A 285764-nucleotide genomic window follows, 5' to 3' on the forward strand; every position below is an offset into this window, starting at 1 on the left:
ATAAAGCTTTTGGAAATACTTTATACTGAAGAAAGATAAATACTTCAAAAAAACTTTTTTAGGGATAGAAGACTTAGTGTATTCAAATTTCTGCCTGATAGGATCTACATGAATCTAGGCATCAACAAAAATTGGTTTTGTCTGGAGATTTAGATTCTATGCCTCTAAGGCAAGCTGGGATGTTAAAACAGGGATGTTAAATCTGATTTACCATTCAGAATTGTTGTGCTGATCTTCTCTGTTTATGAAATACTTTCAGATTCACAGCCAAGTAGTCCTTTATCAGTTTGTAATTATTACTGTCATTATCAATATGAAATGCCATGTTAGGAAAAAGTGCTTCGGGGATTCAGTATAACGAAAAAAACGAAGCTCACTCTGAAGTTAAGCTGAAAAGATGCTGTCTGCTTGGGCTTTATGCTGTTTCTCTGTAGGTGTAGTGGATGAAGATTGTTGGTTACAGTAGGTTAATAGTGCCCCTGGGGTGGCTGTCAGGAGATCTGAAGGACAAAGCTGACACCAGACGAGATTTAGGAGAGAAGGGTGGGAAAAACTGCATCTACAAAGCAGGACAGATAAACAGTTTGAAGGAGAGGGGATGCAGCGAGTGATCTGGGATCAAATTCTAGAACCAAGTTATAGTATAGCAAGGTGCTGTGGAAAATAATTCATTGTACAGCAAAGACAGAAGATAGAAAATGTTCAAGAGAGGATTTCTGAGTAGGCCCTGAGGCTATAAGTCACACAGTAAGCAGCTATACCAAGTTGTCTGAAGGTAAGGATAAAATGTGGCATGACAAATTTGGTATTATTGAACATTAGATGCACTGCAAGAAGTATAAGCTGCAATAGGAAAGACTTATTGCCATCATAGACCTGATAAAGGAGTGGAGAATATAAGCAGAAAAATCGTCCAGGGTTTTAAAACAAGTATTCCAGGGTTTTCAAACCGTATTGCTCATGAAGTATGTCTTAAAAGATGAGATTTGGTGATTATAGAGAAAGGAAATGGTTTAATTGTTAACTTTTCTTCAATACAGGATATGTACATTTAGTTCAGAACATGAGAAAATACTGGAAAATTTAGGATCATTATGTTCCAAACTGGTAAAAGAACATGGGATGTGGGAAAAGGAAAATGTGACAGCACTGACTGTCTTGGAGCACTGTGTGCACTGTTGGGGATATCACAAGAGTACAACATCAAATAGCAAAGATCTCCACCGGGAAGCTCTGTATTCCCCAGAAAACTTTAATGCATCTCTCTAAGTCACTGAGGAAGAGGATTACAGACTAAACTTTCTGATAGGTTTGTCTGCTAACCTTGCTTTGGTTATTCTGGCTCTTTCTGAGTGAGAGCCTAAATAATGGAGTGGATAATAATGATAATAATATTCTACTTATGTTTAAAAGTATGGTTCTGATGTTGATAATGTTCTAGTAAATTTTACTCTGTGATTATGTTGGAAAGGAAAACAGCATCAGCTATTACCATCAAGCTGTAATGAGAGGCAGAATGATTTTCTTATAATGTTAAAGGCAATGATTGCAATATCTCAAATATAAGAGTAATGATGATGACTGTTTATGATCTTTGTGCTTATACTTAAAAAAAAAAAAATTACTGAGTCCTTTAATTTTACAGGCTGAAGTATTGATCTGATGTTCTCTCTGTCTGGTTAGATCCCTGAGGCAGTATAAAGCATTCATTGCCTGTGCAGCTCTATTGATGCACAAGGATTAGATACATCATCCCACAGGTTTGGAGGATTTCTGCTGGAGTACAACAGCCCTGTCCTACTGTGTCCTATTCCCACATGTGATATGATGAGGAAAATTATTTTGCAAATGAAATTTGAGGGAAAGACAGTGTCTAGATGTTCTTCAAAGTCTCAGATGTTGGCTAAAATCAGGGGCAGTTTCAAAAAAATAGTATAATGTTGGTAATGGGAATTAGCTCAGAGAGGATTAACATTTAGATAATGCTTTGTATATTTGTCATCCTCACTCATTTATAATTTACCTGACTTGAAATCAGAGAGAATTTTGCCCATATATGACAGAGAAGAATGCAATCACTGGATTAAATATTCATAAAGGAAAATAACCACTTCTAAGTGGTAAGCTGATGAGTGCTCACATTTATATGTCGATGCATGATTAATTTTTATTGATCATTATTTGTCTACTTTGAACAGATCACGATCAATAATGAAAATAGCAACTTGTAGTCAACTCCTCTGACTGGTCACAAAACTATTGCTTGTTTTATCTTGTCACAACAGGCTTTTTCTCCAGATCAAAATATAACTCTGTCAGCTGCCAAAGAGCACTACCCTGCAACATATTTCTTTTATATAAAATTCCAAATTTCAGGCCACTAAAAGAAAATTATTTTTGTTGAAATAAATTTCTGATTATTCTGTCTTTTAAATAAACCTTTGATTTCAATAGGATGATTTTTCCATCAGTAGCAAAAAGAGAGAATGGCAGTATATGTCTTATTACATTGTGGTTTTTCTTGAATGGAAAACTTATTGGTTTTCATTAATCTTTTGACTCATTTGAAACCAATTTTTCAAAGTACAACAGATAAGCTAGAAGCTTAAACTGCAAGTGTTTTTTCACAGTCATTTCCTTCTAAAGCAATTATTTCCTGATTCGCTATCCCTAAGCAAATTAGGGCTAGAAGAAAGAGAAATTGGATTAAACATAAAGATTTAGTTCTAATAATTTTTACTTTTCAAGTTATTGTTCGATTACAATGTCCTTTACTATCATCTCTAAATTATTTCAAGTAAGCTAAGCAACCTTAATTCTTCTCCTTACTAAATTATTTAGGGCATAAACATTTCCTGCTGAATGCTTTTGTGGTCAAATAATGTATCTCAAGCTAAGAGAATAAAATTCATGCTAATGCAATTATACAATGGCAATAGCTAGGAACAGTACCTGGAGTGTCTTCCACTAGGTATTCACTCATGAAAATTGTGAACTCAAGTGAGATTCATTCCTTATTTTCATTAATGAAACTCCAAAATTCTCAATAAATTCTTGTAACTTTTCTCACTAAAGTCAAAAGCAGCAAGTTTTCTTACAGTGCATGTTTACTTACAGCTGAATTAACTTGTCTTATTTCAAGACCTATCAGATCCATTTCATTCATTATTATGGGTTCACAGGTATAGGAGAAATAAATAATGGAGTGAGTGAACATCTCGGAGGGCTTCAAGACACATCATATTCTTACTTTTAAAGAGGAATTTTTACCATACACATTAATTGCATAATTCTATATTTCACAACACTTCAGTTGTAAAGGGAAGATACCCTAGATGCAGCTGACCAGGAATCTAAATCAGTAGGATGGTTCTCATTAATTTGACAGGACCATGTCTGAGGTCAGAAAACTTCAGAATTAAGTATGGAGGTCAGTAAGATTCATGTCTGATGTAGCTTTTAGATTTAGATGAAATGCCAAGCTTGTTTTTGCAGCACTGCCTACAGAAACTCTCACCACTCCAAATTTATAAAACATTTTATTACAGGAGGCTGTTGGCACATAAGACAGTCTATCTGTTTAAGGTGCCTTTAGGAAGGATATACCATGGAAACTAAGAGTTTTAATGGAAATCGAGTCCCAGATGCACTATTTCTTGCTGAAAATGCCCAGATTTTTTACCCAGAAAGTTAATGCCCATTACTATGCTAAAATAGCAAACTATTCCCCAACAGAAAAAAACAAGTATGTTTATTATTTAGTGCAGTATTAAATAAAATTTATAATCCTTAGTCTTTTAGTGCAACTGAGAAGAAAACTGCTCTGAAATAACCCATTACAAAGACAAAAAACAAGAGGAGGATGAACACCCTGCTTGATGTGGTCCTCACTAATTAGAGCAAGAAATTTTCTTACCCTCTTCTACTGTTACAACAAAATTGTCTACAGAGTTAGAGAACAGTCTTATGCTCAGACATGTAGTCCACTGGAAAGAGTGCTGCAAGCTACTGGACTGAAGACTCCAAACCATTCTCTTTCTTGAGCTCATGAAGACTTTTGCAAAGAAACATCCTAAGGATTGCCTTGCTCTCTGATACCAGCTCTCATGTATGTCAATATGCTGACCTGTCAGGCAGAGAACATTTACGTGGATCCTTACTTCAGCCTTGTCAAGAGGGCCAGAAACAAGAGAAGCAGAGCTTGATGCATTTCAAAATAGAAAATTTCCTGTACAAAGGTGCAGTTGGATGAGTCTTATTTGTTATAGCAGAGGAGACATCTGCTAACCCTTTGGAAGTAAAGATGCACTTCTGGTGTAAACCAGAACAGAGCTGCATACCTCATTTTATTTCAGACTCAAAGGCCATATTGCTAGCTGCCTGATGCATCTCTTATACTAGAAACCATCATATCCCTCAACTGGCTCCTGGGCTTTCCTTTGGAATGTTGTCATTCTGTCACACTGAGTATTTCTAGGATGGCTGGGGAGAACTGAGAAGCCAGACCCAAAACCCTAGCAGAGATTGTAAACAATAGGGTAAAAATAGCTCATTTTAAAAGATTAAAAAAAAAAAAAATAAAAAAGTTTTGTTTTTTACATAGGCAATTAAAAGAAAAATATAGCTGAAGAGAAAAAGCTAGCAATTCAGTTGATGAGAGAGGAGAAAAAAGATCTTTTTCTAGTACACTGCAAATATGCAGTGCCTGAAGAATACTATGTTTGTCAGCATTAGGTGTCCTGTGGCTCCCATAAAGATCCTTGGGTGGGAAAAAAAAAGATTCTGCCAAACTTGACCTTTTGCTTTCACCATTTTTCCTTCTAAAAAGAAAACTCAGGAGGTTTTGCCATATCTTTGTTCACTAGCATTACGTGCCTCTGAAGGGTTAGACAGTCTCTCTAGATTTCTTTCACAGCTCCTGGAGATAAATCAGAAAAGAAACAGGATTCAGTGCATTTGTTTCACTCTGAAGAAAAGTCCTTTTCTGGTTGCCTGAATGGCAAGAAAACCAGCTTCAAATCCTTCTTCCAAGTCAATGAAGGAATTTTGTTTTCAGTGAAATTGAAAATGTTTAACATACTTTGTCAAGTCATAGTAATTTGGTGAAATGGTTCTTCAGTGGGTGAATGGTGATATGAAATATTTCATAAAACAATATGTCTTCTTGGGGGTGAAGTGTGGAACTACAACACAACAAATGCACTGGCGTTTTCTTCACTAGTAATTTCCCTCAAGGGTGAATTTGGGTATGCCACCTTGAGTTCAGTATTCACTACTGTGAATTTTCTCACTCTCTAGATCCATAACAGGCTAAAAACTAAAACAGTTTGTTTTCATGTTTTGGACATGATGACTTTCTAATCATCAGCATCTTGCTTTATGCTGTCTTTCATTCTGTATCATACCGGTCTGGGCTGCAATACTAGCCAGAAATAGAAGGCACACCACTATTAAATAAAAGAAGGGTAATGTATTATCTTTCTTTTCTTCTTACCCATGCAGTAAAAAAGTAAGCACATCTGTAATTCAGAGTTTTATAGCTGGGGTACTGCTAAGCATTATGGATAGCCTTTTTATAAAATTTAATTTCTCTCATGTTATACCAAAGATCCAGATGCGTCCTCTGAGCCCTAAGGTAGGAGCAGTAGGATCGTGGAAGCACTTTCAAGCCTGCCCATTCAATATGTAATAGAATATGCATAAGTCCCTTAGATTCAAATGTTGAAAGAATAAGTAAGCTAAACTTGTCCAACTCTTCACCACCAGCTACCAGCTCTAGACACGACAAGTGAAAGGGAAGTGGAGGAAAGATGGTTGACTAATTATTTAGGTGAGGAAAATAAGGCATCAGAAAAACTCATGTTTTCAGAGGGGTTTTTTTGCAAGCCATGTTTTGTGCTGCTGTGGTTGTCATGGTTTATACCACAGCTGTGCTCTGTCCAAAACACTGAAAGAATACCTGAGTTTTTAATCACAGAGACATTAATTAATATGGTTATACAGGAAAGAGGAAAGGGAAATGGTGTACCTAACCAGAGTAAACAACATCTAGTAAAGCAAACCACACTTACCTAAACCCCAGTCAGCACAACTTTAGAAAGAATGAGGCAAGAAGCATAAATGACAGGGCTCAACACTTGCTAATGCAGTTTGGAAGTGCATGAATGGTAACACACTTCCAAACTAGGATATATTCAGAGGGGAGAGCCCACAGTCCATTGAGACTAATTGTTGACTAATTCTTCTGTGCTTGTGTTGGGGAAACCCACCAAAACTGGCAAAGCTATATACAGTACAGGACTTGTCTATCCATAGACCTGGGCCTTCCTGGGAAACAGATGCCCTGAAACAATCACGCCAGGTTAGTCATCAAACCACAAATATTACTAAGCTGAAAAAGCTGAAATCTCACCTTCAATTACTTTATATGCAATTTATAAAGCTGTCATGTGTTCTTACTGATTCATTATAAGATCTAGTGTAACATACAGAATCGTAAAGCTCTGTGACACTACCACATTTATGAACATCTACTATATTAGATGTTTATGTAACTTTGTCTAACAACATTAATTTTTCTAACAAAGATAAAGCAATACTAAAAGAGAAAACTGATTCATAGGACTTTCAAGAAATGTTTCGATTCTTCTGTTGCCACATAGAATTCAGGACAAAATTCAGCCCTAGTGGCTTTTCAGGGAAGTGTTGTGTGGAAATATTCTTGGGCTAGTCCACATTACAAAATCTTTATTCTTCCTCATTTTGAAAACAGTACTGCTCAATAATCTGAAGTTTCAGCTTAATTTTGCTGTAATTTTGAGTGCAGTACTCAAAAACACATACGACTGCTGATGATCCCGTACAGGAAAAGAGATAATTCATATAAGTTTTCCAGGCTACAAATTCCCCTGTAAGGAAACTAGAAAGATGTATTTTACTGTTCATTATGTGGTCAACAAGCGAAGATTAAAAAGCTCAAGTGCTCAAACCAGAAGTGTACAACAAATGGATTTTTATTGACTGTTTTGGATAAATGCAATAATTTTTAAAAAAGCATATTACAAACAGGTGCAGTACCATAAAATTAGTTTGAACACGTGGAGATGCCATTTTCAGCCTGCACAGCTCCTGCAGCGCTGGAGCCCGTTCTCATTGCAGGCAGTGCACTTGAGGGCTTTGAAGGAGTCCGTAAAGCAGTTCCGGAACACGGACATCTTGCTCCCATGGCACGCTGAGCACGGCAGGAAACCAAAGCCCCCACAAGAGAGGCACTCCTGAGGATGCTGGACTCTCTGCTCAAAGAATGAAAGAAAGACAAAAATGTTACCTCATCAACCACCACAAGGTCTAAGACAATGAGGACTCCAGGACAGGTAAAAATACATTTCCTGCTTCCCATTTTGGGCACCCCAGCCCATGGCAAACCACCATGGAAAAGCGGTAATTCTGCCTTTTCCTTTGGTCAGATCTACATCCAATGTCAGAGAGGCTCACTGCAGGTTCATTGGTCACTTTATACCTTCACAGCCTGCATTTACACTTGCCAAAATAGCAAGCTAAAGGATAGCTTGCATGCATCACTTGGATATTGTCTAGGTCTAGATTAAATCTAGGAGATATTGTGATGATCGAATCCAAACTCCAGGCTGTTTATGCTGATGTTATGTTTTCTATGCTCCATGTTAAGATATGACTTTCAGCATTTGCATGCTCATACTGAACATATTATACTATTACAGTTCAAGCTGATGATATCAAAAAGCAATTCATAGCTTCTGACAAGCAGCACTCAAGTAAATAAGTGGAGTATTCAAATGGATGGGTGTAAAATGCTGACGCTTTAAGCATAAAGAAGACAGATCATCAGTGTTCAACAGTTCTACCCAGAGAAAATTGCTGCAAGGAAGGCTTGAGGCCTCTCAATTGTCCCAATTCTCAAGTAAAACAATAAATTTATTCTATTTTTTTATTGTATTAAAAACAGTGGAGCATAGAAGAAGAGATTTCAAAGACACTTTTAAGTTTCACTTGCTGAAAATGTGGCCAGTTTATTTAATGATTTTCTTAAAGTTCAAATCAGAGAAAGGAAAGATACGCCACTTTGCGTACTTACCACCACATGTTTTAGCACTGCACTGCTGAGTAAGGACTTCGCAGGTTTATTCACAAAGAAAGAGCAAAAATCCATGCAATTCCTGCTACTGTTAGTCTGAGGAATTATGTACCACTAAAAAGTAGTGACAAATTATTACCAGAGTAAAATACTCACTGAAAATGTAGTACCTGGAGCAGGATCAAAAAGAATTGAATATATTTCTACAAACCCATTAATAATAGCATTTATCTATTGAAAACTCAGATAAACATTCAAACAAAGCATTTTTTCCTTTTTGTTCTGTAGCTCATAAACTTGTTGTTCTTCTTCACAAGGGAAACAGCTCCTATTACTATCAACCCATCCAGGGACAAAGATTGGAAACGTTTTATGTAAAATTAATATTCTTTTTATCTCAGGTGTGCTCCCATCTTTCATAATTTTTGATGATTGTTTATTACATTGAGGCTTACTGCAAATAATCTCAAAATTTTAAGAGAATATTTTTAATCTTTGCATTTATTAATTGCTTGTTAAGCTTGTAAATATACAGATACTTTTAGATGTACTTAAGGGAACTAACAAAAGTTTTGAAAACAAAGCAAAATTGCTTTAGCTCAGTTTCTTGAACAATGGCCATTTCCTCCTTGAACAGATGGCAGTTTGTGGAACCACTTTCTGCATCTCCAGCAATGACGAAAACAGACTGCCCCTTGAAATTTTAATAAACCCATTTTTGAGAAAAAAAATAAATGAGGGAAAGAAAAAAGCAAACCAACCAAACACATCAAAAAAACACCAAAAGGCAAATAAGCAGTGGTTGTATTCAATGAGCAGTTACGAGTTTCCTATAGTCTGACCTTGTTTATCTTATATATTTGCTTTTTGTCCCAAGATTAGGACACACATTAGGCTAGGTAATAAGGTTTTAGGGCCTCCACCCCAAAAGAGGGTGTAAAAAAGAGCAAAACAAAAAAAGCATTCGGGATCATCAGTTTATAGTGAAAGAAAAGGAAGTGGCAAAAAAGAAAATCTACTCCATTACAAGTAGCAAATGTATATTCCCTATATTCATTTGCAGAAATACAATTACCTCATTTTTGGTTAAGAGATCCTGCAGTTCCCCAGATTCATTCATTAGTAAAATTTTCTCAGCACCCTATCAGGAAAAAGAAGATGAAAAATGTCAGCCTTGCTACCATGAAAAGAAACCAGAGAGGATTAGAAGATTTGGTCTTGAAATTTTAAACAGTCTGAGGACAAATTTGACTCACATTAGTTATATTGCAATTAGGTCAACTTTAGTAAAGCTAAAAGGAGAGGAAAGTCTAATCACAAGTCTGAGAGTAATGGCTAAATTTCATTAGCAGGTGACGTATTACATTGCATTTTCTGTAAATGGTGACACAGCTTGGAAATTCTGATTGTGTTCCCTTTATTTTACTGGGTATGTTTCCTGACAGAATAAGAAATATTTCTAGTTATCATGCCAAAAATTTACAATTTCATAAATATACAACACATTAGACAATGCAGCTAAATGAGAAGAGGAGATTGTATTTCAAATATTCTGACAGCTGAGCATTGAATTAAGACATAATGTGCCTAATGTATAACACAAGGAGAAAAAGAGTAATGAAAATACTCTAGCAACAATAAAGTCAGACACAACAGTAAGTAATAAGTTAGTCTGACTACATTAGGCCTCTTAGGGTTTCTGTGTCCAAAACAAAGCTCTACTGAAGTGTTGGGGATTTTTTTCCTCCTGAAAGTAAATGCCAAGAGACCTGCAGACAAAATTAAAGTGTCAGGGAGCATATGGAACTTTTTGTTCCCTTCTCTTCTAATTAGAGCACCACATTTGAATGTCTATACTTCACTTAGGGAACCAATTTCATTGAATACTAAATATTGTGAAATCCTCGCAGATACTTTTAACCAGAAACCAACAAAAGGTGAGGAAACTGAGGCACAGATACCCGAGGCTGCTGCCAGGGGCAATTGGCCACACCTTCACCACATGTGAGCTCATGCCATCACTCATGTCCCGGTTTGCTGGCCCCTGCATATCCAGATTGTTAAATTCTGCCTTTGATTTTGCTTCCAGCATTAGCTAGAAGGTGTGGTGGGACACTGGCACAGGGCTGAGCTGCAGTGGGATGCTGTGCCATTAGTTTGAGCTGCCCATGGTCAGCCCCAGCTCCTCACCAGCACCTCTCCTGGTTTCTGGAAGGTACAGGGAAAGCTGCTGGTGAGCACAGGGAATACATGTGTGCCTCTAAGTGTCCAACCATTCACAGAACCTTGCTGGGGACTACTGAGGCCACAAGTGTATAGCCCCAAAGCCAACTAAGGCACCAAACCTTTCCAAGTTCTTTTTATGACACCCTACTAAGGTTGTTTTCTCTATAGAGAAAACTCTAGGTTTGTACAAAACAGAAACACTTCTGACTCTGTGTTTGATGATTTTTATTTTAGTTAAAAAGGAAAATGTTAATATTTTAGTGGATGTGGAAAGCCACTTTTCCAGTGGACACTACTCCTACTGTGTTATAATTTCAAAGAGATATTTAAAAGAAGTATCACACAAGGTAATTAGTTAATTAATCACAGAAGGTGAGAGGGGACTGATGAGCTAGCCTTATTGTGCTGACTCTTCTAGTGAAATCCGTTACAGATCATGGGCATAGAGTGCAGCAGCTCCAGCACATGCATTAGGCTGCCTGTGTCCCCAGCAGAGCAGCTTTTGGCAGTCTGCTGGCCGCTCTCATGCCTATCCTCTCATCTTCTTCTGCTTTCACACAGAGGAGCAGGCAATGGGAGTGACTGGCACAGCACTGGCTAAGGCAGCCCATGAAGTGTTACTCAAGGTCTGAATATACTGCAGCAGTTTAAAACAAAGCTTGTGCTGCTCATCTGAAGTAGAGACATCAAGGATTTGCAACTTTATTGATGATGGGATTGCAGCACTCCAAATTCCCTCAGCTAGACAAGCCTCAATTTGTCCCTTTTAGGAAAAGCTCTCTGTGACTGCTGTGACTGCTGCCCCATGTTACTGTGATGATGTATGATAATGCTAATTGGCTTTTACAACACAGTAATTTAAAGTTTGACAGCTTTCCCATTATAGATTTATATTTTAAAGGATTTATATTTCTGATGACATTCAGTCAGTCAGCTGTGTTCCTTTCAAAGTAGAAATCTATGGTTTTTAATTAAAACCCAAACATCAGAATGGCCATAAATGCTTTTAAGGGTTCCATCCTGTCTTCTCTGATTAATGGATGCCCAAAGTAAAATATAAATAAAATTCTGTAGAGGTTAACCTTCCTTCAGGATCTTTGAGTCTTAACACAGAGTCCAAAATTAATACAGTAATTAAAGCAGCTATTAAGTAAGTCCAGTGACTGCTTTCTGACCAGAAAGTGATACCTTTCTTTTTCTTCCTAGGTTTTACTCTGTCCACAATTACTCAGAAAGGCATATGAAGCCTTAAATAGTCTGTCCCTTCAGAGAATAACATAAGGAGTATGAGGGACAATGGGCATAATCTTCAGTGAGAAGTGAATTTTCAGGTTTTTTACCCATTTTTTTAAATTTCAAAGCAGAAGCCTTTGAATCCTTTGTCTCCTAAATTTTCTGAATCTCTACCATGCTGGAGGAGTCCAGGGGTTGTAGTCAGATATGCCATTGGCAAGGAAATGCCACAGACTTGGCTAAATCACTCAACATTTTTTCCAGACCATTTTAATTAATAAAATTATTTTCTCAATTAACCCTTAAGAACATTCCTTAAGAAATTAACATCATACCTCAAATATCAAATTCCCATATATAATTCCCATTAACTGTAGAATTAGGACAACGTCTGCTCAGTTTTCTACTGCCCCAGCTCTGTCTTTCCAATAAACCTCTCTGTTGCTACCACCTCCACAATGTAATTCTTCATCAAGGAATGAGCACAGATATATGGCTCTGCGTTTGTCTTTACTAGAACACCCGCAGGTTTTGGGAAGCAGCCTCTCTTCCACATCATTCCTTATACACTGAGAAAAATCATCATGGCCCTGCAACCTCCCTCTTGTGGACACATTTGCAGTGCAGACAAATTGCATGCCCTGTTTCTTGTTTTGCTAAGCACATAAGGAAGGCGTCTTGTTAAGGCAGCACAAATGCACTCACACATTTCAACATCATATGGCCACTGGAAATCAGCTAAGAGGAAACTGTTAATTCCTGTTTCACAACAAAATATTTTACACATATATTTTCTAAAAGTCAGTTAGAAAAACAGCCTCGTTATTTGTTGGAAAGGATCATAACAAATGTGTCAAATAAAATGATTTTACAATAAATCTCATGTTGGTTTGGATTAATTATAGCTGGGAAAACTAAACAGGAGATATTTTCTTCAGAAAAAATGGTCTTAAATTCACATATCTGAAAAAAATCCAGGAGGTTTTTATGGCAAGTGAATGCTGGAATTCAATCATATATTTCAAGTAGAAAAAGAAAAATACAGATTTTTTAAAATATTATGCTGTGAATTAACATATTTACAAAGAATTACTTATTTGCCTCTTTAATTTGCCTCCCTTTTCCAGGAGAGTGGGTCTTTGCATGACATAAACTTTTAACAATTCTGAATGTATTTATAAGAGTAAATGAATGCTTCATTTTTTATTTTTTTTTTCTGTGTGGCTTTGTATTTTTTGGAAGCATTTTTTTATTCTGCATTGGTATCCCAGCAGATGGCATAATTCCATTTCAGATGGAGACAACCTCAGGTGAAAAGAAGGGATTAGATCACCCAGTAAAGCGCATGCAGCAGAAAGAAATAGCAATTTCCTGACAGACTGGTGTTTAGACAGTGTGTGTCAAGAAATACAATGGTTCAGTCCTGTAAAAACTGAGAAGATTAAAAGCCCTGCTGTACTGCAGCATGCAGTACTTTCCTTGATAGGGGCTAAATATGATTTTTTTTTTAATTGCTTCTGCCCAAGTCATGGATTTGTTTCATTGTCCCTGTGCAGGCAATGATAAATTCCACAGCACTGTGAATATTTATCCTCACAGTCTGCAGTGCTCAAACAACTTTGTCTATGCTTCTGAATAGCTTGAGTACAATATACTCTACCAGATGCACATATTCTGGGTTTTGGTGCTTTTGTTACTTTTATCTAATTAAGAATAATTTTTCACCTTTCAAAACTGTTCATATTTTTTTTCAGGGTTGGGTTTTTTTCTCCTTATGACTCATTGAAAGCTGCAGAGCTCAATATAGATTCTCCTTTGTACTGCTATATGCAATCTCCTTCAGGGAGGATTTTCTCAGGAAATAAATATTCAAAATGAAAAAAAAAAAAAAACTGAAAAAGAAAAGGAAATTTATTTACTGACACACCAGTCTTTGGGATTTCTGTGTTTCATTTGTATATCAGAAGTCAATTATTATAAAAAAGCATTATAGAAATATCCACTGTTACCAATGAGACCAAATTCTGTAGTTAGTTCTCAATAGCATTTTAATGAAACAGAAGCCTAGCACAGGTTCCAGCCAGCACACTGCCTTTGGGGTCATGATGCACTGTCTCCTGAAGGTCAATTGACAGAGCTGGGAGTGGGGGCAACACTTCATTGCCAGACCTTCTCAGCATGAATCCCTCCTCATTTCTCTAAATTCTAAATTTCAAATTCTCTTGTGAAGACATACTAAGACAGAGAAATAAATGTCATCAAATAGTGGTGCTTGCCACATTTATCAAACAGAAGGAGTGCACACAGGTCCCTTGCCAGGGCAAGTGAGAGGCTCATCCTGGGCTCCCCTTCCCCAGCACCCACCAGCCACAGGTGCTCTGTTGGCAGCCACAGGGTGCTGCCCAGGTTAGCTCACACTGAGCTTGGCCTTCTCATCACACTAAAGCACATCTCACCTCAGCTGAAGCACACCAGATTGGTGTTGCAGGAGGCAGCAGTGTATCCCAAGATGATAGTCACTGGAGAGTGCGGAAGGCACAAACCTCCTGCAGGAGGGTGATGCACATGCTGCCATCAGCTCTCTGTGAGCAGAGGAGCTGTCTCAGGCACAGCTCCCTGCTGCAAACCTGCTTTTTCACTCTTACATGGAATAACTTTATCTCTCTCATTAAACTAAAGTTTGTTTCAGCTAATTACAGTGTGCCTCATCAAGTTAAGGAAAAAAAAAATAAAAAAGAGAGGAAGGAAAAGAAGCAGGAAAACATATCCCATATCTGGGGGTTTTCCTGGTATTTAGCTGCCCAATGCTTTTGTTTTCTTGTGTTAAACAATGTAAGAGTAGTTGCCTTGCTGCAGTGTCTCTAGAAAAGAGCACTAAATTATTTCCGTTTTCTTTACCTGTAGGAGTTAGATTTGTCTCTTCTATAGAAAGCTATCTTCCTAATTCATTTGTCTTCTTTTCTATACCTCTCCAAAGAATCTCATGCAGTAGAGAATTTTAATGAAACTGTATTGGTTTTTACACTGTCACTCCTCTTTTAGAAAACAAGTTTCTCACAATATTCAAAAACAAACAAACAAAACCCCAACTGGCAGTGACTTAATGGGCCATCCATCATACCAAAATGATTGTATTCAGGCATTTCCTACATTAGGCAAATAACTTATTTATTCAATTTCAGCATCTTATCTGAATTCTTTTTACAAATTGGTCATACATGGACTGAGATTTTCTTGGAGTCAATCATAACTCACTACTTACACTTTTAACATAATAATTAGATGAGCAAATCTTCATCTGAAACCTGTTGAATTTTAAACTACTCTTGAATGTAGCACTTCTACTCCTGGCTGGCTGGAGAACTCTCCAAACAAGGTTTTGATAAAAAGCATATTCTACAATGAAGTAAAAATCACTGTTTGCTAATATTCTGCATACAGGTGTTTTTACAGCTGCTCTAGCGGTCTGGCAAGGCCTAGGACAGCAAATGCATTTGTTAAAATGCTCAGCAGAGCCTAACTCATGTAGAACACATGGAAAGCCTGGAAGGGATGGGGAAAAAGAGGAGAAAGAGTTCATACAGGCCCAATATTTATTATCCCTGATTGTTGGTTACACTGCATTTTGTTACCTAAATGTTCTGTGAAAATGAAAGCTTTAAGTGAAGCAAACACAGTAACCTCACTGTGTTTAAATATAGTTTGCCTTCACAAATCACAGTCTCACAGCTGGTTCTAATTGCTAGCTTTTCACAACTCAAGATAAACACCTTCTCTGAGTTTTCAAACTGTTTTCTTTGTGCCAGTTTCCAGATATTTTTTTTGTGTCTATGGGAAATGTACTTCAGAAGTACAGGTTCAATGAACAGGTGATTTCAAATGTCAGTAGGCTTCTAGACCTAGAATGCTAGTGTACAAATTGGGATTTTAGCTTTCCATTTGGAATTTATGTCTTACAATAGGGCAGAATTGGGCTCTTCTCTCTCTTCTACAGCTATGCTTTTAAAAACATAAGTATTAACCAATTTTGTGTCTAAAATAAGTTGATTACAGATCCTGATACAGACTACATCATCTAAAATTCAATGTATATTTGAAGCCTGACACCCCCAAGAGTTAGTCTCTTATTCAACACAGATATTACTAAATGACAGGTTTATGCTATGTGTGCTCATCTTCCTGGGTCAATCATACATACAGATTATCATAAGGAAAAAAAATCAATTTCTCTAGTTTTTCATGGTTTCAACTACAAAATAAGATCTTTATAACGTAACAGATGATATCTTATATGCATTATTGCCTCTTACTCCCCTCCTGGTAGTTTCTCCTTTTGCATCTTCAGATCAAACTTATCAGTGAGGATCTGTGCAGTGCATACACAGAAGGATTTCTGTCTTAGCTTGTTACCATCACTGCAACATTGCAGGAAATTTTTCTAAAAAACCTGTTTCTCATTCATCAAGATTTTCATCTGCTCTTCCCAGGTGTGGAATAAAACAAAGGTTCATGCTTTACTTACCCCAAGATAATGGCCATCAATAAACACAACAGGGAGTGATGGAACTTCGCAGACACTTCTGCATCTTTCATCTAGTTCTTTTCCATAATCACTGTTCAGAGCAATGTTTTTTTCTTCAAACTTAACTCTGTGATTTTGAAATATCTTTCTGACCAGTTCACATCTTTCAAAAGTGGTTCTCACTATACGAAGACTGGTAGTATAAATCTCTATGCGGCCAAACTCTGGGACTGTTGAGACCTGGAAATAAAATAGCTCCCATTACCTTAAGCAAAGGGTTAATATCTTCCAAGTATTGAGCAATTTTATTTAAAATATTATTTAGGAAAAAACCCAAACAACATCTTAAAAACACAATCCGACATTCAATATTCTTTCAAATGTGGGGATGAAATAGGAGAAAGGAAGTTCTTGAAAACAGCACTTTAAGGCAATTCGAGTTGTTTAAGATGCAACTTGACTTTTTTGGAAAGTCTGAAAGATAGTGAGTCAGCATCCATTTTCAAGAAACCGATATATTTTAGATCCTGGTGGACTTCCAAATGTGAATAAATTGACACCGTTCCCCTGATGTCTGATTCTATTAATATAGTCACTTGTGTTTGCACAAAGAGAGTCTGATAGTACCAGACTAAACTTGCAAGCTTAGATGTTGTTGACAATCTGCTTCAAGACAAGGGCCTAAGCTAAGCCTTAGAGCATCCACAACCAAAAATTAACTTTGAGTACTTTAGGTCTCAATGCTGAACTAGATTATGACTGCAAAAGGTAAAAACGTATCCCTAATTTTTAATGTAGTTCCACAACAAGCTAACATCCAAACAACAATAAAAAAGTATATTTTGTGTGTATTCAATGTCCAATCAATAACCTACTGCAGCTAGCTGGAAGAAGTTTCACACTACAGAGATTAATTAGCCCAAGAGAGTGTGATAGATTTTCAAGAAGCTTGAGAATCATTCTTCTAAACAAAGATATTATGTTCAAATATATAACTGAAATCCCAGCTTTCAAAAAGCATGATAATTCATTTCCAAGCTTTCCAAATTACCCATTGTATTCTAAATTATATTTAATTATTTCATCAGTATTCCAGGAGTCAAAACACAAGTTAGAAAATAAAAAGCAAGGATACCTCTACTACACTATAGCACTGTATGGAAAATGAACCTTGGTGGGTGAATAGATAATTATTTACTTATCTCATGAATTAATTATAAAAACATAGTTGCTAAATTGGGCAGATGCCATTGCAGATTTTATGATATAACCACTCATGATTTATCTTACTACCTAAATACAAAAAAAATCCTTGAAAAAGTACATTCTGTTTACAGAGGTGTTTGAAATGTTCTTCATATTGTAAAGAGTTCTCAGGAAAATATTTGTATTTCATAGATCACTTACAGAATGCTGGAAGGGTAATTGCCAACATATGTAGCTATGGCTTTCCTCTCCCATTCAGGAAAGGAACCATGTTGTGATAGGTCAATATTTTTTCTCTTGGATGTCAGAAATTCAATTTTAGGAAGATGTTTTATAAAAATAGGCTACTTTTATCCAGCCTGTTTTCTAGGTTGAAAATCTGTTATACTGCTACTGCAGCATTGACTCTCCTCCAGCATATTGTTCACACATTCCAAGTGAGAGAATTAGCTCGTTCTCTCCATAAGAGACAAGTACTCTACATAAATACAGCAAAATATTTTAGTAACCACACATGGGTTGCTGGAAGGAAGAGGAGTTTGTTGTTTTCATAAGTAACCAAAAGAAGTTCTTAAAATATTTCTTAAATTGAAAATTTCACATATTTCTCTTTTCTTCCTCTTTGGAGTGCCAATTCATTTTGAAGTGTGAAACTATTCAACAGGATGGAAGCTCTTGTTCCTCCATAGCTCTAATCTCTAATGCTGCTTGTTCCCAGACACCAGGGGCTGCAGCATAGGTACAGGCAGTCATTATCTAGTGAAGCATCAGGACTGTGAGTGTCCCTACAGCATATAAATAAGTAGCTGAAGAGATGGAAAAATGGAAAGTTGTAAAGTGATCCGGAAAGATATCAAGTGAAGGAGTGTACAGTCACTTTTATGTTTATTCCTTTCTTTTTTCCTGATGTGGCAGTAAAGAAATACCATTGTTTGCCCTGAAAAGTATGAAGGACATTGATGAAACTATTCTTCAGGGAAATTTTGATAAAAACCTTGTTTTCTGTGCTACAAATGTACACAACTTGTCCTTGCAAGGACTTTTACCATAGAAAGAAATCCTTCTTGCAACCTGTCTGAAAACCACATTGGTAATGAACAACAGGGGGTTTATAATAAGAATCTGTGTTAATTCTGATTTTTCTAAGCAATATAAAGGCTGCAAACTGTAAAATTTAATTACCACATAATACGTCTGAAGTAAAGCAGTCAACACCGCACTTTTCCTTCTAGGCTGGAACTGTGGCAAAAGCATAATAAGTCACAAGCAATGTAAACAAATGAAAAGTACTTTAGAAAATGAAATTTACAATTTTGCTTTGCAAACTTGGAATTAGAATCACCTCATGTAACTCACAGATGCATATAAAACTCTAGGTGTAATTAAACAGAAGGCTGTTCTCTGGTTAATGGGCATGACAAAACTTTAATAAAGCTATGGAAGTTGGACAGATGAATGTATCAAAGGAGCAACTTACATCAAACACTTATTTGCACTTCATGTAGGTGGAATTCTCATTGAAGCAAGAAGCTTATGATCCCTTAGCTTTTAATATATTTTTCATATATTTTTAGATAGCTAATGCATGGCTGTAGCTCCAGTACTTTTCCTACCCTTTTCCCCTAGACATTAGAAAAATAAGCTAACCTTATAATACATTCCTGAAATACTGTTTAGTTTAATTGTCAGGAAGAGGGCCTACAAGAAGAACATTTTGTTTTCCAACCAGAATCTGAAAATTCATAACAAGAAGTGGGGCAAAGAAGCCCTTGGACCAACTCCAAGAGGTTGACCCCAGGATGGGTTACTGGGGCAACTGAATCTCCTATTGGATATACCTGCTAGATACCCTAATTAATTACAGTAAATTCACTAATACAAGCCGCACTGAGTATAAGCCGCATCGCCGGGTGTTGGCAAACATTTTGGTTTTTGTCCATAAATAAGCCGCACCTGAGTATAAGCCGCTCTGTTCATTCGCAGCGAGGACGCGCGTGCAACAAAGTTGCCAAATAGTAACAGAACCGCGGCAGGGCAGGGTTTACTGGCTCAGCTCGGGCCATGAGGGCTCAGGGCTGCTGACGGGGCTGGGTGGCCCAGCTCAGCGCTGCCACTCGGCGGGGCCACTCGGGGCCGGCCGCTGCCACCGCTAGGCTTGGTCACCCCGGCCCAGCGCTGCCTCGTGGCGGCAGGGGGGGCACAGAGCCCGCCGGCACCTGCAGCGGCGATGGGAGCCGGGGATGTAGCCTGCCTCCTCCTGCGGCGGCGGCACGCGGGGACAGGAGCCCCCTGAGCCACAGGGCCAGGCAGGAGAGAGCCCCCTGCCTCCCCCTGAGCCATGGGGCCAGCAGGAGAGAGCTGCCCCGCCTTCCCCACCCCCTGTGCTGCCTGCATGGAGCAGCTCCACCCGCCATGCAACAGAGTAACCAATTTGTAACAACCGCTTAAATGCTGGGTTTTACTGGCAGGAGCTTGACTTTGCAGTTTGCACTGACTTGGTTTGCACTCCCGGGGTTGAAAATGTCAGAAAATTATTCACATATTGGCCGCTCCTGAGTGTTAGCCGCATTTCCGTATGGGAGCAAAATTTTAGACAAAACGGTGCGGCTTGTATTCGTGAAATTACTGTAACCTTGTAAAAATTATAGAAATTCAGCCAGGTGTGCCCATCACCACTGGGACACCTGGAACATTCCAAATAAAGGTATGCTTTTTACTTTACTATTCTAATACTGTTGCAAGGGTTTTTTCCCTTTTGATTACAAGCAACACTTACGGATAACATTTGGCCTAAGGTGGCAGCTATTGTGTCATATTCAGGAAATCCTGTGTACATGGGCCAAAGTAATGCTTCAGAGAAAGTGCCTGTATGGAAAGATTGCCAAGGAAGGGACTTAAGTTTTCAGGGGAAAATAAAGTTGCTTTAGTAACAATCCTCCACATCATTTAGAGCTCTTAGTTTAACAGCCCAGTGTTACCATCTCCCCAAGAGTCTAAGGGCACATTCGACTTTACTGCCTCAGCCTGAAGAGCTTGCATTTTTCTTGAGAGTGTCAAGTTGCCAGCAACAGCAGTAACATGACCTCCATCACTTCACAGCAGAGCTGCCACTACCAACCTAAGAAACAGCTGCCCTTTTTTTCTGGCTAGAGAGAAAGAATAATTGCTTTACCAGTTCAATCCTATTCATGATTGAACATGAAAAAACCATAATGCTACTTAATTTGTGCCTGACTCAATCTTTTCCCAGACTTCGTTATCGGGTCAGTCACGGCTTTTGCAAATCATAGAGTCATAGAATCATTGAATAATTGAATAATTGAATCATTGAATCATTGAATCATTGAATCATTGAATCATTGAATCATTGAATGGTTTAGTTTGTAAGGGACCTTAAGGATCACCTGCTTCCAAAACTCCTGCCAGGAGCAGGGACACCTCCCACTAGACCAGTTTGTTCAAAGCCCCATCCTTACTGGTTCTGATGTAAAACTGGGGAAAATCCATCCCTCTGCCATCCCACTGGTATCCATCTGACATGGTTGTAACTAAAGATAATCCTTAATTGGGCAAATCTTGAGGGATGTCATCCATGAGGCCAAATTTGTGAGCTCATTGTCAAGTGGCACCCCAAAAGAAAGGAAGAAATTGCTGATGAAAAACAGTAGACTTAATAGAGCAAGCAGATGAACAACAAGATGAAGGGATGCTGGGGACTGAAAAAGGGCTGAAAATACAGAAATAACCCAAACCAGATGATAAACCAAAACCTAAAATCTCAGGATACTGGGAGAGCAAGACTTAAATGTAGAAATGAAAACATGAAAAATATTACCAAAAAAAAAAAAAAAAAAAGACAGGCAGCAAAACAAAACAAAGTAAATTATAAAACAGAGAGAAAAATCACTGAAATAAGACATCCTGAACATTTTTAAAAATAAATCCCAGTAGTCAATATAACTGTCTAACTGTACATCAAATATATTACAGAATACGTGAATTTCCAAGTTGTTTGAAAATTTTGGAGTGTCTTAAAAAAAAATCTGTTGCATATTACTGGAGCTTCAGAAATATGAAATATTTGAGATCCAAATTCCTAAAATATGTCTTTTAGAATTTACCTTTTCTTTATAACAGTTGCCTCAACAGTAATTAATAACACACTTCTCAGTAGCTCTGAAAAAAAACTGTGCAACAGTCAGGTGTTTCCATGGTGCTTCTGAAAGCCAGATAAACACCATGAATGTCTCATGAATATCTCTGGGTTCAGACTTTCCCCACTATGTCTTATCCCTGACTTTTGGGCCCAGCTACAACTGAAGCAGCAGCAGAAGGGTCCATCTTTTTTTATCAGTCTCATAATTATCTTGGCCCTGACCAGTACTGCCAGTCTGAGCAGATATATCTCTTTTGTTTGTGTGAGGAATTTATAAAATTAACTGTTGAATAACAACACTACATTAATTCTTCAGTATATTTGCCATTAATACTCTCCAAACACTGTAGATTTTCTTTAATATATTTTACGACATTTTTGTCTGCCTCACTGACTTTGAGTGGCTTTTTGTTTTTGGACCAAAACTCAACAAGGATATTTTTGCAGCATGACTAATAGCTATTAGTGGTCCAAGCCAATGTTTTTCTGCTTGTAGTGTAAGGACTACTGCTATCCCTTGGGGCATAAAATGATTGCTCCTAAAACAGTGGTGAAATTTGCTTTTTGAAAACCTTGCAACCATGTCTGCAAACAACTAAACAGACAAATCCATCAGTGAGAAGAATACTATACTCATGACATTAACCTCATTGTTATTTGGTTGCAAATGAAAACTGTGACAGCAACACTACCAAAGTAGTCATGGCATTTTTTTTTAATCCTCTCTCTAGAAAGAGAGTATGTGTTTTAACCCTATCAGTTGAAAAGAGCAGCTATTAACATACATATACATAGATCATTCATTTCAGTAAAAGCATCACCCACACATTCACATTTGACTCTTTTAAAGAACAAAATAATAAATGAAAAAAAATTTGTTGGTGTAGTACTTTGATAAAAACTGAAATGCTTTATCATATATGACATTTTTAAAGATTTTTACTGTGTTCAGGTATAACACTCAGCATGTTGTTCATGCTGTACTGAATTGCTAGTGTGACCTAAATCAAGGGCTGATATACCCTTCTCTGTCTCACAATATCATCTTTCAGCATCTCAGAGTGTTCTGCTGAATTATGCACCCCTTGGCTATGTAATTAGATACTATCAGGTTGGCAGAAGTATCTGCTTCACTTAGTAGGCTGAGGCAGGAATCTAGAGCACATTACTAACCCTGTGCCAGAGATGCTTCAGTGAGTAAATGCAACACTTAGGATCTGACAAAAATGTTGAGCAGAAGAAACTGAGTTACACATATATATATATACACACACATATATATACATATATATATACGTATATATATATATTTGTATGTATGCTTGCATGTCTAAAAACTTTGAAGTAAGATGCTTACTTCATCATTGGAATTACATTATTTATAGCTTGAATTTGTATCGATAACTGAGTGGCAAGAATTGTGGTTTAACAATAATCTTCTGATCACAATCTGGTTTGAACTTTCTGTTTTTATTTTACACTCAGAAAATGAAGAGACAAAAATAGATATGAATTTCTTGTTGAAGAAGTTTTAGAGAAAAAAAAAAAAGTGCCAAAATGTAAGCATTTAATTTCTGGGAGATTTAAAAGCTTTCACTAGCTTTTACATTTTAAGAGGCTTCTAAAATATATACTAAAAGTAGTGAATACTTTCTGAAAAATAGTTTGATGAAAAGTCAAAAGCTATAACCAAAATTTTTTTCTACATGATTCTCCATGAGAACATACATTTTCAAAACTGCATAGCATTTTATGAAACACATACTTTTCATCAAGTCACTTTATATGAAAACATGCATCATTTGAATGACATGGCTGAAGACTCAAGGTCTATGTTCAAGCAAAAACCACAATATTTGCCATCATAACCACACAGACCAATGCTAAAGGTGCTGTGAACCAGTCCGTTCTGTTTGTTGATTGCCTGGTTCATATAAAAGTTTTAATGCCATCTTTCAGGAAGAATTGATTTGGTAGATTTCATCTACCAAAGTAAAATGTTTGTCTTTGGCAAGAAAGACCTGTTTACACATAGTGGAGCTGTTTCAAGCAGTCCCCAACCATGGTGTGCATTCTTCATATGAAATCACATTCCCATCGACTTCACTGTTTGCAGTCCAACCCTTTACAGACTCTCACACAGCAAAGCACTCTGCACATGTAAATTTGAATCTTCACTCTCTCCTAAGTGCTTTACTACATTAACATCGCAGTCCTGTTTGCATTGCCTTCAAGGACCCAGCACTACATCAATATTCAGTAAAATTCAGAACTTTATTAAATTCAGGAAGCCGTGCATATTAGAAAAGCTCAATAGAATGAAGTCTGGTTTCTGCAAGACAGCACTCAAACACTCAAGTCAAAGCATGTAATGGCCTTCTCTTAAAATAACACTATGCCTTCTCTTAAAATAATACTGTGCTTTTTCTTATGCAGTTTTTGCAGTTATAGGGACTATAAACTCTAGGACTTGTCATCTTTGACCCCTTAGGGCACTGAAATGATACCACCAGTAGCCATCCCCATGACTATCAGCAAGCTGAGAAGGTCCACTGATGGCAATTTACAAGTGAGACCATCAAGACCTACACTCCTAAACAAGGTAGATAGAGAGTCTGGGACACTCCCAAAAAAATACTAGCTTTGCTAGCTCAAAACAAAAAAAAAAAAAACAAAACAAAAAAAAAACACAAAAAAACCCACAAAAAACCAACAAAAAAATTATCAGATCACTGTGTGAAATAGATGCAGAATGCAATTATACCTCAGCTATTGGTCTAGCATATTTATATATGTCTGTAATTAATTTCTACTTTTCAGATCGTACATCACTGTTAGGGATGTCTGAGTAAAAATAACAAAAATAATACTGTATATGATATTTATACTGTTCCTTTTATCCTAAAATCATTGGCAGTGTACTACAGTATGAAGAACCAAAAGGAAGTCTTTCTATCCTCTGACATCATGTTGTTACCCTTTATGTTCCTCAAATATTACAATAGAACATAATTTTTCTTTTTCTGCCACTGCAGGCTTTTCCACATATCTTCTGCACAGAGTGCTGTTCAAGGGATAGCAAAATGTTTTCACTTCAAAGCAGAAAAAATACTTGTAATACCAGAGCAAAGGAGTAGAGGCCATGACCTGGCCTCTCCCTGCTCTTTGTAAGGCTTCAGCTATGGGCAGGCGCAGAGGGTACAGAGACTACAGCTGAGCTCACCTCCCAGTGTCCTTATTGCTGCTCATCCAGCACACCTTCACACAACCAGATTACAGCCTGCTCACAGGTGACCTGAGCTCTGATGAGAGAGCAGATAGATTATCTCCCCAGGGCTCATGGTCTCTGCTGGACCCTGTTGGCTTTGCCTCTGTAGCCTCTAGAGTCAAAGTGTGCCATACACGTCCAGCCCTGACTCTGGGCTAAAAGCAGCTGCTGTTCAACTGGGCACAGCAATGCTGTGAAGTCAGCCAGGGCAAAAATAATTTCAAATAAATGAAAATTATGTTCAAATTAGTTGAAAGAAGATCACTATCTGTCCACATCTAATTGAATTTTATTTATCAATAAATAAAGTTCTATCAGTATTTTCTTATTAATGTATTTATGCCATTCAGCATATGATAGGATAAAATGAAACATTTGAAAATCAGAAGCAAATCTGTGATTAACCTGATCTGCATTTCTGGGGAGAAATACTGTAATATAATGCTCGTTTCTCTTTTGCTTGCTCAGTCCTTATTTCTCTCTCCCCTCATATTTACCAATTTGACATCTCCAAGAAATTCTTCTCAAATAAAAAAAAGCGTGTCTGGGAAGACCCTTGGAAATATTCCTCTGGTTGGTAAGGAAGGAGAAGGTTTTCTCTGTTCTGCAAGGACACTCCTTACAAAGACTGAAGGGGAAGAGGCAGGAGCTGCTGAAAATAGTTTTGTTCTCAGAAGTCTACGTGAGACACTAGAAGCCAAAACAAGGAGGGTCCAACAACCTCCTTTCACATTTTACAGTTCTTTGAACCATTCCTGTATTCAGCAGAAGCCAGACGAGAGATGTTCCTAGACTGTCCTGTGACATTTGTATTAAGTCCCTTCTGGTAGAACCTCCTGTGTGGGGAAGAGGTTGAGAGAGGCTATTATTTGAATAATAGCTATTGTTTGAATACCCCTTAATAGTTGCAGAGATCTGTGTGATTCAATTTGCTAGTGTCCTCTTCCCCTCACATTAGCCTTACAAAGGCACCAAGTAAAACACAATACTATGGAGCACAAAGCAAGTATCAATAGAATATTAGAGCCAGCCACATGGTCCCACAGGTAATTTTTGCCTGTAAAAAGTTGGACTTCCAATAACCTTGAAATTTCCACTATCAAAGAAAATCATAGAATCATAAAATGGTTTGGGTTGGAAGCAGACCTTGAAGAATACCTAGTTGCAGCCCCCAAGTTATGGGCAGGGTCACCTTCCACTAAATCAGGTCACTCAAAGCCCCATCCAGACTGGCCTTGAACATTTCCAGGGATGGGGCATCCATAACTTTTCTGGGCAGCCTATTCACAACCCCCAAAGTAAGAATTTCTTCCTAATATCTAATCTAGACCTACTCTTTTTCTGTTGGAAGCTATTCCCCCTAGTTCTATCTCTATATCTTTATGACTTCCTTCACATCAGAAAAATCCAACACAAAATTCAGTATAGTACAATTTTCATAACAGTATTAACAAGAGAAAATTATTTCAGTAAATTTTCATCAACCATAACAATCACCATGCAAAAATAATATGTAATAATTTCCTGAGGATAGACAGGTTCAGTTCTTTGCCATTTACAGCAGGAACCTCCCAGTGCAATATTAAGGCAGACAGCAGCCAGAAAATATCTTAGCCAGGTTTCAGCAAGGCATATGATAGCATTCCCCTTCATTTTCAAAGAGCTCTGTAGCCTCTCACACCAAAATAGACAATTGAAACCACATATACAACCTTTCAGACTCATTATGATCCATCCTACAAAATGTCTCTGTAGTCAAGTATTTCCTGGATTAAGCAGCACTTCAAAACAGGAATTGGGTGTTGTCCCATTGCTTTGGCTCTTTTGAGATTATCCATCACTGTCAGCCATAGAAAGAATTACTCTAGGATGATTATTTTATATCTGTTTGGCTAAAAATACACATATGTTTTGAGGCCTTTAACCAATTCTAATTGGTAACCTTGTAAAAGTAAATGTGACAGAGAGAATGCTCTGTCATTCACAAGGCATCACTAAATAAAGTCAATGAAACAGCAGTTTGATTTCAACAGTGTATTTCCTAGAATACACTAGGCAAAAGGAATGTATTTGTCATTAAGAAGGTTGACTGGAGGTATACTTCATTAAATCATTTTCTATCTATTGGAGCACAGTTCTTCGAACACACATTAGTGACTATTCACCTAGACAAAGTTCCATGGGAGCTAGTGTATCCATTTTACCAAATACAGTGTTTTCTTTTCAGGTGAGCAAAATGGGCTCAGACCATATGGGAAGTACACTTGCTTTTTCTGACATTGGTCTTTATCTTCACTGAGAGCTTGAGTGTTTCTCAGCCTTCAGTGACAGGGGCACAGCGCATTCCAGCCTTGTTTTTTCATCTATTAGTTAAGTAACTATATTTTGTCATCTCTGAAAGAAGCTCATTGGGAGAGATTAAAGTTAATGATTGCTCTGATGCTGTTCATCAAACAACCTATTCTTATATTATCCTCTTCTTCCCTCATCAATTCATTTAAGAGTAACGAGATTTGCTATACAAGGGAAAAGGGGCTGGGATTACTTTATTTAGAAACACAGTATTTTCAAAATGGCTCCCTCAAGACAGGAGACAACAGTAGACCATCAAACTTTTTCTTTCCAGCAAAACAAGCTCAGTTTTTCAGTGGGAAAATGTTGCTGTTTCTGATAAGTAGTTTTTGCTTTTCTTTGCTGTTTTACAGTATATTTAATATGAGAATGCTTAATATCTACCTTAACCTATACAGAACACAACATTTCCCAGAGAAGTTGTGACACCATCCATGGAAGGGGTCAAGGCAGGGTTAAGTGGAGATTCTGGGCAACCTCATCTAGCAAGTGGCATCCCTGCCCATGGCAAGGTAACTGGATCTAGATAATCTAGATAATCTGTAAGGTCACTTCCAACACAAACCATTCCATGACTGGGTAATTCCACGTTGTGCAAACTCCAGTCAGCACTTGTCCTAAAAATGAACTTTCCTTGGGGTTATGCCATATTTCCCCTCTGTGCCTACTCTGTATTGCAAGGTTGATTGTACCATGCTGTAACTTGGCATCCAACCAGGGAAACATTTGTTTTCCACAGGTGCAGTGCTAGTAGGAGATTTATAAGCTAGTGTTCCTGATGTTTGATTATCTGCTATGTTTGATAAATGGCTTTCAGCTGAACATTCGGAGTGGCAATATAAACATTTTTTCTTTGTTTGATGTAATCATTGGATCAGGAAATTGAAACTCATACTTCTGCACAGTTGTGTTACAGTGTTATAGGATATATTAGCTCTCTGATTTGCTTCTTGGGTCTTTGACTGCATAAAATGAATGCTGATTGGAAGTGCTTATTAAATTTTATTACCACCTCTTAAGAGCTAGACTATGCCAGTCAGGTACAGATGAAGAGCAAAATTCAGGAAAATTAAATGGTAAAACTGAACAAATTTTTGCAAAACTTCAAACTACCTTGTGGTCAGAACTGAATTTCTGGTGAAAATTACACTACAATTTGTTCTTTTAGCTAAAAAAAGGTTACAAAGAAAATTCACCATAAGATGCACTTAAAATACAGGTATTTTTAAGCTGTAATCAAAAGAACAAACAAAAGGATTAAATCAATGTTGGTCACTAACAAGTGTGGTTGAAGTACAGTGTTAAAAAAACCTCCTATGTACTCCCATTCATCTGTCTTCGTCAAAACTTCTGAATTCAAGTTGTAATTGAAAACTCATTTCTCTCATCCCTTTTTCTTTCTTTATTCAGAGATATGAACCTGATTGCAGAGTAAGCTTCCCTTTCCCCCCAGAAAGCCTGATTGCTCTTCATCTCTCTTCCATGTCAAAGTCATTGATTTTAAAATAAGGTTTAAAATGAACACCCAATTTTGCCAGGCCTCCAGGAGTGATTTTATTTCCTCTAACACTGACAGCATGTGGAAGTTATTTTTCTGCTGCCTCTCACCTTTGGCTTTATTTTCTCAAGACAGAGTAATTCACTGCCACACCTGAGGTTTCTGACAACTATTAAGGGACTGATTTCAGTGATGCCCCTACCTTTCCATGAGATTTACATAAGGTCAAAATTACAAGCCTGTGCTGCAGGTGGGCTGCAGGAGAGCCAATTTCCATGGTCCCAGCTCAGGAGTAGATGGCACCTCCTTGCTATGTTTCAGTAGGGCTGAACATATAATGAACCAACCAAAATGGGACAGAAGCCCACCACAGGTCTCACCCCACTAAGCAGATTGATGTCCCCAGATGGAACTAGGGGCATTTGTGGGGAACACACTTTCCTGATTTCTGGACAACCAGATATTCACTGAAAGTGTCACAAGTATCTTGTTCTTTTTTATGGATATCATCACCAGATATTGCCATGGAGCATGCACAATGCCGTCATTTCAGATGAACTCTGTCTTTCTGGCACTTTTTATTGGTTGCAGTTTATGTATAGAATTCAAAGTGTTGCTTTCCTCTCTGGTAGGTTTGTTAAGAATTCTCTGAATCCAAGCAACCACAACTACCTAATCATCTTAACAATGAAAATACAGAGCACTTAAAATTATTTTGGTCTCTCCACAGCCAACACATCAGCTTCTCAGGCTACAAAACAATATTTCTAAAACTGGAATCAGAGGTCTTCCGTTTCCCTCCAAGATATCTCTATGAATCCAGATACCAGAGAGCTTTCTCCAGCATCTCACAGGCAAATTTGGTTTTCTCCACAAGCATTTGATTTATCTCCTGAATTCCCTCTACAATATCAGTGTTTCTATTTTATTTCCCTCCTGCCAATCCCCTGTATTCACAGTCACAGACCTCATGTAATTATCGCTTGAGATTTTCTGGAAACTAATTACTTTAACTCAGTATCTCCCAACCCAGCCAGTTGGCTTCCACCAATAACCTATTGTGTTTTACCCCTTAAATGCCAATATCCATTCATCATTGTTTTCTATCTCATCTCCTGTACTGCTTGATGTAAATTGAATTCCTTTAAAAATCATCAGATACAAAATTTACAAAAGTTGTGAAGTACTTGATTATATGTAAATAATTTGCAGTAAGATTCACACCCAGCCCAAAGAAACTTGCTATGAAGCCTTGCATATTAGTGGTCAAACTGAAAGTTCCAGAAGAGTGCAAATATGGCTGATGTTGTGACAGGACTGCACACAGTTGTGATGTCTGCACAAACATTATGTTGTTGCATGAATCAATCCTGTGAGTATTTGGAGATGTGTTAACTTAGGACTAAACTTTGGATTGAATTTTCATTACATATTAGGCTCATTTTGGCTACAGTGACATCTGATCTATGTGGAACTATGGGGACACAGTTTTTAAGTTATCCCGGGGAGGGTTTATTACTTAGTTACATCAATGAGAAAGGACAAGGAAAGAGCTGAATTTTTACTTTGACTATTTTCAGCTGTTTATCTGGAGACAGTTTTCTGAAAACTTTGTTCACAGAACAGCAGCATAACATCTTATGCATTGTGCTTTGAACATGAGTAAGATACAGGCATCTTAAAGTGGCTGAAAATTGGGAAGTCAAACTGAATGTGAAAGTAAAAATCATTCACAGTTTATCATTCCTATACATTTTCTGTGTCTACTAACAGACAACACAGAGGACAGGAAAACTGAAAGGTCACTGTTGTTTCAGTGTGCCCTGCAAACAGAAACTAATTAATGTAAAAGAGGGGGGGAAAGTCTACAGCATGTCACCTAAGGAAATGCTGCTATCGGTAGATTAAAAATGTATGGCTTGAGCTGCACAGCATCTGCCTGCCTGAAGCTGTGCCTGTAAATAGTGTGGACGACCAAAAAACTGAAACAATGGATCCCAGATGGGCCATGAGAAGAATGTTAGTATTAATTACACAATTCTAAAAAAACTACAGTCCCCAGAAATCTGATAAGAAGTTTCCATTCTTAGGAGATTTGTCCTAGATTGCATCATTTAATTTCCTACTGCTTAACAGTTATGACTTACCACTTGGTGATAACAGTTATACATAGGAGTATGAAAATAATTACTATTCAACTTCTGATCAGTGTTTATTTCACTTCTATATTTTATAGCTAACAACAGGAATAAATAGACTGAGTGAAATGAAATTTGAACTTTGATAAAATGAAATTTTTCTCAAGTTTAAAAAACATTGTTCAATTTATTTTTTCCTTTTTTTTTTTCTTCTGGACTTTTCTGTTTTCTGGTTCTACTCAAAACAAGAGAGTTTGGAAATAAAAGGAGGGAGCATGTAGGTCCACTTGAAAGTGTTCTGTTAGTAATTTCACGATTATAAGCCGCACCATTTTGACTAAAATTTTGCTCCCAAACCGGAAGTGCAGCTTACATTCAGGAGCGGCTTATATATGAACAAATTCTGGAAATTTCCCAACCAAGAAGTCCGAGCCAGCAGCAGCCCCAAGCCAAGGCAGAGCCCGCCCGGCCCCGGGTGGCGGTGGGGCAGTGGCGGTGCAACGGCAGCACTGTCCGGCCCTGGGGGGCGCAGCGGCGGCACTGGCTGGCCACGCCCCTCTCCCTCCTCCCAGCAGCAGCAGCCAGGGACGCCCCTCTCCCTCCTCCCGGCAGCACCGGCCGGGCACGCCGCTCCCCTGCCTCCCGGCAGCAGCAGCGAGTGGAGCCGGGGCCGCTCCCTGGCGGCCACCCCGAGCAGGGCCGAGCCAGTAAACCCCGTGATCCCGCGATTCTGTTACTATTTGGCAACTTTGTGACAGTTGCACATGGATCGTCTCTGCGAACGAAAGTGCGGCTTACAATCCAGTGCGGCTTATTTATGGAGGAAAAACGAAACGTTGCTGACACCCCAGAAGTGCAGTTTACGATCGGTGCGGCTTGTACTCGTGAAATTACTGTACTTAGTGTTTGGTCACTTGACCAAAAAGAACTTTTAGTATCTCTCAACTTACTTATATTTGGATGTATGTATGAAATATTTGAATAAATGGTTGGCTATTTTTGTGGTATCGTTATTTTTCATACTGTCAGCTGACATATTAAGTTAGTTTGGGGATTTCTCTCTAATAATGTAAGTAAGAATTTTCAAGCATGTTTACTTGGGAGGGAATGTTTAATCCTACTACATACTCAGACTTTGGTGGTAATTCTGCTGTTTGCTTATGTATCATTTCCCATGATGACACCATGAATTGTTAAAAAAAGAAACAAAACACATTTGCCTGAAACAACAGTTGTGGAGCTCAAATCCTATTTTCTCTTCTCATGAGCAGCTTTTCATTTTGCTTGTTATTCATCACACTGTTCTAGGTTTGAACCTATAGTGGCTGTTTGGGGACAATCATTAGCCACCTCATGTCCTCTTTGAGAATATTCTGTAGGTAAGAATGGCTTTAGTCAGAAGTGAACTAGAACAGGACTTGCGGAGAATAGACAGATAAAAATGAAAGCGTTTGATACCTCAGATAATATGGAAAAGTTAGCAAACACCACAGCTCTGAGTAAGCCCTGGTTTGTGAACCCTGACCCCATCTGTCTGTAAGCGTTGCTACTTCACTCAATAGAACATTCCATACTGCAGAGAAGCAGACTTGTACAATCAGCAGCAAGTGGCTGTCATGAAAATTACAATGTCTGCTCTGGCCCATTTATTTTTAACTTGGCAGCAGCTTTGGAATACCCTGTATAGGGTTTTCTGGTAGGCAGATGAAGTTTAAAAGATTTCTATCCCTTCCCTCTTTCTCTTTCACCAATTCCTTATTCTTTCTAAAATAGTCCCTTAGACTGCTGTAGAAACTGATAAATGCTAATAATAACATAATAGTAACACATACATACAGGGTTCTCTGACTCATTTTACATTTAAACATTGCCAGGTGCAGCTAATGCATGCAATGATCCCCTTTATAGTTCCCAAATGTCAGTTTGGTTAATTAACAGGCATTAGAGATCTATGAAAATTATTCTAGTCTTTCTAGTCTGTTCAGCTTCTTACAAATGCCATTCATCATATATCTGAGTGGACAACAAAAGAGCTGGTGAGGTCCTGCTCATGATATTACATGGCTCTTCCTTCTTTGTCAGCTATGCTTTGTGTGGTAAGTGGGCCTGTTTTCCCAGCGTACTTTATATCATAAGAAACAACACAATAGTCCACTACTTCTTTATATTTCCAGCAGTGTTGCAACTGGTGATTTTCGTAGTGCTAGAGAGAATCAGCAAGTGAAATCTGGTATTCAGGAAAGCCCTAATCAGTCACACTTAGCTCAGACAAAAATATGTTGCATTTTCCTTGAAAGATATTTCAGACTTTCATGGATTAATTATAGCGTAGAGTCAGTCTGTCATATATAACAGAACTGTTCACTCAAAAAACAATTAAAGGTAATAGCATAAATGAAATAAAGTGTCATTCTCAGCTGCAATCATCAGCAGAGAAAATTTAAAAATTGCTATCATTCTTCACAATTTACCTTCCTAAGCAATAAAACAAGAGGAAAGGGTTAAACGAACTCTGGTTTTTATTTGAGATACACCCTGGAGTTTCAAGCTCAGTTGACAACAAGCTTTCTGTCAAAAGTTATCTTTTACTGTATTCCTACAAATGGAAGCTGAAATGAGATGCACTAAAATCCTGAAACTCCCAGAGAATGGTGAGGAAATCAGGGAAACCACACTTCTCCCTCAGATTTCAGTTCCAAACACCCAACATGTTATGTACTTTTTCTTTCCTGACACTTTATACAACTTGAAGTGTAGCCGAAAATGTTACTCATGTGGGTGGAGATAAAAACAGGCTGTTGTGTAAAGGTTGGAGTTCCTACACTGAAGTTAAGGAAAGGACAACCATTTGTCAGATGGGTGCAGAGCATTATCTCACCTGGGTGGTCACAAAGCACTTTGCAACTAGTAATGAATTCTGCACGGTCTTTGAATGAGGCAGAGACCAAAGTTATGGTGTGATTAGTGCACCAAAGTGCTGATTCAATCCTCTCAGAAAGCCCTACCACTCAACACAGGGAAGTGATGCAAAGGAGTATCTTGTTGTTAGAGCGCTACTTTGTCCTGCATTAGCACTGAGTGACGACGGACCTTGTTTCCCCTCTATATTTCTTAACCTAATTGGAACTATGCTTTCAGCTATCTCATTACTTAATAATAAATAGAAATTTGGTACCTTCATCTTCAAAGCCTGAGTAGTTAATTATTACTTATAAACTCAATATCCATTTTTTAAATTAAAGATCCGTCTTCATCGCACACTTAAAGTGTTTTGTTTCTCTTTTAAGCAATAGATTTTTGAAAAAGGCAGACAGCATGAGATTTTTGTGCAGATATAACTCCTAGACTGCATACATAAACCACTGCCCTAGAATAGTCCATGCTATGGCTGCTGGCCTTGATGTATGAAAGGCCATGGCTCATCCACCAGTTCTTTGTGAGCAAAATACAAGACAACTTCATGAAGCAGAATTACAGACTTCATTGCTGGAAAGACTCTAAGGTATAACCTTTTGTTTTCTTTTGGTTTTTAACCATATAGATACAATGTCTGAAAATCAGAATATATCATGTTTTATGCTTTATACCAGCTCCTAAACTTGCTATTCAAAGGAGCTACCAAGTTAGTTATTCTATATATACCACACCAACAGCTGGACTAATGTTTTACCACTGTAAGCAGCTTTACGTTCTAGTCTGATTCAGGATTTTGCTCAAAGATGTGTATTTTTAAAATAAAATGTTCATATAATCATAATTTTCATATAATAATGTGGGGCTAGAATCTGTATCATGTCATAGAATTAAATGTGTTCTGTTCCAGGAATAAGACTACAAATGAAGAAGCTGGGTTTATTAAATCATTTGTCTGCTTTTCTTTTGGAATAACATTTCAATGGCTTCTTTGATAGATATTATTTAATACCATGCAGCAAGAAAAATCAATAACAACATTTATTCTAATTTCATATCATGTCTTCAAACAATGCTGAAACTCCATACTTGATTCCTAATAGTTTTAAAACTTTTTAGATAATTAGCTATCAGTAGTATTCGAAACGAGGGTGAATTCCAAAGAAACTGTTCTTTGCCTTTGTACTGGCATTGGCTGATTTTTCAGCGCAGTTTATAGCACTGCATAGTGTTATAAACGTGTGCAAATATTGGTCAGTAAGGTTTCTTATATTTCTTTTTGAGAAATGGAAAAAGAATGAGTCTGTGTGTGCTTTTACTGCAATATAGAAGATATGCTCATCTGACACTGATGGATGATGTCTCTAGATAAAGTTCCAAAGCAAAATGGTACTAAGGTTGTTAAAATGCTTTCCACAATTCATACTAGCAATGAATGATGTTTTTTCTGTCTTCTTTCTTGCCATGCGTGAAATGAGTCTCTACCTCAGAGACTCCAGCTGCTCATCTGTGACCATTTCTGTTGCCTTCTATGATGGAGGCTATAAAGAGTCATGCTGTGGCAGCTTCTCCACAATATAACTACTGCATCAAGCAAAACCACAAGATTGTCTGTTTGGATGGGGAGCTGTAACTTTACAGCTTCTTTTCAAAACCAGCAGGCTGGGGATGCTGTCCTATCTATTATTCCTCTTACAAACTTTGGAAAAATTAATTGAGGTTTGATTGTCGTGTTTTGTACTACTTTGTAATAGATGTTGCAGCAATTAGAAAGCCATACTCTTTTTCCCTCTGGTTGCAAATTCCATTCTAAAGAATGTTTTATTACATTTCAGCTACAAAATTATGATGCCACCAGACATTGCAGTTACAGGCTAAAGTTCTAGCCAAGAAAAAAAATTGTCTTTTTGACCATTTCTTTCTGTCAAGCTGTTAATCACGTACCTTGTTTTGGTGCAGTATATATTAAACTGCCAACCCTTGTAGACAAATATCATAGCAAGTTGTTGACAGACTGGGGCAGTCTAGCAACACAATACCTTTGGCACATATACATTCATATTTTCTAGCTTAGTGTGTTTTCAAATCCTAGTTCAGAACTGTAACCGTTTTGACATCTCTGAACTCAATAATGGGATTTTAATGCACTTGTTAGAATTTTTTTTTAATTTTTAATAAAGAAGCTGTTTTTCATCACCATTATTATCATATTTTTGCAATTGCACAGCTGTGCACTCCGCCAACAAATTGGCCCAACTTAGCCAAATATTTGCTTTCATGTTTGTAAAGTTTTAAGTAAAACATACTTAACCTAAGACACTCCAGTGTAGTGAGAGCTGCAGAATATTTGGTTGCAGAGTAATTTATTTATACACAAAACTAAGGGTCATTGACCAAGTATGATGCTAGGAATTTTATTTCATCTTTATGTGTTCTACAAAATTTGTATTTGCTATGCTGAAGGCATACAAAGATTTGGGGTCAATGAACTAGCAGGCAGCCTGTCATGTAAAAAAAAAGTGAATAGCCCCAAATTTTCTTGATAGTCCTAGTTATAAGAATACTTCAAAACACATTTTCTCCTTATTTTCCTGCTGCGTTACCAAGTTGAGCTTCAGAGATAGCGAAAGACAAGAGTTATTGCTACTAATTAATAATTAAGACTAATAAGTTAATCTTTTTAATCTCTGTTGTAAAAGGCCAATTCAGAAAGAAAAATTCTACTCCTAGAATAAGTAGAAAAAGATTCTGTGCTAGCATCCTAACATGCCCATTTCTCAAGTTAGTTTGAAGTAAGATGAAGTATGATTCCATGTTAATTCAAAGGCTGAGCACCATATTGAGCAGTCCCACAAAGGGATATTATGTAAGAGCCCCAGAGCAGTACATAGAATCAGACACAGTGCTCATCTGGTATTCCAGGTCATCTAACAGACAGATTATTAAAAGTAAGAGTCTGGAAAGCACATATAGCATTTTCTACTAACACTGTTTCATTTTATGACTATTTTCAGCTCAGAGAATTTCCTGAGGCCAATATGACTTAGGAATCCCGCTTAGTACAACCAGGAAGCCTTTTCTTCCATTTGGCATTTGCACTCATTCTTTCAAAAAGAAAGCAAACCTTATTTTAGATTTAAAGAGACAGGATGAAACAAGGCGGCAGAACATGATTTTTGCAATCTCTCATGTCTTGAATACCTGACTCAATCTCCTGTCTTCTACCTCTTTTCCTTAACAAGTGAGTCACAGGCTGCAAGGTTTTCTAGAATACCTCCATGCTGGAGCAATGTGATCACTATAGTGCTTTAAAGGGAGGGAGGGGAAGGAAGGAAGGAAGGAAGGAAGGAAGGAAGGAAGGAAGGAAGGAAGGAAGGAAGGAAGGAAGGAAGGAAGGAAGGAAGGAAGGAAGGAAGGAAGGAAGGAAGGAAGGAAGGAAGGAAGGAAGGAAGGAAGGAAGGAAGGAAGGAAGGAAGGAAGGAAGGAAGGAAGGAAGGAAGGAAGGAAGGAAGGAAGGAAGGAAGGAAGGAAGGAAGGAAGGAAGGAAGGAAGGAAGTCAAGCATGATGTTGAAAAACACGGTAGTATTTGTTATGGCAAGTTAAGAATCAGCAGGCCTGTGTTCCACTCCTGCTCCAACAACTTTTTCTTGCTATCTTGTGACTGTCTGTTTCAAAGTACATCTCCCACCAATGCTCATGGCACATCTACTGCATGAAGCCATACAGGTGGGACAGCAAAGGAACCCTTATTTTATGGATCCCATAGGACACAAGTAGGAAGAGACTCTCAGGTGCTGTCAATCCTGACATGCTGAGGCATGTGGCCGAGGCAGAGCATTAGTGAAAATTTTCATTAAGGAAAGGCTCTTGGTGCCTTTGAGGCAAGGTGGCACCAAGAGAGGTTTGGAGAATCTTAGTTTTGGAGCTGGATATCTAAGTCCTTCCTCAGAGGCCTGTGATATTTTTGAATCTATACCTAAAATCTTTATACACTCTAGTACTACATATTCTGTATATACCTATTCATTGCAGTTACACCATTGCTTCTTTGCTATGCTCTTTCCCATGCAAGAGACAAGGCCAGTGTCTCAAGAACTGACCTCATTTATGGATCCTTTTTTTCATCCTTTTTGACAAGGATCAAGACTCATCAGGGCAGGAATAATTCTGAGGCCATGCAGTGCACTGGAATGTTAGACAGATGTCCAGTACATGTTGGTCAGACTGCCAGCATGAAAGCCTATTTTTTTTTCTTCAGTTATTGATTCAGTCTTAAAAATGTGGTACATTTAACCACAGTTTTGTTGGTAAGCTTCCCAATGGTGAGTACTGAGATGTCAAGACATCACCTATCTAAATATTTTGGAAAAGAGACAGCTGAGTCTTAAATCACTTTCAGTTTAGATAGTTAAAAATCTATTTATTGATCCTATCAAGTATATGTCAAAAATGTATTTCAAGTCTAACAGAAGCAAATCCTAAAATGTCTTGAATAGTTTAGTAACAGACTTGTCTGACCTCAGTGCTTTACAACTGATTTCTACAACATGGTAACAATAAAAAACCAATATCCTAAGAACTGACCAAATCTAGGTTCCAGTTAAAAGCTCTCAGACCTGACCATTTTCCTTTTTACTTCAGTGTGTCTCTTCAGACATCCACTCTGGAAACTACTTTTAATAACTGTGACATGATCAACAGCATCAGCTGCATCACTGTCCATGCAGTGTGGTCACAGATCAAAGCCCTTCTGAAGGTACAAAGCAATTGCTGAAGCAATGCAATGCCCACTCCAGCAGTGATCCAGCTGTCCTTCTAACTCTGAATTTTCTGTAACAAGCAAAAACCTGCTTTTCATAATCCTTTGTTCCTCTGTATCATTTCAATTTTTTCTGTTCTCTAATGGATTTCAGTGCAATACTGTTCAATAATTCATTTTCCAGACTTGCTAACACTAGGAAAATACACTGGAAGTTTGTAACTCAGATACCTGCAGCTTACTGATATTTATCTCTATCCACATAAGGGACATTACTACATCAAATGTTCTATATGAGCAATCCAGGCCATTGGCTTTTTTTGTAAGCTATGTCCACTTGGGAGTACGAGTAGTGTATATGGAGGAGAATATGAAAGCAGTGTTCAGGAGAGTTTTGATAATCTTTGTCCAGTCCTAGAAGAGGATTTTGAATTCAAATAGTCCAATGATTTCTGGAGTGTCAGCACTGATCATTAGCTGATCAGTGAGAAAGAGACTTCTTTATCAAGACTTCTCCAGCAAAAGTGTAAATCCCTCTTTCTCATCTCCCAGACTTCTGGGGATTGTAGTGATACATGCTCCAGATGCTGCAGTGATATACAGCATGCCACCCACCCTAAAAATCTTTGCTTCACTACTACTCAAGAACCTTTCCTTAACACTGCTTTGCAGCCTCTGACTCCTTTGGAAGATGACTGGTTTTGCTGCTGTATTTCACTTTATTTTGTTTGTGGCACTAGCTAGCCGTATCACTTTGTAAGCTCTGCATGTCCTGATGTATATTCACTTTTCCAGGTCACCTACAAGTAATAAAAGATGAAAGTGCTCTTAACCACCCCAAAGGCCCTCCTCTTACAAACTTCCATGTGATTCTTTATTCTTTCCTACCTTTCTCTCTAAACATTAACAAGCTCATTCTTCAGGCTGAATAATGACTTGCATTTCACAGCCTTAAAGATGGGCTCTACCTGAGAAACTTAGTGCTTGGAAACACTGCAAAGACTGAGCGTGTTATGCCAGACTCTTCACCCGTATCCCCTCTGACGCAATGCTCACAAAGGCACTCATCAGGTTTGTTAACCAGGCCTGCTCTCTTGCAATAGACGTCAGAAGGCCTTGCCTGAGAATGAGTTCTGCGGCTAATTCAGCAGAACTTGACCTTTCAGAGGAGCCTGGAAGACCAGTGGAGTGTGTAAGTATGGGAAGGGAGGAAAAACAACTATGCTGAACTATGGAAAATGAGGAGAGACTTGTGTAAAATCTTTGGCTGAGCTCCATTATGTTGCACATTGGCATGGAAACCCAGTTTGGCATTAAATGATCATCGCACTACCTAGCAGTATATTAGACAACCCAAGGATTTTTGGTCTACATGACTTGGGCATAACCATAAGAATGCCTTAGTCATAAAAATTGGTTTTGGAGAGAATTATGTTTATTTCAAGGAAAAATGAACTATTTCTCTACTACTTTTTACAGAAAGTTATAGGAAATATTCATATCCATTTGCAGTTAAACTGTATTGTAATATTAGAATGTGAAATTTCTGATAGTATAATGAAATAAAACCACAGTTACTTCAGATATGCAGAGAAGGGGATTATACTTCTGACACAACTGGCAAGTCATGCACCCAGCTTCAGAGCTGCCAATATTGCCAGCTTTAGAGTCTCAGCAGGGGAAATTTACACCAAGGAGGTGCACAAACAGGGATACTGGGAGCTCCAGCTCCCTCCTGCTTTTCAGGATTTTCAGCAGTGTGGGTTTCTCACAAATAAACTGTTTCCAGCTGTCTGACACCTGTATTTCCAGCACTGTGGGAGGCTGCCCCCAGACCCAGGTTAGGTGCTAGTGGAGGCTGGTGACACATGTGACTATCCCCACCCTCCACAGATGACCAGCAGTGGCCTCCCTCCCACCTTCCCCTCCCAGAGTGGTTGTTATGTCAACACCCATCACCACCCCACCCACCACTCCCTCACCCTGCCAGGATGTGGTTGCTATGCCAACAGTCTCTTGGTGGCATCCACCCCAAGGAGGAAAAGGCTGGAGGGGTTGCCATGGAAACAATGCTGTCCTGAAGCATCAACAGAGCTGGGCTCTTCCCCACCTTTCTTCCCCCCTGCCTTGAAGCTGAGACAACCCCTGGATGTGTCCTGCTCTATCCCACATTCTATCCCCATGGCTCTGCTGGCCCCAGCTGCCACAGCTGCTCCCACTCAGCTGGCACTAGCTTCACCAGGATGTGCAGGGTTGACCTGAAGGGAGACTTTTCAATGTCACAGAGCTGGAGCAGCTCTAGTCTGGGGACACAGACAGACCTGTGTGGTGTGAAGGACTCAGCTCCCCAGGGAACAGTGGAAATGAGAGGTCATAGACAGAATGGGTGAGGGAAGTGCTGAGTGCGTGACTGTGAAGATGTAGCAAGGGATGCACATCTACTAGATCTACATTCTCAGGCCAGGCTTGTGTCATATAGCAACAACAACCAAAAAGACCTTGTCTTCTAGAAATACTTCCTGCATTACATCACTTTCTAAAAATTGAAAAAAAGCTCTAGAAGGTGTGATTTTTTTTTCAGATAAGTTTCTTGTGGGAAGAAAGCAGCTGAACCAATTCTGTAAAAGGCTGTAGTAAGAAAGTGTGAAGAAAAAAAAAATCAGAAATCCAAATATTTCCACAGAACATTAAAATACACTAGTGCTTTTAGCACAGGTATTTGAACAGACAAAATCAAAGGTCTTGAGTACACAACATAATGAAGCCCAGTTAATGAATCCCTGCTTATCCCTAAAATATCTGAGCAAAGTGATTTGACTTAAAGTATCTCTCCTCTATCACAGGGAGCCTCTAGGGATTTGGGGAAATATCATATTAAAGGAGTTTGCAGATATAGTCTGAAGAATCAGCATGCTGATGCTGCAGTAAAAAAATACCCCCTCGTTTCAGGGTCACAGGACACTCACACACACTCAGTACTTAGCTTTTTACATGCACATTTCAGTTAGGAGTTACATAGTAAATATTAAATAAAACATTTGCATACAAGAATTTATCAGTGCTTAGAATACAGGATTGTCAAGAATTCACGTGCATAGTCTGAGATCAAAAATACTGACTTGACACTAGTACTGAGAAATATACAATGAATTAATCTCATAAATGTTCCTGCTGCTGAATCATCAAAGGGGAAAAAATGGACTATCCTCGGAGAGGGGCACTCTCCTCTTAACAGCTGTACATTTGCTGCTGCTTATCTAAGAGAAAAATATAACTGGAGATGATCTCACATAATCAAGGGGGTAACTTGGAAAAATGCCCAGATCAAGAGATTTTGTGTTGCACCTGCTAACAAAGGCATCTTTCTATCTTATTTAGTAAGCTAAAGCTTTAAAAGAACTCTTCTTCTCTAACTGGTATTACAGCTCAATTAATTGTCTGAGACATGCTTACAGAAAACTAGAAATCTTCCTCTAATCTCATTCTAAAGGCCATTATTTCATTTGTAATTGGATGTATTTCAATCACATTTCTCATTAGGATTGAGCAGTTTCAAATCCATCTCAAAGCTAATCTTTGTGTTTTGCTCTCCTCTGTGCTCACCATGGGGCATACAGAATGGGCTGAGTATGACATAAAAGATATGCAAACCATCATTCTTTTCACAAGACTTAGAACTTTATCTCTGTGGAAATGGGAATTTGTGTAGAAACTTCAATCATTATATTCTCTGTATTGTTGAATATATGTCTTTGATCCAGTAGGTGCTTAATGTAAGAATATACAGTTTTTTCTGGAAATCACTCATCTAGAACTGCCTAGGAAGAAGCTTCTCAGTTTCACATATATTTTCCTCATCCACTTTGAAAACCTACCTTTTCTTTTGGGCTTTGCAAGCCCTGTAGCAGAAAGTTCTTCATTGTAATTATATTCTGTATAAAAAACTGTTTGGCTTGTTTTTGTCCGATAATTCAATTTTTCTCCTTTCTTTCATAGTAAAATATTGACAATAAAATAATCCTTACCACCTTTTGAACCAGTCATTATTCTACAGTTTTAAATTAAGGAATTTTATGGTAGACTCGGATGCATGAAATTTTCTGAAGTTATAAGATGGGTATGTCTCCTTTCAAGAAAATACTTTCTTCTGGCAAAACACCTCATGGAAATAGCACTGGTCCTACCATTAACTCTGCTAGGAATACAAGAATCAAAGTACATTGATTTCTGTCCATAGGCCTTTCCTGAAGAACTTCCAACCTAAAACTGGGGATAGAAAAATCAAGAAGGCAGGGACACTAATTAAGGTGCATATGTCTTCAAATGGGTCAGTTTATTTAGCTGATTCAAATTTCTTAGTTTAGTGCTACTGATGTAGTAAAGACAGCTTTTAGAAGGGAATGAGGCTAGTGGGATGAAGAGCACTCTGTCTGCTGAAATAGCACAGAACAGTGAAATTGAAGTTGGAGAAGTGCCCAAACATGCCTCAGCTAATACTTACTAATTCAAACTACTTTTAAAAAGTGAGTTTGGTACAAATTTTATCAGAATAAGGAATTAAGGACAAACTCTTCCATGAGCAGCTTGAAAGAAAGCAAACTACTTGAGCACTATGTGATGTGATGTGATGTGATGTGATGTGATGTGATGTGATGTGATGTGATGTGATGTGATGTGATGTAAAGAACAAAAATGAACAGGAAATGCTTCTCTGAAACTTCAAATTCTACAGGAACATTCATATTGACAAAAAGACTGTTAATTAGGTACAACATGGAAGATAAATTCATATCCAGAAGCAAGAGAATGTTAATCTATTGCCATTTATTAATGTAATATGAAATAACCTCTTTTCAAAGTAATTTCAAAATGCAAAAAGAGTCATTCTTAATATCAAATTCCCCATGATTTAAAACTGTATAAAAGTTTTAAAATAATGCCCTGAAACCATCACAGGATAATTTAATTGAAAAACATAATTCTGGATTCTAAGAACTTCATAAAGAGTCTGGTTGCACACTTGTTGCTATCTGTGTGAATATTAATGACTGAAAGGCTTGAATAGCATATACAGATAAATTATATATATCTGAGATAAATATTTTAGAACTTTTATCTCGATTTTTCTGAAGGCCTGTGTTTCTCTGACTAAGGCATTAGTGTGCCATATACTGTTTCAAATACAGATATTCTGTTCCTTCTACAAAACAGATAGAAAACAGCCATTAATAAAAGAGACCTCTGACTAAGATTTCATTCCCCTGAAATTTTCATGTGGGAAAACCATCATTGCTGTCACCCTGCACCTAGTTTGATCTACTTTGTAGATTAAACAGAATGGAATTTGCAAGTATACATATTTACTAGTAGATAACATCCTAAACTCATTAGAACTAATATAATAGAAGTGGAAACATGACCCATCCCTGTACAGGAAACAGGAGTACAGATCTCCAGCAAAGTTCCAGTTAAATTCTCTGTTGCATTTCTTTCCTAATCCAGGCATGGGAAGCACAACATACATATTTCTACCCAGCAAACATTAGTTCAATTTTGAAAAGCAAAGTTCACAGTCAATATTGACTGTGGAGCTGTTTTATACTAGAAGGACCAATGAGCCCCTCTTGTGCAAGTAGATAGCAATGGGAATGAGACAGAATATTGAGAAATCCTAAATGAGAGCAGTTTGAGCAAAAGAAGGAATAATGTTTGGACTCAAAAGCGACAGAGGGACAGCTTAGAACCAGGAGAGCTGCATCACCTACCTGAAATACTTTTGCCAAATTGTCAAAAAGGGCTTGACCAGCACTGACTTTATGCTTGACTCCCCTGACTGTGCCATTTTTGCTGAGGATGTTGACTCTCTTTGTACCAAACCCCTTCTCTTTAGCGGCTCGGACTAAAATGAGCAGGTCATCCTGCTCACTCTCATTTTCATCACACTCCGAGCCCACGTATCCGTTGTGCTGCCCGTCCACTTCGCTCAGCCGGCTGGTTTGGTCTGTCTCGGAGCTGCTGGCGTACTCGGAGTCCAGTGAATCGTTGGCCTCGCCATCGGCGTACACCTCCTTCAGCACGCGGCCGCTGTGCGAGGACGCCACGCGGAACCGAACCTTCCTCAGCAGCCGCTCGCTGTCCGCCTTCCCCTCGCCCTTGAGCATCGCCTCTTCCAGCAGTTTGCATTCCAGCAGTTTGCATTGTTCCAGCGTGCTGCCCATCGCATCTGCCAGCGTGTCACACTTGACAACAATATCAGCGCTGTTTGCTGTTCACACGGGTGCTCATATTAAAGCAAAGAGGGTGCCCAAGGAGCCACTGCCGTTCTGCACTTAATAATGGATGCATTTGTGCTATGGTTACCTTTAAACTAAAACCTGTAAAGTGATCTCATTAATTAAATATTAAAAAAGACATTGTGTACTTTTTAGCACTAAGGAAGAAAGTAAGAAAACGAGAAATTATATTCATTGATGGGAAGGGAAGGGAAGGGAAGGGAAGGGAAGGGAAGGGAAGGGAAGGGAAGGGAAGGGAAGGGAAGGGAAGGGAAGGGAAGGGAAGGGAAGGGAAGGGAAGGGAAGGGAAGGGAAGGGAAGGGAAGGGAAGGGAAGGGAAGGGAAGGGAAGGGAAGGGAAGGGAAGGGAAGGGAAGGGAAGGGAAGGGAAGGGAAGGGAAGGGAAGGGAAGGGAAGGGAAGGGAAGGGAAGGGAAGGGAAGGGAAGGGAAGGGAAGGGAAGGGAAGGGAAGGGAAGGGAAGGGAAGGGAAGGGAAGGGAAGGGAAGGGAAGGGAAGGGAAGGGAAGGGAAGGGTTTTTCACAAGATCTACACTGTCAAAACTGTTTATGTTCATTGTACCTGGAGGAAAGATCAAAATCTTCAGGACCTGAATCAAGGATGAGCACACTTCTTTCATCAAAACACTTAACTTGCCTACCAGCGAAACCTCATTCACCAGAGTTTGCATTTTGCACAAGCTTACACAGATTCAGCAGGGAGCTCCGACTTGATGGTTCTCAATGCTGACCTTTTCACAGACTGGCAGAGCAGAGGAGAAGCAATTAGTCAGAATTTGTTGCACAGAGTAACACAATGTTTTTAAATAAATCTGAGCCGCAGTTAGTACCACACAACAACCACAGCGTATGTTCTGTTTTGTCAGTGACTGGGAATCTGAACAAGTAGTAGGAGAAAGCTAATTAATTGAGGCAACAAGGATAAACAATAAGTAGGGTAACATGGATTCATCCACAGGGAATCACATTCCCTTATTCTAGCAATTCACAAGTGGTGGTTGCCACAGTGTTCAGCACCCAGTTCTAGATGTAAAAATAACCAACCCACACTTGAGGTTTCTGTCTATGTCTACTCAATATCATGTAGTAGCACCTTAAACCCCCAAGCTGCTTCTGAGTTTGCATGATGATTCCTACTTACAGTGCTATTTCTGTGTTTTCTTCATTTAAAGAAAAATGCAGCTTTAAGAACTCAATCTTCCTCTCTCTTTCCTGGCAAACATTCCCTAGACACTCTCTACAGCTTCATTTTCTCTCTAGACTCATGAATACTGAATTGCTTCCTGAAGGCTGTGGCCCCTGAGAGGTGTAGGCATGAAATGAGTCCCTAGATGCTCAGCCATCCCAGAATGGTAATGTCCACACTCACAAGCAACTTCAAGCACCTGAGACTGATCAAGACTTCAGAAATGCAGATACAAATCTTATTTCCCATCCACAGAATGGAAATGAAATTATAAGTGGCATTTCACAGAACTAATTTTTGTCACACTTCTTTCTAAACAACATGATTCAATGTATTATTAACTACTATAATCAATGCAGAAAAATAGGTAAAAAACAATGTTACAAGAGTTAAAATACATTTTTACTTATCTTTCAAAGAAGAGAAACATCTAGTATCAAAGTCTGTACTATTATTGAATATAGTTATAGGAATCCTTGTGAAATTCATTTGTGGAGGAGGATGCTGAATCACACTGATTGTGTCATAGCCACTTGCTCACAACAGTTTTGACAAGATATATAGCTCATTATTACTAAAATATGACTCAGAAGAACAGAGAACGTTCTGCAGAAGAAGGAATATTACACTGTATCTTTTATGGAATTATCCCAACAGGGCTGCGAGATACCTGGAGAAATTATTTAGCCTTCTACCTATGACAAAGTTAACTCTGCTGTAGTATTTCCATGATTATCTGAGTGGTTTGGATACTTGCAGTAATTAACTTTGTTCATATTCATTTTTATTGAAATAATATAACCCAAATGTTTTCCAATTAATTGATACACATTAAAAAATCAGAGCTGCTACAACAGAAATATTTTGAACAAAAATTTTTGTAACATTTTTATCTTCTCCAATTGGCATTATATATCTTTTAACAGAAACCATTTTACTGCTTTGCAGGCACTGAGGAAGCTTGTATTGTCTGGAGTGCAGAGAATTTGATGCTACCTGAGTGACTTAAAAAGTTAATGTAGTGTTGAATAAATGCAGAATTAATCAGTACCACATTTTAAAAACACTCCAAACACTGATCACATCTTGTTTTTGGTCAGCAGAAAAATAGCTCAATGTTTAGTTTCATGGCAATTCCATTATTCAATGGGAAATATTCTTATATCTTGTTATGACAAGTAAGAAATTGTATGCACAATTTCCTCTGGAAAAAAAAAATCAAGCAAAGTGGAGTGTGCCTCTTGACAGAAGCATCCTAGTGTTCCAGCTGTGGACCTTCTATGAGCAAATATGTGACTTTGGGGCTAAGTGCACATATCCAGTAGTAAACAGATTATAGACTCTAAACAGGTGGTATTCATGACATAAGACATTTGAGAGTTCAAAAATCTGAGATGCACATATTTGTACCATCTGCCTGGTTGCATGTTCTCAACAACAGCAGAAAGGATAAAACTTGACTAAGTATCCCTGCTCCTCCTGTAGACTAAAACTGAATTAAATGCTTAAACTAACTCCATTGGAGCAGTTTGATTCTGCATCCTACCAACATTACATTTCTGTTTCTCATTTTTAGCTTTCCCATAAACATTTCTTTTCATTCAAAGGCTTATATCATTTAATGAGAAGTATTTATTAAAAACTAATGGGGCAGGGTATTGCAATAGTGAGATATTTCTTTTCTGTAATTATTACAGTATTTTCACGACTATAAGGTGCACCGGATTATAAGGCGCACCTCCAGGAGTCGGCAAATTTCCGAACTTTGTCCATCTATAAGGCGCACCGGACTATTAGGCGCAATTTTTCTGGCAACGAGGATCCGCGCGCAACAAAGTAACGAATTAGTAACAATCACACCAGGCGTGCTGTTTTGGATTATGATACAGGATGTGATCAAATTATCTATTCTATCACTATGTGTTGTGACCAGGTGGGGCAGTGATCCTTATCTCTGTGGGAGGTATCTGCTAATGGGCCATCCACTGAAACCAGTAGGGCATTGTTCTTTATCTTTGCACCTCCCATCCTTCTTCCAGGAGTCATCTTCTGTTAATGGCCAATTGAGTCCCGCTGTGTGACTGATAAAATTACTTTATCCCATTGAGAGTTGCTCCAGCCAGGGGGGAGAGCCCAGCCTTTCCCACATAGATAAAAACTGAAATTCTGGAACACCAAGTCACCCTCTTTTCCCTGGACTCCAGAGGAAAACCAGGCTTTTTTTCCATATCATCGCTGGACCTTCAGAGGGAGGCTGCACCCTTCTACAAGACCCCTGCTTCAACTGAACCACATCTGTCACTGCAGGAGAACTGTAGCCACCATTTAATGGGACTGCTACCAACATTCTGACTGACGGGGTGTCAGGTTGGGTTCTGACTTTGTGTCTTAGTTTGGAGGACAGGTGTCTGCTAAGAAAGGCAGGGGCCTCTCTTTGAAACGGAGAATGTAAACCCCCTCCCTCCAAATTATTATAATTTTGAAATCAAGGAGCGCTCAGGTAAAGATATGGGAATTAGGAATAACATCTCTTTACTAGGGAAATTAGAATTTAAATACAGTACTACAAAGAAACAAACTCCAAACCCTGACAAAGTCAGAGTACAGCCTGACACCCCGTCAGGCAGGGTGTTGGTAGTAGCAGTTTGATTAAATAGTGGTTGCAGTCTTCTTGCAGTGACAGATGTGGTTTAGTTGAAGCAGGGGTCTTTTAGAAGGTGCAGTTTACTTCCAGAGGTCTAGTAGTGATATGGAGAAATCTCTTTTTTTTCTAGACTCCAGTAGAGAAAGGGCTACTCTGTGTTCTAGAATTTCAGTTTTTATCTAGGTAAAAAAGGCTTGGCTCACCCCCCTAGCTGGAGCAACTCTCAATGGGATAAAGTCATTTTATCAGTCACACAGTGGGACTCAATGGGTCATTAGCAGAAGATAACTCCCGGAGGAAGGATGGGTTGTGCAAAGATAAAGAACAATGCCCTACTGCTTTCAATGGATGGCCCATTAGCAGAGTATCTCCCTCAGAGATAAGGATCACTGCCCCCACCTGGTCATAACAGATTGTGATAAAATAGAAACTTTGATTACATCCTTTATTATAACCCATGATACTTTGTCAGTGTTTGGGGTTTGTTTTGGCTGCAGTTCGGCTTGCAGCTCCCACTTCCATGTTGGCAAATTTTCGAATGGTGTGCATATATGAGGCACTCCAGAGTATTAAGGCGCACTACTGAGTTCGGATGAAAATTTTAGTCAAAAGGAGGCGCCTTATAGTCATGAAATTATTGTATTTTTCCTGAATCATTTGACTACTGTAGATTTTGTTTCTGTTTAGTTTGGTTTTAATGTTCTGCCGCTGATTAATTCAAGGCCAAGGGGTCCAGCAGACATTAAGTCAAAGCATAGAGGAAATAAAACGTATCTAGAGAGATCACACCTGAATAGAGAGGCACTCTGTAAAAAAAAGAGCAAACACTGGTAAATAAGCTATTTCATCCATTGCTTTTTATGTGACTTTGTTTTATTTCACAAGGACCTGCACCAACCCATTACTCTGATGCTGTGATAAATAATATGGCTGCCAATACAATCCACAGATTTTACCACATTCAATGTATCACTAAGTTGAAAGCAACAAAGAAGATGATGCTTCTGCTAGTTATTGACTTCTGATCCTCCTGCTTGACATAGAACTAAGATACCAGTACTAGATGAAGACCAGGGAGCAGATGTTGTACATGGCAAACTGAAAGACAAGCATCTACTCTGAGACTGACATCTGAGAATTCATACTCCATGAAAGAAGATGCAGAGGCAACTCAACACATCTTTCATCCATGTCAAGGTAGGAAAGTCTAGAAGATACTCAGTGTCAATATTTACTTTTTAAATCTCTGATATTAGGTCAAGCTAGGCAAAGCCTTTAATACTTCTATAAAGAAAAAAATAAGCTAAAGTAGTAATTACATTATGCCATGTGAGACTGTTACAGCAGGAAGGAAAAGAGCAAAAGAGAATAGAAGGAAACTCTAATCTCATTTATAATTCTGATGTAATTTCTTTAATATATGGGTAAATCTTACTGTCAGAATTCCTCATACATATGCATACTTCAATTTCTACACCTTACACAAGTAGAGAATCTGTCCTAGGTGTTTCATTTCACTAAGTTTGGAGCATTACCAGCTTCACCTCAGGAAAGAACCACAAATCAATAACATTAAACTGTGGCAAAATGTTTGAAAGAGAATCTAGAAACATATTAAGAAGAAAAGATTGTTTGCACTTTGCTGAAGAAGTGTAGAGTGTGCTGTTTGAAATCACTATAAAAATGTACCTCGTGACATTCCCATGGATCAGAGAATAACATGTATAAAAAACAGTAGAATTCTTAGCATTCAAATAGCAGCCAAATGGAAGCTGAATCACAAAATGAGACTTCAGAAGAAAAAATGTGAAAAAAAGAAATAAAATAGGCTGAAATCAGCAACTGCCTTCTTCATTTCTGAATACATGACCATTTTAATAGACCAGTTTTTTCAGGGACAAAGCATTATATGCTCTGTTTTGATGCACAGTGTGTGCAGGGCCATTTCGTGTGATGTATTTGCAGATTACTAAGTATATATAGCCAATCTGTAGGCTGACTTGATACCATCCACACTGGTGTCATTCATCATTAGACAGATGGTATGAATTCACAGTGACATGTCTTGTGATATTTATTTTTTTTTTTTCACTCTACAAAAGGCTGCTTGCAACTGCCTCCAACTGTATTATATCGGTAGTGATCAGAAGCTTGTTCTGTAATCTCTACTCTTAATACAAAATTAGCAGAGTAATCATCAGGACACAGATATTCAAAAGACCTGGATTTCCTTCCTGTTGTTGGGGAGCAGGTATTTTGGTTTGTAAAAGCTTGTGTAAGCTGAATTTATTTTGCTACAGGTAAGTAAAGTTGGTGAACAGCATGCTCTCACTTTAGAGATTTTTTTAGAGATTTTTTTAACAGTGAATGCTAACCAAATTATTTCTATCTGAGACATATTTATTGCATTTCCCACTTATTTGGAGAAGGAATATTCCCATTTGCTAAATCTTTAAAACATCTGTCTACTTCTCTGCAGGTCCAGAATAACTTTTTAACTGTAGTAAAGTTCATGAGCATGTTCAGGTCCCCATCAGGGAACTCTTGCAACTGGCAATTGTTTGTCAAGTGTAGCAACTGCTAAATGGAAATAATACAGACAAAAACAAACCAATCATATTGTTGCTATTGTAATGCCTAATAATTCACATGACAAGTGCTTTACACTGTCATTTCATTTTATTTGTGGATTTCATTTAACTTCTGTCAAACAATTGTTAGACAGAATGTCAAGATTTTTGTGTCTGTATTTCTGCTTACATTATTGAATTGGGTGCAATTTTTTTGTTCATTTATATAATGAAGAAATTAAATGAATGAGGAAATCAAGACCTGTGTCTAGGCCATGCACACGAGTCCACAAGAACCTAGGGAGACAAATGGAAACTTTCTGCTATCCTTTTTGCTAGGGTGAGCAGAAAGCATCCATTTCCAAAATCTGTAGAGAGGAATGCTCTACATTGCATTTGGAAATGCAATCAGTTAGTATCCTGAACTTGAAATTCACAGCCATTTCAGCAGTTCATTAATTTCTGTTTTTCCCACAGTAGCTTTCCATTGAAGTCAAGCTGCTGAGCTAAAACACAGAAGCAGCAGTACATGAAAAGCTTCTGTCATTATGTGGTACTAATTAGTTTATTTACTCTGGACAGAGCAAAAAGTCAGCTCTTAAACATGTTATATTTTATCTGAGTCATGCAAGGCAAAGACCAGTTTTCCTTCAGGAGGGTGTGGAAAACACTTATAGCCTACTGATTATAGTAGTAAGAATAGTGGCTGGAAATTTTGATCCATGTCAGATAGCTGATTACAAGCACTATTTTTTATTACAGTAATTTCACGATTATAAGCCGCACTGAATATAAGCCGCACTTCTGGGTTTCAGCAACTTTTCATTTTTTGTCCATATATAAGCCGCACCTGATTATAAGCCGCATGTTACAATACAGAGTGTGATAAAAGGTATCTATTCTATCACCATCTGTTGAGGGCGGGGACAGTGATCCTTATCTCAATGGCAGATAATCTGCTAATGGACCATCCATTGAAACCAGGCAGGGCATTGTTCTTTATCTTTTCACAACCCATCCTTCCTCCAGGGAGTCATTGTCTGCTAATGGCCCATTGAGTCCCACTGTGTGACTGATAAAATTACTGCATCCAACTGAAAGTTGCTCCAGCCAGGGGGAAGAGCCCAACATTTCTTACCAAGATAAAAACAGAGGGTTTGGGACACTAAGGGAGCCCCTTTCTCCACTGGACTCCAGAGAAAAACCGGATTTTTCCACATCACCACTGGACCTCCAGAGGGAAACTGCACCTTCTACAGGAGCACTGCTTCAACTGAATCACATCTGTCACTGCCAAAGGACTGCAACCACCATTTAATGGGACTGCTACCAACACCCTGCCTGACGGGGTGTCAGGTTGTACTCTGACTTTGTCAGGGTTTGGAGTTTGTTTCTTTGTAGTACTGTATTTCTATTTTGATTTCCCTAGAAAAGAACTGTTATTCCTAATTTCCATATTTTTGCCTGAAAGCCCCTTGATTTCCAAATTATAATAATTTGGAGAGAGGGGGTTTAGATTCTCCATTTCAAAGAGAAGTTCCTGCCTTTCTCAGCAGACACCTGTCCTCCAAACTAAAACAGCAACTTTTTGTTCTTTGTCCATATATAAGCCGCACCTGATTATAAGCCGCACTTTGGATTCGGACCAAAATTTTAGTCAAAATGGTGCGGCTTATAATCGTGAAATTACTTCTCTTACCTAGTTGGTATAAAAATTCACTGTTTGTAGCTCCTTCATTTTTTAGTCATGTAAGTGGTCCCTATAACAAATGTGTAAACCTTAGCTGTTTCTCCAGAAGCTCTAGTCTGTAGCTAGATGCCAAAGCTTCTGGCGGACACAAATTTTACAGTTGAGATTAGAACTGAATTCCTATGCTGAACCCCATCAAGAGCTCTGTTATATCTTTTCCTGTGTTCTACTTGAACAGAAAAAAATAATGACAGAAAAACATTTCCATTAGAGCAGCAATTTGTAGAGGAAAGAAAAATCTAGTTGTGAAAAAAAGTTGGATAGATGAGCAGCATCAGGGAAAAAGACTTCAATTCAGCAGAGAACCAAAAAAGCATGCTGCAAGATGGACTCAGCTAGACTGTTCCTTCACATGATGCACAGGCCAGATATTAAAATAGACATTTAGTTCCACCCACCCAAGTAACACCACCAGTTTCTGGGGCCACATATGCAGTCAAGACATCCTGCATAGGGGTAGGATTTACCACAGAGTGTGCACCTCTCCACCAATCCACCTCCTTACTGAGAGGCAAGTCCTAGGGAAGGAGATCTGGATGCCAGAATCTAGCACAGAACACATCTGAGGGTGAGCTAAAGGGTTGCTATTCTGTGGAGCAACCTTTAAAAAAAAAAAGACCAAAATGTTATTTTCTGTCTGATGATTCCAATGGCTCTGCTCAAATTCTTGGATTCACTGTCATTTACACTGGAAACAATAGGTAGGCCTGTGTTGAGAAAGAAAACAATTTGGTTTAGAAGATAATAGTAGAGTGATTATCTTCTAAGATTATATTAATTATAAAATATTTGTATATAGCCCTTGTAAGTTCTGCTTTAATTTCCCAAATGTGAAAATGTCTTCCCATAATTTTTGGTTAGTTTACGATACCTTTGTTTGAAATCTGACCTAAAATCTGATACCACTTTTCTATCACATGTCCCAATCTAAGCAGCAAAGCTTTGGAAGAAGAACCTGCTACAGGAAGCAATGATACACTAGGAAGAATATCCCCTCCTGTATCCATACTGCATTTATTATTGTTTCAATGACTAAGGAACAACCAGGAACTTTAAAAAGAGATATACTCTGCTTGTAAAGAAAAGTGACTAATGACAGTTTCCAAGTATTTCAAACAGTACCTCTTCATTGCAAACAAAGATGAAAAAATCAGCATGAAAACTTCAAAGAGACATTTCCATTCTGAGGGCTCCACATGAAACAATTTCAGCAGCAGCAGAGATTCCTGAACCTGGTCCTGAAATTCCTCATACATCTCTTTCTCTTAGCTCCCATTAGAGATATAAGCCATCTTTCTGTGTTTGGCTGGTTGAAAAACATAAATAAGACAAGTATCAGGAATAAAAGGACCTGGCATTCTGTTACATTCCGTTACAGAACTAACAATAGTGAAATTCAGTTTAGTGCTTCTCTTTCTCATGTGATTCATAACCATTTATTAAATACCACAAGTACATTTCCCAGGTTATCCATGTTTGTGGATAGCTTGTCTGGGTAGTATCATCTAAATAAAATTTCAAATTCTATCAAACTTCTGCCATCTTTTGGCTCATAAATATATGTACATATCAGACACAAAATCCTTATAGCTCTTTTTATAAGGTAAGTATGTTAGGCCTACATGCTGCTTTCAATATTTTGGACAAAGTCCAAGTAGATCATTGAATGCTGCACAGCTAAATTTTGAAGGTGGTGTTCTTTCCCACATTGTTTTGTTCTGTTAAATAACTTCTGAGTCCTATTGCTGAGCTCTAAACTTCATTATTGAGTAGCCTTATTTAAACATATCTCCCAAATATTCCTTGGAGGCAAGAAAAATTTAATTATATAGTTTTAATTTAATTACTCAGAGATTCTTATAGTGAAATTAAAATGACTTGTAAGTACTGTGAACAGGCTTATATTTTCTTAAATTTTATTCTTAGGTTATAAAAATGTTTTTAGGTTGGTTTATATTCAGCTAGATTTTTTGAATGGGCAAAAGTTATTTTGGGGGTCTCACTCGGAGGGAAGCCATGCAAACAACATGTAAACTGTGAGACCCTTTTTTGAGTCAGATTTATTCTTCTGTGGTAGTTACTGCCTGTAGACTGAGCTGTTAATGTTTAATGACTCAAACAATTGACCATTGAACAGCTCAGATGCAGAGGTGTACACCGTGGCTAGAGGCTACAGCTGGTTTTGAACAAGGTAAGGGAAAAGTCTGCCAAGAGGCAGACCCTGTGAGGTGGGATAGTGCTTTTCATCATGTCAATGTCCTTCCTTACAGAATGGCTGAAAACTCCCATAGATGGGTACATACATACATACGTATATACACACGTCTAGACATGCATGCATACATACAAACATACATACATACAAACATATATACTGTGGGAAAACTCCCCTTAGGAGAGTGCCAGGACATTCCACACAGCCCGAAGGTATTCACCCCTGCTGATGGGCTGTCATGAGCCATGACTGACTCCACTGATGGGAGAGGCTGCAATTGTCTTAGAAGGTGCCCTAAACCATCAAAGACTCCTGAAGTGTCCCGTGATCCAAAGTAACACCCAGTGTGAAACTCCCCATCTCAGGGGAGGTACCTGGGCATTCCCACCTGAACCTGAGTGAATATAAACTCCATCAAGACAAAGAGCAGCATTTTGACAATACTGGGGCACTCACCACTAAGACCAGAAGAATGAGACAAACAGGACAGGATCCACAGGATCCACAGTCTCTTTTCCTGTTTGCTTCTCCCTCTCCCTCTCTACCTCACATTTACTGTTAAATTAAAATTCATACTATTGACTTTGGTATATGGTCTCATTTCCACCTTAATTTGGGCAGGGACATCTCTCTAATAATTTTAATTACTGGATCTTAACAAGATGGAAAATTCTGCAGCTGAGCATGCAAATACCTACCATAACCCTCGATCTGATGAAGCACATATTTTGCATGCCTCCCTCAAACATTCCACTTTGTACTACTTTTGAAATTTATTTTTGAGTCAAAAACATGACTACTAGTCATTTATGGCTTTCAGGGGAGAAAAAAAATGCATTCAGTGTTTTCTTCTTATCATTTTTTTCTCCCCAGAAAACCATATCATTATTGTGATAGTAGATACTCTAGCAATAATAACATATAATAATGTAGTTTAGGTCTTGTAATATATGTTTTTATAATTCGTGTTTATATAATATAAGAAGGTTGTATGAAATAAAATAAAATAAAAAGAACCTCTTAAACACCAAGCACCTGGAGCCATAGACAATGGCCGTAATTAACATACCAACAGACCTAGCCCGGCAATCTCCACAATGGACGGGAAAAGGACCTGTTAAGTACCACACATCAGACAGCCGATCACCTCCGCTGGTTCCCGTAAGCACTCCCAAGGAAAATTACACAACAATGCGGAGCAGACACAACCTTCATCAACACGCAGGAAGGACCTTTGTCCAGGGCAGCACCAGAAAAAGGATTTAATCTAAATATGAAAATCTGCAGCAGAAACAAAGGAAACTCTCGCCTCAGGCAGAAAAACTGTATAAAAGCTGGTCTCGCCGAGATGGCAGTGTGAACAGAGGGGGATCTGATGCGATAGAGGTCAGATCAGTGTGTGTGTCCACCCAGTGCTGACCCCGGGCTCAGCGCTGTCGTGTTTTCGCTTGTGGCTTCCCAAGACCATATTTTCAGTCGCAAAAATAAAAATTGCTGTTTTACTATTTAATTCGGCTTGATTCAGTTATTATCTATAACAGGTCTCATTTCATACCCAGAAATAAAAGTGACGAAAATAAGATAAAGCGCTTTCATTTAGCTCTATAGTTATCAGCTGATGTCACCTCTTGTACTCTTGCTGCAGGTTTCTTTCATTCAAAACTTGATAAATCTCTATATGTTTGTTCTCCATGTCTTCATTTTTTTCAGCTGAGACTAAAAACAATTTAGTGAAGCTGGGTTTTTTCCAAATGCTATTGTTGAACATAACATTGACTTCTATATAAAGAAGATTATTTGCATACACTGTGATTCCCCATGCAGCCATCAGCTGATAAGAAATGTCATCCAATCCCTGAACTGCTGTGCTGTTTTTAATTTAAGGTGGGTATCATTTTTTGTGACAGAAATATTTATATATATAAAGATATAGTCAATCCTAGATGGTGTTTCATACAGCCTTCAGGATATCAGAAATATATCAGCCTTCTCTTGCGTGTCTCTGGGGAGAGTTTAATAGCCATGACTTCCCAAAGGTAAATCTTTATGACATCTGGAGGCAGAAGAACCATTCATGGACACAGAAGAGGTGAGACTGGTTTGACTTTTCCACTTGAGAGTGAACCACAACTGAGTCTAGAGGCAAACAGAGAAAGACCAGATAGAAGGTATTGGTCTGTTTAATGGCTGAGGTAATTGCAAGAGGGATGAATCATTAAGTCACTTAGGCTCTGATTTCTCAGCAACCACCAAATGGGGAATCACCTCAGTCTGACTCAGAGAAACCCTTATTGTGAGCAAGGAAACAATGTCAGCAAATGCTTGTCTGGACTGACTGATGAAAGCACTCTGAAGCTGGGTGAAATCACTGCCTTACACCAAGAGAAATTCAGAGCGTGGTCAGTGCAAATGAGCAGCCCGGGCAGTGATTCACCCACTGGCACAGGGATGTCAGGTTCTGTCAGAGCCAGGCTCTGGGTGATGCTGGCACACAGCAGCCCAGGCAGGTGTAGGGGAGCTGGAGAGGCACCGACAGCAAAGCAGGGAGTCTTTCCTTTTCTGTTTCCTTCATCTGTTTGCCAACAAAGAAACAGGTACTTTTTGATCTATAGAAGAAGGAAAAGCTTGGAAGGACAGATTACTTTTTTTTTCTTCTGGCATTGATTGTTTCAAACCCATTGGGAACAAGTGATCCAATGAGGGCCAGCTTTTTCCCCACACTTGAATGCACTGCTGCCATCATAAATCTAGTTATTTATGATTCCAATTTGCAGCCACTTCCCTGGGCCATTCATTTGCTATTTAAAAAAAGAGATGCCAAACATTGTCCAAAAGGATATGCACAAACAATAGCACCAGGGAAAAAATAAAATATAAAGTCTTTCCCCTTAGCTACTCTTAATCTCTTTAGAGTTTGCTCTTTAGAACAGGGAAACACTGATGTACTGAGTACCCAGCACCCTGATATGTGAACACTGTTTAATAGTTTACTTTGTACAATATAATGAATAATATAACTTCAGTCATATAATCTTTTGATGTTGTTATTATTATTATTACTATTATTATTATTATTATTATTTCAGTCTTACCAAGTATAGCTACCATACTCCACTCTTACATTGTTTTCTTTTCATTTCAACTTGGATTTTGAGCACTTCAACTGAGTTAATTCAATTTACAGGCTCATTAACCAGACTGCAAATGGAAGGGGAAGGCAGTGTATCTCCACAGGAATTCTCAGTGTCATAATAGTATCTGGATCTGAAAATCTCAGGAGCTTCTGCTGCAGCATCAGTCTGATTTCTTATACTTGCAACCCAAAATAGAACCCAATAGGTGAAAAAAAGGCCAAAGAAATTGAAGGAAAATTGTAATTCTTCTTCCTCCACTAAATACTAAGTTGCATGTGATTTTCTCTATAAGCTTCCTGGTCAAATCTTTAGAAATAATGATTGACTTGCTAACAGGCTTGTATCCTAATTACCCTTCTTTTTTTTCTTTTTTTTTTTTTTAATCTTAAAGCTGTTTTAAAACAAAATAAATAATTTTTTTCTCTCTGAAATTTTGTATTTCTAGCTCTACCTTGATTTGTCACTGCTGAGAGACAGTGACAGCACTCAACGCTGTTTCCAGAAGGTTTGTCTGAGGGTTGTATCCTGAGCCTGCCTGTAAAAGCTTTTTCAATGCCAACAGCCCCCCACAGCATTACTCTGATCTCATTGCTATTCCACCTTTTAGTCATGAGATGCTTTCTGTGAGTGTGAAATTCCTTCATTTATAAATGGCTTTCCTGTTAGAATGCCTTTTGGAGGGGCTTTTTGTTTTGCATTGAATTGTTTTGGTTTTATTAACTTGCTGTTAACTCGCCATTTCTTATTTCTTTGCTCCATGGAGCTGAATTATATCAATTCCCAAAGAATTCAGCCTTCTACTGAACACACATATAAAAATGACTATTTCTTTTGTGATGTGTATTCATCAGAGACAAATTCAAATGCACGCTCTCATTTTATTGGATTTTTACATTTGAAGCAAGTCTTCTCAAAGGCACAATTCCAAACCAAAATTTTGGTGAGGTTTTGTGGCAGTCCTAATTCTAAGCAAGCTTAGCAGGAGCTCAAACTGCCTCTTCACCTCCCATCAATGATGCTGAGCTCAAGATATTGACTGAGCTGCAGCACATTTAATTTAAAAATTTACCCTTAGTCTCCAGTTAACCACACGTCTCAAACAAACCCTGCTCACAAGCAGTGGCCTTTACGCCTGGCAGTTAAATGCCTGGTGACTAAATGTCACTCATTGAATGCAAAGACTATTTCATTGTCCAGAACTGTCCCTGGAACACTGAGCAGCATAATGATTCCTGATAAAATAGGCACCTGGGATGTCTGATGCTGCAGTGAATTTTCATAGACATGCTCTGTCACTAGAATGCCTTTATTGTGGTCTCCAAAGGCATGTATTTATTGGATCCAAAAAATCTCCTTTCTCTGGGACTTCAATTCCAGGCCAAGTAATTTGTGAGATTTGCCCTCACAAATCTTTCTCTGTCTTACATTTTGAGGGAGAGTTTCTCATTTCTCCTGCAGCAGGCTTTGTTTATTTGCAACAAAAATAGCTCAGATGAAAGCTAAATCAGCTGGGCAGGTGAAGACTCCTTTTCAAAAAGTGAAACATTTTGGTGGTTTATCTCTAGCACAGAGATCAGATCGTTTAAGGACGACCCAGTGAGTGACACAAATCAATCTTGGTCATCAATGGTATTTTCTAAATGCTCAAAACTACTGAGTCAGGTCCCCTAAAATCTGAAGACTGGGTAAATATTGTACTATTTTGAAAAGTGATATTTCTTTTCTCTTTGATCTTGAACTCATTTGTTATTTTCAAACTTTTCCTTGCAAAAACGTGGAGAACTATCACATTTTTCCAGAGAAGCTGAGATCTCCATGCAATCCATTTACTTCAGCAGTTACACAGCTGCCCATGACCATGTCCAGTCAGGTTTTGAGCAATGACATTTTTCAATCTTGTGCTGAAGGTCACTAGTGATTGTGATACAACAAAATTGCAAGAATTGCGAAAACTAGAATCTTAGTGTGAGTTGCAAAAGGGAGCATACAGTGCCTTGTGTCTCTTTTCAACCTCTTCCATACAGTCTGTTTTGTAAGGATAGGCCAGCAAATGTTACAGCCATTGACTCACACAGCAGAAGTTACCCTCTTCAGCGAGACCTCAGCTCTTAGCATCTGATAATCCATTAACCACCTGCTTACATGGATTTCTATTGTCAATTCTTGTCAGGTCTATGCTACTGAAATAGATAAGCACCTAACCTTATTTTAGAATATCTTCACAATGTGATGCAAAAGCATTCATCAGCCATCCACATTGTTTAATCAAGGAACAACTGGATAGAAAGTTGTCACCCCTTGCTGTGGAAGGATTCCAGATGTGGAGGGACCTCAGGGGTGAAATTCTTTGCAGAAGCTGGATACAGAACTATCTATAGTTCACATCCTTTATTGTCCTACCTGGCATTTTTGTGATAGCATTTTAATATTTATTCACAGCCCACTTCAACATAGACCTTTTTCAGAGGGATGCTCACATTGCCTGCTACAGGGGTAGGGGAGACTTGTGAAGGTTGTGTGAACACAATATGCATGTCAGCAGCTAATGGAAGAAGCACTCTGTTCTCTGAGGTAAAAATCGATTCTGTGCCATTTCCCTGGCCCTCAGTGATACTCAGGCGCTTCAGTCTTCCTGGACTGACCTAAATCTCATAACAGGAGATGGAGTTTCTGAGTAGTTCAAAGACTGCACAGTAACTGTGATACTGTATGGCATTTACCTGAACCAGCCCACTGTTACTGCTCAGATGGCTGCACCAGTCTTCTGTGATTAGAAAGCTGAACTCTAGACCACCTGCCAAATTTTATTTTTGATGTTTCCATCCCTCTTTCCTTTAAAATATCACAGGCACCCAGTAAGGCACAGAGTTAGAGCCTTACTGAGTCAAGAGAGGGTCAAGTGGTTAAGTGGAGACTTTTGTGCTGTCTCCCTTCAGCAGCTTGACAGTGGAGGGCAACGCAGAGCATAGCAGGGCATCAAATTATAATTTGCATGAGCAAATGGGATAAAGTTCCTGTCAGAAACACTGACAGGAACAAAGGGCAGGGTTCTTTGGTTTTGGAATCTCAGCTACAGTTTTAACAATGTATTTGCTTTAAGATTTTGTTAAAATACTACTTTTTAAAAAATAATATTTGCCAAATTTGGAAGAAAAAAGAATTCTCACAGAGTGCCTTTCCATGCATTTATGAGTTCTGTCTTACCATTATTTGTTCATGTAATACAGATTGATTTCTTTCCTGACAGACAAGGATGTCAATTTTTACACATATTATGCCCCCAACTATATACGGAATTCTTTAAGCAAATACTGTATCTGAACACTTTTGAAATTTGTGCACCTTTGGCTAGGTATAGTTCTGTTTCTTAGGACTTACTACCAACTATTTGATATCATTTATAGTCCTGAAAAAATGTTCATTCTGGAATAAAAATCAGCATATAGTGTGATTGTATAACTTACAAGAACACCATGATTGTATTACTGAAAATGCCTATGTGCTGGAAAATGCTGTTTTATACTGATAAATAATTGATTTGAATAAACATCAAGTTTAAATCCCAGTTTGGGTTTTATGTGACTACAGCTGGAGTAGATGTACACACATACACACTGACTGGAATGAGTTATTTTTCTTTCTGAAAGAAAACTAAGATTTTTTTCCTCTCTGTTGATGCAGAGGTGCAGCCCTTACTTCATAAGAATACACTAGCCAGCATATGAGATGACAGATTTCAGGAGCTAATAGGTTTCCTTGGTACACAGTAATTGAATTCAGTGCCATCAGCTGAGTCGAGTCTCACTTCACCTTACTGTAAATTAATAATACCGATGTTCTTTCATTTAACAAACACATATTCATGTATTTCACACGCGTATCACAACCTCTTTGCCAAGTGTTGCTCAATACAATGAGCTATTTGCATGTGTGTTTCAGTGTCAAATTTGAAGTCCTTTCATCTCATCTCCCTTTCTCTGTCCAAACTTCTCTCAGCTTGGAACATTTTTCCCTAACCTTCAGGCACTATTAACAAGAAAATCAAGCAGAGTAAGAAAGATATTAATTGGTATAATAATTTACATTTGTTTCATATGCAATGATTTCATTAGAAGCAAATATTTTATTATGGCAAATTCTCTGAAAGCCTTTTAATCAAATTCAAAACTCCTGGCAAATAGAGTAGTCAGAGGAGAAACATTTACATATTAAGCAAAGCTTTCACAGTCCTTTTTTTTCTCCACTGCTCTGATCCCCTGCTCATCTGCTTTCCCACCACTCAAGCCTTGCTGCTTTGCCTGCTTCTTTCTGATCTCTTTTGTTGATCCTTCCTTCAAATCTCTACACTACATTTTACAAAAATTATTATTTAGAAAATTATTATTTAGAATGTCTAGCTTGTAAACTTTCAGCAATATGCATATTTCTTTTCAATAATTCCTGATTTATCAACTATAGAAAAGAAATTCATTGTTACTCTGACTGGAATAAGATAGATCACAGCCAAGTCATTTTCCGCCAAATTTTCGAACTATGCAATTTGCTGTTTCATGATCAATAGATGGTGTAATGCAAGAAGTGATTTCATACCTCTCTGGGTCCTGTAATAAAATAGCTTTATTATACCGGAATTATATGTATTATCCTCAAACTAACTGTAGAAGTTCATGTGTTATCTTGGGAAACATACATATTCCTATTGAATAGGCTGATACTTTAACAGTGGTTGTTTTTACAGTCTGACCTGAGAAACTTATCTGTCTTCAGTGTTCCTAAGAACCTAGTATTTAAGGGGAAAAGTGTAATATTTCATTTGATGTGGGCATTTCAATTATTGTTTCCTGTGCTGAAATAAAGAACAAAATAAAAGTTATGCAGGAATTAGAAATTAAATTATATTTACAAATGTAAATATTGAACTGAGTCAATGATTGCAATGCCCATTCATTAAACTAATTTCTTGTCTAAATATTCAAACAATCTGACAAGGCAAAGAGTCATTTTATACTTAAAGACCAACACTGCAAAGTAAGAGTTGATATTTACATCTTTGCTGGTTTACAAATGTTTTCCTTTGGACACTGTTGCTTTATGCATCTAACTCGAACTCTCTAAATTGCAGGATTGAAATACATAATATTGAAATAATGATTAAGCATTCACTGATTTAGCAATACTCTGCTAAGAAAGTAATTGCCTAATAATGAAATTAAATAATAGTGATATCACTATTACTGATTTAGCTACATAATTTTGATAATTATTGCATGCAATTTTAAAGCTATCATCACTCAAGTATTATGAAGCACACACAACTACTGTTGAGTTAGAGCTCTATCACTCCACCCCCTTTCCTTCCACCACCACTTAGTATATGGATGCAAGTCCATCTACCTTCACCACATCCCACACCAAGTCTTTCAGACACAGACATGATGGAAAACATAGTGGGTTTTCTAGGAGAGCTCCCCCCAGCACCCCAGAAGATGGGCCAAGACCTCACTTTACAAGTCAGCTTCACTGTTTGTAGCTATCTTTGCTCCTGGCATCAGAAGATTCACCTCCCCCCACCCCCCACAGAGTTCCTCACCTGACATCCTTATTCCAATTTATTCTATTTCCAGAACCACCTTTTTGCCACTCTTGCATCTCCTTTCCATTGACCAAACTCTTCCTTATGAGCCAGAGGTGGATCAGATCTTTTGCTTGAAGGCATGTCTGGCTCCTCTTCACCTTTGAGTGTAGTGGACCTGTCTTGTAAGCCCTAGATGGTGTAGGACCCTTCCTCTTGGTGCTAGAAGTCCCCAGCTTCCATCCTTTCACTTCTGCAGAGGTTGCACTTACCTTAGGACTAGGTGTGGACACTGTGCACCCTTTTATCCCTGTTATCCTCACCTGACAGCAGCAGGCACCCTTAATTTTCTCAGAGATTTCACAGCCATGACCACTGATCCTGGATCTTGTCCCCAGAAGGCTCAGAAGTTCCCTAAGCAGAACTAGCACATCTGCAGCTGCCTCTGTTGCTGTGCCCATTAGAGTCCCCATAGCAGGAATCACTGAAACCCTGCAGAGTAGCTAAAAGAACACAGAGTCCCAACAGCTTGGACTAGCTCAGAGAAAACCAAGCCCCATGAAGCTTTGTAGAAGTGAAATATCAGTTAGATAACTGCAAATATCTCGAAAAGCCTAGGCAATCCCTGTGTAGGTAAGCTCTGAATTTGGAGGTGAAACATTTGCTGTTATGTTTTTCTACAGCTGTATTCCTGGACCGACCACAAATATGAATTTAAATTATGAATATATACCAAATGTACTAAATTATAAGGCTGCTTCTTATGGCCATGTGTTTGCAATTCTATGACACTAGCAGCAGAAGTAGGGCAAAAAAGCCTTTGCCCAAAGCCTGACCTATTCATTGTACTGACCTGATGCTTCAGGTGATACACATTGACATTATGGACAGCCAGAAATTTTGGACTGTCATGTGTCTCCCTGACACACTATCACAAAGACTTCTCTCTGTGGCCTTATATTTTGTTGCATCATTTGATGGCAAAGTTATAGTTTGATACTTACTACATGTGCAGACCTGGAGCTCAACTAGTTATCTGCCTCTCAGGTTGTATAATGAAAGGTTTTGTAGATACTCAATTTAACTGATCACTGAAAGACAAAAGAAAACAGTCATGAGATCAGGCACAGATCTACAAAAATCTTGTCTATAAGACTGAGTGGCCTCAAATGTCAATACCCTCAAACTTTGTAATGTTTTTGATTCCCAATGACTGCATGCACACTGCTATGTGGAGCACCCTGTAGGCTTGCAGTCCAAATGATGTTCATCTGCATTGCTGCAGTGCAGGATGTCCCCATGGTCTGCAAAGTTTTTAAGCTGAACAGAAATCCTGGGTATAGACTGTGCTTAAAGTGTCTCTTAGAGCTTTCTTGCCCTATGGACAGAATAAATTATCTTTCTATCTGACCTGTTCTTGGGATACATGTGACAGACAATACTGAAACTGCAGGTAGAGTGCAGATGAAACATTTCAAGTCAAGATGTCCAGCAGCAGAGTTTTCTTACTGGGTTTTTTTGTTTGTTTTGTTTTGTTTGTTTGTTTGGGTTTTTTTGCAGTTCATTCATTAAGATATTTGCACAGATGGGAGAAATTTAAACAATATATTCTGAGGAATGTAAATATGCTCAGGGCAAACACAAACCTGTGGAGACCTATAAAGGGAAATCACTACATTCTCAGCCTCCATTTTATTCATGTTTTGTTTACTATACAAACATGGAGAGGCAGAGGTGATGAGGCATTTGCTCAGGAATTATTCAGCACCATCTGGCATCTTGAGGTAATTAGTCTGCACTGTATCTCCTTTGGAAACCATAGCAACTCTACAATAACTTAATTGTGTTCTCTGATGAAGGCATAATAAATAATAAGTGTCACTGATATAATATACTAATTAATGCATTTTCAACTACCCAGCTGCTGTATACAAATGTCCTGACTATTATGGGTTTCTTGGTAAGAAGTGTTGGCAAAACAGGAAAAGAAAAGGATCCAAAAAGAGAATAATTTTGCATGACCTCACTCCTAGATAAATTCAAGGAGGGAATGGTATGTGATTTAATTGATTAAGAATTACAAGGATCAGTCAGTCAGCCAACCAGGTAAGGGAAATACATCAGATTTGTCAAATCTAATTGCATTTCTTAAGAGCCTAAGCTTTGATGATTAAAAATAACTAAGCAGATGTAATCCACACAGCTCTGTAAGGTATTTGATGTTCTGCAACATGACAAAATATGATTACAAATCAGTGTTATACAGTATCAATAAGGTCCATACTAAAAAGATCAAGAAAGGGCTAACAAATGGGTGAGGGGGCATGATAGGGTTTGTGTGGAAGCCAAACCTCAAAATCACAGTTCAACTTTGCAAAATGTAGTCTTTTACATCTAGAAAGAAGGAATACAACCTGTTTGGCCAACACATGAATCAGAATAGTAAATCTGAAAAATACCTCTGAGTAACACTAAATTCAGAAATTCATCTATATTTTTGGGTAAAGAATACAGGCTAGTGGATCCAGAAGCAATAAACCGGTGTTAAAATACGGGTAATAAAGTTCAGGTGCGTGCTTGTATACGCTGCATACTTGTTTCCAACACAGGCAAGAGTGAAAGAAATTATTCATGACTGGAGAAAATACTCAAGCAGAAAAATGTGGCCATGCTGCAGCCTGGCCATGGCATTAGCCAGTGTTTGTTTGTCAGGCTAGCAGTGGGAAGTCATACAACCACAGCAGCACAGTGCAAACGTGCCCAGCTGAAAGACAAGGGTTAATTGCTCCATGTGTCATCTCTTCCTCAATTGCTTCCAGAAGCTGTGCTTGTACTTCAGCATAAGGCTGCCCTACAGAGTGAGCAAGGGCCAGCTTGTTCAAAAATGGCCCAGGGATCTCTGCCCAGGCCCGGCATCATGTTAGTTAGACATGAGAATTTTTTGTCCAGCTCAGTGCAGACACCATGAAATATGAGAAACTGAAGCCAAACACATAGTAATGTCCTAAATTCAAGTTGAATACTTTTCAGGAGCACTCAAATTACTCGGCTTAGTCCAGGAGATGGTAGTAATATAATGGCTTAGGATACAAAGAGGATGTGACAAGAAATGATCGATCACATGGCCCCAATCACTGAGCACTGACCTATGATTTTTAAAAAAATATACATTCACCTCATTCCCAGACTGTGTTTACCATCATTACATTGCCACACTGTGAAAAAACAGCAGGGTGATCCTCCAGTCCTGGACCAGTACAAAATTTAGAAATACTGTGTTTTCAATAAGACTCCATTTAACCAGTCAGACAAATTTTAAAAGCAGGTATTTGTCAGTAGAGATCAAATTCCTTAATAAAGGAAATTTCATTTATCTAACTGAATGTTACTTACCGAGAGTCAACTGAGTGCCATTGTCACACATTCAGAACATCAACACAGATGTCTCCTTAGTGACAGTCATATTCATTTCATTTCATAGTGATAGAACAAGGAGTAATAAGTGCAATTTGAAAGAGGGGAAATCTAGGTTAGATATAAGGAGGAAACTCGTTGCTGTGAAGAGGATGAGGCACTGGAACAGGTTACCCAGGGAGGCTGTGGACATTGCAACCCTGGCAGTGTTCAAGGACAGGTTGGATAAGCCCCTGAGCTACCTGGTCTAGTGGGAGGAGTCCCTGTCCATAGCAGCAGGTGGGGTTGGAACTGGATGTTCTTTAGGGTCCTGTCCAACTGCTAACATTCTATGAATTCTATGATTATGTAGAACACCAGCACAAAATAGCATGTTTGTTCTCTCATCCCCCCAGGCCTGTTGGTCATGTTACCTTTGACCCACCTCCCTTTCCTAACAGATATGACTGTGTTGATTTTCCAGCTCCTTAAGAAGGAATGTACACAGTGAAATCCAGTGCAAGTAAATACACTTGTATTCAAAGTGGTAACTGAAATGTTTTATAATCCTGTTATTACAGTACTCAGCCCCATTCTAGCTTAGGCCAAAGCGGTACCTTGATCCCTCACAACAGACCTAGCTTGGTTTATGACAGTATAAATGGAGACTTATGAGTAGTTGTAGAGCAAAGGTACTGAAGGTAATACTGCATACAGTAACAACAAAAAAAGACCAATAACAACACAAAAAAGGTGGTTCAAAAGTATAATTACAGGTTAAGATGTATTGATACACTAAGAAAAAAGTTGCCAAGCATATACACAAGACTTTCATAAAGAGCAAATAATCACAAGACAAATGTGAATTATGCTTTTATTCATCATGACTCATATTTGACTCATGGTAAGTGAAATCAATTTCAGTCACAGGCATAAGCACAAATACTTTTTCTGTGTGAAGCTAAGAGTTGTTTTGACTGGTTATTAGCTCTGTCTCAGACGACCATTCCCAAATATCTAGGGAAAACAAAATCCCACAAAATCAAATTGTGCTGCACTCATCCCCATTCCAGCTCACAGAAAGAAACACGGGAGTGACTGTGCAGTTTCTTCCCTTTCTCTGGCAGCCAACCCTTATTTTAGAGACAGGTCATAGCACCTACTCTGGCTGAATCTGGTCCCAGTAAAGGGAAACTTTACTGCTGAGGCTTCTCAGGCTGTCCTGTCAGGTGCCGTGCAGTGTCCGCAGCCTGCCACACGAGGGTTCTCATCCCAGGGAATGCCCATGCCATGGGGCTGCTCCAGATTCACGCCTACTGCCAGCTCTGCATCCCAGGGAATGCCCATGCCATGGGGCTGCTCCAGATTCAGACCTACTGCCAGCTCTGCATCCCAGGGAATGCCCATGCCATGGGGCTGCTCCAGATTCACACTGATGCCTTGGGGTTTAGCTTTTATATTTTTCAGAATCTCTGCTGCTTGAGTGTATAACCCTCAAATTTCTTATTAGGTGTCAGTAAGTTCTCTTCACAAGGTAGGAAGACAAAACAATTTCTTTCTAGTTAGAGAACCAAGGACAATTGGTACCCAAAAGGCATAAACAACTGTGAGGGAAAGGGGGCAATCCAGGGGGGTTGAGACTTCATAGCTTGGGGCTGTGGTTGGACAATTGACCCCAATATGTAGATGAACCAGAACTTACAAAAGTGTAAAAACTCTGACCAGGATCCATCTTGGATATGATTTGGATGTAGCCCTAGCTGAGCTCTTGCACTGCCCAAGGTGTATCCTTTCAACAAATACCTATCTTATTCCTTTTGCTCTGTCTAGTCTGTTCCAGACAGCCTTTCCAGGCAACAACACCTGCCTCCAGTTCTGTATACCAGGGGATGCCCATGCCATGGGGCTGCTCTAGCCTAACACCTGCTGCCAGCTCTGCATCAGCAGGACACACAGCAACACCATGGCAAGAGCTCGTGGGCAAAATCTGCTTCTTCTCACTTACAAAATGACAGGCTTGGACGAAATTCTGTAGCTTTACATCCACTCCTGTGGAAAGCAGATGATTGTGCAATATTTTATGCAATCAAGTCAAGAGAAAGTTGTTTATTTATTTCTGTATTTTCAAATACTAAAAAAGCTAAAGGTCTGCTATTACCTTTAGTGGAACCAGTTACAACCCAGAGCTCAAAGGGACATGCTATAGACCTGTGTATCTGAAGCAGAATTCAATACTGTGTGTATTTTTTTCCTGATTGTATTATATGAGCATACTTCATTGTTCATTTTCAGATCTACTGGGAGTTAAGCATAAAAATAACAGTAACTGTTTCTGTGTAATATGTGGAGTGGGAGGAAAGGGGGGGACTTTGAAACAATTTCAGAATTAATAATGGTGTGTTATTCTAGGCACTGCTATTTTATACTAACTTAACACAAAACTTAGAAATTGTTTAAATGTTTTCCATTAGATGAACAATGTTAACTGCACAAAGTATCTTATGTTCTTTTCAGAACAAGGCAAGGGGATTGATCCATTTCCCCTTCTTCCCCAAGTCTCTCCTCTTCTTCCTCCATTCCCACATTTCTGTGGCTTGCATTTTCATGTGAGACTAACTCTTACCTTCACATCCCCAGTAGCACTAAGCTTATAGGCAGCAATCTAGCAATCACCACCACAACCAGCTGGGGCTTTGTCCTTACAAGACATTTATGGATATGTGCCAGATGAAATCCTGCCTGAACAGTCAATGGATCTCACCCTTAATAATAAGTCTAACTGAGATGCTTCAGCAGCCTGACTCGACAGCCATCATCAATCTGAGTGCAGAAAGCAGTTCAGATCATTTACTGCTTAGACAGGTTGAGATCTTACTCCATGATTCTAGCTAATCCACAGAATCACTTAGGTAAACTTAGCTTCATTTCCAAGAATAGATGGATAGGTGCTCGTTTTCCTTCCTCAGATGTTGCAAAATCAAAAAGGAAAACTATTCTGGGCTGATTAAGGCAGTGGTGCTCTAACAAATTCAACACCTCATCTGGATCTATAAGCAAAATGTGCAGTGCCAGGAATTCTCATGGCTTTCACCGTGAGGACTCGCACTCCATGAGACAGCCTTGGCTCTCCAGCTCCCTGAAAGAGCCTGCTACCCTTGCTGTCATCCTCCTGCTTCCCACAAGTTAACATCTGCTAGCATGAGTTTATGCCATTTAGCAATACCTGACATTCTCTAAAGAAGCACTGCCTTCCTGAAAGGTTTCAGCCTGACACCCCCGGCAGTCTGCAGAGCCTGAGGACAGAGCTGTCACTCACCTGCTCCCATTCTCCCAGATCTCAGTCCTGAATTCCGCTTCCTGAGGTCCTGCCACACCTCCCTAGGAGCAGAGCATCTGTCACACCCACTTGGGCAGCAGCTTGTCCTCACCCCACGCTCATGGAGGGGTTGTTCTGGGCTGAGCACCGGGCTGTGCAATCTGCTGCACTGCCTTGATGCAGGGCAATGGGAAAATTCTGCAAGAACACATTTCAGGTCTTCTTTCTAATCTTTGTTTTTCCTAGACTAAAATCACAAGCAATTTCCACAGCCCCATTAGGCAAGGTATTTCAGAAAACACTGACAACCTACGTGATATGATTGTGGTAATAATGAGGTCTTTCATCAGGGAAGTTTATGAATAATTACTTCTAATTAAGTAGCTCATAGATGCAGTATGCCACTCATCAGTGCTTGAGACCTGCATTACAGACTCTAATATTTTTTCTGTTAGTGTAAATGCTGAGCAAGAAAGTGTAATCAATGAAAACATTATTAAAGATTTGTGTCTCTGCTAGGAAACAAATTGAAATATTTTTTTCCCTTGGTTTTGTTTTCCTTATTTGCTCTTGCAGTATTAGGCAGTAGTTGTCCTTGGCCAGTGACTCATTCTGACTGCAGCACTATTTGAAAAAAAGGGGTGAAGCAATACAATAGGAAGAACACAGAAAAGAAGAAAGATGGACTACATACAGAAAGTCATTGACTTTCTCTATTAAGAGAACTTAGGAGGAAATTTTTTCTGGAAAGTTCTGAGCCAAAGATAATAGACACAGAAAGCTTATTTTAGAGAGTTTTACAATCTGTGGACTCCCATTACACCTACCACATATAATTCAACCTTTCAGATTTCAGATAAAGTTGGCATGTTATGCCTTATTCTGGAATCAGTTTAGAGGGTATCTGATGGCAAAACCAATGTAACAAATATGGTTGTGATTACATGTAGAACAAAAACACAAGAAACTGCAAATTCAGAGTAACTCAAAGACTGAATAGTCATATGTAAATGGACAAAGTTCTTCTTAGACCCAAGTGCTCACACACTGCACAAGAAGGGGAACCAGAGCACACAAAGGATTCTGACAACATTACAGGCAAGAAAATGATGCATGGAGAAGCAGTGGCTGGGTCATTATTTGTTTGATAAATGCTGAGCAATAAGACAATCTGGCTTAAAAATTTAGGAGGCAAAATTCTGGTTTTGCAGCGGACTTGTAAATTATTTTTTTTGTTCAAATTTTACTTGTTTGTTTTGGGTTTTTTTCTCAGAAAGAGAATTTTAATCTTATTAATAATACCAAAAGGGTATATATGGAATAAAACCAGGAAGGAAATCTTTGTTGAGATTCTTCAAATAGATGTTGAGATGCCATATAAAGCCACAAGAGACAGAAACATTTGCGGTAGCTTAGATATCTAGAATTCAATTAAGAATCAGGCTTACTATGCTTGGGATATGAGATGATAAAAGCAGGTTTTCACTGCTACATGCACAGTGAGTAAAATGGAAAAAATGTAAGTTAGACTACATACAACACTTCTTAGAGAAAAATCATAATTACAAAAGGCAATAGTAGCAAATGTAAGAAGTAATCTTTAAAATGCATCAAGAATATTACAGATTATTCAAAATAAATTAAATTCATAAATTTGAAGAAGAAACATGTGAAAATCAACTGTTTGCCCAGAAAAACAAACAGACAAACAAACAAAAATTGGAAATACAATCATAGTGGTATTTCCTGAAAATATTCCTTATTTTTAATGAGGTTTTTAATTTTTATTATAACAATGTAGGAATTTTATTAGACGCCTACCAAGACACCTGAACTTTAAAAAGAGAAGAGAGGCAAAACAAACAAACAAGCAAACAAACAAACAAACAAACAAAAAAGCAAAACCAAAAAGATAAAGCAAACTTAGAAGTCTCAGACTTTATGACAATATCCCTCCAACTGTATATCTGCCTATTTTGTACTTTCACAGTGTTTCAGTAGCTACTGCTGTAGGAGATACTGAACACCCCACATTATTTTTTCCACTACTAATAATTGACAGAAACACAGCTGTTTATCTGAGGCAGAAACTAAACACCTTGATAGCACACAAGTGCCTACTTGCTCAGACCCTTGCTCAGACAAGCATAATGTTGGTCATTATGGGGAGTCCTTCCAACTCTAAGAAAGCAAATCACATTTCTATCTGTCTTTGTAGAATAAAGGCTGCAAGTTGACATTGATGTAGAAGAAAACAATACTTATATGGCAGGTGGAAGACATGACAAATTGTACCACACAGTTCTCAGGCATGAGACTGCAAGAAATATTGCCCCTTTCTTTCCTTCAGTTTCCTTGAGTATATACAGTGCCAACTGTAGTTATATACAAACACCAACTTGGAGAGGTTTTTCAGTTTCAAATATATTCACACATCTCTGAAGCTATCAGCCATCTGCAATGCCTGGGCATAGCTCAAGGTGGAACACAAGATAGGAGACTGAGATCTTTCTCATAGGAAAGAGGCTTAGACCCACGTGAGACTACAGCTCTCACTGCTGACGGAGACACAGGGGAAGGTCTAGCAGACAAATTAATAAAAACTTCTCTGTATCCACAGTTCCAAAAATAAGGCGCTTACCAGGTGGGCTAATGATGACACAGTGCTGAGCACTGTCACCCATGGCACGGTCCCCTCCTTGTTTTAAGAGTAAGATGGACCCCACTTCTGGTAAGCAAACTCCATTACCACAAAGTTTGTGAAACATTTCTGATGCAAAGCTCTCTGCCAATGTTAGTATGATAGTCAGTGTTCCATTGGCTGAGCTGGCTGACTGCATAATAGAAACTGGTGTAGAGAGGCCACCTCTGGCTTTATAAGCAAGACCCTTAGAGATTGCAAAAAAATTTGTAATGCTTGTCAAAATTTTTTAATATGTGTCCTTCAATGTTTATTCAGCTCTGTGAGTCCACAAGTGACTGAGTATCTTTTCTGAGTTTAGTTAATATTCTATGTATTGAAACAGCCAATTTAAAGTTAAAAATGTGGCTCTAAGTGACAAGTTCTAAATCCCATCCTCAGGCAAAACACCAGTTTGTAACTCCTGTTTGCCACTTTCACATTTTAAGCCAGTCACATTTAATTAAAACTGCAGAAGCAGGCTATTTGTTGTAAATCCTAGCGTGGTAAATACATCAACAGCACTGTAAAAAATAAATAACTCAGTGTTCCTTTTATTTAACCAAGTTTTCAAGCACATCATGCATTATTACTTCACCTTAATCTTTGAAGTCCTCCAGAGATTAAAAGACTATTTTAGATTTTTGCATTCAGGAAGAAGAAATTCAGTAGTGACACACATGAGAAAATGCTTCATTCCTTCTACAGTCAAATTTACAGCATAATAATACTGTAGTTTTTGAACATGCAAGTTCAAAAATGAATGCATTTCAGATTCACTGAGGATAGGGGCTCCATTATATTTATTATATAATATCAGCTAGATTATTGTATAAGAGCAAAAAACCCTATAAAATGAGTCCAGGTATTTACAACATAAGTTTATAACTCACTCTTCTTTATACTAGAGCATTATTATATCTCCCAAGTGTTTCTATACTGAAAGAGTAGCTACTTCCTTGCAAAGTGAAATTGATTAAAAGAGAAAAAAAAAAAGTTTTCTTGAAACTGCTTTTTTAAAACCTTACAAAGGTAGATATTAAGTCAAGGGACCAAAAGCCCTTCTAACCTTATATTCAGGCTCAAGCAGTGACCAATAATGGAAGCCTAGGGATGTCCCTCTTTACTTTTCAAATTTCCACAAAATCTAAAAAAAATTTTTTTTTAAAATTTTTAAAAAATTAAAATTGGGGTTTAAGAATTTATTTCATTGCATTCCTAACTGCTGTGACTAAATACATCTAGTTTTTAACTATAGTTTTGAAATTATTTTCTGCAAATCATTTATTTATAGTAAATATCCCCCATTAATTATGTTATCCAAAACCACAAAATGTTTTGGAATACAATTACTGTAAAGCTAGCTGTATTAGTCTCACACGACATTACCTTTTTTCATATTTATGGAAAAAACTTTGATCAAAACCCAGATTATGTGGGTGTATGTGGAATAATTCTGCCTGTCAGTCCAAAGTGCTCTGTGTCATTTACTAATCCTTTAAAGGATTCACAGAAACTGCAAATTTCCATTTATGAGACTTTTAACACAATGCAGATAACTGATTCTCATATATATCATAGGATTTCTGTATATGTCCATCTTAAATCTATTTCTACCATACCTCCAGCTGAAACTTTAGTACAAAATTGACACTTGACAATAAGATAATACCTCAAGTTTCCCAACAGGACAGCAAACAATCCTAGGTTGTTTCTAGAAAAGTAACCAAAGGAAATGTTTCGGGATTTTTTTTTTTTTTTTTTAATTTTGGGGTTTTTTTCATCTTTTTTGGTTTTTTAAATTCAAAGTAGAGTTCTAAGTCCTTTGAATTCTTCAAAATGGACATATTTGTCTTTTACTGAAAATAAGATGAGGATGTAAGAAAAAGTAGCTGCCTGGAGATGAGAGCATTAAGACACGCTGTACATCTCCCAGCTGAGTGTTTTTCCCAAAGTTGTTGATTTAGCCACAATAAAAATGAAAGTACAATAACAATGATTTGAAGAAGAGTTTTATACAAGGGTCACTTGGTCATGTCCACAAAGAACCTGTGATTGTTATACTATTTCTTGGTATATCATTTTAGGTTTGAAAACTAGTTAAACAGAGATGTAGTTACAAAGAATGCTTGCACTGTGACCTAAAACAGAATATGATATTGATTTGATTTTAAATGCATGATATCTGTAGTGTCTGATCCACTTTCATTCTTGTAGGGAGACCTTACTACCTGAAATCACTGCATATGTTCTCTCTGAAGTGAAAATAAAGAAGGTGAAGAGGGAAGTGATGCATGCCTATTGGGCAATCCTCCATCTGGAATGCTTATTTGATCTTCTTCTCCTATTACTATTTGGAGGATCTTCTGGAGATGAATATTGAGTTCAAAATTAATTGGGATAATGAGCATTTTTTCAAGTCCTTGATGTAAAGTTTCTGCTTGCCACCAAATTAATGACAATCTTTTATGTTTATAATCAAAGGAAACAAGGACAACTCAAAGTCCCAAATTTAGACAAAAGATTATTTCTCACAGTAATAACTCACCAGTTCCTCAATCACTGCTTCCCCAGTGAGCACTACAGAGAGAGATCTACAGAGTTTTCTCCAAGTATGGGAGGAGCTCCTAGTCAGGACTTTCTAGTCATCCCACTTATTGTCCCTACTGCTGCTCTTCCTCTAGTCATTGAACTAAAAAACTTATTTTCTTGGGGTTAATATGAGTCCTTAAGTTTAGAGTAGGACACATTGCAATACTGCAACAACATCCTCTTTTAACTAATATATACATTTATTCTTTTTTTTAATATCAGGTAGTCCATGAAAGATTAATAGTGCTTTAAGACTGGCTTTCTTTCTTTACCAACAGTTTTATTGCTCATTTTTCACTTAAGCATTGTATTCAACCTCCTATTGGAAGTTAAATGCATATTAAAGATCAGCTCCTTCTGACACAATGATCTATGAAGGCACCACAACTGGCCATAGGCTGTGTACATATTGCATTTTGGTAGGATCACACAACTTTCTGCCAGTTCCCCAGCCCCAGTGATGCTCTTCCACCCACCCCAGCTGCATCTTCATTGAAGATGCCTCAGGTGTATCCATATCACACTTTTGCAAGGAGACGCACAATGTGTGCATATCCTTGTTTACCTTGACCTTCGTGCATTTCTGTCATGACAGACACCTGCTAAACTAGGGCTGAGGTCCTCCCTAAACAAAATGAAAGCCTATTCTTGGATTTTCAGTTGTTTCAGGTACTGTTTATAACTTTGCTTTTAAAGCATTGTTCTGCTCATAGAAGTACCAGGAAATGCCATCCATGAAGGCTCCCTATTTGTTCTAAAAATGCACATGCACAAGGAAAAAGAAAGTATAGCAGTATCATGAACAACATAGAAATGGATGGAGGCATGCCTTAGGACAAGGCAGGCTTTGTAACATCACATCATCCAGTACTTGAACCTTGTAAAGGTTCATTAATATGTCTCTTATGAAACCTGAAAATGGCAATCATTCTTCAAAGGATTATGCGAAGACTGAAGGTCTATGAACCCTAATTGACTAATCTCAAGTCTCCTTCAGGTTTAAAAGCCAAGTAAATAAATTCATGTACCAGGGTAGGTAGTATGAAAATACTTCTCCTTACTTTCTATGCACAGGCATTTGGACTTCAATGTTACCTGGAGAATAAGAGAATAACTTACCAAACATACCAGAGGACAGATACCTGTTAGACCCTTAAACTTACATCTGCTATTGCATCAGTAATCATTCACCAGTTCTGGTCTTTGTTAAAAAAATATTAAGCTGACATTTTAACTAAATTGCCAACTACACTAGATCTCGTTCCAGCTCCAGTTTTCACCTGACATTCATTTCACAGGGCATGTCTCAGCATTACAATTCTGGTACATTTCCTTACTGAATTACCTGTCTTACTGAAAGCTGCTGCTCTCCCCCTCCTTTTGTAAAGGAAGTAAAAGGTCACCACCATAAAATATCAACTTTGCTTCAGGCCAAATAAGCATGATGCATGTCTCTAGCCCTGCTTTCAGTATTACCATTTTCTTAGCGCATTTTGCTAACTACCTCGCTTCAGTGCCTTCCTGACTCTCCTGAGCTGGGGAAATCCAACATCACCTTCTATTGGACCTCAAGGTTGATTTTGATATTATCACTTGCCCTTCTTCAGTGTCTACAAACATGCTGGAAGAAAACTGTACAAGTCTAACTACTGCACTGTGTAGGAGATACAGGCTGTGAAAGAGCATCAACAAACAGAAACAATACTTTAAAAAACAAAACAAAATTAAACAGTTGGATATTCTGCAAGAATGTGTTTTCTGTCTTGAAGTGAAAACCACAGCAGGTTTTTCTCATATGTTTCTCAGTTGCTCATCTTAATATCTTTACCTAGTAGGAGATCACCTTATAGTGGGAATTAGTCATTCTCCATATGATTTCATCCCCTGTTACAACATTGTTTTGGTGGTTTCATGAGCAGTGAATCTTTTCAGTCTTGTCATGTGTACAGATCCTTATCTCATCTTTCCTCATCCCTGTGGCTTTTTCCAACCAGCATCAACTCTGCCGTTCTATGATAAACATTCTTTCTTTTCTTAGACTCTCACATTATCAGATTTCATCTCAGGCCAAAAAAACAGAAAATGGCCAAAAGAAAAGACTAGTCAAGGGTGAAATGGGTGGCGGTGGGGGAGAGAACAGGATCAATTAAGACTACAAAACTTATTAGTCAAAATAAGGCACTTTACAGAGAAAATATTTCAGATTAAGGAAAATAAGAAAAACAAAAGTAAAGATGGGGTAAAAAACCTAATAACCTATAGAAAGAAAGCTCAGCATCAAAGTTAAATCAGACTATAAGAATCAACTTACATCCCCAAAAGCTCATACACAAATGTGAACATGACTCTTCTGGGAACAGCATGGGAGTTGTGTGAGAAGAATATTTTACCATATAAAGATCTTAGGATGACAGCAGGTCAGTGGCAAAAAGATAATTTGCTCAGAGGGTGCCAAGTCCTAGAAAAACAAGTGAGATAATCCCTTCTTATATAGAGAAACAAAGCTTATGATTCACTGTATGAAATATAGAACCAATGGGTCAGAGCTCAACATTAAATCTTCTATCTGTAAGTACTATCCCAACAAATGGAAAAGCAGACCTGAGGAAAGAAGAAAATGAATTATACATAAGCATTTCTGCAATATTATAAGCAATTTTTAAAAGTAAATATAGGAATGAACATGCAAGCAGTTTCTTTCAGTGTGGCAAGGTCTGCTTAACAGCCTGGTTTAACTGAGACCCTGCCTACTGCTTCTCCATGTCCCCAGGACACGGGCAGAGACTGGAGACCAGCTCTTAGGAACTGAGACAATGCTGCACTATGGAAGAGTAAAGGCAAGTATGAGGTTGGTGGGAAGGATCCCTCCAACACCCACATTTTTCTTCCCATAGCCGGTATCCTGGCAGTGTATTACTGAAATCTCCAAAAGGCAGGATTTTGGAACTTTTATTAAAATATATATATATATATATACATATACATATATATATATATATATATATATATATATATATATATATATATATATATATATATATATATATATATATATATATATTTGTAAACTATCACCATTACCAAACAAATCCGTGGAGCATGGAGTTAGCCAGGTAGTGGAGATCTTGACAAATTTGAAATCGGTAGAAAGTCTGTATAAAGAGGAACTTAAAGTAACAGAAATGGGAGAGAAAGATTTGTAGGAGCTAGGAGTGTCCAGGTAGGTATGCAATTTCAGGTGCCTAAGTTTAGGGACATTTTCTCCCTTGAAACAATACCCTTTTGTTTGCTTCTGTGTTCCTACCTAGCATGTACCTAATATGTTTTACTTTACGCATCTTTCAGAAATGGTAAGGCTATGTACACTGGGCAAAGAATGCAAAGTGACTGCCTCCTGGAAATGACACAGAAAAAATGGGAACTGGAACCACAGATAATATAAAAAGAATACCTGATCTGCAGGTGCATGGGCTTTCACCACGAAACACAGTATTTTTACTGGAATCTCTTCTCTTTCATGTGAGTACACCCTGTTGTGAGTTATGGCCATGTTGTAGTACATATAGCTACAGTATAAAGGACAGACAAGATCAGTATCTCCTGTGCAAATTATGCATAATTTTGGTTAGACTTTAATCTGTTCCATTTAAATTCATGACTCATTTCTTATGTGTAGCTGAGATTTAAGGAACTATATTTAAGTTAAAGACTGTGAAATTACAATATTTTGACAAATCAAAATGGTTAGTGTTCAAAGTTTTCTATTTCAATAGCACCATAGATTTTTTTAATATGCTAAAATTAGTCACCAAGTATTATTAGAAATTAGTCAGTGGTTTTGATGAACTGATCTTTCCCCCATTAAACAAAAAAGAGAAAATTTAACAGAAATTTACATCAAATAGCAACTCTCTAAAATCCTTACTGTATGTTTCATTTTCAATCAACTTCTCTAAAATTTCAGCCTGATGGCCTGGATTGAGCTCTCCCCAGTAGATGTTCCAGCTACACTTCCATAGCACTGTGTCCCTGTCTTTCTCACTCTGCCTCAGAACTGGCCAGCATTTGCAATTCCACCCCAAATATGAGCTATCTGAGGTGTTTATTCCTATGATAGTATGGATAAAAAGTAGATCTACCCTAAAATTTCTCTTCTGTAATGCTGTCTCCAAGCCAGAATCATGGTCCCAGTACACATATTATGCTAGATGACAGACACACATAATTATGGCACAGAGTTAGGGCTTATTCCAGTATCTGAAAACCCACAGTCAGTCTACCCCCAAGTAAGATTGCAGATACTGGTTTCCAAGACAGTTCATTCCCATGCCAGGCAGAACTGGAGGTGATAGAGACAGGTCAGCAATCTCTTTGTGAGCAAGCTGAGCCTTCTGGAAGACTAGGTTTTGGAGCCCCGAACTCTGCCATGGCAGAAAAAGGAGTGCAACCTCCTGGTTGCCTGCTCCCATGTGGATTCCAAGAAGCTTGTGAAAAAAGACTTCAGTGACAGCTGATATGATCAGTAAACACCAGCCCAGAAAGTATATTCAGCATCTAAGAAAAACCTCAGCCATTAGCTTGCACCTGCATCTGGTGACAGTAGATGGATGGGTTGCATGGCAATTTCTGCATGAAATCCTGGAAGCTGTGATGTGCTGGTTATTTTATTTTCTCACCATGCAGCTTTGCAGAAGACTTCCAGATCTGCCAGACAAACACATTGTCTCTAGTTTTGACCTCACTCTCTAAAGATGCTGGAAAATTGATAAACCTATAATGCAGGAATTGCAGAGTCAGGAGATACAGACACTGGTCCAGCAGAGAAGGGAGCTGACTCAGCAGGCCTGGCACCAGTAACAGGGAGATTAGATTAATCTAGAGCCTGAAGAGGGAAATAGTTCTTTCTCAGCAGCCACCCTGCAACAGTAGTTTCTGGTTTATGAGCCCTGAGGGAGAGCTGGATCGACAGCTGCTGCAAGAGCTATTTGTCAGGAGTATTCGGTCTGACCCTGAGCCTTCCCTTTTTGCTATTTACAGTGAAAGCAAATTACATAAATTCTGGGCAAACCCAGCTGTCTCAGGAGGAAGTGGGGCTGGAGTGACCTCTCTGGCAAGTCCCTCACCTCTCACCTCACCTCTTGGAACCTTCTAGGTTCCAAGAAAGAGCCTAAATTAGATTGGAAACTCCTCTAGGGCAGGTGAGTAAGCAGGATTCAACTGAGCATCCAGCCAGCACTTGGCATTTGGCACGCTAAGGTTCTCAAGATATATTCCTAAACATTCCTGGGAGGTGCTGGTGTTAATAGAGGATGTTTTGTTTTTCTTCTGATGAGTATCATACATGGGAAAAGCAGGCAGCTTTGTTCAGTTCGTATTTTTCTGTCCAGCAGAAAATAAGGTTTTTCTTAGATATATTTTCATCAAGGCATCACCAGCTTGGATGTCAGGCTCAGCTCCTCCTCAGAGGCCACCCTGCATCCCACCCACTATAAACACCTTTCCACGAACACCGAATACACTTGGGCTTGACTAGCTCAAAGAATGGCACCAGAGCCATTAGAGCTGCCTCGTATGGCAAGTATTTGTCAAAATTATGTTCTGTATAGGACTTCAGACTAGTCAGCATTTAAAGCATGGAAAAGACATGGATAAATTTAAAGATTTTTGCAAAATATCTATTCATGCAGTATGCAACAGGACATAACACCTAGCCAATACTATAGGGCAAAATATTTTTTGCTTTTACAGACAATCTACATATGGATATTGAAAAGAGCAGAGGCAGGCAGTCTTAGGAAACAAACTAAGAGAATTCCCAGCACTGCATAAAAGTCTACATGGTAGATCAGAGATGTGAGATTAATAGGATTTAACAGGATCTCCAGAGGGATGCCTGCATCTAAGGAGATACCTGTAGCAGTGTCTTCACTGAATATAATGAGATGTCTTTCAGATCTCTGTGTTGTACTACCAGTGGCTACCTGGAGACATCACTTATAGATGTTTTTCTCATGCCTTCAAATAACCCACACAAAGTTTCTCTTAGGCAGGCAGAGAAACCCTTGTCATCATGCCACAGAAGCTGGTATGCAAAGTATCTCAAGTTAAAATTGTGCTGTAGAACATTACTTCATCGTCTAGACTTACCACTTCTGCAACAATTTAATCGAGGTTACATAAGCTACATAAAGCTCTTCACTATAAGAAGATAAGCCTTAGCAGACTATTAAATAAAGCATAATAGCATATACTAATGGGTGGGGAAAAAAAACCTGAAAACATTTCATTTCCATAGCAATGGGAAAACTGTGACCAGTTTTCAAGGTCTTTGCTTGCTTTATTTTATTGTTATTGCTGGTTGTAAAATATCAGAAGGAAGAACAGCTAAAGTGCCTCTTACTCTAGAAGGAGATACAAGAATCCATCATTCAAATTACATCATCCATCAAAGATTAGTTTCCAGGAGTCTGGCTTAGTGTTGCTTGAAAAATTACTTTAAGCAATCCACAGGTGGGAATGGACACACAGAGCAAGAAGAGCAAGGCAATTGCCAATCTTCCTCCAACCAACAGCACTGAAGCAATAACATTAGATTGCCAACTAAATATAATTTCCGAATTGAAATGTTCTCAGGACTCATTTTATTGGACAGATCAATTACACAACCTCCTCCAGTCAACATTTTAAAAAATCTACCTTGAAATTAATCTGAAACTCTTTCAGCTAAGCCTGTTCAGTGTTTGCTGAAAGTGCCATGGGATTGTTCATCCCCTGTGTACTGGGTATGCAAGGAAGATTGATCAGAGCCCAGGCAGCCCAGGAAAGATGAAGATATACAGGTGTAGAAGAGCATCTCCCACAGTCTCCACCAAACAGGGAAACTTTGCTCTTATTCTCCCAATAGGACTCTGGCATCGGTCCAGCTGTTGTATGAAATTGGTAAGTTCTTGAGATTTCCATTGCTACCAGGCCTCTCTGAGAGCTGTTTTTTGGAACTGCCAATCTTATGTCACTGGGAAAGGTTTGTGGAGTCCCAGGTAATTTCTAGATAGTTCCAATAGCCTTCCAGGATGTTCTTATGAACATGTAACTTCCCTGAAGAACAGAGGTAGTACAAGACAAGCCAGCTGTATTTCTTCTCATTGTTGCTGCTATTGTAAAATCCTTTAACTGCATGTGGATTTTGTGCTGGAACTGTCATCTCTCTTCACTACTATCAAACAGTGAAGGGTAAAAAGCACTCATTCTTAGAGCAATGCACTACTTAGTTTCCTACTCTTATGTACACTTAGTACACTTAATCTACTTAGTCTGACATGGCAAAGACTCAAATGGCAGGTAGAGGGCAAGACGGCAGTTCTGTTTCAGTCTCAAGCCAAAAAACAAGCATCATTTTCCTAATTGTGAGTACTTTGTGGGAGGGAAACAGGTGTTCTGGGATAAAATTCCCCTCTAAAAAGGGAAAAAGGCTGAGCTGGTACCATGGAGTAGATTGCAAATTGTTTTTGTTTGAGTAAATGGTGGGAGAGACTATTTGCCACTTGGTCTGTAAAGAAGGCCACTTTTACTTAAGGCCTGGCCATGACAATTTATGTGATTAAACTCTGAAATACTTGTGTAAGATATTTGGAAGAATTTGTGTATCCGTCAAATATTAGAATTTTCTTTTTGGCTTAAACTACAAGGATAGTCTTTCTTTTATATCAGATACTGATGAATTGTAGGCCCATTATGCTACATCAGTATTTTCTAAGCCTAATTGGCAGGTAATTGGTATGAATTTTTTTTCTTATCTTCTTGGGAATTTTCTGTCTTTGTCTATTTTCTCCCATTTAATTTAAGCATTTTACATTGTTTCTTTGGCTGTTTTAAAATGGCACATAATTGCTTAAAGTCTAAGACCCAGCAAAACACTCAATCATTTACTAATGTATGAGTGTTATAGGTTTACTAGCAGGTAATATAAAATCCAAAAATGTCACCTGGCTAATTGTCTAATAATACTCATGCATTCATTATCCTGCCACAGATGCTGATAAAATGGAACAGATGAATAGCTGTAGGCAACTTAGAGAAAAAAACTTCAACCCCTTTGTTCAAATCTTCCTGTCCTCAGAGTTTGCCCTGTGAGTACAGTGTGCACTGGAAAGTTGGATGTACACAGCAGTAAACAAAGCCAGGTAATATCACCTATTGTCAGTCTCCTGACATTTCCCTTGGAAGACCCTATTTTGGTTGTCTCTGTCTAATTATTTGGACTAAAACGTTCTGTGCCAAGTTCAGTGCCCGAGGCTGAGTTTTATGGGAAACATTGCAGGGAAAGAAAACTCTGCTGTGTCAGAAAGCAGAGTTGGAGGAGGGGAATTGCTTTTTCCACATTACCAAAACAGTTTGAATACCTAAACTGGAATCTGCTTACCAATGTTTTTTTCAGCCCTTGCAGGATGCTGCAGCTGATCAAGTGGCTGGATCAGTGAGACTATGGAAAAAAGCACCTGGGTGATGAAAACTGCAGTGGGACAGATGTGTTTGAGCAAGACAGGTTTCAGATCTCCATTTTTGTTTCTGTGAAACTATTCCCAGCTAGAAAAGGAGGCTAGCTCTAACCATTTAGAGAGAAATTGGCATCTCACAGCAGAGAAGGAGGACACAGTATTTGGATGAAAGAAAAAATATGAACTTGAGGGAGGAAAGGAGAAAGGGAGAAGACAAAGGGGAAGTGAGTAACACAGCCTTGGGCTTGCACCAGGCAGCACACTCTATTTCAGACCTGATGGAGACAGAGATCACCAGGTTCCCTACCCTTTCCCTGCTAGCAGAAGCTTATATTGTCCTCATCATGCTGCTCTGAGAACAGAATGACAAATTGTTATCTCTCCCAGTGATGGAAGTTAGTCTATTGGAACTGAAATACTCAATACTGTTGATTGACCCTGACATGTTAATATAATCAATATGATTCCTCTATAGCAGCATTGGTTTCCTCAGTTCTTGGAGTAGTTAGGGCTGAAAAATGTGCAGGAAAAAAATAAAGATAAATTGCAAAGTCAGACATATAAAACTAGATTAAAGATTGATTCTGTATTTCTCATCACATGCCACATGGGACTGATCAATTTAATTTCTCACAACAGTTAGCTGCCAAATTCTGCTTACATGCTTGGAGCACAGAAAAACAGTGACCAATGGTCTAGAATGGGCAGAAGGGCTGAGGGGAAGAGCCTGGACATTTCTCAGTTTGCCTGGCTCTTGCTCCTTCTCAAAAGTATGGGAAGAATTGATTTTGCATCTATGATTTAAAACGAAACAGTTGGTGACATTACTGTTAAATGCATGTGTATATATAATTTACCATTTACTCTTAATTTCAAACCTCCATTTTAAGCTCTATCAATAAAGAACAAATTTCTTTGGACAGACTTTTTTATTTCTACTTCCATACTTGATCAGTGTAGCAGGTAGTGAATACTAGAATCCTCTCTCCTCCCTTCCTTTCTTCCTCTCTCCCTCACATGGAGGATGTATTTACAAACCATGTTTTACAGGAGACTTCCAGACTCTAAACAACCATAAGCAATGCAATGAATCACAAGCACAGACATAATGCCTTCACAGGAAGCAACTGAAATCACTCAAAAAAGTAACTGAAAAAATAAACATGTTCTGTGTTGGTGTTGGAAGTGGTGGAGAAGCAGCAAATGCTCATTTCTGAACCTGTTCACTCTGAGTTATTTGAGATATTGCAAGGAAAACAGCTAGCAATTCTACCTTCCATGGAATGTCTTTCATCAAATGAAGGATGCTAGCCAGAGACTAACCACTTCATCAGATGTCAGGCTCAATGTGCTCTTTCCCAGTTCTCAGGGAAATGTGCTCTGCATCACACTGGTTAAGAAGAGGGGGGGAAAAAAGGTTTATTTTTAGTGCTATCCCTTTGAATCACTCAGATTTCCGGCAATTCAGAGGCCAGCAGCCAGCCCTGAGGCCGAGGGTGGCAGGTGGGGACTTGTGAGGTGACACAGTGCTGGGCAGGAGGAGGGAGCCAGATGGCTGCCCCAAAGCCTGGCACTGGGGGAGCTGCCTCAGGAGGAGGAGCAGCCACTGCTTCAGGACCAAGGACGAGCACTGGGGGAGGGGGAAGAGCACTCTCAGAGCCTGGACCAGCCAGCCAGCTCCTACTCAAGTGCCTGCTGTTCCCTTTCATTAGAAAGATAATCAGACTCGAAGTCAAAAGCAGTTGTGCTGATATTTTTATTTCATAACCCATCCCAAAGTGCAGATTTCATGATAGCCTGAAGAGATGAGATTTAACAAATCAAACAGGAATGTCCATCTCAGCAGCATTATTTTAACTGTGTACGCACCTTTGCATCAGAGCATCTTTGGGACCTGCTCCATCCGTTCCTGCAGCTCCTCACAGGCAGCCAGATCTGCTCTATTGAAGTGCAATGTCATTTGTTCAGTGCAGCCTGTGAGGTGACTCAGGTCTAGTGTGCTCATCACAAACAACAATATGAATACATTAATAGGACACAGATTTCGGGCATATCAACAATTACCTGGAGCACAGTACAAGTCTTGGCAGAAATTATGTTCTTACACATTGAAAAGATTGAGAGCTAAAATCAGTTAATGGTAAAATGGAAAAATATAAAAGAATACCACAAATAAAACCCATCTCTGCTGTGGGCAGAGATTCCTTTTATTTCTCTTTAGTGCAGACATCATTTCCAGAAGTTGCAGGAAGAAATAATTGTGAGTCTGCCAGACAATCTGTGACACAAAAGCCTGGAGTGGAATGATAACCAGAGAAAAGCACTTTATTCCCTTTACGTGATATATTTGTTTTTCCATCAGAAACCACAGAGCTATGATAAGCTGATGTTAGGATTCTGCAGTTCTTTCCTTATGATGGATAGTTAGGGAACAGAATACAGCTGTATTAAAAACTTTCGGTGGTGAAGTTTAGCTGTCCCTGCCCAGGAAGGGCCCTTTTTAACTGCACAGGGAGCATCTCTGGGGTGTGAGACAGCAAATGGCATATACAGGTCTTGCAGTAGACTAGTGTGAGCAATTCTAGTAACTAAGAAAGGGTTTCACGGAGCTCATTGCTATTCTGGGACTGCAGTTGTTTTGCAGTCTTATAGGAACATTTCTTCCTCTAATGCAATTTCCAGCAGATTCCCTGCAAACAGCTCATTTCCTTGAGTCACGGGTGAGAGAGATATTTCTGACCTAAAAACAATATCTGACCCAAAAACATCTCAGAAAAGAATGGGGGAGTGAATTGGGAATGGTATTTTTTGTAGAAAATGGTTTAATCTTTTTCTTTCTCTTTCTCTTTCTCTTTCTTTCTTTCTTTCTTTCTTTCTTTCTTTCTTTCTTTCTTTCTTTCTTTCTTTCTTTCTTTCTTTCTTTCTTTCTTTCTTTCTTTCTTTCTTTCTTTCTTTCTTTCTTTCTTTCTTTTCTTTCTTTTTCTTTCTTGTATATGAGTGTCTTCCAGACACTGAAAACCCACAGAAAAAGACAGCCCTCCCTGAAACAACAAACTGCAGAAGGTGCTGCTCTGAAGTGTTACTGCACGCTTAGCAGAAGCAGAGAAGTGGTTTATCATGTAATGCAACACATAAAGCTCTCATTTGAATTAGCCATGTGAGTGACAAATATGGTTAGCAGCCCAAATGAACCCAGTGAAATTTGAGCAGAATTTAATTAATGGCTTAAATCAATAATGAAACTACCTATGTTAATCTTTCAAAAACAGTCATTAATTTTTTCCTAAGCTCAATCAGTACACGGATAAACAGGCAAAGTCAAAACATTCTTTTCTTCATATAGTTCCTTACCACAGAGATTTTCAAGCTGCAGTGAACTAGCTAGTGAGATATTAATTCCCTTTATTCTAGCTAAACATAATGGGATACAGCAGAAGAAATGAGAGATGGAAATTAATAAGTGTGTATCAGTGTAAGTAAAATGAGCAATTTTAATTTCCCTCCCCCAAAAAATTTTTTTAAAGTAAACACATGCTGTTTTTTTTCCTAATGCAATTGCCCCTAATTCTATCTTGTGGTTATCAAGGGAATGCACTCAATTGCAAATAAAAGTCATTTGCTTGAGGCTGGAAATAAAAGAGATTGTGAAGTTTCTTTGAAAGTAGTCCACTCTCTGAAATTGCAAATCTTCATTCTTTGTCAATATTTTTTGTCAGTAGTGAATTAATTTTATCCATACTAATATGGGCTGATTCCATAAATTCACAGTGAAAGTCAGTGACCAGATTTTTTCTGTCCAGCTACTGAAAAAGAATATCAGAATGAACTACAGTTGTTTTTTTTTTTACTTTTCCCCCTCCTTTCTTAGTATATATATATATTAAAGAAAATTTTCGAGAGGAAATAAAAGCTCCTTCAACATTTTTCCCATCTCCAAAGTAGTGTACACCACATAATGGCTCTGTTTGCCACTTTTGCAAATACTTAAGTAGCATTACAATGTAATATTCTCCTCCTTGCCATGGTTTGATATAAAGCCCTCACCTGCTGCATCACAGTACTCTTTGATTTTGTCCATCAAGGAGTTCACAACCCTCAGTGCTCAAGGATACTGGGTTTGCACAATTCCCAGTGTGCCTTTTGCTCTGAGATGTGCCAGGGGTTTTTTGAGCAATGCTGAAGCTCAGTTCTTTAGGACACTTCTGAGAAGTTCTGCTCTTCAAAGTATTTTGGGAGAAAAACCACCAAAATTTATTACTAGCTTCTCAAAAGACAGTCATTACTGAAACTGAAGAGTTTCTCTAAGCTACCTCACGTGCATGTTTTTGAACACCAGCAGAGCAAAAGGAGCCTGCCTTGGACAGCCTCTACTTTAAACATGCAAGGTTAGAAATTGCAGAAGCTGATTTTTCAAGAAGCAAACTCAGTTTACAGCAATGCAGTTGTTTGATCTGCTGCAGACTAACAGATTATTTGACTGAGGTCAGATTTCCAGAGTATACAGCAAATGCAGACCTGACTCTTTAGAAAATCTTGGAATTGTTTACATCTCGTAGTATTTTCTGATTCCTTCTGTTGATCTAGCAAACATAGGAAAATGTATAATGATTTAAAGTAGTCAGCTTTCTGTTATTGATTAATCTCTTTAGACATCTAAATGAGTCTACCCTCTGAAGATGCAAAATTCCCAGACACTGGTCTTTTTGTAGACCCTGAAAACACAGGTTGCCTCCGTGTGATTAGAGGTATGGAAATAAACTGAGGCAAAATTGGAAATGTAACTTGTAACTTAAACAGTACACTCATTATATAGCCATGTTTAAAGGTCAAAAATCATTGTGTGACAGCCTGGAATAACCTTAAGTCTAAAATCAGGCAATTAACCTGGAAATAAAAATCTTGCAAATCTAGATTCGTTCATATTATTGCACATTACCTTATCAAAGTTCCCTCACAGTGACACTCATTGACTGGTACAATTTCTTTGCACTTGGCATGCAGGGTACTCAGTCTTTCTCTGGAAAACCCAGTTGCAGCTCTGTGCTGCCAAACACAAATGAAGAATTGATATCCTAAACAGCTAAAATAGACAAACAGTCTAACTGAAGGAAAGCATACCACCTCTTCTGCTGCATGAAGGGCCACACTTTACAGCTGGGTCAGGTCATTGGTGGTACTTTACCCTGCCCTTTGTCTGGATCAAACCCTCTCTCTACACCCAAACCCATAACAGTGTTTTGTTATTCATAAATCACAAATTCTCCTCCCAGAGAAACAACAGGAGGAGAAACATAAGAGTACCCTAAATCTTTACTGTTACTTTTTTGATACACAAAGGTAAAACAAATTGAGGTTTTAACAGCAGCCACTATGAAAAAGTACACACATAAATACATGAAATGCTGCAGCAATTCTACAGGAAGGAAAAAATTAAATCTGAATAAGGAAATTAAGGTTAGTATGGTGATGATGTTGCTATAATACAAAAAAGTATATAACACAACCTTTTCAGTAATACAAGGTTCGCTTGACTCTATCCCTCCTTTCCCCTGTTATGGGAAGGTTTGCTTCATATTTGATCTTTCCTCGAGAAATCAGGTGTACAGGTATGAAGTTCACAGTGTCTGTGAGTAAAACAACTACATAAACCCAAACAATTTCAGGCCTAAAATTGCATGCTGACTGTGAATGGGGAGAAAAGAGGTAGCTGAAATACCACAGACAGTAACAGGAGACTGCTCACAGACTCATTTTAGTCTGTCTTTCTGCAGTGTGGAATTCAGTCCCTGTGTCATATTGGCTGGGGAGTTGACAGATGAGAAGAGCACTAAAGGGCATTATTGTCTCTCCCATCATCCTGTCTTTAATGATCACACATTCAAACCAGTAATCTGTGGTGGTACATGATGTGAGATGGCGCAGAATTGCTTCAAGTAATGTGGGTAATGTCTGACATACAGGGAATAGCTTAGATCAGTGTTTAAAATTTAATTTCCTCGACATTTCAAATTATTCTTCACTTAACACTAATTTAATATTTAGATATCAGTCTCTTCAGGGAAGGGGAGATGGAGGAAGTGTGACTATGATGCCAATGACTAGGTAGTTAGAATGAAACAGCTAATCTAGAAAGTAAAAGCAATATATAAGAGAGAATTTATAGCAACTGTTGTTATTGGCTCAAGTGGAAAAATTACACAGATGATTCCACTGTTTTTAAATACAGCTGTTGAATTGAATGTCATAAACCTTATTGCTGGCTTGGAAGATAGAGTGGTATCACTCTGCACCCAAGCTGTATAATCCTAAATTTCTTAGCTACTGAGATCCTGCTCCTAGAACATCACGTCTGTGTTCTTATTAGACCCTATAGCAAAACCAGGAGGCAAACAGCAGAGTAAAGGTTCTTCCAAAAAAAAAAAAAAAAAAAGGGAGGCACAAACCAAAAATTCTTCAAGTCTTCCTAGCTATTGTTTTAACAGAGATTTATTATCCCCTCAAGAACCAATTGAAGCAGATTGCCATCTTCCAGACATAAAGAGCTACTTAAACCAAGCAGCAGTATTAAATTGTTCTGAAGGCTAAAAAAAGAATCTGTAACCATGTTGCTGCAGGTGGGATACTGAAAAGACTGAAAGGAAGTGGAAGTACAACAGCTTGCAGCAATTTTTCCTCTGTTCCCTATGCAGGACCTATCAGAGAAACAGACTGCAGTGAGAGGAGTGATGGGCTGATCACTACAGATTGTACATCTGTAGCAGTGCCTTCATCCAGAATATGGATACAAAGGCTTAAATATAATTTTCTCTGTGGATAGTTCTACCTGGGCTGGTTTAACCCAAGAGAAGAGAATGATTCCAATTATCTCCACAGCAGAGATGTCCAGCACTGCCTGTGATACACAGACCCTGGAGGAAGTTTGGGCACCAAAGCCAAATTCCACCAATCTCCCTGAAAACAATATAAGACCAAAAGAATGAAGAAAGCTCTAAACTTCTACAATCAAAACATAGGAATCTGCTGCTGTGACATTCAGTGAAATGTTCCTCTTTTGTTCTCAGGCGAGCCTGTGCAATGTACAATTCCTGTTTCTGCTTTCATCCTGTTCTGTTGGGCATGAACAATCCCATCAGAACATCTTCTGTATTGTACATGCTTACCATGGATCTCCGAAAGCAGTGCTTTGTAGTATGGCCTTTCCCAATTTAAGAAAGTTTAAAAAAAACTTAAATGTCACCACAAAATCAACCCACACATTTTCAAGGGTGGTATTTAAACGCAACAGCAATTCTTTGCCATATTATCAAGAGTTTTCTGTATTTTTAGAAACTAGGCAGCCAAAAATAGAAGAGTAAATCAAATATTACTCTGCTCTCTTGACACATAAGCTATCACAAAACCAGTTTAAACAGACTTTTTAAACTTATCTAAAATATTTTTTCTTTTCTTGTTTTATGCTGCCATTCACCAAATTTAACTATAAATTGGAAGATGTCTTGATAGAACAATGTAAAATAGAATTCAGATTATATCCTATTCCTTTTCGAAATTCACAAAAGTGAAATAATCATTTGCTAGATACCCTAAATAGCAGGAGTGCAAATAAATTTATTTTTTAAAAAGAAAGCAGAGGAGAAAATCTCAGATATAATTCTTACAATCTCTGTTCATAATTATTTATGTCAGATGCTCTATGGTTTTGAATTGCTAAAATAAGTTCAGGAGTGGGTAAATCAAGAGCAGGAGGGATGAAGGAGGAAGGAAGAAGAAGCAAATGTTTCAAACTGGAACTGCTGAGTGCATTTGATCAGTTAATTTGACACAGCCAGATTCACAGTGCTCCCTGGATATTCCTTTTCTAAGGTCATTCAGTAGCTGGTTTAAAAGAAAAAGTTTAAATTACAAAGGAATTTCATTGCTATTGCCATTGTGTTTGAGAGACAAACACATGCTGTTCTACTGTCTTAGCTTCTTGGGTCATAAAAGAGCAACGCAGGTAAAGCCAGGAGATGAGGCAAAATCACTGCTTGAATTCAGGTTGATCCTGAATTTCTGGACTGAGACTTACATTTTTCACTTACCACTGTCTCATATTTTTAATTTCCCTTTCGGTATAGTGTGCAACTATGCTTCAAGAAAATAGAAACTTAAGAACAATAAAATAAATAGTTTTTCAGATAAAAGTTCCCACATAAATGCAGGAAATGAGAAAAAGAATTATCCAATTGTATATAAATGTCAAATGTGTCCTCCAAAGGAAGCAGAATCAATCACCCAAGCAAAACAACTGGTTCATTTGACCAGTTTTTTCTCCATGTTTTGGAAGAAGGGGTAAAAAAAAAATTTTTTTAAGAAAAGAAAACACAGATAAATAACAATTTGGCTAGGTTTGAAAATGCAGGATCGACATCACGTACAAAATATTTAACACAAGGGTAGTGTCCAATATTGCTCAGGGATGGAGGGAAAAGACAAAGAAAGGCAACTGAAGCAATGCATTTTTGTAAAAATCACACATTCATCAAGATGTTGTTCTGGTGGGGAAAAATTAATCAAGTAGGAAAAAGCCTAAGAATATTTGTCCTTCTATAAAAAGTATGGTTTAACCTACATGGATGGTGTGCAGTCTTGCATTCTTGCATTCTTAAAGCAGAATGGTTCATGTGTCACATAACTTGTAGCTCAGATTTTTTTTCAGCCAGGTCCTACCCTGTTCACTGGCATGTCTCACAGCAGAGAGTTGCTAGGCTAAATGAAATAAAACATTAGGAAAGTATTAGGACTTCTATGGTTACTTTTTTTGCTTTCTAGTCCCTGTCTCATTTTGTGAAAACAACACAGACTAGAAAAGTAATTAGGATGGCAGTAATTCCATTGCCAAATAAACTTAATGGTGTCATAAAATCAAAGTATGCAAGGAAGATTCAGGTCAAGTCGAATTCTAATGATGTAAATCCCAGAAGCAGAATTCAAGGCCTACTCATGAACACAAAAGGGAAAACTATCACTGCATCAAAGCATCCATCATTCTCTTCCTCTTCTCCATAGAACTGAGAATTTCTACAGAACAGCACATAAATAGAGCATCACAGACGTAGCTGCTGCAATTCCCACAAAATATATCTCTGATAACAGTACTTTACTTGAAGCTGTCTTTCTTGACTTTTACCTCTAATAATTACCATATCTAGGACCTCGGTGCACAAAATCATCTGAAATTATTTCATTCTTTGTTATAATGAAAAAATATGGGCCTGTTTTTCCCATGTATCCTCCATACATGTGCACATATGCATACACACAAAATCCATTTTATACCACCCTTTGAGAAACCAAGCTTTGCCCTTTCTCTCCTATGGATACAGAAGATGCTCTCAAGAAAAACAATGTGAGTTTGGAAGTGGGACTGGGGAGGCCTGGCAGGGCAGGGCTGGGACTGCTGGGGTGTATGTGCAGTGGTTCCCTGGTTGGGAACTTAGCTGCCCTGCCAGTGCACCAAGCAAAGGATTGTGGAGAAACTGTGTTGGTCTGCTGTTAATACAAGAGTCATCTCTGTGCTTGCTAAAATTGATTCATGCATGTATACTATTTTTCCACTTATGTTTTTTTCAGGTGGATTTTCAGTTAGATACTGAATACTCCCACATAGTTAAATCTGTGGCAGAATTATCAGGCCCCTTCCTGATATGCATGCTCCCCCATATCTTTTCAGAATAATGAGGTGTATTCACACTGTGATGCTATCAAAAAACTCTTTTTGACAGGGATCCTTTCAGCCAATTCACTTTGCTATTCCAGAGACAGGATTTGTGTCAGGTCAAACAACCTTCACATTTTTTTGACAAGAGGACGATGACAGATTAAGCACACACTGAGAATGAGCACTGAGAATGAGCACTGAGAATGAGAGATGTTTCTAGGGGGGAGAAAAGGCCAGCTTTCTTCTTGGAAGGCAAGTGCTTAGGAAAACTACTGGGCTTTTTGTCAGCAGGCTAACTCCTGATCCCAGTGTGCAGCTGGCAACTGCGTTAGCTGGGCTGGCTGGGGCTGCACAGGCAGCGCAATCACGGCGCTGCGGTGGAGCAGAGGAGCTCCCAGCATGGCAGCATTGCTCTTCAGCCACTCAGCTGTCTGCTGCAGAATTCAGGACTGCAAAAGAAAAAAAAAACAATCACATCAGGGGAAGGGCATCTCTCATTTCAATTGTGTAATAGAAGTTCTTCACTGCAATCCTTTTGTCCCCACTGTAACCAAGGCACTCAACAGAGCAGTGACATCTTCAGTTTAACCATATAAATAGTGGCTTTGAACAAATACTATGCATTTCATGGTGAAATTAGAAGTGAAATGGTATTCTGTAAAATACTTGGACTGTTTTAAAAGAATGTCCAATGCATTGAGTCTCAGGACTGCTGCCCTGGGACAAAGCACAAGGTAGAATTAACCTGTATCATAAGTCACTGGTAATCCAGAAAGCATTTTAAAATCAGCCAAGCTTTCTTCACCCAGATAGTGAGTATTTATTCAGTATTTTGCCAGACTGTTCATCAAATTATATTGATTTTTATCAGTCCATAAACATACCTCAGTTTGAACTTTACTTCACTCTTGACATAATACCTAGATTAAAAATGTTTAAAACCTAATGAAAGTGTTCCAAGGCCTGGAAGAAAGTCCAGATAAGCTGTGTTTATTTGGCAGCTAACAAATACTCTTATTATCTGAGACAGAATGTCTACAGTAGTTTTTTAAAGTATCAAACCTTTTTTAATTTATTCATTTCAGAAGTCTTGTCAAGTAGAAACACATATGGGGGTTCTGTAAACTCAGTGGTAAAAAGGAAAATACAGGAACTAAAGCAATAATATTTGGCATTCTGGAAAAGCAAAGACTGACAAAGACTGGTAAATATCAAAATAAATTTTAAAATATCATAGCTTCTGCCCCTATAACATCCAACAATTATCTTCTCAAACAGAATTAACTGAATAATTCATAAGTGCTGCAGATGGAGAATGAATGAGTTTCCTATACTAATCTTTGTGAAACTGATTACCAGCATTACATGGGGTTCCCAGTACTCCCTTTTACACTATGAATGGATGTTTTCCTTCAGTTTCATAAATGATCACTCACAAGGGTTTTTTTCCTTCTGTGCCATTATTATGTATGGAACATACACTGTTGCTGGCTTTTTTTTTTTCTTTTGGTCTTGCAGTTTGTATTATTTTCGAAAATAATGCAGCATTACAATTGGGTATTTGTCTTCCATAGAAGCAGAAGATTTTCATGCATAGGACTGAGACCACACTAGTTTTACAGAAAAAAGAGCACACTAAAGCTGTTGATTGGGTTAGAGATTGTCTTTAAGCTCAGGACTGCTTCTTTTACTCTCAACTGTGTGTACAAAGGCAGAGACTTCAACTGATAATATCAATTTTATTACCTGTCAAATGTAGTTTATAGCAGGTGCTTTTTCAGTGACAGCATCCCCATCCCCAGAATGATTTAATCTAAAAGCCAAGTAAAGATAATGTTCTCGTGCAATCAACAAGAATCCAATTAGTGCATGTGTCTCCTTGGCTTTATCTCCACTCTTCAGGCATTACTACAGGGATCCAGTGCTCGAAGCCTCTCTCAGCCTTGTGCAAGCAAACATTTATTGGAGCAGAGGAGCTTTGCACTGGCCAACACTTGTGCCATGCAGAGCTTTTGCACACCCCTTCTGCTTCTCTTTCAGATGGGCTCTGCTTCTATCTTTGCCTTCCACGAGTGGTCAAACATATTTGACACCCTCCGCGGCCATTATCAGTAGAGGCTCCAGTTTTATTTCGGGTTGGCAACAGGCAGCTCCTATTGGGAAGAGGAAGGCATTAAGAGCAAAAGCTCTGGGAGTGAAACTGCTGGCCAGTCACACAAGAACTGAGAACATCTGTGGAAACTTGAACAGGTTCCTGTTCCTCTTTTTCCCTTCCTTATGAGAGAAAGGAATGAATTTCTTTTCACTGCCACATTTCCTTTAGGAAACTGAGGTAAAGGTCATGTGCTGAATGCCGAGTCACTGCTTTGACTTATGCACCCATTGCAGTTTGTGTTTTATCCCTGCATGTTGAGTAATCATGTGGCATTGCCAACCATTAGAGTCAACTTATCTCCACAATTAAAATAATTCTCCATAAACATACAGGAAATTATTAGCATGACTCAACACATAATTTCATGAATTATTATATTTAAAACTTGTTTTACTTCGTTTTCTATATTTGATCCTTTACAAGAGAAGAATCAAAAATAAGCAATACTATTCATTTTTTTCCAAACAAAGAATTTTATAATTGTGTCCAAAATCTATTATCAGTTACAGTTTAGTGGTAAAGAGACAATTGTGGAAATCATTGCTGGAAACCATAGGCCCTATCTAGAGCTAAATTAATGTTTGTCTTCTAGCTCACTGAAGGAAACAATTAATAAAACAGGAATCCTGTCAATTGGACACATGCTGTTCTTCCAACACAGAGGACAAAGCATCTTTACTTTTCTCCCTTTTGTGTCCCAGAAAAGTATCTGGTTTAGTAAAAACATGGGGTTTTTCCCCCTGTTTTTCTTGTATTTTGCTTTGGCTTAAATCAGCTCTGCATTGAGTTCCATTTGGGTTCAAGACCACTCAGTTCTCTGGGTCCTAAGCACACTGCAGCTGTGTGCGGTACTGCTGAGATATAAATAGATCACCATCTCTGCAGGTTTCAAAGCTACAAATAAGCTTATTAAAATTGAGACATTGCACACACTGCACTCAGCTCTATTAATGATTATCCTTCCATTCAGGCACTGAATCCAGTTATTCCATAGCATTGCATGGAGAGGTGACAGTCAAAGTGATGTCTCTGGATCTAGGTTCTCAGTATGTATTTTCCTGAGTAGGAGCAGCCACTTTTCAGCAGGCTAATGTTTGAGAATTAAAAGAATGTGTAAAGCAATTTTTTTTTTTACTTAGAGGAAGCTTATCTTTATATCTTCTGATGCACCAAATTCAGTTTGGTAAGAAAGGCAAAATGTACAACAGGTATTGCTGGTGCTGTTGGAGGTTTAGCAACTAGATGAACTAGTTAAACTCCCCTCATGTTCTGTGTTTCAAAACCTGAATAATCATCTGTTGTAGTTTCCAAACATCTGATGTAATAGTGAGTTCACTTGGTAGTCTACCTTTTATGATCTTTTTCTCTCAGATAAACATTAGATTAGTCTCCTGGTGTCTAAATAGATGCTAGTATCTCCAAAGATCTAGAAGAGAAATGGAAATAGAAGACTCAGATAAAACTTTATTTTAATTTCTCCTTCAATTTCCCTTTTCTGGGATAATAAAGCTTTTCAGCTTCTTTGAAATCTTACCAACTTTCCACTACATTTGCATTCTATAACAGATTTATTTATATTTAGCATTTTTCTTTGGCTAGCAAAAGAGGTTATGATGCTGGATTAGTGCATTATTCATAGTAGGATTTCAGATGAGTCACGGATATATCTCTGCAGCAGCTGTTGCGGACCTTGTAATGCCATTATGCCCTGACTCTGAATGAGAAGTTGCACTGAGGTACTATGGTTACCCTCTTAGTGATTTCTACAACACGGATGCCCTTCAATGTAGATGATGGGAGACTATCAAAGAAATTTTGATGTAGAGCATATCCTGCAGGCATAATGCACACAACATGCACTTAACAAGTTTTGTGACCTTTTCAGATCTTCTACGGAAAAACACTGCAGAAGATGAGGAACATGTACTTACAGAAGTTTGTAGCTGTGACCTGTCAAAAAAAATTCACTTCCTACATCATGGTAAAAACGAAACCAAAACAAAGCATTTCCTAACTCAGTAAAAGAAAAACCGAAACCCAAAAAGACAAAACTTCCAACTAGCCAGTGAAACAAACAAGGGGGGAATAAAACCACATACCTAACAACAAAAAATAGCCAAACAAAATGCTTCCTTGCTCATAGCAAGGAAAAAAAAAAAAACCGAAAAAGAAATAAAATAAATACCTCTTTGATGATGATTTGCTCACAGTAAAACACCTCTGCAGACTCAGTAAAAACCATGAATGTCTCTGAGATATTTTAGAGGTCCTGCTGGAAAAGTACACTACTGTACTACAGAAGGAAATAGATCTCATCCAATACCAGAAATTTGGTCAAGAATTTAGCTGAATGTCTGCAGAGGATTAGAAAGCCTCTCATATATTCCCAACACCATTATAAAATTCTGAGTTCTGGGGAAGAGTTATCATAAGCATAGACCCAGATATGCTTGACATTTTAAGCTTCAATGCCAGGAACTCTGCTAAACTTCCACCCTTGAGTGATGCCATCTGCACAGGAATATTAATCCTGTATTTACCTCTAAGGTCTCTTATGTTAAAATCGTCGCACTCAGCTAAAGTCAGATTTAGAGCAGATAACCTGCTACACCTGGGGATAGATACATCAAGTACAGCCAATCATCCTAAGGATTCAGTAAATAAGAGCTGTGATCACTTTTTTTTGTCAAGTCATCCAGTCAGGTAACAAGTATTGCATTGGACTAATGGAAGATACATACCTTCTTGAATACATTTCTAACATTACACTTGCTAGTCAATGCTCATTTAATTTGATTTCATTCCACTGCCTTTATTAAAGTATATCTGGAGTTAATCTGGTTTATGAAGATAAAGCAATAGAGGACATGCATATAAAGATTGAATAGTAACAAGTTCTATTTCTGAAAATCAGAAATAGAATGGTGCAAAATTGCTATGGTGTGAAGATACACAAATAAAAAGGGATAGAAGAATGAGCTAAATAATATTTTACACTGCTGATTACCCAAAAAAAGATAGATTTTTTTTGATGTGTCAAACATCTCAAAGATAAAACATGAATTCTCACTGCCTAATAAAAAGGAAGGGGCTCTGTCATGTTACACATTCACTCACTCTGTGTCAGAGCCTCCCTCAAAGCTTTTCAGAGACTCCTACCATGCTCTTGTTTACATTTTGCAATGAACCCAGCACAAGGATATTATTTTGTTTAAAGGTCAAACAAACGTTGGCTTAGTAAACACTTAAACAAAACTATTTCATAAATACACATGGTTAGAATATTTCATAAGGGCCCAATGTTGCAAGGTTTTGAGTACATGAGCAATGACCTCATTCCCCAGATTTGTCTGTATTTACCACCTACATAAAAAGGAATAGACATTGAAAATATCTATTACAAATACATCAACATAGATCAAAATAATCTTGTTCTATAATGGCAAATATTACCTCCGGGCTAGTAGGTATAGGCTAGATATAGTGTGTTTGAAAAATTAGATACTGTTCAACTACCTGAAAGTTCCATGTTTTAGTTCCTTACATTGGCTGTTCTAAAGCTCCTGAAACAGGATACAACAGAAACTTATTTTTTTAAAACGTATTGTAGCTGCCTTTCTATCTAGGTAGTTTTATATATCCCTCTTCTTTGTAATATTGCAGAGCTAAATGAATGTTGGAATTTATTAGAAAGTAAAATACCATGTTATGAGCAGCTAACATAGACTAGGAATATTCTTCATTTAAGAGTGCCATTCTTTTAATAATTACATGAGAACACCCTTCTGTTCTTCACCTTTTTTTAATTGTGCCACATTACCTTACTCTAGAGAAGACAGAAAAAAAAATGGGTAGTGCAATAGGTCACATAATTGAGGAATAATACTATACTATAGCATAGTATTATTTGGCACTATGTCTTTTAGGCAGAAGTAGGTTTTTAGTTTTTTCTACTGACTAGTTAGTAACATGATGGGTTTAACATAACTGGAAAAAAAGACCTGGGCAGTATCCTTGCACTTCTAAGGTTAATAGCAAAAAGAACTGTCAAGTTTAGCATGCCCAGGATTTAATTCTGAGGTTTTCTTTTTACTGAAGGACATGGAATATATCAAAAGAAATTTTTCACAAAAGCATATGAAGACAAAACTTCTTTGGGAAGTTGGGAAAAGTGGTTTGTGACCAAAGTCTAAACTGAGCAGGGTTTGATGTGTGCATTAATGCCTGTAAGGTTCAACAGGCAGCCAGGATACTGTGACTTTCAACTCAGGACAACCTGACTCTGTAACCCTTACAGTAAAACTTCCTAGATTTTAAAAGGCATTCTAGAGCCACAGATAAAAAAAAAATCATGCAGGTTATTTTTAGTTTTCATTAAACTTATTAGATTTATATTAGATTTAGATTATAATCTAAACCATCTGACATCTTTAATGTCAAAGTTACTCTTTTACAGGCAGACATTCTCCTGGAATGGCTTGATGCAGTGTGCCATAACCATCATGAGTATTCTGATACTCTTTGAGTTTTAAATCTTACCTGTCATAAGAGTTGAACATTTGGTTATTACCCACAGCCCAAGAGCTGAAGCTTTTAACCAAGGACCAAGACAAGCACCCATCCCAATGTCAAATACCAGACGTTTGCTCATGAGTGTGTAAGAAAGCAGGAGCTTCTTGATGTCCTAAAAGAGGTTTACTTTGGTAGGTTAAGACACTTTATTCATTATTCTAACTCCTCTCTCTTCCTTTGCCTTGTGCAATGGTCCATTACTCTTACCTTCTCTATCTACAACTATTTCCTGACTCCAGTCCTCAGTGCTGCAATCACACCTCATCCTCCTTGGCAAGCAATTGTCTCCAAAAGTGACATTGAAAAACACTGGAAGTTTAATTTCTTTAGTTGCTCAATGTTAATCTAATACATTCCCTCCAGATCTGGGAAAGACACTGTGAAAAACTAGTACAGAGAAGAATCCTGCTCTGTCCTTCAAGTCTGAGCAAATGGTGTAACCTTCAGAGATTTGGCTGTCAAATACTGCCTGCACTGAAAATCTGCAAGCTCAGATGTTTGGAGCCATGACTCACCCAATTTCAAGTTGACTTTATTCTCAGCCTCTTTTGAGAAATGTCATAAAATGTTCCTCTAACAATTAGGCAGACCAGCTGCACGTCTGCAAAGGTTTTGCAGTTTCTCAAGTAAACAATCCCTTAATATTTAACATAGAAGTCCCTCACTACACCATTTTCTTTCTCCCAAAAGACTGGCTGCTCATATTTGGATGCAGTGAAATCAGGAAGGGACAAGAAGGCACAGAGATCAGTTTCCAATCTCAAATTTGCTACACTGCAGGACTGCACTACATGCAGTGCCCATTGTGCTGTCCTACTACTACAGAGAGTGACACCTGCTCACTCTCCTCAAAACACGGAGCTGACTCATGGAGTCTATTGCTTTGTTTAACAGATTTTTTTATTAGTGGATTTCAGATTGATTCAGATGTTTGGTTTACAATTACCTTATCTTCATTCATATTTGAATATGCCTACTATCATAGCTCTTAGCTATCTCTAGCTAGATACTAGGATAGATGCCTAAATCTCTTATCAGTGATTTCTGTAATTGGCTGCTTGTAAAACTGGCATTTATATTGATAGAGGTTCTCCTTACTCCCCTTCCTTGTTCTCCCAAAACCACGCATCTAATTGGATATGAGTATTTTAAGAGTGTTTTTTGGAAAAGTATCTCAGCTGTTTTCAATTTAAACTTCAGCAGCTTTCCTCACCATTCAGAAGCCAGCATAAAATCTGTTGAGGAAAACAGCAGTGAATTCTACTATTTTTATCAATGTAAAATTATATAACTTTAATTTGCACTGCTTTCTTAAAGTGAAAGTAATTACTGAAGAGCAGAATTAAATGGGCATGCTGTGTAATTAAGACCTGTGTGTGTCACCAGTCATTACCCTTTCAGCATTTTCTTATACGATTCGCCCTCACAGAAGAAACCAATCTAGTATAAACATCTGCATTTTGTTTCTCTTCTGTGGTTTTAATCTAGTGTTTGCATAAGCATGTGATCAGCCACAGAGGCCATCTGGCTGGCCACACTCTCCCTGATCCATTTTCTTTATGTGCCAACAGTGCTTTCTCCTGTGCCATCTTCCTCGTGGATAAATCTGCTCACTGCAACACCATACCCAAACTACCAGCAGGGCTGTTTCAGTTTCTGTCTGCTGAGCAGAGTACTTGTGTGCTTGCCACAGCTTCACAAACATCAAGGAATGCCTGCAGAATGCTTCAATAGTCTTGAATCCGCTGCGAAGCCAATGAGTCTTGCAAGAGTTCAAATCTTTGCCTTACTGGTTTCATTTTTATTTCAGGCATGATGAATTTCCCCTTATTTTTTACAGCTGTGACTATCAAAAGAGTCACATACAGACCTTGACTTTCATGTTCCCATTTAACTGTCTGCTTTTGTATGACTGCTCTTCCTGTTTACCCCCTTTGCCATTTATAGCACAAGTTCCTGTGGGTCCAGCAGGTAGGTACTGGCAGTCCTGTAGGAAACTGTCTCTACTGTGGACCTATATTTACAACTTAAGACCATGGAAATCCAAGATGATGATCGTTTCAGCCTAGCCTTGCATGGTCTTGAACACCTGCAGAGACACTTTGACAAACTGGGCCATCACCCACCATTCCAAAGTATTGACTGGGCTATCATCAGCCAAATTGAGTTCAACACGGAAAGTGCCAGACTCTGTAACTGGAATGGGGCAATCCGGGATGTACAGACAGAGGAATGAGATGCTGGAAAGCAGTGCCACAGAAAGGGACCTGGGGGTCCTGGTCAACAGAAAGTTGAACATGAGTCAGCAGTGCTCTGGCAGCCAGGAGGGACAGTCCTGTCCTGGGGGGCATCAGGGACAGCATCACAGCCAGGCAAGGGAGGGGATTGTCCTGCTCTGCTCTGCACTGGGGCAGCCTCACCTCAAGTCCTGTGCTCAGTTTTGGTCAATATAAGAAAGATATTAAAGTAATAGAGAGTATCCAAAGGAGGCCAACCAAGATGGTGAAGGGCAGAAGCCATATGAGCAGCAGCTGAGGTCACTTGGACTATTCAGCCTGTAGGAGACTAATGGGAAACCTCACTGTAGTTACCTCCTTGTGAAGAAGGGCAGACATTCATCTCTTCCCTGTGCTGCCCAGTGACAGGACCCAAGGGAATGGCCTGAAGTGGTGTTAGGGCAGATTTAGGTTGGATATAAGAAAAAGGTTTTTCAGTTGGGCACTGGAACACGCTTTCCAGAGAAGTGGACACAGCACCAAGCCTGACAGAGTTCAAGAAGCACTTGGACAATGCTTTCAGGCACATGGTGTGACTCTTGAGGAGGGAGGGCCAGAAATTGGACTCATTAATCCTTGTGGGTCCCTTCCAACTCAACTTATTCTTTGATTCTATGATTCTGTCACTTCCTCTGAAAGGCTAAGCACTGTTCTTATCGCTACTGAGACCAGGACCTCACTGTAATAGAGCTAGCATTGTTCATGTTAATATCAAAAGAGAATAGCGAGGGACCTTAAGGATATTGCTGTTCCAAATGCCCTACCATGGGTGGGGAACCTTCCACTAGACCAGGTTGCTCAGAGCCTAATCCAACCTGATCTTGACCACCTCCAGGGATGAGGAGTCTACAACCTCCCTCAGCAACCTATTCCAGTGCCTTACCATTGTGACAGAAAAGAATTTCTTCCTCATATCTAATCGAAACCAACCCTGTTGACTGTTGACCCATTTCCCCTTGTCCTATCACTATATGCCTTTGCAAAAACCAAACCAAACCAAACCAAATCAAACCAAAACCACCAAAACAAACACTCCACCTCCCCAACCAAAAAAAAAAAAAAAAAAAAAAAAAAGAAAGAAAGAAAAAACCTCACCAAAAAAAGGCTTCCAAAGTTGAGAATTTGGAAGTCATGTGTGACAACTCCTAGAGAAGTATATGGCACAATGAAGACAGCAGAGGTCCCCAAAGATCTCTTCCCACATAGCTCCTCTATCTACATCCATCCCTCATTCTTGCAAATTGAGTTCTAGCAACGCCTATTTTGGGAAAAGAGTAACTTCCCTTCCCTCCATGTGTAAAAAAGAAGATATGAAAGAAAAGGGTAATGAGGTAGATTTAAAGAAGTACTGATACACTCACTTTATTGACCAAAAGGAATGCTCCTGATGGCACATTTAATAGTATCTGTACTGTCCTTTCAAGGCCAAGCTACAAAACAGACTAAGAACTGACCATAAATGTATTGCACCATTGTGGACATCTGTAGGTTCCAATTACCATAATTCCTTTTAGAGCATAACTTTTTAAGAACTTGTATGTATGATGTTGCCACACAGTGTTATAGGATGCACACCAGAGATGTTCTTGCAGACTTCCATTGAAAGCAACCATGAGTTTGGTTTTATGCTATGGAATTATATATCCATAAGTATTTTTTTTCCTTCAGTGCCCTGAATGTGAATCTAAAAGAGCACAATGAAAATTTGAATGAAGAATCTTCAGGCTCAGGTATGGAGTTTGATTTACAAAGAACTGGATATACAGATGTAGCATCTACTTGTTACACTCTGGATCTGCTTTGTTTCTGTTTGTCTGGGGTTTTCTTGCTTTCCTATGATTTGTTTATGCACTCAAGCACTGCTACAGCAGCTGAGGGAGAAACTAACAGGAATGCCCTCACAGGTTTCTATAAATCAGCCTAGAGATTGAATTATTTAATGTGTTTTGTGGCATGTTTTATATGTCTAAATATCTGCTTCAGGGGGTTGAGGTTTCTTTTATTAACATGTCTTGCCTCAGGGAAGGAGAAGGTTTTTTTTATTTCATAATCATAAAGGGTATGCTCAATATAAATTTACACAGCCTTGTATGAAACAAGCACATTCTATAATAAAAATTTCACAGATGTAACACGTGGGCAAACAGAAGATTTGCTGTTTTCTGTTAAACCACAAAAATAACTGTCAGGAATTTCACTAGAAATATTTGAAATATCAGCAAAGAAAAGTAAAATATTGTTTAAAAACTCACTTTTGAGATATATTTATCTGAGAAGATTAAAACCCTAACATGAGAAATTCCAAAGTTTAGAAAATAACAAGCTAACATGCAATTTTGTAAATAAAACTTATTATCATTTTAATGTTTCAGGAAGAAATTTAAAGCACTTAATCTGATCTGCTTATAGAGTAGTTAGCAGAAGCTTATGCTTAGACATATGCACAATGGATTTAAAAATCCATACACAAAGTCTGTATTACCTTTTCAAAGGCTCAAAGCAAGCAAACAAAGAAAAAATATGCTATTGCACCACTGAGCACAGAACTAGTTGTCTTCAGCAATACTATATATAGCCTGCTAGTAAATTAGAGACTTATCTGGGCTAAAATGGTTGCTTCCCTGTACCTTTTTGAATTCTAGATGTACATAGTTAGTTACAAAATTTCATTAGACACTTCCCATTCTATGGGAATATCTTGTATATTCAATTACAGAAGTAATGGTTCAAAATTATGAGAGTTTGAGATTAATTTCACAGTCATCAGTTGCTGCACTGTCATATGAAGCAGGAAAAAAGACATATACGATAAATTCTTTCCACAAAGCTCTGGAAAAGAAGCAAAAGTTACAGGATTAATTTTCCCTTCCATTACTGTAAGAAACTTGGCCACTTGTTTTCTGTCAATATATCACACAGGCAAATTCCACCCTAAAAATTCATATGAAATATTAATTAATATGAATTAATAGCATTTCTGGGGAAATCTAGACTAAAATTTTTCATATGCCAAGTTTGTGAAAACTTCAAGCCTGCAGACTTCATTTATCCTGCTTTATATATGCAGTCATATTATACAGAGAATTTCTTGCTCTGGTAGGCTACCACAGTGCATAGTTAGTATACCAGAAAGAATAGAAACATCTATATTTTCTAATAAAGTAAATGTTTGTACCATTTGCAAGGACAGGGTTAAGTAATGTATACCCTCAAATGCCATTAGGGACGAAATGCTGTTATAAGACTGGATCATCACAGCTTAGTCAAACCATCAAACTATAAAATAGTGGAGGTGACATTTTTGACATATGTATAAACGTGTATCCTTTCACAATTTTTTTTTTACTAGCTCAACATTTCAGCTGTCATTGCAAGACAATTTATGTCTGAAATAATTTATTCTTCTCAATGAATATGCAATTTTTCTGCATATATTTTTAAAATGAGGTCTCAATCGCCTTTGTTCCAAAAGGTAGTGTGTGCTAATAAATTAATGCTAATAAATTTCTATCTGTTCCACCAGAGCTTTCACATATTTCACAATACACACTGAAATCGAAAACTCAAGAGTGTCATCTAATCTTTAAAGTGGAATATAGACACGTTGTTTAATTTATAGTTGTGTTGGAAAGCAGACTGGCTTGCTTCTGTTTTGCAGTCCTGTCATGTACATTCCAAACAAGTGATGATCCAAAGCTAAATATTGGATTCCTTAAATATAGAGCAAATTTTCAAGTGCATAAAATAAGCATGCTCTCAGCTTAAAAAGCTGCAGAAGCCTTTTCTGACCTGTTTATATTAAAACAAAAGGGTGGCGTGTGGAGATGGAAACTACTTGAGTAACACAGGTTCCATTTACATCAAAGAGGTGAAAGGATGAAGCTCATAGAGTTGTCTTCCAAAGGAAAGAAATGAATACAAGGGCCAGTTGGCTCTCTGGCAGATCTTGTGGGGGAAATGTAGAAGAAATAAACACTACTGTGTTTCTCCTGGAGTAATGTTGCAAGTGGATGGGGACTGTTGGGAAATATAGTGGCTGAGTTTCATTCATTTGGATGACATCTGGATGAGCAGTCTCTTGTGTAACTAAATGGTTAAATGTGTTTATCTTGCCACTGAGACTCTGTAGAATAAAAACTGGCAAAATGGAGAATTTCTTAACTGATGGCAAGATCTAAAAAACCTTACTCATTCTCTCAAATATTATTCATGCTATAACTTAAAAAAGGCTTTTTCTTAAAAAAAAAATAAGACTATTAAGCTTTCATAGTAACTCAGGGTACATAAAAGTATATAAAGAATAAAGCTAGTAATTTTGTTGCTCCGCTTTTTTGTGAGGTCGCTAGTGGCCTTATTTGTAAAATAATTACTCACAATTTTAAATAACCTTGGCAGCATTGTTATAATATCTTCTGTTCTCAAGAGGGTACACTTCCAGCTGCCCAAAGGTATCAGTAATAAGCACCACTTGCCAGGGATATTACAGCCAAAAAACCTGGTTTAGACATAAAATAGCATCCAAATGTGGATTTAAGTGACAACCCTATTTGTCACCAGCACTGCAGTAATTTGGGAGAAAATGGATGTTGACTGGCACATGTATAGATTTATAGTGAATTTCAAAATTTTGTTGCAGCCTTTTAACAATAGTGAAGCTGCTAGAAATTGCAAACCACCACTCCCACCACCCTCAAGATCCTTTCATAAAAAGGTCCTATTTGTGCTGGGAGGTGTATATATAGTAATGTATATAAGGTATATATAAAGTAATTTGCACCAGCCAAGACTGCCCACATGGCTGACTGACCCACACTGAGTAGTTCTTAAAACTGGATGAGCAATGCACGTTGCTTCCAGGCATTTTGTTTTGCCAGAAAAATGCATGAAGAGACATCTTTCTACAATCCTTGTTTCTGGTTCAGAAAAGAAAAAACCTTCAAAACCCACAAAAACACAAACAATGCACACAGGTTGCTGCATAGGAAGATGCAGAATACCATTTTCTTTCGAAGGACACTCTCAAGCAGGTTTCTGGCCTTTGACTTGAAATAAATCCACAGTATTTATTTCATAATGCAGCCTTCTCAGAAGGAAAGTATTCCTCTTCCTTGATATCTGAGCTCAGCATGTGAGAAAAACAAATTCTTGGTTCCCTTTCCCCCATGAATGAAGCACTGCTTCATAGAATCATAAAATCATTAATGCTGAAAAAGACCTCAAAGACCATCGAGTCCAACCATTAACATAACACTTCCAGGTCCATCACTAAACCCTAAGCACCAACATCTACACGTTTTGCTTGATCCATTTACAGAGATTAAATTTATACAGTTGTATCAAATATTCACTCTGTTGCTGTCAAGAAAGACTGTACTTATCTTTTATTTTCTTATAGCAGATGTGTATGCTCTATAGTCAAAACAGCAGCAATCCTACATCTGTAATCTGTGTAATGTACTTTCTGGAGGACACAATGGTGGCTTTTAGTGGACACGTCAGCCTCAAATCCTCTCAAGATTCATAGGACAGTAGTAGCTTTATTCCATTTCATAACTTCCATCATCCTCTAGGCAGTCAGTATGCTTTACGCCTGACTGAAGCAGATGCAAGACATAATTATGCCAAGTAGACCTGCCTCCAAATCCCACCACCTTTCCCATTTTTTTCTGAATCCTGTTTTCGATGTGGCTGTTTTTTACCGAGGACAGGACAGCATGCGGCAGGCGCACTGCTCAGCCTGTTGCAGTCACCCCAGTGTCACGCTCGCTGTCTCCAAGTGCTGCTGCTGCTTCCGCCCGAGGCATCTGCGGCTGGGACCTCCTTTCCAGCAGCCCACACAGGAGCGGCGGTTGGATTAACACCGACTCACGGCTGTCAAACTGCGGCATCCTGACTGAGACTAAAAATAAAAAGCCGGGCGAGAGTTTGAAGGCTGCCTGTCAAACAGAGCGTGGCACCAGCACACTCCTCGCCTGAGCGAGGGCTGTGAAACTCCGTTTCAAATTCCCTCTCCGGATGAACGCCTCCCGGCCCCCTCCGCGCCCCTCGCTCAGCAGCGTGCGACACCGCGGGAGGGAGGGGTGGGAATCCGCTCCGCACAGAATCACGGCTGAGCAGCTCTGCCGGCTCGCCATCGGGCCTGCTGCCCTCCGCCCCCTGGCCCCCCTGGCAAGGCCGCCGGGCTGCACACGCGTAGCGGGGCCCGCTCCCCCCGCCGGCCCCGGCACTCCCCGCCCCGGGTCCCGCCCGCCGCGGCTGCCGGCGACACCGGGCGACCTTGCCCGGGGCTTCCCCCGCCCGCCCCCAGTGCCGGGCAGCGGCCCAGGGCTCGGCGCGTTCCATTCCCCCGCCTCACGGGGTGGGGGGCGCATAGGGAGGGCTTCGCTCGCTCCAGACGCGGACACAGACCGCCGTAGTGCCCGTGCCCCGTTAGACGCAGTGACCTGACAAGCCCGAGCCGGGGGACGGGGAGATGGCGGCGGGACGCCTCGGGACAGGGAGGCGCGGAGGGGGGAGGCGGAGTTGGTAGGTTCCGGAGGGGGCCGGCGAGTGCGGAGCGCGGGCGCCGCGGCTGTCAGTGAGCAGCGGCGCCGCCAGCGGGGAGAGCCGCAGCCGGGGACAGGCACAGCCGGGGACAGGCGCTGCCTCGCGTTGCCGGAGCCACCGCCTCGGGCTGCCGGAGGAGCCGCTGCCGTCGGGACCCGCCGCCCTCGCTCCGGGCCTCGCGGCGGCGCGGGGCGCGCCGCAGAGCGCGGCAGGTGCAGGGCGCGCCGTTGGAGGGAGGCGGCCGCGCCACCGCCCCGGCGATGCCGGCGGTGCAGAAAACGGTGTCCGAGATCCGCTCCCGCGCAGAGGGTAAGAGCCGCCCGCGTCTCCGCGACGGGGGAGCCCGGCCGGCGTTCTGGCGCGGAGCCGCGCGGGGTCTGCGCCGCCTGGCCGGGAGGGGGCGGTGGGAGCCGCTGTGGCGCCGCCGCCGCGCTCCTCGCTGCGCGCTCCTGCCGTGCCGTGCGCCCCCGCTGGGGCTGCGGCACCGGCCCCGGCTGGGGCTCTCGGGGAGGCCTCGTGTTTATGGTTGTGGATGTCCGGTGAGCCCCGGGCAGCGTTCTGCCCTTCAGCGATGGCAGCGGTGGTTTCGTTTTCCCCACCGTGTGGCTGCTCGGCCGCCGACCCCAAGCGGCAGCGGGGGCTCACGGCCTGGGGTCCTCGGCCCGGGAATAAACCGGAATCCCTCTTTTGTGTGTAGCATGATCATCAGAAATAAGCGTTTCTGATACAGATCTTGTGCCAGGAAGCTTTGGACACCGCTGAGGTCTCGTGCCTAAGTGGATTTGTGTAACCTCAGGTCAGGCGTCAGCAGCTGCCTTGTGAAAAGAATCACTGCAGTGGAATTACATTACTGTAAGATTTATTGCATGCCGAAGTAAAATTTGAGATCGGGGATCCCAAAGCAGAAGTATGTTGGGACAGCCTGTGATTTTCGGTTGCTGTAGGTAACAGTAAGAGTGTCCCGGGAATGGCATAAGATGTATTGAGGCAGGTATGAAGCACTTATCCCCTTGTCTGAAAGTTTCCTTGCTTAAACCATATATCCAGTTGATTTTTTTTTTTTTTTTGCTTTGTTTTGCTTTGCTGGGTATAGGGAGGCAGAAACTTCCTTCCTGTATCTTTCTTCCTTCTTCCAAACAAATAATATTTTATTTATTTTTTGTGCAAGAAAAAGCACAAAGAAACATTGATTAGATATGGGCTGTTCGATTGATGTTCTTTTCCAGTTTCACCATGTTATATGCCTTCCTTCACTAAAAGTAGGTTTGTAGGAGGTCTACCTCTGTCTCTGCCTAGGAAATGGTAGCGGCAAAGAAACAGAAGAATGCGTCTTTCTAAGAAGAAAGGGAGAAAGTGAATCCTTTCAGGAACGCTTCCAAAATGTGTTTACAACCAGAGCAGCCGTCCTATATAGTCACAGTGATTAGTAGATGCATATAATGAGACTAGTTAAATGTCCAATTTTTCAGTGCTTCATTTCAGTTCTTTTCTACTTACCCTTGTTCCAGACAATTTGTTTTCACTGCAAGCTGAGCATTGCATAAATAAATTGGGAAAATTGATGTTCTATTTAAAATTATCTAGTTACAGAACTCTTAATGGTTATTAACTGAATAAATGTGGTGTTCCCTAAAGGTAACAGGCTATCTAAGATTTACAAGTGCAGTAAAAGGAAAAAAAAAAAGAATCTGGTTTATTTTTCAAGGTTGAATGACTGTGAAGCAGTTAACTACTGTGTTTAAGAAGCTTATGAAAACCACTTTCTTTAGGACTGACAATAGGTATAAAACATCTTTTAAGAAACTTAACTTTTGCAAAATGACATGGTAGTTTTTTCATGACACCAGTGGAATTGAGTCTATATGACTCATAGTTTACTTTATATATAGTAGTACTCAAATTTTAAATCTGTTGCTGTTTTCTTAGTCTTATATTAATGTGACACTTACTAATTAATTTGATCTATACTTAGTCTTTGTTTAGATATAATTCACAATGAAAACCAACATAAATTAGTCTCTTTTTTCCTCCTTGAGATGAGTGCTTCCAAGTCCAGTTAGTCCATACATTAGACTACATAGTTGGCATTTCTAAAGAGCTCTTTGTAAATGCTGTTTACTGAAAGTGCTGAACTCCAGCACTCTTCCGTGTGGATCTCAGTATTTTTCAGGGACATAAAGGAACTGTCAAACTATAGTTCTGGCAATCACCCAAGTCTCTTAGGTAAGCACTATGCCAAATGATGATAAGGCTGCTTTCAGAGAACTTCATAGAAATCTTACCTCCCTGTGCAGACGTGTTACTGTCAGGGTCGCTCTGGGTTCTTGGAACACTACTAATGCTGTAATCACAAACAACAGCTTCCAGGACTTCTGTCATGGTCTGGATCATTCCTTAGCCTAAGACTTGTGGGGGTCTGACAGACAGTATTACTTCCCTTATTCTAGGATTTTTGTATTGTGTCTTTGGGTTTAAAGTGTCGCTTTTCTCTGCCGTCACTGCTTCAGCCACCTTTTCCATGGATCATGAGCTACCTTTCCAGACTGGACTGTCTTGGATACCATCGCAGAAAGAACTAAACTCTCTCTCACATGAAGAGATAGTGATGATGTTATTCGAAAAAATCAACTGTTGTGCTGACATGAAACAAACCGAACCAGAACTGTCGGAATGATGTGCACATGTAGCATTCCAAGAAATGGTCAACAGTTGCACAGAGGAATTGACACTACCGACTGTAAATTATTGCAAAATAAACATTGTAGGCATTTTAGGGTCTGTAAGCCAACATGTTACCTGCATAGAGAAAAGAATTTGAACGGAAAGAAACTACTGATTTTGTGCCGTTCTTCCAAACCTCTGCAAGTTCTTCATGGCTGATGAAGGATAACCAGGCATGATTATAACCATATTTTAACAGATTTTTGTGTCCATTATTCTGTTGCAAAGAACAGGTGCTGCTTACCATTCCAAAGTTGTACATTTATCAATAAAGACTCAAGGCACAGTTCTGCCCCTCTTAAACAAATTTAGGAAATTGGTGCCATGTATTCTGCAATTGCAAAACACATGGGGAATCTTTGGGTAGTCTGGCCTACATAAAGCTTTATGAAATGCAGTAACCAACTGTGGTTATTTTAGCTATATATAGCTTCACTGTTAATATATGCATGTATTAAATAATATTAAATTGAATCATTCAAATAATTTTATTTCTTTTGAGAGATTATGGGAGAGGAGAATTTTCCTTGGCAGTTCTTATTCGAGTTCTCTGAAGATTAATCTTTGTCCTCTGTGTGTTGGTGGAGTTCAGTGAACTATATTCGGTCATTAAGAAAAGGTAGAGAGTTGAGATGCTGTGATGCTGCCTACCAAAACTAGTAGGTAATAACTAGTTCTTCATGTTGGTGGAGGTAAATACCTGTACAAAACCTAGGTGAAGCTGATTTGGGGTAAGGTGAGGTGACTTTCCCATGAAGAAGGAATGTATTTTTAAATTCGGTAGCGGTCATCACATTGTGTTCAGCAGACAGATTTTTGCACTGCCTAATATATCCTTAGATATATACACTTACTGTCTTCAGGACTATATAACATTTTACCAGATTTAATGAGGGTTATAGTCACTTGTGTCTGGGGTTTATTTCTGCCAAGTGTATTTTGATCCCAGTGTTTCACAACAGGGAAAAAACTTGGTTTAGTTCTAGACAGGCTTGGCCATCTTATTGGTACCCACAGGTTCAAGCAGGTCATTTAAATTCCCTTCTGTGCTCTGACTCCTCAGAAGGCCAGACTGATGGGTCAGGTTCCCAATGCCTGACCCTTCTGTCACTCAAGGTCTGTCATGGCTTTGCAACAAATACTTCTGAAGACATCTTCTTTTTCATGTTGATTCCACCTTTGAACTATGTCACATGCTTCAGAAATATGAGCTATCAAGCAGACTGTTCTGGCTTTGGCTAGGAAAGACTTAGTTTTCTCCTTAGCAGCTGATACAATGCTGTGTTTTGGATTTAGGATAAAATAACATTGGTAACACACTGATGTTTCAGTTGTGTGAGCAGCACTTACACTAAATCAAGGATTTGTCAGCATCTCATATTGCCCTGCTAGGAAGGAGGCTGGGAGATCACAAAAATTAGGAAGAGACGCAGCCAGGGCAGCTGCCTCCCAGCTGACCAAAGGGATATCCCAACCCTTTTGGCATTATGGTGAACAACAAAATCAGGGGAGAGTTGGCAGGGGCTGGCAGCCTGCTCAGGGACTGGATGGACATTGGTCAGTGGTAGGTAAGCAATTGTGCATTATTTGTTTTGTGTATTCTTTTATCATTATTTTCCCTTGTTTTTCTGTTCTGTTAAGCCATTTTTTCTTAGCCCAGGAGTTTTATCTTTTTCCTGATTCTCTGCCCCAGCACTCGGGGTAGGCAAGTGAGTGACTGTGTGGTGTTTAGTGTCTGCCAGGATAAACCACAGCACTTAGTTTTATGAGAGGTTCTTGGCTACAGCATCAGCTTTCTACTTAGAGAATAAGAAAAAAAAATTTAATGATTAAGAGGAGTATATTAAAATCCTTTTGGCAATTTGGTTGAGGGTTTTCTTTCCTTCCCTTTATTGCCATATTGCAGTATATGTGTATGTAAATTGTCCCATTCTTGTAATGAAAATGAGACTGTTTTAAGGAATGTGAGCTGAAAGTCTTAAACTACCCTATCTAAAGGAAAAAAATAGGGGTATGGAATTTACTGTTGTTGTTTTACTAATGTAGAAACTTTTTAATCAAGGCTGGTTTAGGAAAAGTTCCTGCAAATACTGTGTGTTTGAAGAGAGATGCTTCTTTCAAATTTGTTGTTGGAATCAAAATCAATGGGTGCTCTTGTTGAAAGAATCTGTAGTTGTTTTGGGGGCTGTGGTTTTTTGTTTCATTGGTTACTTATTTATTTAGAATTTGTTGTTATTTAAGATGTTTTTTTTTTTGCTAGGTTAGGCTGCCAAATGAACCTATGTGGTTCTTTGAGTATTTTGTCAGCACCTGTTAAGGTGGACCAGTCTGTTAGGCTGTCTGACCTTCTTCTGAAGAGACTTCTTGTGATAAATACTGATGTTTGAATGTGTGTGCCTTTCATTGGACGAGGAAAGCAACAGAGAAATTGCAGAGGATGGATGTACTAGTGGGGATTTCCATAATAGAGTCTGTGAATTACGAATGACAAATGGGATGAAATTGAAAGTTTCCGCTGAGTCTTTTCTCAATGTGTGGAGACTTGACCTTGCAATGTAGTGTCTGAACTGTATTTTGAATAGGTAAATGCAATATAGTGGGCCAATGGACTGGAGAATGGCTTGGATTTTGCCTAACATGTTTGCAAGCATTTATGTAATGTGCTAGACACAAGCTTTAAGTTTTCATATACAGCCCTAATTATCCTTGACATGCTGAACGTTCTGATGTATTCAGTTGCATCATAACATGGGGGTTTTCAGTGTCTTTTTCTCATTTTCATACAGAATGAACAGTGTACCTTTAACAAGCAACTATATACACACATTACTGTTATCACATAGAACTTCTAAGGTGATTGATTTATGCTATACCTGTTGGTATTTTACAGTCTCCAGCCTGAAGACTGCTTATGCTTGTTGCAGTGTAGTGGCTGACTGGTTGACAAGACATTAGTAAAAAGCCGTGGGAGAGAAGAATACATTGGTGTCCCCTTTTACAAATGAAAGTTGAGATGCAGGCTGGCACAAGATTCCTCACAGTCCATAGAAGAATATGGAAAGTGAAATTTCACTGGCTAGTGGAGGCAGGTGCTGGGAATGTCAGTGAGTCTAATCAAACTATTTCAAGTACACACAAAATGAAGAATATACTGATGCCATCCTCTGGGAATAATCTGGCTAGCATCACAAAGAAAATCTAGAGCAAATGAAGGAAGGGTATCTTATTGACCAATGAGACCAACCAACTAAGATTAACCAGCTTAATGACCTTGTCTTCCAATGATCATGCCTTTCCAGCTCAAGGCTGGTCCATCACAATGAGCAAGAAATCAAGCCAAGGTGGCAGAAGGACTAGATGAAACAAGTCATTTGGCACTGTCCCACACAATATCCTTGTCTCTAGAGACACATGGATTTTATGGATGGACCACACAGTGGATAAAAAAGTTTCTGAATGGTTGCATTCCAAGAGTTGCAATCAATGGTTCAGTGGAAAGCAGTGACAAATGGCCATCCTCAGGGGTTGGTATGGGAACTGACTCTTTTTGTAACCTCAGGGGTTGGTATGGGAACTTTTTGTAACCTCTCTGTCAGTGATTTGGACAAGTGGGATTGAGTGGCCTCTCAGCAAGTTTGCTAACTATGCCAAGCTGTGTGATGCAGTTGACATGCTGATGGGAAGGGATGTCATCCGGAGGCACCTTGACAGTCTTCAGAGGTGGGCCTGTGTGGTCCTCATGAGGTTCAACAAGGCCAAGTGCGAACTCCTGCACCTGGGACGTCCCATGCACAAAGACAGGTTGGGTGGAGAATGGACTGACAGCAGCCCTGAGGAGAAAGACTTGGGGGTGTTGGTGGACGATAAGCTCCACAGGATTCAACAATGTGCATTTGGAACCCTGAAGGCCAACCGCATCCTGGGCTGTGTCAAAAGAGACATGACCAGCAGGTCAAGGGAGGTGCTTCTGTCCATCATCTCTGCTCTTGTGAGACCCCATCTGTAGTACTGAATCCAGCTCTGGGGCCCTCAGCATGAGAAAGACATGGACCTGTTGGAACAAGCCCAGAGGAGGGCCCCTAAGTTAGTCACAGGGCTGGAACACATCTATGACGACAGGCTGAATGAGTTGAGGCTGTTCAGCCTGAAGAAGAGAAGGCTCCGAGGAGGCCTTCTAGCAGCCTTCCAGTATCTAAAGGAGGCCTGCAAGAAGGTTATAGAGGAAATTTTCACAAGGGCATGTAGTGATAGGACTAGGGGGAATGATGATCTTAAGCTGAAGGATTAGATTCGTTATTAGAAAGAAAATATTTACCACAAGGGTGGTAAGACATTGAACAGGTTGCCTGGAATGGTTGCAGACTCCCTATCCCTGGAGTTCTGAAGACCAGGCTGGACAGTGTTTTGAGTAACCTGATTGACTGAAAGGTTCCCTGCCCATGACAGGAGGGTAGGGACTGCATGATCTCGAAGGTTCCTTCCAACCCTAACCATTCTATGCTTCTGTAAATTAGCAAGGAGTCCCTGACAAAGCTCATGTGTGAAAAAGGGAATCTCCAAGAGGTCAAAGCAGCTACTGGTGGCTATAGAGGAGTAAAGAGAGATGGGTTTAGCTGGCAAAGTCACAGCCTACCTGGGGTTTAACCTGGTGAGTGGCTTGTAGATGCCATTCTTGTTGTCCTTCAGATGTAACAGTAGGAAGATGATGACTGTGGGAAAGGTGGTACCCCTAAGCTGCATGCTGCAGGGAACCTGGGAACAAAAGGCAGACTAGGATACAGTAAACAGTGTCTTCTCCCATTTAATCTCTACTGGTAAGATTAGCCTTCAGGAACCACAGGTTCCTGATGCCAGTTGGAAAGGCTAGAACTAAAAAGACTTACCTTGGTGGAGAAGGATTACAGTAATTTTATGACTATAAGGCGCACCGGGTTATAAGGCGCACCTCGGGGAGTCGGCAAAATTCCGAACTTTGTCCATATATAATGTGCACTGGACTATAAGGCACACCTCTTTTTTTGCAGCGAGGATCCGCGCCGCATACAACAAAGTAATGAATTAGTAACGGAATCCCGCGATAGTGTGGTTTACTGGCAGGTGCTCAATTTGCAAACATTTTTCACAGATTGGTGTAGCCTTTAAACGCAGCCCCAAACATCCTCCCCGTGCACGGGCCCCGGCACTCCCGCCCGCCCCCGGCTGGCGAGGCGCGGCTCGCGGCTGCTGTGGTTCGGGGCTGCCCGTGGCTCAGGACTGCCTGGTCCCGCCTACCCCACGCGGCTCCTGCCAGCCGTGGCTGCCCGCTCCCGCCCCCTCCTCGTGGCTCAACTCACAGCTCGCACTTCCAGGTTGGCAAATTTCACAACTTTGTCCATCGTATAAGGCGCACCAGACTATAAGGTGCGCTTCCGGGTTCGGACCAAAGTTTTAGTCAAAAGGGTGCACCTTATAGTCATGAAGTTACTGTAGTTTAGGGAACAGTTAAACAAACTGGCAATACAAGAGTCCATGGTATCTAATAAGATGCAATCACCAGAGCAGAGGGAGCTGGCAGGTCTCACTGTTAGACCACTCTCAGTGATCTTTGCAAGGCAAGGATGGTCTGTGGGGAGTGTAGATTTTTACTGAGCATCCTGACTATATAAAAAAGACTTTTTTGTTTTTTCAGGGTATTTCTTTTTGTGAGAAATGCGAATACACTGAGTTCACATTCACAATAAGTGTCCTCTTTGTCTCATGAAGTGCCTTGAATGTTGTGCAAGTACATTTATTTATATGGAAAATCATACTGTGTTTTTACAGGCTATGAGAAGACTGAGGATGTTTCAGAGAAAACTTCCCTAGCTGATCAGGAGGAAGTGAGAACTATATTCATCAATCAGCCCCAGCTAACCAAGTTCTGCAATAATCATGTCAGGTATTAAGAAAAACACTAAAACATTTCATGCTGAATAGTAAAATTGAAAAGTTTTAGTTTATTCCCCTTCTGTCATTTCCACTGGCCACCAATGACAGTCTTAGACACTGGAGGGAGGAATGAAGTGAAATGAGGGGACAAGTAAGCTGTTTCAGTTACAAGCCTGATGTTCTGTATTTTTAAGAATCGAGTGGTGAAGGTACAGCTGCTTTACAGCTTCAGTGTGTCCATCAGTGTGTCCCTAGAGGATGGATTTGTTCTTTAGGTTTCAGTTCAGTTCGTCTTTGAACCTATTCCTGGTAGCTGAATGCTGATGCAGATGTACTGCACTTGAGCACAGCATTGTTTGTGCTTTGGAAACACTTTGCTTTCTCAGTCAGCCAGTTACAAAGATGCTATGTGGTTGCCTATGGGACTGGTTTTCAATTTCAGGTTCAGGCTTTAGGGACTTTGCTGATGGTTTATGCTGGGTTTTTTTGTTTGCTTTTGATGAATTTTAAGTCATACAGTAAATACTTGTAAGTCAAGTATGGTGGGATTTTCCATGACCTTGAGAAACTTTCAGTGCTATTTCTTGGTGTATACAGCTTGATTTTCTGTCTTTTGCTTGGTAGAGGTCTTTCGCAGGATACATTCATTCCTCTTAATATTGCCTGTTTTATGCAAAGTCAAAGTAAATATGACTGACTTAAAAAGAAGTTAAAATAATTCTTACAAATCTTTTGCTTAAAAGTTTTTGGCATTATTGTTTTTTGCATATATTGTTTTAGAACCTTAGATGGTGGTGGTCTGTTCTTAAACAGATCTGCAAGGCTGGCAAGAGAGCTGGTAGCTTGAACATTTTGTGATGATGGCTTAGCATAGATTGTTTTGCTAGGATAATTTTTATCCTCTTCTTCCAGCCTAGCAAAAGCACACTTAATATCCAGTATTTATCAGTTTAGAATCAAAAAGCAAACTGTTTTGTTTGAAAGCTTGTGTAACTGAGAGGAAAACAATACATTTGAGGAATTTTTTGTACTGTAATAATGATGTGTTTTTGTCTCTTCCTCTCAGCACTGCAAAGTACAACATAATCACATTCCTGCCAAGGTTCCTTTATTCCCAGTTCAGAAGAGCTGCTAATGCATTTTTTCTTTTTATTGCATTGCTTCAGGTAAGTTCAACAATAAGATTCTAGTGTTTTAAACTTGTTAAGAGACCATTTATATTATAGGTAGAAATACTGAGATACTTGAGGTTCATGTACCGTTCATTCCAAGATAACTGGTCTATCAGAACATCTGTATCATGTAGATATATCTTTAATAAAACGCTTGGGTTTGTGGTTTTCTTGTTCATTGGAGATGGCAAAATGCACATAAAGATTTTTTTCTATAAAACAGGTCAAGTATAGCTGAAATTCTGTTGGGTCAAAAAGAGTTGTGAAAAGATATCTGCCATATACAGATAACTGTTACCTCCATGTAGTTGGCATTTCTTCTAGAGGGTACTGTCTAAAAACCTGAATTCTGTGAACTTTTGAGGGACAGGAATTGCAGCTGGGGGGAAGATTGCAGCTGAGGGGAAGTGATTGTTTATTCTTAGAGGTAAAGATTGAAATTGAACCTGGACAAACAAAACCAATTATGGAGTCCAATACTACAGCAGCTAATATCACCACTGTAGCTGACCCAGCTTACTGAGACTTTTTTGAAGAAGTGCGTAACATTTAGCACATCTATATTTTAGTTTTGTGATAGTTCAAATTGAAAACATAGTGGGGTTTTTATATACTATTCTTTCAATGCATCAACTGATGATAAATGAGAAATTGAACTTGTTCAGGTGCAGTCATAATTACAGTAATTTCACTAATACAAGCCGCACCAATTTGACCAAAATTTTGGTGGAAACCCGGAAGTGCGGCCAATATTCCGGGGCGGCTAATACATTAACAAAATTCTAAAAGCTGCCAACACGGAAGTGAGAGCCCGCGGCAGCCCCAAGCCAAGCTGGAGCCCGGCCGGCCCCGGCAGAGGTGGGAAAGCCTGGCAGAGGCGGGGCCAGCAGTGTGGGGGGCGGGCGGCAGAGCCTGAGCCAGCAGGGCGGGGCAGGGGGGCGGCAGAGCCGGGTCAGTAGGGCGGGGGAGCCTGGGAGAACTGGGGCTAGCAGTGCAGGGGAGCATGGCAGAAGCAGGAAGGCCGGCGGGTGGGGCTGCCTGGCAGCGGGGGAAGCCCAGCAGAATCGGGGCCAGCAGCGTGGGGGAGCCCGGCGGTGCGGGGGCCTGCAGTGCCGGCCAGGGCGAGGAAACGCGGCGGCGGTGCAGACGGGAGGGGGCGGCCGGCGAGCCCGGCGGCGGCGGCGGCAGCCCGCCGGCAGGGCTAGGGAACGCGGCGCGGCGCGGCCGGCGAGCCGGGCAGCGGCGGCGGCAGCCCGCCGGCAGGGCTAGGGAACGCGGCGCGGCGCGGCCGGTGAGCCGGGCGGCGGCGGGCAGGGCTAGGGAACGCGGTGCGGCGCGGCCGGCGAGCCGGGCGGCGGCGGGCAGGGCTAGGGAACGCGGCGCGGCCGGCGAGCCGGGCGGCGGCGGGCAGGGCTAGGGAACGCGGCGCGGCGCGGCCGGCGAACCGGGCGGCGGCGGGCAGGGCTAGGGAACGTGGCGCGGCGCGGCCGGCGAGCCAGGCGGCGGCGGCGGCAGCCCGCCGGCAGGGCTAGGGAACGCGGCAGCGGGGCGGTGCTGACGGGAGAGGGGGGCCAGCGAGCCCGGCGGCGGCGGCAGCACCACCCGGCCAGCCCCGCCGAGCCGTGGCGCTGAGCTGGGCCACCCGGCCCCGTCGGCAACCATGAGCGGGCCGAGCCTTCCTGGCCCCGCCCCGAGCCAGTAAAGCCCGCTATGCCGCGATCCTGTTACTAATTGGCCAATTTGTGAAAGCTGCGCACGGATTCTCGCGACGAACGAAAGTGCGGCTAATATTCGGGGTGCGGCTTATCTATTGACAAAGACAGCAACATTGTCGAGGCACCGGAAGTGCGGCTTATAATCCGTGCGGCTTGTATTCGTGAAACTACTGTACTATTGAATAGTTCTGCATTTCAAACATATTTGATAAAAACACGTTTTCTGCATGGTTTCAAATGCATTGTTTACAATGTGTTGATTTGTCTGTTGAGGAGGTCATTTTTGGGGGATTGACATACCAAACAAAAATTACTGAAAAATGGCACATAAACTGCAATATGTACTTTTGCCTTCCTCACTTCAAATGTTTCTGCAAGTCAAAGTTTATTCCTCTGTCCTTACTCTGATGTCTTTGCTTCTACTTTAAGTGCTTGGGACAGTTTTTTATGATGTACCTGCATAAGTAGCTTACAGCTGTTTTCTAGGGGAGAAAAAGTTCAGGGTTTCATTAGGTTTTCTGCCTGCAGCCTATGGCTTCTGAGTAGGCATCCTGCTAACTCCACCTGGCATCTCAGGCTAATCCAGTGGTCCAGCAGTGTTCCCTGTGGCGCCACTATGCACCTCAAAGTAGTGACACAGAGTAAGAGGTTTCAGAAGTGTTAGCAAGTGGAGTGTTAGGACTTTAAAGCCCACTGGTGTGTCAGGCTGTCAGTGAGACTGCATTGCTAGTAGAATGAAATAGAGGAGAATGGAGTTGGAGTACAGGCTGGTGACCCTTTTGCTTTCAGATTTTGCCTGCAAAATAACATGCAGTTGGAATGGGAATTTGGACATATATGTAGGAAGGCATGAAAAGGTAGGAATAGCTGGAGAAGTGATAGATCCCTTTCCTCTGTAGCCAGCATATAGTCACTTGCTGCAGTAGCTTTTGACCTCATTTCCATTTAATTCCTTGAAAAATGTCTACAGTAACCTTGAAGATAGTCTTACAGGAAGCATATTAAAACATCCTGTTTTCTTTCAGAAGCACAATATGGTGGTAACAAAAAGAAATGTATATAATTCATAAGTAACACTGGCTGTTTTCCCAAACATTTTACCATAAATTGAGGATCTCTTTTAGCCGCTTTGAGACACCACTAGTTAGTGTACTTTTTTCTTGCTGAGTTCTCATTGTCTTCATACTGCATTACCCATAATATTTCTGTTAAGGCAGCAGTCCTTTCAACTATCAGTCTTGCCATTAAGAACTCCAAACAATATAATTAAAATTATGGATAACTATCCATGTATATCACATTAGCAACTGCATTTTCTCACAATTTACCTTACATACATGTTTGCTTGCATCATCTGTGCCCATAACTGGTCAGCAAAAATGGGTTTTTTACAGTAATCTGGCAGCTGTTTGAAATTAATCAGTTGATATCTAGTATGATTAAAATTGTCTCTTAAGAGAGTAAGACTGTAAAGGAGCAAAAATACCTTGGACTAGTGTACTCTAACAAAAATCTAAATTGGAAAATTTAGTTATATTTTATAAATACGTATTTTAATTCAATTTGAAACACAGAAAAGGAAGGTGAATATTCTATAAACACTAAAACCTTTGAACCATTGAACACTATACTGCTTAAAATACAATTTTTTTTATTGTATCAGCTGCTTTTGGATTGAAGACTATAAAGCTCTCTTGGAAATAATCAGCACCATGTATAAAAAGTGAATTCATTTGTCCTTATTTGCCCAGAAAGTACTGTTTCTTGTATTAAAAATGTTTTCAACCAGCAATGCAAAATATTTTTTTTTCTTTTTTTTTAATAGCAAATACCAGATGTATCACCAACAGGCCGCTACACAACGTTGGTTCCTCTCTTATTTATTTTAGCTGTAGCTGCAGTGAAGGAGATAATAGAGGATATTGTAAGTATTGAATAGCACTATTTTGTAAATAAATATCATATTTTTCATTTATATTGCAGAAATGTTTCCCAGTTGTCAAATCCGGGTCCAAGCATTTGATGCACCACTTTATTTCTAATGTCACATTCATAAGATCCTTAGTTTCCCTGTTGTGACTTCTCATGGTTTTGTAGACTGCCCAGAGAATTGGCTTTTCAGTTTTTCTTGTTGCTCCAGTCCAGTGCAATTTACTGTTAGCATTTCATATCTTGGTGCTAAGTGTGATCTGCTGACTCTTGATGACCAGGAACAAACATGGAGTTGGTCTTTGTTAGGCAGGTTAGGCTATGCCAGGTTTTCCTAGGCTCTTTCCAGTCACTGTCTGTGGCAGTGGTTGTTTTGCTTTTCTTCTTACATTGGAAGAAAACTTAGAGAAGTGTCTGTTCTGACTTTATTTTGAGGGGAGAGAAAGGAATTTCAGTCTCTGTTTCACTTCATAGAAAAGTTGTTGGGGTTTTCTGGGTACCTTCTTGCCCTCTGTTCACTAAAAGCGTATGATAGAAACCTGTCTCTCTAACTTCCTTAAAATGATTGTCTTTTAATTGATTGTTTTTGTATCTAAGGAATTCAATTAATCTTAATTATTTACCAAATCACTCTAGATGCTACAAATTTCTTTATCTGCTTTTGTTTTTATTTTAGTTCTGCAGGTATGTTAAGGGCCAGACGTCAGATATGTCATGATACAGCAGAGTGTCTTGTCCACTAGAGTAGTGTTCCTGTTTGTGGGCACTTCTGTTGAGTTTTGGAAAGGGTTGCAGGTGGTTTAGTCTTTCCTTGCACACAAATAGTAGGCTGCCTGGGAACATCAGATTTACTGTGTTTGAGCAGGATTAAAATGTATATGCAGAAACATGGCCAAGAGGAAGAATGTTGAGCTGCAAAGGAGGCTTGGAATGGAGGGTGATTAGTCACAAGCTGCCTTTATTGTTACAGTTGACTGGGCTTTCTCCTCAGTTACCTCTCTGAATAGATGGTTGGCAAAATATAGGCTTTCTAGGTTGTATGAAGCTCCTGAGTCACAGAGTTAAGTGATCCTGCAAGCCACAATGAGATTTCCATTAGGTATTTTTCTTCTACTTGGCATTTCTAGATTTTGCTGCCTTACAATCACCTTCTCCTTAAATGCCTTTGTTGCTTTCTCTTTGGATAAACAAAACCCTTTTGAAAAAAAGCCATAAAATCAATTCATGTTCTTTTAGATATTTTTAATTCTGCTGTTAATGCTTACAGACTTACACCATCTGTCAGTGTCTAGGCAAGTATAAAACTGAGGCTGCTGATACTGTACAAAGTGTCCCTTTTAAAATTATCTCATCCAGTCACTTTTCTTTTGTTATTTATTTCTACCATTTGCTCTTTGTAACTTGAAGTGTACAGTTTGGTGTGGCAGGGGAGAAGGACAGGGATCAGGTATAATGGGTTTTGCATATACCAGCTAAATAAAGTTCACATTACCAAATGCTGCAGAGATACCTAAAACCAATACAGCTGTGCTGGTGTTTGCTGACCACTTTCTGCATAGTAAAATATTCAAAGTTTATTCCCTTAACCATTAATTTTCATTATGTCTCAGGTTTTTTACACAGTGAAATATTTAGGATCTCCACAAATGGTAATCTTCCATCTAATACCAAAGCTTTTGAATGGGAATCTTGTATATTGGTAACAATAAACACACTTGTCAAAATAACACTTTTAGCTCAAGACCCAAATGTTTCTTTTTCTGGAATGAAATACCAAGAGGAGGAGGATGGTAGCAGAAGATATTATTCATGAACAGCATGTGTTTTCCATGTATGCTTCAAAGGTGCTAGCAAGACTTGTGACAGGCAGTGTTAGATTGTTGGCTGTTTCCAGTGATTTTCATCCATCATACCTCAGAAAGCACTGGGCATTCACCTTTTCAAAATGAACGAGATTCCATGAAGGCAAACAGACATCTGCTTTGGTCAAGTTATGCTTTCCCTTTGATCAAAGGTTATTTATCTGCACAGTCCCCACTTTTTTGAAAGGAGCTGGTAATCTGTGAAAATCTAGTAAAAAATATTTCAATTTTGCGAAGTTTTAAGGTGGCCTTTTAAGAGCTGCTAACTCAGAGTCAAATCAACATTTTTTTGGCAATAAATCACTTAAATATTTTGACCTATTTTTTAATTTTACAAGATTACTTCTGATTTTGTTTGCATCATTCATGCATTGTTTGCATGAATTCTGAACATCTGTTCCAAAAGTGTACCTAAACCAGTTAAATCTGTTTAAATTAATCTTCTAAAACATGTTCCTACTCAGGAAGAACTGGGTTCATGAGTCCTAAATAGTGTGTTTAAACTAGTACTCTCCTGAGCTTTTTGTATCTGAGTTTGGTCATACCTTGAAAATGCTAGTTGTTGATAGCTGTGTCAAAAGATTACTGTCAAAAGATGTCTCACAGCTATAATAAAACTGATGAGCATCATCACCTGTTTAGGGAGGGTGTGCTGTTGATTTTTTGTTTGTCTGTTTGTTTCTGTTGTTAAAGTCTGCAGGCAGCTTTGTAGAAGTGGAGTCATTGTGTTTACACAGTCACTGCCTGGCTTCAGGTGTTTGTGTGAGGCACTTAGATGAAGAGTTGTTCCTTGATCTTTGCTGTGGTAGAATCATCTCCCAGTTCCAGGAAAGGGCAAACTTATGGTATTGAAATGCACCAGTTCCTTGTGTACAGAACTTGTCCAGAGAGAGATTGCCAACATGAAAGGATATTTTAGTACAATACAATAAGCCTGGAACTGGGTGTGACTTTCCTGGTGTTCATAACTACGCAAGTAATTAATAGTCCTGTTTGAATGTTTATGTGGTTTATTAAATAGATGAGTGGGAGGAGCTAATAGATGGGGTTTTTATTAGAAGTATGAAAGCTTTATTTTATCAACAGAAGTCTTTAACCATTCTGTATTTTTAATTTAGAAAAGGCATAAAGCTGATAATGCGGTGAACAAGAAACAAACTCAAGGTAGGAAATTTTTTTAACCTTTTTTTTGGGGGAGGGTTGGAGTTTTGCACACGGTAGTAATACAATTTGAACTGCTGATGTCATTGAGTGGAAAATTGTACGTGCAGATCAGATTGCTTCAAAATTCATAATGTAAACAGTTGAAGTAATAATTTGCAGTGACATTAGGCAAAATAGAATATGTTCTAGATTAAGGTTGTGAGGTTCTTAAGAAACTTGATCATTTACTCATTTAGCACAGGCAATGCTGTCACTGTTAGAAGATCATAATCACTTGTATATTTAATGGGCCTACATTATAATTAAAATTTCTGAATATAGACAAAATTTTTTTCAGCCAGCGATAGGAAGAAAGCTTCAAAAAAAGGGAACTGTCTTTCTGTGGTGCTTCAAAACTGTGGATAAAGACTAATGGAGTTATTTTGGATTTGATTAGTTGAGGGTTTTTTATTAAATCAATGTAAAGGTTTGATTAGAAATTATGAGATACTTAACCAGTATACCCTAACCAAAACATTAGCATGTGGTTTTTTTAATAGATTTTGATAAAGAAAAGTGGTATAAAACTGTGATTATTTTAACTCGCGAAGTGAGGGAGATATTAGCGTACCCTAAACATACTTGTCAGGTAGAATGTCAAAATTTAGGTTCCTGCTTTGCTGCTCTTCAACTTTTCATGTTGCTTGTTCTGAGGTAGACCTCTCTGGATGGAAATAGTCCTGTTTTTATAAACAGGAGGAGGAATGAGTGTCATGTGAATTTGGTTGCAGAAAATATGAAAAATACCACAAAGAGAAAAATCTTACATGGAATTCTTTTAACTATATAATAAAAATAACCATAAGTTTTTTAGGGCGAAATGGGTCATCAGTTAAGCAATTGTGCAGCGCTGCTAAATACTGGAAACATAAATTATAAAGCCTACCTAAATTGTATGTAAATCTTTAGTGTAACATTTATGGGGGCTGGGAGGGCAAAATACCTTAGGAAACTATTGAGTATGTAGAAACTACTGAGCTCAGTAGCAGGTATGGAGAGATTAGGATGGAGAGACAAAACTATTGACTGAAGTCACAGAAATAGAAATCTCCAGAGGACAGACCTGGAGAAACAGATAACCTCTTAAAAAGAAAACCAAAAGAAAACTTGAAAGCCAAAGAAAACTTAATATCAACATCCAAAATTCTTTTATTAACCACTCACAGCTTTTGATAATGAATCAACAGTTTTGGTGGCAGTGAAATCTTAAAATGCCTTTTCAATTTTCTTTTTGTCCCAAATGTATGAAGTTTTAATAAAAGGCTTGTTTTACTCTCTTTTCTGACTCTTCTTCTTGGTTACCTCTCATCAGGGTCTTAGGTAACTGTTCCTAAGATTCCTGAATGTTCCGTGCATGCAGAAGAGTATCCTGGAAGTTAAATGTGTGATGGGAATAAATAAAATATTGCTAGCACTGAGAAACACATTTCCTGAGCTGCTGCAGGATTCACATAAGTGCAGCACTGATCCTTGCATCCTGACAAAACAATTTTTAAATATATTGTCAAGTACAATCTATTGTCAAAGCAGTAATTAAAAAGTTAATCAGTATGGTGCTCTCTTACTTTGTTTTCATGTATTCGGCAGTTCTATGACCCTAAAATCAGCAATGTGCATAGTACATTGTGTATGCAGCTCCACCTTTGGTTGACTTTTAAACACATGAAATTGTTAATGAAATGACATGTGCATGTAGATTCTGTATATGGGTCCCCATTCAACTTTCTGTTCCTTAATCTGTATCTCAGTTAGCCTTAAGTAATTAACTTTCTAAAAGTTTACTATTAAAAAACCTTCTGCAAAGGATTTGGATGTATTAGGCTGCATTGGGGATGATTTTTGTTGCCTCAGGCTGCATGTCCTTAAAAGCTTATCAGATCAAGCTAGGGTTAGAGTACTCTTGAGAGTACAGGTGGCTCAGCATGTTTTCATGAGTCTGACTCATCCGTTAGTCAGCTGACTTTAACCAGTCAAACTAGCCAGAAGCAAATCCAAGAAAGAAAAAATGATAGTGTCCTTCCATGGAGTGGGTTAAACTGGCTCATCAAAGGGTGCAGCAAACCCTGGATGCAGCATGCATGAAGCAGTGAAGGCTTGCACCTTGGCATGGGGTGACGGCAGGATAGAACCTTGCCTCTGGAGATAGAAGCCCCTTCTTGCAAAGCCCGTGGCCATATCTGGTGACATACATGTATTTCAGACTTGCAGAACTCCACCGGCAGTTATTATACTGCAACTCTTCGTGAAACTTAGCTGTCTGGATCCGTTCTTTCATCTGATTGGTGCCATGGCCCCACAAATCAGTATCACTGTATTATAAGCTATGTTGCTGGCACAAGCAGATGGAAATAGGTAGCACAATTATCAAATGTCTTGGGTTCCTTAGGACAGTGTTACAATCAGTCATCACATTGAATCTGTAGTTTGACCAGTGGGGGAAATAGTTTGTCAGAACAGATTTTGTATAATGATCAGCTGGTTGGTGAGGCAGTCATTGCAATATCTTGCTTACTGTCAGAAAGGGAGAGTGCCCCATTTACCATTGTCCTGAGCATATCAACATTAATAAATTTGGGGGAAGGAAGGAGAAGACTTACCAAGCAGAAAGAATTACTAAGCTGGTTAAGTAATGATTGCAGATATCATTGAGATACACAAGAAAAGGATTCAGTCTGGACAGATCCTCCAGGAAGACTTAAATGTAAAGGCCGTATGTAGTCCCAGATTTTGATCCACTTTTTTGAAGTCAATACACTGTTGCATAAGAACTTGGTCCTGACTGCAGACTTGAGCTTCCTGATGGTTTAAAAGGTGGAAAACCCAGTGAAAGGGAACAATCTCTTAAAGTTGTCTGAGTATTGATACATAGCAGTATGTTTCTTTTTGTTTATGCATATCCGTCTTCAGTATGCATATGTATCTTCAGTAACTGGAGATAAAAAAAGTTACTTTTATTATTATCTGAAAATACAAGCTTGGCAGTTAACTGGGAACAATGCATGTTTTTTCTATCATAATAGTAACACTTAAAACTAGAACAGTGGAATGTGGTTTCAGTATTAATTGTGACTACCAGGAAACAACTATACTAAATACTACTTTAAATAGCATGAGGTGTGTTCAGTATATTTGTGGAGAAGGTGACTGTAGTGATCCTAAAGTTCTCTGATACGACAATAATAACAGAATAGATAATCTCCAGTGAACCTCCTGGCACTTTAAATGAATATTGCATATATTCCTCTTGCACCCCCAATAATTTCAAAACTTTTTAACTTTGGAACTTTTTTATTCCAATTACTCATTTATTTTGCAAAACACATAATCGTAAAAATCATATATCAGATTTATTTGATTCTCAAGGACTGTAAAATGTTCTAATTGACTTTGTAATAAGATTCAGTGGTACAAAAACTGTTATAAAGAATATGTGCTATATATATATATATTTGAAATGCTTGATCTGAATTCATAGAAACAAGGCATGCTCTAAAATATTATGTAGATGAGGTGTGTCTGTATGGCTTTTCATAAGGAATCTAGCACATACCTGTATACTGCAGTTAGATTGTATGACTGGAAAATTATTTAATTTTTCTTTTTTTTTTAGTACTGCGAAATGGTGCATGGGAGATTGTCCACTGGGAAAAGGTGTGTGTCTTTATTGGTCATTTTTAGAGCATAATGCATATTTAATACTTGTTTTATTTTTCCATGTAATTTTTAAGGATTAAAAGTAACTGGTATGATGAGAAATGTATAATCTTTTGTATTTTATTTTTTCTTTGTTGATATTTGTCTCTCAGAATGTACTCTGAAATCAAGTCAGTTTTGATGACATGAATCTAAACTGGTTAAGTTCAGTGGGAATAAGCTGAATAATATGATGACTGTGGCAAAATTACTCACTTCCTTAGTCTAATGTGGTTTGCTAAGGCAGAAGCTTCTTTATAGGAAGTAATTACTTTGTGTATTTGTTGAACTTCATCAACTTAAATCATGAGAGCTTTAAAGACTTTTATTCAGTGGTTAGGAGGGAACTCTTAAAGGTACCTTTCAAGAACTAAATCTTATGCTACCACCTAGTCACCTAGTTTGAATGGTTTCCATACCTGAAAACTTGAAGAAAATTCAACCCACCATAATTTGGAGGCAAGGTTCAGATGAAATCGGCTTATACCTTTGAAGAAGGATATAGTGTGATGCAACAAAACTGGTCTTAGGTGCGGCTGATTTCTTCTTTAACTCAGCTTCAGCCTTTCAGTAAAGTATTTCGCAAAACGAGCAAAATTAAGAGCTGCATAGAGAAGAGTATTAAAGATTAGGCTTATTTGGCTAATTAGGCTTATTAAAGATTATGTTTCCAAAGAATTCCGATAACTTTTGACAGAACTCCAGTTGTACAGTCTAACTTCTCTAAGTGTGTGTTTTCTAACAGTCTTGATAGCAAATTCAGCAGGTAAATATTTACTGTGCTTAAAACAAGGGTGTAATACTTTTTGTTTGAGACCATTAACCAATTCCCAGTTTTCTTTCAGGTAGATGTTGGAGATATAGTTATAATAAAAGGCAAAGAGTATATACCTGCTGACACTGTACTGCTCTCATCAAGGTAGAGATGCCCACTGATGCTTATAGTGTAGAGGCTGGTTTCTCTACCCTACATTTATTTATTTATTTATTTATTTGTGATTGCTCCAAGGAAATAAAGAATAAACAAAAATACTGCTGTTCAGAACTGTAGTCTTGTGTTCATTTGGTCATTTATCATTTAAGGCAATGGGTTTTTTTCAAACTGTGACAATTGCAGTTTTGAAATTGCATTGGCATTCAATTTACCCATAAGAAAAATGTAGGGTTATTTTTTTTGTTGGCTATAATACGAAAAGGATGATTCTCTGTCTAAAAATTGGACCTCAACTACCGTATTTTAACCATCTTGGCTTTTTGATATGTCCCCAACAAGTGTCATCTCATAAGTAAATCAGAATGGATATATTACAGGGAACAGAAATGGTTTTTAAATTATAGTCTCCAGTTTGATAATTGAATCAGGGAAAAAAGTGAACATGAGATGTGAATCATCAAATTAGCACTGTCTGAACACTCACTTTATTATCTAATATATATATATTATGAATAATTTCATCAGTTGGAAGCAAGACAATTTTTAGCATGTCATGCTGTGACCCTTTTTACATGGACAATCAGAGTTTGTTTATCATCATTTCCTTGGACAGTTTTATTTAAGAAATCCACATCTTATGTGGGAGATGCACATTTTTCAACATCTATTTGATCAGGTCAACAGGCAACATGTTCCGAGAATCCTTTTTAATGAATATTATCTAAATGTGAATGCATTGTAATTTTTTTTTTCCTGGCACAAGCAGAAGTGTTATGTGTATGACTATGATTTAGATATAAACCCTCTATGACCCCACTGAAGTTAATTAATCTACTCATGCCTACAGTTAACAAAGTTTGGATCCTATGCATTTCTGTTGACAGACTGTGGTATAGACTAGTACATTGTTTCTGTTTTCCATTGTATCTCAAAATTAGGTGTAGCTGTTTCTAAAGCACTTCTAATATATTATTATCAAGTGTAAAGTAGTTCCCAGAAAATACTGTAAATTTCCTTCACAGTCTGTCTCCAGTGCTAATGTTAGTCCTAACTTAGATTGTGTTGAGAGTCCTCTGTAAACTTTTTACTTCAGTCCTCTGAGAAGCATTTATAAATTCTCCACCATGATCTTTGCCTCTCCACCAAGAACTTTGCTGGCAATACACCATGCGGCAAGGACACTTTTTCTGTTGGCCTGATGATAGTTTCCATCATGCTAACCATAGTGTTTTGCAGGTGGAAGAGGTTGCATCCTCTCAGAGCAATTTCTTCATAATCTCCCTGAGTAATCCCCTAAATTTGAGTCTATTCCTAGGTGCCTTCACAGTTTTGCCCTTTCAAATTTGGAGGACACTTGCATCACGGTTGTGGTTTACACACAGGAAAATACCAACTGCCTGGAAAGTGTACTTTGCAATCCTTGTACCCCTGAAGAAATCTTTCTCGTGAGTTTACAGTGAAAATAATAGCTGCTACTGGACTTGGTCAGGACAGTTTCCACTTTGTTTAATCCCTCTTTAGTGCCCTTAGTAGAACACACCATGTGTGTCCAACTATCACCATTACTCACCATTACTGAATTTTCCTGTCAGCTTTTCTTCTAGGATCCAGTTTGCAGTGGGACTCTTTGAATCACAGTTACTTTTCTTGGCCCAGTTCAGGCATTTCAGCTAAAAGTTCTTCCCTAGTTGTATTACTAGGATCCTGTTTCAGGCTTGCTTTCAGGAGAGAACCCTGTACTACTACATGACCTCTAATTCTGCCTGCATACTGACATGTGCTCTCTCCTCTGTCTCTCACCTCCATGTTTCTTCAGGAAGACTCTCGTCAATTTTGCTTTCAGGTCCTTATTGATGCCCAGTTACATTTTGGGTTCCAAAAGCAATGCAAGTCTGTGGGCCTGGTTTTAATTCAAACTAATAATACTGGATTCTTTTTACCAGCAATAGCAGTTTCTGGAGAACAAGAGGATCTTAATTATTTAGGAAACGACAGTCTCTTACAGTGAAGAGCACAAACCTCAGAAATTTAATTCTGTATGGTTCTTGCTAGTTCAGTGTACACTGAATTTACGAAACTGGAAAAAAATGCAAAATAATTTTTGGCATGTCTGCACAGAAAACTTACTGGTTACCTGGCTCTTCGGAAAAGTTGGTGTAAAATCTGTTGTTGTGACTTTAATTTTTTAAATTGATGCATGGAGGGGCTAGAAACTTGGTTGGTTGAGAAATAAGCATAACACTGTTTAATGTTTACATACAATATCAGTGTTTTCTGCAGCCTTAAGTTTGTGCCTTACAGTAAAATAAACCACTTTAGTAAAAATAAAAGTGTGCTAGCTCTTTTCTTTCTGACCTGATTAAAATAGATTTTGAAAAAATTGTCATCAGACATTTTAATTAACATGTATTGTTTGAATAATAATTTCAAACTCTGTCTTTTTGTCTTTGTTCATTTGTTTTGTTTTGTTTGTTGTTTTTTTTTTTTCCTGTCACTTATTTTTCTGTTCTAATCATTTCAAACTGGGATGTGTAGGTGGCAGTAGGGGAAGTAGTGAAAGTGACCAATGGGGAACATCTCCCAGCTGATCTCATCAGTCTGTCATCAAGGTTAGAATAATGTAGTTGCACAGGATACGTGTATGTGGGTCCTCATATACCAAATATGAATAACACTGCCATTTTGATAATCTTTGCTGTTCGCCTTTCTCCAGCAAAACCTACTTATTTATAAAATTAGAAAGGGTTCTTCTATCAAGTACAGATTTTTAGAATGAAAATACACAGTAACACTTCAAGAAGTTAAAATTGTTTCGCTCCTCTTGGTTTTTACACTACCCTCATGAAATTTTATCAAACAAGTTGTCATTGAATAAACACAGTTAAACACCAGGTTAAATATATGTTTAAGAGGAATCTACATGTTTTACCAACTCACTATTTTCAGCAAAGAACATAGTTTAACATTGGTAGGACTGGTAGAGGACCCTCTGCACAAACTTGGATGTTGCACAATCTCTGCTGCATGTGGTGGCAAAAGCAGCGTTGTTCTTGTGTATTGTGACAAAGTGCATGTTTCTTAGACATGTCAGCTTTATGCTATTGTCTGCACTCTTACCACACTTTGTTTTTTCCTTAACCAATCAATGGGCCTGCCTTGATCTAACTGTAACTTACTTTGGAGGTCGTTGTAATCTGCTGCAGTTACTGCAATTAAGCATGTGTCTCACTTGAAATGTCTTTGCTACCTTAGTATGTTTTAAAAGTGCTTTATGAAAATATTGTTTGGTTTTTATTGTTAACTAATAAAAATTTTAGAATTGTGTGTCTTACTCAGGTGCTTCCATCCAAACAGGCTAAATAAAAGTTATTTATATTTTTGGGGAAGTTTGCCAAGAATAAAACAGTAGCCTGAATGTACCTTATTATAATTATTCACATTTTAATGCTTGTACTTGACAAAATTGTTTTAAAATAGCCTACTTGATATTATCCTGCCAATAATCTGAAATTAAGTCACTTACCTGCAGCCACTGTTGCATTAATAAAGGAAATTTTTAAAATAATTGATGCTTGAATTTCATTCTAGAAGGAAAGAAAATACTGGAAGCATTAAAGTGGAGTAAAAAGTAAACCTTTATTCTTTTAAGTGTTAAGAGGTTTTTGTGACTTATTTGATCCTTTTCAGAATCAAAACTTTAGATTTAAATAGTAGGTGTTCTGTCCTCATGCCCAGAAAATGGGAGCTGCACTAATTTAGAAATTTCTTGGTATCTGTCAAATAGATTGTGCATTCAAGGAGTAATATTCTGTGTTAACTTAAAACTTTTAATTTGTAAAAAAGCTTTTGAAATGGCAGAAGGAGGATATATTTCAAAAACTTATGTTATCCATAATTTAGACTTCTTTTTTAAGAAAACCATTTGCAAGGCAACTTTTGTATCTTGAACTCCTGCTGCCTGCTCTAGTAAGCACTAGAAATGCACTACGCTGTGCCCATATCATAATCTCGTGTGTGAAGACAGAGCACTTTTGCTGTGTACAGTGCTTTTATCAATGTTTTGTTTAAGAAAATAGGCTTTGGCAAACTTCTCTGAAAATGTAAAGTGCTGTTATGTTAGGTTTTATAGATTTGGCTGTAAATTATTCTGGTTTTGAAGATTTGATAAGACAAACCTGTTTGTATAAATAAATATTACAAGATTACAGGAAGTTTATGGGTTTTTTCATTGTAATTTTGAATTCAGGACTTTTTTTCTCTTAATAGTGAACCACAGGCCATGTGCTACATTGAAACATCTAACTTAGATGGTGAAACAAACTTAAAAATTCGACAGGTAGGAATTTAATTTTTGAGAATATTTCTATTATTTTTGTCTATTAATGCTTATAAAAACATTTTATTAATGGATGTTCTAGAAGACACTGAAATTTTAGTGGTTGGAATAAAAACCTATGGATTATTGGCATCATAAAAGTGGAGGAATGAATGGTTATTCCTAAGTCATTCTTTGTGCTTTGTTTTAAGGTTTTTCTTTGGGAGAATAGGTAGAAACATAAATAGTTTGGGTACTGGCTTTGTTAACAGATGATGAGGCAGAAACCCTGCAGAAAGCAGCTGATGGGGCCGGTATTGTCCTTCAAGGACAGGTAGGGAATAGCAGGTTCTGTCTGAGTGTGCTGTCTGTATGCAGGGACATTCTTGCTGAGCTCTGTGATGGATTATGATTGTGGTATTTGCTGATGCCAGGGTGACTTCTTCACTGTAGCACCCAGTTGCAACAGTGAAGTGTAGCTTTTCTGATCTTCTCCCTTAGGGATGATTGTTTTCTTCTTTTGCTATTAGGTATATGATACGTAGATTTGTTACTGGATAGTATTTTTAATGTTATGACAAATGAATTTTGTTTACAGGGTTTGCCACTAACATCAGACATCAAGGACACAGAAAGCTTGATGCAGCTCTCTGGGAGAATTGAGTGTGAGAGCCCAAACCGACATCTCTATGACTTTGTTGGAAACATCAGACTGGATGGGCATGGGTATGTAAATACAAGGAAGAAGGTCTTGGGAGATTCAGTGTAATAGTATGTGTTACACATACACAGCTATGTGTTCTTAAACTACTGAAGTAGAAACAAGAATAGTAAATATCTTTTATGTATGCTTTACTAGACTTTACTCTTTTGAAAAAACTAGAAGCATAAAACCTTACTTCTAATGTCTACAACTTGAGTTCTTTTACTAGTTGTTCTTCAGGAAGCATTAGGTGCTAATAATAGAAGAGATTGATAATCAGATTCTTACAGTTCTGGAATATGTACATTATAACTCACTTCTTAAGCATGTCATCAGTTACAGAAACTGAATAGAAATAATTAATCTTTTTTTTTTAATTGTTCTTCTGTTCATCTAAGTGTGGAGTGGAACAGAGTCCATTGCTATATACTGCAATTTCTTCTGATTTGGTAGCTGAAAAACATGTAATACCTTTGTTTAATGAAAGTATGTTCCTTAAAAAATAGAAAATGTTCACTTAAAATACCCATGCTTGTACAACTGCTTAAAAATTCTTAGAATACTGAAATGCTTACCAAATACTGATAGTCAGAGTCCTCTGTGGATTCACAGAAGATTTTTTGCTAGATCCAGAATTGCAGAATCCCTCATTCCCAGAGATTTACAGTATTTCTTATTTATTTGGTAAGTATTTATTTCTCCATATCCAATATTGTTCATGTTTGGGATTTTAGACTGATACATATAGTACTAACTAATTACTAAATACCTCTTTTTTCCCCCCTTTATATTCCATTTTTTTATCTATAGTTTTCTTACAGATGCATTCTGGGATTTTTCAATCATAAGAGTGTGGATCTATTAGAATTCCACTGTGCTTGTCATTAAGAAGAGAAAAACATTTACCTGTAATTCTTCTCTGAAGGTAATTGTTATAACAGATCCACACATTTATTCTACCTCCCCAGCTAGAAGGAAAAACATTCTTTCCTTTTCAATCTAATAATTTTTTTTTTAATTGATTAAAATAGTAAATATTGAATATGCTGATGGTTATTATGCCTCAAGAATGTGTAGGAGGATGCCATCTGCTGGTCAAGAAATTTTTCATTTGAGAAATTCTGTTTTGGAATATATTGCCTATAGTTCCTGTGCAGTAGGATAGTTCCAAAAGTGTGGCTCTAATATAATATTCACCTTCAGAGAAAGAGAATTGCAGGTAAGTAACACTTTTTGGATCTTGGCCTTACTTCAACCTGAAAAATCAGGGATATGTTCTTTTTCTGCCCATAAGAGGGAGTGCAAATTCATCTAATTATATTTATTTGTCCAGATCTTTAGACCTTCTTACCACATTATATAGATCCAGCAGTTGCAATTTACACTTCCTTGCTTACCATCTTAAAATGTTTACTAAAACAATACAGGATACTGAAAATGTGTCTCCATCTTCTTTCACTTAATCTAATTCATTGGAGTGCCATAAATGTTGTATCTTGTTGACCCTTTCAGCGTTCTCTTTTTCCCTTCATGGGAGAGAAACTCAAAAAAGAAAGTTTTCTTTTTTTTTTTCCTTTTGGATACCCAGTATTCAAGGAGGCAGGACACCATTACAGGTATTTTGCCTTGTGGCTAAATCTTCGAACTAAAAGAGGCAAAAGTTTTCTTACTGTCCTCAGCCTTGGAGTGAGCTAACCCTTATCACCAAAGTGTGCAACTCTTTATTATACTTATGAGTATACAGAAGCATGTCTGCTTGGTTTTAGTCCATGAAAACAATTAGCTAGAGAAAGGAGAAATGTTCTTTAGCTTGGTTTATATGAACCTTTGACTACAGTGGTGTGGTGAAAGGTGAGGGGATTATGCAAAATAGGGTCAGATTCTGATTATCCAGCACTAAGATACATGTTTTCCTGAAGACCTTCTTAAAATTTTGGATAAGATTGAAGTATACTTGTCAACAAAAACATTTTGTTGTTTAAGTTTTCACATGTGTCTCAGAAATTACTAGCTCTTAATATACCTTCTGCCAGGAAAGTATTCTAAAAGCATCTTTCCCCATTGAGAACATTCAGTAAGGGATCCCTTACTGAATGCAACCCAAGCGTGTTGGCAATAGTCAGTATTTATGCAAAATGCAAGAGAAATGAGATGTGTTGGATCCGTTTTAAGAAGGCTGAGACTGGGAAATAAAACACTTGAGATCTCTGTCAAGTCATTGCGCCATCACTTTGTTAGAGCAGAGAGTGATCACAATGTTGAGTATTTGTCATGTCATCTGGCAGATCAGGCTTTCCATACCATGACTATACCTTTGAACTACCCAAAGTGTTACTAAATATTGTGGTTTTTTCAGATACTTTTTGTTTTATATATCAGAGATACAGCTGCTGTCCTTAATCAGTTAATTTGTGATCTTAATAATATGTTGCTTTCAAACAAGTGGAGACAGTAGTTTTAAGTAAGAATTCCAAACACTGGCGTGCTTTTGACAAGTGTGAACTGCGAGCTGGTATTTATAGAAAGAAAAGTACCAAAACAGGGAATGTTTGTCCATGGAAAAGAGTAATAATTACCTGAACTTTTTGTATTTTAAGAAAAACTTTACCTACATTATATGTATAAAGACAGCTGTCTGAATTTCAGACAAATGTTTCCCACGTCTTTTGAGGGTATGTTGCTCCTTTACTACACACAGTTTTAAAAGAATAATAGAACAAAATTGTCCTAGTTTAGGGCATATTTAGGGAAAACCTCCAGAAGGAGCCCCCAGAAAACAAAACCCCCACGACTCTTCCCCCCACCACCAGGTTCGGGAAGAATTTCCTCAGAGGAAAAGTGGAAAAAACCTGTTTATTAATCAAACAAAACACTCCCCAACACAAGAAGAGAAAATGAACAACCCCAGATGACAAAAAAAAAAACTCTTTCACTGGTGTGAGAGGATGACAAACTCAGAAAATCTCTCCTGCGAGTGGTATCAGTCTCTGGCGCTGGGAATGACTGCTGCAGGTCCACAGGTCCTGGTCCAGAACAGGTTTAGATGGTGTATAGAAAGGGAAAGAAAGAAAGAACAAAAAAAAACAGTCCAAGGAAAGATATTGGACTGCCTAACTAAACTAACTAACAAGCGAAAGCAAAAGCCAGCAAAGCTAAAGCAAGAAAGCAAAGCAAGCAAGCAAACAAGGAAGAGCCAGAAAGCCTGCAAACGTAGCCTCCCCTAAGCACAGATGATGGGGGAGGGGAGCCAGCTGATAAGTAGACAAAACAAACCTTCGCGTAAACAGAACACACGACTGGGGATACAAGCAACATAACATCACCCCAGGACATTCCACCCCTTATCTCCATATCGTGAGCATACTGCTAAACACCATGTAAAACTTCATCAAGTAAATACTTCCATCTCACTTGCTCAAACCTTCTACAGGTACACATTTCCTTCTATCTCACTTGCCCAGACCTTCGACACTTACACATTTCCTTCTGTCTCATGTCTCTGTGATCTAATTTACAGACAATGGCGGTAACATTCAACAAACAATCATATTTGTATATGGCTCTTACCCCACAATCAGATCTCCCTGAGGTACATATAGTGTTGTTCCGTCTCTCTGCATTACCCACCATGTGCAACCTGGTCCTTGAGCAAAGACAATCCCACAAATGGGTTTGTCTGTTCTCGAGGCAGAATTAATCCAGCCTGTCTTCCCTAACAAACCTTTGACATATGCCACTGGGACTTTATCTCCATCTATGTTAAGGGACTCAGACTGGGCAGGACCTGCTCAGTTGGTGGAGCCTCGGGTGTTAACTAACTAGGTGGCCTTTGCCAAATGCTGCTGCCAGTTTTTGAAAGATCCCCCACCCAATGCTTTCAAGGTGGTTTTTAACAATCCATTGTACCTCTCCACTTTACCTGCAGCTGGTGCATGGTAGGGGATGTGGTACACTCACTCAATGCCATGTTCCCTAGCCCAGGTGTTGATAAGGCTGTTCTTGAAATAAGTCCCATTGTCTGACTCAGTCCTCTCAGGGGTACCATACCTCCAGAGAACCTACTTTTCAAGGCCCAGGATGGTGTTCCGAGCAGTGGCATGAGGCACAGTGTAGGTCTCCAGCCATCTGGTGGTGGCTTCCACCATGGTCAGCACGTAGCGCTTGCCTTGGCGGGTCTGAGGCAGTGTGATGTAGTCAATCTGCCAGGCCTCCCCGTGCTTGTACTTGGACCATCACCCCCCATACTAGAGGGGCTTCACCCGCTTGGGATGTTTGATGGCAGCGCACATATCACAGTCATGGATAACTTGAGAGGTACTGTCTGTGGTTAGATCCACCCCTCAGTCTCGTGCCCACTTATACGTGGCATCTCTGCCCTGATGTCCTGAGGCATCATGGGCCCATCGAGCCAGGAACAATTCTCCCTTGTGTTCCCCATCAAGGTCTGTCTTCGACACCTGTGTCTTTGCAGCCTGATCTGCCTTCTGATTGTTTTGCTGCTCTTCATTAGCTCTACTTCTGGGGACGTGGGCATCCACATGACGAACTTTCACAATGTCTTTCCACTCTTCAGCAGCCCAAATTGGTTTTCCTCTACACTGCCAGTTCGCCTCTTTCCATTTCTCCAGCCATCCCCACAAAGCATTGGCTACCATCCAGGAATCAGTGTACAGATAAAGCTTTGGCCACTTCTCTCTTTCAGCGATGTCCAGGGCTAGCTGAATGGCTTTGAGTTCAGCAAATTGACTTGATCCACCCTCTCCTTCAGTGGCCTCTGCGACCTGTCGTGTGGGGCTCCATACAGCTACTTTCCACCTCCGATTCATCCCTAGGATGCAACAGGAACTGTCAGTGAATAAAGCGTAACCTGTTTCCTCTGCCGGCAGTTGGTTGTGTGGCAGAACTTCTTCAACCCGTGTCACTGGTTCTTGTTCCTCATTTGTGACACCAAAACTTTCACCTTCGGACCAATTAGTAATTACTTCCAAAATCCCAGGGCGATTCAGTTTTCCAATCCGGGCGCGCTGTGTGATGAGGGCAGTCCACTTGCTCCATGTAGCACTGGTGGCATGGCGGGTGGAGGGAACCTTTCCTCTGAACATCCACCCCAGCACTGGTAGTCGGGCTGCCAGGAGGAGTTGTGCTTCCATTCCAATCACCTCTGAGGCAACTTCGACTCCTTCATAGGCAACCAAGATTTCCTTCTCTGTTGGAATGTAGTTACCTTCAGACCCTTTGTAGCTCTGACTCCAGAATCCCAGAGGTTGGCCTCGAGTCTCCCCAGGCACCTTCTGCCAAAGGCTCCAAGACAAACCATGGCTCCTGGCTGCAGAGTAGAGCACATTCTTCACATCTGGTCCCGTCCTGACTGGGCCAAGGGCTATGACATGAGCAATTTCCTGCTATATCTGGGCAAAAGCTTGTTGCTGCTCAGAGCCCCAATGGAAATACCTGGTTTTGCAGTTTAAAGACGGCACATGAAATATTATTGTGACTGTTAAATAACTGAGTTCGAAAAGGGTGGTTATTTTACTAGAAGAGTGTACTAAGTTGAGAGTTCAAAAAAATTATTTCATTTGAAAATAGCTTTGAAAATCAGTTTTGTAAGAGATCATTTAGGAAAAAAATTCTTGATCCTGAATCACAGGAGAATTAAACATTTTTACTTTCAGTATGCTTGGTTGGTAATACCAGATCAAAAGTAGTAATACATAAAAAAATTAAGTGGTAAGTAATATTTTTGAAAACTTAGATTTTTTGGCCTAGTTTTTATCTGTCAAGTTTTCTCTGTCAAAACTCCCAAAAAGTTAACTGTGAAAATTAGGTTCCTAACCTATTAAAAGTAGTCATGTAAATTTTGAGAAAATAGATATAACAACTGCTGGTTACATTTATTCATTGAGATTGACTGGTTTAGTATTAAAATGTAAAACTTCTTTCTTCTAGTACTGTTCCATTGGGATCTGATCAGATTCTTCTACGAGGAGCTCAGTTGAGAAATACTCAGTGGGTTCATGGGATAGTTGTCTATACTGGACATGACACAAAACTTATGCAGGTTGGTCACTTGGATTTTGTCTGACCTGTCTGCTTTATTACCTTAATTTACCATTCAATGGTACAGAAACATTATTTGATTCAATGTAGTACTAAAATGTGGGTATAGACCATCTTTCATATGAATTAAAAACAATAAAAATAATAATTTCTTGCTATTTTAACCACTTAGTCCCAAAGTAATTTTTCCACTAGTAAGCATATTCATTGATTCTATCTTATAACTTGTGCTTTGAAAACTCTTTTTTAACAAGTTCTGTTATCATTGTTTCTCTTCTTTTTATTTTTGGCTGCTCCTAAAACTGTCCTCTTGTGGGGCTTTCTTTCAAGTACAAAGGTGATTCATTCTTGTCAGAAAACCAAATGAGGAGGGAAGAGATTGAAATTACTTTGGCTAATGTGTTTTGAAATACCAGAATTGAAATCCACCTGTTGAGAAAAAAGAATTTCAGATTGATCTTTCATGCCTTATTTCTTGCTTTTCTTATTTGTAAAATAGTTACAGTAATTTCATGATTATAAGCCGCACCATTTTGACCAAAGTTTTGGTCCGTACCCGGAAGTGCAGCTTGTAATCCAGAGTGGCTAATACATGGACAATGTTCTAAAAGTTGCCAACCCGGAAGTGAGAACCCGCAGCAGCCCCAAGCCGAGCTGAAGCCCGGCCAGCCCTGGCGGCGTGGCGGGGGCCGGCGGTGCGGAGGAGCCCAGCAGAACTGGGACCAGAGGTGTGGGAAAGCCCGGCAGAAGGGGGAAGCACGGCGGCACAGGGCCACTGGCAGCAGGGGGAAACCCAGCAGAGCCAGGGCCAGCAGCACGGGGAAGCCTGGAAGAGCCAGGGCCAGCAGCGCGGGGGAGCCCGGCGGAGCAGGGGAGCTAGGCAGAGCCGGGCCAGGGCAAGCAAACGCTGTGGCGGCAGTGCTGGTGGCGGGCAGGGGCGAGTGAGCCTGGCAGCAGCACCGCCTGGCTGGCCCCGAGTGGCCCCGCTGAGCAGCAGTGCCGAGCTGGGCCACCCAACCCTGTCGGCAGCCCCGAGCAGGCCGAGCCCACCCAGCCCTGAGCCGAGCCAGCAAACCCCGTGATCCCGCAATTCTGTTACTAATTGGCAAATTTGTGGAAGTTGCACACGGATCCTCGCTGCGAACGAAAGTGCGGCTTACAATCTGGTGCGGCTTATTTATGGACAAAGAATGAAATGTTACCAACACCCAGATGTGCGGCTCATAATCCGGTGTGGCTTGTAATCGTGAGATTACTGTAGTTGATAAAGTGTGTCTGTATTAGCAGCTGTCTTCTGTTGCACTGACTAGGTGTATGCACATCCATTTTTAGTGTTTGCTGTTAACTATTGGTGTTACCAGTGTTCCGTGTGATTGTTTAAACTTCTTGTGACACAATTCTAAAGCTCCAGTTCATAGATATATGAGCTGCTGGTTTTGGAGTTTTTTAAGTAAAAGAGTTAGGGCATTTATGATGACGTATTTGGGAGAATATTTAGAAAATAACATGTAATTTGAAAAGCAAGAACAGTATTACATCATTTAATATTTAATAGCCACTGCTGTTTTTTTATCTTTTGCAGAATTCAACAAGTCCACCTCTTAAAATGTCTAATGTGGAAAGAATTACGAATATTCAGATTTTGATTTTGTTCTGCATCCTTATTGCCATGTCTTTGATCTGCTCTATTGGTTCAGCTATATGGAACCGAAGGCATACTGGAAGAGACTGGTATCTTGATCTAAATTGTAAGATCTAAAATATTACATTAATATTTTAGTATTTGGTTGCCTTTCATATTTGGAAGGGAGGATGATTACCTTCCCTTGCACAGTGTTTTTTTTGTCAGTCTCTCTTTTTGTTGATTAAAGTCATTAGGCTAGGTATATCACAGCAAGTATAAAATCTGCCTTACTGTGCCATCTGAGCTCTTGTTAAATTCAAGAAGAGGGAGATGATTGGTTTGTCTCTACTTCTTTCAGGCATTCCATCTCTGCAGCCCAGCAAGGTCAGCATCACCGTTACACTGGCATAAACAGTCAGTGTCCTAGACATGAGATTAAAACCTCTGGAGCTGTTAGCAGTAGTTTATATTTAAAGCTGCAGTGACTTTTCTGAGTTTTTAAACTTGCTTGTCTTAGGAAGTGATGCTGTGACTTTATAATTTTTACTGTATAGGACTGTAACTAATTAATATCAGAACTTAATAGACTCCTCCTAAAGAAGATAAAAGAGGCACAAGAGGTCTCGTCTAACATATTATATGGGGCAGCTGTAAATAAGGCAGATGCAGGTCAGTGTGATGTTACACAGGCCTTCACAGCAGCATGCAACATACTGACAGTCTGACCCTCTGTGAGGAAATGATTTTAAAGTAGTTTTTGTGAACATACTTTGTGGTCAATTATTCATGTTTTCAGAATTTCTTAGGGTCTTGTAATATCGAAGGAGGACATTAGATGTGTTTCATCTGTGCTTTTTTTTTTCTTTACTGGAAAATATAAGAGTTTTAAGAATATGGTGGCTATTATATGGTTAGCACAGTAGTAAAGCAGTTTATAAATTGTTGTTATTCCTGAAAAAAGAAACATGAAATCGTGGCTATTGATATTTTGGTCTGTGTGTTCTCTATGATTATCTATGTCAGTTTATTTTCTGGTATATGTCCCATGATTAAATGAAATTGTTTTGGGTTTTGTAGGGTATGTCCTTTAAGGCTGTATTCAGGACATAGTTGTTGTGATAGCAAATGCCTTTAGTATGTAAGAAGCATTTTATCCCCCTTTCCCCTTAGTTATCTAATTTTTTAGTTTCTTGGTCTTTTCAACAAGTACTTCGTTTGATGCTCTAATTGATATTAATGAAAGTCTTCAAAACCTTCTTTCTGAGATCTTAGAGTAACAAACAAATCCGTGATGGACAGACAGTGGAAACCTATCTGAGGCCGTTTTTCTTTGAGATGCCTTGAATACAGCTAGACAGGCTCCATCTTTTACCCTTTTGCTGTACTGCAGAGCAGACTTTCCCATTCTCATCCTCTCTGAGCTGCTACTGCTGGAGTTATCTTTAAAAGAAAAATTTAAAACCTTAAAGAAAACAGTAGTATAAAACTACTTGTTTTATATGTTGATATTCACATTTCCAGTTCTTTAGAGCTTTCATTAAACTTTAATTTCACATTTTCCTTTCATGGGATGTGAATTTACCTCTTCTATAGTATTTTGCTCTGTTGAGGGAGAATGTACGATTGTGTGAAGGTGGATGGAGAAAAAATTCATTCCACTATGTATTTCCCCTTTTGAAATATAAAACTGTAATATTTTGAGTTTAGAACTTGGTTGCTTATATAGATATTCCCAGATTTTGATCTTAAAATGTAGTAAAATAGGGAATGGTTGGTAAGTTTTCTCTTCAGAAATTGGAGGTGATTGCAAAGATCGCTGAATTTGAACTCTGCTATTATAATAGCGATCCTTAATTCTGAGGAAGGTCTTATCTATAGGCAAGTGATACTCTAATTGATTCCAAAGATTCTTCTAACAATTCAAAAATCAGCTGATAATGCAATATTTTGAATACACTACATATATATTGTTCTAACTACAGTCTGAAATATTTATTTGATTACTTTTTTTTTTGACAGATGGTGGAGCAAGCAACTTCGGTTTGAATTTCTTGACTTTTATCATTCTCTTCAATAATCTTATTCCAATCAGCTTGTTGGTTACACTTGAAGTCGTTAAATTTATCCAGGCATATTTCATAAATTGGGTAAATACTAGTTTTATAATATGCATTGATTTCTAAAATCAAGTGGTTCACAAGTACGTGAAACGGTGGGTTGCTTGTCTATGTATATATGTTTTTCAGACTTTTTTTGTATCTTTATTTATTATTGGTGGCATCTGAGGAGGTAATAATAAATTATTTTGTTTAGTGCTCTTATAGCTGCACCAGATTGATTTTAGGAGCATGTTTGTTGTAATCCATTAATTGTAGAGGAGCAAAGTGAACCTTCTGTGGATTGCAGATAGAAACTTCAGGTTTGACTATTCCCCAAAACATGATTAAAACCAAATGAGTTTAAATGTTGATACCAAATATTTATACATTTTATTTAACAGTAAATGAAATAAGGAAATAGAAAAAGGGGATGGTGGGACAGGAAGCGTGAGAGAGACAGATTAAATAGAAAACTGTCACCCCTCTGTGGGTCCCGGCAATGTGTTGTCAGTCCTCTCCATCTGGTCTTCTTGGTGGTCTTTTTGCCCCCTCCGAAAGGCATAGAATTCAAAGGATTAATATTGAATTGACCAGCCTGGTTTGGGCCAAGTGGAAATGTCCTGGGCAAGTTTGACACTGTCTCTGGCAAGACTCTGGATTGGTGACACCATTTTTCACCATGTGCAAGGCCTCAGGAATTAGTCTGGGGAGCACTTTGGGGGTCTTTGGTGATTGTGACATCCCCATCAACTGTCCCCCACATGAATGTCCTGTGGATGTGGCTTTCTGGGGTGGTAAGGGGCTGTTTCACAGCTGAGGCAGTTTGTGTGACGGAGGATGGGTGTTCACTACCTCTGACCACAGGCTGCACCACACACACAAAGCCCTCCTCCTCCTCTGCCCTTGGTGGGGAGTCTGTGCAAACCTGGCGGCAGGAGATAAGACTGAGAACTATGGCCTCCCCCAACCCAAAGTTAGGGAAGGATGATTTTCAGGACAGCTGCTGGGCTTGGCCCTCCTATGAATGCTCTCCCACCTTTATCTGTTTCTTCCCAGACCTGAGATGAATGAACAAAAGTGTCACTTTATCTTATCTTGGGTTCTCTTAGGCAGCTTAACTCACATTCCAAGGTTTCTTTCAGGGAGCCCATTGAAAGTTTGGTGGTGCAACTTTTCACGTCAATGTTTAAGCCATGAACTATAACATTTCAGTCTCTGTAACATTAGTGTTTTTGTGCTTTTTACTTTCTCATTATTGATTTTCAGGTATCAGTTTCATTCAGAATGATCAGAAGAATGTGTTTTGAAGTGCTGGGGAATTTTGTCCAGTTTCATATTTTCTTTCCAGACATTGGCACATTTTACTTTGGCATTTTGCTTATTTTTTTTTTCTAAGCACAACCCTTGTTTAATGGAGCAGGTTTTATTGTACGAGGCAGTGTCTACTAGTATTATCACGTATGAAATATATAAAGATTGATTTGGCATCCTTTAATTTTTTTTTTCTTAATGAATTAGTGGGGAAAATGGAGGGTTTACTCTGAGGTGGGAGTGAGCTAATTTCTTTAAAGCCATGTAAACATGCCTTCCATTTTTCCATTTTTTTCCAAATGTAAATTTATCATAGCATTCTGAACACATTAATCCGATTCCGTGATCAAATGTGTGAAGCAGATTTGTATGTGTGAGATATGTCATGGAGATATAGATAAGAATGCATGTAGCAGGTAAAGCATATGCTTTTGTGAGCAGTCAGCTGGTTTCGATTTTTTTTTTTTTTTGTGCTGCAAAACAAACTGTTAACAAATTGGAGAATGCAATTAAATTCTTCCTTAATTGTCTATATTTTAAAACAAATATTCAACAAAGACCCATCTTGAATGTGTAGATTGCCACTGTTTATACAAAAAATTAGAAAGGCAGTTTTAACTTCTCTTCCCGCCCCAGTTTCTCATTATTAGGGATTAGTTGCCTTTAATTTATCCTGATCTGGAAGTCTGGACTTTTAACTTAAGTAATATTTCTCTTTGTATGTAGACTATATTTGTATGGAGAAATTGGTCGTCTGCAATCTGTTGCGCTGTATTACCACATTACCATGTTTTAATCTTTTACTGTATTTAAAAACAAATTCTGATGTTTATTTAATAAGAGGAAAAGAACTCACACCATGTGAATTGTATCTCACATTTATTGTGCGCTCTCAATTTTATCTTCATGTTTTTGTCTTGAGGTATATTTATCTTGCTATTTAGAAAAGACTTGTTCTGCATACAATAGAAGTAGGTAAGACTGACTTCTCCCTAAGAGTCACAGTTTAGTATTTCTGTTTGTTGCTAAAGTCATTCTAAGTGTGTGGGTCAACAGTTTTTCAGTAATACTGATCACTAGAAATAATCTGAGCAAAATCACCCATGAGATCTTATTTCTTCTGGGGACTCTTGGAAGTGATCTGGTAGTGTCTGTGGCTTCCCATGTTGAAACAATCTTAGGTAGATCTATTCATGTTTGGCCTTTTCTTCTACACTTCTCTATGTGCTAGATTTTTTGTAAGAAGTCTTGGAAGGCTGATTTTAAATATATGTACTTTTTTTATGCCTAGGACATAGACATGCACTATGAACCTACAGACACTGCTGCGATGGCTCGTACTTCCAATCTCAATGAAGAGCTTGGACAGGTAGATAAAAGAATTACTGGTTCTAACTCTCTATTAAAATTGTTCATTTGAGGATTTATTTCAAAAAAATATTCTTACCATAGTATTTGCTCATTTTTATTCTCTTAGTTTTGTCATGTCGTTTTAAAAATACTTTGCAGTATGAGCAAATTAAAACCAATATGACATGAACAATCTCTGTATCAAGGTGCATGTGGTAATCACTGAAGTTTGAAGTGTGTCAATAAAGTTACAAAATCAAAGGAATTTTGAGCATTAAGGCTATCTGTGGTATAAAATTTAGTCTCAGTATATACACTTGCAATAATGTGTGTCTTCAGTATGTAATTTTTTTCACATACTCTGCATTCCTGAGAAAGGACAGTGAGTATCTTAGGGTTGAATCACAGTTCTATGCGTCCTCTTTTCTTGCCACTAAAAACTGGAAGGTGTGAATGGAATGGGGGCTCATGGCTGAATTAAACCCTGGAAATTTGAGCTTAATTCTTCTTTATGCTTTGGAGTTCTCTTTTAATACTGTAAAATTAGTTCAGCTTTTCACAAGACATCACTTGTTATATGTTGTTCATGATTAGGAAGTATGACTTAGTACAAAGGTGCCTGGGGCACAGGGTGTGCTTCTAGAAGAGCTACACGTGGTATTTGCTCTTTCACTCAATTGTATCTGCAGTCTGACTTTAAAAACAAGCTAAGCTTTCTGGTACACTGGTGGTGAGCAACTCTTGCAATGGAAAATAAATTACATGCTCATTCAATTGAATTGTACTGTGAACACAAATACGCATGTTCTTGCATTTCCTAACCTAGAAGTATTCATAACTAATTCTTTACTTTATTGCATGGGAATGTGCAGGTTGTCTCTGGCTTTCCAAAACCAATAAATAATAACTTGGTTTTAGCCATACAGCAAAGCAGTCCTAGGGACTAATACTTAAGAGATGTGCCTTTTGGAAAAACAGTTTGAAGGTTAGTATGTTCTATGCCTTATCTACATAGAGGAGTCCAGGGCCTTTGCCTACTGCGTTTAACATGTATGTGCCGAAAGTTTTGTTGTTTCCCTGGCTTAGAAAGAGAGTACAAGCTCATCTAGTGGGGACGAGTCTTTGTTGAATCTTAGCTTTCCTTCTGTTTCATTTTACACTACCTGTTTTTTCTATCTCTGCGGCTAGTTTGTTATTCACATTCCCAGACACATTCTTTCCTGTTGACTTCAGTAGTTTTTGTCTTCATTTCTAAGGATTCTCATCAAATTCTCCTTCACCATCAGGAGCTAGTCAGGCATCTTGGGATCTCCATTTTAATTTTTTTGATAGATTCTTAATTTGAGCAGATATTTCAGGGAGACCAAAGGACTCTACTAAAAAGAGCAGGTTTCTTCTTTGAAATACATGAGGGTTGCATATAATGAAGAGATTTCCCCAGGAGATACTCAGGTTTTAAGAAAGGCAAAACTTTGGTGTTGGGGAAAAAAGGTTAATTTTCTTAGCTGCAATTCCCACTTTCCCATTTGTGCACCCACACACAAAAATATATACAATTTGCTGCATAAACCTGACACAGAGTTTTCTTCTAACAGCTGATTCAGCAAAGGCATAATTCCTCAGAAACATTTTAACTAATACATAGCATTATTAGTCCCAGTTAATTCCTAATTAAGAGTCCTTAGATTTTTTTTTTTAATTAGAAATAAATTTTAATGAATTGAAGTTTACCTGTGACTCATAGTAGAACTTTTGGTTTATCACAGATTGCCTCATTTCTTCATATATTAACTTTTTTCTTAAAATTAGGTTTAAACAAAACTTAAAAATATCACAGGTTCATGTACTTCAGCTTTGTATTTTAAAATGCTTTACTTAGTAGTTTCTGGAACTGAAGGGTTTATAATGCTAGAGTAGGTAAAAAGGAATGTATTTCTCCTTTTCCAGTAATTTGGCATTTCTGAACTGTTGTGCTTTTATTAACATTTGGCTTTAAGAAGATATTTCTATGTCAAAAAAATCAGTTTAGAAATGCATGTAGATACTTTTGTTATCATACTGCTTTCTGTCCAAAGTTTAATGTTTTACTGGCAAAGTCCTTGTTCTTCACTAGTTTCTTGTGCTTCAACAAAATGTAAAATGAGGAATAGTTAAATACACCACCATGCACTGAAGAAAACTTAAATGTCCTGACATCTCAGTTGATTGATTTATTTGGAAAAGGGTATGAAGGCTGTGCATCTGCCATGTTTATGTATTATTTTTGTTGTTGGCTTTTTTCCTAGAAACTGTGAAAATTGCAGAACAAGTAAAAATATTTCATGTATTGATAGTCATGAATTGTACTAGATATGTTACTAACTGCTGGATGATGCTGTATAATGGATTTTGTCATTCGTTTAGGTCAAATACATATTTTCTGACAAAACGGGTACCCTGACATGCAATGTCATGCAATTTAAGAAGTGTACAGTAGCAGGAATTGCATATGGGTAGGTATTTTTATATGCTTCTTCATCTGTGTGCCTCTGCCTGTCCATATGCCTGTGCATTAATACTGTAGGCAAAATAAACTTACACCTGAAAATATCTACAACTCAGTCAGCTTCTTGTGACTATAAAATGTTACTTACAAGAGACAGGATCACTTCTTACATGATGTCTCTTTTTGCAAAGAGGAACAAAAATAAAGTTGAAATACCACAGACTTGCTCCTGTAATGTGCATGTTTTTGCCATTGTTTACCCTGTTTTATGTTGTTACAAATACCTGAGAGAGACTTGCAAAAACTCTGTTTGTTATAGCTTATGAAGTCTCGATAGAAAGACCATATTTTTGCAATTTTCATTGCAATCTAGGCACTAGCAAAATAGTTGCAAAATGGGGTTTTTTTGGTAATTTTGTTTTATTAACTAACTACTTTTTTTAACATGTGATCCAGTCTTTTAGCATTTGTGATTCTCTCTCCTCTCCCTGTTCTGTTTTTCCTTTGCCTCTTGTGCAGCCATTGCCCTGAGCCTGAGGATTATAGTGTTCCTTCAGATGATTGGTAAGCTCTAAAAATCATTTCGCTTCTGCTGTTTCTTGAAGCTTCAGACTTAAAAATACTGAGCAACATATTTAGAGATGGAGCTACATGTGAGATAGTTTACTGCTCAAAAGTTATTTCAGCACTGAATTCACGCAGACTGCCATCTTACACAAAGTGTGCCATGCAAATTTTATGGCATTAGGTTGCATACTCCAGAATAGAATCTCTAATAGGGTCCCTGTAATGCAGTGCAGTCATTCTACTGACAGTCCTGGTGCAATTCAAAATTACTTATTGGAGAGAAAGTTTTGTCTTTTACTATATATCTGGTACTATGGTAACTTTAATCACACTTTTCTGATGCTAGTCAGTGATTTGTTAGTGATATGTTCATAATCAATAATATGTTTAGAAAAAAATCTGTATTTCAGAGTGAAAAGTATGTACAGTAATTTCACGACTATAAGGCGCACCAGATTATAAGGCGCACCTCTGGGAGTCGGCAAAATTCCAATCTTTTCCCATATTTAAGGCGCACCGGCCTATAAGGCGCAACGTTTTTTTGCAGCGAGAATCCGTGCCGCACACAACAAAGTAACTAATTACTAAGAGAATCGCGCAATCGTGGGGTTTACTGGCAGGTGCTCAATTTGCAAACATTTTTCACAGATTGGCGTAGCCTTTAAATGCAGCCCCAAGCGTCCTCCCTGTGCGCGGGCCCCGACACTCCCGCCCACCCCCGGCACCGGCTGCTGAGGTGCAGCTCGGGGCCACCACAGTTCGGGGCGGCTTGGGGCCGGGGCGGCTTGGGGCCACTGTGGCGCAGCCATGGCTCACACTTCCGGGTTGGCTCAGGGTGGCCGCGGCTCACAGCTTCTGTGGCAGCCCGCTCTCTCCGTCCCTGTGCCGCCCCAGCGCTCCGGCAACTCCGTGCAGCTCCATGCAGCTCCAGGAGCCCCATGCCCCCCTGGTGCTCCGGGTGCCCCGTGCCGCTCTGGGAGCCACGCGCCCCCCCGGGCTTTTCCCCCGTGCCAGCACAACCCTGATGCCGGTGGGCTTGTCCCACGCCAGCGCTGCCCTGATGCCACCGGCTTCCCCCCCCACCGCCTGGGCTGCACTGCTGGGCTTTCCCAGCCATGCCCAGGCCGCTCCGCCACCGCCAGGCTTGCCCTGCGCCAGCACTGCCCTGATCCCGCCGGGCTCGCCCCATGCCAGCGCTACCCCGATGCTGCCAGGCTTGGCCGGCACTGGCACTGCCCCAATGTCGCCAGGCTCGCCCCGGCCTGGCGCTACCCTAATGCCACTGGGCAGGCTCTGCTCAGTTCGGGGCTGTTGCGGGCTCGCACTTCCAGGTTGGCAAATTCCCAAACTTTGTCCATATATAAGGCGCACCGGACCATAAGACACACTTCCAGGTTCGGACCAAAATTTTAGTCGAAAGGGTGCACCTTATAGTTGTGAAATTACTGCAATGTTATTTTGCTAATTTACTTCCTCCAGATAGTTTTAGAATATTAGCACTACATAGTTCTTAACTGGAACTGAGATTAGAGCACCCAAATACACGTGGGACTAACTTTAATGTCTTAATAGTTACTTCAGGAAAGAAAATTCCTGGCTTCCTTTCTGCTGTCATCTACATGAAGCCTTGTGCTTCTTCATCATACTCTCTTAAACTGAATATTTGCAATACCATTCAAAGTAAGCTCGGATACATCAGAGAAAAAATGTCATTTACAGTCTTTAAATTATCACTATTTTATTTGTTGAAAGTGACAACAAGACAATGTCACACAAAATTGAAATGTGTTGCCATCTTTTGTTGAAAACATTTGAAGGACAAAAAAATCTTTGCTAAATTAGAGTTAATAATTCTTAGTATAGATAGAAAAAAAGCCCAAACCAAACCCTGAAAAATTCCTCATGGGACATATAAAATGTAGTACACATGCACACCCCAAAATCTTACCTGAATATCATCATTTGATGTAGTACACATGCACACCCCAAAATCTTACCTGAATATCATCATTTGATGTAGAAGGAAGATGTTTCCTAAAAATGCATGTGTGCTTAACTGCATACAACTTCTTTAAAACAATGCAGTGCTTACATGAAATTAAGCATGCTTGTTTATAAGCCATTAATGAAAAGAGACTGGTTTTGACTAAGTCACGTAAATATCTTTATGAGCACATTTGAAATGGATAAACTGATATCTGAACAGTAGTTAAAAAAAAAAACAACACAAATTTTTAATAGGCAAAGAATATGTCAGAAATACCTATAAAATATGATACTTGAAATTTCTTGGTGTGTAAATCTATTGCGATTAATAAAGTCTGTTTGTACCAGTAACATTTCTAGCCCTAACATGACTAATATACTAAACCCCAAATTTTTTTTTCTTTCGTATTAGAAAGAATTGTCTTCCACTTTGTTGCAACTTACACCTGCAAATATTTTTCCATATTTTAGCACTGAGAGTCGGGAAAATATATATCAGAAAATTTTAAACAAACAAAACTTATAGCTTAGACTCTAAACAAACATAATGTGTCTGAAGGTGTTAATATTTAGCACTTCAAGATCTATTTACTTTGCATTTAGAAAAGAAGTCTTGCTGAAGAAGAATGCTTCAAATTTTTCACTTAAATTATAGTTAGAAAAAGTAGTTCTTGCATAGCTGTACAGAGGAGGTTCTGCATTTTGTATTCCTCCATGGTAGTTACTGCAGGACTAAAACAGCTGACTTTTGGTTTTCATAGAGAATCTTTAGACTGCCTTTGATGTATATGGCTTATTCTTCAACTTTAATCACCAAATGTATTTATATTTTTGTAAATTATGTAATCCAAAGCAAGACCCAAAGTAAATGAAAAAATAAGTTCCTTCAACTGGATTCACTTTTCAGCACTGTTTTGTTTCACTCAAAGTCATCTAGATTGTCTTAATACTTAGCTGTAGTATTAAGGCTGTGGCTGTAGTCAGCAGCAGTATCAAATCTTCCTAGAAATACCTGCATCTTTGAGCTCTCACATTCAGCCAGAATATTTGTGCTATTTGGGAGATTATTTCTCCAGAACCATCTCCTCCTTGCATCATTTAAGTCTGTACTTCACAATTGTTGTTGTTGTGTCTTCTTTATCTTTCAGTTTCAAATGTTCCTGTTTGATCATAAGTAGTAGAAAGCAAACCCTCTGCATGCAGACTTCTCTGATGTCTGAACTCATTTGTTTACCTCTTTCAGATACCAGACTTACTTTTCTGCAAACATTTAGAAACATATCCCAAAACTGCTCGTTTATTGATTAAATGTGTTGCCTTCAGGCATATTTCTTGTATCCCTTCTAAAATCTCATTGTAGAGATCAGAAGACAAGAAGCCTCATTCTTACATTGTGGATATATTTTTATTTCATCCTTCATTACCTGAATTCAGCAGAGAGACTTTGCTGGATTTAAGTGTATTTATACAAACCAAGGTTTCTTTAAATTAAATAAACTTTGGAAATGTGAAACAAGTACCTTTTCAATTCTTTTTCTCACAATACGTGATTGCAGCCTTTATTGCAGCAGTTATAGTCCAAAACTTGGGTTTGGATGATTTGTGTATAAACTGTTAAAATCGTGCTAAGAATGATCTCTTTTTTGCTTAATTATTTCCAGGCAAGGCCCACAGAATGGAGAAGAAAAAACATTTAGTGATGTATCATTACTGGAGAATCTTCAAAACAACCATGTAAGTTATATAGAAACAATTATCATTGTTTTGTGAGATGAACCATTGCTTCCAGTTATCAAAAATATTATCTCCTTTGAGGGAAAATAAATAAATTGTGTATTTATACAAAATCAGCATGACCTCATGAATACTGTTTTAATTGTTGCTGATGTATGTTGATTAGATCCAACCCTTCTTTTCTCCTCTCCTTTTTTTGTTTTGATACTATGGCTCAGATGCTAAGAGTTTGAAGTAGGCTTGTGTTCTTCTTTCTCTGGGTGCTTTACCAGTATTCCTGCTGTTCAGATGATGTCATGGCATCCATTAAAGCTTTCAGGATAAACCGACCTAACATACACCCTGACATGACTTACCTGGGCTTGGAGAGGACTCAGGAGTTAACTGTATGCATTGGGTTGAGGTACATGCTTCTGTGAGATTAGATCTTCAGATGATGAAATGAAAGAGGCATTTGGAGGCTGATATTTGGCCCAAAGAGCCAATGCATTCCTCAGGAAATTAACAAGTTATTTATGATCTGATTAAGAAACAGTACCATGATTACCACTTTCTGCTTTTTATTTGTACAAGAGATTTTTTTTTTTACCTAGTCATAAATAACACCTGCTTTAAACAGTGTACAGTAATTTCACGACCATAAGGCGCACCGGACTATAAGGCGCACCCCCTGGGAGTCGGCAAAATTCGCAACTTTGTAGATCAGATAAGGCGCACCGGACTATAGGGGGCACTTCTTATTGTGCAGCGAGGCTCCGCCGCCAGCTCCCCCCACGCGGTTGCTGGCCGAGGCCCCGCCTCAACTCAGCAGCCATGGACCCCCAGGCCCGCCTGTACCCAGCAGGGGCGGTGCCGCGGGCCCCTGGACCCGCCTCCACCTGTCTGCCGCGGCACTGCCAGCTCCCCTCGCGGCTCACAGCTCTCACTTCCGTGTAGGCAAATTTCGGAACTTTGTCCATCAGATAAGGCACACCGGACTATAAGGCGCACTTCTGGGTTCAGGGGAAAATTTTAGTCAAAAGGATGCGTCTTATAGTTGTGAAATTACTGTAACTGTTCTCCTTTTGAAGTGTAAGTAAATTGCTCTTTTCTTAAATTTTGTTCTTCCAGGACGCTAGTTCCAGTTTAACTAAAGACAGTAAAGCATCTTTTTTCTTACAAATGAGGCAGTGCTTAATGGTAGACCTCTGAGAGCAGTTCTCAAGCACATCTAAAGCAAAGGAGTCTCTTATACTGACCTGCGCAGACCATTTATATTTACAGTGCTAGTAACAGGGAGATGTGCATAGTTGGAAAGAGGCATCAGCTATTACTGCTGTTGTTGAAATGTCCTTGGTGTGCAACTGTTGAATCTTCAAAGTTTTCTGGTAGATATGTAGTAATAAGTATATATAATGTGAGCATGCAAGCTATAAAAATGTATTTTTGTGCATCTTAAAAATTCAGATACACACTCAAAGAGAGGTTTCACCACTGTATTTTAAATGCATTCTGAAGTGCTTTGGAAAAGAATTTGTCATTCTGTTTTCTGAATACCTCTTAGAGAATCTTGGGGCCCTAAGTGGAAGAGAATAAGAACCTTCTCCCATTACTGTTTCTACGCTAGAGAATTAAATTAGGTTTTCAGAGATTGTTGTATTTTATAATGTTATTCTTAGTCAACTGCAAATCTGAAATACCATAAATATGCTACAAGAAATCCTCAGTTGAGGTGGCAGCTGCTTTGAACTCACAGAACTCAAAGGCAGTGCTGGGGTTTCTTTTAAACAACCATTCAGGAGTCAGTTCATTCATTTTTTTAAATGCCTGCTGTAGTGATAAGGTTCTTAGCTGTATTTGTCAAGTTCAGTCAACTATTCTACTTAAATGTTTCTTTTCCCCTCTCTTGGCTAAACAATTTTTAATTGTTTTCGCTTTTTACACATTGAAGTTCCTGATATATTCATCTAAATGTCTTCTTTTAAAGCAGTCTGATCTTGTATCATTTTTCATGTAATTTTTGTTTGCTACGTCTTTCTAAATATTCACAAAAGATGTCATCAACTGCAGAACTAGACAGAAGTAAAAGAGATAATATTTTAGTAAAAAAGGCAACATCCAAAGAGACTTCTGTGAATGGTGTAAAATTCTTTCCATTCATCATTCATACTTACCTTCCCTAAAAATTATTCTTTAAATTGTTCTGTGTTTCTGGTTATCTAATTTTGATCATTATGATAGCAAATGCCACTAAATTCTATTTATATAACCAGTATGTAAGCACAGCAGAAAGAAGTTATCTTGCATGCTGAAATTAGTGTACAGATAGTTTTTAAAGAAAAGAGGTACCTTTCATTAAATTTTTGTGGGCTATTATTTGTCTATATCTGTTATTACATTTTGGTTATTTATCGCTTAAATGATTAATCACACTCTGACCTCTTTTTTTTCTTAGCCAACTGCGCCTATAATATGTGAGTTCTTGACAATGATGGCAGTGTGTCATACAGCAGTTCCAGAAAGAGAAGGTGATAAGATCATATACCAAGCAGCATCTCCAGGTGAGACTCAAATAAGTGACTGAACATATTTTATCAGTTCAACGAGCAAATTTTATTCAGTTTATTGTTCTTGAAGAGTCTTCCAAAATTTTAAAAAAAGAAAACTTATCCTTGGGAAGATAATTGGTATTAGCTAAAATCAGTTTTGTAAAAAAAGAATTTCAACTTTTTAACATTTTCATTAGAAAATACATTTAAATATCCCGTGGATTATGTAAGGGCAAAGAATCAGTAACCGTAGAGGACTACTAAGGTGGTGTCAGATTGCTGTGGAATTCTAAAGGAAGTGCTCAGAAGTAAATAAAAATGAAATCAGGAGACAAATTGATGTTCTTGCTTATTCTATAAGCCTATTCTCTACTTGGTAACCATGATGCTAATTTAAAACAGAGACTGTGTAATCAAAACAGAAATGTTTTTAATAGGAGAGAAGTTGTGATAAATTCTGTTAAGGACTGAGAAAAGATTATTGTACAAAAGGTCTGTTTCAAGCCTGTTGTGGTTCATAAATAATTTTCAAATTCAGGAAATGATGAAACAAGGCAGAATGATTAAAATATGCTCAGCTCTGCTGAGCTAATGTGTTAAAATTTATGAGGGGAAAAATTACCTAAAGTGCAGAGATTCTTCCTTGGCTCCTGTATTGTAGGTTATTCACTAAGTGTTGGTAGCTTCTAGGTGGCTACATCTCTGAATCCTGTCCTTCAACAGCTGAAAGACAAGGGCAGAGGTAGTGCCATAAATACAGTTAACTAGGTCATGGCAGTGTTTTACTGGGCATTGCAGGCCAGCTCCATTCTGGCATCCTGAGCCCCTTGGAGAGAACTGATGACTTTTGGAGACATGACTGCTGGTTTCCTGAAGGTAGACGTTGAAGTTATCTGTTACTTTCAGGAATGACTTACCACTCTTCTCTTCCAAAGCAGAACTTAAACAAAAAGCATTGTACATTGTCCAGTGACCTACTGAGGAAGGTGCTAACCTAGGTGCTTTGAAGAGGGTGCTCTCATTACTGAGCTAAGAGGTGTGTTCCTTTCAGGGTTTGTTTGAACGTTAAACTCATTTCATCACTTTTCACAGGAGAAACAAAGAGTTTATTCCAGCACCACATTTAATTTTAAAAGCCATGAAGAAAAAAGGAAGTGAAAAGTAGAAAAGTCTGGACTGTGTTGCTTAAATCATGATTAACAATTTTCTGGTACGTTTGTAAAATAACTATTTAACTTGCTGCAGATGAAGGAGCTCTGGTCAGAGCAGCCAGGAATCTTCGTTTTGTATTCACTGGAAGGACACCTGACTCAGTAATCATTGAGTCTGTAAGTAACTTGAGTAACATTATAACTGACTGTATTTGCTTCTGCTTTAGTTTAAATAAGCTAAATAACTGCATTATGATACATTCGTATTGACATATTGTTTAGTTAATGTTGGTTCTTTTGCTTGAGTTTTTTTTTATTCTTACTCTTTTGTTTTTGTTTTTTTAATTCTTCAGTTGGGACAGGAAGAGCGATATGAACTCCTCAATGTCCTGGAATTTACAAGGTAAATTTGTATTTGGTGTCTTTTTGTGAAAATACTTAGAGAGACACTTCTCTCATGGATAAAAATGCCTGCGTTTTTTATATTTTTACAGGCAAAGTATGCAGGTTGTGTAGCTTGTATCTGTGACAAAGTAGAGTACATGATTAAGATTACACCTCCTGGTTTATGGTAAAATATTTTCAGAGGCTTTTGTTTTCTCATTGTCTGCATTGTGACTAATATTTTTCACTTTTGCCTTTGCTCAAAGATTAAAAACACCTTTGATCTCAGAACATGATTTAAATCTGTGAAAAATAATATAGGAAAGTAGTCAAACTTCTAAATGTATTTCTGACAGCCCTGGCACTATATGATTTATTAAAAAGTCAGTGTATTTATCATGACTGATAAAAATAAATTTTGCATATGATCTTGAATACACTTGTATAATTAGGACTTGTTTAAGTACTCTAGACTGAGACTCATTATCTTCTGAGCAGCATCACTACAGTGTTGACCAGTTGGTTTACTTGGGATATGAGTTTATCACATCTTTTGCTTTCAGTAAAAATTTTGTGTTAAAGTTCTTGGAGTTATAGATATATACATAAGAACGCAGTTGCAGTTTCAATTCTTATGTAGAGCTGTTGATATTGTATCTGTGTATGCGGTCTGTGTAGATGTTTGTGTAGGTCTATTGCTTACTTTGGCACAGGATAAGGAAGAGATTTGCATGTAGAGGAAGTTCCTTTTTTTCTTAAAATGATTACTCATAATTGTGCCTGTGAAAAGTGCTTGTTGTTTTCCTTCCTGTCGTATTCTATTTCCCTTGAGCTTAGCTAAAAACAAAACAAAAAGAAAATAAAACAACCCAATGCATGAGAAACAGACTGAAGATGTGTAAGTTGTGTGAAAGTTTTCTGTAGTTATAGTAATAGCAATAATAATATGAAACAATGAAAGATGCAACAGAAAGTAGTTTTTGTAATTTTGAATGTCTTTTAATGTCTGTTTGCAATTATTGTTTGTTTTATATGTTGTAGAGGACATATGTAAATTTTCTAGATTTACGTCATGGTTTCATTTTTTTGCAGGCATTGCTTCCATTTTATTTTCTTGTAAGTTAGCAAGTATGTAGTGCAAAGTGCATTGCTGCTAATTTGACTTCTGTGAAAGTTCATACAGTGTTTCTGGAGTGGCAGTGAAGGACTGCTACTTTGTTTCGGATTTTTGTATTCGTCTTGATTTAATAGAATTTTTTAAAATTTCTGCATAAGTCTAAAATTGGAATTCAAACAGTGATACTTTATGGAGGTGGGAGAATCGCTTTTAACTGTCAACATTTGGTACTGTAAGTTTTTTGGCGGATACTGATCCTAGAATTTTATTAAGTATTCTGTTTTTATAGGTGTTTTTGTTCTTATTCTGCAATATTTAACTGTGCTTGGAATTGACTTGTTGGAAGCACTAGAGGTCACCCGTGTACCACAGTAAGGGAAAATTTTGACTCCATACCAACACTATTTGTATGGGTAGGAGCATGTACCTTCAGAGGAGTAATCTGTTTTGAATAAACTTTCAAGAGTTTGCAGGTGTTCACGTTTTTCCCAGAAAAAATGCAAATTAATGCCCTGCCACTTTCCAGTACAGTCTAGATGAAGACTCTTCTTGCAAGTAGAGTGCAGCAGTGTCAACATTTGATAGGATAGTCCTCTGGAGAAGCGTGTTACAGAAGTAAAACTTGTAGGAATACTTGGTAGACTTATCACTTCTGGTATTCTCGTTTTTCAGTGATTACACTTGTGCCTGTGAAAAGAGAAGTAGACTTATACAACATAGTAATTATACTTTGTTCATAGCAAGGAAGTAATTGTCAGTCTAACTGGCAGGTGAGTGTACTGAAATCATACTGAAAGTACTATATTGATAATTCTTAAAATTATCAAATAGTGTCTTAATAACTTGTGGTGAGTTTACATAGCCTCCAGTAGATAGTCTGCTTAGATGCCACAACTGCTATGGTACCTTTAGTTCTAGGAAGTTAAGGGTTGTTCAGATCCTCTGCTGTTCAGACCTCCCTGTACTGGTAGGGAAGGAATTGTGCAGTGTTGTCCCTGTACTTGTATTCTGTCACCTGGTGCTGCAACCAATAGAAAAACTACAGCTGTCTCTTGCAGCCCAGATCAATTCCTAGGATATGTGTCTGCAGGGCAGGGGAAAGCAAGGGACTGTATCAGAAATCCAGAAGTGTAGAAAGTCTTATGTTTGGTTTCATCCCTATGCCAGCTATGTCCACTGGACATGTGTTTCACCTGACCAATTGCAATACTGAGTAAGATTTTGAGTGTGTGGATCCTTATGTCGTTAAGAATAAGCAATGTTCACTATCAGTGCACAAATTGCACCAGTCCTTGCACCAATATGTCATTTCTAGCAGTGCTACTGAATGAGGTTTTGATTTGTATCTGCTTGTTTTCCTAGAGGAAAGAATTGCATTTTTAGCACCAGAATTAATTTCACTGGCAAATATTGAGTACATATGTAGCAATAATATCTCAATATCTGGAGTATGTACTATCTATTGATTTAATGACTGATGTTCATCTATATCCCTTGGGACATACCTCCATAGCCTAGTAGAAATCATCTGTGATAGTTACAGTTTAAAGCTTCTTGTCTGAATTCCTATACTTTTGGTTTATGATGCCAATGTATTTGCCTGTAATTCATACCTTGATTAGTCTCTCCTGTATGATTGGTTTCATGAGTAATCCACATTGTTTGGGCTGTTGTACTGGGCAAACAGAAGGTATCTTAGATCATTTGAGGCTTTACCTCCTCTTAATCATTCAGAGAGCTCCAGAATACACTGATTTTGTGACTGAAAGCCTGATACTTCTAAAAGTTAAAAAAGAATTAATGAGTGGCTGACAGAGGAGGTACCAATACCTCTGTAGCAGTTTAATCTTAAGTCAGGTTGTAGAGTAACTGGACCTATCAAGAACTGCTTCTGGAAGTGACACATCTTGTGACTGAGGGAAGTGTTTCTGTCCTTCTAAGATGCTTCTGTTTATTTATAAACCCATTGCAACTCCATGGGTATTACTAGCTATTCTGCCTCTTGGTAACAGCCCAAGGGGTTACCCAGCCTGCAGGTACATAAAAATCACAACAGTGGGTTTGCAGGATTCCATAGCACACAAGGACTTGGGGGCTTTTTTTCCTACTTTTTCCGTTTTTGTTTTTTTTTTTTTTAGTTACAGATTATTGAAAAAATACGGTTAGCAAAGGAATATATACAAACACACCTTGAGGATGATTTGCTTGGGACTGGCTCTTAGAGAGGCTCCGTGTTGGGTACAAATAAGTCATTTGTGTGGGGCACAGACATAGAATACAGGACACCACCACATTCAGCAGTCAGTAGATATTGCTAATAATTTCTGTATTTCACTTGTACAGCCAGTAGAGGATGGTGTGTTCTTTTCTCCCAGACCAATTTTTATTTTTCCAGATTTTTGTAATTTCCTTATGATATTTTCTCTGTTTTCCAGACAAAAAAGTTCTAGTTACAGTTTTTTATTTTGTGCATATTGATGACATCTCAGGATGTCTCCAATTTCTAGGCTTGCAGGCATTTTCTCTGTCACTATTTCAGCAAACATCTTGTGTTCCTGTGGTGACCAGGTCATCTTTATGGCTGTTCACATCACTTCTGCAGAGAACAAGCAGAACAAAACAGTGGTCTCACACTGACATTTGTAGTAGTGCAATTTAGTGGCTTACTGTAGTTCACCAGGAAAAGGACATAAAGCTGTCGCTGCCATAAAAAGGCTCATAAAAAGTTAGAAGTCCTTGATAGTAACTCTTGGTCATTAGCTTTATTGCAGTTTTACTAAGAAAGTGTGTGTCAGTCAAAATTCAATATCTTGTCTGTATAGCTAAAGTTCCAGAATGCTACCAGAAAACATTGCAGAATAACATGCAGCTCCATGAAAGGCTTCAAGGTTGCAATCTTCCGGGATTGCAAGTATAAAACTGCTGATTTTTTACCTGCAAAGAGCAGATATATCAAATTATTGTTTATGCAACCCCTAACGTACTGTAATTCCTCCACTATTTCTGAATTGAACATTCAGGCAAGTGTAGTGAATTCAAGTAGCAAAAGGCTAGATAGTCTTGGCCGGAATCAGATCTGAGACTTGCTTTTATTTTAGGCAGCTTAACTGCAGTTTAGATGATCCTAATTTCTCCAGTGTTAAGTAGATTCCCAACTGGACACTGTTGAAGCTTTTTGGAATTCTACTTATCTGAGTTTTAGAGGTGAAAAGGAAAAGACATTGCAGTAGTTAATGGCTCTATATGCACTTTTGTGCAATATTCACAGTAACAATATAATTTAATATTGCTGTTCAGAAATTTTTACGTGAAGCAAAGTGCACACCCAGGTGAGATTAGAAAATGTTTTTCTGAAGATACTCTTCAGCCCATAACTTCACCTGTAATTATAAATTTCTTTCCTTCACCTATCACCTTTCCTATGTCCGTGTTCCATTCACAGGATGTTTTCCATGGCAGTCTGAACTTCAGGAACCATTCATGCAGTAATGCTCTTTGATGATGTATAAATGGGATCCAGTTCCAACAGTAACCAGAATTGTTAAAAGACCATTTATTTCCATCTCTGTTTTACTGTGAACTGTTGTATGAGAAATGTTTTGTTCCCTGAATAGTTTCTGTAGATTTATTTATAAAGTTGAAATTCGAAAGACTTATGATATAAATACACATCTTGACAGGACATGATCTTGCACCTAAAGAATGCTTGTTGGCAGACCTCAAAGGGAAGAAGACAGAAAGCAGACCATGATAGTCTTCTCCATGCTTTCCTCCAATTTCTACCTCAGTCATGAGGACAAAAAGAAAAAATAACTTGGATTTTATTAACAACTGGGAGCCAGAGAGCCCTTAAAATTAGTCCAACTCCTTTCCAGTTCTTAGCATACTGAAAACTTCACATGATGAAAGAAACTCTGGGATGACAATAACAAGATTGCAGGACAGTACAATTTATGAGTAACTCTGGCTGGCTGGGAAGGAAGGAAGGAAGGAAGAAAAAACTGAAACAGTCCAGGATACACTACCTCCTTATGATACTGATGGAAGTGCTTTGTGCTTTAAGGTGCTTTTTTGTCATCAGTAGACAGCATTTAAATGAAGGTTGAAAATTCTTAATATCATTTTGATGAGAAAAAGGCCTACAGAAGTATGCATAGAAAAGTAGCATACATTTTAATCATTAGACAGTAAAACTGTTTTCCATCCCAGTCAGCTGAGGACACTGACTTTTTATCCTATCTGTAATATATGATACATATTGATGTTATTAGGTAAAATATTGGTAAATGCTTGTATTTATGAACCACCTTATATAGAGAATTTATTTCTCTTTCAGCACTAGGAAGAGAATGTCAGTGATAGTTCGAACACCATCAGGGAAGTTAAGACTCTACTGCAAAGGAGCTGTGAGTTTTATTGTTTTCACTGTAAGAAAGAATACATGCTACCAATACAAATATGAAAGCAAAAGATTGTAATAACTGCAGTCAAAACATTTAAAATGTGGGGGACCTCTTTCAGTTTACATTGTTTTGCTGTGTAGCTGTTCTGTGTGATGAGCTAGTTAATGTCTTTATTTACTAACTGCCTCTGAATGTATGACAGACCTGTTCAACCTGGGCTTTGTATTGGACTAATACCTTTATGGTTCCTATTAATTGCTTCCTTCTGTACTCCAAGAAAATGGATGAACATTTGTTATTTGCTGGAGTAGCTGAGCGTGGATCACTAGATAGAGATAGTAATCTAGAATAAGTGACTAGATGGGAATTTTAACCCACCATTGATATTACACAGAAGTGAATTGTCCCAAAAGTAGGACCTGTGGGAAGGTATCCTTATTACAATGCATATGGGAATGGCAGAGTTCTCATTAGTTCTTGGTCTCTATGTCAAGTTTGAGGGGGAAGGAGGTGAAATCCAGTTCCAGAATGGTTTAAGAAAAGGAAGTTTGTTGAATATGAATGTCCATTTTTTATCATCTCAAGTGAAGGAAAAAAACCTGTTGTTAAGATTCTGTGTATTAAGCTGTCTACAAAAAATTTGAGAATGGCAGTTGTGAAGCAGTAATTTTACTTTGTGAGCGTAATATTAAAAGAGGAAGACGACATTTTGGCACTTTTCAAAATGAGGGGAAATAACACCAAAAATGTTGAAGAAAAATCTGCATTATATCATAATTTGTAAATTTAGAAAATCTGAGGATTAGAATGTCCTTTTTAAAATTCTGAAATAAGATTATATCTATTAATTTTTGATGCTTAAATAATACGGTTCTATTTTTCTGCCATTTTTCTACATGATTTGCATTGTCTATCAATAAAATTAATCATTTTTTCTATTAATGTGTTCGAACTATATTTATTTGTTTTGTAGGATACTGTGATTTATGACCGTCTTGCTGAAACTTCAAAATACAAAGAAATCACCTTAAAACATCTAGAACAGTTTGCTACAGAAGGTGAGTGATATTATTCAATATAAAAATAAATATGAAATTCAGTTATTGCTAAACTTTCCAGTTTTTCAGTTTTGTCTTGCTGTAGTGTTTTACTCATGTTAAGTTTGAAAATTATGTTTTAGCAATGTCTCCTTAAGAAAAGTCTTCCCTTTCCTAAGAAATTTCAGTAATAACTTAATGCTTAAAAAAACCCTAAAAAACAGCCCACACACCCACAGAGTACACAGTAGAATCTTTTAACCAAAACATGTTTTTCCAGAGAGCAAACACATAGCACATTGTTTCTGTGAAGATCTCATTTCCCATGGTCGCTTTCATGTCCCATACCCAGTGAATGCTGTAGGGATGGCACACAGGAAGAAGTAGCCAAAGTAAAGACGGTTGGAAATTATTAGAGTAGTGCTTTTAAGGTAGCTTTTAGCTGTATTGTTTCTGGCACCAGTCCCAATAAGGGGAGTTGCCAGTATCCATATGGTTTGTTTTGGTGTCTGCAGTTTTAATAATCACTTTTACAAAACAGTTGCCAAAGGTAGGGAATGTCTCTGTGAGGGTTTGTGAAGTAGGAATAGTAAATAAAATTTAAAAGACTGTGAAATTAAGGTGATTGATATAAGCAGCCAGTTAGTTAATTATAGTGGATTTCACAGTACTGATGTGATGAGAAAAGCAGACTGTAGAAAGGTTTCTGCACAGTTCCTAAATGTTCAATGCCATACACCTTAGTATCTTAGGAAAGGATTATTGTTGTACTGTGCAGTATCATAGTGTTACAATTTATCAGGTAGTTGGTAGACAGGAGTAGAAGCAGAATTACAAGAGTTGTGGGAATCTGAACTGCAGAGTTTTTACCTCTTTATTTTTTTAATACACTGCTACTAAAACATTAGAATTATCTTTAATACTCTTAAGAAATAAACCTGCACTGGAAAGCAAATGCAAAAACAATGCTTATATTTTGTTAACTGATCTCTGACCAGATACTCTTGTTATCATGAAAGGTCATTTTATTGTCATGCATATGACTTCTCTAGTTTTTGCTTTTTGGGTTGTCATGGAATTTAGAGTTTTAACCAATGTATTAAGCAACTTCAGTCTTTCGGTTCTTTCAGTGACAGCAGAAAAAAGTCACAGATCTGTTTCTTCTTTAATTTTTCATATCAAGATCTTTGCAGGAAACATTTGGTTAGTCTTAAACAATCTCAAAGTATTAAAGTTATAATAAATTATACAATAAAGTTGAAAGCAGAACTATACCCAGACAAATTTGGCTGATGGTACAGCACAAAGCCTCAGATACACACTGGGGTTCTAGAAAGGATTAATCAGAATTAGTCAAGAAAAAGTTATTTAGGTGTGAAATTAGTTTGGGTCATAAGGTATATATTTGGTTACAGAAAAGACAAAATTAGAACACTATCTGCTGTCCTGTGTGATTTGATGTGAAAATTTCATTCTAATTCTTAATTGCCATTCTCATTACTCAGTAGTACAACTCCTTAGCAGTCAGGTTGCACTAAATAAATCAACATAAAAAGTGAAAAATTCCACCTGTCTTTAGAACAGGTACGTATGAAAGGATTAAGAGGCTTGGTCAGCTATTTTTTGTATCCTTCTTTTCAACAGATTAAAAGATCTACTGTTCAGAAGAGTGAATTTCTAACCTTTTAAAAAGCATAAAATTCAATTTTTAACAAAAAATTACATCTCTCTGGAATCAATTAAAAAATTGGTATTTATTTTTACTTCAGATTTAAATCGCAGCCAACTATGTTGCAAAGTTTCTCATGAGTATCCTTTCATGTGGCAGGACAGTATGTCCTTGGCATTTGCAGCCTGCTCTTGGTGTGTTGTTCAAAAATGAAGTGGTTAGCATGGCTGGCATTTATATGTCAGCATTTATTAAGCTTGAGTGCTAATGCCTGCTTGGATAAATAGAAAAAATCCTGTGTAATTTTCCTGTGTTATTCCAGTCTGTTCAGAACCCAGCTTAATGATATTTTGTTTTCCGCATTTATTTGGAAGATCCTTTCAAATCACAATTAAAAGAAGCATATTAATTTTTTTTAATAGTTAGACAGTGATTGAAAAAGAGAAAACAAATACCTTGAGAAAACTATTTGCAGACATTCCATACATTTGGATTTCTTTTCTTCATTTTATGGTCTGCAGAAAATATGTTTAAAGCATTGTGGAAATAGCATCACTGTTAGTATCACAACTCCTCTTGACCTATATTCATTGCTTTGGACCTTATTAGCATATCCTTATTATGCAGAGAAAAGAATCAGATGAGTTGTCAGCCTTGAGTTTGTTCTTCTAAGTCTGGATGGTGAGACACTGTGTTCCTAATGCTGTTCAGTTGTCAGACTATCCACATTACACATGGTTTTTACTCTGAAGATACTAAACTACTCTTACATCTTGGACACATGTATTATTTCATGCCCAGCATCTTACTGTTTCAAAATTGCCACTGGTGCTGAGCTGTATGCTCCAGAAACCTGTGAAGAAATTTAGTTTACATTTAACCATCCCTGGTTGTGGTGCTGTTTGTCTCCTAGAGCAGAGTGGTCAAGTGACCAAAGGGTAACTACATTAATCCTGCCTGCCCCCCTTCTAAACCTACTGGCCTGCAAACTGTGGCTAGTATATAGAGTTATGTCAACTTAATTCTCTGAAAATCTGGTAATAGGTGAAAATGAGCTGTTAGAAAATTCACACCTAGCTACTTAAATTGAGTGTAAAATGTGTGTTGTCAAGAAATAGATATTTCTTAAAATCACGCAGTCTCAAATTCTTGCTGTAATGCTTAGTTCAGATTTCTGCTGAAGGAAAAAAATCTGTTAATAATATCAGCCAGCTCAAAGGTTGGTAAGTAAAATTGCCAAATAGTACATAATGAGGAATCTGGAAAGCTGAAACAATCTGTGAGACGGCAAAGTTAAATGAGGGGATTCAAAGTTGACTTCTGGATGATAAATTTCAAAGTAGAATTTCCTAAGAATATTGAGGAGGGGGTGAAAAGGCCAGTTGTAACATTATGCTGATATATTTTAACTTCTTTCCAGCATAGCAACATTTAAGTTTATAAATCTTTTTCTCAGAAATACAATTCAGTTTTACTGTTTTAATGTTTCAATGTCCATACTTGTTCAGCAAGTGTTTGGATTTCTTCATGTCTTTTTTACAGATTAAACTAAGTCAAATCTTACATAAAAATTTATTATTTTCTTTCAGTGAAATACATCACCTGAATTACATTCAGCTTCTTTGAAACTGTTACTCTGTTGAATAGATTTCTATTTATAGTTCATTTTTCCTTTATGTATATTTTAAAAGTTCTTCCAAGATATGCAGCAGCAATTTGAAAATCAGGCATAAGCATACATAAAATACAGAATAATTTCTACTTTCAAAAGGTACTCTTTACAGGCATATCAGGGAAGAAACTAACAAATACTGAATCATTATCTGCTTTCTTTCTAGGCTTAAGAACTCTGTGTTTTGCTGTGGCTGAGATTTCAGAAAGTGATTATCAAGAATGGTTAGATGTCTATCACCGTGCTTCTACAGCTATACAAAACAGAGTACTCAAACTTGAGGAGAGCTATGAACTAATTGAAAAAGTATGTGCAGCTTTATGTAGCTTTCTTGGGTTTGGGTTGGTTGGAGGAAAGGATGTGATGGGCAGAGGGATGAGCAGAGAGTGGGTTCTTAATTATTGCCCTTATTTTCTATACCATGAAAAGCGAATCACTATTGAGAAAAAAATGCTTAGATAGAAAAAAAAAATCTAGCAATATACTGACAGTTGTGTCATGTAGTCCTTGCAGTTTAAATAATCAAAATGAAGGAACAATTAATCTGACAAAGTTTTTGTTGCAAGTAGCTACCTTGCTGGAAAGTGTCGATTATGGGCTGTACCACTTGAAAGCTTTTTTCCCAGAGTTCTTCTAGTGTGTAAAAAACTGTAATAACAGATAAGCAACATGTGCTTCATTATATAATGATCTCGGAACAATGGAGTAGTCAAGATTGGAAGGGACTTCAGGAAGTCATGTACACACAAATTCCTGCTCAAAGCAGGGCTAGTTTTGCTTGCCCAACACTTTGATGAAGTTTTAAGTATCCACAAGAAGGGAGTTTTCCCAGCTGCAGCAGGTAAATTTTTTTATGCTAATCTCAGTCTTTTCTCCTTCTTCTGAATTAAAAATTTTAGTGCTGCAGGTTGTCACTGATACCTCTTGTTCTTTCACTGTGCAGCATGCATTTTGGAGAGGGATGGCTGCTCTGCAAGCTTCAGTTAAGCAGAAGAAATCCCTCCCATAGTCTTATTTTTTTCCCATGTTAAACTCATCCTACTTCTTCAGATGCTCTTAATATAGTGAGTTCTGGGCCCTAAGCTGTTTTTGTTTCCATCTGTTGGACTTGCACCACTTTATCAGCTTCTGTTTACTGAAGGCCCCATAAAACAAGCTTGTACCCAGATACAGCATCACAAGAACAGAGCCTTAAGTTTCTCACAACACTGCTTCTGGAGCAGCCCAAGCATGAGGTTAAGACTTCACTGCCTCAACAAAAAAAGGTCCCATGACTATGAAATTTATAAGAAAATGGAGTGCATGAGACCAATAGTGTTTGAAGTTTTTATACTTAAATTTTGAGAGGGGTATTTTTGGGTTTTTTCCCTTGGAAAGTGTAAGAGATATTGATAAAACTGCTTAAAATTCAGACCCTCACAAATCTGAGGTGTTTAATTAATAAAAAAGAAGGGCGAGAGTATATAGCTTCAGTCACTAATGAACATTGCTGAGCAGTTTATCTGGATATGACAAAACAGTCTTGAAGCTATGTTACTTTTTAGTGCTATAACAACCCTGCTACCTTTACAAATTTGCATATAAGCTGCACAAGTACTTGCTCAGGCTATGGTATTCAGGCCGTGCTGCTACCGCAACTACACATTATTAGATGTATAATGGTGTATTTAACATTAGCTAGTTTTAAAGGTATGGAAATAGGAAATACAAAAATGGGTGTGTCCTAGTTTGGAGGACAGGTGTCTACTAAGAAAGGCAGGAGCCTCTCTTTAGGATGGAGAATGTCAACCTCCTCCCTCCAAATTATTATAATTTTGAAATCAAGTGGCTCTCAGGCAAAGATATGGGAATTAGGAATAACAGTTCTTTACTAAAGAAAATTAAAATAGAAATACAGTACTATAAAGCACAAACCCCAAACCCTGACAAAGTCAGAGTACAACCTGACACCCCGTCAGTCAGGGTGTTGGTAGCAGTTCCATTAAATGGTGGCTGCATCCTCCTGCAGTGACAGATGTGATTCAGTTGAAGCAGTGCTCCTGTAGAAGGTGCAGTTTCCCTACGGAGGGACAGTGATGATGTGGAGAAGTCCAGTTTTCCTCTGAAGTCCAGTCGAAAAAGAACTCCATTGGTGTCCCAAAATCTCAGTTTTTATCTTGGTAAGAAAGGCTTGGCTCTTCCCCCTGGCTGGAGCATCTCCCAATGGGATTCAGTAATTTTATCAGTCACACAGTGGGACTCAATGGACCATTAGCAGAAGATAACTCCCTGCAGGAAGGATGGGTTGTGAAAAGATAAAGAACAATGCCCTACTGGTTTCAATGGATGGCCCATTAGCAGAGTGTTGCCCACAGAGATAAGGATCACTGCCCCACCTGGTTTCAACAGATAGTGATAGAATGGATATTTTTCATCACATCCTATATTGTAACCCAAGACAGGCTGTATTCACAAAAACTGTCTAGATTTGCTCTATAGAAAGCTAAAATCAAACAAAAGTACTAAGATAAATTGACAGGTGTTTTGGATTTTTTTTTACCAAAGTGAAGAGCAGTCATTAAAAGAGAGAAGGTTTGGTGTTAGCACTCCTAAAGCCTTCAAATCAGAGAGGTACTCCCCAGGAAAACGTAGCTGTTGGTGAACTGTGGAGCTACTGAGTGAATAATTGATTGAATTTTGAGTGGTCACGCTGTGCAGTTCTGTCAAGCCACACAGATATCTAAGTTAAAGCTCTTGGAATACAATGGAAGTTCTTTATTTGTTGGTATCAAATCTAATTAATGAGTTTAGAGAACATGAATCTTGTCATAAATACAGAGAGTTAAATAAGGTAAATTGAAAGTTGAAATTTAATTTAAACCAAAAAATCCTATATGTATGAAATATTTTGTGTTCATAGAATCTTCAGCTGCTCGGAGCAACAGCAATTGAGGATAAACTGCAAGACAAAGTGCCTGAAACCATAGAGACACTCATGAAAGCAGACATAAAAATTTGGATACTTACTGGGGACAAACAGGAGACTGCCATTAATATTGGTATTATATTTGCATTTATTTTATGTCTTTGTTGCAGGTTTAAAAATAATACCAGTTGATGGAGTAAAATTTATTTCAGAGTGGAAAGTTGTCTTGTAAAAATAATAATATTATATTTCACTCCAGAATTTGAATGTGAACTAATTTTTTTATTCAGTGATAGGGGGAAGGTAGGGAATGGTGGATTCTGCCTCTGTTAAAATATTAAGAACAATGAAAAAGTTACGTTAGACAGGAGGCGAAATAATAGAAAATTGTACTTTTTCATAGCATATGAAATTAATTAAAAAGACTACATTGGCTTTTGTCAGTGAGAGGGAATAATATTAAGAGAATGTAAGTATTCTTAGTTTCCCTTCTCTATTTTTCCTTATTTCCCAGAAATGTGAACTAAATTACTATAACCTTTTAACAAAGTTTTATTTTTACTCTTTCCTGTTATTATGAAGGATGGTAAAAAAATAACTAATTTCAGCAATGATAAATCTATATCTTTAAATAGTTATATATAAAAACTGCTTTTAACATTTAATATTCTTTGCATGTGACCATATCAGCACTTACTGCTGTAGTGTAGATCCATGTCCAAAATAAAGCCTTACTTTAGTCATATAGATCCTTTTTATAGGATGTTATTATTTCTTATCTTAAAGAACTGTCCATATGCACATATACAGTTGATTTAATGTTATTTTCCCTAGTACTTCAGGCTGGAAGCAGTGCACATGATACCAATATTTCCAGTTATTAAGAATGGTGGTAAATATTTTTAACTTGGCAGCCTGCATCATTAGCACAGAAAATGCATCCTCTTTAATGCATCAAAGTATAAAAGAAAAGAATGAAAAGGTCTATATGCATGTTTTGAAGGAAATGCAAGTTGCATTCTAAAAATTTACAATACTCAGGGAGATTTGTTGGTTTCTGCAACTCTCTGTAAAACACCTCTGAATAAGGCAGAACAGCTGCAAGTTGCAGCAAGGAAAGTTCTAACTATTCTGACTTAGTACCTGTATGTGCTTTTATAAAATGCAATAGAATTTTATTTCTTTTTTAATCATTAATTTCAGCTAGAGAAATATTAATTTTAATTCTCTCTGTAGTTCTCTTACAGGAAAAAGAATACCTTGTTATATTATAAGGGATTTTAGGAAACTGATTTTTAAAAACAAAATCTTTTCTAACAGGTCACTCTTGTAAACTTTTGAGAAAGAACATGGGACTAATTGTTATAAATGAAGGCTCTCTTGACGTAAGTAAAATCTTCATAGTTCTCAGTTAATGAAACATTATTTTATTGCTTCAGATATCCAGACATCATGGTGAAGGTGATGTAAAAATAAATTGGAGCATCCATTTATCTGGACAAACATAGAAAACTCTGCCAGAACCATGGTTCAGGGGGATGTTGTTTTATTTGTTTTGGGGGGTTACTTTCTTAATTCTTAGAAAATAGTTTTATTGCCATTCAGTTTCATTGAAAAATATTTCATAAGGGACATTTTTGTCCTGCTTTTAATCTGAGGCATGTGATTTCAGCATAGGAAGTATGCCCACAAAAGAATTTTAAATGCAACAGTTCTACAATTGGAGTTTTGTGTTGTCTTGGGATATGAGCTTTTTTGTTTCAATATGTAATATTCTTCGAGCTACCTGATGGCATGTCTACTTCCTATAAAAAATTAAGGTCAGTTTAAACAAAAGAGTTGACTACTAAACAATATCCCCAAGTACTACATCCACAAGCATTTTGAATACAGTAAATTCATGAATACAAGCCGCACTGAGTATAAGCCGCATCTCTGGGTGTTGGCAAATATTTCGGTTTTTGTCCATAAATAAGCCGCACCAGAATATAAGCCACTCTGTCGTTCGCAGCGAGGACCCGCGTGCAATTAGTAACAGAACCGCGGGAGGGCGGGGTTTACTGGCTGAGCTAAGGCTGTGCAGGCTCAGCCCGCTAGGGGCTGCTGACGGGGCCAGGTAGCCCAGCCTGGCGCTGCCGCTCGGCGAGGCCACTGGGGGCCAGCCGCCGCTGCCACTGGGCTCGGTCACCACGGCCTGGCGCTGCCCTGTGGTGGCAGGCAGGGACGGAGCCCCCACCGCTCCCGCAGCGGCAGCGGTGGGTGGGGACGGAGCCCCCCCGCCGCCTCCCCGAGCCGCGGCAGTGGCAGCCCGGGTCCCCTGCCACCTCCCAGAGCCGTGGCAGTGGCGGCGCGGGGCCCCCCCGTCTCTCTCCGGTGCTGTGGTAGGGAGCTCTCCCTGCTCTCTCCCCGCCCCCCGTGCTGCCTGCAGGTGGCCAGGCTCCACCCGCGGTGCAACAGAGTAGCAATTTGTAACAATCGCAAAATGCCGGCTTTGCAGCAGCTCAACTCGGCACTCTGGCAGGCACTTCTGAGGTTGTAAATGTCAGAAAATTATTCACATATTAGCCGCTCCTGAGTATTAGCCGCATTTCCGGTTTAGGAGCAAAATCTTAGTCAAATTGGTGCGGCTTGTATTCGTGAAATTACTGTACTTCTGTGGGTGGTGACTCCACCAGTTTCCTGGCTAGCTTGTTCCAACGTCTGGGCAATCTAAACCACCCCTGGCAAAACTTGAGGCTGTGTCCTCTTATTCTGTCGCTGGTTGCATGGAAGAAGAAACTGACCCCCATCTCACTACAACCTCTATTCATGTGGTTGTGGAGAACAATAAGGTCCTCCCTGAGCCTCCTCTTCTCCAGGCTACACAATAAAAGCTCCCTCTTCTGCGCCAGACCCTTCCCCAGCTCCGTTGCTATTCTCTGGACATGTGCTGGCATCTCAATGTCTTTCTTGTACTGAAAGGCCCAGAACTGAACACAGGACTTGGGGTGTGGTCTCGTCAGTGCTGAGTACAGGGGGACAATCATTGCCCTGGTCCTGCTGACCACACTATTTCTGACACAGGCCAGGATACCATTGACCTTCTTGGCCACCTGAGCACACGCCGGCTCACCTGCAGGTGCTGGTTTTACAGCTCTTACCCAGTAAACAGTACACTCATCTAAGCCACAATGAGCCCGTTTCTCAAGGAGAATGGCTTGAGAGACAGCCTCAGAGGCTCTACTGAAGTGCAGGTAGACTACATCCACAGCCTTTCCCTCTTCCACTATTTGTCTCACCTTGTCATAGAAGGAGATCAGGTTGATCAAGCAGGATCCACCTTCTCTAAGCCTGTGCTGGCTGCTCCTGATCCTCTGGTTGACCAACACATGCCTTGTGATAACACTCAGGATGATCTGTTCCGTGACCTTCCCTGGCTGACAGCCCTGTAGTTCTCCCAGATCCTCCTTCTGACCCTTCTTGTACATGGACATCACACTGGCAAGCCTCTAGCTGTGTGGGACTTCCACATGGTTAGCCAGGACTGATGAAAAATGTTGGATGTGGAAGAGCCTGGTGAGCTCTTCCACCAACTCCCTCAGCACCCTCAGGTGGATCCCACTGGGGTCTGTACACTTGCATATCTAAGTGGCAGAGACCATTTACTCCTGGATTATGGGGATTTCATTACATAGAAGAAACAGTAGAAGGGAGGAATATGACTTTCCATGTGTTGTTTGAACTTTGTTAAAAATTAAATAGTCCACAGAGATGAGAAAAATTTATACTTCTTTCATGTTGCAGTATTTCTTAATTAGAGAAGATGCTCTGGAAAATAGTTACAGAAACTGTTGTCATTTTAAAGACTTTTTAACATGTAATTTTAAACAGTGGAAATTCATTTCTGTCACAGCTTCTAGTGGATGAGAGCCAGGAAACAAGTGCAGAATTTTGCAACAGCCTAATCTCATTTTAGATACACCAATGAATCTTTAGAAGTCTAGTAGAAGCAAAATAGTCAAAAAACATTAACAGCAATGTTTGGAACTGGGAGGAATAAGCTGATTTGAAAAGGCTAAACAGTATCTTTAGTTTCATTTCAGAGGGTTTTGAGATTTTTAATTAGTTGAGTGTTTTATTTTTAGGTGGTTACACCAAGTTTTGCTTATGTGTGCCTGACATCACTGAAGTAGCACAATTACTCAGTTGGTAAACTTGTAAAAAATATGGGAACATGTTGTCATAGGATGTCACTAACTTCCAAAGTCAGTATTTTACAAGCAGAAGAGATTTCATCTTTGTTTCTCCTCTAAAATACTGTTTTCTTCTGGACTGTAAAGCAGGAAACAGAAGAAAAGTATGTTGTAGCTCTGTAAAGGTCTTTCAAAAAGACGGAAGGGCAACAAACAATATTTTTTTTCCTTCATGACACTCCATGGTAGAGCTGCACTGTAGCTGACTAGATGTCAGTGGCCTTCCCAAAGCAGGCTGCTGCATAAATAAATACATATGAATGTATTGTCTACTGAATGTAATTTGAAGTTCTCAGGACTAGATCACAAAATAGTGACTTCAGTAGGTGTGATTCAACCTGTCATTAGCAATTGAAAAATACAAAATATGTTCCTTTGTATAACATGTATTTGATGTTATAATTGCTAAATTATGTAAAAATACAAATGTAATGAGATAGAATTTAAGTTATAATACCTCTGCTTACATCATGAATTATCTGTGTCTCCTTTTTTTTAAACATTTAGGAAAATTTTGTATAATAGTAAAGTCTAGTATCTCTATATATGTGAATCATCTTTTGTATTATTATATTCGTTTTCTATATACCTGTGTCCTCTGGCAAATATTTATGCAACTATTGTTGCTGTTCAAAGAGCAGTAGAAGTTCCACTATAGCTTACAGTAATTTCACGATTATAAACCGCACCATTTTGACTAAAATTTTGGTCCGAACCCAAAGTGCGGCTTATAATCAGGTGCGGCTTATGTATGGACAAAGAACAAAAAGTTGCTGTTTTAGTTTGGAGGACAGGTGTCTGCTGAGAAAGGCAGGAACCTCTCTTTGAAAAGGAGAATGTAAACCCCTCCCTCCAAATTATTATAATTTTGAAATCAAGGGGCTTTCAGGTAAAGATATGGGAATTAGGAATAACAGTTATTTTCTAGGGAAATTAAAATAGAAATACACAAACAAACCCCAAACCCTGACAAAGTCAGAGTACAACCTGACATCCTGTCAGGCAGGGTGTTGGTAGCAGTCCCGTTAAATGGTGGCTGCATCCTCCCGCAGTGACAGATATGGCTCAGTTGGAGCAGTGCTCCTGTAGAAGGTGCAGTTTCCCTCTGGAGGTCCAGTGGTGATGTGGAGAAATCTGGTTTTCCTCTGGAGTCCAGTGGAGAAAGGACTACCTTAGTGTCCCAAAACCTCTGTTTTTATCTTGGTAAGAAATGTTGGGCTCTTCCCCCTGGCTGGAGCAACTTCCAATGGGATGCAGTAATTTTATCAGTCCCACAGTGGGACTCAATGGGCCATTAGCAGAAAATGACTCGCTGGAGGAAGGATGGGTTGTGAAAAGATAAAGAACAATGCCCTGCCTGGTTTCAGTGGATGGCCCATTAGCAGAATATCTGCCGTTGAGATAAGGATCACTGCCCCCACCCTCAACAGATGGTGATAGAATAGATACCTTTTATCACACTCTGTATTGTAATGTGCGGCTTATAATCAGGTGCGGCTTATGTATGGACAAAGAATGAAAAGTTGCTGGCACCCGGAAATGCGGCTTATACTCAGTGCAGCTTATAATCGTGAAATTACTGTACATGGTTTTTTTTGGCGGAGTGCAAGTGCAATCCTACGCAGCATTTCTACTGTGTTTTTAATAGTGCAACTATTACAAATATTCTTTTCATTTTATAATATTTAGTAGCAGAATTGAGGCAAAAGCGTTTTTCCTCAAAAATCAAAGTGCTAGTGCTTCTGATCACACTGAAAAATTTGGATTTAAGAATATTAAGAATTAAAAATAATGGACACCATTTTTTTTTTGTGCGACAGGGAACAAGAGAGACACTTAGCCATCATTGCAGTACTCTTGGTGATGCTTTAAGGAAGGAAAATGATTTTGCTCTTATCATTGATGGTAAATCTCTGAAATATGCTTTGACATTTGGAGTAAGACAGTATTTCCTGGATTTGGCTTTGTCATGTAAAGCTGTTATTTGTTGCAGGTAAGGTTTATGTTATTTGCTCTCCATACTATTTTTATTGAAATATAAAAATTAAGAAACTGAAGTTATGAAATGTAGTCATTCAAGTGAAATATCACTGTAGAGCAGTCTGCAACAGAGTGTCCCTCTTAAAGTGCCTCATACTGCATATTTCCAGAAACATAATTTGTAATCCACTGACAGTAGTCTCATAAGGTTGAGACACTAAACTTGACCTTGAATTGATATTACAGGTTTTACCATATCTAGAGTCGTCTGTAGATCTTTCTCTACAGGCTACTTTTCTGTAAGATGTGGAATATACTGTATAAGAAGTGCACAAAAATGTTAAAGATACTAAGGGGGTGCTTTTTATTACCTGAAGCTAGTGGAAACACTTTTTTAAATAATTATCATGTCCAATTATTATAGGGTTGGTCTATACAATGAACCCTTTCATCCTTTTCTGTAAATATCAACTATTACAGCTGTAAACTTCCATTGTTCCGTTAAAATAAATCAGATTCATCTGAAAAATCTGTTCAAAAGGGAGATCTTTTCTGCTTTGCAAAAGAACACGAAAAAGCAAGTAATGTTACAGTATCCAAATAATCACTGGGTTTCTAGTCTTTCCCTCCCTTCTGAACGGCAATATCATACTACCAAGGGAATTTTTAATTAGTGTTTTTGTGATTAAGCTTTGTAGCCATGCTTCAGCCTGAAACAGTTTGGATTTCAAACTAAGGTTTTACTGTCTTCTATACTCAACAGTTTATACTGCGTATAAACACTTTCCTAAATAGAAGTCGTCTTTCTGACAGCTAAGTTGGAGTGTTGTTATTTGTTCTACTAGTGTAACTTTGCTCAGTACAGCAACAAGCAGGAGATGCATGTAGAACTGATCTTTTAAAACTATATTTCTTTTTCTTCTCTTTCCTTGATTACAAAATATGTTTTATGCTATTGGAAGAGATAATTTTTCTGTTTCTCTTGAACTGTGGAACAATTGGGGGGTATTCTGTACATAAAGCTCTTTTAGACAGCATTCTTGTAAAGAAACAACAAAGGGCAAAAATGAAAGTTTCTATTCTAGTAGTATTCTCTCTGCCATTTCTTCATTTTACACTTCCGTAATATACTTAGGTCAGTTGGTTTCAATGCATATGTATGTATGTGTCTGACATATTTTGTGGTTGCTTAAAAATTGGCTACAGGTTTAAAATGAAAATACTTCTCGTTACACTTACTGTTTTAATGAGAACATTTTTAATGCCCCATGTTTCCCAAAAGTCAGAATTCTGCCAAAATATTTGTTTCTGTTAAATGGTTTTTCTTTAGTAACAAAAACTTCATTTCCTTGTTTACGAGCGTGAAAACAAAAGGTTTAAAAGGCTAATCTTAAATTAAGGTAATTAACTTCAAAAATTTAATACATATATATATATATATAATCCAAACTAAACAAAAATTTAAGCTATTTCTTCATCCATATAAAGGCAGTAAACATCTTAAGCTCTCCTTTGTTCTAGAAGTACAAATGACATCACTGTCTTTTAAGTTTGCAGGCTGGATTGACTTGTGCAGAAGCATTTATTACCAAAGGATTCTTCTGAAGACTAACTGTAGCAGAGATAATGCTGACAAATATTCAGTAGACATTTCTTTAAAAAAAAAAAAAGTATATGGTATTAATTTCAAGCAGATGTTTGGCTTAAAGACTTTAGCAAACTGAATTCCAACTCTGTATTGGTTTCAGAGTAATATATGCAAAAAGAACGTTCAGTGGGTTATTCTGGAGTAAAAATGTACAGCTAAGAGTGAAAAAAATGAATGAAAAGTATTTTTACTGGTTTCACCATGAACTTGAGTGACAGTGCCATCTTCCAGCTGCCCCTATAACAATTTTCTCAAAAGGAATTAAGGCACTGTTTCTGAAAGGTTGAAAAGTTGAAAAATAAGTACTCAGGTCAGTAATCTTCTTTAGAAGCTGGCTGTAGCTAGTCTTGGTACAATTCTCAACAGCAGAGTTCAAATAAAACATGTATCAAAAGATCATAGAAAGATTTTTGTCATATAGGTGGACCACGGAATTTTCCAGAAGGGCTGTTGCCCAGAAACTTTCATTGTGGGTTTTCCAAAAGGCTGTACTCATCTTATGTAGCTTTTTCAGAAGTCCAATAGTTGTGCATGTGTTGTGCTGGCCACTGAATAATGTGATTACACAGCCACCTTCAATTTCAAGGCTGTATTATTTTACTCTTTCATTTTTTTAAATATATTTTAAAACAGTTCTCTCTTGGTAAGGTGACTTCCTCAACATAGCTTTTATGTCACCTTGGTAAGGTGACTTCCTCTTTCAGCTTTTAAGTAGTCCAAAGTTCAGAAATTCTTTTATGAATTTTGCTGTGAATGTGCTTTTAGCATATACCCTTCAAGAGCAGTAACAAGACCACGTTGCTGACCAAGGTGTTATTTGGCCTGGGTTTATTACCTTTCACAGAAGTATGTTTTAAAAGTACATTCATTTGAAATTCCTGTATTAATAAACTTGTCCCTTTTTTTTATTCCTTAGGGTATCCCCGCTTCAAAAATCTGAAGTTGTAGAAATGGTTAAAAAGCAAGTTAAGGTAGTAACTCTAGCGATTGGTGATGGAGCAAATGATGTTAGTATGATACAAACAGCACATGTTGGTGTTGGTATCAGTGGGAATGAAGGTCTACAGGCAGCTAATTCTTCAGACTACTCAATTGCTCAGGTAAGTCATTACACTGCAAAATATTGCAATAAAATGTTTTAAGATATGATTAATATTTGTGTATGCATGTTTTAATTGTATGTTTGTTCATTTTTCATGTTTTTTGCAGTTCAAATATTTGAAGAACTTGCTGTTGGTTCATGGAGCCTGGAATTATAACAGAGTAGCTAAATGCATCTTGTATTGTTTCTACAAGAATATAGTCCTTTATATTATTGAGGTAATTTTACAGTACATGAAATGTTACTTCTTGAAAGTAAAATCTTAATTTTTAGTTTTGGTTATTATATATGATTTTAAAGAAGTATTTTAACTGTAAATAAATAAAACTGAATGTTGAAACTTTGAATAAACTGATTTTTTTTTCTTTAAAAAACCCATTTGTTTTAAAAATGCATTGTAAATATTAGTACTAAATGTGTTTATAATATTACTAGCTTATGAAAGTGCTGTGCATGTAACACCATTTCAGTCATTAAGGAAACCAGTTACAATTTTGTCTTAAATCTACCCGGAGATGTGTGTGTTTCAGCTCTTTTTGCTGCTGTCAGGGACTGTCAGGTTCACAGTCTGCAGCCCTTTTGAAGGTCTCTGGTACACTGGTGGGCAGTTGCTGCTCAGAGCAGTGCCCAGGATTTTTACACAGATTTAGTCCCACTCTTGGGTACCTTTCATGTGCTGAATGGGGTGACAGTGCATCCTCAGGTTCCTGTTCAAGAACAGGGATACTTTCCTGACCAACCTGACCTATTATTTTCACCTGGGATTTTAAGGAGTGAAATCTTGTGAAAATTACAGTGCTATGAGAGGACTGTGTTGTAATAAATGGACATTTATTGGTAGGTATGGTTGAACAGAATGTGTAATTAAATTTTCACTACCTTCATGACCACACAGCAACCATAAAATTTTGAACACATTTTTAAGTAAATTTTAAAAGCCTCTGTCTCCCCTCCCTTCCTTTTCTTCCAACAACTGCTGCATCTTTTATAATCAAATATGTATATAGTAATTACATTTATAATTTATTCAAACTTTATATTCATGATGAAACTTCAGGTTAAAAATGTGAAAAAATTATTTAATTTTTGAAAATCTTGACCACAAAATAAATTTTATAGATAGCCTTATGTATTTTTATATTAATTAGGTTAACAGATACTCTTAAATTTTCATCATTTTTTAAAATATATTTTTAATTGGTGTCTTAAACTTGCAAAGTAAGTATTCAGTTTAACTGGAAGAAAATGCCTTATTTCTGTTAAACCTGATGTAAACATTAGATTAATATTTCCAGTTTTGATACTTATTTATGTGACCTTACTCGTTGCAATATTTGAAAATATTTTAATAATTTTTTATGTACAAAAGTTGTAGCCAAGAGTGCATTTTTCTTACCATATTTTTACATTTTCTAAATTTCCTCTTTTTTCTCTCCTTACTGTGTTATTACTGGAAATAGATTTCTGTCTAAGTAGCAGCAAGTTTGTAGCCTGTTTAGAAAAATATAAAGTAGGAAGCTATAGAAAAAGCAAGTTCACTAAAGATCCTTTTTGGCTTAGAAGTGGTAGACTTTAGATCCTGTATTTCAAAGCCTGGATATCTACTTACATGACCAGACTTCCAGAAGTACTGATTAGCAGTAACTCTAGAAGTATTTTTGGAAAAAAACAATATTAATGTATACTTCACTTATAGAAAGCATACAAAGATAGGCTTTAGAATACACTAACTTTTTTTTCTTAGATTTCTGTCAATGTCACCTTGCAAACATACTGTAAATTTGTAACTTAAATCAGATATAGGTATCCCACTATTTGTACTTTTTAAGAAGGACACTGAAATGCAGGGTACAGAGATCATAGTCTAAAGATCCAAAGGCTTTGATTTTTTGAACATGTAGTCTCTTCCTCTTGAGCAAATGGAGGGGCAAAGAGATCATTTTGGTATGGGTTGTCATGACCCCTTATATATAATGCATGCAAGCATTTTGCTATATACACCTTCTCTGGAGGACAAAATGAATTCTACTTGAATTCCTGTATGCCCAACGTTTGTCAGCTCAGAAAACTTTTCAGAGATGTTAATAGCTCATGTCAATACTGTGAGTGAATGGGCAGAAATTCATCATTGAATGTCTCCAGAAAGGACAACTGCCAGTCTTGAGTCTCTCTTTTCAGTTTTTTTGTACAGATCAGGCGTGGGAGCAGAGAGCTCAATGAGTATTTGTAAGCTGCTGCTTAATATGCAGAAATGCTACATCAGGAAAACTTCTGTGAGGCTTTTGTGGCCACACCTCCTCTGTCTTGGAGTTTAGAAAATAGTACTGTGAAAGGCACGTCTGGAAGTTACTTTAAACAAGTTTCCTTTTATTCTGACAATAACTAAAAATACCTACCTACCATTACTTAATAGATGTGTATCCTATTTTTAAGCGTCTGCTCAGTACTAATCAAGAAATAATGGAAAATATTCCATCTAATCTAAAATACAGCCTTTATCCTAGACGTTCATGGGCTGATATGAAATTGATGTCAATTGGTTTCTTAGTTCAGAAGATGGTAAAGGTCTATAGTAATACTCAGGCACAGTGGTCAGTGCTTATTGGCATTTAAACTCTTATCCATAAGAAACAAATAAGAAATTGTCTGTAACAATTTTTTTCTACTCTGTGTCTTGATGCAATAGCTGTTTAAATATGGGCCTCGTCTTTTGTATAGGACCAGTCACAGTGACTTGAGAGGTTATATTCTGATGTATCAGTCCAAATTGCAGGAGAAAACTCTGAATCTCTAATAGACAACTAATGTGCTTTATTAAGCCTGTAAAGAGCATCACACTCACATAGGATAAGCCTATGCAAAATCTCATACTTGTTTCAAGGGGGGCTGTTGTTACTTTACAACTGGTTGAGATTGAGATTGATCTCATGATTGAATCCAATTTGTGGATTTGTTTTAGTTTTATAATTACCATTATTGTATATATTCTGTCGTTAAAATACTCATTTAATGAAGTTATGCAAAACACCTTTGACATCAGAGGAACAACATTTTCGTGTTCCTACTTCTCATTTTGCTATCTAGTAATAGCTAGCAATCATGTAAAATAACTGGTTCATATGAAATAAAAAACATTTGCAATTTTAAAAAGTAAGAAAATTTGATTTTTACCCAACATGAAACATCAAATGAAGGAGTAAAAGACCAAGACAAGCAGAAGGAACTGATGTGTGGAGTTGAGATTTAAAGTTTGGTCACAGATGTTTAAACATGGCTGTTTGGAGCAATTTAAGTGATACTGTGAAAATGTTTAATTTATTAAGTAATTGGAGCTGTAATTAATTTTGTTATTCTGTAGACTTTGTAAGATGGGGAGGTTATTTCCCCCTCCCCCAAGCTCCTTTCTTCTCACTACTGAGTTACCCACTTTCTGCAGTTCATGTCTGTAACTGGAATTTACCATTTTGTTCCTGATTTCCTTTGCCTTACATATCAGAAGAATAGCCATGATCATAGTGAGTCCCATATAATGCATAACCCCAAACATGAGCAGGCTTCCTGTGTATACTCACACTGGGTCTGACCTGCATAGTTCAGCTGCTGTGGTTCACTGTGCCATGGTTCACTTGAGGTGTGCAAACTGCACCGAGTTCCATTTGAAACACACACAGCAGAAGGTGATTGTGCTCATGCCCACATTTTTGCTTTACATGGTTGGAAAACTTAGAAATACAAGGATCTGTGGTGAGGTCCATCTCAGGCTAGGGACCTAAATCTTTCCTTTTCAGTGGAAAATTTTGTAGCTGCTTTACTACAGAATGGTCTGAATTTTCACTGCCTGTTCACATGTGTAGTCTAAAATACTTCTTAAGAACAACCAATCACCTGTCCTGAGTTATTGGAGTAGGACCTATACCAGGAGAGAGCCAGTTGTTCTTAATGTGAACATTCAAATACTATCTTATAAACAATATAAAATAAATTTTTCTGCTTAGATACTAAAGATGTTTTGTCTCTTAAAGGTATGTATCTGGTATTCCAGTAAACAGTAGTGTTTCTCTTAGAGACCACTGCTTTTAGCCACATTGAAAGTTTTCTTCTTCATGGACTTCTTTTGATAGATTCCATTAGAACTAAAGAACTTAGAGATGCTACCAAATTTCTTTGCTCTGTAGTTTGCATCTAGACCTCTGGCCAAGATATATTCCAGTTCCTTAATACACTAAAATTAACTAAAATGCCTGTAACTTGTGTGCTTTCTTTAGAAGAAAGTAAATGCTAGTATTTCAGGAAGTCAATATCATGCCTTTAAGGATTTCTTTACAATTTGATAGTAAAAGCTTTTTCAGTTTAAATACCTTGAAAATTCTGACTTCAATTCTGTACAAAATAAGCTGAAAGTGACGTTACATTTTAAATTAAAATTTTATTCTAAATACTTCCATTGCTTTTTAAAAGTCACTCCAAAACATTTCCAAGTGTTGCTTAACATTATTTACCTGTAAGAGCAGTCAACATGTGGAATACATCCAGTGTATGCATTTAGGCCTTTCATTTAAAATTAGCATTTTATAACACTTTGCCTGCTAGTTAAATGACAGTAGAAAGTTAATGTCTTTTCCATGTACTCCTCAAGAAGGGTCAAATCTATGTGTACTTGTGATCTTTTATTTTCTTCCTAGAGAGTGATAGTTTTCTTAATTCTGTCTGAAACTACCAGCAGTGGGATGTACATATATTTATGACCAGTTACTCAGTCACATATTTTCCACCACCCTAACCCTTTCAAATCAGTATTTCTAAAATTTACTCCAGTATTTGATGCAGACAAGGGGAAAAAAAGCATCAATTGTACTGACGTTGAGTGCATAATTAATTATTTTGTAATGCACAATTGATTATGTACTCATCTTGCACCCTTACACTCTGAGAGCTACTGAGAAACTGGTGCCAGCAAATATCTGCTAAATTCATCACCATTAAATCACAATTTGTATTTTGAAAGTCAAAAATCAAAATACAAAAGAGCTGATAAAAATCTGATTCATCTGACATAAAGTAATTCCATTGTGTTTTCAGTATATAGTCTGAAAGGTTAGAAAATTATGCTTGTTGCCCTTAAGTCTGAGTTAGATCTTCTTAACTAAGTAGTTCTACTTTAGTGCCCTGGTAAAGCCTAATCCTTTCATGGGTAAGGATTATTGATAGTTTTAAGTTCCAAACAGCAGCTTAATGTATGAATTTTGTTAGTCACGTTTGCTAACAATGGGAAGACGATGACTGCTAATCTGTAGGTTCCCCCTTCACCAGCCCATATTTCTCAGAATTTGTATTTCATTAAGAATTAAGTGAGCTTAACTCACTCTAAAAACCTTAAAGAACCTGACATTTCTTCTGAAAATAGTTACCTCCTTGGAATGTTTGCCTATTTACGTGGAGCTGCTCACATATCTGACTAGATTGCCCGCAGTTTGTTCTTGATTGAAAGTTTGGTTTACCATTAATTTTGTCTTAAGGGTTTAACCCAAAACGTTTTCAGCTGTGTTGTAAATGTGTTGTAGGGGTATCCCTTTTTGCGAAGCTGGGGAAAAATCAGTTTATTATACCTTGCAAGACATTTGAGTAATACACGGTTCTAATCTATTGCAGGTCTGGTTTGCATTTGTCAATGGCTTTTCTGGACAAATTCTTTTTGAAAGATGGTGTATAGGTCTCTACAATGTGGTAAGACAATTTGTGTGCCTTTGCTTACATTTAACCATGAATTTTTCTTGAGTAAGTAGTCTTTAAGCAAATCCTCACCTCTAAATTTCTGTAATTTTTTCTTTTTAAACCATCTACTAGATGTTTACAGCAATGCCTCCTCTAACTCTTGGAATATTTGAGAGATCCTGCCGAAAAGAAAACATGCTGAAATACCCTGAGTTATACAAGACTTCCCAAAATGCACTGGACTTCAATACTAAGGTAGATCTTTGTAAAAATCAAACATAATAAAGCAAAAATTAATAGGAATTCAGTATAGTTACCCTTTTTGTTCTATGCTGCTCATAATTAAAAATGGAGGGGATTTTTATTATTCCTATTTCCAGATATACACTTGTCAATAAATGGTACAAATCATGTATTTGTGTATATATATTTATATATGTGTGTGTGTGTGTTTTCTTTTTTACCAAGTATGGAAATGGACAACAAGGATTTAATTTTTTCAATCCTTTTTTTTCTTTCTGCTGGTAATAAAGCTGTCTTCTGTAGGCAGAAGTGATTAGACCTCACTGTCACTGAGCTGTATGTATTTGTACTGTTATATGGAAATGGATTACTGAAGCCTGTGGAGAAGTGTTGCAGAGGACAATAAGAACTGTCACTAGATTTGTAGAGGGAGGGACGTGGTGCTATTCTTTGTCAATTTGGAGTTGTGATTTTATGGTTTAATTTTGAGCTTTGGGAAAAGATACTTGGAGTCAAGAATGTGTCAGTGTGGATCAAAAGCAATCTGAGACTACTTTTGGTGGGAAGTAAGTGATACTCATCTTAGAGAGACTAGCCTAAGTTATAGTAAAAAATGTAGGACTCTCTAATACATAAAATACACAAAATTTCTACAGCATTGACCATAAATAATCTCTTTAAAAAACCTAAGTTATACTTGTGCCTGAACCTGTGATTTCATGAGTATTTGACTTTTATAAGAGTTCCTTTTGATTTTATTTTAGTAAAGATAAATAATGTCATTTTATGTTGAACTTGAGGACATTTTCAGTACGTCCTTAAATTAACAATGCCTACATGTGATGATCTGTAGTAGATGTGCAGAGCTGATTCAGTATACTGAGCTCTTATATCTGTGCCACTTGTGTTGTATAACTGGAGTTGGCCCAATATGTATATAATTATTTGTCTAAACTATCTTTGTTCACTGAAGCAGATGAAATTTTTCTCCTTCCTCATTTCATTCCTCCAAAAAACCAACCTGAGGCAACCTGTTATCAACTAGGTAACAGAGTCTCTTGTGTCACTGTGTTACAAATATGAGGTTTTTCATGGTCCCATAAATACAGAACCTTTTGTGTTGTGATAGTTTTAATAAATAGTGTAGGTAGGAGATAACACTTGTTTTTTCTGTTTTAAAATACGCTTTTATTGCACAGATGCATTGTTGACTTAATTGGAAATTTTGTGGCTGTTCCCATACAACATTTGCTATGAGGAAACGTCTACAAACTCACCAGCTACAAAATTCCCACCTATATAAGTTGAATAGTTGGTGTTAAAGATTGGGAAACATTACTGCCTTGAATATTGATGCAGATATTTGTTATGGTAAAAGGGATCAAAGGTTATGAGGTCATGACAGAGGTTAAAGGATTAGCATGAGACAAAAAGAATTGGTCAGGAAAATGGAAAAGTAGAACTAATTTTTCTTGCACCCACCTGTGCTTTCTGTCAAATAAAAACTTGTGGTAATGACATAGCAAGAAGGAGAGACAAAGGTTAATGAGTAGCACAAGTTTAAATGTACAAAGTATTGGAGTGTAAATTGGACCATGCAACCTAGTGTTGCTGTATAATCTAACAAAAGATGTTGAGACATTGTGGAAAATGTGAGACAGGCAACTTAATTTCAATTGTTTGAACACCTTAACATTCAAGATACACATCAGTCAGTTACAGTCAAAAACATTGTTAGTGAAAAAACCATAATTGCCATACTGAAGGAAATGGGCTACATTTTTTTTTTTAAGTCTTTTTATGTCATTATGCAATATATTATGGAAAGAATTAATAGATTGTTTCTTCTTAAACCTAGTACCATTCTTTGTGGAAGGCATTTTTTACAAATAAAAATAAGTTTGAAAGGAAAACTTCAATTTTTAGCAAATACATTAAAGGAATTATAAATGATCCTCAAGAATGGAGTACATAAGGAGAAATTTAAGGAAGAAACTGGTATTTGTCCCTTTTTAAATTTTTTTGTGTGTGGGAATAGATGGGTTAGGCATATGTGTAACTGAGGTTTTAATTTTTCAATTATCTAAATTTATTCGTATACTAAATGCAAATTAGAAAAGCTAGAGTCCTTTTTAATTTCCCACTTATAATGTAGCAATTGTTATAGGTGTCTGGTTTACTTCAGTTTCTCTGATGATAATCCCATATGTTTATATTTTCATTTCCCTTCTGAATTGAAATTAAGAGGAGATAATACATGCTTTTTTCAAAGCATAAAAATAAACAAATGACCCATGAAGAGCTAACAGGCAGAAAGTGCCTGTCAGTTATATTACTTCACAGTGGTGGCCTAACAAAAACACATTTTGTGAATCTAACACACAGATAAAAAGAAAGGTCAGGGTTCACAGAGCTAGTTTATTGCAAATGGTTCTCATGGATTTTCTGTTTTCTCTTTCTTAGGTTTTCTGGGTTCATTGTTTAAATGGCCTCTTCCACTCATTCATTCTGTTTTGGTTTCCTCTAAAAGCCCTCCAGCATGGTAAGTATTATGAGAAATAAAAATGTAAATGTTAAAAAGTACAAAATTTCTAAATATTATCTTTTTTCTAAGGGAAGATTTATAAATGCTGACAGTTCAGCGTGGTTAAATTTCAAGATACCATTTCTAAATGGTAGAACTAAACCAGATGCCGTGTACATAAAATGTTCTATTTAAGATCTGTGTAAAAGTAGGAATAATGTTACGTGCTTGCATATTTAACTATCTCAATCATGTTTATGTAAACTGAAACAAGATGGAGAAAAAGAGATTGCTATTTAATTATGCTATTTTTTAATAAAATACACTACCACAGTAAATACCTACAAGATCCTAAAACGCTACTATCCCTTGCATTGTCTCCTACATTTTGTCAACATTTATTTTTATTGTGTGTACGTTCTGTCTTGTTACTCCAAGACCGTACAAACCTGCTAGTATGTTTCTGTGAGCAGAATTGTGGCAGAGGAGCAGTGATGTCTTAGACTGCTCAGTCCTGTCCATCTTCAAGTTCAGCTGTTGTATGTGCACTTGAGCTGCAGAAGGAGGTGGGATGGTTGAGAGGAGAGTGGTATTAGTTAAAGGAAACTTGAAAGCACTGCTTCCATTTTGTGCGAATGTTTGAGGCTGGAAGAGCTCTCATAAAGGTGGGGTTTTGTTTTGTTTCCAATTTGTGGGGAGAAAAAAAAAAAGTATGTACCTTGCCACTCTTCTGAAAATAAGTCTCTTCTCTATTTTGGTAATGTAACTAAGTAGTCTGCCCTGGCATAGGAGACAGAAATGTTCTCATGGACATTTTGAAACTGCTGAGACTAGATAGTGAGAGGGTTGCAGCTGCTTGTGCCCCAAAAGGTTAAGGGAAAAACACTTAGTGACTCCTAATGGGTAAAGAGAGGTATGTGGCAGCCTATTTTCTCTGAAAGGCCGCTCAGATCACACTAAATGTGAGTTCAGTGGCAACAGTTTGCATTGGAGAGATTTAGACAGCCTAGGAGGAATGAGATTCCCAAAATGTCAGTGCATACTCTAAAACCATAATCTCAAATTCAAACTGAAATCCCTGTTCAAAGCTGTGGCCAATCCATGTGAGAGATTTCTGCATTACACCATGGATAAGTGTTGAATGAGTGTCTGTGGTGATGCAGAGTAGAGTTCCATATGTGAATGGCAGAGATACCTGTACAAGCACTTGTGAGAGCTCAGCCTTCTCAGCCCACAAACCCTGGGCTAGAACTGTCTCTCTGCCAAGTGGCCTCTGTGAGTCTGAACAAATTGCCTGCTACCTGCCCGTTTCATTGCTAGAGTAAGGATGGATAAAGGAGCAGAATTGGGACCTGGGAGAATTGTGTACATTATGAGGTGATACAGCCAGAACCTGGTGGCGCTCACAGTTTTGCATGAAGGACATACAAGTGCAAAATAAGATATGTTATTAATTAAATCACTGGTGTCTGTGTGTGTAAAGAGGAAAAGGAAATAATGCTGTTAGTTTCCTAAGGAGTACCAGAGACACGGACTTCTGAGAACAGGTCCCTGCTTTTGCCTTCTGTTATCGAAGAAGGGATGCAGGTAGACCCTGAAATACGAAAGGTACAGCTCACTTTGTGCATTAGAGTGCTGAGGGAACACTCTGGCTGGTGGAAATAGACTTGGCTGCCTGCCTATTCCTCTGTCTTACTCTCATTGTGCTCTTTACTGCTAGGTATATATTGTAAAGCAGTGCAGTGCATATATTAGCAGATATTTATTAGAATGTTGAAAACCACATCTTGAAGTTGATAAAAATCTCTTGGAGCCTTCTCTTGGTCAAATTCTCCTGTATAGTCTTAGTCTTGCTTGTCCACCTTTTTCTTATCTTAAGTAGAAAATTTCAAATTACATATGTCATAGTAGAGTCTATCAAGAAATGCATGATCAGAAAATAAGTGTGGAGTTGTAAGAATTGTTTGTCAGAATTGGATCCATGGGACCCTACCATTGTACAGTACACAGAATTTACACTCCATGTACTGTTGTGGATAAAAAAGTGAAATACATAAATCTTTGCAGAAGCTTCTTTGGATGCAACTTTGTCAACCTAAATGGCAAAAGCCAAACTCACATGTACTAGTAAATTCACCAGGTGCTGCCTCTTTTGTATAATCTTTAAAATAAGATGTGGTTTAAAATTAGCTCAGGGATTTCTGTCAGGCTTCAGGTCCCGTAGCCCTTCCTTGGTATGCTATGTCCAAGGGAGAAAGTTAAATTTAAAGTATCAGAAATAACAGCCAATATCTCTAGAGCTAAGGATGCAGCCATTGTGAGCTCCTCATCATGGAATGGGAGACAGCTAGGTTGAGGACTTAAAATATTTTTGTGTGAAATTATCTCATGCTGGCTCTTCCAGAATATCAGTAAATACATAATTTACTTCTGTGTTAAAACTGTCTTCACAAGTCCTGAAAAGCTTTTAGAGAGGGGCGCTCTTCATTCACAACCAAAATGGATTTAATTTCAAGCATATAAAAAGATGATATGAAGGCTGGAAAAACATTCAACACAACTATGAGAACATACTTAATTAGCAGTGTTTAATATACCATATGCCAACTGAGGTAGTGGAAAATAAGTGTTTCTAACTACAGGCCATTTTTATCAGCATTTATCACCATTTTTGGTCACCTTCCTCTGTCCAGCCTAATCAGAGGAATTATAAACCCATACCTCAATGCGCCTCACAGAAAATTACCTTTATTCTTCTCCCACACTACATCTTTTTTTAAAATACTTCTTTATTATTCTTTATTATTTTTATTATTTTTTATTCTTACTTGATACATACACACCATTTGATTACTCTGTATAATGTGGTAAAAAACAGTATCTCAGTGATTAGAACCTCTACAGCAGAATGTTATAGTTTAGTTTGTTTAGTTACAGTATATGAATGCTAAAAACATTGCAAAACTGAACATGTGAAAGTGTAGCCACCTTGGTACTTTTAATTGAGAATGATGAATTTCCTCATAATAATTCAGTTGTCAGTTATCCCATGTCTAAAAAGGAATGTGACAGAACTGGGATCAGAAAAGTCTATGCTGTAAAAATAGTAATGAACATCTGATAAATAATGGAAAATTCACTGCCTTAGAATCCTAAACTTAGGAAACACATGTGGTTTTTATGAAAATACATTTTTTTATGAAAATGTGTCTCTTGAGAGCTCTGACTCCGCATAACGGATGTGTGTGTGTGTTTCCATATGTGCTCAATGGATATGTACTTATATGAATCCACATATTTGAGTTGGGTAAATTTTGAAAATTTTATGAATGACAAGCATCTCAAGAATTTAAACTGAGTATATTTTGTATTTTTACTAAAGTTGAATTCAGAAATATGGATAAGAGCAAAAAAGTTTCCATACCAAAAATAACAGAATTTGTGGAGATCTCACTCTAAGCTTCCTGCTTACTTACATGTTATAATCAAAATATACTATAACCATTATATTTCACAGCTTTTTGAAGATAAGATTGATATTAAAAGAAACTCTAATTGTACTGCTGCTGAATACACAGTTGGTCTTACTGGTATGTGGTGTCACAAAAAGTTCCTGTTTCCTGCATAATCCCTGAAGCCACTGGAAGTTTTAGAGCACTAAACATGATGCAAGTCATAGTTCTCTAGTGTTCAGTGCAGTTTTAGATGAAATCTATTAGTACTCTGTAGAAAGTGTTACCATCTGTTTTGTATCAAAATTAAGATCATATAGAGTGCTGTTGTGGATGTTTAAATGTTTTTATTTTATCCGTTTCCTTTTCCAGGTACTGTATTTGGCAATGGCAAAACTTCCGATTACCTGCTCCTGGGTAACACTGTATACACTGTAAGTCTATATTGGCCCTAACTATTTCAAAGATATGGTACTACTATCACTATTAATTCTCTTCATAGCAGACTTAATTCAGTGCAGGGCTTTAAGGAGTGCCTTAAGAGTAAGAAATGGCTCTTGAATGACTCTTTGAGAAGTTTTGAAGTGCACTTTGTGTTCTAATTCCCATTTTTCAAACAAAGCCGTGTAATAAAGATGCAGAAGATACATTTGTGCTTACTGTCTGGATTTGTAAATAATGGGAATTGTAATTCCCTAGTTAGCACACATATTAATTTAGTTTAAGTTCTTGCATTGGAGAAATCTCAGGTTATTGATTATAGAAGTGCTTTGTGGACTTCTGAAAATACAATCCTGTTTTCTCTCCCTCTTAATTTACCATGAGGCCTTAAAAGAGGCATTGAACCATACTGTGATCCCATCACAGGTCAGTAAAGGATCTATACTCACACTGTGCTTCTCCTTTTATAGAGACAGAGATCTGCAGTGTTTCTTTTATGTATACATTTTGTCTATGCAGTGGGAATGTTTGATCTCATCCTGAAGGATGTTCACTTTTCTTATAACTGACCTAAGTAGTGAACAAGTATACCAAATCATCCTCATTTTTCTTCTAATTAGATTTCACACATGTTTTCGATAATGAGATTGTGGTGGCATGACTTTTTTTTCTTGTTTTCTTGTTTACTTTCTTGGTTTTTTGGGTGATTTTTTTCTTTTTTTTTTTCTTTTTTTTTGTGGTTTTTTTTGGGGGGGGGGTGTTTGTTCGTTTGTTTGTTTTTGGTTTTGTTTTTTTCTCCTTAGTAGCACAGTTGAAATAGGAGATTTCAGGATTTCAGAATTGAAAGTATAAGCTTATAGGTGAAAGCTTTCTGGCAGTATTTATATCCTTCTGTGCACCAAACATAGTGAAAGATTTGTCATACATCTTTACCTAGTTGCTTCAGCTTCTGATTGAAGCACATTTCTTCTGAATTTCTGTGGCTGCTTGAACTTTGACACAACTCATTGACAAACAGTTCTGCCAACTTGTCCAACAAACTAGAATTTAAACTATAGCTGTAAGAGTGGGAACTTGGTCTTTGTGACTCCTTTTTTCAGGCCTCATATTCTTCAGATTACATGAAAAGCAAAACTTGTGATAGACATTCACCAGTGAGTTACAAAATGTAATAACTATTTCTTTGGTAAACAAAAAACTTGCTTGAGTGAATTTCAAAGGAAGGAGATAAACAGTTTTCCTGGATCAGCTAGTCCTTGCTGCAGGATTATAAACTTTCTACTGCTGTTCATCTGTAAGTTAAAATGGAGCATGTCCTACGAACTTCAAGTTTTCAGAGACTGCTCCATGAAAAATGTAAAGATAAGAAAAGAGTAAAGGTCAGGCTTACTTAACATGTTATTTGTATGCAGAACATGAGTCTTATATTACCAGCATTTAACTCTTGAACTTTCCAGGTTTTGTTGCAGATGATTCATTTACTGATGAAGTGAACAACATTTTTGGTTGTTTTTTAAGTTTAGACTAACATAAACTTGAACAATTGCAAGCTTTCAGTCCAGCATCTATGTCTTTTAAATCTGTCTTGGTATAGAAAGTTATAGTCATCCTGTCTGTAACTAGAGAGTCTTCAGTCACTACAGAAGAGTACAACTACACCTTTCGCAAACCTTTCTGTGTAACCAAAATATTGTCAGTAAAGATGCCAACACCTTATAAGAGCCAGACTTAGAGAGTTCTGAGAAGCAAGGAGAAGATTTCTAATGCAAAAGAAAAGTTTTCCAAATCAATTGAGTGGCCATTATTAATGGAAGCTTGTAATTCTTAATGTTCTATTATTAGCTCATTACTGGGTTGTATCCTTAAATCTTCTGGTGGCAGTTTGCTTTTTCTTGTCTCCTCCTGAAAGTTTAACCAAACTAATAATTTCTGCATGTTAAGATTCCCATATTAAGAATTCTCTCTCTGTCTTTCTCTCCTTAAGTTTGTGGTTCTGACTGTGTGTTTGAAGGCTGGATTAGAGACCTCATATTGGACTTTGGTAAGCAAATGTCTTTACCATATTCTCAGATGTTCTTTGAAATATGATGGATGAATAATTGTATTGTTTTCTTATCTTATTTTGCACCTTTTAACAGTTTTTCAATAGCAAACGGTGGTTGCTGTGTGAAAGGACAGAATATCCTCCTACAAAAAATAATGCTCAATACTGAAAATTAGGATAAATGTAATACTTAAAGTAGAAAAATCAAATTACTCTGGACTTACTGTAACTGAATTTAGATTGACTTAAAATGCAGTAACATTGCTGCTGATAGTATAATTTTCCTTTAAGAAATAGCTACTGAAGTAGTAGAGATAAATTAATACAAGGCATGGAAATTTAATCCCATATATCAAAATAACACTGTAAATATTAGATAGCAAGGGTGTTATTTTATGTTATAATGCACCTGTGATAGTTTTTCTCTTTTTTGTTTGTTTTAACAGTTCAGCCATATAGCAATCTGGGGAAGCATTGCACTTTGGGTAGTGTTTTTTGGAATCTACTCTTCTTTGTGGCCAGTCATTCCTATGGCACCTGATATGTCAGGAGAGGTAAAAATATATTTTAACTAACAGCCAAATGTGTGAAAAAAAATACTGTTTCAGTCTGTTGTAAGGACCTAATCTTTACTGGATCCTTCTGCTAACTAGAGGTGCATATGTCATTCTGTCTTTTATACCTTCAATATGGTAGCCATGTTTATTTAAAATATAATCAGTTCTTACTCTTGTGAAAATGGAGCTCAGCTAACAGGCTGTGAGTATGTGGTCTAATGAGAAAGAATAGACAGGTGAGCTGCTTTGCAGTTCTTAGGTAAGCTTCAATTTTCTAAAGAAAAGTCTTACCAAAATGCAGTACTCAGAATTACAGTGCTTATTTTTCTGGAACATTTCTTTATAATGAAGTAACCAATAGTAACCTGGTTAAGACTACTTTTAATCTTGAATTTTACAAATTTGTCAAGTACTTGAAGCTCTAAAATGCCTAAAAAAATTTGAGGTGCCATAAAATTGCATGAACTGCTTGTCATGCACACTTCATTTTCTATTAATGAGCTGCTTGGAATGCATTATTGTAATGTATCTTTAACCTTTTGACAGTAATTAGTGGTTTTTCATTAATTTGTAATCACATTTGTATAAACCTGCTATGAATATTCCAGGTTGGATTGAATCCATATAGGATGCTTGTTTTGCTGCCTTATCTGATTTAATAGAAACTGCAGTCCCAAATTCTCAATACCATTCAGTTTCAGAAATATCTGAAGTATTGATTTCCCTGACACTAATGTCTGCTTCTGGGCATGACCAGTACCTCCTGAGCTAAGAAGTTTGGTGTGCATTCTCAGTGGGAATCAGAAACTGAGAATACTTGCTTGTGTCAGAAAGATACTCTTCTAATGGTTCTCAAAGCTTATCAACTAAATCAAGCCTTACACCAGTAAAAGAGTGAGTCCCTTTAACTCCACCACCACTGAGATATAATTCAGCAATTTAAAAATTCATGGAGGATGTGGGAAATGTAGGTGCATATCTCTCCCTTACTTGAAAGTAATTAAGACAAGGAATTGGATAAATCCAATCTCCTATTTAAATAGTTACATGGGGAAAAAAAGGATATAGGCATTTGTGTAACTACTACATTTTAATGGGAAGCCAAGGTGTTACCTTAAATTCTTGGACACCTAAGGAAAATAATTTGAAATTACAGGATTTCTAGCTGGTTTTCCTCTCTATCATAATGTCTTACCTATGTATATATTTAGATTTTGTACATTAACACATTGCCTCCACTACTCAAAACTAATTCTGTACATTAATTATAAATTAAAGTAATTGAAGCTATCGTACTTCAGCATTTTTCTTACATTGTATTTTATAGAAGTAACAGATTTATTTTTTTGGAATGTGGTGTTTTTAGTGATTTTATGAAAACTTTATGACTTTTAAAACAGCAGAACTTTAATGGTGATAAGCACAGTGGAAACAAAATGATGTGTTATGACATAAGGGTGGCTACTTCACTATCGAAATAACAATGTTTTAGTTAGTACATTTTCAGACTAAAGTTACTGTGAAAACACCTAGTTTTGCAGGAATATACTTCCTGTGATCTTCTAGAAAAGGTTTGTCATTAAAGAGCTATAGCTGTCAACAATAGTAATACTCTTGGGGTTTGAATTCAATATTGTGCCAAAGTAGTCTGACATAGGAACCTAAAATCATGTATTTGTTGCTATAAAACTTTACCTGTACTTGAAATTGGTAGTCTTATTTTGTTAGTGTGTTTGTTTATGCATGAATGTGTATATAGTAGTTTTGATGGATATATATGCATTGAGTTGTTTGAAGGAGAGTGATGTTTACTGAGGGGTTGTTTTTTTTCTTTCTAAGAATATATTTCAGTATCTGTGATGTCAAAATAAAGTCTTCTAAAAGTATCATAGCCCATTAAAGCATATGTTTAAAACTCTGGTCTAGCTTCTTGCGCTGCACTCTGCGTGACTAAAAGTCCTGTTGATGCGTACTGCAGCTCAGACTGGAAGCAGGATTTTTGTGTGCTTTCCTGGAAGCCCCTCTGCTGACTGAGTGGTCTCTGGCAGGGCAGAATTCACTGAGTTTTTCTGTAACCAGTCAGGCCTTCCATATGTATTGAAAAGATTCAGGGATTTACCTGTGCAAAAAAATTTTGATGTGACAGAAACAAATCCTTATAAGCATCTCTGCTTGCATGTGCAAATACTGCTTGCCTGATTCCTTCAAAGTGTGAGTCAAACTTGAAGAATTCATCCAACTATACTTGGCAGAAGTTAGAGCATGTCAAAAGCTGTCTGCTTCTTAGTTTTTTGTCTATTTTAGCTGGTATGAGCTGAGAAGTTATGCTGAAGGGGACTTTCATACATTTTTTTCCCAAATGCCCCCTTTTTAATAAACTTCAGATTTATAAGGATATATAGTTGTAGTTATATAACTATAGTCCTTAGAAAGTTTAAAGGTATTATTTCTTCTTCTCGGAGCTGCTAACAACTCTGTCTTAGTAGGTTTATAGTCTTTCCAGTCTGTATTCTTGACACAATATTCATCCAACAATTAAGTCCTAGCTAGATGATGTCTCCTACAAATATAGTTTTCATGTCTTTTTTGAGATAGAAAATAACTTTATCAAACATTTTAATCAGGATTCCGTCCTTCTTCATATTAATGTCATGAAAATAGTAAGATTCTTCCTGTCTATTTGTGGTTCTACTCCACGAAAATAAAATTCTAATGCTCTTGAATGGGAGAGAAAAAGCATATGGAGGTGAAGAAAAACTCACTGGATACAGAGGAAAGTTTTCATCTAAATATTTTGATGTGTCATTTTTTGTGTCCATTCCTATAAAATATTCAACTCTGATAAATGTATTTCAGTGGAGAACACTGCCAGGTAATGACTCAAGAAAAAATTGAGTAAGAGAAGAAAAGTTAGTTCATGCTACTAATACTCTTCATGTCTGAGCATTAAAACTAATTGCCCAAACTTGAAGCATAAGAATTGTTGGTTTGTGTTCATCTTTTACTATCCAAGCATCATCCAATCACTTACTGAACAAAGAAGCAAATATTTTTGCAAGTTTTTCTGACTTTTTACACTAATTGTTTCCATCATTTTGTGTATTGTTCCAATTTTATAGAAGATAATTAAAGTTGGCTTTTACATATAGGTTACTGTATGTTGGTATCACAGAAGGAAAGATTGCAGGATGCCCTGCGCTAAAAGAAAATATAGTGAAATTAAAAATTATGACAGTTATAGCATTTTTTCTCTGTTGTCTAGGCCACTAGACCCCTTTCTTTGACGTGTTCCTAATAGTGTAATCAAGTGTACTTTTCTGTCTCTCTCTTTAGCTCTGAGTTTTTCCAGAAAAAAAACACACAGGGCCCCCCTTAATCCATAGGTTCTAGTTGTTCTAGCATGCTGAGGCAATTCTAGCATCAAGACATTTTTTTTCTGGTTTTTCCATATGGGTTGATCTGCACTAGGCCAACTCATCCACCTATACAGTATTATATCTCACAGTTTAAAAACTATATGGCTCTCCATGGGATGGTGATCCTAAGTCCTGTAAGTAGTGGTAACTTGTTGCCAAATAGGTAGTGCACCCGAAGAGCTGAGATTTGACTTCTGACTCACATAAGTAAGGTATCCTGACACAAGTGTTCTCCTGATATGAATAACTGGTAGTTCTGTAGCTGATTATCTGTTAGAGATCGAAAATAGAAGTTTGGGTTATAGTAGCTGAAAAATATTTCCATATTAAAATTCTGAAACCAGTTACATCCTGTCAGCCTTAAAACAGTTTCTTTTCCAGGTGTGGGGCTATTTCATAAATAAACAAATAAAGTTCCAAGTGAAGAAAGCTTCATTCATTTTCCTCAACTGATGATGTTCAGATGAAAACTGTCAGTTCACCATTGTCTCTTGGCAGACATAGGCTAGGAGGAAAAATGGCTAGAAACTATGAGACAAGCAATGCACTTTATGAAGCTGAAGAAAATGGAAGAATAGGCCATAATACTGAAGAAGGATATGTGATAAAAAGGGGTGATAACCTAAGAAATTAATTATGTAGTATAATACCTGTAGCTAATTCAGATACTGTAGCAAATCAACTTCATTTTTAGTAGAAAATTAAGCTTCATTTCATTTAGTCTTTTAGTAGAAACAAGACATAAATATTTCATCATTAATTAAGTGGAACCTACCTTTTTTCATATTATTTTGCTTGTACTTTAGAATCACTCATTTAAAAATTACTTTCCTTGAGTTTATTCTAAGAATTAGGGACTATATTCTTCTAGTCTTGGACACAGATCCTAAAAGACTAGGAATTCAACTTCTATCTACTTACAACAAAATACCTTTTCTGCAAGGAGGATTTTGGTAGTAGTAGCAAAACTCTGTTTCTGTGGGAAGGAATGGGGATGCACAGCTTGTGGGAAAAAAATACTGAAAACATTTCAAAAACTTTCATTTATTTTATAACAACTTTACAGCCTCTGTAGCATAGTCTTTATTGTCTTACAATTTGCATTACATCTGGAGAAACGTTTATTCATGCATTTGTTTTCTGCCTGTACTGACTTAGTATGGAAGCATGTGAACAAGGAACTTTATGGGTTATTTTCTTAATATTTTACTAGTAAAGACTGTGCTTTTAAATATAGATGCACAGGAAAAAAAGGGAAAAACCAACATAAAAATTCTTTGTAGGCATTTTTTGGTTAGGTTTATTAAGACAGTGTGCTTTGACCCATTGCATTAAAGAAGTTGCATTTACAGTAATTTCACGACCATAAGGCGCACCGGACTATAAGGCGCACCCCCCGGGAGTCGGCAAAATTCGCAACTTTGTAGATCATATAAGGTGCACCGGACTGTAGGGCGCACCTTTTTTTTGCAGTGAGGCTCTGCCCCCAGCTCCCCCCATGCAGTTACTGCCTGAGGCCCCGCCTCAACCCGGCAACCATGGGCCCCCGGGGCCCGTCTGGACCCGGGAGGGGCGGTGCCACGGGCCCCGGGCCTGCCTTCACCCAGCTACCACGACACTGCCAGCTCCCCTCACGGCTCACGGCTCACACTTCCGGGGTGGCAAACGTCGCAACTTTGTACATCAGATAAGACGCACCGGACTATGAGGTGCACTTCTGGGTTCGGGAAAAAATTTTAGTCCAAAGGGTGCGCCTTACAGTCATGAATTTCAAAAAAAGGTGTCACTACAGACCAGAACAAAATTTTTATTATAAACTTGAAAAATTCAACTGCCTGCGTCCGTGTTTCTACTACATTGATATAAATTACGTTGATACTTCTGTGTATAACATTAACAAATAGATAATTGAAATACACTTTCAAAATATTTTAAACAAATTATGATATTTTCTGTGTAAGACAGATGAAGTTTGCGTAAGTTTTTAAAAGTAAATGGCAAGTCTGTTCATATTTGATAAGGTATTTGCTTTGTAGGTGTATTTTCTTTTTTCTTTAAAACTCTTCAGTGCATAGAAAACTGTTCTGTGATACTGAACAAAATGCATTTTTGATCTGTGGTTCAGGGAGTTGCCAGACATTTCTTGTTGTCCATGTTTTGTCATATTGTGTATAATGATTGCACAAATAAATGAAGCTGTGTTTAAATTGTTGTATGTTTTTATATGTGTGTAGTCCTTTTGCAATAATTGCATTAACTAATTGAAATTTCTGAAACTTACATCACCTAATAAGAGCAGCTTCCATTCATGTGTCAGTAGGCTGTAAAGCTGCTAGAACCTTCCATTAGTGCTTCCATCCTTGCAGTTAATAAAAGAAGACTTTTCCTATAAGTCCTCTTAAAAAAAAAATCAAAAACAAAAACAGACTGAATTTTAAATTATAAAAATAGATACATTTCTAAACTGATATGGTTATCTCTTTCTTGGTTGCAGTCTCAGTTGCAAACCTGTAATTGAGGAGTAGTGAAAAACAAATCAATCTATTGTGTATTTCACACTAGTAAAACTCCTTGTTATGTGCTCTGAATTATTAAGCTTCTTTTTTTTACACCTATGTAATTAATAAGATAGCTTAGAATAATAATACTTTACTTGAAAGGGAAGTAAGACATTGATACTAAAGCAAAAGTTCTGTAACCACAAAACTTTTAAATTTATTGTGGTGCTGTAGACAATGCACTGTAAAGTTCTCCAGAGCACCATCTGTTTCTGCTCTGTCTGACCCAGGGGATTTATAAAACTACTGACGGAAATTGGAGTTAAGGTACAAGCATGTATTTTACAGAATTTTAGACCATTTGATTGAGGTTTGCAGAAGTCTTGTGAAAAACAGTAATATTTCTTGTGGGAAGATTTATCTGCACTGTGTAGAAAAGGTCTATTAGAATATACTATATTGACAGCATTGATTTCTTAAATGTTGCTTCTCTCTGTGTTATGCCAAGTATCCTACTTATATGGAATCATACTTATTAAAATATTAGATGTGCATCCTTTAATGCGTTTACTGCATTGGAGTTTTTTACAAAAAATACCAAGTAACTTTTTTGAAAATGTAGTTGTTCAGATACTTCAGTCTCTAATGAACAGGTTTTCTCTAATAAGATGTTTGTCTAAAGTTTGATCCAAAAGTAGGAATTAGTTTTAGTGTAATGTAGAGCAAAGCTTACAAAGCAAAGTATTTAGAACAGAATACTGTCACAGAACAGCTGAATGGGTCTATGGACATCATCTGGTCCGATGCTTCCAACACTACACCAAGTTGCCCCAGACCATGTCCAGACAACTTCTGAATATTAGCAGGGATGGAGACACTGCAACATTTCTGAACAACTGGTGTCCCTGTTCAGTCACCCTCACAGTAAGAAATGTTTTCTTGATGTTCAGGTTCAAGTTTTAGTTTTCTCTCCTCGCCCCTTGTGCCGTGACAGGGCTTCACTGGGAATAGCCTTGCTCTGGCTTTGCACCCTCTACTCAGGAGTCTGTCTCCTTCAATGAGATCCTAAACCTTCTGTTAGGCTGTAGTCCCAACTAGCTCAGGTTTTTATCTTGTATGAGAGATGCTTCAGGACATTGTACTAATTTGAGTATGTCTGTGTTTCCTTGTACTGGGGAGCCCAGAATTGGAGACTTCCCTAGGTGTGACCTCATCAGTGCTGAGTAGAGGGGACCTGCCTTCCCGACTGCTGGCAATACTTTGTCTGGTGAAGCCAAAAGGTACCACTCTCTTTGTCACAAGGGCCCGTTGCTGGCTCATTTTCAACTTGGTGTCCATTGGGACCAAGTCCTTTTCCACAAAGCTTCTTTCCAGCTGGGTGGCCCCCAGGATATACTGCCAGGGCCTGTCCCTCTCCATGTGCAGGATTTTGCATTCTTCCTTGTTCAACTGCATGGTTTTCCTGTCAGCCCATTTCTTCAGCCTTTTGAGATTTCTCTGGATGGCAACACAACCCTCTACTGCATCTGCCAGTCCTCCCCCTGTTTTGTGTCATTAGCAGACTTCCTGAGGGTACACTTCACCTCTCATCCAGATCTTTAATGAAGATGTTAAATGAAACTGGACCCAGTATTGACCCCTGGGGTATACTTTCAGTTCCTGGCCTCCTGCCAGCCTGACACTGATCACCAGCTGCCGTTCAGCCAGTTTTCAGTGTATCTCACAGTCGTTCATCTAGCCCATACATCAACAGCTTCTCTATGAGGATCTTACAGCTTTTGCACCCTGCTGTGTTGTCCCTCCAGCTGTAAAAGGTGCTGTTAATGGATGTGTGTCTCCTGAATTTTTAAAAAACAACTGAATGATATTTTAATAACTTTTGCAGAATACAGTATAATAAATAAGTTTAAATGGTTGTATATTTAAGAAAAACTGCTGTGGTATTTTTCCTCAGTTAGCAGGCAGAGTTATAAATAATGCCTCTAAAATTTGGGGAGTAATGATTTCTATAACTCCCTCCAAAGAATAGAATTACTGTACCATGCTTTTAAGGGAACCTGGTGGGTAACTAAGTTGGCAATCTCTGTTTCTAAAAATTGCTTTGAGCTCTGTATGGTAAGCAAATACCAAAGTCTGTCAATTCTCACTTCATTATCATAAAATTTGTGGAATATAGTCATTCTTCAGTGGCTAATATCTAGGGTAGTTGTTCTATCATTTATTTCCCTTTTTTTTTCCTGTTGCACTGCTTTTCTTACCAGTCTGGATTAATTCTGTGCCTTCATTTTAGGGGGAATAAATGTTGTACTAAATTTTCAAGGACGTTGAAATAATTCAACAATAAAAACTATGCTTTTCCTTCACAGTCCAAAATATTTCTCAAGCCCATTCTCAGCAGGTGGCCCCTCTAGGCATTGTCCTACAGTTTTAGCACATTTTCATCTCTTCCAAGTTTTCCCAGCTTGTCTTTTAAGACCTGTGAGTCTTTACAAAACAATAATCAGGAATGTGTATGTCTTCCTTTCTATACCTATATGAACCTCTTATTTAGAGAAAAAAAGTTTCAGTGTACATTTGAGGAGAATATTATTACTTAAAAAAAGGTCAATGATTTATTGATGATTTTTTAAATTTAATCAGAATTCATCCCATAAAACATATCCATTTTAGTTATCTGTCCTCAGCCTAAAATTATGTTAACATTCTGATACTAACATACTTCATTTAATAATTTATATTTAAAGTTTGCCTTTCATCTTTCACTTGAGGAATCAAAAAGTATTTGTCTAAGGGGTTTTTCTTTTTCCATTTAATTCCTGATAGGTAGTTTCCATTTTGATTCCTCAAACCTTCACAGTTTATTTGTACTTGGTCTAGTAGCAGACATTTATTTGGGAGCCAGAATCTATTCTTCCCAGATATACTTCAAAGATCCTTCTTTAGATTCAGTAGTTACATTCTCATTCTCTCAGACAGGAGCAACAGAGCTGATCTTTGAACTGACCAATTTATCTTTTCTGCTTCCAGTGGTCTGTCTTGGTTAATATACCTAATAACCATGGATTCTAATAGAGAGAAACTTAATTCTTTGCAATTCTGAGGAACACACTTCTTAATTAAAAGGAGCTAAAAGATGTTTTTTTAAACTCTACATAGCAAAGAATGACAGAGGCAATACAAGAACTTACTTGTGGGAATTTCATTGCACTGGAAGTTAATGCAGATCTGTTTTAGTACTACAACAGTAAGTACTTTGGCATATATGAAGGCAAACACATGCACGTACCTACTACTAATGAAGTTTTTTCTGTAGGTTGAGAAGAGAAGCTTTGGCTAGTTTGATGTTGTTGAGGCATTTTATACCTTTGCAGTTTACAGGAAGGAGATATGTACTTAGATGATACTTGAAATAGATAAACTGAAAAGGATAAACTTTGCTGCAGCAAGAATTTTTCCACTGTTTTCATCTATTTCTTCTTATTTTTTAAAGGCTTTTTATCTGAACTAGCTGTTTTGGCAGATCATTTCATAATGAGGAAAAAGTGAATATTCTCTGTTCATTCTGACATGTAATTTCCTAACACTACATCTTCAGAAGTGCGTAAAAAATGTTATACAGCTGAGATTTCTTATCAGCCAGTAAGTCATAAAAAGGAGTATTTCTCAGCATTTTTTTTCTTTTTTGAAAAATGAGAACCTATATAAAAATCTAAGCTGAAAAAAATACTAATTTATTTTGAAAGTCTTAATACTGAGTATGAGCTACACATAGAACAAATTATTTATCTCCCTTTCAGGATTTGTAAGTCCTACAATAAACTGGGCTTCCCAGCTCTCATTTTGGATTACTTCTGAATTCCCCTGGGAGCCACTTTTGTGGCAGATTCCATTTGGTTTCACAAGGCCTAAAGGGGAAGACTTGGCATAGACCACAAATCTCTCACATTAGGAACAATTTGTAAACCACAAACAGAGGCAGCCAGAGTCCTTCCCCAGAACAGGCTGCTCCTGTTAGTGCCATTGTCTGAAAAGGATTGGTTTGCCATTTCCCAGATGACCTGCCTATGTGTAGAGAGATGTGAAAAGTTAGAGACAAAAATGTTTTCTACAGAGTGAGGGGGGAGCTTTCTTGTACAGAAAGGAAGGAAATACCTCTGTGGGATTTTATTTTTTCCCCTCTTCGTCCAAAAAATACAAAGAGGGCCTCTGTCTTTAATGCGAATGTCGGCTTTAAATCTTTTAGGTTTGGATTAACTCTGTAAAAGAAAAAAAATCTGACAGGCTTTCAAATATGACGCAGAAAAACTTTTTTTTTACCTCAATTCATGTTGTTCATTTGTAAAGCCAAAGGCTGGATGCAGTGAATAGTAGGCGCCAGTTGTTCCTTCATTCATAGTTAGCATTACAATGGTCAGAATTAACATCCTAAGACCTACATTATCACTTTTGCTGTTTCACCAGCAAACATTTAATACCGGGTGGCTGACACAAGGACAGCTCTTTGCTATGTTCTTATAAATAAAAAAATGTTGTTAATAATAGGAGGTAATAATCATAATTAATTCAAGTTGTATTTTTATACATTTTTCCTGTTTTTAAGGGAACTGTCTGTCTAATTGCTACTTAATTATAAAATGTCTTGCAAAATGCATTTGTGATAGACATTTCCTATTAGCTGCTGTTCTAGAAAATGAGTATTTCATCAAATATGTCAAAAGTCAGGTTTTGCTTATAAAGTGACTGCTAATACATATTCTTCGCTTGCACATTTCCTCTACTTCCTGATACAAAATTTTCTTTTTTTTCTCCTTTGAAAATACAAATTGTTTTATTTTGAAGGTGCCACTGCTCAGTGTTTACACCTTTACTGATAGCTGTTGACAGAATTAGTTAGTAGAATCTCAGGACAATATCTATGTCATTTTAACCTAGCCATGGTAAGGCTACCACATTTTTGAAGTACATTCTAATGCTTTCCAAACAATCAATATCATTAGGAATTTGGATACAAAAACGGGGTAAATTGAACTTTCTGATTATATGAGAATTAGGCGTTTTTTCTGAAAATAATTCACTTCTGTTTTCATATATCAACATACTGAATATAATTCTAAAATGTTCATGTATGCATATTGAGAAATTAGACTTCAACTACTGCAAGCTACCTACTGTTTGTCTGCTAATTAAAACAAGTAAAATTTGAACTTATTTATTTTCATACTGAGGCTTAATCTGTGAAAGAAATTAGTCTGCAAGTAATGAAACAAAATATTTGAAAGGTTGTTGTGGTGTAGTGATGTTGCTTTCAACCTCTTTACAATCTAATTACATTATAGAAGTATTTCTACTATTTACTGTAAATCAAACCTCTAGTACTCTTTGAATCCATAATATTATTGATGTAGACATTTGAGCATGAATTGCAAGGGTGAAGATTTTTTTCCTTTGATGTCCATATAATGGGTTTTTAGCCATTCAATATGTTTTAGTTTTTAGTGTTTCTACAGACTAAGTTATGAACAGAAGAAAATCCTATGTATTACATATAGTGGTGTATAGAAAACTATATGGATAAAAACAACTACATGGTTTTCAAATATTTCACTATGTAGTAATTTGTTAGATCTGCATATAACAATATGTTGCACACTTTCATAATCACATAAATAGTTTTTTCCTTATATCTCATTTTTAAGCAATCTGTTTAACAGGAAGCTGTGGCAGTGTGGGAGCTGTGGTACAGTGAGTTCTGTGGGAGATAACTTTGATCCAAGTTATATTGCAGGATAATTGTAACATGTCCATTATCCATATGAAGGGTCAAAAACTGTTACATCATGTTAGAGTAGATAGCAAATTGGTAAACTGTGCTCATAATGTACTGAGAAAGTTGGGAAAGGGTGGATTTTTGATAAAACCGATTTTCATGGAAATGCCTGTAATCAACACAGTGGTATAGAGCAGCATTGTGGAGGGGTGATTCCCCATGCAAAGAGCTAAGCAGTGCGTCTTTCTACCAGCGTCTCAACATGAAATAGTGCTTACTATTTACTGGATTTATGTTGCAACTCAGGGGATTTTAGAAAGGAGTTCAAGTTCTATTTCACATTAGTCAGATGAGAATGATTCATTTAAATCTGCTTTTGATAGCCTCAACCAACTACTTGATATGTCTCAGATTTTTTTTCTAGTTCTTGTCATGACATCGCATTTTGTGCATTTTCTTTTCAGGCAGCTATGATGTTCAGCTCTGGAGTATTTTGGATGGGACTTCTGTGTATTCCTATGACAGCTTTACTTCTGGATATAGTATACAAAGTGTGAGTACGGAAATGCCAGGGTTTACAGGAGAAAGTACTGGCTTCAAAATGTGTGTTCTAATTCCTAATATAATTTTTTAAAAATTAAGATCAATTCTGGTGATTATATAAAGTTGTTTTTTACTGTCTTTTTTTTAAAACAACTTTATTACAAAAGTTTTTACTATTTTAAATGTTTCAATAATTGTAGTGTTTTATTAATAAATATTTTTTGTCTCTAATTTGCAAGAACAGATGATAAAATACATTCTTTAGATTTGTTTTTTGATATTTCTACTTGTAAAGCTTAGTTTTAAGTCTGGGGAAATGGATTTATAAATTGAATATTTATATAAGCATTAAAAATATTTCTACTTTCAGGAAGTGTAAATCTGGCAGTATTTTTTATGCACTTACAGAGTAAAGAGAGCTACTTACAAGACACTGGTTGATGAAGTTCAGGAGTTGGAAGCAAAGTCTGAGGATCCTGGGGCAGTTGTGCATGGCAAGAGGTATGGTAAAAATCTGTAGAACATTGTCTTTAAAAAAAAAAAAGCTAAATATTTTTAGCTTTATCCATGTATCAGAGACAAAAGGTTATTTTTCTAAAGCCATACAAATGAAAGGCATCTGTGAAGGACTTCAGTTCTACTGAGCCTATGTGTTTTTTCATGGGCTTACACAGAGGTTTTTACCAAAAGCTTTAACTGATGTGTTTCTTTGTAGCTGACTGGTTTCTGATTCTTATGCATAGAACAAGCTTGAGGTACAGTTTTAATTCTGTCACATTTTTCTGTGTTAACAATTAATTCACAAACAAAATAAGAAGAAAATAGGTTAGAATAAAATTAGTTTAAACCTGCATAATTTTCTAGTATAGCCGTAAACAGGGGCCTAAGCACAAAAAACAAAATTAAATTCTTTAAAAGCTGCTCAGTAGCTTTTTGGGAGGACAAACAAAAAATGTGTCTAGGATTTTCTGAAACTGAATATAACCAGCTGGCTTCATATTTAATTCCAGTTCAGAGCAAATTAATTTGATTAACCTATATGAGGTAAGTAAAATTTCTTACTTAAGATTGCACAAGAATTCCTTTGTTACGTCCTCCTTTATGGACTAGGCAGATAATTTGAAAAGGGAGAAGGTAAAACTGAACAATTAGACATTTTCTATATGTAAACTCAGCATAAAGATGTGCACTTAAGTAAAATATTTCAGACTTTTTAACCCCAAGCTGTACTTGTAGCAAGTACTCGCTGAGTGTATGAGATGACAAAATCCCCCTTCCCCCCGCTTCCAATTCATTAGAGCCATTTGGCTGAACTAGAGCTTTCTTTTCTTGTCTTCATTTTCATGAGTTTTGTGAAATCTAAAAAAAAGCCCAAACTGCTGATACTTGATTTTCCTGTTCTTTCTTTTCTTTGGACTGCTGTTTTTTTTAGTATCTTCATGGCAAAAAGCATAGTCAAGAAGGCTTTTTTCCTATCAAGCTATGCACAGAAAGAGACCAGAAAAAACACAGCCACTTCTTTTGCTACAGGTTCAGTTTTCAGCAAGTACCTTTCATTCATAAAGATACTTTAGCAATCTTATTGTATCCCTCCTCCAGTTCCAGTGGGAATCAGTTTACTAGGATTCACTAGGTTGAGATCAAATTACATCAGATACCAAGGTGATAACCACCATTTTTAATGGGGGAATATCCAGCTTGCGTGAGAACTTTCAAAAGAACGTTTTGCATCTAGTTGGGTTCCTCTTTCCTGGTAACAAGGAACAGAGGAGGTGCCAGGAGGCCTGGAAGCTTAGCCCACCACCCATGGAACACCTAGTCTAGTGTGGTGGGCTGCAGAAGCGGGCATACCTGTGTTCAGCCTCCTCTCAGGCTCTAGATGCTGGCTTTGTAGCAGCAGCTTCACGATGGGAGTAGTGCAGAGTCCCCTGGTTGGTGGCAATTCCTACTTTGAGCTTACTTTCCCTTCATCTCCTTCATTCCCTTCATCACTGCAAGACCTAACCAGTGCTTGCAAGAGTAAGTTCACTTGCTTTTAAAGGTGGTGTAAATTGATTGCTACAGATGCTTTTCTCCATTGGCACTGGTCATTCAAGCAGATTGAAGGCAATATTTTCCTCCAGATTACCCAACTCATCTATCAGTGTGTGCTGAGCTTTGAGGTAATGTATGCTCTGTGCGCTTTTGCAAAGAGCAAAAGCTGTAGAAGAAGGAGTTGCAGAAAAGAAAGCAGACATTAGTACAGGATGGTGCTAAAAGTGGACCATCTTGTGGGTATAGAAAAAAGTAAGGTAACCTACCTTTTTAGTATTTCATACTTGGATTCCCAAGACTTCTCTTGTATTCCCTATTCAGCTGCTTTAACTTCAGTTGTCTAGGCAGCATGCTTTTCCCTCATTGTATACACATCATGTATAGAATTCCAAATCCCTTATTGTATACACAAAATAAACTTGGTGTTTTCACCACAGGTTCTGTAATTATCTTTTTATCCCATAGTTGAATAGTTATGAGAGCTCCATGACAGCTGTTCAGTTACCTGCCAGAATATCTTCCTTAGATCTAATTCTTCTCTTCTCTTACTTTTAGACCAGTATTTCTGAAGGATACAAGCATCCGCCTAATATGCTAATCACTGGATGCTACAAAATATCGCTTAAGATTTTATTCCCTCCATTATTTTGTAATTAATTTAAATCCAGGTGATAGAGCCAAAACTGAGAAAGTGTTCATTGTTAAAGAAATGGTCTGATGAACTGACTTGCTTGCATCTACAAAAATTTGACTCAACTTTTGTAAACATTTTTGAGTCTCCTAAATTGCAGAAGCCTGGTTTAATTAGTTACCAGTATAGAGTAAGTAGATAAATAGGTGAGGAATGTCCTCTACATCTGTTTAAGATATGTACATGAGACTTTCTTATTCAAGAGTGTATACCTCTGGGAGTACCTTTTTCTGTTTGTAGCAGAAGAAGAGATTTGTTCTCATTAAATGCCAAAATAACCTAAGAATATATAAATTGCTGCATGAGTTAAAGGTAACTGGAAAATAGTGAAAAAGGTAACTCAGAAACTTTTCCACTGTATCCACTCTCATCTTAGAAATACTACAACACAAAATAGAAGTCCCAGCTTCTGCAGATAGCAGATCAGGATTCTCGTATTGGATAGTTGCTGTAATCAGTGTGTATCAGTGAATATTTACTGAGAAGGGGGCCTACAAGAAAGGCAGGAGAATTTGTAGAGGCATGTAGTGATAGGACTGGAAGAGGGTTGGTTTAGTTTAGATATTAGGATGAAATTCTTTACTGTGAGGGTTACAGGAATACATAAATTAGTAATTTTTTTTCTAGAACTGTGTTTAATTGCCTGTGAAGGTACATATTTCATGTTCTAAAATAGTTAATATTCTGTTTGTCCATATAGGTACACATAATGAGCACAAGCATTTAATTACTGTGATCTAACGTTGGTTAATTATGAAATCATGTTTCTTGGCTTCATGTGGAGATATTTAAATATGCTTTTGAATGGCAACAGGGTGATTTAGAGGCCACAGTATTTCAAGTATAGAAAATAATTTAGTACTTGATTAGCTGAAAGCACTTTTCTCAAATGTATTTCCTATGTATTTTGTATTTTCTTTACCAGCAATAAGATCTGTGCAGTGACAACTTCATTATACATAAACTAAGAGAGGTGCATACTTCGTGTTCTTGTAAAAGTTTAAGGTAGTATTTTCACTACTTAGAATTTAAGCAATGAAATGTGGTGAAATGAGGAGGAACATCAATAGGACTTCTATACTGGACTTCCATAGGGCAGACTTTGGCATATTTAGGAGATTTATTCAGAGAGTTCCTTGGGAAGCAGCCCTTAAAAACAAATGAGTCTGGGAAAGGTGGGTGTGCTTCAAAACAGAGATCTTGAGAGCACAGGAACAAACTGTCCCTGTGTGCCAGAAGATGGGTTGATGAGGAAAACGTCCAGCCTGGATGGGCAATGAGATTTCAAAGGAACTTAGGAATAAAAAGAGGATGTATCATCTTTGGAAGGAGGGTCTAGTGTCTCAGGAGGTATTTAAGGGGGTTGCTAGGGCATGTAGGAAAAAAAAATTAGTGAGGCCAAAGCTCAGCTTGAACTTAATTTGGCAACTTTTGCAAAGGATAATAAAAAATGCTTTTACAAATACATTAACAGCAAAAGGGAGGGTAAGACCAACCTCTGTTCTCTACTGGATACGGGAGGGAACTTAGGAAGTGCAGATGAGAAGGCAGAAGTGCTTAACTCCTTCTTTACCTCAGTCTTTAGTGGGAAGACAGCTTGTCCTCAGGACAACTGTCCTCCCGGACTGGTAGATGGTGTCAGGGAGCAGAATTGTCCCCCTGTTATCCAGGAGGAGGCACTCAGAGAACTGCTGAGCAGCTTAGATGTTCGTAAATCTATGGGACCAGATGGGATCCATCCCAGGCTGATGAGGGAGCTGCCAGATGAGCTTGCAAAGCCTCTCTCCATCATTTACCAGCAATCTTGGCTCACTGGAGGTTCCAGATGACTAGGAGCTGGCCAATGTAACACCCATTCATAAAAAGGGTGGGAAGGAGGATCCTGGTAATCACAGACCAGTTAGCCTGACCTTAGTACCAGGTAAGATTATGGAACAGTTTATAGTGAGTGCCATCACACAGCACTTTCAGGATGGCCAGGGTATCAAACCCAGCCAGCACGGGTTTAGTGGGGGTGGGTCATGTTTGACCAACCTGATCTCCTTTTATGACCAAGTGACCCGCCTGGTGGATGTGGGAAGGGCTGTGGGTATTGTCCATTTGGACTCCAGCAAGGCCTTTGACATTGTCTCCCACAGCATTCTCCTGGAGAAGCTGGCAGCCCGAGGCTTGGACAGGAGCGCTCTGTGCTGGGTTAAGAACTGGCCCAGAGAGTGATGGGGAATGGTGCTGCATTCAGCTGGGAATCTGTAACCAGTGGTGTCCCTCAGGGGTCTGTGCTGGGGCCTCTTCTGTTCAGTATTTTTGTTGACAACATGGATGAGGGTTTTGAGTCTTTCATTAGTAAATTTGCAGACAACACTAAGCTGGGAGCTGTGTCGATCTGTTGAAGGGAGGAGGGCTCTGCAGAGAGATCTGGAACATTTGGATGGATGGCAGAGTCCAATAGCATGATGTTTAATAAATCCAAGTGCCAAGTCCTGCATTTTGGCCACAGTAACCCCCTGCAGTGTTACAGGCTGGGGATGGTGTGGCTGGACAGTGCCCAGGCAGAAAGGGACCTGGGGTGCTGGTTGACAGCTGATGGGACATGAGCCAGCAGTGTGTCCTGGTGGCCAAGAAAGCCAATGGCCCCTGGCCTGTGTCAGGAATACTGTGGCCAGCAGGAGCAGGGAGGTCATTCTTCCCCTGTACTCAGCACTGGGGAGGCCACACCTCAAGTGCTGTGTCCAGTTCTGGCCCCTCAGTTCAGGAAGGACATTGAGACGCTTGAGCACATCCAGAGGAGGCAACGAGGCTGGGGAGGGGCTGGGAACACAAACCCTGTGAGGAACGGCTGAGGGAGCTGGGGTTGTTCAGCCTGGAGAAAAGGAGACTCAGGGGTGACATCACTCTCTACAACTCCCTGAAAGGTGGTTATAGTCAGGTGGGGGTTGGTCTCTTTTACGAGGCAGCACTGACAGAACAAGTTTTTTACAGAAAGTGATAAAGTACTGGAATGATCTGCCCGGGGAGGTGGTGGAGTCACCATCCCTGAATGTGTTTAGAAAAAGACTGGATGTGGCACTCAGTGCCCGGTTTGGTGCATGGTTTCAGTTGAGGGCTTAGGGTATGGGGTAGACTCGATGATCTTGAAGGTCTCTTCCAGCCTAGTGATTCTGTGATTCAATCTGAGTATTTCATTTGGGAGCACAAGCAAGGAATGATGGTACCAAGAATGCAATAATATGCATGCTAATGTTTTAAATAAAATATTTTTATTAGAAAATAGCACCTGTCAGAAATTTCATATTAATTTGCTGATTTCAATTCACATTAATAAGGATTTCACAGATGCATTGCAAAGGAGATACATAAGTGTACTTATGGTCTTCCACCTCCTTGGCCTCCAGTTTTACATTAACATACTGATTTATTTATTCATTCTTTCTATTCTTACAGTTTAGATTGCAATCCCTAATTTTTTATTAATGTTGTTGCTTAAACAGTTTATAGCTCTGAATTAAAACAGAAGGCTTCTACACAGTGTAGAGGAGCAAGCAGGATGAAAAAAAAAAATCCCCAGTTAGTTAGCTTAGGAAAGCACTGAAAGTAAGATCTGTCTCAGTACTTCAGCCTTTCCATTCTTGATTCAGCCAGCAGATGCTAACTACCTTCCTGGAATTGGTACCTAATTTTTCCTTGCAAGAAAGTCTCATTCCATCTTCATTTAAAATGTGGCCACAGAAGCAGTTTTCTCTCCCTATCACCTTACCCTGTAGATTTTCCAGTTAGCATTTCTTTATGGAAGTAGTAGGTTTATTTTCCTTTTCCAACTTAGAAAAGCCAAGCTTTCACCATATGCTTTAACCACCAGACTAGAGGAGAACAGAAAGATGAAATAAACCATTAGTCTGTCCAGCTTAAACAGTGGTTCAGCTTCATATATAAGTATATAGTCACTTAAGAAAGAATGAACATTTCTAATTTATTGGCTCGAGTGAAAATCTAGTAAGGAAAGCAGCCTAGTTCCCTTCCTTGCACCACTTAGTCTGGTTGATAGCCTGGGAAGGTAAGGCTGTTGAGCTAATTGACAATAATATTAAAAAGTAATTTGAGTAATCAAAACTTGGTAACATAAGGTGTGTGAAATCTGTTTTTCTTACTACATCATTTCACAAGAGACAACTTTGCTAATCTAGCAAAACTTTAGCAATAACAAATCACTATGTACTCAGATTGAACATAAGATACATCTCTTTTTTAATTGAACTAATTTTTAGATGTTTACATTGAGAGAGGGCTGCATTTTTCAGCATTTGAAATGTTTAACTGATAGATTGGTATTTCTTGAAACACAGGCTGTAATTCACAGTGAATATCAAATCAAGAGGATACTGAAGAATTTGGGTGTGGGTTTTTTTAATATAGTCCCTTGCACATATTTAACATGTTACTAAAATTGTCAGATTTTGCAGTTTTTTTGAGCTGTGTCTCATCTACCTGGTATTTATTTAGTAATGTGTGTTCCTATTAGAGAGAAATTTAGTGTAAGAAAGAAAGGAAACCAAATGCCCTTGCTACTCCTTTCACTACAGTTTGCAGCATTTGGCTGATGCTTGAGTCTCAATTTTAAAAATGTCTAATGCTCCTGTGTACCACTTGGGGCTGAAATGGGGAGTGTACTGAGTCACACTAAAGCACAATAAGCATACAACACAACAAATTCAGTAGTCCTGGGAAGGAAGATGGGCTGAAGTGGCCAACCTTAGCAGCAATAGTAGCTGTTATTGGGGTATGATCTCCAGAAAATCACCTTCTAGAGTTTCCTGGGGAATGCTCCTTTCTAGAACACATTTTATGGAAATAATGTTTCTGTACAAATAGCTGATGACCATGAATGTGGCTTTCCCTCCACTCATTTCCCATCCCTTTGGGATACTGTTTCAATAGAGGCTGGGAACACTTCCTGTGTAAGATAAAAAAAGACTTCTTCAGCTTGGCACTATTCAAGCTGTGCTGCATAAAGAAAGACAGTGCCTTCACCTTTACATTGTATTTTTCTAAAGGAGTCACACTCAAAGGTTCACATTTGTATGTGTTGTTAGCACACAGCAGTGTTTCAAACTGATATTTTGCCTGTACTGTGACAAGCAAGATAATTACACGGGGTCAGAATTTAATAATCTGTCCTCACACAAGCTTTTAATCATCATCTTAATAATTCATCAGGCACCATTTAAAAAGAAAAGGGAGGGTGGACACTTCTCATTTAAATTAGTAAGTAAATATTTTTCACGTGTCTACTTTCTTTCTAGCTTAACTGAAAGAGCCCAACTTCTGAAGAATGTTTTTAAGAAGAACCACGTGAACTTGTATCGCTCTGACTCTTTGCAACAAAACTTGCTTCGTAAGTGTTTGCTGACAAAAATTAATATCCATTAATAACACAGCAGTAAAATTCTGCCTTTCACTGCATATATTTATAGTAAAGTGCAGTATCCTAAACTCATTAGACTCTGTTCTTTGCCTGTGGTTAAGTTGCCCTTCATAGCTAAGATACTGCGCAGAGTTCTTTCTACTATTTTATAACTGCAAAATTCTGTAAGAAATGGCACAGGATTTTACTAACTGTTGAAAAGAGGTTTATTCCTCTCTATTCACCTTTGTTAAGTTGCTTTTATTAAAGCTTTAAAAGAGTAAAACCAATTAAAACTTCATTTGTTTCTCTTTTGCTTTATATCTGCAGATGGCTACGCCTTCTCTCAAGATGAAAATGGAATTGTTTCCCAATCTGAAGTAATAAGAGCTTATGATACCACAAAGCAAAGGCCTGAGGAATGGTGAAGGAACACAGCTGGAGATTTAGGCCTTAGTTGTTACTTTTGTGAGACAGGCTACTGGATCTTTGGCTGTGGGCTGTGAGCTGTGACCATGGTCCAGTTATCAGACATTGAAAGATCTGTGATGGTCTTGTTCCATAAAGTTTGGATTTGTGTATTCAGTAGACATAAGCACTGTGCAACTATACTGTAACACACCATCTCTAAATTTTTAACAAGTATTTGCTTAGCCTTTGTAAACAGATTGGGATTTACCTTGTATCTTGCCAGCTTGCTTATTTTACAATGAAATTGAATCAATACTGGTCATATACTAGAAGGGCAGTGGTCAGATTGCTAAACATACTTTACATTGACAGATCAACCAGCATCTGTGAAGGTTTTTAAGTGTTAATATATTTAAATGCAGTTGACAACAAGCCTTTGATTTCAACAAGTGCTGAAAAAAGCCCAGTATCTTAATGGTGTTAATTCACCTTCTTTAAGAAAGATTTTGAGTCAAGATGCTCATAGATGTTTGTGTCAAACTAACCTAAAAATATTTGCCAAAGAAATTCCATAAATGTTTTCTGTTAGAAACAATTTGAAAGGAAACTATCTCTGGTCCTGATCTCAGAACTGCATGCTTGCGTCTCCACACAGGAGAAAGTACAGTGAGTCTAATTTTGAGTGGCCTTTTTGGCATTTGCTTTCAAAACTGCAAGTCTTTGCACCTTTGGCCTTATACAAGCTTTCCCCTTATTTTCATTTAGTATTGCATATGTTGAATATGGCTGCCAACTTGTATAATGGAGTAAAAATTATTCAATTTTTAAGAATTTCTCTGCCTTACTTCCCTTTAGCAAACTTAATTATTTTTGTGATGCTTAGTTGTATCTGCTTATATTGTAGGTTCAAAAGAAAGTTTGTTTAAACTTATTTTTTAAAATTAATCAAATTTTCAACATTTTTATACTAAGATTATTTGAAATGCATACACTGAAATACAGAGCAAAGCATGCCCTTCGCTAGTCTGTGGTATGTACTGGTTTATTTGCACTAAAGTCACTTCCTATAAAGGTGTGAAATACATTGCAGCAGTCTCTTTACAACTTATTGGTCATGCAGAATACTTACATACTCTCACCTTTACTCAAAATGGAGAGGAAGTGACTGCATAAAAAGATAGATACCTGGTATGAGTGGGAAAAAAAGAGGGAAATATTAAATGAGAACATTGTGATACATTCTTGAAGTAGTTACACTTGGTATTTCTCAACTTACCATCCAACAGCCATCAGGTTTCAAACTAAGAAAAGCTACTTGAACTTTAAAATTCAGTTAATTCTTGCAACTCTTTAGTCCATGTTTAATTCTGGGTTTAAAAGCCACCATAATTACATTAAAAATACAATTTTCTATAGTAGCAGTTGGCTTTATTGTTAAGTAAATTTTTAATGCATTACATAGGAATGATCTCTTTTTTTCTTTCAATGGAGATCAACCAGATGGAAAAGCAGAACAACTATATCCCCAGTGATCTGTAAATTAAGTATTTCCTCTTTTCTCTCCAAATCCTAACAAGTCATCCAGTCCCATCTTTTCTCTGCCCTCCTTCATATGCCATATACTTACTAAAGATGACTTTACCTCCTTGTCTTTCATCCAGCTAAATGCTTAACATGTAGTTAATCTCACTATCCAAGTTTCTTATTCTCCGTTCTAAGAGAAGCTTAAAAATACACAGAGAAAGCCCAACAAAAGGCACCATGTGAAAGTACACATTTAGGAAGGTGTATCAGTGGGAAGGCAGTCTGCATTTCATATGCATGTTACTCAGTGTCTTCCTCTCACTTGCCCAGAGTGATCTTTAAATAGAAGGCACAAGGACAAAGGGAACGTATCCCACTAGAAACAGTACTGCCAGTCAGTCATGCAGACAAGAACTGCCTTCAGAAAAGCCATTGCAGGCATAGATAAATAGATGCATCAATATGGGAGGGCCAAATCACTTGACCTAAGGCAAGAAAAAATTTGAGGGCGTGCCCCTTCCCTAAAATGGGGATCCCTATTTTCTGTCATCCAAGGGACAATGACCAGCTTCAAAACATTTCTGAAATTAGCCATGATACTGTTGCTCATTTATAATCTTTCAGTGTGCTTAACTCATATAAAATTAATCTGTACATGCTCTCTTCATGGGCAGTTTTTTTTTCTCTTCTAATTGGTTGAATTGCTAATTATGCAGATGCGGATTAGAACACATTGTGAAATATATACAGTGAGATATTTACATGATCTCTTATTCTTTCTATTAAATAAAATTCTGTCTTACCATTGTAATACAGTTTGAAGAAAACACACAGTAGGTCCCGAATTAACTATGTTAAAAAAGAAGAAAGTGACTGAAACAGCTCTATAAGATCCTAAATTCAGACTAATTTAAAGGTTTGTAAGATAATCTTATCACAGCATTTCATGCTTACATCCTTTCAGAATTTGAAGTAGTATTTCCCAAAGTGCATTTTTTACTACTTTTGATGAATTTTTCTCCCATCTCCATACTTTTTCTGATAATTAGTGGTTGAAAGATACCACTTCTTAAAAATAGCAAAAAAGACAAATGCGGCAAAAATTGTGGGGTTTGATTGCTCATACAATTCCATTTTAAAATACAAGATTATCTTAGCTATGTGTGCCCATTTTAAATCAGGCCAAGTATAAAATATGCACTTTATTTTCATGTTAAGTACACAGTAACATAATCTGTTTCCATCCTGTTAGTCATATCTTTGTTAAAATAAGGGGATTCTACTGATGTTTGTTTAAAGGAAAAAAAAAAACAGTTGAGGCAGAAATGCTCAAAACAATGCCTCTGTTCTCACTGTTAGAAAATTCAAAAGTGTATTAAATAGAGAGTTCACATGGATTTTTCCATCTGTTTAATGTGCACTGCAAGTTATTATTAAAAATTTCCATCTAAAAGATGAATCTGTGCCACTAAAAATCGGGTATCTTATATAAATACTTTTGCTTAATTATTTTTAAATATATACATACATATATATATATATAAATTATTCAGAAGAGTAACTGGAAACAAATTTTAACAAACCTATTGACAATTTGTATCTGGAATTTTTTCTTGCCATTTCCTAATTTTACACATATTTTTGCAAAGCAGTTTCAACAGATTTATACTTAGTCATCATTCTATTTGTATAAAATTATAAATAAAATATTTTGAAACACTAAGAGATAGCTGAAGATTCCTATATGTCCACATGCATCCATAAAATTCACCTTGTTACAGAGATGAACTTTAAGTGTCTTAAGATGTATATCATGGCATTTGAACCCATCTTGAATGATAAGTAATTTGGAATATGTGTTAAATTTAAAGACAAAAGTCTTTTCCCTTTTTTTCTTGTGTATTGTGTAAAAGCAGTTGTAGTTCTGATGAATTTATCATTCTGTCTGCATGAGGCACTATTTCTAAGTGTTCTGAGGCGATGCATGGTGGTTGTTGATCCCTGTTTTTTACTGCCTTCGTTAAAAGTCTGCTCATAATATATTGAGAAGCTAGTGCTGTGTAAGCAAATGAGTTTGTCAGTTCAGCTTCCTTGGTACTGGATGTTTTCACTGGTTACAAAACTCAACAAATGAGTTTCTCCTTCCCCCTCTGTGCCCTCATTCACCCAGTTTCCTTGCTGTTAACCAACAGATCTTTATTAAACAAAGGAATATTTTAGCATTCCAAACCTGGTTCCTGCTTATGCAAACCACTGCTCATATGGGGTTCAACTGGACTGCTTTTGAGTATGAGGAGTACTCATCAGAGCAATGATGTGCAAAGTTGGGTGCTTTTTTTTAGGGTGAATAAAATAAAAGCATTTCCATGTAGAGTGTGATTTGTAATTGCAAAGCTGTGACCAGAACAAGTTTTATTTAAAGTCATATTTTATGGTCTTTCTTTAATGTAGCATAGAAGCCATAAATGCATTAATATTGTTTTTCTACTTCAACAGAATTTTTCATTACAATTTTCAGTGTTTGATATGTATGAACCGCTGCAGAAAGCGGTCAAACAGCAAACAGCAAAATTTGCATTCAAGATAAGGTGAGGTTTTTACAGCTCCACTAAGCCATTACTGCTGAAACTGTTGTGGAAATATGAAGCTGCATGAATGAAGATTTTTTGACTCAGTGTTTATGGTAGTTTCTCAGGTTTAGTTTTAACTGGATGTTAAATGCACTGTGTTTTTTAAATAGTTCTTTTAGTAACATATTCAGTTCTATGCAGTGTTAAATGTCTTTTGGCATTTGGTGAATGTGCATGTTTTGAACTGCAAATTTTAAATGTTTTGTCTTTAAATTGTTAAAAAATGAATAAACTTTGCCATTAAATTAAGAAGTTTTGTTGACTTGACTGGTTGGAAATGCTTGGGCTTACTTTCCCAGGAAAACATACCTCATCACTCTTTATGAGTTTTGATTCTTCAAAATGAGATATAGTAGAAATAGTATTTCACAAATATAGAGTTCTTATGTAACCTGAAAAAGTATAAAATTTGTTTAAGGTTTCTTGGGTTTTTGTTTTTTTGAACAGCTATTTTGAAATGTCTTTTTCAGTTCTCATGTGAAATCTAGAAAAGTTAACCAAACAAACAAAAAAACAAACAAAAAAAAACCAAGGAGCACAGGAGTCTGCAATTTAGAGACTTCTGTCCATGCCCTAACATACTTTGGTGGTGATACCCTATTTTGAAAGAGAAATATGCAGTACAAGAATGATAAGAGTAAGAATAAGGAAATGTGGCCATGCTTTTCAGACAATAGTGGTAAATACTGTATCCTTTGGCTTTGGTAATAGCTGGAATTTCTTTCCTCTAACAGAGCCTGCCTCTGAAAAAAAATCAATGTATATCCAAACCATAATTGAGTTTTGGTAGTAGATGGGTGACTGATTTCTATATATACACTAGACAATTAATTTATTTTGTATTCTGTCAAGCAGGTTTGATAATACATGCATTTTAGATGGTGCTAGTTTCACAAAATCCAGTCTGTAGTAGCAGAGCTGGTTTAAGGATATTCCACCTCATAATATTTTACCACCTCTATTATACTAGCAGTCATGAAGCCTCTGAAATTATTCAGTTTATAATCCAGTTTATAATGATCCAGGCTCTCTTGTCAAATCCTTTCCATTCTTTCTTACAGCAAACATTATTTTTAAGCTAAAATCACTTCACTAACCTGATTTACAGTACGGCCCCCTGGATTTGCACAAGTCATGGATTGAAAGAATAAAAAGAACAGAAAGACATTTCCTTGTCTGCCTTTACTAATGAAAACAGGACAGCATGGAATTATAACCTCAGTGTAACTGTGAGTCAAAAACTGTATGTGATATTGTGGAGCAGTGGCTCCCTCAAAAGCAGACGCGTTGTTCAGAGTTCAAGTCCAGACAGCACATTGCAGTAGGCAGCAAAACAGGACTGAAAAACAACTTCATCTCCTCAATGTTCCTTAATGTCCTTATGTCAAGCTGCAACTGAGCAGTAATGACAAAATACTTTTTAAATTGACACTTTTTTTTATTCCAGTAGGATTAGTATTAGAAATAATCCATGAGTTTACATAGCCACAAACTGTACTGCTTACCTAGTTTCAAACAGAATCCTTCAGACATTCTTGCAAGTACTTGTAATGTTTTTCTGAGCCCTGGAAAGTCTTGATGCATTTTAGAGATACACACTTCAGAATCCCAAATTGTGGAAACACGCAACAAATGGCATGCTGCTATTGCTCATTATCCACAGAAGGCTTGGGTTTCATCTAACTCATTACCAGTTAATGGCAATCAAAGTATTTGTTGCACCATGTGTGAATGACAGTAATGAATTTAAGGAGTGTGAATATTCTTTCCTTTTGATTTTAGATTGGTGTAGTGCTAGTAAAAGGAGTATGAACTGAGTTCAGAATTCCAAAAGAAATAGTTAAATCTACTTTGTTAACATGGCAGTGAAGCAAGTACTGCCTGTAAATGTTACTTCTGATAGCAAGCAATTGCTTCATGCATACATCCAGCCCTTCAAACCGTTTCATTAGTCATTAAAGTGCTATCACAATTCATTTCTGTTCTGTCTGCAAGTTTTAGGAAAATTTCTTGTTCCTATAAATCATAGGAGTATCTAGTGCCAAAAGGCTCTTTCCATTAGGAAGAAAATTCAGCATTCTCTCCTGCACACCAAATCCATCTGGGTCGGAAACTACTGGCACAGGCAAAAGCGTTTCTATCCATGGGTTGTACTCTGGTCACCTCCTTTCCCTTCAGCTATATAGGTCACTGCTACTGTAACTACATGAACAAACATTTATTTATTTATTTATTTATTTATTTATTTATTTATTTATTTATTTATTTATTTATTCGTTTAGTTAGTTAGTTAGTTAGTTTGTAGTTTCTTCTTTGCAGGTGGTGCACAATCACCACCTCAACTGTATTTACAGTAGCCCAGTACAGCTATTTGAACTACACCTGATCTTTCCCACCCTAAGAACCACATCTGCAGGATTTGTTGCAGTCTGGCTACTGACCTGCGAAGTTCTTAGCAGGCTATAAACTTACAGATCTATGAAAGTCTGATTCAATGAAATTATTCCTGTGTGTCAAGTTCACCTGTTCTATCAGGACAAACACATTAAGCAGCATCAGGGGAAGAAAGGAGGTGGCTCAGAGGGGTCTTCCCTGCTAGGCTGAGTTTCTTGCTGCATGGCAAACTTCACAGCTCTCCTTAGGCTGAATAATCATTAAAATCTAAGGGTGTGTGCAAGTCGCAAAAATCTGTCTCTATGTTAAAACACTAATAACTGCAGAGCGCTGTGAGACTATCAAGTGAAGCAGCCTGGCCTGTACAGCACCAAATGGTAATGGGCAATGACTCTGCCAAACTCATCACTTTGCTGTGTACTGTGTACTTTGTACTTTGCTGTGTCTTTGAGGAAGACCCTGAATTTTGGCCACTCTGCACCTGTGTCAGTGGCTCTGATGACTAATCATGCTTTAAAGGTACATCAATTGCCCCTTAGTTAAAACTGATCAAGTTTCTGCTTCCAGAATGGGTCTGTGTTGCCTTGGTTTACTAGATAAAGATTTCTTCTAATTGGAGACTTACTATAATTTGTAAAAAAATTAAGTTGGTTTGCTGTTTCTGCTGTATACAGGAGTGATCAGCACATCTCACAGTATGCTTCTGAATAGGACAGCTGAAATATTCATGTATCTTGAAATATTCAATGATTTTTCAAAAGTTACTTGACAAACAGTCCCATTCATAACCATTCAAAATACACAGTGAAGAGTCCTATGAAACCTCATCAAAGGCAAGCAAAAATTTTCGTACCCCCTTCCCTGAAGATTGTTTCTACAATAAAATGCCAGGCCAGAACACTTAGTTTTCAATTAATTTTCCGAATACTCAAAATCTGATTTTTAGTATCTTGCAAAACATATACACAGCTGTGTATCATGATTTGGGATGTAATTAATGATGACAGCATTCAAGCTAGGGCCTATTACTTACATCATATAGAACTTGTCTTTCCGCTTAGAAACTGCATTTCCAGCAGTAATGTCAGATGGATTATAATGCTAATTGTGTGGTAAAAAAAAACTTATTTAAAGGGTTATTTTGAAATAGTTTTTATCATAACTACTGATTGCTAGATATTTGCTATGAAAAAAAAAAAAATATTCAACTCTTGAGAAAGAACCAGTGAAGCTTTTCTAAACTACTTGTTAAATAGGTCAGCTATAATGAACTTCAACAGATCGTACACACACGGAGTTTGTGGCTGATAAAATAGGAAAGCTCAGCCTCTGATATTGTAGATTCTGACCCACAGAATGACTTCGTTTTTTCACAAAAATAAGTGTACAGAGAAGCCCTTTAATGACTGCAATTTTTTTTCTTGTGTATTTTCCATTTGCTTACTGCATGTATTTGGTTTAGATGCTTTTTTTTTCTTCTTCCATTTGGTTTGTTGGTTTACTTAGGTGAAGGAATGTAGAAGGGCAAACAGAATTTATTCCTAGTGCAGGATGTTTAATCTAAAATACCCAACTAATCAGTGTAGTTTTCACCACTTTTTCACCACAGCTGCATGTAAAAGACATAAGTGAATCTGTGATTTTGCTATATAGCCAGAATTTTGTATTATATTAAATCTGCACAACAGGTGCAGTTAAAGTTGTAAATAATTTTTTAAAAAGCAGAATAAACAATTTTAACAGGAAAAATTACAAAAGAGTTACACCAACTAAATTCAACAAACACTACCTGTACAGAGTCATACTGATGACACAATATTTCAACCACACAGTTTATTGGTAATTTTTTTGCATGTTACTACTAAATAATTAGTGATGTCAATGGTGTAAATACATTTTAAATTACAAACTTGTCTTTACATTTTATACATGGCTAATTTTACAAACAAAACTTCATGATCAGTTTGTCCAACTTACACTTACTGAGCAAAAAGCTGACAATAAATACTTCCTTCTGAAGAATGCTTTAGTAGAACACTATTTTTCAATTTTATATGGAGAAGTTATTGGTGATACTGCTGAATACATTCTGCTTTCCTCATAGATAATTTGGCTATGTGGGACTGTCTGATCTCTAATTAGTACTAGTTTCATCTACCATCGTTAAAGTTTACTAATACAAATATGCAGTTTAAGTTCAGGTAGATTATGTGTACTTTTAAAAAACCTCTGTATTATGATATCTAATAAAATTCTTCCTCTTAGTTTCTTTGCTCGTGGAAGTGGTAAGCAGTCATGTTTTCAAGGATCCTCTTTAGTGTTACTCCTCTCTTACTTCTCAGGCTTATTGCTGCTTTAGAGAACTAGTCTGATTATTATCAGTGGAATGCAGCCACTGTTTGTTAACTAAGTTAACTGCATTTAGGGTAAAATGTCATTTGTAACACTGAGTACCTTTGTCCCAACACGGTTCTTTTACTTGTCTCTGAACACATTCTGCACAAATTAGGCGGAACAGTCCAGTTTTAGAACAACTGTTTGGAGTGTATTACAATCCCATTGTAAGTGTGATCCAGGTTTGGGAAATGCAATCTCAAGTGAGACCCCTCACTTTTTCAGGGCAACTCACCCACAGGAACAGTTCTGAATTCTGCAGCCACAGAGCACATCAGTGTGACACCCAACAGCAGCAGTCCCTGTGATTGCAAAGGCTGCATTGCTTCTCCACAGCTTCTTTCAGCTCTGAGTAAAATCAGAGCAGCTCTTCCCAGCCAGGGCAGGCTCTGGCTGGAGAGGATACCCAAAGTACGGCGGAGACACCAGAAATCCTGATGGCTGGGTCAGGTGGACTGTATGGGCTGTCTGGAAGCAGCCAGATGTGTATGGTGGAGGTGAGGATGCCACCAGGCACCCTGGCTCTGCGCGGGGGAAGGAGAACCTGCGAACCGAGCTGCCGGTCGAGCTGGAACTTGTGGCAGTACTGGACTGCCTGGATGGCGTCCTGAAGCTTGTGGAGGCCAAGATCATGGGAAGAGTCTCAGTCTGATAGCTCCGCAGAGAAAATCGTATTGGCTGTGATGGTTGTTTAGGTCTTAAACATGTGCAACAATAAACTGCCACCAGCGAGCCCACGATAATGAAGGCAATAAATATTGATCCAACAATGAGGAATGGAACGTAGATTGGTTCTGGGAAAAGAAAGAAGAAAATTCGTGCAAATTAGCCCACTTGAGCAACAGGTGTTCTGTGTAGAAATAAAACTCCACAGTGTTTATGAAGCCCTACATCATTTCAGCCCCAATAACATACCAATTGGCTCAGAAGAGAGAACACCATTATCATTGAAACAAAATCAGAGCTTAAACCCTGTAGGTTCCAGTTAAAGTTTCTTTCTGACAGTTTTAATAGTTACCAAAGGTCCCATTCACTGGTTCTTGTTAGGTATAGCTCAAGAATCTCACTCCTCTCCCTCCCTCATCTCCCAAATCGCCGGGACTGTCCCGTGTAACAGCTTGAGTCTGCAGGCGAAGCTCAAATGCCGCAGATGCTGTTAAATCGCTTCCTTTCCTAAGGTGGAAGACAAGCAAAGAACGTGTAACTTGGGAAACCAGACTCCGTATGCGCTGCCGGATTTCTTCTGTTTGGCAAACTGACGGCCACTCACACGGTGGGGCTGTGCGAGCAGAGCACCGGGGCCCGCTCGCACCTCCAGGAGCAGTAAAGTTAGACAGACGCAGCAGAATTTGCCGATGCGAACTTAAAATACAAGTACGCCTCCCAGTCATGAGGGATGCTGCTGCCGGTGCTCTCGGGAGCGCGGAGCTGGGCCCCCGGCACCCCGGGCTCCCGCTCTGTCCCGGCGCGGGACCGCGGCGCGCACCTGGAGCCGCGCCCGCCTCCAGCCCACCCGCGGGACGGGACAGGACCCCGCAGCCGCCGCGGCACCGGGGGGCACCGGGCTGGGCCCGGGGGTGCTCCGCGGGGGCCGTCTCCCCCCGCCTCGGGACCCGCGGCCGGGCACTCACGGGCGGTGACTCCCGGCTCCGAGGGTTCCCGGTCGTTGGTGCAGCCGCCCTGCTCCAGGCGAGCCTCGGCGGCGGCGCAGCAGTAGCGCAGAGCGCAGGAGCCGCAGCAGATGGTGGCGGCCGCCGTGTCGAAGCCCTCGGGGCACTGGAAGCCCTCGTGGTAGCCCCCCTGCCCGTCCACCCAGCCGTGGCAGTACTCGCCGCCGCCGGGCTGGCCCCCGCCGCCGCCGCCCAGCAGCCCCAGCAGGAGGCAGCGCAGCAGCAGCCGCGGCAGCGCCCGCCGCCGCCCCGCCATCTCCCCGCCACCGCCGCCCGCCCGCCCGCCCCGACGGGGCGCGCAGGGGGCGGCCCCGGGTGCGGTGCGGGGCCTCCTGCGCCGCGTGCGGAGGCTGGGGGGCAGCTCCCACAGCACACACACCTCAGACACCCTCACACTCACTCACTCACACTCACACACACACCCCCTCAGACACCCTCACACTCACACTCACACACACACCCCCTCAGACACCCTCACACTCACTCACATACACACACCCTCAGACATCCACACACTCACTCACACACACACCCCCTCAGACACCCTCACACTCACTCACACACACACACCCTCAGACACCCTCACACTCACACACACCCTCAGACATCCACATACGCACGCACACACACACCCCCCCTCACACACCCTCACATACCCACACACACACCCTCAGACACCCTCACATACCCACACACACACACACCCTCACATCCCTTCACACTCACTGACACTCTCGCACACACACACACACCCTCAGACACACTCACACACACACACACACACACACACACACACCCTCAGGGCCCCCAGCCGCTCCCCTGCCGGCCCCGGCCGCCGCCGCCTCCCGCTCCCCCGAGCCTCGCTCCGCACCTCGCTGGCCCCGGCCCCTGCGGCCCGGCCGGTCCCGCTCTGGACCCGTCGGTCGGACGAGGCCGGACCAGCCTCTGCTTTCCGAGGGCTTCTTCCTCTCGGCGGGCTGTGCCCGGCCTCTGCGAGAAACGGGCTGAGCGGGCATCTCCCGTCCCAGGCACCCGATCGTGCCTCTGCCTCCCGGATCTCTGCACTGGTAATTTATTAAAGCGGCCCTGCGCTTCTAAGGGTTAAAAATCCAAGTACAGCATATGATTTATTACAAGGACTTTTTGCTTTTTAACCTGTTTCACTTCCTCAATACTTTTTATGTGCAAAGATATAACAGCATATCCCCAGAAGATTTATAGCCTCTTTTAGTCAAACACCAGGCCCGTCACCTCTATTTTCCAAAGGGAGAGAATGAGTGTGGGGCTAGGGAGGAGGAACACATCTGTTCATATAAGAATCCAATCCTTTTCCTGCTGGAAGAATAATAGCAAGTCACCAAGCAAAAACCACAAAAGGAACTGCTTATTCATTTATTCTTGAGGAAAAAAACATTTTAAATGAACTGAGCAGATTTAGACTTCTGGTTCAAGCAAAGAAACATTTCTTTAAATGATGTCTCCCCTGTGTGCTATCTAAGAGGCACTCTTGCTCGAATGGTGAAAGTGCTTATGAAACTTCTATTAAAGCTATGCTGGACGAAAGAATGCATTTTTCCTGCATCTGAAACTTCCTGACATCATTTACCGCTGGGGTATGAATATGTATATCAGAGTCTGACCACTTGTCCAACATTTTGAATGCCCGTGTCACTAATTTCCAAAGTTGGCAAGTTTAGTCAAACAAAAGGAACAAAGTGTGCTGTGTACCAGCAATAAAACTGTGCACTCAGAACCATCTATCAAGACATTAGACTTCTGGCCAGCTCCTAAATACAGTCCACAAGCACTATATTTGTGGGGTTTTTTCTTTTAACTAATCTATTCTATTTTTTTTCCCTCTGACCCTTTTTTCCTGTTTTGGTTTCTGTATGTATAACCAGTACCACCAAATCGGAAAAACAAATTAAAAAATTTTATAAATGAAAAATATTTTTCATGGCTATTTAACAGATATGGCTATAGAAATAACAAAACAGGATATAAAAGAACAATAAATAAATTTTGAAAGTGAAAATGTGATATTCTGTCCTTCTTTGCATTTTCATTTTGAAACGATGATGTGAGTTAAACTTTTACCAGCTGTCCTGACTACAAGTTTGTAGTTTTTATAAGCCAATGTTAATACAGTTTTGCATTTACTTCACTGTGGTTTTAAAGCAAACATAACCTTCATGGAATGTTTTAAAATGTATGACTTTTAAAGGTCTAATCCAACTTCCAGGAAGGTCAGAAGGAATCTCTGTGTTGACCAGGATGAGGCTTGCAGCAGGAATTCAGTAAGGTCTTCATGGTGCATTTAGCTGTCTCAGGTGCACAGGAAAGAGAGACAACAGAGCTATCCTCTCAGGTTTGCAAGAAAGCTCCATTTGAGTCAATGAGTAAACATCTCACAGCTCAGTTGATTTTGTTAATTAATTCATCATCTTCCCCCAAAAAAAGAAAAGAGTGATCTGAAAAAGTTTTCTGAGATATTGAGGTATTTCAGATCCTAAGATACCGTAGGAACTGCAGTGACAGAGCTCTGGGTGGAGCCGCTGAGAAGGCTCCCAGCTCACAGACATTAGGAAGGCTTTGACTGGGGTTTACTTGTCCTTGTTGGTTCCATCTCTAGTGCTTGGATTGTTAATAAAAATGTCCATCTTTGTCTTCTTTTATGCAGAGGCTATTCTCTGCTATCCTCTGGTGATGGCAGCTGTACAGGTTCTCCTGCAAATGGGCACAATTAACCTTCTCTTTATTTGAATCCCAAATTTCTCCATCCTGCAGGAAAATTCTTATAAGAGTTTCTTGAGTATGGATTTTCAAGTGTGTGTGGTTGGTTTACTTTTTGTGTGGCTAAATGGCATTTCAATCACACAAGTGGATTTATGTCCCTTGTGCCAAATAAGTCAGGGGCAGATTTCAGACTGTTCCTGCAAACACTGCCAACCTGGAAAGCTTTGAAGATACATGGGTTTTCCTATAAACTGCTGAGGTTCTAAATTATTTCTTTGGTCTTTTTCCTTTCTCTAAAATATTGACAGAGCTTGTAGAATGTGATGTGACTGTAGTGAATGTGAGCTGGATTTTTCTGACCTAGACAGAAAAAACCTTTGTTCTGCTCCCTTTTCTGTGAAGGTACAGTTTGACAGATTCATTTTGCAGATTCATTTGCATTGATTTTTGCCATTTGCTTTAAATTAAATCCACAAATAATTAAGAATATGGGAAAAACCTATCATGTAAACTGTTGCTTGGCATCCTACATCTGTAGTTTGAGGACATTGGATGGCTCAAAGTAGCTTGCTTTTAGACTGTGTTTTTTTGGGTGATGTTCCTGCAAACTACCAGTGTTGACTTCACTTATTATTTATTCCCAGCCAAAACCCTCCAGCCTCCAGGTGATGTGTCATAAACTTAATTACATCGCATTAATTTTCAATGAGAAACATTGTTTTAAAAAACTCATATAGTTCTGATTGTTGTTGTTTATAAAACTCAGTATTAAAATTAATGAAGACAAGATCAGTCATATAATAGGGAGAGAAGATACTTAATTGTATTTTAAGGTGTTATTATTCACCAGGCTTTTTTTACTGTCTCCACAGCAAAGCTACAGGCAGAACACATTATAACACTCCTCATCTGCTTCTGTGCAAGATCAAACAATTTTTCTTAAATGACTTCTGAAATCATTGGCTGCCTGCACACAGTAATTACCTCACTACTGCCAAACAGATCAACTGCAAAAACAGATATTAAAATCTTCTTAAACATGCTCATATTTCCTAATAACAATTTTGCTACATACCATTTTCTGGATTTGGCCTTTTTTTCTTGGTCTTTCTTTTCCCCCTTGATTTCACTATTACACTTTTAGCATTCTTTTGGACTTTAAAGCAAGCCAGTGACCCATGAAGCTCTATCAAGAGAGTAAATCCTGATATAATTTCAGGCAGGCACTACCAATGTAAGTTAAGTCTCAGAAGTTTGGCTTAGCTACTAGAGTCCAAGCAGAGACAAAATCTCCCAAACATTCCTAAATAATGTCAGAACTCTGTCTTGACTAGGGCAATAGCAGATAGGCTCAGCTCATATCTTTCTTGATGGTCATATGTTGCAGGATCAGTCATTTCACCCCAGCTCTTCATTAAATTTTGTCTTAGAAGAGTAAAAAAGGCCAAATTGAGGTACCAACTTCTAAAAACAGCCTGATGCAAGCAGATTTCCCTTTAAAAATAAAACCAAAAGATTTTGCCACCTAGATTGCAAGCCTTTGAGCTACAAGATTTGCTTCATTATGCATATAAAGACTGTGTTGAATAAAATCCTGCATGCTGCTCTCTAAAATGATACCCTTGTTCTTGGCTGGTTGTGAGAATGCCCTTCCCACAGCTGCTTTGCTGGGAGAGCCACCTGCCAGGCCACAAGCATCCCTGTCACCTGCCAGGGTGTCCCAGTCACGTGTCCCAGACTGGAAGGGCTGGCAGGAGCACTGGGAGATGCCCCAGAATCAGCCCCACATCCCAGGAAGGCTCCAGCTGCGTCTCTGTTCCTCCTCTGGCTGCACAGCCTCATCCTATTGCCTACATTAGCAAATTAAAACAGCCCTATGAAGCCTTTAAAGTGCAATTTGGTTGACTGAATCAAGGGAAAATGTGGTGCTTTTCTTCGTTCTTTTTATTTGCTTCATTTTCAGTATTCTTTTGTACTTTTCTGGTTTGGGTTGGAGCCTGCAGCTCTGACAGCCAACCTTTTATGATTTATTCCTGGGATTTGACCAGCACTGCATGGTTTTCCACCCCAGTGAGGAATATCACCATGTTTTCTGAAGTCTGTCAGGAATATTTGAGGGGTAAGGTTACATAAGCCAGCTGTTAAAGGCAACACCACTTACTCTTGCCCACAGGTAACCATTGAGAAAGCTGGTTACAGCTTGTGGAGAAAAACGTAGAGGTCATGTTATCTCAGCCATGTCACAACTGTCAAAGTAAGTGAGATTAATCATAAGAGCCTGAGGGCTCACTCAAGAAGCAGAACATTTGATTACTGGTATCTTGATCCATGTGTACACATGTCACCGTAATGGCTCCTTATCTGAAGTCTGCTAGGTAGAGGAGTTAGGATCAGACCTCAGGAGTCATCATTCTCCTCCTAAGATGCCAAGAGTAGAAAGATATTTTTAAGCCAGCAATGCAGCCATCCCTATTTGAGGAACATATTATCCCAGCCATCCCTACCTACCCTTTAGAAGATCAGTCTTGCCTTACTTTTGAGCTCTACAGAGACCATGTCCTGAAAGGTGATTTGGTTTTGGTCACTTTCAGTAACTCAGGTGTGCTGAGTATATATACTCTGTACAACCATAGCAGTGCTCTCTATCTCCTCATCCAGGGGGGTGCAGAGCTGCTAGAAGTAGAAAAGCAGGGACAGATGTCTAGAATAGATAGGAATTTCTGATCTTACATGATGTGCAATTACCCTTTCTTCACTCCAGCTGTGGCTAAAAATAGCCTGTCTTATGGCTACCAAGCAAGGTTTTCTGAAAAAGTGTTTAATTTACTTTTAAAACAGAAGTTCCTGTGCTTTGGAATTCAGAAACAAATTTTCCAAGCAACGATTCTTGATTCTAAAAAAAAGCTCAGTATGTAATTACACCGACCACTAATAGAGCAAGAGCTAATAAAGCCCGAAATAAGAAGTAAAAAACAAAGTATAAAAATGACTGGTTTTTTGCATTTCTAACAGCTGTTTTCAAAGCACTGAACATGGGGAAATGTTTTGACAGCCAAAAACAGATTGAAAAATGGTCACATTTTGACCACTGTTTTACCTGAAAACTGTTAAATCGTGATTTGGCACAGAGCTCCTTCTCTGTAACTTGCTGTGAAAAAAAATGAGTTATTGCAAGTAAATAACCATACTTCCTAATAATCTTAACTGCTGCAGTCATTTTTAAACAGTACCAAGCTTACCAACAAGAGATGAAAAGCTTGGTATGCTATTACCAGGCAATTCCCTAATTCCCCAAACAGTCATATTAATGTATAGTGCAACAGAAAGGTCAGAGGAGAGCGATAGCATCAGACCTGCTTTGCTCTGTAGCAGAGTGTGCATTTCTTTTTCCTTGAAACAGAATGAATGACCAAAAAAAGGTGAAAGGATGTGAGAGAACATGACATTTGAGTGTAGAAAAGTGTAGAAAGAAAATGTGTTTACGAGGGAATGAAGACAACTGGGTTGGTTGGTTTAGTATTTTTGTTTTTTCACTCAAGCCAGGAAAAAAAAATAACAACATTCATAAAGAAAAAATGAATACATACCGGTGTTTTTTTGGTTTTTTTTCCAAAATAAATAGTGCTGCATATGAGGGCACTGTTTCAATCCTTAACTGAGTGCCTAATAAACATACGCCTAAGTTTAAAAATATGAATTTTCCTTTTTTTTGTTATTATTAAATTAAAGCATAGAATAAATGATAAAAAATGCACAACAAAATCTCCAAATAGACACATTATGGAGTATCTTTAAGTAGGATACATCCTTTAAAAAACTAAGGGAGAGCTTGTTTTGTAGGATGTATTAATATCTAGCACTAGAAGTTTGCTTCTGACACATGAAGGTTGTACACAAATAACTCACAGGCAACGGAGCCTCTGGATTTAAAAGAATAATTCCATTATAGCACTAAACCTGGTAAACTAAACTGGTCCCTTACACTTGAATCAGCAACCAAAGAGATAATTTTATTAAATATTTTAATAGTGCAAACAGGAATTTTTAAAAATGCTTATATTACTGCTGCTGCTGCAAATTTATCGTGGGCATAAAATATCAGCTCTCCAATGCTAAAACAGAGCCAAATTCTGCATCTTTGGACATGGGAGCATATCCCTCAGCTCCTCTGGCTCAGGTCCTCAAGACTGTCTTCCTCAGGCTACATTGCACCCAGCTGAGGACCACCCATCCAGGTTTGTGTTGCTATCATTGCATGTTTACAAAGATAATTGAGGGGTTTTCCATTCATTGAATTTATCCTGTCTGCGGAATGGCCTCTTGACACTTCCTACAAACAGCAGATTTCCCAAAGAAGCTAAGACATTTTAGGTCTGAAGAAATCAGCCTTTGGTGACATAAATTAGTTCTATATTTATTATGATCTAATCAGTGAATGACAGATTAGGTGAGATTAAAGACTGAGATCCATATTCTTTGTTTTGATTGCAGGTGGGTAGGATTTAAGGAAGAGCTCTACCTCAACTCCCATAGCTTAGGTCAAGTCAGGGACTGGGTCACCTTGGCACCATTTTTAGCAGCTGCAGTGTTGCTGCACTCAAGTGCTTGCTGCTCCTGATATGCTGCATTTCCAGATCCTGAGCAAGATGGGTCCTGCCACTCACCTATTCCAGTCTCGTCTCTGTGGCCATCCAGAACTGTTTCAGAAGAGGTAAGAAACCCTGCACAATGCCACCTCCACCTCCCCATGCAGTGAGCAGACTGTAAGGCACAGGCTCTCTGGCTGAGCAGGACGTGCACAGAGGAAAATTTGGGGATCCTGTGCTGAAGTGCACCATCCTAAATGTTATTCAAACAAGATTTATGTGCCAGAAAGAGGTCTTATCTGGTGAGACCAATATATAGTAATTTTAAACTTTGTATCAGTAATAATCGGGGACTGGCCTTAACTCAAAGCCTAGAGGAGGCACACTAATACTCTTTTAAAAATATTTTGCTGGTAATTTTTGGATGGCAGCTGAAAATTGAGCAGATGTCTCATTGAGCTGTCCTTTTCTCTGGAATAATACTGTGGACCGAAAGTCCTGTTAAGTGCTAAATAGAAGTCTGAATGTGCCTTGTTCTCTACACCAACTTTCCTTCTTCGGAGATTCAAGTTTTGGGAGAAGGAGCAAAGCTGTATCTCATGCTCACCTACATGCTTAGTTGTAGCTATCAGGAGCCAATCCTGGAACCCAGCTTTAAGGAATAAAATTCAGCTCAAACCCTCCTGGTTGGCATCAACTGTACTTCCATGACATTTGGGAAAAAGTAGATATGTGATGGTAATGTGTTCTAGTAACCCAAAAGGCCAAAAACATCCTGGGCTGCATCAAGTGCATCAGGGCCAGCAGGACAAGGGAGGTGATTCTGCTCCTCAGTGCAGAGTGCTGTGCAGAATGCTGTGTCCAGCTCTGGGCACCCCAGCTTTAGAAAGACGTGGACCTGTTGGAACAAGTCCAGAGGAGAGGCACAAAGATGATCAGAGGGATAGAGCTCCGTGAGGACAGGCTGAGAAAGCTGAGGTTGTTCAGCCTGGAGAAGAGTTTACTCCAGGGACACCATATAGCACCTTCCAGTACCTAAAGGGAGCCTGCAAGAGAGCTGGGGAGGGACTTCTTACACAAGCAAACGGTGATAGGGCAAGGGGTAAAAGTTTTAACCTAAACAGGGAGTGATTTAGATTGGCTATTCGGAAGAAATTCTTTACTGCAAGTGTGGTGAGGCACTGGAACAGGTTGGCCAGAGAAGCTGTGAATGCCCCATTCCTGGAAGGGCTCAAGGACAGCTTGGACAGGATTTTAAAGGAACCTGATCGAATTAAAAGTGTCCCTGCCAGTGGCAGGGGGTTTGGAATGACATGACTTTTAATGTCCTTTCCAACCCAACCCAACCCAACCCAACCCAACCCACTTTATGATTCAATGATCCTCTGACACAAACAGCGGGGTCCACACAAGCCCATTTCATCCTTTGCAGTTTAGAGCATAACCACCACATGGAAATCAGTGCAATTGTGAAGCCTGATTGTTACTCAAGGAAAAATTGTGTAGGAAAACATGTACAGGTTATACTCTGCCGTGTAGGAAACTAAAGAAGACTAAAACTTTAAAGAACTATGAGGAGATTCATAAAATGAATGTGAACACATTAGTTGTTTTGGAGACCAGTAATGTTGACTTAAAATATTTAGCTTTTGAATTTGACTTAAAGTATTCATGTAGACTGAATGTAGTCATGTGCTTGGGGAATGAATAACTTTATTTCTAAGTATTACTTATTATTTTTATATACAACAGCCTGAGGAAATTTGCTTATCAACATTTCCTTCTCTTTGCTTAGATTTCTTCTGGGATCTGACCTATAAAAACAACTGGATTTATAATACTCTAAAGTTTACAGCAAACACTTAACAAATACTCCTATTTCAGATATGAAATTTATAGTGTTTAAATATAGTCTTCGATGTTATCATTTTTGGTGTTTACTGAGTGAAGTAGTTTTCCAGCAAATGTCAAGAAAGTGGCTAATACGTAAATATACCACAGAAAGTAACTGCACGCTGCCATCTACAGAGCAGGCTAGGGATATGGCAAGAGCGGTTTATCGCCAGGAGACATGAGAGAGGGTATTCATAACCAAAAAATGTCATGGCTTTCGCCTTCTGGCAGCTGTTTCTGTTAGCGCAGAGCATGCGTTGCAAAAGAGGCATTGTGATACAGACTGTGCACGACTGTTGTGTGAGGAATGAGAAATGGCCCAGAGTGTGGAGAGTAATTATTTCTCAGAATGATGGTGTTTATGATATCAAGGCTGTGTTCAGAGCAGTCAGGGAAAGCCATGCAAGAGGGCAGGAGGAGTGCATGTCCCATCCTCGGTGGGAGAGCTCCAGGGGGGATGCCAGGTTGCAGACATCACTGCAGCCCAGTTTGTGCAGTGCGTGGCCAGAGCACTGTGTCAAATCCCAGCTCTGGTGGATGTTTCATCCAGCAGTCTCTCTGTCTCCACTCTTTACCTGTATCTATCTCTCTCCAGTAGCCACTCACCTCACCTCCCTGCCAGTTGCTGTTACTGCCCAGTGCTTTTGTCTCCTAAGAACTGGAGGACAGTCTTGGTCCCACCCTCCAGTTCATTCATCCACCCAGCAAGGCTGCAAGCCCCTGCTTAGGCACAACCAGCAGTTTTCTCCACAGTCCTGGAGGAGAGAAGCAGGAGGGTGTACCAGTGTACCACACACAGAGTTTATATTAGTAACACATCGGCAGCATTTGCTCTCTCTCACCAGCTACTTTTTGCAAGTGAAAAAAAAATCAAGGGAAAATAGCTCACCCTAAGAGTCCTCCTTCATCTTCTCTCCTGTGTCTTCAGTCCTATGCACAGCTGTCCTTTTCAAGAAGCTTTTGAAGAACACTAGGTGGATAAAAGAAACTGGGAACCATTGTGCAGGGCAAAAGCAGCCCTAGAGGAAGAACCAGGAATAAGCTTTTGCTTTTACCACCCACTTCTGTGGGCCTTGCTGATCTCCAGCAGCCACAGGTTGTGCCTTGAAAATCCCCAGTGCCCAACTGAGCGTGCTTTGCTCATAGCCTGGTTTTGAGCCCTTTGCTGCTGCTATGAACTAGAGCATCCCACTTGTGTTTATCACTTTATAACTGAGGTTGTTTGTACATCTCCTGTAGTAATCAACCACTGCAGTTTAGACTGAGGTCAGTGGAGCAAGTGCTGGGACTAATATGTGCAAGTACACTGCCTATCACAACTGATCCAACAGCTGGGTTTGATAGCTGGCATGTCTATATAAATCTTTGACAATAATAATAGTCAGTAGCCTCAGCCCTAAATTACTGTTAATCCTATTATAAGAACCCAGTCTGACTTAGCTGAACCATTAGCCTCCCTCTCAGAAGAAAAATTAACATTTACTGTACAGACTGCCTGTAGTCTCCTGTATTACCCATGTTTGGCTTCCTTCAAGGAGCTTATCTCATCCTGAATTGATGATGAATTATTACAAACTTGCTTTGGACATCTTACTTCAGACTTTTGGCTCAGGGGCCTAGAAATTTCCTAAGTGCCAGATTGTTGACTTCAGCCTTAATTAATGATCACTTTTTATCAGCTTAATTCAAATGTTTGGTTTCTAACTTTTGTTGGGTAGTCTAAACATTTCCAAACCCAGATAGACAGCTTTAAATTAAAATGTTGTGATTTTGATACTGACTTGATGCCTTCCTGGCTGCGGGAATATTTTATTTTTCCATCACTTTGATTAATAGACCTGTTACAAATTCTATGCTTTAGAGTACCATGGAGTGAAACAAACAAACGCCATGTAGATTAACCTAGTTAAGACCTAATCTTACACTTCCATGAGAAGTTTTTTTTTAATTGTTAAGCCAATGCACTCTCTAGTGAAATTTTCATAATTTTGCAGTTATGAATAATTGCACTTCTCTTCACCCACCTCTTTGTCTTTTTCTTAGCCTACACTTTTGTTCTGCTGATCACATGCTGTATGGTTAAACATCACTCTCTTACACAAGAACTTCAGAGTTGAAATTAAGTATCAGAAAATTATTCTGCAAGAGTCTCTGCTAGCAAAGTGCGGATCTTTGCCGCCAGTAATTAAGATAGGATAAACATTTGTGTCTTCACATGAAACACTGGTAGTTCTGCTGTCAATATCCAGCCCTCAGGCATTCTCGGCTATGGATGCTAGACCAGTCACAGATTTCATAATGGCTTGTTCCCCTTAGGAATTAAAAACACACTACAGGAAATCACAGTCTTTAGCACAGTAAGAATAAAAATGCTCAGGTTCACAGTTACTAATAATACTCATTTTGTCATACTGGTTCATAATCAAAGATGCATCCATATTTTGTAGACTTACCCTAGTACCCTTTTATTGACTAACCAAGCAAATTTTAAGAATTTTTTTCCTAAAAGATAATTTAGTCAACTTCCAGTAAACAGGAGATATGCTTGAAACTGAATACACTTTTTATATTCTGAAGTTTATTGTACCACTTAGGGCTTTTTATTTAGTTAGAGAAGTTGAATTGAGACAGGGACACTAAAGCAATTATCAGTCTTGAAAATTATAAAAAAGCACTTTATGTTTTTTTTGTTTGGGTCATTTAAGAATCTAAAAATGCTCATTAAGTTTATTAATGTATGTTCTGCTATGAATATATGTATATTCCTTGCATTTGCCAGCAATCATAAAATGGAATTAACATATTGTCCTAGTGCATACTTCAGATTTATGCAAAAAATGGTGCCAAGTATTCCCATCACTTAGAGATAAAGATGTGCTTTCAACAAAAAATAAATATATTCTAATAAGTACACTAGCATTTAGTCAATGCTAAATTCACCACAAAAGGTTAGATACATTTTTGAAAGCACAAGGAGTGAAGGTCAACTTAGTTCCTTGCATAGCCATGTGGACACTCAGCACAAAAAAGGATTGGTAAATATGCTGAGACTTACTTGAATCCTAATTGAGTTAAATAAAATAGAAGCATCCATGGGACCAAAGCTGTGCATCCCATTGATGAATTAATGGCACGTGAGCACCAGAGAATGGGTGATGCAAGAAACTCAAAAAACTTGGAAAACTTGTAGGTGCCTGGATCAGCAGTTTCCTTACTGTGATAGAGCCAAGATTTCTTTAAAGCAATGCCCTCTTGTGACCATTCTCCTTCACAAGGAACTTAATCGCACAGATTATTTATTTATTTCATTCTCATCTCTAATAAGTTTATACAAATCTTTGACTTCTGCCCACTGTCCAGGTCAGGGACATCAGATACTATCTCTTCATGTGGGCAAAAATCATGACTGTTATCTGCCTATGAAATGCCTGCCTTACTATCAGTTGTCCTGATTAATTCCATGATGAGAAGTGAGATGGCTGTTAAATCCTGCCTTTATTGGAGTGCTTAGGCCTCTGTGCATAGGCAAGTCATAAATGAAGGATTATTTTGTATCCAGGCTGTAAGCATGATTGCTCTGGCAATCACAGTTTTTGTATGAGTCAATGTCTTCAAGAGCAGATGTGCAAATGAAGCTCTGGGCCGGAAGTTAAAAATTTTGTCACTCAGCAAAAAGTGCAAAGTTACAGCAAGGTAAATTTAGAGATAATTTTCCCTCTATATTTATGTATTTTTTATTGGACAGCTGAAGAGGTAAGAGACATAGATAGTAAACTTAAAATGAAATATAAGTCATGATACTTACCTGCATTCTTTTTTACTCATTCATATGTCAGTTTGAATATCATAGAACTCAGGAGGTCCCCTCTGAGATAACTTCAGAGTCATACGTTCTTGGTCAGGTAATGTGTTCTGAAACAGTTGATAAATTTTCATGGCTATCAGATTATTTTTCTCCTGGCTAGCTGTACCTGATACTATAATAATACCACTGGGGGTAGTTAGCAAATAGACTTTGGTATTGATAGCTGAATACTTTCTAAATCTCCTTGACTAGCACAGCAGTATAATGAAATATCTGATGTCTATGAAGTTTTTCCTACAAAGAGCTTTTTCTATCCTACTGGGATGTCTTTAGAATAGAGCAAGTTCTCTAAAATCTAAGCCATTTGCAAGCTCCGTTCTTTTCTGCAATTCTTCCTGAGGACTCCATGTCCATTTTTAAAATCTCTGTCTCATATTTACCACTGGGAATTCAGTTTAACACCAGTAACATAATGAAAATAATCATCATTTGCAAAAGATGGGTAGCTCTGACCACATGTATGTCTCTGGTGCTGCACTGCTGACAGTCCTGCCTCTCCCTGTGTGTCATGGGGAGCCTGGTCAAGTGCCCAAGTGTGCTCAGGACATCAGCCAACTAATGTTTGCTAATGTGCAATGAAACAATCACCAGTCCTGGAGATGTGAATCTCCTTTCCCCAGTCACACATCTTAGGAAAAGTCCATTTACCCTCTAGAAATGAGAGAGTTAAATGTCTCAAAATATCTCTGTGTATTCATCCAGGCCCTCTCTCCCTTGCTCCAACAGGACACTTCCTTAGAACGGACCTTTTCTTTGAAAAGTAGCCAGAGTTCTTCTCCCATAGAAGACTACAAGGCATTTCAGTAGAGACAGGCTGGTTAATCAAGATTGGCTGCTTTTGGGATGAGCTTCCTGGGGCTGCATGTACTTCTAAGGTGATTCTGAGTTTTGGGGGAAATCATATACTACATACTCCATCAATAATGATGTTCTTTGGACCAACTGTGTCATAAGTCTGGAACTCTCAGAGAAATTGAGGGAGACTTCTGAGTTATTTGCCTCAATTTCAGTGTGACAGAGCCAATGTGATTACAGGGAAGTATTCCACCACTCTCCAGAGTGGATATTCCCTGCAAATTTCAGTTAAATTTATAGCTTCTCTTAGACAGATAGCTGTGAACAAGATAGGTGCTTTCTGACTAGATACAGACAGAAAAAAATTTGTTCTCAAAAAAAAAATTGCAGCTATCCATCATCTGTATCTCATCTCAAGAGTGGTCTGCTGCAAGTGTTCTCCTTGGGGTAGTGTGGGAAATACTATTTGACTCTTCCAGAACCTGATAACACAAAAAATTATCACGACACAACTTGATGCTGGATACCGTCATTTTTGGCCAATGGGTCTACTTGAGTTTCTGGGTAGAAGAAGGAAGGATTTTTTTTCTGACTTATATTTTTCTCTCTCCTCATTCAGCTCCAGCTCCTAAGATGGTCTTTTCTCACTCAGGCTGGAGCTCTCTAAAAAGAATGCCCTCATTTCTAGAGGAGAAGAAGAAAGATCCTAGCCAGGGCATGGAGAAGTAGGATGCTCCAGGCATCATGCCTCTACTGCTGGAACATCATCCCTGCATGAACAGAGCAGAAATAAAGCCCAGCCAGGCAAAGTGGTGCAAGGCCTGGGACAAGGAATGCTGCCACTTCATGGGATTTTGGTATCAAGAAGTTTCATGTTTGCTTGAAATCACAATGCTCCCAGAGCCTCTGTGCACCCAGAGCATTTTAAACTGCATTGTAAAGGTGCTCAAGGGGGCAGTTAGTGATGGCACATGGGCTGGCAAGGAATGTGACTGCACCAGAGCTGTGATGCAGCCTGGCTGCTCTCCCAGACCCTCTCCCAAGGTCCCTGACAGCACCATGGCTTGGCGAAGTCAGTGGGAAGCTTCCCACAGGCTTGAGTAGGCTTCACATCAAGCACCCAGAGTAGATGTGGCTTGGGAAGAGGCTGACCCCTGACTGACTACAGAGTGACTGTCGTCTGGTGACAACTAGAATGATTTGAGGAATGTGAAAGAATAATTCATTTTGCTATATTTTTGGCATATGTTTGTGCACCATAATAACTGATACCTTTTACCATTCTCTTGTCTGCTTTTACTAATTTGGATTTTTTTAATGCAATGCTAAGTACACTAACCTTTAGTTTCAAATCTTACTTCCTTTCAAAATTAAAATCTTGTATAGATTGCCAAATTAAATCCAAAATATTCTTCAGGCAGTTCAGTATTTACTTATTTTATTTTTTTAATTACTCCAGCTAGAGGCATGCTATTGGATTTGTAGGTGTTTGGATAACTTAATTTAAAAAAGCAAAACAGACTAGACTAGATAAGAGAAACTTAGGCCAAATTATTCTGGTTGTGACATATGTGATACATAATGCTGTGTAATTAGATATGAAAATGGTTTCTGTACAGCAGGATGTTTTATGAAAATGGGACAAATGTTTTTTAAATGTACCATTGGAAACCAGACAGATGGTAACCTATATCCCCAAGGAGGATAGCTGAATTCCACCAAGTTTTTTATATTAATTTGAACTGTAGTGAACAGGAAAGGAGGGAATTTGCGATTATAGCCCAGCTCACCATTAGTCAATGTTTGGCTGAATGTGCAAAGGATGCTTATATGGTCCTTAGTCTGGACAGTAATATTTTCTGGGAATTTGTTGTTTCTTGAGCAATAGCAGAGCAGATGGTGACAAAGCAGATCTAGCAATAAATCATGGAGACAGGATACTTGAAGGAAGCAAGATGATCTAGAGGAACTAAACAGAAACTGAGGGATAATTGTAACACAAATGCAGAGTATATTCCCAGTAATTCTATTAATGCTGGGGACAGTACTTAAAGGCTGAGCATTTTCATGTAGCCTGGCTGTTAAAAACCCTATTAAAACTTTTAATCAACATCCTTTGGGAGTACAACTTTTCAGGGCACATACAAAAAAGATCTCTGCTGAAACTCCTGGTAACCACACAATTTAGAAATGCCTGACAATCACAAACTGCAAGATGTTTTTTGAGACTCATTGGGTTTGTGGCTACATGGATTTAGTTCTGAAACCATGACAGCCTTCAGGACAACCTCATGCACATAATAGCAATGGGAAAGATGCCTACAAGTACAAAAGAAGAAACAGCAATCCCAGGAAGCAACATCTCAGTTGAAAAATTTTAGCCCACTAGCAGCTGGAGGATAGTGCTCTCTCTGCTCCCTATTTAGGAGGCAGCACAAAGCCACATCTCTGCCCAAATCTGACACTTCTTTGTCAGCCAGACCTCAGCATGACCGTGGGAATGGTGCTTCCGCATAATTCCCTGCTGTTTGCTCTCTTGCTGTCACACCAGCACCTGCATCAGTGGTGACAGTGCCTGTCTCTGTCAGATCTGCACTCACACTTAATATTTCATTGGAGTGTTGATAGTTCCATTCCCTAGGTTGGAGGCTGCTGATACTGAGGAAGGCAATAGTGAGTGGTTCAATGTCCTAGATAGCAGAGTCCCTTAGCCCTCCTTTCTTGCAATAAAGCAACGCAGAACCTTGGCTTCCAAGACATGCAGTATGATGAGCTGTCAATTCCCAGCTTGCCAGGCTCAGGCAAAGGACTACTGTTACATTTGGTACTTGGATAATCCAAAAGACAAACTATCCATTGACTCAACCCACACATCCCCATATCAGATCATTCTTGGTGCTTTTCAGGGTGTGCCAGGCACAGGCAGCATCATACAGCCCTGACATGCAGCCAAGCCCAGCTTACCCTGAAGTGATTATCAAGTGGTTGGTACTCATGCATCCCCTTGGATCATTTGTTGTTCACTTTAAGTTAGCATGTCTTCTAACCTCATCTCAGTGACCCTCTGAGACAGTCCTACTGCAAATAATGGCTGAACCAGGTGTGTTTGTATGCTGCACAAAGGAGCATCACACAAAGGAGACTCCTCCTAGCAGATGAAGGACTGAGCAAACTAAAGGCAGAAGTATGCAGTGGGAAGATCGGCATTTTTGATGCCAAATGTATCATGAAAACATCTTTCAACAGCTTGCAGAGAGAGTACAGTAATTTCACGACTATAAGGCGCACCCTTTTGACTAAATTTTTCCCCCAAACCCAGAAGCGCGCCTTATAGTCTGGTGCGCCTTATATAATGGACAAAGTTGCGAAACTTGCCAACCCGGAAATGTGAGCTGCAATGGCGGGGCGGTGCCACGGGAGCGCCGAGTCGCGAGGTGGGGCGGGAGCGGGCGGCCACAGCCAGCAGGAGCCGCGCGGGGAGGGAGGGAACCAGCGCCGGCCCGGGCCCCGGCCTCTGCCGCCGCATGGGGAGGGAGGGAGCTGCTGCCAGCCCCGGCCTGGGCGTGGGGGGAAGAAGAAGCCGGGCAGCGCCTGGCACGGGAGGAACAAGAAGACGGGCAGCACCAGGTGCGGGCAGAAGAAGAGGCCGGGCGGCGCCGGGCGCAGGGGGAACAAGAAGCCGGGTGGCGCCGGCCCCGGCCCGGGCGTGGGGGGAAGAAGAAGCCAAGCTGCACCAGCCGGCGCCGGGCAGGAGTGCCTGGGCCCGCAGCAGCTGCGGTCGCCAGGCAGGGGAAGCCGGGACCCGCGGCTGCGTGGTGGTAGCCAGGAGTTGTGAGCTGCATCAGTCGGAGTGCAGGGGCCCGCCGCACGGGGAGGGCACCTGGGGCTGCGTTTAAAGGCTATGACAGTCTGTGAAAAATGTTTGCAAACGGAGTACCTGCTAGTAAGTCGTTACTTTGTTGCACGTGGCTCAACTCCTCGCTGCAAAAAAAAAAAGTGCGAGCTGTGAGCCAAACTGCGAGGGAGGCGGTGCCACGGGAGTGTCGAGCCACGAGGGGGGAAAGGAACAGCCAGCCCCCGGCCAGTGGTAGTCACGCGGGCTGAGAGGGACTGCCCAGCCCCCGGTCCCAGCTCCCAGCAGCCGTGCAGGCTGTGCTGGACCGCCCAGCCCCCAGCCAGCGGGAGCCGCATAGGGAGAGAGGGAGTAGGCAGTGCCACGCTGCCCCGAGCCACGGATGGTCCCGAGCCATTACTAATTCATTACTTTGTTGCGGGCGGCACGGATTTTCGCGGCAAAAAAATAGTGCACCTTATAGTCCGGTGCACCTTATGGTCGTGAAATTACTGTAATTTTCAATCAATAGTTGTAAAACTAGAACTATTAAACCCAGATGAGCAGTTTTTTGGTATTGTAATGCCTCCCTTTTCTTTTTCTGGTCACATATTAGAATGACTTGTTGAAATGTGAAAACTGGTAGAAAAAGTAATTAATGGAAAGAGTTAAAAGCATAGCATTTTGTTTGGTTTTGCAGTAGCTTGTACCCAAGTTTGAACAAAGAGAGTAACAAAGCTTATGTCTTCTGTCTGCACATGTTCTTGCACAGTGGTTGGAATTCAGTGTTATGTTGTAGACTTTCAAGAAAAAACAACCTGATTTCCCATGTACCCTTATATACCAAACTCTACAAAATCAAGGCTTTCATGGTGAGATCCGTTTGAGATGTGGTTGTTGATTTGTCCATTTCTGATTATCATAATTTATGTGTTAGCTAGATACTGAAGAAGTATCATTCTTTGAATACTAGAGTATGTGTAAGGAGGCAGAACTTCTGCTCAGTGATACAAACAAAATTAGTTTGATTGTAAACTATGTGGTGCGGACATATAAATAGCTAGAAAATTAACTGATTTTAGCACAGTTGCTGTGTTGGCTTTCCTTGTCCATTATCAGTGATACATTCTTCTCCCTCAGCTTTGTTTACGTCCCCCTCAGTCTGAGAGAACACCTGCACAAGAGCACCACCTTTAATTTACCTCAAGTTACCTCTGTGCCTTATCTTATAGTCCAAGCTCCAGGTATCCGCAGGGGCATATTCAGGGGAGGGCAGATTCCATCTGTCCCATAACTTGGGGTGATCTTTGTTTTACCAGTGTTACGCATATGAGAACTTGCTTCCTTAAACAGTTTGCCAAAGCAGGAATTTTAGTCAGTATGCATGACCCAGATGATCTCTCTTCTCCTCCTTCCTAGTAAAGAAGGGATGAGAAGATAACGTGAAACAGAATTTACTTATGTCTCTTCAGTTGTAAAAAACATTTATAACAAATGGTGTTGGAGCAAATCGTTTAATGAGTCACATTTCAGATGACTTATAGAATGTTTCCTTCCTGACAACATTAGAAGATCATCAGGGTAAGAAGGCTGAAGATCTTGCATCTGAAATGTTATACATTGGTTATAATTTTATTCTAAAAAGCCAGGGTCATACTAACACCTTTGATCTTCTAGAGTAATTAATTCTGTCAAAACCAATGCAGCCAGACCTACTAAATCTTGACAATAGGGGAAAAATTACCAAACCAGGAGGTAAATGCATTGTAACATGGTAGTGCAACTTTTCCAGTTGGGAAGAGAACTAAACTTCAAGGGCAGAGATGTCTTTATTCTTCCTAAATTTTAATTCTTTATAAAAGTCAAAATAAGGAGAGAAACACAGTATCTGGATCTATATTATCTGTTAGAGATAGCTCTTTGTTAACAGGGTTCCTTCCATCTTAAAGCAAAGGAGGAAAGTCCCAGGGACTCCAGACCTGGGAGCCCTCCTGCACTGTTCACCAGAGGGGTTTGGGTAACACCTGCTCCAGTAACAGAGAGAGCATCCCCATATTATTCATGAATGAGACTATTGACTTGCTCCTTATAACAATCTCACATTGCTGTGAAGTGGAGCATAAAAATTTTAAAAAGAGAGGCCATATAACTCATGAGTTTAAAAATACTCTTTTAGTTTATGAAAATTGTTCTGCTAGTCTGAGACATAATGATGACAGAGAAGCCACTTGTGCACAAACAATTTTACTAAATAATTAAACTTATTTAATCTTACTGTTAGCAGATGGAAGCATGAAAACTTCTTTTGCTTGAAGTTAGTACCAAGGTTTGATTTGAAATGTGTTGTTTCAATGAATAAGTAGTACAGTTACAAAATACAAATACAAAATATCCAATGAAAACTGTTCTTAAGGTATGATTTAATAAGATAATAGTTACTGGTATAAAATTTTCAGTGCTATCTTGTGCACAGCTATTATTTTTAAGGAGAAAAAGCCCTTCTGGTGCTAAAGTTGTGGAAATGAGGCCCTTTTCATGTCAAGAATGATGTATGAACTGATAGCTCCTGAAAGGTGAAGACTTACTTATCAGATGTCTACCTTTAGAGTTATGGCTGGCTGAAGTAATTTGACCAATTACTTTTACTGATGTCCTGAGCAGTGAGGCTTGGTTTTGTTATCAGTGACAGTATGGTCCAATTTGATGCCCTCAGACCAACATAACTAAACAAATTATCTTTCCATTCCAAAGAAAATACAACCTAAAGGAAGCTGTAACTTACGTGAAACAAATGCTGGCTACAGCCCTCAGGGTCTGCAGTCTTACCTCCAGCCAAATTACCTTTAAAACCACACAGGAAAACTCTGAAATTCAATTATTGAGTAGGGCTTACTACTAAAAAATAAATTGCTAGGGCCTGTGTAGATACTGGAAAAAATATCAAACCTTCCAGAAGTGCAGCTTTTCATGAAATGTTGAAATGGTTTGAGAGGTTGGGGCACCAGGGTGGGCAACTCTGCTCCATAAGAGCAGCAGAGAGAGGAGCAGCACAGAACATGCTGCTCTGGGTTGACTTTCCTGTGACACCACATATCCTGCAATTAAAAACACAAAATATGTGTGCCTAACTGAAAATGTGTCTGTTTTTTTTTTTTGTCTGATACAGAAGGAGAAATCACTTTACACTGTTCAAATCTCTTTCCTTTTCCTGTTTTCTGATTTATGGGAGATGGTGTTCTGCCCCTCAGAAAGTGGAAGGTTGGAAGATAAAGGTTAAGAAATAATAAACCATTAGAGTTACAAATGAGTTAATTTCCTTTATTCCACATTACCAACTCTCTGTGTTTCTGAGGTCTGGTCTCAGTAACAACAGAAAAAACAAAGACACCAATCCCTGTTGTCGTTTTTCACATTTGATATAAACTAAATCAAAATAAAGAGAAATAAAATTTAAATATTTGAAATGTCTGTATAACATGCCTAATATGTTTAGGAAATGTGAGAAAAAAATGCATTTCTTGGCACTGTGAAAGACTTGAGCTATTTTTCCCACCTGTTAGGAGGAGGATGAGGAGAAAGAGTATGGACTATGACTTTTTTAGAGCTCCAGGCCCTGGAATTATAGCACTTTGAAAATAATATATTTTATTTATTTTATTTTGTTTTCAAGATAGTTGCTTATCCTTGTGGAACTAGGCAACTCCTACAATAGTTTGCTTAGGATAGAAAACAAGAGTCTGAGTAATTATTTTTTAAGAGGTGACAGAGGTAAGATACTCTAGTGTCTATTTTCCCCACCTTCCTTTGACTCCTGAGCACCTCCCTGGAATTTATACATTTCTTCACTACTAGCAACAAGAACTGTTTTAAGCTCCAAGATCAGAGAGATGTACACTCATGTCTCTTAGGGTTGTTTAGCTTTACATAAATACAAAATGTTTACTTTTGTTGCTATAGTTACCAGAAAGAAACTCATAGTGCTAGTTGTTCATCTTGTTTATTCTCATTATCCTGGGCTTGATAGCATGATATCAAGATTATCTGGTTATATTTGAGGATCAGAGGACTCTTACCAATACCTGTGTAGACTGAGATGTCAGGTTGTATTTTCTTATAATGAAAATACCCAGTTGTATCTTCTGGGACTCCCGTGACTGTCATCCTTACTTTGGGCCAACTGCAGTCACATGGATTTACTCAAACATGGGATGCTGGAGTGTGCAGCAGGGGTAATTCAGAAACTACTCTGATGAAAAGTGTTTGAACTGTGACTTTGATTGTCCTCCAGAAATTTTCCTTTTACAGGGACACTGTGAACTTCAGCTGCAGCAGCGTTACAGAAGAAAGAATAGCTTTCTCATAGATCTGCCTGTGTTCTCCAGAAATATGGTGTGGCATTTACCAAACACACAAGGTATAAGTTTATAGTTCCCATTTCTAAGAGTAAATATGCTTGAGATTTTGCTTTTGACAAGTACCCCTGATGGATTTACACTTGTGGAAATTGGAACTGGATTCCTGCAGCGAGCAAGTCTGGCTTTACTGCATATAGAAACACAAATGTATTTCAAAAAATCATGCAAGAAAAGCTCTAACTCTAAAACAATTGCAGACTATATTGTCACCCTTTAAGTTGAAGACATACTTTTGAAAAATCCCTTGTTGTTTTATTTCATCACTCTTCTAAATATGGAGACCCAGGTTCAGACTTGAAATGGAATCTGGGATCCCATCTGATTTCTTTCTATTCATATCCCTGCTGTAAAGGTCTGTTGGTTAAATCAGACTTTTAAAATTACTGCTCTATAATTCTGTGTCTTACAATTCAGCCTTTCCCAATCATCTTTGTAACTCAACTGCCCTCCAAGGATTCACAGAGGAGTGACTGACTGGCATTGAGACTAGATAAATTATTCTGTTGATGGTGCCTAGGAGGTAATAAAATTCACTTGAGTCCCTCAGATCTGGAAAGCCAATGAAGTCAGAAGATGGAAATAGCAGTAAAAGCTGTGTTTTGTCAAAAAGTCAGTGAGTGTGTGACTGTGAATACCTACAAGGAGTAGTCTCTAGAAAAAGAAGTCACCATTTCTGCAGACATCTTTGACACAGACAAAACCTAGAAATAATGGATGATATCTCCATTACCTAGGACTGTACCTCATTCATTTGCTTTGTGACCAGAAGAATATATAGCAGTTTCCAGCCAGGGAGCTCAAGAAGCTTTAAAAACTACAATTAGTCTCACCTCTGAGTTTGGGCAGCGCTATCTCTATTGCACAGATGGAGCAACATTAACATGGGGAAGCTGTTTATCAAATGAGCAAAACCAGCCTGTAGAGAAGGTAAAGTCCAAGCCCCAAATGCTTGCTCCCTGTTCCTGCACTTTGTCCATTTTTCTGTCAAAGAACCTTAATGAGCTTTATATATGTATAGAAATATCAATGCATAATAATCTGCCTTAGCATTCTGAGGGAGGGCTAAAAAATGTAAGAATAAAACATAAATCATTGATTAAAATGTCAGAAGTGATGAGAATAAAAGATTGCTCCTGCCTTTGCTGAATTACATGTGCAAATTTGCATACACTGCAAAATGAATATCTCTAAATGAATGAATTAGAATCTCATGTAGAAATGACTGAACCACATTTGCATACAACATTTATTAGGGGGAAATGTGCTTATTTTTGGAATAAACAGTAAGAGCAAATCCATGGAATCTGCTGAAGCAGCATGTGCCTGCAGTTTTTCAGAGGACTCTGTCTGCCCTGCCAGTGTCTGCAAACAAATATAAATTGTGCCCTGAAAAAAACGTAACTAGAAGAATCAGGAAGACATTAATGCATCCTAAACATTTGCAGGAGTTTACCACATTGTTTGTAGCCTGAAAAAAATTAAAACCACTGAGTTTTTCTTGATATTATTTTCTTTCCAGACAGCCAGATTAGTACTTTGGCAGGTTTGACTTCACCATTAGGACAGGAGCATCCCTATTTATTTGAAGTAAACTCTATATTCTATTAGCTAAAAGACAGGTAACTTTTCAGTAAGACCCATCCCAAAGGTATTGATGCAATTAAAAAGTATTGGAATTGGAAAGTACAGCATACCCTGCCTATGCATCCAAGACCCCCAATTAAAAAGTATTGGAATTGGAAAGTACAGCATACCCTGCCTATGCATCCAAGACCCCAAATTATCTGGCATAGAGAATCATGAAATAAAAATCCTATCTGAAGCCTATGTTCTTATTAGATGTATTAATTCAAAATATTGTACTTTTCACAAGATTTCATGAAGTACTGTATCTTCTTTGAGGCTTCATTTGACCCACAGCTTCTTTTATTCAAAGTAAAGGTGAGTACACTCGACATCTGCATTTTTATCCACCATAAAAACTGTTCCAAGTATAGGAAAGTCTCTTCAGCTCATTATAGTTAAAGCACCAGGGGAGAGAGGAGAGCAGGGGAAAGCATGTCAAACCCATCCCGAGTCCCACCCGCAGGCATCCCACAAGAGACCCAGACCACCTCTCTTCCTTTGTTGCTAGTTACTTCTTAAAGTGAAGAGCTTATGGAAAAACACACGAGCCACTTTTCCCTGGGCTCCGTATTTGCAGCAGTGACCCTACAGCTATTTCAAACGCTTTGTGTGTTCACGTCGTGGTTTAACGCCGGCCGGCAGCTCATCTTTGGTGGGCTAAGGGAGAGAATCGGAAGGGTAAAAATCCCCGTACCAACCACTGTAACTGCACCTCAGCCAAAAGCAGCACAGTTTATCAAAACAGTGCTGCAATGAAAAGATGAAGAGAGAGGGAGGGGGAAAGAAAAAAAAAAAATGCTGCTGTCTTTTTCCTGGCAGGTCTGTCGCCGGTGCTCTTGCCTTTCCTCGTCAGGCCCGTGGGAGCCGGGATAACGCGCTGGAAGCGCTCCCGGGATGCGCGGTCGGAGCGGCTGCAAAAGGCGGCCGGGAGCGCCCTCTGCAGGCGCCGCGGGTCCCTGCGCTCCATTCCCGGTGGGCGAGGCTGGACGGACCTGGCAACGCGCTGCCGAGCACGGGGAAAAGCAGGGACACCTTACGGCAGCCTTACAGCACGTAAAGGGGGCTTACAAGAAAGATGGGGGCAAATTTTTTACAGGGTCTGTTGCAGCAGGACTATGGATAATGAGTGTAGAAGTTACAGAAGTTATAGAAGTTATAGAAGTTAAGTTAATAGAAGTTGTTACAGAAGTTATAGAAGTTTGTTATAGTAGTAGGGTTTAAAAGAGTTTAGGGTAAAGTTTAAACCTGGATTCTGCTTGCCAAAGACATTTTCCTGTGACATTCCCAGTTCTCAAGAGACATAAAACAACACAGTACCTCGGTACAAATGAATCTTGGACAGCTGGCTACATCGCCAGTTACACTATGTACCAGATACCTCTTGAGGAAAACTGTGTGAAAAGGCACCATGGTCATTTGTAGCGTTTCTATTTCTCTGTCAGTCTGAAGTGTAGGACACAGGACATCACTCTGTGTTAAGTAGGGTCTCAAAACATGCCCAAAAATCAGAACAACTGTCTGGCTACATATCCTGGCTCCAGATCCCTCAGAGTTTCCTTCCAAACGTGTGAAGTAATATCATCTCACACAGAACAGCCTTACCCTTCTTGGCAATTCTGTCTCACTTTTGGCAAGCTTCAGTATGTCAGTCCCTCAAAGCCCATAGTTTGAAAGGACTGATTTTTTTTTTAATTAGACCAAAGCATAAGTCTGAGCAAGGAACATGGCATTTCTTTTCATCTCTGTAGCACTTCAGTGCTTTCAGAGGCTTGGTCATAACCTGGAGTCCTCTGAACAAGCCACAGAGCAAGCACAGAGAAATAGGATGGCTCCTACTCTGGCTCATTGACCTTCAAGGGAAACAATTTTAAAAGAATTAAGTTCAGAAGTCTTGGGGAGTCCACTTGCAAACAAGCCTATTTGATTTGATTTGAGTAAGAGGATATCTTTTAGATTTGGTCTTAGCCATGTCACAAACACACCTACTGGATTTCTGAATTGTTTCTCTAGGCAAGGTGAAGCCTGAGGAGATTGTCCTAATCCTTCATAGTGACCAGATTTTACATTTTACTTTATACCAATTGAACACCTAAAGACTCTATCCTTCTTATCACAAACAGGAAAGGCTTCCTAGAACAGACTGAAACAAAATAAAACTTCCTCCACCAAGGGGAAACTTCCTCATCTTACAAATCCAAAACCAAGAAGAACAAAAAAACATATCAAAGCAATTTATCTTTAAAAGATAATCATACTCTTGAAAAATATGCATTGCTCTGCATATATTTTGGGGAAAAAAACAATATGTGGCAAATTATTTTCTCCATCTTTGGTACAATCTTTTACTGCTGGAGGCCTGCCAATCATCTGGCATAACAGACTGAACATGTCCCCAGAGTCATTCCTCTCAAGTTATACCCTGGAAGGATTTATCCCTTTGTGTCCTTTCATCAGGTTTCACCAGACAGCTGCTAACAGGAGGTCAGAAGGAAATATTGGCAAATGTGTCAAAAAGTGGTCATAGCTATTTGACCATTCTGAGCCTGAATATAATAAGTATTGATTTTTTTTCTGTTTCTTTTGTATTAGGTACCATTAGTTTAGCATTTTGTTACCATAAAATTATTAACAAAAAAACAGAATCAATATAAATACAGCCTTTCAGTTCTTAATTTTCAGAGTTATCTACACTCATTTGCACTTGGATTTGGATGCATTTTTGTTTAAAATGTTCTATTATCATTTAAACAAGAAAAAAGGCAAAAACGTCCAATCCTATAATTCCAGGAATTTCTGTTAAGTTCAGTAGGGGGGGTACTAAGCATTTACAGAGAAAATCAGATTCGTGCTTCAGGAGCTTCCTTCCCAGTCTGGAAATAACAAACTGCTGCTTATTCTATGGAATTGCACAAGACAGATCCAAACTGATGGGATTCTGACCCAGCAGTCATCCAGGAGGTACTTAAAAAACAATTATTTCACAGCAGAAGGATCTTTCTTTAGAAACCTATGTAGAAATAAGTGAGAATTTTATGCAGTTTCTGTTCTCATGGTTTTGTCTGTCCAAATCACAAAACTTTTAAATAAGTCCCAGCAGCAGGTACTGTGTTATCACTGTCAGGAAAGTCCTGCACACAGGAAAGTCCTTGAGGCACAGAGAAGATGGAAAACTCTCTCTCAGAGAAAGATTATGGAAGATACCATGAACTCAAATCACAAACTTCTTCACATTACTTTATTCAATTTTGCACTTGCCTTGAAACACTGATGATCAAAAAGGGACTTCGAGGTCTTGGTTTTCCCAAACTGATCCAAATTTGTCATTGTGGCAATATATGGCATTAAATACCACAAGTCTCCTAAAATCCAAAGACACCCACCCAGTATCCAGCTAGCCAAGTGTAACACAGCTCTTGGGAAAGCTCTGATGTTCAGCACACATTGGCCTTCTCTGTAAGAACAATTAACCACCAAAAACTGGTCACTCTTCTCCCTACAACCCAAAGATCTCCTGCTCACTAGCCTCTGAACCTGCCTAATCCACACCATCAGGCTCAGCACCTCAGTTCAGTCAGCACTGGGTGTTCTGTCCCATGGTCAGAACCAGAGCAGTTCATACCCAGTGGCCTCGGAGGTCAGTCTTACCCCACACCTCCCACTTCTCCTGCTGCCCTCTCCAGCCACAGAGTACTGCTCAATAGCAACCCCTCTGACTGCATTTCATGCTCTGGGGGACATGAAACTCACAGTGAGAAACCATGGTAATAACCAACAGCCCTGAATGGATGAGCTGGTGATCTGGCACATCATTTTTTGAGGGACTATTAATGGCTTTTGGAATCACCCTGTTGGTCAATACATCCCCCCTGAATATTCAGTGTTTTTCTAAAAAATATTCACTTTATTTAGTTGCTGAACAGCTAGTGTCTGAATTTCCAACATCTGCAACAAATCTACCAAGTCTAACAAGTAATTACAAGAGTTTCCCAAAACCCTGAAAACCCTGCTCCTCTGTCAGCAACAGCTGTTCCATTAGTTTAATAGTCTGTATAGTGCCCTCAAGATCCTCAAATTGCTGCTTTATATTTCTGCCTTGGCAGCATTGATGTATTTTGAGAGCCTTTTTGTCACCAATCTACTCTACTCTTTCTAAAGAGAAATACATGAAAACAGGAAACTCTCTACTATGGTTGCAAGCAAATGGTACCAATGGTCCATGAGATGTGAAACATTCCCAGGAAATTTCCCCCTCCTGTTTACTTCAGCATAAATTAATGAAAGCACTCTAACATCTGAGCATTGTATAAAAGAAGGGTGGTAGTATTTAAAAGCAATTACTTTTCAGAGTGAAACAGTAGGAGCGTACAGGCCATTTTAAAAATACTTTCTGGGTTTGTGTTGCCCATCATTGCTAAATATTCCCAATCCCAGAAAAAGTTTGGTTTATCTTTAAAATTATTTTTAAATTTTCTTTGAAATTATAAAAGTACATTGAAACCACTTAAAAAGTGCATTCAAAACAGAGTGTGCTTAAAGCACCCTGTCATAATATGTTTCGACTAGAAAAATTCCCCAACTCGATAATGAAATGTCTTGCAGGAAGATTTTCTGTAATATTTTGCTTCAGTTAGTAAAACTTTCAGAAAGTTATAACTTCTGTTGCAACATATTTGATCTAGATTAACTTGATTTCATCCTCAAGTTGTTTAGTTCAGAAATTTTAAATCAAAAATAAATTTGTAAATGTGATTCTTGCCGATCAGAACATTCTGCTCTCTTTCTCCACAGGATTACTTTTTTTTCTGTGTCTTCCACTAGAATTCCACAGAAACAGGACTCTCACTAAAAACAGCAGTCCTACTATCAACTCTGTGGGAAGGTTCTGTCCCTAGCTCCTCAGTACCACCTCTCTGCTCCCTTCAGTAGCAGTATTAATGAAGATGTGGTGTCTCAAAGATTGATAGATTTGAATTTTGGGCAGCACTTTATCAAAAGGTTTCCAGGTTTTGGAACTTCAGGGTTGGCTCCAGCCCTCCACGTAAAGACAGATATCTGAAAGAAGATATCTTTGGATGCCAGCTCAGCTGAGTCCATCAGCAAAGCCCATGAGCAAATGCAGGCGGGCTCTAGAGTCCATTCCAGCTGAGTCAGCGTGGATGGAGATGAGGAAGAATTCCAGCCCCTGGAAACCTGTCAGAAGGGTGCCTTGCTTCTCCTTTGGATTGAGATCCAGGACCCTTTTCCCAAAACAGAACACTGAAAATAAGGTGTCCTAGGTTACAGTGTAAAGATGTGCCCAAAAGTATGCATTCTATCACCATCTGCTAAAGCCAGCTGGGGCAGGGATCCTTATCTCTGTGGGGGATATCTTCTGTTAATGGGTCATCTGTTAAGAACCAAGTGGGACAATGTTCTTTATCTTTCCCACTACCCACCCTCCTCCAGGGAAATATCTTCTGTTAATGGGCCATTGAGTCCCACTGTGACTGACAAAATTACATCATCCCATTGGGAGATGCTCCACCTAGGGGGACGAGTCAAGGCTTTCCTACCAAGATAAAAACTGAGATTTGAAACACCAAAGCAGCCTTTTTCCACTGGAATCCAGAGAAAAACTGGACCTTTCCACATCATCACTGGACCTTCAGAGGAAAAACTGCACCCTTCTACAGGAGCACTGCTTCAACTGAACCACATCTGTCACTGCAGGAGGACTGCAGCCACCATTTAACTGGACTGCTACCACAATGCTAACTAGCAGGGTATCAGGTTGTATTCTGACTCTGTCACTGGGTTTTTTGGTGGGTTTTTTTTTGTACAACTGCATGTATTTTATTTTTCTCTTTTTTCTTATTAAATTGTATTTCTGACTTGGAGTCTCTCGCTGGTTTTGCTTTCAAAACGATTACATGAGGCTTTTCCATGTAATCACATTTGCTGTGGTGCCATTCACCTCTCTCCAGTTTCTCTCCTCGTGAGTTCTGGGAAGTAGAATCTGCCTTTCTAAAGTGCTCAAAGTACAAATGCTCAGAGAGGTGGGATCCATGGCATGGCCAGAAGCAGAGCAAGGGTAGCCACACCTGGGTCCACCCAGCCTCTGTCACTGAGTGGAGACCCTCCCTTTGTGAAACTGATGTCACCCCTGCAGGACATTGAGTCAGGAGAAAGGGCGTCAAGGAAATGAACAACCTTGAGATACTAACAGGTTGTTTTAACAAAACAATGTAAAGAATAGAGTATGTTGACAAGACAAGTGCTAGCCTTAAGCAGGAGTCCCCCTGGCACTTGCTCAGGAGAGGTTAGCAGCATTGCTGCTCTCCTGCAAGGATGTGCCAATATATTTTTCTCACCAGGTTACAATAAGGATCACCAGTTCTGTCCACTGGTGATCCCCTACAGGCATGAGCTGCCTTGACCTACCTACAGCTCTGCAGCTCACCTATGCATAAAATCATTCTGTTTTACTCATTATAGTTAAATCTCTGTATTTATCTATCAATACATTAATTAAAATTTAGCCTAGGTTTAGATTTCCAAAATAAGGCTTTGTAGTTGTCTTAAGAATGTAGTATACAGAAAATAAAAATGACAAAGGGCTGAGAATAAACAAGAACATATTCTACTGCAATACAGTGGTACAAACTCATGATATACAGGAATTGTGAAGACTATTCAGTTCAAGTCTTAGTAAGGAGATAAATGGAAAGGTAATATGATAAAGCCATCTTCATTTACAGGCAATCATCATACACAGTGATGCATGATGACCCAAAACTTCATTGATAATGTACATCATGCAATAAATCATTGTTCTGACGTTCTCATATTGTTACGTAATTAATCTCTCTATTTCTTGTAAGTGTAAATTCTGTAAGAACTGGGGAACTACTGCTATTCCATTTTGGCAGTCATAACCTTCAGTTGTTCAGGCCTTTGGCATCGCACATTTCAGTGTTCACCCCCACACATCCAATCTGTGTGAGCAGCTTCATGACTTCCCTTCTCCATTTTAAAAGCCTTCTTAATTGCCATCTATGCTCATTTACAACCAAGAGGCCCAGATCTACAAAAGAAATTCTAATTAAATCGTGGTGTTTAATGTCAGAGGATGTTACAAAAGCCAAGTAAAAATGAGCTCAGAAGAGATTACACACATTCATGGACAGTGGTGCTACTGCCACCTACAAGCATGGCTTCAGAGGCAACCTCTAGCTACGAAAGTCCTTCAGTATCCAAAAGGAAGGCTCATGCTAGGTGTGCACTGTCATTTGTACTCCATGGGCATCCACTTCTGGCACTTTCAGAGAGCAAATATTGGACAAAAGCAGGTGCTCTCTTCTCAGCCTGGTGTCTCTGGTACCATTAATCCAGAGCAGGATGGACACACTTGTTCATGAGCCACCAAGAAAGGTGCAGTTCCTACTCCTAGAGCTGAAGGGAGACATGGTTCGAATTTGGAATAGAGTTGCCTTAAACAGCACTTGGAATGTCTGCAGTGCCCACTCTCAAAGCCCACAAGGCTGCACTGAGCTAGTGCTCAACAAATTTCTCTGCTTTGTTTCACTGCTCAGGGAAGATAGAGTCTGTGGCAGGAGCAGGAATTGCAAAACATGGATCAGTGGAAGAAAATCCAACTAAGCTACACATACAGATATCCACAGTCTTCAGTTTAATGCTGCTAATCACTGTATGACCAATGCAGACTAGATCCCAAATTTACAGACTCCTGTGTAGATAGATAGCTGATAACTGGTTTCAAGAAAGGATCATAGATCCAGAAACATGCAGGATCAGGGTCTAGAGAGGTTCCTGCCTCAAGACCAACATCCTCACCTTGGTGACACCTTACCCCACTTCATCTGCTTGGAAAAAGTCCTACAGGGCAACCCAGTCCCCCAGAACAGAGGAGAGCCAGCCCAGCCTTTTTTCTTATTATTTTCGTCATTCATCATTGCTCTACAAAAATATCCTATCTTCTCAGGCATATGTCACTGTGTGACCATTTCACCTTCAACTTTTTCTGCATTGGCAAAAGCTATGTATTTTAGGCTTAAAATCTTGGTATGTCATAAGCTCAGCCTTCCTATACAGAAAGTATGTCACCCTATTTTGATCTCAAATATCTCTAGCTGCAGCCTTAAACCTTACTAATAGTAATGAATAATGACAATCAATATATACTGTGTGCTTTCTTTCATATTTTCATGTATAAATTGCCCATATCCCTTAAGAATTGGTGTGGGAAAATACATTCTGTAGCATTCTTCATAACAAAATAGTTACAGCCTATGCTACATACTAGAAATTCAGCAAGACACAGCAAGAAATCAATAAAAACACAAATTGCTCCATCAATACGTACATTCATTTATACTCTTCAAGGTTATCTTTGCTATGCCAGCACAGAGACACATTTTCTCCTTATATAGCCTTGCATATTAAACTAGGCAAGAGAGAATGGAACGGAAACAAAAGCTATCAGTACAAATCTAATCTAGCTAGAATGCACATTCACAGACTCTAGGGTTGGTTTTCCTCTCTGTTCAGGAAGCAGTCTGTGATCTGGGCACACCAGCTGACACTGTCTCTCCATTCCCTTTAGAATTATCTTCTCCCAAGGCAGATATGTTTAGTCATAGAAAATAACCCCAAATTCATCTTGTATACCTATCACTCTATCCACTGTTTTAGCAGCTATGAACAGGGTTTTTTTTGCATCAGTGAAAGATGAATGTGTTATGACCAGTGAATTGATGGGTTAAATTCTGGTTGGTGGTCATCCATGTCAGAGGAGCACAAAGAGAACACACCTAAGTGTCTTTCAGGAACTTCTTGTCCATGGACTTGAGCAAAGACAACACAATGCTTGCATTCTTACTCACGTTCCCATTCATGGACAATGATGGTGGTATTTTCAGGGCAGAACTAGGTCTGTTGTGCAGAAATTCTGCAAACATTGGAGCTTAGGGACAGAAGAGGCTGTGTTCCTAGTAAGAAAATGGAAAAATAGTAGGAAAAATGTGAGGTAGGATCTTTCAGAGGTCTATATTTAATAGAGTCTAAACAAGCATAGCAGTGACAGGCAAAGCTTTCTTTGCATGAGGTCTCTGATGCAGACTAGCTGCACTGACTACCTTTCTTCCTGTAGCAGTCAGTCATTGCAGAAAACAGATTTCAAGAGACCAGCCTGGTGAACACATGCACTGCTATTCTTGCATGTTATTAATATTGCGCACCATAATGCATTGCTTAGTTGTAGAATTCCAATTCCACCATTTATTATTTGTACCAATCAATCAAAGCCTGACGTGCCATGCCTATGTCATTGGTATTTTCCTATTCTGTCCAGTCCTAATGTAGTCTCTCTCATCTCATTTCTATTTTGTTTATCATTAAACACAAAAATTCTGCAAGGTTAAACTGAACAGGCACTTCCTACTAGGAACTGACCATTACATTGCTTATTATGGATATCCAGTATTTCTGTAGGCAAATCTTCATGGTGTTCCCAAGGAGAGAAAGTGAGCCTTGAAAAATCACAGGAAGAGCTGCCTCCTTCATGCCACCTTTTTGATGTTGAGTGTATGGGCAAACAGTTATTCTTTCTACTCTTATCCACTGCTAGTGAGAACATCAAGGTATAGATGCGAATCAATTTGGTATGTTCTGGGATCTCAAATCTTACTGTAGGATCAGTCATGTCTTGCTGCAGTGTGTCATGGATTAGTTATTTTGTTTTTAATCAGATTTCCATGCCTCGAACTTATATGTCTGATCCAACTAGTTTTCTGAAAACCTGTTTAATTTTTAACTAGTATGGATTTTTCTTGTTTCATCAGATAGTCTCCTCAGATGGAATGTTCTTAAGAGGCCATAACAACACCATTCAAGAAAGTAATATGGAAGTCTGTATTCTTGGAAAGCATCTTGCTGCTCTGGAGACAACTGAATGCATCTCTTTGCCCATGCAACACTTTACTCCTCTCCTCTGCATGTGAGGTGCATTTTTATTACCCCTTACTTCAAACACAGGTAGAGGGAAAGTTTTCTCTGAGCTTTCCATGATGAAACCTCAGAGAATCTTACAGGCAGTAGCAGAAGTCTGTACCAAAGAACCCAAATATCCATACACCATGGGAGTGGCATAGCAGCACAACCTTAAAACTGCAGAAACTTTGTGTGTTGGAAAAGTTAAACAGAGCAGTTAGCAAACTTGTTTGTTTCCTTCTCTGGAGGCATCTGCAAGCAAGTTTCTTAAGTGTTTTCCTCTATGTGTGCTGTCTCAGCAATACACGTGCCCATGTTCGCCCAGTCCATGTTCAATATGGAAATCACAGTCTTGCAATTTTTGTAATCATCTCACAATCTATCTCTGGATTTCAGCATTTAGGCAGACAGGGGCACTGCAATGCCCCATGATTAGCCCTGATTGCGAAACTCCTTCCATAACCAAAATGATAAAAGTGATCAATCACCTTAACAATAGTTAATAGCTCTTATCCAAAGCCATAATAATCCCACGCTGCAGTCTGACTATAGCAAGCTGTTACCCTATGTGCCCAGCCTTGTGTCTGACACAGCACTGTTCTCTCTCATCTGACAGCCTGAAAGGACACCATATGTCATGGTTCTACAGGCTCCTTTCCACCTGCCTCCATCCCTGCACGGTAACTCCTGCTTGTCTCTGACTCTCAGTCAGCATCATAAAATCTCAGTTAGCTCCCCGGGAGGCTCTCATAGGAAGTCTCCAATCCCTGAAGCCACTTCTTGCTGTCTGGTTGTCTTTTACCTCACCATAAGTCATGTCAGTACCAGATCATTTCTTTTCACACCCATCCTTTTCCCTAGAAAAATGGGAAAATATTGTGAATTTTTAGGCATATTAGCATTTGAATTCTAACAAACAGCAGGAAAATGATCTTGTATCTTAAAAAGAGTGACCCCTCTGGCCCCATGCCAGACCTGAAGGCCTGCAATGGGGCTTACACAATCTGTAGCATCTCTCTGAAAGGTGGTACAGAGTTGCAGTGACTACATTTCCCAGTTCAGCTACTGCCTCTCTCCAGAAGTAATCATTTACCAAAGATATCACAACTTTAGGGTCATTCCACTGAACTGTCTCTAGTTTGCCTCAAACCTATATTTTCTAATTTCTAATTAAACTAAGGTAAGTATATTGAATGTTAAAGGAGACTTTTCATTTTTATAGGTAATGAGATAAAACCTTCCTAGAAAGTCAAGACTAAATTTGTGAGACTGATGGAACATGAACACGTGACAAGTTTTCATGTCAAAGTAAAGTCAGCTGGGTATCACACAGGAGGTATCACAGAATCATAAAAAAGTTTGGGTTGAAAAGAACCTTTCAAGGTCATCTAATCCGATGCCCTCTCCAATGGATGGTAATCACCATTTGTGTTTCAGGAAAAAATAATCTTCCTTATGCTGGACCCAGAAAACAGGAGGATCTTCAGCATCCTGTAACTGAGTGTTTGTTTTTGCCATCTGCATATGTACTGCCTGATATTTGCTGCTGTTTTTCACACCAGTCTGTCATTTCATTCATAAAGCCAGGCAGGGCACTTGTGATGCTGATTTAGGGGCAGGGTGAGTTTTCAGTTGCTATTACTCAATGGTTTTCTGCAGATTTATCACTGAGAGATAGTGCAGCCTATCACCAATCCTGCAGGAGTGAACCCACAAGTGGAAAAAGAAATAAGAATTCTCTATAATCTTTGGAGAGCCACACAGACCTCTGTCCTGAGACAAGCAAAGAGCACCATGGAGTTGAGAGAGGTTTGAAACCCAGACCACAGGATGAACCAGGAGCACCCACAGCCTCCCAAAGCTTGAAGAGTAGCACAGTTTCCAAATATTCTTTCATTAATTATCTTTTCATTAGTCAATTTATTAAATAGTAGACAGGAAAAAAAATCAACTTGCCAGTACTACAAGATAGGTAGTATCATAAACAAGGTAGAGGGAGGGTGAAATACTTGAGAAACTGGAGACAAATTTCTCAGCCTAGACAAGGGAATTCCTGGGTGCAGGATGGTGAGGTTTTTGCTGAACTCTCCCCAGGAGCATAACTTGAATCTGTGGGCACTTGTAATGATCTAGTTCAGTCAGCAGCTCCTCAGGAAGGCACAATGTGGGGTGAGCAAACACTTTTTCACTAAGGCTGGACAGCATCATGGTATCTTTGGCAAGGTCCATGTTTCCAGAGACCTCTCTCTCTGAGTAGCACACTTCAGTTTCCGCATCTTTATTTAATACATCAATAAATAACCTCAGGTTCTTTTTTCCCTTGCAAGGACCAGAAATTACATCCACTCTAGAGGGACACTTCACTTACTGTGATTCAGTAGCAACAACTTCACTAGCTGAGCTTTAGCCTTCTGGTTTAGGATGAGAGAAACTCTTGATTTGGAAGTGATGGAGTTTTGCTCAGATTTAGTCTGGAGTTTTTCTTCTTCCTTCTGTCCCCTGAAAGATGCCCACAGGTTCTTATCACACATATTTAGTATTTTTCACTGTAATAACCACATTTTCTTTATTACGTTGGAGTTTAAAGTTAAAAATAGATCCCCTCATCTTTGACACATCTGCAAGTCCTTTTTTATTCATTTATTATTTGCTTATACATTTAGCTCACACACTCTCTTAGAGTGATCTCTCGTAGAGATATGCTTCCCACTGTAAGCCTCAAAATTTCCAATTCCCCACTGTCTGTGGCTGTTAGATCCATGAGAATATCTGTTTTTTCTGGTTTCATACCAGATTATCTACCTGTGTCCAGCTTAAAATTCATAAAAGTTCCATTTTATTTCAAGCTAATATTCCATTAATGTTCTGCAGAATTGTCCATTGGTCAGAGGGAATTTTTCTGAGCTGGTGATGTTGTTGTCATCTTCTTTGTCCATCTTTATCTATGCACACTCTGCTGGCATATGCACTCTTGCAAAGTAGCATAATCCATTTCAACTTTGCATTTCTTCCCAAATATCAGACATTATCATTGCTTACATTGGTTTTCACTGCATATCCAAACATTTTTGTTGACCTTGACTCTCTGTCACTCTCTTTTCCTCTGACATTCTGTACTTCCCTTAGCAGCCATAGTGTCACCTCATGTACCCTCCATAAGGAAAAAATGCAGCTTTGGTTGATACTTCCAGAAATACTATTTTTTTGTCACAAATTAATTCTAATTTCTCAAACATTTCTGTGAGTATTTTGCCCCAGATTCTTGTCATGATCTTGTCCCTTATTAAAGACTTTGAACCTTAAGGATTGTTGGCCTTAAATGAGTTACAGACTTTGTTTCTCTTTTTGAGTCTTGGATTTATAGCTAGATATAGATAGATTAGATATAGATATAGATATAGATATAGATATAGATATAGATATAGATATAGATATAGATATAGATATAGATATAGATATAGATATAGATATAGATATAGATATAGATATAGATATAGAGATATAGATATATAAAGATATAGTTGTAGATGTAGATAGATATAGATAGATACAGAGAGAGATAAAGATGAGATAGATAGAGATAGAGATAGAGATAGAGATAGAGATAGAGATAGAGATAGAGATAGAGATGATAGAGATAGAGATAGAGATAGAGATAGAGATAGAGATAGAGATAGAGATAGAGATAGAGATAGAGATAGAGATAGAGATAGAGATAGAGATGATAGAGAAAGAGATAGAGGTATACATACACATTTATATACATATATGAACATATATATACCACATATGCTCATATATAATACAATCATGCAATGTTGGCATCACGTTTTTCTTCTGTGATACTTTTTATCTCTTCCCAGTCATGTCTCCAAAAGAGATTTTAATGAAAACCATTAATGAAATGAAAACATGACCTGGCTCTGATCAAAGTGTTGCCAAAACTGAAATTGCATTTTGATTATCTTCTCTTTGCCAGCACCCATATCTTGTCAATGGTGAAGTGAGTTTTAAACAGTCTGCAATCATCTACAAATTTTCAGAGACTTGCAATGTTTAATTCCCAGCCCTTTTCACAGGATACTTTCTTAGCTGCTTCTCCTTCTCCTGCCTTGTGTTATTCAGTAGCCCTGCACAGCCAAAAAGTGTAAGTCACCTGCTTTGCTCAGGGCTGAGATTACCTGATGAGCAGCAGACACCACTCCTGCCTCACAGCTGGTCTGGACTGGCTCACGCTGAAAGTTCCCTGCAGCTTGAACCCCACGGATCTTCTTGCTTAAGCTAAACAGCTGTGATGCTGACCTGAGGCCCCATGAGGCAGAACTGATTTTCTAAACCCCAGAGCTGTTCACAGTGAGCAATTACCAGCCACCCCTCTCCGAGGTCAGAGCATAACTCCAGGGCCAGCAAATGCCTTGTGACCCGTGGGTTCAGACCAGCTCCTTCAGTGCTCAGGACTTTTTTGTTTCCTCAGATCATGCAAACTTACAGCCGTATCTGCCAGGGACATGAAATGACAGAGCTAATTTGGGTTGGGCTAGAAAAAGCAGGAACTTGTAGCTATAGTGCATCCTGACCAGACCCAGTCCAAGTGGCAGGGACTGTGTGGGGAACACCACCATTGCAAGGTGCTGATTGATGGAGGGATTCCCCCAAGGTTTCAGGCAGGGGTCTGGTAGGTGACAGGAGCAGAGTGGCTGCAGGCACAACCAAGCCCCCACCCTCCCTGAGCTGCGTGACAGCAAGTCATAGAGCACCAGTTCTGGTTCACAGCATATCCCTGCCCCACTTCAGTGTCAGCTTGTTTTTCTCTGGGCTAACTTCCTCCCTTGGCTGGCTGGAAAGACTAAATGATTGTGGAGGCCACTGAAGCCCTGCTTATGTTTGTCCTGCTTTTATCACAAATGCTGATTTAATGAATAGATCATAAAAGCGGCTGCTCAGGCTTAGCCAAATGCTTTCAGAACCAAGTGATTCATGGAAATACTAGTCTTTCAATACACAGCCAAAACCATCAGAGAAGTCACTGTTTACAAGCTAATTGGGGAAGACAATGGAAACATCTGGCCCCTGCAAGAAGACTGCAGCCAAAGGAATTCCTCCACTGAAAGTTTAAGAGGTGTAACAACACTGGAGGGATAAAGACAGGAGACAAGTTAGTGCTAATGGAGGGAGTTACACACTGAGCAGTTTGTGAAAGATTCAGAAATACTTGAATACCAGTCCTCTGACCAAAAATCACAGAGATCTTGTCTCCAACAACTCTGGCTATAAACATTCTCTGGGCAAAAGCTGTTCTATGTCTGTCTACAGTTTCCTAAAAGATGTGCACAAGAGCTACTGTAAGAATTTACTGTCTCCAGAGGACTTACCCTTATTGCAGTGGTCATAAAATCTTTGAATTGGAATAGGATTGGAATGGACCTTAAAGATCATCTAGTCCCAGCTGCCCTCCTTCCCTCCCCACAATGGGCAGGAACATCTCCCACTAGACCAGGTGGCTCAAGGCCTTATCCAACCTGGCTTTGAGCACTGCCAGGGTTGGGCTATCCACAACCTCCCTGAGCAGCCTGTTTCAGTGCTTCACCACCCTCACAGAAAAAAATTCCTTTCTAATAGCCAACCTGAATTTCCCCTCTTTCAATTTTTACCCATCACTCCTTATCCTATCACTAGAGTTCCTGAGGAAAAGTTCTTCTCCAGTTTCCCTGTAGGTCCCCTTCAGATACTGCAAGGCTGTTATGAGGTCCCCACACAACCTTCTTCTCCAGGATGTACAGCCTCATCTTTCTCAGCCTGTCTCCATAGGGGACGTGCTCCACTCCTCTTATCAACTTTGTGGCCTGCTCTGGACTTGCTCCAACTGTTCCATGTCCTTCTTATGCTGGGGACACCAGGTCTGTACCTGGTACTCCAGGTGGGGTCTCACAGAGCAGAGTAGAGGGGTAGAATCACCTCCTTCCACCTGCTGGCCATGCTGCTTTTGGTGCAGCCGGGATCCATAGGCTCTCTCACACTGCCAGCTCATGTAGAGTTTTTCATCAACCATCACCCTCGAACCCTTCCCCACAGGGCTACTCTCATCTTTCCACTTTCTTTTTAAAACCACTATTTTATCCCTCAATAAGAAAGGCCACATGAGCCAGTGGGCCTTGAATGATTGTGCTGGGATTATTTAGTTTTTCCCCCATGATTATTTTAAACATACCTGAAGTAATATGGGTTTTAGCCTGAGCAGATCTTATTTAATCAGCCTTCTCAACAATGTCATTCATAATGATGACAGTCCAGTGGGAACTTGCAGCATCCTGAATTTAATCAAGTAGAATATAAATATAACCACGGTATTCTCAAAGTAAATACAACTAACCAGTTTAAAAATGGCAACTGGCTTTTGCTTTTTTAATTGGGGTGACATTTTGCAAGGCCATTTCTGGGTGAGTTCCATATCCTTTCATTCTCTTCTGCTTTTCTTATTTGTATAATGCTACCAAGGCATATATGAAATACATTTCAAAGTACAGATATCAGCTCATTTACAGCTAATTATAATAGGCAAGTGGTGCAGTAAATGGAACACCTGATTTTCTCCCCTCTTTTTTTTCCTTTTGGTTGAAGCTTTTGTGATGTTCTCCAGGTGACTCCCATGCATAATGTAACACTAGCAATGCTGTTTGCATAATAAGCTATTTTCTACCACAGAAGCAGAAACATTTTATCACTATAGAGAAGGCTTGGATTATGAATACATTTTCATATAAGTTGATTTATGTGAAAATTACCAATAAATGCATTCTAGCCATAAGTAAAATGTTTGTTCCTACTTTAAGGAGTAGTATTATTTGAAAGTGATGGGGAGGGGGAATGCACATCCCACCAAGGGAAACTACTTTATTAGTGTGATTCAAATGTCAGAGCTTGCAGTCACTTTCTGAGGTATGGAGCTCACTGAGTTTCCTTCAGTGAAGTCAAATGAGAGTGGAAAATGCTCAGCACTAGATAGAAGTATTCTGCATCTCACTACACTGAATTCCAGGCTCTGTGGCATTTAATGCAGTATAAACACTAAACTAAACCTGGCTCTAACCTATTGGCACCTTCTGCAATCTTCACAACAGTTGCTTGTTGCCCTCTTGTTTCAAAGGCAACTACATTTTAATATTTTGAGGTTTTCCTTATTAGTTTTTTTTTAAACATCTTTATTTAAATTAGAGTGACACTGTCAGTAAGACCAGCTCTGGAGCCTCACCTCCCCGCCAGGGCTCTAGGAGCAGAGCTTTGAAGGCTCAGTCCAGCCCAGCAAAGGCAGACAGGCACCAGCACCTCCCTGTGCTCGCACAGAGCCTCCCCACTGTCACCCACACTGCAGCAAGTGGAGCAGGGGTGCTACAAAAGCCCCACGTGGCCCTACATCCATTGCAAGATCAGCACAGGATCACTGTTCACGTGTTTGGTCACAGATGAAATCTGACCTAGATGCATATAAAGCACCAGTCTCAAAACTGACACCCTTGAGACTAAGCTGGTGCCCTTTGAAGGCAGCAAAATAGAGGGCTTTGGATGTGGCCATTTGCATTGGAGGGTATCCCAGAACCAATTAATTGCCATTGCAAGTGCGTTTCTGATGGGCTTGGGTAAAGAGGCATTCCTCAGAAAGTGCTGGGCTTGCTCCTGCTCAGTGAGGAGCTGTTCCTGCAGAGTGCAGTCTGGGAGCAAACCCTGGTCCTCCCGAGCCTGTGGAGATCTCAGCTGAGCTGTCTGGCACAGCAAGGTTATGTCTCAGCAGAGCAGATCGAGCCTGTACCTTTGAAATAATGAATAAATGTTCACCTCCATTTTTCAAAGCTATACACTGCTCAGATCTCCTGCTACTGTAAATCAAGGTGGTTTTATTGACACCAGAGGAGTTCTGCTGGGTTACATGAGCTGAATGCCTGACCCAATGCTGGCGATCAAAATTATTTCTGCTTAGCAGATAACTCATAGAAGAAACCGTTTCATACAATATGTCAATTGTTTTCTACTCTACAAAATTAAAAGGCTAAGTCTATAGTTGGAGGGGGGTTGACTACTGCAAATGAGCAACATTTAACATTTTTTGCCTGAAACACTACTCTGTAGTTGTAAACATTGCTTAATGTCATAATTTCCCTGTAGATCTTGTAAACTTCTGCAAAGCCACTCTTTGTAGAAATCCACTGATTTCCCCTGCATTATACCAAATAGGTTGGTGTGAATTTTCTTCCAAATACATACTTATTTTTCTAAACGCCTTCCAGTTTTACTAATTATTTTCTCTCCCTTTCCCCTGCAGATTTGCCTGTGAGGAAAAGCACTGTTCAGCAAGCAGCCTTGAGCACTACATGCCACTCTTCAGTCCAGCAACTGAGAAAATGCTGAGACTCTTTAGCAGGTATCACTGAACCTCGGTGGGAAACTGAGCCCTCCACAGCAGGCTCAGGGGTGCTCTGGCCCACTTTGCTTGTGGTCCAGCCCTTGCTGATGGCAGGATATACAGTGCATTGTCTTTGTTCCAGATCTGACAACGCTTCTGCCCTGAGTTGCCTCCAGGCAAAATCCTGCATCATTTGTTCCCACCCTGCTGCTGAGAAGTGCCTGTACCTACCTCTGCTTCTCATTTACATTTGCTGTTAGAGTCACCTTATAGAGCCCAGCTCAATGTATTTCTCACCAGATGGAAGAATGTTTTGTATAAAAAGGTAACTTAAACCTTTCTCCTAAAAGAGTTATTCCCTGGACACCCAGATCTCCCACATGACCCAGGCAGCACTCCTGTGCCCTGAAGTCTGCTGCTTAGGGGTCCAGCTTCACACCATGAGCCCAGAGGCACAAGTCAGCCAGCTCCTGAAACCTGTGACCTGTGTTGTGTTTTCACTCCCTCTCAGGGGAGCATTGCAAGCTACACATTTTGGCTCAGGTGCCCTTTTATGGGTACCACAAATCCTTGCAAGCCTCTCTGGCATGATGTCCTCTTTGTGCTGTGCCTGCCTTGTAGCTGCTTGGCAGCCCTCACCCCAAGGAGACTGGCTAACAGCTGTAAAGATGCTTTCACAAAGTTTCTCTCCCCATGAGACTCCTGTCTGTTCTCTGTGCTCTGACACTTGCTACTGGTGCTGTGGCAGCTCCACTGGCCTCAGCTGTGGGTCACTGAGCCAAAATCTCTGACATGATGAAGGAGAGGCCTTACTGTGGACATGCCAGGCTCTCCTAAGGCAAAGGTACCACAAAGGAGTCCTGGATACATTCCCTCACTTATCACTAAATCTTGGGATCCCAGCATGAGGAGTCTGGCTCAGCTTCCCTTGTCCTGTTCCTGTGTATAACAAAACTGATGCTAATTCACAAAACAGCACTGACCCTATGCTTTCTTATTTTCAACTTTAAAACATTTTAAACGGTATCTATTTTGCTACCATTAAATACATTGCTTTCTCTTAAGATAGTAACTAGCATAACTGCTAGAGCATGGATTCAAGAAACTAAACTAATTCATGTTGAGATGAGATGGTGTGGAGACCAAAGGGGGAAAGCAAGCTACAGAATAGGAGTATTAGATCATGCATTCTTAGTTATACATTTACTATATCTATAACAGCTCACTTTTCCATTTTAAGCCCTACTAAGTGGAGACTATTTAAATGTACTGCTGTAGTAATAAAGAAAAGGTCAACTCAATGTCTGTCTTGGCCATTAATCAATCTTCCCCATACTTTCTAATTATCTTGATTGCCTGATTGAATGAAGCATGGGACACTGATCATCTATATGTTCCTTGGTTATATCTGCTCTTGGCTTTTTCCTTTTCTTTTTTTTCTTTCTTTTTTTTTTTTTTTTTTTGAGACAAGAGAGGATTTTTTCCTGTAGTGACTATTTTTCAAAAAATATCACCAAGTTCTTCTCTGATAACCATCTCCTTTGCTGCCTTATCTCCCACCATTTTCTGTAGCAGTTTTGCAGGCTGTTCCCTATAAAATGTTGAAGTGTCTTTAATCATCTCAGGCAGCAATTTGTGTTGGTTTCTTCCTCTCCTTTTCAGCAGTCTAGGATTCCCAGCATTACTCTTTCTGTGTCTCTGTCTCTCCCCCCTCTCTGATTATGAATTGCAGGTTTTTTCCTGTTTTTAGAGAGAGCTTAATGCAATGCAATAACACACAAACACAGGAAGAAATTATAGACATGAAAAGATCAGATTTTTTTATAGTGATAATTCTCTTTTACTCCTGGGTGTCATATATCCATGAGGGACCCCAGAACTTCACCAAGAGCAGCCAGAAAGCTTGTTACCAACACCCCAAGGACTGCACAGCACATCTCCATCCCCAGGTGACGGGGAGGGCCTTGTGGAAAGAGTGTGGCAGGGGACAGGTAGCAGGTCACATGCAGCCTGCAGAGATCTAGCCCAGGGACTGAAAATACGTGTGACTAATGGCATGCAGAAAGGGACAATTGTGCTGCTCCCATATGAGCTCTGGGAGACAGTTTGGTCTCAGTTCAGCTGCACAGGGTGGCAGGAGACCTGTGAGGATGTAAGCCTCATCTTAATTTTTCTATACTGTATTCATTGGGAGTTTGAGAGAATGTTTGAAGAATGCAAAAGGGGATACTTGGGAAGCATTTCTCACCCCTTTGATTATCTCTACAGCTTGACTGAATGAGGCACACAGCCCAGCTCCTTCAGATATCCATTAATGCCAGGCAAACAAAGCATATTCCACACATCACTGTCTTACTGTGAGGTTTGTTTTTTTTTTCCTGTTCATAAATAGTTTGAGAACAAACGTGTTCATTGTTTGAAATCTTTGGCCAGTAATTTGTGCAACTTACACAGAGCCTACAATTTTCTCAAGTAGCTTATGATGAGCCCTGTCTTCCTTCAAAGCTGCATTAGCAGGCAGGCAGCCTCCACAAGCTTTCAGCGACAGGCACCAGCAACCTCTCCAAACCTCTGCACAGCCTGGCCCTTGCTAGAACCAGTGTAGTGTGATGCTTGGGTGCTCCAGCCACATCCCAAAAGCCTAGATCAGACTTCTCCATCATGATATAAAAATGAAACTGGAATATTGCTGGGCAAGTGTTCTCCTATTTTTCGTGGTGTGGATGCTGTTACTGAGAGACAACTCGAACTCTTAACATCCCCATTCTTTACACAATGACACCCCCAAATCAGGGTAATTTCCCCAGCAGCTCTGGGGCAAGCTAAGCATTCCCCAGTGCAGCACCAGGATTCTCAAAGCTGGGTTGAGCCAGCTGGCATCTTCCCAAAGCAGATACCCCCTTGGTTCCTGAAAGAGGTCAGCTGAGATTGCTGGAGTGCCACACTCGTTTCTCCTCCACTTCTCTGTACTTTAATGGCAGAAACAACTCAATAATGCCTGAGCAGTTCCTGCTGCCCAGCATATCCTAAGCCTTGGTGCTTCCCTGCTCTGCACACTAACCACACAGCAGGTGTACACATCTCTGCCCTGAAGACCTAGAGAGAACCTGGCAATATGATTTCCTTTCTTTTCTTCCTTTTTTGGGAGCATTTTGGTGGGGTCAGCTGCTGATTTTATACATTGCAGAGCCACACTGGCAGCACTTGCAGTACCCTGGTAGATGCCATCCCTGGCAAATGGTGAACTCTACTAGAAATAAACAGTACAGCCAGGCTAGCACAGGCTAAGGGAGATTAGTGTTCTATGGCTCTGTCTTATTTCCTAGTCTTCCAAAGACAGCCCAGCGATGATAAATGAAACAGTACCCCTAATGGAGAATTACTAGCTGCAAAATTACAAACTTTAGATTCAGTAATAGTACATTCAGGCAATATTTACATGACAAATAAGAAAAACTTCTGACAGAAGAATCTTTCATGTACTTGTCTGGTTTTATCACTCAGCTCACAGTTTTATCTTGCATTTAATCATATTGCCCTTCATGTGCCATCCAGTAGCCAAAGTACTAAAATATCCTTAATCTCTCTGTATCTCATTACAATGTGAGACAATGGTTTTGGAAAACTTTCTGTTAAGTATGATATATCTCAGCTGCATACAGTATATGCTCAAAATTCATACAGTACATGGAATAGCACTAAAAATTCTAGGATCATCTTAAAAGCAGAGGAATGGAATAAAATTATGCAGAAAATACAGAGTGATGGATAGGTAAAGTGTTATTAATAGATCATAAAGACAAATGAAAAATATCAAATGCAATTTCATTTAATAAAGAACACAGAGAAATACATATCAGTAGGTCTGATGGCATAAGACTTGCTTTGAAGGTTGTATCCTTCCATTCTCATAGAAGGGCTCCTGGACATTCTGTTTAGGGCAAGTAGAATTGAAGACAAATTATTTAGTTTTGTTTTTAATATCTAAATCTGTAGTCAGTATGACATAACATATTTTAGGCCAGAAGAACATGATACAGTTAGTCAATAATATTTATAAATATTGTTATTTACTCAATTAAATCCTTATCAGCTTTAGATCATAGATATTCAGCACTGCATAACACTGGGTCCTTAATTGCACATGATTGTTGTCACATCTTGGTGTTAAAATTACTTGTCATCTACCTACATTTACAAGTAGAAATCCTTTTAGAGCAAAGTAAGCATGAGTAACATTGGTTGTTGTTGTCATTGCTATGATTATTACTATTGCTATTATTTAGCCTCATCTTGATGGAGTTTTGCATTCTGAAGTGCAGCAAGTGGAAGTGGTATTGTGGAAGTTGAAGTCTCTAGAATGACTGAATTTGGGATGCTGTATTATACTGCAAATAGCTGGCAGTTTATTAGTTACACATTCCATTTAATACACCAGTTTCTGTGTATTTTAAGTTGTCTGCTTTTAAGTCTCTATAAGACCCCTGTTGTTTCAATTACTTATCACTGTGGCCTGAGGTATCATTACTGTGCTGAGGATAATAAACAACTCCTCCTATTTCTGCTGCTGGAGCTGTGACTAACTTAGCATGATCAAGAAGCAGCATAGGATGGAGAAGCAAGTGCCATATGGCAGGTGTTAATCCTAAATCATATTCTGCTCTGCCAGCTTTATTATGTGGTCTGGGGCAAACCTCTAAACCTTACTTTTTGGAAGAGCTGAGCACCGTAAGAGCCCACAACATTTATTGACTACCCAAGATCAGATAGGGGTTTTGAGATCATATACCTTCTGCTGTTTCTTTGCTGTTATAGGGAGGAGGTCTGTTGTTAGGAATAGCAGGAATCTATTTAACACCGTGAATTTAGAAATGCAACATTGAAGGACTAGGCATCAGAGCCATTCCATTTGCATTACAGCATGGAGCTGGATGTCAGTGCATGCTCTGATGGGGAGCTTTAGCACTTAGGATCTGAGATGTTTGTCTTCTCACATGAAGTCACAATGCTTTACTGAGTACCAGTTTTGACAATTATCCCACAACCCTAATATTCCCTTCAATGTTTGGACACAGTTTCATCTGGTTCTTCCTGTGAATGTCTTACTAATATTCTCTCCATAGCATATTTTATATTCTCTTACTCGGTACCAACATTTGACCAATTTAAATCAGAATTTAGGTCATGTAACCTCTGTTAACTTGTTATAACCAGGTTTATTCTGTTGATTTTAAAAGTCTTAGTTTACAAGAATGTTGTCAGCCCTGAAGAACGTTGTAGTTCAGAGTTATCTGCGCCTGTGCATCATCTTACTTCAGTCAGTTTTAAGGGCAAAGAATTATGTCATCTTTTATTTACTTACAATGCCTCAGAAGTTACAAACTAAGAGCTTTTTCCTTTATGGAAGAGTAAAGAAAACACTCTCTAAACTTAAAGTTCATACAGAATCCAGCTGTTAGCATTCCTGCAATCATGTCTTTCAGCTAATTTATTCCCATTAAGTCTAATGTTACAGAGAAAAACTGCTTTGCAAATATTTAATAGCTTCTATGAGTCTGAAAAAATAAATCCATATGTTTGTGCCTCTTTAAATATCTCAGCTTTTTCCCCCAGATATTCAAAAGAAGCAGTCTCTGGTTGGTTTTTCCTGAAGATGGGGGACTGTGAGGTCTCAGGCATTTGAACGTCTTTTTTTCAGGGGTTTTTTGGACAAACTTGCCAATTTGCTGGCTTAAAAGTCGATTTACCATCCAAAAAACCCTGACACTTCAATAAGAAGACTCAAAACACATCTCCAGTGCTCTTCTATCTATACCCAAGCATGGCCAAGGTACATACTGCCTGTACCCCATCTTCCACCAACAGCTCTGTAAAGAAACAGCCTTGCCCCATCATATTGCTGGCTCAGGTGTGTAGACTTTTTGGAGTGCTGGGAGGTCACAGAGCTGTGAAAGATTCCCTCTGCAGATGCCTTCAAACTTGCTCCACCCATGGATTTGCCATCATGGCAACTATTCTAGCCCAAATGTCTTTGTGCTGTATTCCTGTGATATTGCCATCTGCAAGGCAGGTGCAAAATCCTGTGCAGGGTAAGGCACAGCTGTAATGGAACAGGGTAGGGGACAGGCACTGGAGACACATCTTGGAAAACAGAGCTGCTTCCAACCATGTCAGCCCTTCAGGACAGCTGTCCTCCACAAATCTGGCCCTGGATGGAGTATCAGCCAGCAGACATGAGTTTTTAATACCTCCAGGATTGTTTTGGAAAGAAATTCTCTTTACAAATTGGGAAGAGTCCACAGAGAACTCACACAGGTCCCCATGGATGGACTGTGAGCAGAGCAAGGCTGCCACGCTCTCCAGAGACAGTAGCTGCTGGTAGCTGGGTCTTTCACAGAGATAAAAAGATTGATAGCTTCTTCTGTATTTATTAGTGGACTGGTCAGTCCCTAACCTGGAGGGAAAAAAAAGAGAAATATTATACAAAGTTAAACAGAGAGACAAGGGTTGTTTACAATTTCTGCATTGAAGATGTGCAATGGGATGAAGAAACACCTTCCCCAGTGCTGAGGGTGTTGTGCAGTGATTTGTTCCAGTGCAGAGTGTTTATACAACGCTTGTATTTTATACCCCCACACATAAATGGCAAAACAACCCCCTCCCCAAATTAGTAATGACCTTTTTTCAAAATACAGGTAAGTAATGGACAGCTGTATATAGTCAGTCCTTTAGTTTATGTCCTTACAATAAGATTGTAATTTCTCTCACACTTATTTTCCCCTCTCTGTTTGTATGAATCCTACTGTATGACTCACTGTCACATGGCAGACGAAAACATCAAGCTTGGTTTTCCCCACATACAGAAAGTTCTTCCCTCAATAAAAACTAAACAGCTTTTTTTATTTTGCCTCATCCAGATATAATCTTGAGGTTTTACATGTAGATCTACATCACAGAAAGTTACAGACATTTTACAAAACACGAAATGAAGAATTCAGGGCTTTTAAAGTGAAAATTGACACGGTTTTTATGTTGCTTTATCTGCAAAGGCATGGAGAACCTTAGACTTCAGAGGGTGTAAAAATCCTGACTCACATGTTTTGCAAAGTATCATTAGTTTCCTAAAAATAACATTTGTATATGCTAAATCTTCTAATTGTAGATTATTTTGTGTTAATTATACATAATACCTTGCTATCTGTCAAGATTTCCTCAAAATCTAATTCCCAGAACTAATATTTCATGATCTTCAATTATGTAAAATACTGACTTCGAGATCCAACGAAGAGTGAAATAACAGACCTTAAACCTTCAGTGGAGCAGCACTGTCACTTCAGGCCTGTCAGGGAGTAAACGAAGGACTGTTGTGCACTTTGGGAAAAGAAAGGACCATTTCTTTGGCAACCCAGTGAGATTTTAGCAACAATTGTTTAAAGAACCTCATTAGCATAAGAAAAAGGCTCTTGGTAAAAATGAATTAGCAGTCACAGTGCAGGTGAAGGAGGCTGATAATATATGCAAGGTAAATGGAATAGGTTGTGAATATGGTCTATCACATGGCTGTCATCACCTGATTTCTGTCTGACATACACTCCCACGTCATAGGAGAACAGCCCTGTTTCAGTTTTGTGTTTCATGTGGGAACACAGCCTATACCTGGAGAGTGTGTCAACTCCTGTGTCCCTCTGGGCATCTCTGCTCCGGAGCTGCCAGGGTTGCTCACTATCACTGGCTGGCCCAAGCAGACTCCATTCCAGCCAGCAGCGGATTGTAACAATCTCACAATCAGTACCTGTCACTAGAGTCAGGGAGAGAAGACTCTGAGGTGCAGATATATATGCCTCAAATGGCTGAGAAACATCGTGGAGGATTCAGCTGTCCTCATCTCAGTGCTTTAAACACCCCGTTCTAGTGGCAAATCCTGCTTGGGTGTGGAGCAGCAAACAGGAATGGAGTCTTACAGGGACAGTCCTGCTTTTAGGCTGGGTTATCGCTGTGCACAGAAGCACCTCCAGTAAAGAGCAGTTCTGAGAATGGGTTTGCTGCTGGTAAACGGACCAAGGAGTCACACTCACCTCTCCTTTCCTTGTGGCAGGGATCGCAAATGTTGGGTATTACTGTCATCGTTAGTTTGTGCTTTGAAAGCATGGTTAGCAGTGGTGGTTTGGAGAAAGGACAGAAGAAAAATTAAATGAGCCCTTCACGGGCAGATCCTCCCAGCCCCAGGTCACCAGCAATTAATGACTTCTTGGCATGGACAGGGTACCTCTAGCTCACATGTAACAATCAGCAACAGCCCTGTGGTCTATACATTTCTCTGATGTCTTTTGGATGCATTATAGTTTGGATCTCCTCAGAGTTCACAATGCTGAGCCCATGTGTGTGGCATGTAAAATAAGCCTGTTTTAAACTTGCTATTGAAGGAAAGTTCCCCAGCTTTTACTGTTGAAGGAATACTGAACCATCATTCTTCATCCACCTTTCCTACACCACTCATTCTTTTTATAACCCCTTGTTATTACCCTTTCCAGGTATCCCTTCTCCAGACTGACAAGTCCATGTATATTTGAAGTATTTTTATATGAAGGTGAAGCTGAAGCCTCCCTAATGCACCTCACACTTTGCAAAATGAAAAAATGTAGATATTATACTGTATAATCTGAGAAATAATATTTGATCATGTAATTAGACTGTATCATAGGCAAATGCTCTAGGGAACAGAGTTAATGTTGCATGTACAACCTTAATTTTATTTCCTGACTTTTAAATGCCGAACTAGGCAACTTTAACATTTTCTTAATGCAATTTTTGTATGGAATATTATATAGGCTATTACATATGCATGCATCTTGAAATCTGGAATACATTAGGCTGTAGCACACAGATTGTAGCATGCACGTCTGAGTACTAGATGTCGGCACTAGTCTTGACTGGCACCAAGCTCAAAATTACACAGGTCATTTCAGAGTGGTGGTCTCAAAGTTTTGAAGTGTCACTGCCCTGTTTTCTATTTGGTATTTCTTTAAGACTTACACAGGAGTTTTACAGAGAATTAGCTTGAGAAGTCTTTTTTTTAAAAATAGATTGATGATACTTTTTACAACCTCCTTTTTACAAAGCTAGTCTTATTTGAATATTTAGGCTTTGGCCTAAGAGACTTAAGAGAAAAAGTATGTCATCAGAAGCTTTAAAAATTATGAAAATGTCAGAGCATACTATAAAAACATAAAATAATTTTCCAAACAGAATGACACCATGGCTTTACTTCCTGATCTCTGCAGACCTCCCTGGGTATGAAGACAGTACAATCGAAATCTAAGAATTTCCCCTTTCAAGTGGTAAGTGTAAGAAGTCCTTTTCTAGCTACAAAGGGCTATAAGATGACTGACTTCAAGGCTGACTTGTAAAGGATTAGACACTGTCCTTTCTCCATCTTGTTCCACACTGTAATGTCAGGGTATCTCTGAAGCTATATGGCAATTTTAGAGGTTAGAAGAAATCCTTTGCAAAGATAGAGTACTGAAAAAACTTCAGGATAGACACTTGGATAAACCAGAACAGAGGAATGATTGATGTAGCTCATCTAAATAATTCAATATTCAATCATCAAATGAAAAATAAAATACACCATACTTGTATTGTCATGAATTTGAGATACAAAAGTGCACCATTGGACACCATGGGGTTTTATTTCCCAAAGACACCTAATACGTGTCAGGATTACAAAAGTTTAATATCATATGACAAGAGCAAGATATCTACTGTCTTTGGAGGTTACTCTTGAAGAATGTCACCATGGACTGGGTAGAATATACCACTAATAAATCACAGCAATGTTCTTCCAATAGACTAAGTGATTTTTGAAAAGGGCAAAAAAAAAATCAAATAACGTATTCAGCTAACAGGATTTGATCAGCCGATCATCTAGTGAATATTAAAAGAGCTGATCTGATGAATAAATTATTCAGTGGAAGCAGGCAAAATTAACAAATTATGTATTTGCTGAACAACAGCTAAACCATTCAGCACATATATAATTAAATATTTATTCATACATATTTATAAATAGTTCTTACACTTTTTTTTTGTTTCATCCAGGTGAACAAATCTCTCAACTCTTTTTTTCTTTCTTCTGAAGAAGGTGGAAAGACCCTGTCTTCAGAAAGCTTGATCTCAGGTCAGCATCTCATTGAAGCCAGCTTCATTTGCATTTTTAATCTATGTAAGTGAACATGTGAAATCTTAAATGTGTGTCAGGTTTTAATATTTAGTTTTCCAATTTTCTGGAGGCACATGTGCTTGTCTGCAAGTCTGCAACTGTAAAGAAATAAAGAAAGGCTATGCCTGTGCTTATGCTTTGCTTAAATGCACTGGGGCAGTGGATTTGCTTTCAAACCTGGACAGCTGTCTTTTTTGATACTTGGGTTTTCCAGGAGCCACAATATCTTTCTTTCATACATATATATGGTTAGAAAACAACAATTTCTTTGTTACTCATGATCTACTCCATTGTTAATAGAGCTGACCAGAGAGGAAATTTTCCCCAGCAAAAAAAATTACAGTAACCACAGTACTAAAAAATAAAAGTGATTTAAAAAGTACAGGGACAAAAAGGAAACAAAAACTCACCTGATTTTTTTTTCTTAACAAGCTAAATTCTACTTAAGTGAAATGGTTGTTTGTAGAGGAACAGCAAGAAATTCTTCCTTGAAGAGACACTCTTCTACCTGCTGGGAAGATTTTCAAAAATTTTTAGATGTTAGTCCAGATGAAAATAATGTAAATTATCTAAATTCTGAACTCATCTAGTCTACCTAAGGATGGCAGAACCAGCATCAAACCCAGTTTATACTTTCAAGGAGAGTGGCTGATATAAGACTTCCTAAATTTTAAATTAAGATTCAGAGATAGAGCACTAGCTAAAGTTAACTCTCACCTCTCTGTTGGTATCAAGTTCTTCTGTTGCAGGCCACAAACTCACTGTCACATAGCAAAGAAACAAGAATACAGTAATGAGGATGCTCAAGATATAAAGAGATTCTCCTGACAGAGTACTGACAAAATAAAAGCTGATAGATGCCCAGGGTATTCTTATATTATTATCTGAGACAACCACACACATCTCATCTTTTTTTTTTCCCACATCCTTTTTATTTAAACAATTAAAAGCATACACTTTTATAGAAAATTACTTATTTGAAGTGCTGTTCTGAGATCACCTCTGGATGTCTTTTGGTAGTAACTCCTCTGTGTCTGGAGAGCCAGAGGTGGGTGAAGCACCAGGTGAGCTCCAGCCTCTGCAAATACAGCATCTGTGCATTTACCCTTGAGCAAACATGGTTTCATCTATTTTTTTTCCCCTAAGCAAATGTGGCATGTGGTAGACACATTCCCAAAGCATAAAGATTTGCAAGGTGATGGAATTCCTTCTCACATGAAACAGCAGCAGTCTCCTGGCCCTACTTTCACAAAATTTTGCCTTTATGTGCTGTTGCCTTTCCCCCTGCATTTCTATTAATGTGGAATTCAATTCAGTTTATGTTTCAAAGTTTTTGGAGCCTCTCACAACTGAGCCATTTTGTGGTGCACCAGTCAGTGTGTAATTGAGATCTCAGGAAATTCCAGGTTTTGCCCATCACTTTCTTCTTTTCTGGACTTTTAAGAAATTATTTGCCCCCATCTTTTTAGGATCTCACACAGGATTACTAGTGCTGCTTCTACATGATTACTAATGTAGAGGAAGTCCTTCATTTCAGTTCCATTAAGTGGTTGAACTCTGCATTTAAGGATGCAGAGAAGCTGTTGTTATTATTTCATGTAAGTTTTAGGAACTGCCTGAAAATGGGATAGTGAAGGAAAATGCAGGGAAGGATTTGCACCCTTCTGTTCCTAGGCTCTCTTTAAAACTGGTTAAGACATCTAATGTGGGCTGAAGCCTTACTTCAGCAAAGAATCATGTGTCATTACCATGCCTACATCACTGTTGGTAACTTCAGGCATTTTTTTTGTCAGATTAGGCTGAGTTGACTCTCTGCTCAGTAGATACCACAAGGCTGATCATGTGTATCCTGTTGTGCTTAAACCACTGTCATGTTCCCCATCCACATCAGTTTAAGGAAGATTCTGCTTCCAGCTGTTTTCCTCTGTCCATCCCATCTGTATTTTCATTGTAACTGATGTGCACAGCTTGCTTGACAAAATTTGACCATGTTTTTGAACGGATTCCAAGCTGTGTGAGTGCTGGGCGCAAGTGTAGCAGTTCAGTGCAAAATATCGGTGAAGTCCCTGCTTGGGAAATCAGTTTTCCACTCTAATGGAGCTCTAGCTCAGTGTGACTTCTGACCTGCAAGGACCACCTTTTTGCAAGCCTGGACAAGAGAGATTGGAAAGTATCTGAAGGGCAGGAGCCAGCAGGACCAGCGAGAGTTGCTCAGGTTTAGTCAAGAAGTTGGGTCCCAGCCTGTGGAACACCAGCTCTGCCTGGTGCACAGCCAGTAGACCTCTCAAGGTGCTGGTCTCAAAATGCCAAGTGTGCAAAATGAGGGCTAAGCAAAAAGGAGCAGCTGTGCAATATAGAGCTACTCCACATGACATGGTCATGGCCAAGACCAGGAGAAAGCACCAAGCTTGGGAAGGGCTAGGGCAAGAGCTAATGCTCCAGAGAGCTGAAGCTATTCTAAAACGCTCCAACACAGACAGTGAAGATTTTTTAGGGCAGATGGAAGTTTGGACTATGTTATGTCATTCATTTTATCCATGATGTATTTCTAAAAAAAGCTCAGCAACAAGTATCCTATGCTGTTTCTCCCTGCTTGAAATGGCTTTATATAAGCTATCTTTAATTAAAACAAGTTTTTTCATGTGTCCACAATTGATTCCTTAAAATATTAATAATTTTCCCTACATTGGTATCAGAGCCATTACTTTTTCCTGTGTATCCTTTAACTATATTTAAATAATTCATTTATCCATTTTCCTGCCCTCGGGGAGACTTGGGGTTTCTTTTACACCATGTGATCCCATTTAAAACAGAGGATATTTTCTCCTCCTGAAGTTATAGGATATTTTCTATTTTTCCAGTGTTTACTAGGCATAAGAAACCAGTTAGCAACCACTTTATTAAGACACAAATGTAGCATGGAAATATGTGTCTGCCTGTGTATAAATGCCCTTTCCACTGCTCATCAATCTTTCACTAATTAGAAAGACAAAAATATTTTAAAACCAATTAATGTCACCGAGAAACATTCCAGTAATTCTCAAAATACAATGTAACCATGATAGATACATTTCAATTATTTCCAAGCAGGTTCGCAGAGCACTGAGTAAGCATAAGGGACAAGAAGGGGCTAAAAGCTGCAGTGCTTGGCTGATGAATCTCTGACATAGGATGTGGATTAAGGTTTAAGTGAGACCAGCAGTTCACATTCTGCCTCAAAAAGCTCCTGAGTCACCTGATTAAAGTGCAACCTTGACAAATATGCACAGCGTTGTCTCTCACAGTTGGAATCACCAAAGAGGCTAAAAACAGCACCGTGCACTGCATAATCTCTAACCTCAGGGGACAACAAAAACAGAGAATTGCTGTGTCAATCTCATTTCCTTGTTAGGCTCATTATCATAAATGCGGGCCTTTGGTTTTGAATGCCACACTTCAATAAGATTTACCTATCAACAGCTGCTGAAATATTGAATTCCACAGTCATCTTTTCCTTTTGATGCTTTCCCTTTTGTTTCTTTATCCATAAACATGAGCAACTGAGCTAAGCTTAAATTAACTAGCCGGGGTTAAATGTTTAGGGCAGCAAATTATGGCTAGCCGGCTTGCAGAGTGGTTTAGATTACAGAGGAGAGTTGCCAATCTCAGCTCTCATCATGCACTCCAAATGTGCAGAGCAATATTGGCAGTTCATGGCCAAATCCTGCATGCTTTAGTTATCACAGGAGCACTGCTCCCATGAATAAGTGGAGCAAGATTTAGCCCCTGCTCGGAAGATAGAGATGAATCACACTTTTATTCTTTGAGTACCTCACAGTACCTTCAACACAGACATGTTCAGTGATTGATAGCCTGTGTCTAGATTGGGTATTTTTCTATATACTGACAAATATTCTCTTTGAGATGGTTTCTAGGAGCAGAGCAGTATATACTGCAGCAATGTTGGGTTTCTTATTTTTCATTGTGCCCGTTGTCTTTGTTTTGATTAGGTTTTTTTCCAAGGGTCAGTTACTTCCCATCATTTTTCCGCTTAGAGTGCTCTGCAATAATCCTGTTACAGATCTCCAGCCCTCGGTGACAGTAAAACAGCGAAAACTTGAATCAGTAAACAGGTAGGGAAAGACACAATCTTCTCTTCAGGGTCAAATCCCAAGTCATGGCACAGTCTAAGGGAAATGAAGGTGTTTGGCTTTATAAAAATGAGCTGCTGGTATCAGCTAAGGCTTTTGGGTTTTTTTAGTTGATCAAGGTAAATGCAATGTGTTAACTTTTTTCATACAGTGTGCAGCCAAACTGGGTCTGTAATTCAGAGTTAAATGTTGGCTGAATGTGATTTCATGACTACCTGCTGGGACCACAGGGGAGCAGTAGGCTGTGCCACAGGGAGCAGCCATGGAAAAGGGCAGCCCAAAACCACTCCCAGCAGACACAGCAACATCTTTTCACACTTGGAGACCCCCACTTCACCCAGCCTGCCTCTTTGCCAGTCTAGAGCCACACTCCCCCACTCCAAAGGCACGTAGTCCTCCTGCAAGAGTGGCTGCATATCTGTTCAGAGGTTGGGAGCAAAAAGGTGCCTCCTTAAAAAAGGACATTCCACAAAGGAAAAGGTGGGACCTTTTTAACCAGGATTAAACACTTTTATATCACAGGAATGATCTGCAGGAGCCCATCAGCTTAGGCACTAAACACAGTCTTTCTGCCACAGCATCGGAGTCCCTCGTCTGAAACTCAGGGGAAAACATAAAAGGAAAGGTGGAGCGACATCAACAGATTTTTTAGATATATACATACCCAAAAGAATCACTGAGAGCAAACTAGAGGAAAAGCCAAGCTTTCCTAAAAGCAACTGAAATTATATTTTGTTGGTGATGGGCACTGTCTAAAACCTCAGCAGAAAGAAATTCAGTGCATATTCAATTTTCCTCACAGATGAGGTCCCCACCTCATTTCAGAGGCTTTGAGCCCCATTAACTCCAAACCTGCTTCTCTCCTCCTGACCATGAGAGCCAGCATCTCCCCAGTGACCTGCCCGGACCCCAGTACAGAGGGCAGCTTGGCAGATATGACCTGTCACCCCTGGTTTGCTCTGGCACTACAAGGCTCATGTTAGACAAAGATTGTTTCTTCCACGAGGAGCTCAGGGGTAGGCATCTCCACCAAAGAGGAGTGAGCTCTGTGAATGTAGTTGACACCTGAGAAAGTAATTTTGGGTTATTTATTTCAATCTAACTTTTAAGAGCCTAACACTAACTTTATACCATTTTAGTACTGATCTCTGATAGCTGCCGTGGCAGAGGCCAGTCAGACGAGACAAGATAGAGGACATATTTAATTTCTGAGTGGGAACAGTTTCTCTCACATATATTTCCAGTCTTTATTTGCATTACAGTACAATTTTTACTGTTTTTTTAAAGCACAAGTGATCAGACTCAGGCAGGAAACAAAGAGACTTATGATTGATCTTACTTAGGTAAAACAGTGATTTCTATTACACTAGCCTTTACTTAGATGCTTTTGACTGCTACAAAGAATCGATTTATTCTATTTGTCAAAAAAAAATCAAAACCAAAGCCAACCCAGCTCCTGGTACACTCTGCATGAAAAGAATCCCTGGTTTGTAGAACTTAGCTCCACTTTTCTGCAGTAGATGGGCTGAAGATTGCAGGAGTTAATTACCATCAGCAGAGATGGGTTACTTCATTTCATTGATTTCATTACCAGCGAGCCCAACTCTAAAAAAAACTGAAACGGGAGAGCAATGACCACAATATGGGGCCACAACAAGTGGCCAAAACTCCACGTGATGACAGAGGAATGATTTCCCACGGCTGCCACTTAACTACAACTAAGGTGTTCTGCAATTTTACTTCCACAAGCCAGAGGGTTTATTGTAATCCTGATAAATTACAGCAACAGAAGCAGGCGAGAAGTGGGACAGAAGAAGGGAAATGGTAATGCAAAATACAAAATTGCTTAGCAGAAAAGAATGGAGAGAGCAAGCGAGCAGTTTGTTATCGTTTATTTTTCTTCAACATATCATTCGGTTTCAGCTGTCTCCCATCTCACCCAGATCTCCACCATTTCTCAGAAACGTCTCTCGATGGCATCTCATTCTCCTCCTGTCTTTCACCGTCGCTTCATTATTTCTTAACTGTCCCTGAAAGGGCCCGGGCAAGCGACAGGGGGAACGTGAGCAGGGGACGCGGGACCAGCCGGGTCCCACGCGTCCGCCGCATTTAAGCAGTTTGCAAGAAGCGGGCGGAGGGACGCTGCAAATAATGTTAAATGTGATTAATCTCCCGGATTCCTGGAAATCTGACATGCATGAGTTACAGCGAAACCTCTTTTATTTCGCCATGAAATGCTTTTGCATAATGAGAAAGAAAATGTCCTCTGTACCCTAA

The 285764-nt window shown here is 38.8% G+C and overlaps 3 protein-coding genes and 1 long non-coding RNA gene across 7 annotated transcripts; 2 read left to right on the top strand and 2 right to left on the bottom strand.

Annotated features, from left to right (window-relative positions):
* Positions 1–7073: 7073 nt before the first annotated feature.
* Positions 7074–46101, bottom strand: GRXCR1 (glutaredoxin and cysteine rich domain containing 1). Of its 2 annotated transcripts, XM_033059394.1 has the most exons (5): positions 45237–46101; positions 44151–44759; positions 16095–16334; positions 9189–9254; positions 7074–7292 (listed from the first exon to the last, which is right to left on the bottom strand). In XM_033059394.1, the coding sequence occupies exons 2-5, from the start codon at positions 44601–44603 to the stop codon at positions 7113–7115; spliced, it is 939 nt and encodes a 312-aa protein (XP_032915285.1). In that variant the 5' UTR covers positions 44604–44759; positions 45237–46101; the 3' UTR covers positions 7074–7112. The 2 variants fall into 2 exon arrangements, with proteins under 2 accessions (XP_032915285.1, XP_032915286.1); XM_033059395.1 differs by lacking the exon at positions 45237–46101 and having other exon boundaries at positions 44151–44801.
* Positions 46102–109673: 63572 nt separating this feature from the next.
* ATP8A1 (ATPase phospholipid transporting 8A1) lies at positions 109674–220799 on the top strand. 3 transcript variants are annotated; one of them, XM_033059594.1, is made up of 37 exons: positions 109674–109779; positions 117994–118108; positions 119165–119264; positions 122811–122909; positions 125895–125940; positions 129590–129630; positions 130518–130591; positions 134873–134942; positions 135520–135647; positions 141571–141682; positions 143264–143429; positions 145325–145452; positions 148007–148084; positions 150469–150557; positions 151070–151114; positions 154765–154837; positions 157272–157377; positions 158611–158693; positions 158870–158919; positions 164354–164423; positions 165394–165478; positions 168965–169104; positions 171698–171836; positions 173024–173088; positions 177756–177928; positions 180480–180663; positions 180773–180883; positions 186315–186389; positions 186510–186632; positions 189084–189162; positions 192969–193030; positions 195022–195078; positions 195528–195635; positions 207784–207872; positions 208271–208363; positions 215885–215976; positions 216316–220799. In XM_033059594.1, the coding sequence occupies exons 1-37, from the start codon at positions 109731–109733 to the stop codon at positions 216411–216413; spliced, it is 3495 nt and encodes a 1164-aa protein (XP_032915485.1). In that variant the 5' UTR covers positions 109674–109730; the 3' UTR covers positions 216414–220799. The 3 variants fall into 3 exon arrangements, with proteins under 3 accessions (XP_032915485.1, XP_032915484.1, XP_032915486.1); XM_033059593.1 differs by lacking the exon at positions 130518–130591 and adding an exon at positions 133142–133215; XM_033059595.1 differs by lacking the exon at positions 151070–151114.
* Positions 220800–222823: 2024 nt separating this feature from the next.
* On the bottom strand, positions 222824–227264 carry SHISA3 (shisa family member 3). The gene is made up of 2 exons (XM_033060865.1): positions 226970–227264; positions 222824–226132 (listed from the first exon to the last, which is right to left on the bottom strand). Exons 1-2 carry the CDS (start codon positions 227262–227264, stop codon positions 225681–225683), a joined length of 747 nt encoding a protein of 248 aa, XP_032916756.1. The 3' UTR covers positions 222824–225680.
* A 41173-nt stretch (positions 227265–268437) lies between these two features.
* On the top strand, positions 268438–269612 carry LOC116997048. The gene is made up of 3 exons (XR_004418059.1): positions 268438–268514; positions 269058–269156; positions 269281–269612. It is a non-coding gene; the product is annotated as an uncharacterized LOC116997048 (long non-coding RNA).
* Positions 269613–285764: the final 16152 nt, after the last annotated feature.

The sequence above is a fragment of the Catharus ustulatus genome, chromosome 5 (genome assembly GCF_009819885.2).
Source record: "Catharus ustulatus isolate bCatUst1 chromosome 5, bCatUst1.pri.v2, whole genome shotgun sequence".
Lineage (NCBI taxonomy): Eukaryota > Metazoa > Chordata > Aves > Passeriformes > Turdidae > Catharus > Catharus ustulatus.

Bases quoted from the DNA above. Each gene is read 5' to 3' on its own strand.
- ATP8A1 (XM_033059594.1), top strand. From the start codon at position 109,731: ATGCCGGCGGTGCAGAAAACGGTGTCCGAGATCCGCTCCCGCGCAGAG. The intron at 129,631-130,517 runs GTGTGTGTCTTT...GTTTTCTTTCAG, and splicing joins AGATTGTCCACTGGGAAAAG to GTAGATGTTGGAGATATAGT. The intron at 193,031-195,021 runs GTAAGTCTATAT...TCTCTCCTTAAG, and splicing joins TGGGTAACACTGTATACACT to TTTGTGGTTCTGACTGTGTG.
- GRXCR1 (XM_033059394.1), bottom strand. From the start codon at position 44,603: ATGGGCAGCACGCTGGAACAATGCAAACTGCTGGAATGCAAACTGCTG. The intron at 9,255-16,094 runs GTAAGTAAAGCA...TTTTCCTGATAG, and splicing joins TTGATGGCCATTATCTTGGG to GGTGCTGAGAAAATTTTACT. The intron at 7,293-9,188 runs GTAATTGTATTT...TTCTTTGAGCAG, and splicing joins ATCTCTTAACCAAAAATGAG to AGAGTCCAGCATCCTCAGGA.
- SHISA3 (XM_033060865.1), bottom strand. From the start codon at position 227,264: ATGGCGGGGCGGCGGCGGGCGCTGCCGCGGCTGCTGCTGCGCTGCCTC. The intron at 226,133-226,969 runs GTGAGTGCCCGG...TTCTTTTCCCAG, and splicing joins GGAGCCGGGAGTCACCGCCC to AACCAATCTACGTTCCATTC.